Source organism: Rhyacophila brunnea, unplaced genomic scaffold, assembly GCF_057557595.1.
Source record: "Rhyacophila brunnea isolate RB1 unplaced genomic scaffold, BYU_Rbru_1.0 scaffold_19, whole genome shotgun sequence".
NCBI lineage: Eukaryota > Metazoa > Arthropoda > Insecta > Trichoptera > Rhyacophilidae > Rhyacophila > Rhyacophila brunnea.
The window spans coordinates 14503167-14791524 of NW_028232848.1; positions in this window are offsets into that span (position 1 = coordinate 14503167).

The following is a 288358-nucleotide window of genomic DNA, read 5'->3' on the forward strand; positions in this document are numbered from 1 at the left end:
ATGCACACTGTTATAAGATTTCAATAATTTTTTTTTAATTATAAAGATTGTTTGAAATTTTTGCATTTATTACATTATTTTTATAATGGATTTCTGCCAATAATTAATAATTCGTTATAATATATATTGTCTATTACATTGTTATTGAATTATATTTATTATAAATAACTTAAGGGTACATGTATTTAGCAAACAGTATGTCTAAAATTTAAATAGTATTGATGTTTCTCATTACAACATTTAAAGTATAATATGATTATCTGTATCATATGTTATTCACTTAAAAAACATCATTATAGGTAAGTTAGTATCAATGGCGAAGGGTAGGAATAGGATGGTAAGATCTGATATAAATAGTGCACACAAAATTTTGTCAGTCATAAGTATTTGTTTGCATCGAACTAAGATCACAAATTGCAGATAGTGAAGAAAATTTCATTAAACCTAGCGTAAATCATGCCATAATAGATAGTAGTATAAAAGATTTAGTAAAATGCCTATAAAGTAAATAATAGTATTATGGTTTTGTTTAGGCAAGGCTAACGAATTTAAAAAACATACAACATATGTAATATGTATTATTAATTAAATGAAAACAAAATATTATGTATGATTAAAAAAGTGTGAACTATTTTTGTCGGATCGCCTATTGGCATACCTAAAATATAATGTTTTATTTGAGGCAAAGTTTAATTGAATTTTAAAATTAACCAGCACCACCTGAAATTTATAGTTATAGTTTAATGAAAACCAATTTGACTTTAGTGTGTAAGTACTATTTATGTCGGATGTTGATCGCCATTGATAGGTAATTGATTCTAATTTATTATTTATCGATTTATTTAAAGTTTGTGGCTTATATAGACTTTAAAATATATTAAAAAAATGTATACCTGCATAGTAACTTTGTAACCATTCTTTTGGCGGAGTTTCTAAATATGTAAATAAAAAATAGCAGTTTGGTGGAAAATATAAAATCCAGATCACGAGAATTTTTTTTAAATACGAGTTTCCAATAAAATTGTTTGTTTTGTTTGTGGAAATACTAAATCACCCTGGAGCTAAAAAACCGACGCCGAATATAAATATATCATAATTCGGCGTTGTATTTTCTGGCATTGTATCGAAAAATAATAATTTTCAATCAAATGAATATGTGGAATCCAAAACACTTTCACGAATGGGAAACTCCCGAATGCTGCAAAACGATAAAATTGACAAAGTATATTATATAACACAATGTACATAAGCACACGGCAAAAGTTCACCTCAAAGGACCTGCGTGGAAATGAAAAAAGTTTTCCTTTCCTCATATATGTAATATAGGTTGAATAGTTTTCGCCGGTAAAACTTTTAAGCAAGTAATGGATTTAGAAATTTCTCTCTGTGTAGTTCAGGTCCGGTTAATGCACTGACCAGTATTTTGGGCCGGTATAATATAATATATATACCTTATTACGTATCGCGTAATGTATAATTCAAAAGTACTAATTTAGAATTAGAATTATTATTTTTTTAGTCACACCCAGAAATCATTCCCAAATTTTATTGCGTGAAATACGTAAATATAAAATACAGATATACACAATAAAAAAGGCCGATTTGAATCTAATGTATCCACCCTAAAATAATGAAGCTGAGCTTGCTTGAGCCACTGAGTATTATTTCTATGAATATAGAGACGTATGTAATTGTCTCACATTAGGAAAAGTCAAAACGATGGTCAATAGGCACGTGTGAATTTATCAACACCCCACCTCAATACTCCAATGCTGCTATCTGAACACTTTAGATACGCATGACGATTTATGCAAGTGCGTTATTTTTGATAAATTTTTGATATACCAACATTAAACTGTAATCTAGTCTATTTTACAACGTTTTTATTAGCTCGTATTCTTATTTGTCCGGTACAAATCTTGTAATAGATTTTTAACTAACTTCCCGACTAGCTAGACATTTTAAACTTTTAGAATATATTATCATAAAACGATGCCAATTTATTCTTTTAATACTTTTAGCCATATTTAAGTAGAATTGAATTAATTTTCAGTTAATTCTGCTTTGTATAAAAGTTATTTCGACACCATTATTGGTTGCTAGGGGGTCTGGGGTCCTAGCAACTAAATTAATAATATATCCGTGCGTTACTATGGAAATCAATATGACATGTCAAATTCATAATTTCAGTATTATTTCTACCAAGTATATTTTTTTTGATCGTTTAAGCTAGTCAAGTCACGTTTATATGATTCAACAGAAAATTTAAAAACGTTGTAAGTATATAAAAAGTTCTTTTTATCGTGTAATTATTTTTTTAAGTTTCATCAACCTTCGTTAATAATAAACTAAAAATATAAGTTTTAATATATATAACGAAAAAAAATACAATCATTTAAAAATATTATCTCAGTACATATTAATTTCCGTGGTCCATTTGGTGAGAATATTTAAAAAAAAAATTTTTTGAACTATTATTTACATATAGATTGATTTTATGTTTCAGAGGAAGTTATTTATTAGAAAATTTTTAATCAGTGATTCATGGACACTCGCCGTGAATTAAAATAAGGTAAGTCTGAAAAATTCTCCAAAAAATGGTAAAAACTTTTTATCAAATTTAAAAAAAAAACTTTAATTTTAATTTTTTGAATAGGTAGTAGATATGAGTGATAATTAGTAATACTGCGCGTCAGAGCCAAGTTGTACTGAGTTAAATTTTGCCTTAAATGATTTTGTATCTAAATTATTATATTTGTTAGACCAATTCTCACTTTGAGAAGAAAACACAGAAACATAAAATTAAATAATTACTAGATAAAAAGAACTTTTCATATACAACGTTTTTCAATTTTCTGTTTAATCATAGAAACTTGACTTGACTAGCTTAAGCAATCAAAAAATTTTTTACTTGATAGAAATAATACTGAAATGTCATTTGACATGTCATATTGATTTCCATAGTAACGCACGTATATATTAATAATTTAGTTGCTCGGACCCCAGACCCCTAGCAACCGATAATGGTATCGAAATAACTTTTCATACAAAACAGAATTAACTGAAAATGAATTCAATTCTACTTAAAGATGGCTTGACAAATGCATTGGCATCGTATTCTGATATATTCTAAAAGTTTCAAATGTCTAGCTAGTCGGGAAGTTAGTTAAAAATCGAATGCAAGATTTATAAAGGACAAAGAACCACCAGACAAATAAGAATACGTGCTAAGAAAAACGTTGTAAAATCGTTTTGTTTTCCCAAAAGTGTATTTTTTTGACATAAGAGAGTCTAGCTCTGAGCTCCTAATAATATATTTATATATAGGTGGTTACTTTATTTTAAATACAACTTTAATAATATACATACGTACTATACGTAATATTATGTCATCAATTTTATCGAGGGTTGCCTGTTTACACGTGTGATCATTAGTGCAACTAGTGATTACTAATGATTAACACTAAGTCCGTGTAAACAAGTCTTAAGTTGCCACTTTTTGTACTAATAAAATAAAAAAAAATGAGATTTAAAAAACCATCTTCATGTTTCATTATCATTTAGTTGAATTACATTATCATTATTATTATCATTTAGTTAAAGATAAAAGGTCTCTAAAATAATGCAAAGTTTTCAGATAGAAGCGGTGGAGTGATGAGGTATGGTGAGAGTAGTGAAGTGCGTCTATATACAACCTTTTATATCTTGTGGGATCATTAAATTTGACCTCTCAGTCGAGTGTGGTACTAACGTATGTGTCTAAAGTTACTGACTAAATTTTAATAAAAAATATGGTACGTACGATTGGGTAGAGTGGTGCGCATCTAAATACAACCGCTGTCTATCCCATTGATTTTAAACAACAAATATAATCAAATCAGTCTACTTTTTTGGCTTATACGCGGAATATCACTATTAAAATATGTCTATATAATATACCTATTCAGATACAACAATGAAACGGTTTCATTATGTACCTATTTAAATCACCATGTAAGCTATTTATTAGAGTAGTGTTTTAAAATTTGCTTAACAAATTCAGTAAGATGATCGAATGCGATCATCGCACGTATAATATGTAAAAACACGATACTAAACATATATAAAACAGTCTATTTTATGTAAAGAGTCTCAATACACAGAAGTTCTATATATGTATTATATCTGACAGTATGCGGAAAAGCTACTGAAAGATTAACATAACGATGTAAGTATATAGAGCTTTACTGAAGTTAATAAAAGAATGGGATATAAGAGAGATACATTGAAAAGTATTTAATTAAAGCACATAAAAGAAGCTTTCGACTTTAAAGTGGCAAACGAAAACGTATTGCATATAATGTTACCCTTATCCGGGGGCTAACGTGTCAAACAAGAATAGCACAGGATGTATCGCAGTAATACAGAATACAAACACATAAAGCAACCCTTAGAAATAGGGCGCAATTCTGTCCGGCGCCCTATATTTTCCCTCTGCGGTCCTGTTACAACACTAGCCCTAAGAAACCCGACTAAATAAATGTGATAACGGTTGACCGGTTTTTTCCCCATTTAAATTGTTGGGCGGCGATGGAGGCGAAAAGGTTTGAGAGCCATTGTCAACAAAAACGTAAAGGCTTAGCTCTGGTGACGCAATGAATGGATCTGAAGTATTTCCGGTAATAAGTCTGCGTTTGAATAAGAAGGCAACAATTACAAGGAAAGTGATAATATTTTAGAGATATCACCAATCCAAAAGTTCTACGATTCATAACGTGGAATTTTATCGATTCAAAGGTAAATATTGGCATATGTTATTATCCATAAAGCATAGGTGGTTATATTATACATTTCTCTCGACCATGTACGATCCTAATGGATCATATGGGCCTCTACAGAGTAGAGGTTTGTATTAACAGATTTTGTTTTTTTACGAGAAATGGATGTCAGGCACTTGCTCAACCTATTGGGTCCATACCCTGACAGACACAAATTGAAAAACAATATTACAAGTATTTTATAAACACGCATTGCTATACAATGTTTTGGATGTATTTCATTATCGCTTCTTTAATAATATTTGTTATAAACCTGTTATATGACACTATAGATTTAGATTAGTCTAAAGATTGTATCTATCTATATCTAAGGGTCCATTCCGACAGTAAGTTCAAATTTCCATTCGAATGAGAAGAAGTTAAGATGATATAGCATTATTATTATAAATAGGTAGTCTTTAGTTTTACTATTTTGAAAGAACATAATATATACAGCGCAATTTGTCATAATAATAAAAAAACGTGTAATTATTTACCGCAAGAGAACTTGGGTTTGTTTATAAAGTAGATGGAACTATGCAAACGATTATACATTTATAATATAATTTGATATGGAAATTGATCATGAAAAATCATGTAGAGTTTACAATAAATTATAAATGAATAATTTTTATTTTGCAGGAATTCACTGAATACAACGTATTCACCCCTATAGGGAGTTAGCAAAGATCTTCCATAAATTTAATTGTCTGTAGAAATTAACGAAATTAATAAAATGTAAAAAAGTAATACGTAAACTCCGGTTCAATAAATGAGTCGCCTAGAGTCATAACTCACATTTTGCAATTTTGTCATTTTTAGTTAAATATACCAATTGATTCTAAAGGCATTAATATATCGCCACTGTTCTGGCAGAAGACACTAATTCGAAAAAATGACATATTGAGTTAATTATACCAAAATGTTCCTTATTTCAAACTTTACCGTCTGGAAACCTTCTTAATAAATAAACAGTCTTTATTTTAAAGTCATCCTTTTTACGATTACTTAATAAACTCACATGATAGACCATTTCAAACATTTTAACAAAGTTAAATTACTCAAAACTAGTATTCTCCAGTTAGTGTGTTCTGCCAGAACAAAGACAATATTATATAAAGACAAATATTTGGATTTCAAAAATCACTTTAAACCATGTGAAAATCGTTGACAAAGTTGACTGTTGGTGTCATAACTCACATTTTTCAATGAATAACCTTACCTAATCCAACCAAATAGAGGGATATATTTCTCATAGTGTGCTGTGTGTCTGCAACCTTAGAAGTAATTTATATATATATTTTTAAATAATCCAAATCGACTCACTCATTCATTAATATTATTCAAAGGAATTCTATTCTTCTAATTATAAAAAACAGTACTCTGGTGTTTTTTGTGATTATCTCAAAACTCGATTTTTGGAGTATGTGAATTATGACTATAGGCAACTCAAATGTATTCATAATATAATAAAATGATCTCATATTTATTATTAAATTGATTTGGTGTGTTCTAATAAATTCACGATATTAGCAATATATAACTTACATTATATTGTTAAAAAAGTTTTTTACAATAACAAAATATAATGTTTATTGATTATTGTACCTACCTATAAGTGGATGTATCGACCTGTAGAATTTAACGTTAATTGTATTTTCATTTCTTGTGAATGTATCAAATTACAAGTTCACGTCGTTCAGAAACAACAATATAATGTTGCTTCTCGAAGAAGTTCCCGAATAGGTTTGTTTAGAATAACTGGTTTTAGCCACTGTTTTGGATCCAGACAGATATTGAAAAACAACATAAGAATTTGTTATACGCTGGATTTGAACCTGCGACTCACAACTTCATAAACGGACACTTTACCATTAATCCATCTCGGCCGACTTGACAATTATGACAACATGACGTAAAATATGCTTCACAAAGAAAAAAGTAATAACATGAAAAAGCGGAAGTATAAAAGCTAAGCTAAATATACCCAATTTTTTGATATAATAACACAATATCCACTGAAACTTATTCTCACGTATTTGAAACATAAAATATCCGCTGAATATATAATAATAAAATATTTATTACTTGCTATCCCAATTAGCATCAAATGACAGGCTGGTTCTGCGCCTTAGAAAAATAATCAACGCTTTTTAAGTTAGTTAACAAGAAGGAACAAAAAGGATCAACACAACCAAGAATAGCAGAGTTTTTATTTCAACATTATCAGCCGGTATCAATCAACTTTTGCATGAAAGCCTGTTCTAGCTCCCTCCACTCTTCTCCGTCCCTAATTTTTTGCTGTCATGTACGTCCACCAAACTTTATGAGTTTGTCTATCCAGTAGGTTTTAGGGCATTCTCGTGGGCGTTTAGTGCTCATCGGATACTACCGTATGACGGAATTTTGTCCAGCGGTTGTCCACTCACCGAGCGACATAATATCCAGCTCATTGTCATTTCATTTTGCTTAGCGACTTCTATTACATTGCGTATTCTTGTCTGCTTCTTTATTCAATGGTTTATTTTGTAATTTTTACACGTTATGCTCAACATCCACCTTTCCGTGCCACGTTGCGCTACTCCTATTTTTTTGATGTTTTACATGCATACGTGAGGTTTAGTAGTACACATTAGTTGAAGACTTTATCATCTACATCATAAAGCTAGAACAGTATTCATTGAACATACATTTTTTTTAAAATTCAGGATCATCGATATGCTTCGTTAAAGTATAATAGAGTAAACTGTGTTACTGAGTTTTGACGAATACAACAATATTGAATTTAATAACACTTAGAGCAGGGGTCAGCAACAGATGGTCCTAACGTACATTTTTGGGACCCATACGTGGCTGTCAATAGGTACTAACATAACATGCGCCCCGAATATTGAATTATTTCAATAATAAATCCTTTTTATTTTATATGTAGCAAATCTTTATCTGTAGCTGGATGGATGGTAAACATAAAAATGGAGTTTCATTGCTATTGTTGAAATTATCAATCTGATTTTTAGGAAGATTATAAATTTTCATGCATAAAAATATTTTCAAACATTTAATTTTTAAACGAAAATATTATAATTACAATATGATTAAGAAAAAATTCAAGAATGAATTTTTATTGGAAAAAATTTAAAAAAAATTATCGATGCTTCCCCAAAAAAAAAATCGTAGATGATAGTAGTCGCATTTTCAAACAATTTTCCAAACAAGGATTATCTGAATTAAAATTGTTTTAACATTTTAATAATACGTTTCATTCTCTACTGATTTGTACATGTTTAAATTTGAGTGTGCACTTATAAATCGGTCTTAAGATAATATGTTTATAGCCCTAAACTAAAGAACTTAGGTATTACATAATTAACGAGGCAGACGGTATTTTTTTGATTTAGTATATAATTTTTTGTTAAGTTAATAGCATTTTTTCATTCCATTCGTTGCATATAAATTAAAATATTTATTTATATCTCAAGATTGAATTATTATAAATTAATCTATTCTTAAGCATTTGTACTTAAAGTGTTAAACTTGGTCCGTGCGTCTGAAAGCTTGTCGACCCCTGCATTAGCGTATGTTTTCATTACCTAGCTGAAATTATTCATTTGTCATCATGATGAGTGACATATTTTTGAAACTAAGTCACATGTTAGTAATTTACATATTAATATATAGTGCGCACACAGTCATATTGTGGCATGTTTTCGGCGGCACAATGTTTTTAAGAAAATTGAATTAATTAGGAAAATTAAAAAGCCTGTGTGGTAATTGAAAATGACATGACATCAAAATTTTAGAATAATGTTACACAAATTATGTATTCGTGATGTTCTTCAAATAAAATTTCATTAAAGCTCTCTGCGTGAGCTTTGATCTATTAACATATTTTAAATAATAAGAAATTCATTAACAAAAAAATGTGGGTGTTCATATAAAATCAAGAAAATTCTGGAAAAAATCCGAATGAATATCAATCTATTGTATGCCTAGTGACTCTACTAATTGAACTCTACACGTGTTAATCAAATTCAATAACTAACTATAATTGAAGTAAAGAGTAAAATGATATTAACGCACGTGTTTGAACATGTAGATACCGTTAAAAAAAATCGGTTAGGTATAATAGTGGATTGGATTACGGATTATGGATAAGTACTTAACGTTACCTACATGTTCAAATACGCGAGTTAACATCATTTCACTCCCTGCTTCAATTATAGTTTGTCAATTTATGGCTACGGCCGTATGTTGTAGCTTAATCACTGGGGAATGCCAAAAGAAATGGCGTATTTCAAAAATTATTTATTCTTAGGTCAATAGTTATTATAAAGCAATCACTATTCATAGGATGATGATGATCACACTTGAATGGTCAAAAACCTAGCTTCAAATTAGTATCTTTAGAATTATTATCTTCAAATGTGTTAATCTTGCCCATTTTTTGAATAATAAAATGCCTAATTCTTGTCAAATTTGGGATCACAGAGATTATCAATATGATTTTTTATCGTAAATATTTCACTATAATAATGTCAACATAAATTATACTAATGGTTTTATAAATGCGTTTAAAATTTAATTAATCTAAACAATATTAACACCACTGCACATGCATGTACTGAAATATGACGATATTCTAAAACATTAGAGCGAGAGGTTTAAAAGAATGCTATTTTATGCAATAAAAATATTTTATGCAGTCATCAAATGTTTAAAATAAATATAAAGAATAATAAGGCTTCAAAATTATATAAATAGATTATCTAGAACGTTTAAGGAAGGTCCAGGATCATGGTTTGAAAATGCAATAAAAGCTCCATTTTGACCTACGCTGAGCATGTCCCCCCTTAAGGTGTAAACATTATGGTGCTAAGATTTCTCCTAAATTTAGTTTAGTCGTTGTACCTACTAGCTAATATAACATATTATAAGTATAATTTTTATTTACCTATGTCTTAATAAATAAACAAGATTTTTGGCCAAATACAGATAAATCAAGTTATCCGTTATTCCACTGTATTGTCAATTTATCCTTTTGAGGTTAGGGGTTGCTGAAGGCTACTTATGCTATCAAGTATGTGTGTGCCGTTGGAATGTAACATTCTTCTTTGAAAATGTATATATTTTATCTACATAGATAATCATTAGGCAGCGGTATTCTTAATATTATTACTTTATTAATTATGTAATATGTTATATTAGGTTACATGTAAGTTGTATGTATGCAGTTCATCGTGGAACACTTATTTGTGCGCCGCAGTACGTGAAACATGAGTTCGTACAACATTTTATCAAATGACGAGTTCTTCGTTGAACATTTCACCGTGGAATACATTTGTACGTATCTTACAAAATGCGGCGATAGTTTGCAAATAGTACCTACTGTTCCAATATTAGATTAACCCTTACCTTATATAACGTAACCTTACCTAACCCAGTAAAGACATCTCCTAAAATTCGCCACATATTGTAGCATACATACAAATATACTCCACGGTGAAATGTTCAACGAAGAACTTATAATTTGATTAAATGTTACACGAACTCATGTTTCACGTACTGCGGTGCACGAATAAGTGTCATGCGGTAAACTGTTTATGTACAAAATTCCGGATACGGTTATATTGAGCATTAGTTTTTCAATTTTACTACGTATAATTTAATAGTCATAAATAATATTGACAAATAATAAAAGACCTGCATAGGTAGCCAAAAACTTTTCATACGATTTTTTTAAATTATAGTGAGTTGCTTTTCATTGTAATATTACTATAAACATGAATTTGCGTGATATAACGTAATTAAGTTACTGTAAATAATACAATAAAATTATATTTGTGTATGTATTCATATTATGGTGACAGTGTGTCGATCGAATAACATGTGAAAATATAAATATTAGGTGCCAAATAAAAGGATTTCAACGTTCAGTAAAATCTAATTATGAATGGTATGCATAGTTGACACTATTGACAGTTTACAAAAATAATAAATAACATGGCATCGTTGCTTTTGGCGATCAAAGTAGTGATATTTTTAAAATTTTGACGTTTTTTAATTGAAATACGACTGTTAAAAGTGCTTTTTTGGTGGTGTCTTTGAACGTAGATATATATACATCATGAATACAGTGTCTCAAGCATTTGAAAACAATCAATTGGTGTTCAAATTTAATAAACTATATCTTTTATTCAACGAATAATTCAGAAGATTTGAGAATGTAACATTCTAAAAATTGAACACGCATAATTTGAAAACATTTCATGTAAATATACCCACTAGACTTTTTTTAAAGCACTTTTGAGCGAATTCATCAGTTACAGGTTCAAGTCCCGTCGGGTTTTTTTTTTTTTTTTTAAACAACATTTTTTCTACTCGAGTTTTTTTTTAAATTATGTATGTTCAATATATAGAATGTTACATTCTCAAATCAAAAGAATTATTCGTTGCATAAAAAAAAATAATTATTAAATTTTGAAATTCAATTGACTGTAAATTCTAATGGATTCAAGCTCTGTACTATTCCATTTAAGTCAGTGTGTGTTCAAATTCAAATTCCATCGAGTACCTTCAGTCGATAGTATTAATATCAATTGACTGTGTTCAAATACTAGAGACACTGTATCCATCTTCATTTAATATACAAAACCGATAGCCAACATTGTAACGCAATTTGATAGGCATTTCATGTAATAACTACTTTTTAAAATTCGTCGTAATTCAGTAGGATGACCGTAGCTTATTTAGAAAAGCACACTGGCGCAAATCCAACAGTTAGTCCAGTCTAGTATCGTATTTTTTTCTAAAACATATTTTTTCTAGGGGGTATATAATAATATGCATAAGATGTTTAAATGTAAGTACATATGTTTTCAAATACTGCATATGTTGTTATACTAGTAAAACTTTTAAATCATTGAATAATAAAATTATTAGAATATCATATTTAATTCATAATCACTAAATTAGTAATAATTGCCTAATAAAAAGCTTAAATCAGTAAAACAATTGTGACATAGTTTCTATAAGACGATATCACAAAAAAGTCAATTAACATATTCTTGTCTTTATTGTTAAAAAAACAATTCAAACGGCTGACGAAAGCTATCCATCAATTGTTGTGAATTAGACTTGAGTAGGGTGTACACACCGTTTGTTAATTTCTGGGACGTCATCTGTTTACGCTCCACGCAATTAGTTTAATTCGCTTTGCCAGGTTAATTTATTTTAGTCACATGTATAATTGACGCTAAGTTGGTGAAGAGAGGCGGGTGGGGGTGGTCTCTCTTGCCTAGTGCAAATACAGGTACAGATTTAAACGAAAAACACAAAGGGGGAAACGGGCAATACGGCTCGCTACCCTGTGAACGCTATCCGGGCAGAATATAAACAATAATAAAATAATCTTGAGGATTTCAAAAAAGGTCAAGCGGATAGGTATTAAGAGTAAAGCCAAGACTAGAAAAAGTTTTAGAAGATTGCGCTAACAACCAGGCAACTTGTATCGCATAAATAGAATAAAATAGCAATAGAAGAGAGGTCTAAGTAAAATTGTACTATTATAATAGCAAAAACTAAATACATGCCTGTCTATGTCATACCACGAGAAGGCGCACCAAAGTTAGATATTGGTGCATACAAGTTTGATACGATCGACAGTTTCATATACCTTGGTTCTCTCGTAACTCGACATAATTATAGTACACAAGAAATCAACAAGAGAATCATGTCTGCGAATAAATAATGCTACTTTGGCCTGTTAGGACATTTTAAGTCCCGCATACTATCTCACCGAACTAAAAGCACTCTTTACAAGACACTTGTAAAGCCAGTGCTCACCTACGCATCGAAAACCTGGACATTAACTCTGCGAAATGAACGAGCCCTGAACATCTTTGAAAGAAAAATTCTCCGCCGTATATATGGACCGATCAGGGACGGCACCAATTGAAGGAGAAGATATAATGCTGAGCTCTACGGACTGTATAAAGATTGCAGCGCAGTTCAATCAATTAAGATTGGGAGACCACGATGGCTATGTCATGTGTACCGTATGAATGACAATTAACCGGCAAAGAAAGTGATCCAATAGGGCGTAGAAGAAGAGGCAGGCCAAAGATTCGCTGGTTGGATGGAGCTGCCAGTGACTGCCGTATTCTAAGGGTACCGAATTAGAAAGCGGCCAAACTGGATATGGACAGGTGGAGGTAGCTGTTGGAGGAGGCCAGGACCCACACCGGGTTGTCGCGCCCCTGATGATGATGAAGTAAAATTGTTTTGCCTTGACTGTGTTTTTAAAATTGTCGATTCTTTCGTATATTAATTAATAGTCACAAAATGATCCATAATCTACCAACGAAGTAAAATTTTAATTTATCTCCAACTAAATTCAAAATAATCAATGATTGTATCGTTATTTTTAAATTGGGATAAGTAATCATTAAACATTTTTCTATTTCAATTACAAGAATTTAAGGAAAACGTAGCGCATTTGAAAAATCTGATAGATTTATTGCGGAGTATTTTTTTATTGTTAATAGTTCCAATAAAATGTAATCGTTATGCATATAAAACATAATTTCTTAGTGAATTAAGAAAAGCTACCTATATACTATATATGTAGTTGTAGTTTCACATTTCGTTTCAAATGTTTTTTGATAAAATTCAGACGATTAAAAACACACACTTAAAACTAATTGTTATTATTCATACAGCCTTGTAAATCTTTCAAAATCATCATAGGTATTTTGTTTTATTAATATTGAAAAAAATTTGGAATAGACTAAGTTAAGTGTCTCGAAGCCTTGCAATTTTTTATAATACAATAAAGCTTCCTTCATGTAAACATAAATCATTTCAACATAACGACTACATAATATTATCTGCTACTGGTCAAAATATGAACAATATACTGATATTATGTACCTTGTTTGTGTTAATTAAAATGTTTAATTGCCCATTTCTTAAAACTGTAGTTAAGCATATACACCCCCTCCCCTACCCAGTACCTGACTTATTAAGTTAAGACAAAGTACGTTGATATTAAGCTTTGATGGAAGATTATAATATAATTAATGATATAAATTTATTTTCGTATGAATATAATGTAATATTGCGTAGGTATTGAGAAAATAATTAATATATTTGACATAAGTTACTCGAGAAAAGATGATTTTCTTTGTTATGTATTTGATATATGTGAATTTTTATTTTTTTTCTGGAATAAACCTTTTACATTGATCGTTTTTTGCTATCCAGATTTTGTTTTAAGTCATTTTTAAGATTCATAATATTGAAACAAAGTTTTTTTTTTGTTAATTATACTTTATCTCAGTTATATCGGCAACTGTTTCGGGCTATAAAGTCATCTTCTGAATGGTTGACTTTATTAATGTACAGGTACTTATCATTTCTTAATCCTTAATAACTATCATAGTACTGTATTTGTATAATGGATGTTTTATGCGTATATACATCAGATTTAGGTATTGTAGGTATGAATTAAAGCTTTCATAAAAAAATATTTTCATTAGTTAACGCATATATACTAGAATATTTTGATCTTCTTTCTCCTATTTAATATATCTTGTAGGTACTTATATAAATAATGAAAATACCAAAAGGCACAATCCGGGTCGCAAAAAAACGATCGAAAATGACTGTACTGTTTTAATGATTACAACCGGTTTCACTTACCAGCTACTTTCTGTACTTCACTTATATTTCTTATCTATACTCCTGATCCTTTGAATCGTTTATTATGTAACAACTATCAGTTCATATAAATTTCAGTAGTTATTTTATTAAATAAATGGAAATTATAAAATTATTGAGAGCCCATCACTCACGTCAAGATTATTATTAATATGTAAGTTTTAAATAAATTTAAATAAAATCATATAATTTAATTATGTCACTAGGTTCCTAAATACAAATTAATATTAGCTTATTGACCGTTCAACTTTACTAAAAAGAACCGAGATCGACTCTCATTTGCGTTGGAAGTTTAATCACTGTCCTGAAAAACGTATTATATTATTTAACATAAAAACTTTCAAACATCTTTTTGATAGACCATAAAAACCGCGATTGATAATAAAAAAAAATAATTTCAATTTTTAAACACTAAAAAAACACCCCCCAAAAAAGATAAAACGATCATCTAAACCGCTGTAAAACAAAATAAAAAAAACGGGGTCGCATTTAATTATAATCTGACGTCATTGTAATATTTTATAACGAATGTTTTTTTTTATTAAAATGAAAATATAATTATTACTTATTTAAACGACGTGCACTTGTCACTGGTGAAAGTTATTTCGGTAAATGTTCGGCTTGTAATATGTAAGTAAAGTCGTACGAATTATTTATAGTCAAACATATCGAGACGAAAATAGAGCTTTTGTATGCATGCGTCCGATCTGAATGCAACGCGCTTTGGAACTAAGTCTACATCCCTTTGAGAGCTTAAAGTCCAGACGGGATGCGGCGCACGCGCACGAAAGCTCGCGGATATTGTAACAAAGTAAGTTTATATTCATTGTATGGAAAATGTTTCTTCTTTGTTAATTTTCAAAAAGCTCTCGATGAATTCTTATCAAACGCTCGGCTGTCTCAAGTTTTGGGAAAGAATGTCGGAATAACATTTTATTAATAAAATTTATTTACATTGCTTTGTAAGGCAGCAATGTGAATATTTCGAATAGAAAACAGGCGAACTTTCTCAATTATTAATTGTAAAAAATCTCTTTAAATTATTAATATTATTAATAATATTAATATTAATATTATTAATAATAAGTATATTTAAAAAGCATCATTAGAATTTTTTGCGGATGGATTCCTAGATTTATGTACAATATATTATTATAATATAATTAATACTACTAACACATTAAAAAGTAATAATAGCCAATGACTAGCAATTAAAATTACCCACTTTAATATTAGAATATCGATGAAAATTCTATACGCGTAATAATCTCGAGTCATATTCTCAAGTTGATAATACAAAGAAGATATATTTTAATATAATCTGTTTTCACTTTGACAGGAGTAAGGTAACAGTAAAATGAACAATGTGGCCTTTTGTAACATCAAAACTGAAGATGTAATATTGTATTTATGCGGATAAGTCCTAGTGATCAAAGACTTGCCCAAATCTTCTTTAATTTTAACGGATTCCACCTTGCTGCAAAATTCAAGCCAGAGTCTATTCATTTCTATCAATGTAGGATAAACTTCATTGATAAGGAATATTTATTTTTAATTTTGGTCATCAAGTTTGGCGCATATACATAGAAAAAAGACGTATGAATCGAGAATAGTGAATGAAATTAGACATGGTTCTCATAGAGTAGTGAATCGACTTTCAATTAAATAAGTATGTTGATTCAGCTGCCAATTATAAACATTGTTTTTTTTTTTGAAAATATTACACAAAATTTAAAAATGTAACATTTCGAATGAAATTTTACTATTAATTTATCTTGATTTATCTATATGTCTGTTTGTAATGCATAAGAGAAGACTTATTATCAAAATGTGTAGGATGAAGCGAGGCAGAAAGAAGTTGAGAGAAAACACAAGTAAACGAAAAATATAATTTTAACAAATAAACTGACTTGATTATAAAGGAATCAATTATTATATATATAGTAGTATATAAAAGTTTATCGTACCTAAGCTTACAGTGCAACACTAGCATTTAGAGAATAGAAACAATATTAAACGACATTATAATTATTAATTTGTGATAGATCGATAGAAAGATATAACGAAATACGATGTCGGATGGGAAACACGATTTAAAAAATGATATATTCCTGGAAATGTCAATTTCCATAAGAATATTTTCGAAGCAAATTGAAGAAATTTCAGGAGTGGATAAAAATATATAAGTGAAAGTATTACAAAAATCAACAAACGACAACGAAAATGTCGACAGGTGTTTTTGCTATGTGGTATTTGGTCTAGTTACATATTATTATAATTAATAGTAATAAAGTTTAAAACACCTTCTTATTTTTTTTTTCATTTGAATGAACACACAATTTTATATAAATTATTATGATAGTCGTAGAAAGGAATGATTTTACTACGGAAGTTATATGTTTTATCAATGGAATTCCAGGCAATTCCAATTTATCTTTCTGTCATCTTGATACTTAATGTTAATGAAATTTCAGTATTATCTGCTGACTTTTTTAGACACCGGAAATCAGTAGGTATTTTATACTTTCATCATTTGAATTATTTGTCATCACACAAAATAAACTTAATTTTGGAAAAAATCAACATTTTCGTTATTCACTATCCTGATGTAACATAATATATAATATATATAGAGCAGTGTTTCTCAACTGCCAGCCAAAAGTAAATAAAGTATATTTTACGTAAAATCCCATTTCTTTATATCAAAAATTTCTGAATACAATTTCACAAAATAAAACTTAAACAATGAAACGTAACAACGGTTGCAAAATTATTCTTTTATAAAACTTGTAACTAGGGATTCCAATCCCGAGATCCTGAATCCCGGGATCCCGAACTATTTTCGATACCTATGAATTCCAGGATTGGTAAACATAATCCCGAAATTTTCGGGATTGTTTTTTTTAATCATTTTTTATGGAAAATAAAATTAAAACGAAAATTTGATAATATATAAATACATTATAAATAATCTTATTATATTATCTTTTCAAAAATAAATAAAACTGTTTTACTTTCACATTATTATTTATATAACAATATTATTTACTCCATTAAACCTACGTATTTCCAAGATTGAACTTCTTTTCTTCTTTCAACCATGTCCGATCTTAATAAGATCATATGGGCCTCCACAGAGTAGAGGTTTGTATTGACAGATTTTGTTTTTTTACGAGAAATGGGTGTCAGCCACTTGGACAACGCCGTGGGTCCCAGGTTTGAATCCTTGGTCTGGCAAGTACACATATATTGAACTTACACACAATATTAACAATAAATGTCTTAAATAGTATAAATTATACTAGATTTATTTTTGACCGATGTTATCAATGTTATTTGTGTACATAATTTTTTTTATATTAAATATTGAAAAAAAAGCCAATCCCGGGATCAAAATTTTGGCTCGCGATTGGATTCCCTACTTGTAACAAGACTGCATTTTTTGCTGACTGGTAAAATGATATCCTTTCTTCTCTCTTTCTTTCTTGTTAGGGTTATCACGCTCCAGCATTGAGGCATAGAGCAAGCACAAGTTACCATAATGTGAAACATGCAGCATGTCAATCGCTTTTATAAGACCGCTACAGGGTATGAGAGAGTCGGTCACGGCAATGCCCACGGAACCCATAAGGTTGTGCCACAAGGATACGGAGTGTTGCACTCTCTAGCGGTATACGGGGCACATGTCCCAGCTACGTGAAGCATCTCTACATGACTTAGCCAATCATCGAGAGCTGCCATATCCGCTCACTAACTCGAGTGTTTGTAATGCGGTCGTACCAATGCATCCCTAAAATTTAGTAGAGGCATTGATTCTCAAAGCTCAGAACTTGGGGATTTTGAAGCTCGATAAGATGCTGTATCTTACAGTCATCTAGAAACACAGGTAGCACGCGTTGAACAAATAACATTTAGTTCTTTCTATTTGACCTGTATGCGACTCCAAGTTGACTGAACGCAGACTCTACACCTATGCCTATTCAAAGTTCACTTGAAAGATTGCCATCATCGGAAACTGTGGTATCTAAGGATTTGAACTTGGTTACCATCTTGAGAGGCAGATCGGAAGCCTGTAAATAAGTGTCGGCGTTAATACATGCAGCACTGTACCTGGAGATCAGCGTGACTATTCATGGTTACTTCCAACTGTTCAGTAATCGAGTCAAATATGACTGCATCATCTATGTAGATACTACAGTCGTGCAGTTTTACTGTTGTGTAAATAAAAGGGTTAATTTAATAAAGTATGCGGGTTTATATAAAACAAACGAACGAAAGATAATATAACAAAAGTTTTTCACAAATTGAGAAATCGGAGGTTTTATAAGCATTGTAATTGGTGGCGCGTTTAGCAGTGGACTGTAATTTTAAGGTGATACTGGATGGTTCCGGATCTAGGAGGGGGAGGAGGTTAACGGGATGCCAGAGACTAACCTTTATGTTGAGAGAGCTGGCACGCGCTGGGGCCGGTTTGGTGTTAACACACTCACGCACTGGTAAAGTAACAGACGATACAGTTTGATAGACGATATATGGAGTTGATGAATGATGATGATAGGTTATGTGAATGATGGACGCGACGTTCGCTCAAACCGTAACAGACATAGTGCAGCGAAGGTCGAATAGATATGTTTTGAGTCACTCGGTAGTTTACGCGATGCGGCAACACGCACCCGTTCGTTGTCTTGAGCTAACTAAACATAACTTTCATCACGGTCGATCATGATTCGTGACTGGTGGTATTGTGACAATAATTGGGGATTTGACGTTGGTGGAAAGAAAAGGCGAATGCGAATATAAATGGCACAACCAATAATAATATATGAAACTACATGTTATACTCCCCATAGGTATACGCTGTATATAAATACTATCGTATATACATACCATTATTATTAAGCAATTATACGTATAGTATTGCATCATCCAATAATGAGGGTATTAAAAACAAATCGGAAAACCACAGAGCATGCTATTTCATCAAACCGAAAATTAAATTGATTAAATTAGTGTAGTGTGTGACAGCGCTGAATCAATTTAAATCCTTTGCCAGATCTACGGCGAATTTATTTTGTTACGTAGGAACTAATTTCAATTCGCAGTCAACCCTTGGTGGACATTTTTGGGGAGGTGACTGCTACGTCAGTAGCATATAGGGCTAAACGCAAACTAATCCCTCTGACAAAGAAGGTTTATGAATATATGTAGTAGCCAGTAGGTAAGTCTTTAAAATAAATATATAAATATTTAATATATTATATTTATCTCAGATCTTAACAGAAAAATATTTCCTGTTTTTATAACTAAAAAAACATCAAAATTTAATCTAAAAATTGAATATAATATCCAGGGTATACTATCAGATTGCATTAGGTCAGTTTTTAATGGTTTTCTGTTTTAAGTGCCAAAATGTATAAAATTTTACGCACTACGTCCTGGTAAAACGCATTAAGTCATATGGTGTATAGTTTTGAAAATAAAAACATTATTAAATCATATTGTTATTTTTATATGACTTAATGCGTTCTGCGTGTACGAAATACAGGATTTGTAGCATGCAATATCTATCAAGTCACAAATAGCTAACAAGAAAGACGGTGATGCCGGTTAAACGATTATAAGCATTGTCTAGTTTAGAGTTCCATTAACTACTATTCATATGTTCATCCAGTTCACATAATCATAAAATATTATAAGTCTTAGATAAAGATGACGTGAGAAATCACAACAAGAAATCAAAGAATTTATTTTAAAATTATTATGACAAAAATTTATACAATTATTTTGTGAAAAAAAATGGTTTTCATTATTTTAATACAAAACTTCCTGTTATTAGTTATGTGTTATTTTATATTTATAATAAAATTGGGTATGTATCTTTTTTTAATTCAGCCAATGTACTCGTAGAACTTCATGACTTGGCGTTATGATGAACAAGTTTATAATATCGTTTTACAATTTCTAACTTGTTAGTAAATGCGATTTGTAAGCTTTGAGTTAATCAAATTTGAAGGTTGAATCCAAAATATAACCAATGTTGGTATATATAGCAGACACAGTTAGCGAGAAGGCAGTTAAATGCTAAAACTGATTTCTTATACTGAGATTCATACTTAACAAAATACGTTTTTATGTAGAATTTTACAATATGTATTCATACGAAAGAAGCTACTTATACGTTTTATTTTACAAAAAATAGGAATTAGCGTTTTGTTTCCAGAGCCTTCAATTGAAGTATATGTTATATTGAAGATACAGAGTATATAATAGTAAAACAATGAATATTAAAGTAAAAAACATAGGTGATTTTAATAACTGTCATACGATTTCGTTTCATGAAATATGAATATTGTGGATGTAATGTTAGTTAAAATGAAGTTGTAGGTTTAGGTACGTATAAGTATTTTATGTTCAGTTTCATGTTTAATGGATTCTATAAACCATGAACTATAATAATTATTAACATGTATAGTTTTTTGAAAAAAATGCTGAATATATTTCAATAACTTGTATCATGGAGATCGGGTTAGTTACACCGTTTATAACTCAAGAACGGCTGGACAGATTTTTATAATCTTTGTTTTGTTGGATTTGTCTCCACCCGGAATAGCAGAATAACTATAAAAATGTCGGATAAATTACGGAAAAAATAAATTATGAAGAAAATTAATTTTCTCATACATTTTGACATTTTGAACAATGAACCTCGCGCATTTGAAAATAAAAGAAAATCACAAAAAAATTAAATCCATATACAACGCCATCTATGATACATGACAGAAACAATAAACAAGAAACAAACAAACAAAAGAAAGAATGATAGTCGAAATGTCTAACTGTCAATGATGTAGTGTGCCCAACATTTCGTGCTTCATGTCAACAGCTCAATTTGCTTGAAAACGATACTCATTGGGATATGACAATCGCTGACTACTTCTACTTCTACATCTCCAAATCAGATACGCACATTATTTGCCATCATTATTTCGACATGCTTCCCATCGAATCCACCTGAACTATGAAACAAGTACAAGGATGACATGTCAGAAGACATTTTACATCGAATTTGTGTCAGTTCAGGGAATCCCGATCTCAAGGTGAATGAGGAGATACATAACCAGGCTTTGCTTTTGATCGAATATAATATGTGTTACCTCATATGCGGCAGTTTGTTAGTCAAGTTAGGAATTCAAACGCCACATCGTGGAATGAACGACGCTTTCAATCGAGAATTGACGAGATGCATTGAACCAATTAGTTCAAAAGAATGTACCACTGTTGAAACCCCAACAGAAAGAAGTGTACGATACATTAATGAAAGCAATTAATGATGGAAATGGTGGCTTATTTTTCCTCGACGCGCCCGGTGGAACTGGGAAGACATTCCTCATGTCATTGATTTTGGCGTGCGAGATCCAAAAATGCTGTAGCAGTTGCTTCTTCTGGGATAACGGCCACGTTGCTAGAAGGATGCCGAACGCCTCATATAAAGTTGAAATTGCCCTTAAACCTGCCAACGACTGAAAAACCGACATGCAACATTGCGAAATATTCATTAATGGCCAAAGTTTTGTTAGTAAGTAAAATCATCACCTGGGATGAATGCAAAATGGCGCACAAACGCGCATTGAAAGCACTCAATCGAACTATGAAAGATCTGCGCAATGACTCAAGAAGTTTTGGAGGCGCAGTGATTCTACTATCTGGCGATTTCCGCCAAACACTACCAGTCATTCCAAGATCGACCGCTGCCGATGAAATAAATGCTTGCCTCAAATCATCGACTCTGTGGTGCTATGTGAAGAAACTTTAGCTGACGACAAACATGCAAGTTGTATTGCTAAACGATCTATCTGCCGAAGATGGATTGATTTCGTTTCCGCTGAATATTTGCAATTTTGTCTCAACTAAGGACAAACTCATCAACAAAGTGTTACCGAACATCATTGCTTACCACAAAAATTACAATTGGTTGAGTGAACGAGCAGTCTTGCGGCAAAGAACAAAGATGTGGATCACTTAAACTTCACAATTCAAAATGAAATCGTTGGTCCACTGCATTCCTTAAAATCTATCGACTGTGTAACAAACGAAGACGAAGCAACCAACTATCCAACTGAATTTTTAAACTAATTGGATCTGCCTGGCTTACCACCGCACAATTAACAATTGAAGGTTGGCTCGGTAGTCATCATGCTTTGAAATCTGAACCAACCAAAACTATGTAACGGAATGCGTTTGGTGGTGAGATAACTCATGGGCAATTTGATTCACGCGACGATAATCAAAGGAATGTTCAAACGTGAGGAAGTTCTCATTCCGAGAATTTCGATGATCCCAACCGATATGCCATTAAACAAATTCAATTTCAAATTCGTCTTGCATTCGGCATGACGATCAACAAATTACAAGGCCAATCCTTGAGTGTTTATGGCCTGAATCTATAAAATTAATGTTTTTCTCACGGTCAATTGTACGTAGCATGTTCATGTGTCGGCAAACCATCTGCTTTGTTCGTTTTCGCACCTGACAACAAAACAAAAAATGTCGTATATTAGAAGGTACTTCAATGAAGGGAATCTACCCGAGTGCAACCCATCCAGCAAATAGTTTAACAGAAAGTAGTGCAACAATGCTACGCAAATTATCTCGATTCGCTTCAATAAAGCAAATGCCTTGCTGCCACGTGAATTTCATTCTTTTTTTTCTTTTGACCATGTCCAATCCTAATAGGATCATATGGGCCTCCACAGAGTAGAGTTTTGTATTAACAGATTTTATTTTTACGAGAAATGGATGTCAGCCACTTCCTCAACGTATTAAGACAATATTCTGACTCATGCACAAATTAAAAAACAATATGTGAACTTGCCAGACCCAGGATTCGAACCTGGGACCCTCAACACTATACACTGGCGCTTAATCCACGCGGTCATCGTGGGTATACAGTGTGTACAGTTCAATGTAATTAAAATACTTATCATTTTGATTTGGTTTTTGCACATTTATTGAACTTATTCATTTTGAGTATTCATTTTAACTTAATAAAAAACTGAATTTAATTCAGCTAATAAGTTAAGACAAGATTATTGATTCTGAGGCGTATAAATGATAGATAAACAGAAACACAACCAGATACACCAATAGAAAACCATGTACTTGCCAATTTATATTTTTAATAGAGATCCATTCTACATTGTTGATATCGGTTTGGTAGATGGCAGGAAATTCCACAATAAATAGATACAGATATTAGGACTCCATGATATGCTTGGGAACTCCTCGTTAACAAAAATCACTTAGAATCTATGATCAGTAATTTTAATAAATTCTAAAAAAATCCAATTCTATATTATATAATATATTACTGCCATCAATGACACCAGAGTCTTAGTTGACCGCTGTATGATAACAAATATATTATTATACTATGTACTTACATAAACCTGTCACAACCCAGCATTGGGGCATAGGATAAGCACCAGGTCGCGCCACTTCCCTCGGTACATCACCAAATTTCATGCCTCCCGCCATATGTGAATTACAGCGCGTAGATCAATTTTAAGCATCGCTGCAAGGTGAGAGAGGGTCAGTTATTATTATATTTACAACCGTAGTAAAATATACCATTACCAACCGAATACATCAAAGAAGACCATTTGTTAAATCACAGTATTATTTATAATATTATAACCTAGTTATTATTGTATCAAAAGAAATTATAATCATTAAAAATAAAAATGGACAACAAAATGAAGAAAAACTCGGCGCCTTGCGCCTTGCGGGGGGGGGGGTTCCGCCCTACTATAGTTATTCTACGTCTATTTTTCGTAACGCTTTTGTGTCGGAGATCATGAATAAAACATGTTCCATGTTAAAAGACAACCATCTTGTAGGCAAAAGACATCGCTGTGAGAAAGAGCGTGAATTATGTAACCCAAAAGTAAACTACATAAATTATTAATTCATCATCATCATCATCAGCCTGAATCTATCCACTGCTGGATGAAGGCCTCTTCAAGCTGCTTCCACTTCTCTCGGTCCTGTGCATTGCGTTGCCACGTACTTCTACAGAACTTTATCATTTCATCGATCCAGCGACCTCTAGGTCTACCTTGCGGACGTTTTGTACTTCTTGGATACCACTGGATGACTAGATTTGTCCAACGATTGTCTCTTCTTCGAGCTATGTGTCCAGCCCATCTCCATTTAAGGCTTTTAATAAACTCTATTACATCGCAAACCCTTGTCTGCTTCATTATCCACTCATTCCTCTTTTTGTCCTTTCGCGTTATGCCCAGCATGCACCTCTCCATACCACGTCGTGCTACTCAAAGTTTCTGGATTTCTCTTATACCCTAAGTAAAAGAGAAATCCAGAAATTATTAATTATTGCATTAATATTATTGCAGTGCTTGGAAATGATTAGGGAAGTGCATTTTGTTAACATTTAATATCACGCCACACCTTCGTGAATTGTATGTGTTCAACGACAGGCAATTTGGGGGTGGTGTGAAAAAGAGTATTCCACATAATATGATGCGTATGTTTTACTCTACTGGGTGTCGATATTGCCTACAGGTCTAAAATAGAGCACAGTGTTTAAACACCGAGTAAACGGATGTATCCAGGGTTGATGCTTCGGTTATAGTCATGTGCGGAGTACAGAAGGAAGTTTTGGGAAAAATAATCTAAACTAATGTTTCCCAACCGCCGGTCCGCAGAAATTTTCTGCCGATACATAAATAGTTGCTGACTATTTTAAAAATTAATAAGGAGAATATCCATCTCTTCAAACCCCTTAAATTATTGTCTGCATTTTTGACTATCTATCCATGCGATTTTTGAGCAATAATAAAAACGAAACAGAACGGATGGATGTCAATGCAGCGTTTCGTTTCCAAAACAACACCGAGAACACAATTATCAACTATTTTAGTAACATGTATCAGCTAATTCCAGAAGATCTTTTAAGTACATATTAAAAATTTAAAATATTTACTGATTGGTTTACGATTATTTTAATTAACAATATAATTATTATGTTATATTTTTTTTGTATTTGCACTCAGACTGTTTGTCTCTTATAAAACATGATTTAAAAACTAATAAATAAAAAAAAAATTGCATGATAAGTTTTATTTCCGTGTTAGCGGTCCGTGTCATATTTCTTCTATTATCACCGGTCTGCAGATATAAAAGATTGGGGAACACTAATAAACTATATATATTTGGCGGCGAAGGAGTTGATAGGTGTAGAGACCGGTTGAAGGTTACTCGAGTGAATTGAGGAGAGCGTTTATTTACTGATAAATAAATACAATGACAGGTGTGAAGTTAACTATGAAAAATCCGAAACGTTCTGAAAGTGAGTCCTACGTCCTAGGCGTATTGGTAGAGTGCCATGTCCCATCAACTGTGACTCTCTATTTATTGAAATGATTATTCGATAAATTGCGGCAAGCTATTATTGATGTAGGCTACAATTGTGTAATATGTTGACTGTCGCCTTGCTACTATCTTGTAGCGTTTTGATCCTCACCAACGTATGCCACACTTGCAGAATGTGCTGAATGAGTATATCAATGGCTCAATGTAGATGAAGTGATTTGCGAAAATTGGGCAATTCGTTGATTATCGCGTTGTTGTAATCACAGAGCATTTGCTAATACGGCCTGGGGTTGTTGATCCTCATATTATATATATGTATATACATATAAAATATTTTTATCTATTTCTTGATTGATAGTCGGTGCATGCATCTATGTTAACCAGTATAAATAGTTAAAAATATAAGGTGATTGGTATGTTTTCATCGATAATCTGGTGATGATCTTTGCACTGCCTTTAGAAGATTTATTAATTGAGATTTTTTTGTTGCTAAAATAACTATAAATTATTCGTCTAACATTAGCTACAAATATTATTATGTAATATATTATAAAAATTTATATTATTCATGTATGTTTCTATGCATATCTGTGATTTTATCTTACCTATTTGTGTTATAGTTATATTAAGAATTTTATTTATGTGAATATTGTTAATTGAAATTAAATTTGATAATAGTCTCCCTGGAAATTAGCCGCCTGTATCTGTGGCATATTTCGCACATAGAGATTTGACGCCTTGTCACTAGATATAATTATGATACATTGAGGGTTGATATGCTATAGAGGTGTGATTTAATTTTGATGTATTCAGCTACATGGGTTCTCAAACTTCGTCGAGTCTCAAGCCTAAGCCTCATAGCCCACTAATCCACAACTCCGCCATATATGAATAAAAAGACAGAAGAAGAAAACATGTGAAAAAAACAAATTGGAAATAATTTTGAAATAAAATTTTCTAGAAAAAATAGCCTGTGGTTGGAACAAAACATTTTTTCTATTCTCTTTAAAATGAATTAATTTTTGAACATACATAATTTGAAAACATTTCATACTTATACTCATTGGAAAAAAAATCATTTTAGAAAAAAATACGACACCCAGCAGCTGATAAGCATTTCATGTATCGGAATCAGACATCTTACCATCCAGCATGACTTGGCAAATAACCATTACTTCATAACTATAATGTATATAGTAACATCATATTGTTCAAAATCGCAAAAAAAAATCTTATGGTGAAACAAGCAATTTGTGTAAGCCAATTAAATTAAAAAAAAGCTGTTTAGCAAAAGTAATATTAATATTTATTTAGAATTTACTCACAAAAACACACCTGACTAAACAAATAAATATCAAACATGCGTTTCATTGTCATTGCAAAATGTACATACGCAGCCAATTTTTAATCAATAAATAATGCACTTACAGACTCTCAAAATTAGTTCTGGCCCATCCAGCGTAGGCGCGTTTGGCGGAGCGTTGAGCGGCGCGCGCAACTCAAACGTATAACTCTATAAATGTTATACGTTTGAGTTGCGCGATCCTCTCAACGCTCCACCGAACGCGCGTACCCGGACGAGCATTCCAATAGAGTAGCATCATCGACGGCACTCGTAACGTAAATTCCAAGAATTTTTATCAGCAATTTTTATTCTTACTCGTCGTAGTATTTCTTATCTACGAAATTTCATCCTCGTCATTTCATAGTAAAAAAAGAATCTGCTTTTTTTACTATATAATATGTATATATATATATATATATATATGTCATTTGTTGTAATTTAAATCGCTGTCGTAGTTTATAGTAAATTTCGTTTTTGTAATAATAATTATATTTATGGGGGAATAAACTGGGTATTTTTCTCAATCACACGCATCCTATCTGAGTCTTGTCATTTCAACCTCACCTACCATCGTCCTTATCTTCATCCCCACACATGTAAGAACTACTAGTTAAAATCGTCGTAATTAAATAGAATGGCCATAGATTAATTGGAGAAATACATTGGCTTGAATTCTGCGGTTACAGGTTCATGTCCCGTCGGGTGCTAAAATGGTTTTTTGTATATGTATGAGATGTTGTCAAATTATGTTTGTTCAAAATATAAAATGTGACGTTTTCAAATCTTGTGAAGTATTCGTCGAATAAAAGAAGCGGTTTAATGATTAATTTTTATTTTTTCCACCGGTAATGGATTGCTGTTAGCGGTGGGGTATTTAATAATGTAGAGGCTTGACAATTATTAATAATCAAATAACTAGTTTGAACTATTTCAAGGCTCCCTTTTAAAATACCTTACGAATTGATTGCGTTATTTGCGTCAAAGAAAATTGCCGCTGGTTGTTGCGAATATATTGTTTGTTGCAGTTTTATTAGTTTTATATTAAAAAAAATTGTTCCCACTTTAATTCGAATCGGTTTCATTTGATCGATGATGTTCATAGATTATCATATTTTCTTCTTCTGTCGTGTCCATACGAGAGATAATTCTATATTCTTTCCAAGCGAGTTTGTCTACCGTGATGACCGCGTCATTGGCTTCAAACATAATAATCATCGAATATGCAGCTGGTGCAACGAATGATGTTCCGCAGTTTCCTCGGCACCGTATTCACAGTTTAAGGTATCATCGGAGTATCTCCACATTTTCATAATATTTTTGTTTCTATCACTCCGGTTTACCTCACGTAAATTGTGTCAGAAAATTTATACGCATGCCGTTGGCCGTATTACAGTTCACCGAGAGCTATTGCCCGGAAACTTATATAATATTATAGCATTGATATAAAATTAATTAATAAGTAAAAACCACCGGACGGATGACAGATTAGCAAGTAGGTGCTCGTACGTATCAATTTGTACCTATGAAATATCAGATAACAATGGTAGCGTTATTATCAGATATTTTATACTAATCGTATAAGTATAAATATTTAGAGTTAACAACGGATTATGTATCTATATATAAATATGTATGATAAAATAAGATCAAGCTCGTCAGATATATTGAACGTATACATAAAGCACAAAGAAATTAGCATTATGCCTGATTTTAGAGAAACTTAAAATTGCAATTACTCCATAACATGATTTCGAGACTTACCAACTTTTGGCAATTGGTTCTTATTTTATATTATTTTTACACTACAATTGGTTATGCTGTCTAATGACAGTAGTATAACGAAGTTTGAAGTAAGACGATCACATAAATACGCCATTTTGTCCGCGTGCGCTTAAAAGATCTATGTTTTTGTCTGTGGCAAAATATCGTATTTTCATCGGTCCCGTTAGATTGTTTCATACATGACCTATAAATTATAGTGGAACAATATTTAGCCTTGAACCTGCGTAAATTGCGATTTCTTCAAGTGATCACGACTTAAATGGACAAATTAAATTATTTGTACCATTTTCTTTTACTTGAAGCCTATTGTATCGATTTCTTTCGCTTCAATTATGTTATATATTTTGTCAAAATTATCGAACTTCACGTTTTCGTGGTGTGTTTATAGAATGCATACAATATATTATATTAGGATTGTAATACCGGTATTTAAAAACCGGTATCCCAGTATTTTTCAATACCGAAATACCGGTATTAAAAATCAGCAATACCGATATATTCTTTATGGAACATAAATGTATTAATTAACATAATATACTTAACGATGTTTTTATTTGGCTAAGTATTTTTTTTCGACTTATATGCGGTGAAAATAAGAACTCTGCCATTCTTGGTACCTAGTATTGACTTGTGTGTCCCTGATAACTATCTTAGAAATCGGGAGTATAAGTAATTTGTTTTTCAAAGATGCAGAACTAACCTGTCATTGGTAATGCCAATTGGGAGGGCAATAACTCTGTTCAACAAAACCACTTTGGATATTGACATATTCCACTTACGTGAGATGAGTATTATAGGCGGGCATTGTTTTATAAATTCTTAAAATAGGGTCTGCTTAGCTCATTCGGTGTATTGTATCTAATTTATATATATATTTTGTATTTACACTTTTCTAGTATTTAATCACACTTTTATATAATATTGTTTAAATATTGTTTCTTTGTTACTAAATGTCACTTAGTGAACGTCTTAAAATAATAATTTGTAGTGTTCACTATAATATGTAAAAAAAAAAAAAAAATTTGAATTTGAATAAAAGGTTTAACAGAATAAACATCTGCTACTCTACTATACCCAACATTTACTTGTTTTTAAAGGATTACATAAATGTAGGTAGGTACCTATTTAGATATTTTTGCTAATTATAAAATATTAATATTTTAAAGAGTTTTATATATATATATATTGGTAGCCAATTCTATGTTTTCCATATATTCGAATACCGGTATTAAATAGGAAATACCAAAATACCGGCATTGATATTTTCATTCGATATTGGAATCCCTAATATTATATAGCTGAAAGTAATTAAAGCGGTAAATAATTAAAATTGATTAAATGAATATAACATCATGCTCGTATGGTTTTTCAGCTACAACATATCAATAACACCTGTGAACGGTGTGCAGTGTCAATCTCGACAAAATTTCAGGAATCACAAGCTGTATGCAACATGTTTGCAATAAATTAATATGAAATTCGTCACTATCAATCAACGTAACTCTGTCAGTCTGTCGGGCTTTACGTCACTATCAAAGGACCATATAAAATGACGCACTGTGAACGGTTCACTCAATTGACCGGGAAATACGTAATCAGAATGTTTTATTAAAATTTTAACTAAATTATATTTAATTGACAATTCAAAATATAATGAGAAATGTTGTCATTAAATTGTTTTGTTTTCATATTTTGAAAAATCAGATACGTATACGTATATATTTCAAAAAAATTAAGAACCAAGTTTAGTGTGACCGAACATAATATGTCACTGTAGATGTGAGTGATCTTAAAAAGTATTCCTTAACTCATACGAAGCAATCCGAACATTTACGTCATCCGAGATATTTCACATTTAAATAATGGAAAGGCAACCAGCTTTGTAATAATAAGTCTAAATGATATTTCATTTTTACTACTACACTACTGATTCTTTATCCTATTGTCATTGGACTTTTTAGTCTAGAAGTTTTTTAGATTCTAGTTTTAAAAAGTCTGTTTATTATTTATTTTATTGTAGGGTGAATACCCTACCATCCAGCATGACTTGGCAGGAAACCATTATTTTATAACTACAATTTATCTTGCAGCATAATATTGTAAAAATTGCAAAACAAGCGATTTATTTGAGTCAATCAAATTTCAACAGAGCAATATAACTTAGAAAAATAATATAATAATTCATTATATTCAATAATATCGCAAATTAATAAATAATGCTATATAGGTTTACCATGATATGCACAAAAGTTGTTTGTATAAAATAAATCTTGTGCAATTATTAAAACTACATAATTGTTCAAATTAAATTCAATTGTTTATAATTGACGAAACGAATCATGCATTGCACAATCAACCTTATAAACATGATTATCAACAATATTCAAGTAGCTGATAGCAGCATTTTATATTGTATCGAATCGGTATAAAACACTCAGTAGAAGAAAGCAACATCATCATTCAGTTACCAAAGATTCAACCGTAAGGTTATCATTTTGCTTTGCGTAAGCCATCAGAGCGCATACTGGTGATTTCACTCAGCTAAATTATAATCGGTCAACGGCTGGTCGGCCCCGAGTGGACACATTGACGCCAGTAGATGTGTTCATAGCAAAAGTTGGGAAATGCCAAACCGCCAGCAAGTCCCATCTGCTGGCCTCCCCGCGACAATCTCCGGGCAATGCAGCGTAAGCTGTAGCTAACAGCAGGGGGCGAAAGGCGAGTGACCGGCGCCGTAAAACTGAACATATGGCTAAGGGAAGGAAATCCCCGACAGAAAAACCTGGTCGAGCCGACCCTCAGGGCCCTCGTGGCTCAGGCCTCGGGAGCGCTAGACTAATAACCTTGCCTCCTTAAATGAAACAGATTAAAACAATACCTACACAGCAGCCTTGGACAACAACCGGCTCTGTAAAACGACGACCTTGCATGGAAATGGACAATGAAACAGGTAGAGTAATCCTCTCTAACAACTCGAGTATGCGCATTGGGACATATAATGTTTGCACCCTGCGTACCCCCGGAAAGGACCTGCACGCCACACGCATCATGCACACCTACGGTATGGACATCCTAGTGCTGAGCGAAGTGCGCTGGAAAGGAGCCGGGAGAAAGTTGATTGAGGGTTACTCTATTGTCTACTCAGGTCAGGAGCAATATCATCGCCAGGGAGTGGCAGTATTGAAGTCAAAGAGAGCGGCCCGTTGCCTTGTGAAATGGAAACCAATCTCGGAGAGACTGATACGTGCCCCCTTTAAGACGCCTGGTAGCTCCTTGACCGTCTTTCAGTGCTACGCCCCCACTGAGGATGCCGACGCGCAGATAAAGGATGCCTTCTACGATTCTCTCCACGCGGCAGTCTCCGCCATCCCCCGAAGAGACCGCGTGATTGTAATGGGAGATTATAATGCGAGAGTAGGAGCAGACCCGGTGCTTGGCCCCACGGTGATGGGACGACATGGCCTTGGTGACCCCAACGATAATGGTGAGCGGCTCGTAGAATTCGCCACTCTGAACGAGCTCGCTATCGGAGGCACTGTTTTTCCCCACAAAGACATTCACAAATATACGTGGACGTCTCCTAATGGACGCACTAGGACGCAGATTGACCACTTTTTGTACAGCTTGAAGCACCGAAAGAAACTTTTCGACGTACGTACTTACAGAGGCGCCGATATCCATAGCAATCATGAGTTACTCATTGGAAACATCCGAGTAAAACTCAGTCGCCAGGAGAGGCCTCCAAATGGCGAACGAATTGACGTTGAGAAGCTCCGACGCCGCAGAATTCGGATCGACTTCGAAACTGCTGTACGAGATAGTGTAGATCATATCTCTATCTATCAGAAATCTGAATCCGACCTCATTGAGGCGGACTGGAGCCTCATAAAGAGTGCGATTGTGTCGTCGGCCCGTACCGTCCTTGGTACCAGAAGGAGTGAGCAGCCAAAGTGGATGTCTGACGAAACGTGGGTTGAAATTGGAAAACGAGCCAGGCTGAAAGCCCTGAGAGGCGAGGAGACAGACCCCGACCGAACCGAGGACCGCCGGACTGACTACCAGACCCAAGACAGGGTAGTCAAACGATCCGTGCGGTTGGACAAGCGCAATTTTATTAACCGGCAAATTGAAGCGGCAGTAGAGGCAGCAAGCAGAAATGACACCAGAAAACTCTTCCGAATCACCCGTGAAGTCTGCGGCAGCCTAAGCGCAATCCTGCACCCTATGTTTCATCTGATGACAAAGGTGTGGGAAGAAGAGCGCTGTCCAAGGGACTGGGTGACCGGTAAAATTATCACACTTCATAAAAAAGGTGACCCTCTAAGCTGCGATAATTACCGAGGCATTACGCTACTCAGTGTTCCGGGAAAGATTTTGGCAAACATCATCTTGATGAAAATAAGGGACCCAATAATGCACGTCCTCAAGAAAAACCAAGCCGGGTTTCTACCTGGTCGAGCGTGTGCAGACCAAATCCACAACCTTCGATGTCTTCTCTAGCAGAGCCATGAGCTGAACAGTCCGATGGCTTGCTGCTTTGTGGATTATGAGTAGGCCTTCGACAGTCCGCACCGCCCCTCCCTCTGGACAATACTAGGAGCATACGGGATCCCTCCCAAGATCACTGCCATAATCAAAAGCCTGCACGAGAATAGCGAATGCTGTGTCAGAATTGGAGACACTGTCACGGAATGGTTCGGGGTCACGACCGGAGTCAGACAGGGTTGTGTCCTTGCACCGTTTCTCTTCATCATTCTCTTTGACTTCATACTACGGAAGTCAATACCACCCGACCGAGGCATACCTGTTACCCACACGGTTAAGCTATGCGACCTGGAATATGCCGATGACGCTGTCCTATTCGACAACTCAATCGAGGGCATTCAAGAGACAATCGACAGGTTGCATTACAACTCCTCTGGCGTTGGTTTGAAAATCAACGCAAAGAAAACCAACCTCCTGTGTAATAGCACCTGTCCTGATCCAGATTTACCTCTGATTAGCGACGGACAAAACATCGAGAGCGTCGACAGCTTCAAGTACCTGGGGGTACACATCACGGGAGATGGCATTTTGCAGAAAGAGCTCGCTATCCGAATGGGAATGGCTGGAGCAACATTCAACTCGATGCGGAATGTCTGGGTCTGTACTCGGTCAAAACCAAATGCCGCCTATTCGACGCTTGAATTCTGACGGTGCTGCTTTACGGTAGCGAATCATGGCACCTTACGAAGGCTCAGAGCAACCGTATACTGAGCTTCGAAAACAAATGTTTGCGACGAATACTGGATGTGCGGTGGTATGACTTTAGGAGCAACGAGGAGATAAGAGAACGCACCAAGCAGCCTCTCATCACGCTGAAAGTGAAGAGGCGACGTTGGACCTGGCTCGGCCATGTGCTGCGGGTGCCAGAAGAGAACTTCAACCTGGCTTGCCTGTTTTTCAAGCCGACCGGATTCCGGCGTCCTGGAAGACCGCTAAATACAATCTACAGAGTGTATACGGCGGAGCTACGGGATGCTGGTTTGACCTGGAACGAAGCAAGAAGACTGGCGAGCGACAGGGATTCTTGGAGGCGCCGCGTGGTGTCCATATGCTCCAGCTAAGGGGCGGATATGGCCAGAGAAGAAGAAGAAACTTATCTGTAATAATTAAATCAATATTTATTTGGAAGGGGATAATTAAACCAGGGTTCATTTCATTCTCGCACCAAATTCTGAGTTATTCATTTGAGAGTCAACCAACCAACCCTCTGGTTCCTTACTCCATCTCACTTCCGATATTGGTGACCCTGACGTGATTTATTTATAATAGATATTATTAATAATAAAATTACTGACATATCGATTCATAATAATTGACACCTCGTATCTGACCTTCAATATTTTTGATAAAGCGGTATAGATAAAATGTTAAACAAAAACTATTAAATGAAATTAAATACAAACAAAAATATGCTTAGTGCAAAAATAATTTAGGTAGTTTATTTTTAAGGTAATTGTATTTTTGTTTTTATTTAATTTAATAACCTGATTTTTTATTATATTATAATTGCCCCTATCGAATATATTAATTATTGTCAGATACGACGTGTCAATGAAATAACATCGATATAGAAACTTACGTAAATGAGTAGCATTTTATACAACAGTTTTTATATCTTCACATACTTATTCATATTGTGTGAAATTAATAATACCTACTCAAATAGTATGCATATAGGTAACTGCTTTATATGGAATCGTATAAGAATTTGATTTCTAACTGTAGTGTATAAAAAATTGTTATTTTGATATTATTTAAATATCATGTTTTGGCAAAGCAAGTCCTCCTTTTTTATAATGCTGTTGTATTAATATTTACCAATATCTTTAGTTCGATATTCGTAAGTAATTAATTATAATAAATAAATATTTAAAAATATTACTTACAAAGAATTTAAAAAAATCGGTGTGTGTACTTGTGTACGCGCGTTAGAAGTTATACTTCTTTGCCGTAACAAAACAAAAACAAAACTTGTGATTACCTAGATTCGTTAACTAGCTCTTAATTATTTTGTTAAATTACACATGTAAGAAAACGGGCCGCTTATTGAAGCGCCGTTGGTTTATTTCTATACATTTTAACTTATATTACTAAATTATATAAATATTTATCGTTGTTTTTATTTATAAAGTGACAACTGCCACTATGACGTTTAATCGTTTGTTAACGTAAGGAATCGCAAATGGCCGACAATAATAAATTCGTTGCCTAGGCAACGGAACAATTCTAAACGATAATATTATACTGTATAATCGTCACGATTGCAGTATCATACTGTGGCGTAAGGGTAGTACGTTTGGCTGATAACCGAACAATCGGTGGTTCGAATCCAAACGAGTGCGTTTTTTTGTGTGAAAAAAATAATTATGTGTTACATGTCACACGCCAAAAATACACTCTAATCTGATTTCCCAAACGCGCAAAAAGGAGTATAACTTAAAAAAGAATTTGAAAACGTCGTTTAACCGTAAAGTCGATTTATAAAACAATTGGTGCTTTATATTTTCAATTTTCATAATAATTGGCATTAGAATCATTAAACAATTTTGTAAAAAAAATTAAGTATAATGCTATTTTAACATTTGGTTACTCATATTTTCCGGGTACTTATTGAAAACGTGTCATTAGTTGGATATTTCTAACGAATTATAATGCTCTATTTCGCTTTGTAATTTGTTAATTAAAACGGGTTGTAATTAGTTAAACGTTCACTGCACATCATCTAGTTTGCTAAAATAACAATCGTTTGAAAATGCGTGTCACAAATTATGTCATTTGCATTAACAGGATTAAGGACTGTGAACTTATTTAACCGAATCAAACGTATTTATAGTATGAGAGTTTATGTTATATTTAATCGAAAAAAAAACAGATTTTAACAAACCTCTGAAATATAACTAATAGGAAAAATCCTAAAAATACTAGCTGCACCAGGTATAATTCGAATTCACGTCATTCACTGTCTGGGTGAGATTCTTCTACATTAAACTATCGATTCGTCTATGATTCTGCAAATTATTATCTTTTTTTCTAGATTTTGTCTCTTGTATTCAATTATATTTACAATATTCTACTCGTACATAATATAATAATTAATAGTATGTTTTATTTCTAGCAGGTATATTATAGCTGCTAACTTTGACAAAAACAAAGTAGCCATATTCACTTTGTAACTACAACTAACCCAACAATGTCAAAACGCAGTGCCAATTTGACACTTTGCCTTTATCGTAGTCACCGCATCACACCTGCCTAAACAAATTTCTGGTAAACTTTACAACGTTGAACAGTTTTCACTGGATGTTTAAAGCAAGCATCAAAATATGGTTATATATAGACTTATAGAGAAAACTCTATAGATACTTAAAACTGATATTATACAAGACTTTCCTGAAAATTGATACTAAACGTATATATCTATTTGGCTCGCGTTGTAAATGGACGAAAATAACTTAAGAGTAGCATGTGGTGGATGAGAAAGAAACTGGTCGGAGGTTGCTTGGATGAATGGAGGAGCGAGAGCTTATTACTGTAAAATTAAAGTAAAAAATAAAACATTTTTACCAAGGACAGGCGGCGTTAATTTGATGCCGATTGTCTCCAATGGCCTATATCCGATCCAAAGAGTAGATGGTTTGTAATAACAGATTTTGTTTTTACGAGAAACGGATGTTAGCTACTTGCTCAACCTATTAGGTACATACTACTAATACACAAATTTAAAAAAAAAACAATATGTATACATACTTGCCAGATCCTGGATTGGAACCTGGGTCTGGCAAAGTGAAAAAAGGTCTGGGTCGAATTAACGTAGTAGGTCCCAGGTTTAACACCATATCGAGACTAACAAAAATAAACGACTTGTCCACGTTATAAAATTCAGAGAATTATACGGGATCACGTCTCTCCATCACCTCGGGACTATTCAAGAATAATACCTACTGACTTGTAAACCGAATTCATTTACAACAATTAATAATTTTTTTGTTATTATTTAGTTATTAAATATTGTTTCCTTGAATATGCGTCAATCTATGTCCTAAAATATTACCATTACACATAATACAGTAAGTTTAACTCATAAAGCAAACTATCAAATTAATTGAACCTTCTTGACAATACTATTTAGAATGTTTTAGTAGTAGTAGTAATAGTCGTGTTAAATATAATCAATTAAATTGATGCCTATACAATTCCAATACACTTCTCAAAGCCAATTGAAATAATAAATTGGTAGCGTTCATAGTTTGTTATTAGGGAAATTACAGAGATTAGGAAAATAGAAAGGTCATAATTCGCGTAATTACGCTAGATATGTAATCAACTAAAGAACCCATTACCATAAGTATTATGTAGTGAATACAGTCTATAATCATATGGCGGTTGTAGATAATAATGTGGAGCAGGGATCGACAACGTAAAGTATGAGGAATATCTTCAGTAAACCATAACTGGACTTAAGTTTGAGAGTTATATTAAAAGCTCTTCAAAAATAATTCAAATTTAATTTTAGAAAGCTTTTCTCCTACAACATTTTAAAAGTTTGTTTTATGCTAAATAATACCCATAGGTATACTGCGCCGAACATATGAATATACTCAAATGAAACGAGTCTCTGTTGCGATGGTCAATTAAGCATGCCCGAAAATAATTTAAATCAAATTTTGCCGCAGTTAATTTATCAGCTATAACATAATTAAAAAAAAATACCAGATGGCATTTCCACCTGTTAAAAAATGTTATTGGTTTTGGCTTAATTCAAAGTAATGAATTACCTTAATTAAGAAATAGCGTCTGGATCACTGTTCTGTTATTGGTTCAGAGATATTGTAAATACAGTATATACTTTCTAGAGGTCATTGCACATGGGCGCGATTCTCAGAGGGCGCAGGTTCTAATCCTGCTGGATGTCGTTATTTTTCAAAAATATTTTTTCATGTTTTCAAATTATGAATGTTCAAGAATTTATTTTAATTAAAATCATATTTAGACTTTAATACTGCAATACCTTTTCAGAAATCTGTTATACATTAATATATTTATGTCGTTTAATACTTTCAATAAAGGTACTCGATAATATGATAGTTACACTGTTAGCATCAGTCAAACTATTATGAGAGTATCCTATTATTTGGTGTTTTTTACGACCCAATTAAAATAAACGATTGTTTTATTCTCGTGTCAGCTTATTTTTCAAAATTAGAATTTGCGTTTACGTGTATCTTTTTTCTTACCTTACCCCATTTAATACGTTTTCTCTCTGTCTTGCTCTCTTCTACGTATTTATATTTTTTTCACATGCGTTACGTGTATATCAAGATTTTATATTAGGTAATTGATGCTCGTCAAAGGTATTAAATAAATAATAAATAAATGAGCCAGACAATTTGACGAAATAGAGAGACAGAGGATTATCGTTGAAGAGGTGTCATGACCAGGTAGAGGAATTCCGTGAATAACCTATAGAATCCATCACAATATGGCTAGCAGGATCAATATACTAGTTAGTATTCTAGTGAGCAATGTTGTTGTATTCTATATTGAATATTTTTAATACGTGGTAAATAATATCAAGCGATGATTTTGTAATTTTTTATAAAATTATCATGAAATACCTACTACATAATATTATATTATGTATACGATAAAACGCTTGAAAAACATACTAATATTTCTCGTGTTATTTTATAAATATTAGGTATGTTATGTATGAATGTTTGTTTTTTTATTCATTCCAAATATTAAAAAAAAAATTATTAAAAAAAAAATGTTGATATTAGTTTCGAAATATTTATGAATTTAAAATACCGCATAATTGAAATTGATTACTAAAATAATTAAAAACATATCGTTCATGAGAAAACAATACTTCGTATGCCATATGACACTATTTCTACTTGAGGTGAAAAAATCTATAAGTATATAATCTCTACGATTCCATAAATTTATTACGTATTTTTTGTATACTACTATTAATCTTAAGATTGAAATATAAAAAATGAAGAGTTTTTATGCATTAATAATGATTATAGAGATTTTTCTTCATCTCGTGTTTTGTGGCATTCGAGGTATTGTTTTCTCATGAGCAATAAAAAGTATAATATTCTAAAATAAAGTTATTATTTTTTAACGTCACTATTTAGATAATATGTATGTACACTATTGGTTATTTTATTCAATATATTCTAATTTAATTTTGACTAAGTATATTTTATTAAACGTATAATTCACTAGATTTGAGAAGGTTACATTCTATTTTTGAACACACAAAATTTAAAAATCCCTAGATATAATATATTTACGCTCACGATGGCAGCGCGGCTAACGCGTATGGTTATAATGTCGTGGGTCTCAGGTTCGAATCCTGGGTCTAGCAAGTACACAATATATTGTTTTTCAGTTTATGTATGAGTCAGAATATGGACCACGTTGAGCAAGTGGCTAACATCCATTTCTCGTAAAACGAAAAATAAATTAATACAAGCGTCTATATTGTGAAGGCCCATATGATCCTATTAGGATCGGGAAAGGTCTAAAGAAAATAAGAAGAAGTGTCGCTAGATTTCAAAATCAGCCAAGTACACCTTTAGGTATTTTTTACTTCTGAATTGCTGAAGAATTACTGCTTTCTAACATTTTTGCATTATTGAAATGTCGAACTTATTAATTTGAAATATTCTATACTCGAAATAATATAAACTTTCACCATTGTGACTGTGTACTTGAGAAAACAAAAAGCTGTTTTTCTCTGATTCATCCATTATGGACTTGGCTGATTTTGAAACAATTTCACATTTCAACAAACAAATCAATTTGCGACTAAATATATTTTCTGCTAGAAAAAAATATTTGAAAAAAATTCGACTAATCAGGGATCGAAATAAACGCATTTTGCAAACCACTTCAAGATGTAAAAACTACTAGTTATTTTACCGTAATATTATACCTAGGACACATATGGCTAAATTGGTTAGGTATATTGGTGTGAATTCAGTAAAAGCGGGTTCGAGTTTTGCTGGGCGTAGATATTTTATAGAATACAAGCTGAAGTACTCGGTTTCGCACAGGGTCGCTTCGTGGATTTAGATATTTAAAAAATAATAATTACTAATTATCTTTTTAATATTAAAATATCTGTGTAATACAATATGGCAATATGAAAATAATTCTAATAGGAGTAAAGGTCAAAAAAAAAAACATTTAATTAAAATCTAATCCAAAATATGCAAACGTAATTAATAGTATTAATATGTAGTAAAAATTCAAAATTGGATGGAAAAAACAAACAACAAACTTTGTATTTTATATATTACTAATTTAGAAACCTTCGCAGGTGTGCGCACAATAACTGACAAAAGTTTCATCGCAATCGGATGAATGTTATAGGAACGCATACGGGACAGACAAACAGACAGACATTCATTTTTATATATAAGATATAACCTATAACCTTTGCGCAAGTGCAAGCAATAAGTTGACAAAGTTTTATCGCAATTGGAAGAACGGTACGGCAGCGCATAAAATACGAACAAACAAACAAATATTGATTTTTATGTATTAGATATAATATATCTGGGGAGTTTTCAAATTATGCATGTGTGATTAGTTTCAGTTAATCGGATTCTAATTTTATTTATTTCGTAAAATCCCATGGTATACCTATATGTTTTAAAGTGATTGCGACATAGTGTAGTAGACATCCAAAGTAAGTAATAAATCGATAATACAATAAAATTAGAGAGTATGTAGGTATAAGTAATCAACGAGAGATTAATGATTATTATACATATAAATATATTGAAATAATAATACAATAATGATTAACAGCAAAATGTGAGCAAAAATTACTACAAAAACTTAGTAATAATTAGTAATAATTTACAAAATATGTGAACGATCAACCGCATGACAGACAATAAAAAAAACATTTTCACTTAGAGAATGTTAACAAAGGGGTATAGGTATGCACCCCAAACGGTTGAAGATTTCTGATACACATATTAATAGAACTGTAGTAGTGATTCTATAGGTCGTATATAGAGAATGCATTAAATTAACGCAGAGCAAGTGAATTCAGGTAAATCACATTTACAAACCACAATACAAGTCTGCCTAATGGATTTTGCTTATAATACCTACGTATATACATATCGAAAGTTGTTCTACTTATACGTAGTTGTGAATCTATTTATGAGGTGTTAGTAATTAACTGGATTATTTAAATACGTTTGCATGTGAGTAAGTGTGATCACAGCATATTGTGTATATTACTTATTTATATTCATTTTATATGTTAAATTGGTTTTAATATACAATAAATAAAAAGGGTAAATCACTTTTTTAACTTCTACGCGAGTAGAATATAATTGACAATTTTATTATTGTTTGCGGGGAATGATTGTCGGCCGTTCTTATAAATGTCTGTATCTGAACTTAACATATTGAAAAAATAACGTGTTCATTTTACAAAACGAGGCACTATGCCGTGTTCACACTGGCAACAGGTTGCTGGCAACCTAATTTTATCCAATAATTTTCGGTCAAACAAATTTTGTTAATTATCGTGACTACTTATACACGACTTTATACGTTATAATTGTAACCGTAAGATCTAAGTATTGAATAACTAATTCGTGAGATACAAAAAGGTATTCGTACCTACCTAAAAATAATATATTTTTATTTGTAAATAATAAATAAAACATCTTTATGTATGTATCATATTACATAGTGTATTTATATATTATGTTAATATATTGTTTTATTGTCATCGGTAATTATTGAGTATTTATTATCCATTTTATGTTTATATTTTATAATTTATTATGTACCTTCTCTATATTTTACCTTTTATTACTGGAGAATTGACCAATTAACTGTAAAAGTATACCATATATTTTTTTTTAAATTACTTTATACTTATATTATTTGTCTTGATTTATCTGTGAGTCATAGAGTAGCGAGTGAGACACGGAAAAGATGTTTTAAATGCCTAAGGCGAAAGAAAACATATACGTAAACGCAAATTTTATATTAATCTTAATATATTATATAACACAAAAAAAAAATATTTTTCTAGTACCTATGTATTATATATCTGAGGTGTTTTCAAATTATGCATTTGCAATAATATAGAATGTACATTATCAAATATTGTGAATTATTCGTTGAAAAAAAAATAGTATATTGAATTATTAGCAAGTGTAAGTACGTACACATTTGGAGTGATCCTGGCGTCGGGTAGTAATTAGAGCGATTAATTACCTTATTTTAAAACACAAAAACCGATAGTCAACATTAAGGCAATTTGATAAGCCTTTCATGTAGGTAAGTCACTATTTTAGTTAAATTTATCGTAATTAAGAAGTGTTAAGTGTAACTTTAGAATATATTATTATTTATGTCGGATTCATTTTATATATTGACCTTTCTATTGACGTGATATTATTCAACACTTACCCTTAGCACTCTAACAATGCAATATTTTTTGTGTAGCTACACAAATTATTTTTGATAATATTATTGTGTGCTTTATTTATATTTTTCCTTTTTTTATTTATATTTTAATAATTCTCTGTGATTTACTGAGTATATACTACTTTGCCTAACTGTAATATCATTATATTTTATAAGTCTATAAATATATAATATTTTAAAATGTTTATGCGCTATTTGTAAATAAATAGATTAATAGGTTCCAACATATTCATAAATTGAATTTCTTCTACCCCACATTCTAACTGTAAATTGGTATTATCTATTAATAATATGAAACTATCGTGTTCAATACCTAAACAAATAAGACCAAAGTGTTCGTTTACAGTTATCGCATAATATACGATAACGTTTATAAAACCGGAATGTGCAATAGTTGTAAGTCTCAAAGGAACTTTCGGTTCGTACAGTGTCCGCACCAAATCATTTATGCGCCACTTTCCTCAGAATTGCATCGGAAGCCCGAGCTTCTTTGTATTATCACTTTGTGTACTGTTGGAAAGCTCACCCATCCAGTTGCAAACTAGTTCTGTAGGGGAGTTTTTATATCCGACGGCACTCTACTCGGGTAAACTTACGTAAACTTTCAGATTCGACCTGACGGAGCTTTTTTTCCCTGCATGATTCGGTGATTTGTTTGCTTCTAAGCATCGATACTGAGGGCTGACAACTCAGGTACTCTAAATGTTTAAATGCAGTTAAATGCATTTTGTAATATAACAATTTTTTTTTGCAGTACAATAGTAAAGAGAATATCTGCGATTAAATCTGTGACTTACAGATACTTTGAGAGTTCATAATAATTTATACTCCTTCTTGGGATGTAAATTTATTATAACATTAGAAATTAATATTCTTTGAATATTTTTCAATAAACTGCTAAATGCAGATCTATTCTTGTCGTTCGATTCTTCTTGATTTTTAGCTTTAATTATCATATAACCTAACCTAACCAAAAAAAATCGCTTTTTTTAAACGGTGCATGTTCAACTACGCGCGTTAATATTATGATCTTACTCCCTACTTCATTTATCGTTTGTCAATTTATGGCTACGGTCGTATATTGTAGCTTAACCACTGGGAAATGCCAAGAAGAATGGCGTATTTCAAAGAAATACTACCTTATTCTTAGGTCAATAATTATTATAAAACAATTATTAATCGTAGGATATTTAGGATATTTACTATAGAATTACCTTCAAATGTGTTAATCGTGCCCATTTTTGAATAATAAAATGCCTAATTCTCGTCAAATTTGGGATCACAGAGATTATAAAATATATTTTTTTATCGTAAATATTTCACTAGATAATGTTAACATTAATTTTACTAATGGTTTTATAAATATATTTAAAAATTTATAAATCTTAACACCATTGCACATGGATGTATTGAAATATGACTATATTCTAAATCATTAGATCGAGAGGTATAAAAGAACTATTTTATGTAATATAAATACTTTATGGAGTCATCAAATGTTTAATTAAAATAAATATAAAGGATAATAAGGCTTCAAAATTATATGAATAGATTATATACAACGTTTAGGAATGTTCAGGCTAATGCTTTGAAAGTACCATAAAATCTCCATTTTGACCTACGTTGGTCATGTGGGCTCTTAGACTTAAAGCTTATAGTTTACAATAATAACTCTTCTTTAAATTACATAATTAAAATGAAGCGGCCCACTCAGCGAGGTGCAATCTCCCACGTGCGTTATTTATTATTATTATTATTATATTTATTATTATAAAATTCTTGGATCATAGGTAGGTACTATCGAATGGTCGTCCCTTCTGAGCACCGAGCGCTGGTGTGACCTTCTCTGAAATGTTTCACTGGCAGAACATTCGTGTAAAGGTAAATTATCATCTTACAACTAATCAAATTTTTACAGATGTAAACATGTAAAATAATATTAATATTAAGTAAGTTGCACCCAATGACATTAGTTGCACCCAACTAAGAGTTATAAGACCGCCAAAAGTTAATTCAGACCTAATCCTAGAAATAACGATTTATTTAGTGGATATTGCTTCTGATAAATTAATATGTAGTAGAACTCTGAATAGGACACACCCATGGAGAACCTTTTTTAACAATAGTAATTGTACCAAATGTTTATATAAATATTATAAATCAGTCAATTTGCTGCAATTCTATGACATAGTAGAAACCCATAAATGCATAGTAGTCAAGTAGTAAGTCAGCTTACGCACTATTGAACAGATTTTTTAGTAAATAAGATATAGTGCATAACGATAAACGAGTAGCGGTCCTGTTGGTGAACTAAAGTGACAGCTGATTTGTTTCCAATTAAGGATGACAGTTTTGAGTATGAACCGATTATCTACACAAATGTGTAAGACTATGTTTTTATAATATTTAATTTACCTCAGGAATTCATCTATTGGAAAAACTATTGGTGCCAAGCAAGACTCAAACCCGCATTTATCGGAATCCGGGCAATGTGCTTTACCAATTAATCTACTCAAAGTATATCTAATGACCACGAAATTAATTTTTACTAGTGCATCTGAGGCATAACAAAATTTCATCAGTATCGTCGACCTATCGTTTGTAATTTTGAATCAAGGTATTAACAATATCTTATTAAATTACTCAATCTATTGAAATCAAACTGACATCTTTTATACGGGTGTGACAACTGACGTAATTTCAATAAAAATAAAATTTTAATACTATATTTCAATAAATAAATAGTATGAATGTTGAAAAACACTGACGGTTTGTGTGTTTATTCGATTTACCACTGATAAAGCAAGTACTTTTTTTTTATTTTTATTAACTAGCTATTAATTTTTAATTATTATTGAATTTATATTGAGCAGTTTAAATAAAAACTTTAAAAAATAATGTAACATTTTCGGGAAATCATAATTTAAAAAAATAATAATATTTTTGTGTGTTAGTCACTGTTTGCTATCTGTCATTTCCATTCATCTATCCGTAGTGATTTTATTAAGTTTTACAAACGCCTAGTTTATATGTATCAATGCCCAGGTTAACACTTCCGTTACTATATTGACGTCATCTTAGGTTACCCAGCTCATTAAGCTGCAAATATTTTATTGTATTTCAGCTTTTTATAAAATCATTAATATTAAATGTAAATAAAATGTTATTATTTTCAAAATCGATAACATTATCCAGTAAAAATATATAATTGATAGATATCTCTTAGATTTCATTTACCTATCATAAATTATAAATGCACATTGCGTACCTAATAGATATATGTATATAAATAAAATTATATATACAACAAAGAGCGACATAGGTACTCAATTGTGAAAAAAAGATATGTATTTAAGGCGTGAACTCAAGATAGTAGGTATTACGAGTTTTCTTGCCTTTTTGATCATTTTAGAGATATACAACTAGCAAATAATGATTATGAAACCTTATTAGACTTATTTATGTTGTAAAATATGCTTTTTTTTATATACTGTCATATTGTCAATCTCATACGACAATATAAGTGATATCACCGGACCGGACGGACTTTATTAGCATCGTAAGGGGAAGCCTAAGTGTCACATAAATACACCTGTGATATCAGACTTTGAAACTTTAATAAAAGGTAGTTATTTTTTCAGTGGATTGTTAGTTTCGATATATTTAAAGCATTTCAATTAACATTTTGCATACTTATATGGCTTTTTTAATAATGAAATACATATTTAATATCCAAGAATCAAACAACTGACTGCATATTATAACAGAAGCAAATAGCACACCTGCTTTAATATCTGAGTACGGCGAAAGATCCTGCAAAGTGCTTCCAGTTTTATATGAAACTACATATCAATTTCAAAGAGATTAATCTCATTCGGAAGTTGCTGGTAGCATTCAAGAAAACTGCATTTGGAATTGACTTCGCTGTATTTGAAAGGAAATATATCTAGCAGCGAAAAACAATATCAATTTTGAAATCTTAATAAAATAGCTTTGTATTTTACGGAAATTCTTTTATATACAAATAGAAAATAATGGACAATTATTTCCATTAAATCATATAACAAGCTTTGGTTATATTATGGTTTTGCTCAATATTCACAGGTGAGTCAATTAATATTTGAATCTGCAGTAGAGCAAAGGCAGATCGTTAGCCTACATCTACAATGACGAGAATGCGTGCTCGAATCCAGTGTCTAGATCAATTGCTTATTATTTTCAATATGTATTTGAATTCAAAGATAGGTCCTAATAGAGTTAAATAAATGTAATGATCAACGACCAATCCTCGAAAAAAAATATTTGCATCTGTCTCTGCTCTGAAAGCCCATATAATTTGTTCGATAGAGAAAATACTGAATTACCTAAACTAATTTTACATCGTTTTAAACATGTAACTCGGACTTAAATATTACTGTTATAACTTATAGAAAAGGGTTTTCCGTAATATTGTTTTAATAAATTTTTGTGCTGTATGGTAAAAAATATAAATTAAATATATTATTATAAGTATTTAATATTGTAAACTACTCAGAAGGTATTGGTAGGGTGTAAGTTCCTTCATATAAGTAAGCGACTGAAATAACTATAATATTATATGAAGCAACAATATCAACAAAGAGGCGGCAGTGGTCTCGTGTTACAGTGCGTAAGGCGCTTGCCTTCCACCCAAGAGTTCCTGGGTTCGATTCCCGGTCAGGACAACACAGATTTATGTGTTTTTCTTAAAGCCTGGGTGTTTGTGATTGTTTAAAATTACTGACAACCACCGTCTACGAAAAAGCAAGGACATGGTTATTAATAATTCTAAAAAAAAATATCAACAAAGAATCGCTCTAGATGAAAGAAGGTTGTTTGGGAACGCTTGTAATTTCATTGATCACCGTTCTCAGTAATAAGGCAATGGATATGAAGAGATAGTACTTATTCCCGCTCTGACCTGATTTTATTCGCTTCAATAGAACATTGTCAACAGATGATTGTTACAATAGATATCCACTAAAACTTGACAATACCTATACAGGATATAAAAATCATAATTTTACATGCTCCTAATAATATGAATATACCAACATAATAATGATATTATTTAGTTTTATTGTATACATATTAAATAACTTGTTAGTTAAATAGTTATCAATTGATGGAAACTGCCGGAAATATTATTAAGCGGACGGAGCCTCCTGGCTACAGCCAGTTGTCTTGACTCACGCCAAACAGTTGGAAAATGTCGATGGTTTTTTTTCTGATAGTATTTTTTGATATATGACGTAGCAATGAAACATAAGACCAAGATGAGTGGAATCAACTTGAACAGGCCTTCATTCAGTAGTGGATGAATCTAGGCTGATGATGACAACGATGCTATAATAAGCATATTATTATATCACTAGTTGTTAAATATTAGCGCCCCACTGTCGTATGAAATAAATATTATACTTTCTTTACGATTTTAGACAGAAACTAGACGAGGTAGTTTAATCAGTTTCTATCTACTACCTATAAGTTTTAATTCATTTTGTTCTTAACACAATATTTTGTATTGCAGGTTGAAAATTATCATGCCTGAGGCTTTATATAAAAATAAAATAACTCTCTTCTCATCGGAACTTAAACATATTATGCACAATTAAATCATTATTTACATATGCATATTTGAATTCTCACCCAGTATAAAATAATATTATGAAATAAATATTTTTAAAGTATCTATAATAATTCACGATCGTTTATTTACTTTAGAATTTCATTTTATTGCTTGGCGCCCAGTTGTCCCGATGTCAAATCGTCCTGGACCCCACAACGGTACCAATGTGGTGTTATGAAAACTGCTTTTGATGATTTTTTTTTTAAATTAAATGTCACTTGTACTTGTTTTATCTTCAACACATATTAATTGTTCTATACGGAGCCAAATATTATATTAGTATAATGGGTTATATAATTATAGTTATACTAAATTAGAATGCTTTCAGGAAATATTGCAATACTCCATTTTTATCGGTCGAGTTTATTTCCTAGTTTGGCTAATTAACCAAGATGGTCAGTGTCCAGTAAGAGAAGTACAAACATACCTATAAAATAGTATAATAAAACATGACAGACCTTAAATTCCATTAAGGCATAAACGTCACCGGAACTTGGACGTAATGTGACCTTATGTGGGTCATTAGAGGCCTGGGTAGGTCGTTCGTAACTACTGCTTCTACATTAGTGATCTCTCCGAGGCATTGTTGGACAAACGGAATTAAACGTCCTGTCTTTGCGGGATAAATAACTAAATACAAAATAATGGAGCCTGGTAAATATTATGGGAATGTATAATTTGAAAAATTTAATATTAATGAGCAAAAACAAAATTTTACACGAATGTCCGTGTCATTCTATTCAGCTCAGTGTTTCCAGCTAGATTATATTTTAATATAATTGTAATAGAATAGAAATTTTTGAATTTTTATTTTATGATTTAAAAATATAAACACGAGTTTAATTATCCAGAGAGTTGATAGAACTTTAATATTTATGTTATAGGCTTATAATACATTACAATTAAACATTTTTTTTTAAATTAATTTACTTAATGTAAAGACGTGACAATTAAAATGAATGCAAACAAAATTATTTTTATTATGTATAATTTTAAAAACATCTTAAACCTATTATATATACATATTTATACCTATTGAGCCTGCATCTACGTGATTCCAAAAAGTGTAGGTACCTAATTCGCAAATTAAGTAACACTTACAATACTATTACACGAAAATATTTTCGACGATTTTACATGAGGGAAAATTTTTATTATAACTGATTTTTAGCAATATTTCGTAGTACCTACTTATTCGCGGTATATTGTCCAAGGTATGAACTCCGACTCAAAATTCGTGATCACGGGTTAAAATTGACTTGTAAGAGAATCGACCCGATGATTAAGGTTAGATTAAATGCATGTAATCCATTTAATGTAAACCAAAAAGACTATTAAGGTTACATTATAATATTATTATGCACTTTACGAAAGCTCATATTCATAGCTTTGTTAGTAGAGTGAAATTGTTAATATACTCGTACTTATCTTTTTTGGATTGATTATTGTTTCTTCTCCATTCAGATTGCTCTCTATTAATGATCACATTTTTCTTAGGTTTTTAAATTTATTTATCCTCTAAAATAAAGAATGTAACATTCATAAATCTTGTGTATATTCAGTAAGTATTGAATAAAAAAACCTATTTGCATGTACAGAAACACGTCAATAATACAATTTGAAAAACACCTGAAAACATTGAACATAATTAATGACAAAGCTGATCGACGTTCCGTTAGCAAAATTTTAAGTACCTCTGTAAGCGTAGTTATTTGTAATAATTCACTTGAATCATTTACGGATATATAAATCAAATTCTAAGAGCACTTACTTGAATAGTGAAAGATGTAAGTTCAAATCCCATTCGGATTAACTTTTTCTAGAATTGTATATATTTATAGGTTGAATACCCTACCATCCAGCATGACTTGGCAGGAAACCAATAATTTATAACAACAATGTATCTTGCAAAATAATATTGTTAAAATTGCAAAACAAGCGATTTATGTGAGTCAATCAAATTTCAACAGAAAGCTAATTTAGCAAAATAATATAATAATTCAATTAATCAATAATATCGCAAATTAAGAAATAATGCTATGTAAGTTTACCATGATATTCACAAAAGTTTTTTTGTATGAAAATCAATCTTGCTCAATTATTAAAACTGCATAATTGTTCAAATTAAAATCAATTGTTTATAATTTACGAAACGAATCGTGCATTGCACAATAAACCTCATAAGCATGATTATCAAAAATATTCAAGTAGTTGATAGCAGCATTTTCTATTGTATCGAATCAATATAAAACACTCAGTAGAAGGAAGCAACATCGTCATTCAGTTATCAAAGAATCAACCGTAAGGTTATCGTTCGTTTCGCCTGATCGAACTCGTAATCCATCAGAAAGCACATTCGTGATTTCACTCATCTAAATTATAATCTGTAAACTTATCTGTAATAATTAAATTGATATTTATTTGGAAGGAGATATTAAAACCAGGGTTCATTTCCTTCACGAACCAAATTCTGAGTTATCTATTTGGGAGTCAAACCAACTTGCCCTTCCTATTCCATCTCACTTCCAAATATTTGATATAAATAAGCAATAAACAAGGTTTCACGTTAAATACAGACTTTTTTTTAAATTCATGATTTTTTTTAATAAATATAAATTAAATTTTCATTTCACCGTATTAAAGAAAGCTTATTATTTTTAAATTTTACTTTTAAATAATTATATAATATACTATAGTTTAAGGAATTCACACTATATATTGTTTAAAATTTAAAATTAAATAAAAAAAGATATTGTATATTAGTGCTAAATTAATTTTAACCATCACTGACCATCACTGACTGGTATTCTGATAACCGAAATTTAACACTTACCCTTCAAATATTTTACCTAGAAAGCTAGTTAAATCGCCACAAAGGATAATAAATAGATATAAACGACTTTGGTTTACTCGTCAAGTAGGAAGAAAGTAAATGAGATTAAGGGTTAATCTAAGGCAGTGTTGGCCGAGCAGCCTTCAAAATGCAACCTTAATCTGCAAATGGCCTCCAGCTCGGTACATAATGTAATCGTTTGAGACGGCGGCAACTGAAATATTCCACTTCGTGTGTCGCTTTTGCTAAAGTGAACTTAATTTAATAGAACATGGTGGGGAGAAAAGGATTGTTAGGTCGAATTTACATTATTTACAAGAGAATATTATGGAGATAGAATTTATTGGATATAAGTTAGTAAATGAAATTGAAGATATGATTTTAGTATTTATGTGTATAATAATCGGTATTTTTAAACAGTATTATGACAAAATCAATTTACTACAGTACACCATCATAACAAAACTATGGAATACTATTATTATAAAATGTAAGCAGCAGTAAAAAGGGCTATTAATAAAAAAACACGTATGTAATTATTAATAGTAATACATATTATGAGACAATACTTTACTTTATAAAGATAGTAAATAAACACTGGTTGGGCCAATTATGTTCGCCCTCATCCCTATATTTCCTTCCTACCTCAAATCCTCGATATCGTCGAAGTCCAGGTGTAACTGAGTTACAGGTCATATGTCGACCGTGGTTGAATAACATTTTAGTTACCTTAAGACAACGGGTGCGTCTAGCTAGACCGTCGTTAACAAGACATTTGCATGAAAAAAAAGCGCATACTGATTCAAAAAGTGCAGACCACGAGCGTGTATAAATAGTACAACCCTCATGGAAACCATACTTCTATTCGAGTCTCCGCGTCAATCAACCCACCTGTGTCCATGTTACCAGAACAGTGTGTCTCTTCATTTATCAAAAGTTTACCGTGCGAGTGCCTACTAGGACGTGAAGTCATGCACAAGGGACCAGCATCAGCCAAACCGCTGAACATCAATAAGGTTAGTGCCTGGATTAACTCCCGTATAAACGCCCCCCCCCCAGCATCCACATACACCATTTCACCAAAATTTACAGTCCACTATGAAAAGCGTAGCAAAATACTTAAAAATTAAGAGAAATATCAATCAATATAACATATTATTATAAGCTAACTTAATTAAAAAGTCTATACATTCTATAAGTATAATTATTTAAGAACTATAGATCAACTTTTATGATTCTATTACGGTCTTTAGTGTCCAGTGATTGACCAGTAGTTTATCCGGGGGCTTCGGGATTGATTTCCGGTGAGGTAAGAATATATTATTGAATATGCGATTTTCTGAAACTCTGGGATTTGTAATTTGTTACACATTACTAATTCCACTACTGTCATTTGGACTTGATGGCGAATTGTAGTGCTAAATAGAATATAATAAATTATATTTATATCGTCGCTAGGTTAGGTTGTGGTGCGGTATGACTAGAGACTGATTAATTTTACGTACAATTTTATTATTATTACCATATACCCATCCATGTCTGTAAATGAGTGAATGAAATTTAGTAAGCTCAATCCGCAAGTAAGAAATGATGGCCACACTAGATTAATTTATTTTGTAAAAAATATTGGTACTAAAACCCGTATCCATCGAATATGCTTTACTAATTAAGTCATCTACACTCTATCTAATCACGAAAAAATATGCGTTGAGGTGTTTAACGCGGGTGCCGAACAAAATCCCGATGGCCGAAATCCCGAAAGCCTAAATCCCTCCTGTAAAAAATTGCGCAAGTTTAACACTTATCTTGAATTGCCAAATTTTTACAAGAGGCTAAAATTTGCTTGCGATTGCAAAAGATTGCGCAATTATTATTGTTTGTACTTTTTTATTTTTCGAGATTTCAGACTTCGGGATTCCGGCCATTCGGGATTTCAGCGTTCGGGATTTCGGTATTCGGGAATCCGGCCATTCGGGATTACAGCGTTCGGGATTTCGGCCTACGAGATTTCGGCTTTCGTAATTTAGGCTTTCGGGATTTCGGCCATTCGAGATTTCAGCAATCGGGATTTCGGCCTTCGGGATTTCGACCCAAACCCGTTTAACGCATCAATAATAAACGACCATAAATAAATTGTGACTTTGAATCAAGGTACTTATTAATAAGAGATACTTACCTTAATTCTTGGAGGATCTCTATAGATTTTTAATAATAAAGTTTCTTAATTTTTAATCCTTTCTTTCTTTCCATCTTTGGTCTAGGAAAAGTGAAGCAGAAGAAGAGCGTCGACGTGCTGGAGCGACAATCTACCATGATAGAAGCAGATGCCTGTGAGCGGTGGAAAGTTAGTCCCTTAGAAGATGATTATATTTCAGGATGGATCTACGACAAGAAGAGCTTTGCAAACAAAAATGGAACTTACGCTAAATTGCTAGGTGCTTCAGTAAATTTTATAGAAACCAATGATGGCTCCATCAGGAAAAATATTCAATATCTTTGTGAAATGTTTTTTTAAGTCTGTATTTTTAGATGATTTAATACTCGAAAATTATTTGTTCCTACGATTTCTAAATATTGATACATAATAAATGAACGATTATAATCTCTAATCAGTAGGTATTGCAAAGTTTGCTTTCAATAAATTTATCGTTTGGTATCTAATCGTTATCTGTGATAAAATTTTCCCCATAAATCGCATTACTACGGATAGCCTAATAATACGCTTATTCGAATCCACTAATGCACAGTTGACTGTTCGTGAATTGAGAACTGCTAGTGTAATCAGTGGTGTGCAAAATATCAGATACTACGTCTTAAACAGTGAATATTGTAAACCACTGACTCGAGTCAGTGACTCTTTATCTGTTATCGGAATAATTTACAATACGTCACCAAAGACAGTATTGAATATTATTCAATATTATTATCAAAATTGTGTCTAACGTATGCTTGGATGCAGACCGGTGTTTCCAAATTTGGTGCAATTATTACCCACTGAAGGATACTAGAAGATTCATTAGAAGTACTGGGGGTTAATCAGGAGCGGTAGAGAGCACTAGGCTACCCAAGACGACGTAGAATTCAAATCGATACCTTTTACTCATACTGCTGGTTAAAGTTTGGCAGTATGTGAGTATATATTGATGAGGAGATGAGTGCTCAATAAGCTGAAGTAAGAAAACTGGTCAGTGCTGGCGATGATGGCGAGCTTACTTGATTTGTGATTGACAGGTAAAGTTAAGATAGCTACATACATACAGTATTACATAATATAATATAGGTCGAAGCAGAGCGACAGTTATATGGTTGAGATACAATGAGTGAAATAGTTTAGCGACGCGTGTGAGAGTTGTTCCAACATGATTGCCTTTTTTATTAAATAAATCACGATGGAAAATGCTTACACTGAGTATCTCATGCCTTGTGAGAAAATACATTTTTAATAAAAAAAAAAACATTAAAAACACGTTGATGAGGTGAAAAAGTGCTTACAAAGCAGTAATTCGATTGTGTGAAAAATGTATACAAGGAAAATGCGCGTACTGAACATTATTTAAATAAATAATATTAATTTGAGAATGAGTCGTATGTCATGGATTCTGCTGATACGGCTTGGTTCTCACAGAACCATTGATCGCCACAAATATATAAGAAAATAGTTCTATTATAAAATAAGTTTTACAAATAAAACTTTAAGAGAATGTAACAAAGGGTGTAATGGACACAAATTTATACCTCTAACCTTCACATATAAATAATTAAATAATTTTAATGCGTGATTTGCAGTTATATAAATTTAAGAAAGCTACACAACAAACATCATACTAGTATAAAATATACTCGTATAAAAGTCATAAAGGATTTTCTCCAGTATGCGTAATTTCAGTTTCAGTCTTAACCATTGGTATATCTGCAGGATTCACTATGCCATATAATATCCAACAGAAAAATGGTTATTTTTTTTCAAAAGAGATTAATGACATCCTACAAAAATTTGTAAGAATCACCCTTATTGCAATGTATGTATAGTTTAGATTTAAGTACGTCCATTCAATATGTATTGATAACAATATAACTATCGTAAAAATGTTTAATTTATTTTAGTACTCTTTTATTTTTAATTAATGATACAATTTAATTGATCTTTATTACAGTGCAGATATCAATAATTAAATTAAATTCATTCATTTTAATTTATCTGGTTATTATGAAAGAATAAAAAAAATATGGAATGAACATAATTCATTCATATAAATAATACGTCAATGGTTTTAAGTAGGTACTTGCTCAAACATTCTCTTTGTATGTATATTGTATAATAATATCTTATATAAAAATTGAACAACCTTTGCTTGTATGGTTTTCGCCAGAACGCGTCATGTATTTTTAACACTGATTTTATGTAGAAAGTAAGGACGTACCTACTTATATATCACCTAAAAACGATTGTCAGCTAAAATTATTTGAGAGACTGGGCTGTAGATGATAACTATACTACTTAAGTATATAAAATAGAATATTTAATATTCTATTATAACTGTAAATCGGTGATATTTTAGTAAAATATCTAGTACAAGGGATTGAAAAATGCTTGAAACTATGAAATTAGCTGACATTGAAATTTTTGTCGAGATAATTGAATACATAATATGTACAAAATTAAAGATTGTATCATTATTTATTGCAAACACTAAACAGTTACTTGTTTTAATACCACCATGATTTATAGTACTACAGTCCTTGGAGGGTCTTGGCCTCCTTCAAAACATCCTGGACGATCCTGCGCCGACACTCTCCAGTTGTCTTTGACCGAGAATTTTTAAATCTCCTGTGTCTAAAAATAAAAAGGATGTCAAGTTATACACTATGAATTAGTCCAAAATCTATACAGTACAATATATAAAGTTTAATAAATTAAATTTTATTAATAAACATAATCATAAAAATATGTAATATTAATATGTTTCAAATTATAAGCTTCGAATTTTTCCGCTAGGTGCCTCTGGTAGGTAGAGGATTCACCTTGACCGAACGTGGAAAGAGAAGTAGAGTGGCGAATATAATATTATATATGAAGAGATAAAACATAATATTGTACCACTCATATCATGTTTATTAGGCAAGTGTTATTAAAAAAACATTATTTAATATTTGATAAAAACTCTATTAGTTAAATTTTGCTAGTTAGCCACTGTATTCTTTCTTGCATTACCGTAACTTTTATGGAGCAATCTCTTCCACCTCATTTGTTACCACAAAATGCCAATTGCAAAATGGTTTGAGCTGTATTACGCCACCATACCTGTTCTACTTCTCTTTGTCTTTAAAAACATACGGAGAATACTGTAAGTTCTCAACTTTCATCTAGATAAGGCTTATTTAATGGCGACTCTCTGAAATGGAATGTTTACTCGCTTAAAAAAGGCTACTTTTTAACATCATTAAAGGAAGTAAGATTTAATTTTTTGCGCTTCTTATTCTAAAATTAGGTTTATAGTCGCTAAAGTAGACGTTTTATATTATTTGGCTTGTTCATGTTTATAAGAATTATGAACTTTGGAGTAATATTAGTATTTTTTATAATCAAATATAGCGTATAATTTGGTATCCACCATTAAATTTATGATTAATTATACAAACATGTTTTTGGTACTTGACTGAGGTAATATCAGGAAGTTGGAAATTCGTCAGATGAATCTAATAGTATTGTTTTAGAAACGAATAGCAAATTCGATAACGATTTATTTTCAGTTGCGACAGTGCAAAATGTCTCGGAAAGTACTTTCAAAAACTTCAATAAAAGCTTTCTTTTAAAATGTGCCTTATTTGTTTACCAAATCGGTAAAGTTTTCTGTTCGTAAGTATTCGAATTTGATCATAGAGCCCAGAATTATGTTAGTATATTGTTTTAAACAATAGACAATGTTTTATCCTAAACTAAGTACTTTAAAGTCAATAATTAGACGGAGATTGTGAAGTAGCCGCATTTAAGAAGAACTCAACGCTTAATCGTCTTAAATATTACATAGGTACTTTAACAATTGTTGTTTACTTCTTTAAATAATTATTCAAGATTGAGCCGACTTAAGTTGACAACATCTTGTAGTATTAACAATACACTTTATTATACAAAGAGGTGAAACTTTTCGTGAATCAAAATAATACGTTACATTTTTTTGATTAATTATTATTTTAGTATAAAAAAAACGAGTAAAAATACAAATACAATGAAAACAGAATTTTACAGTTTTTATTCGGTTAGGACATTTAAACTAAAAGATAGAAAGTGGATAAAGTATTCATAAATACTGATAACAGATGTTATATAAAATGAATTATGACAAATAAATTAAAAGGTAATTTGTTGTTATTGATAATTTTTATTCGTCAATAGTTAAAAGAGATGTGAGATAAATTTAATCAATTATAAACCTTGTCACACCATAAATATACTAAACATATTTTTTATTATTCAATATGTACGTATTGAGTTTTTGTTGTAACAGTTGCAGGCTGGTAGAAATTATTATACTTTTATACACATTTATACACTTTTATATACATATACATGAATTTTTAAAGTTATATACTAATTATTGTAGTTTACATTCACAAATACAACGTGGTGAAAGCAATATGTATTGATACGTATTAATTAATATAGGCGTGGCTGTACCATATGTTATAGAATAGTAATATGTATTATTTCAATTTTCAGATTTATTTATTTATTGTAGCAAATATTTATTATATAGATAGAGCTGTATACTTGTAATAATTTTAATGGTTAACATAGCCGTTTGATTGAATTATTTATGCTGTGAAATTTCTTCTCGAATTCTCGAGAATGGTGGTCATGAATAAATTTAAAAAAAATAGAGTACGTACGAATATTTTCTCTGTTACTGTCTCAGCCACCCGGAGCCATTTTTATATAAGTTAATTTGTGTGTAATAACTAGGTACATATTAGTGGCGAAGACTCCATACTAGGCGATTATTTAACCTACCTTCAATATAAATAATTTATAATAGCATATTGACGTATACTTTATTAAATAAAATAATTTTATTTGCCAATTGTCGTATACGTAAGAAAATATGAATGTATTATGAACAAATACAGATTACAGCTAGCACGTCAGTAAAAAGTTTAAAACAATATGCCACGGCGCGACATATGTCTTTAACGAATTTGTCAATTTTTTTGCCGGGAGAAGTGATGTTTTTTTCTATATAGACTTAATGTCACGTGACCTCAAGATGTCTGGAGCATTGCATACAAAACGATAGGCTTCAATGCATAAGCCTTAACCTTGTGTATACTATGTTATTAAAATAAATATTAATAATTAGGTAATTTAAAAAATAATTTCTATATCATCTTATAGATTGTTTAAATAAAATATATAATTATTTTTGTTGTATAAATCTTTAGGAAAATATATAATTTAATCTCATTACTCAATTCTATGTCGTCACTGAGTTATTGAAATTTCATCGAATTAGTGTATCGTTCTCATTAGTGTGTTTTTCAGTTGTAATATCCTATTATCTTCTTATTTCCCGTAAGTAGACCTGACAAGTGTGTTCTTTTTCCCTGACCTCCACAGCATACCTTGTTCCAAAAGTCACCCTTCGACACTAGTACATAAATTTATATTATTATTTATTTTTATCTGATATTGCGCAATGTTCATAATATAACGACTTTTTACTAAAGTAATTCAAAATCGTAACAATATCATGTCAGATTTAGAGGAATTGAAATATTTCGATGAAAGTCCTTATCAAAATTGTCTCAAATTTTAATAAAACGATACAGCGTTAAAATTTGAATAAAACAAAAGCAATTCTGTCTATTTTCGAGTTTCCGGTATTTGCCCAAGAATCTTATTTACTCCATAATGAGCACCATTTTCTTCTCGTGTATTTACTTTTTATATTCTTTCATCAAAACGACTCAAAGAATAGTAAAGCGTTGATTATGCTTATTATTTGATACTAATGATATCATTTTTTTCGTGAATTCTTTTAAGAAAAAAGAAAATATTTTTAATTCGCTTTTCACAAATAATGCGAAAGGTTTCTTTATATTTTTGTAACGGTATCCGAACTTAACATCATTAACGTGAAATAAATAATCTAAAACAATATTTATTTAATAAAGTTTTTTCAGAATTTGTGCTGCATTTATTAATAAATAAAATATTATATTTTCCGACTGCCTTTCTACAAGGCATGCATACTTTTCACTCACTTGAATCTCGTCGGTCTCTTCTTCTCTTGAAACACTTTTGCTTGTTAGCGCGAGGGATGGTTTCCAATCCTGGTGTCCTAATGAATTTGAATTTACATGCGCCTACCAATTACCTACGTGGTCGTAGCCATGATTTATTTTGGATTGGAACCGTTTCCTCGTGTCAAGCCTATCAGGCACCATTAGCGAGGGGTGTAAGATTAGTAAATGCGCTCCTTAAAGACATAAACATTTTCAATGATGTAATTTGCATTTTGTTTTTGAAACTGTATTTTTCTGTATTAAATTGTACTTCAGTATGTTTAGATTTTTTTAGTTATTATTATTATTATTATTATTATTATTACTATTGTTATTCTATATATTTTTTTTACTATATTCTCTTCTCTTTTGTGAGGTCAATGTTTGACTTATAATGTAAATCTCATGTTGTGTACGTCTTGAATATGTCCACAATGTTTTGTATTCTTAAATAAATAAATAAATAAATAAATATTAAAACATACTATAAATAAATTCTTATGTACACCTCAAAAAAGGTTTTGAGATGCAACATCTTTCTTAAGTTTTAAACTGTTACGACAGCATTATAATCACATGAATCCCTGAGCAAACACATCAGACCTTGGTGCCAGCTGATGTAATTACAATAACGCGCTTCCCGTGGTAGGGACATGCTAGTATATACTCCGCGTACTGCTTTACGTGAACTCAGCTGTAATGGTTTTAATCACAGAACAGATAATAAGTTCCCTGGTTTTAATACAAATAATATGTTTTGTTAATTCTACGATAATTGAGAGCTGGCCGTGCATAATCCACGGCTATACAGACACGGCGGGTGGAGGAGGGTGTAAGAAGTTGATAGCTGTTTTTGGCTATGAAACCATTTTTCGAATGATCGACTATTATATTCATTGGAAATCCTTGGTAGTTTCCTGTAGGTGAAGTACAAACGCGAATTTGATAAAATATATAGCTACACAGATTATCCTCATTATTGTTTTATTTACCTGTAGCAACACTATAAAACTCAAATCACATCATACCTATAAATGAGTAGCAGTCAAAAACTGAATTATCAGCTTATAACATAAACAAACGGGTAGTTTATCGCCTCAGTTACAGTTTAATTAAATAACTCTTGTTTGTTTTATTTACTATATCACTATAAAAAATATAGGTAGACAAGAGTTTCAACTGAAATTCTGCGATTGAACAAACAATATTATAATGTATATTAAACACGTATGATTTAATGTTTTTAATGATTTTGTTACTTTGATTCGGCTACAGAAATAAATTAAAAACTTGATAATTTATTAAACTCTGATTTAATATGTCGATGTACCTATTTAACATCGAAGCCTTTTATAACATGTTAGCTTTCTAGTACGAAGCTTTTCCAAGTTAACTATAGGTTAAAATAATAATTGTCAAGCAAAGTATAGTTAAATAATTAGTAATATACATACATCGCATGAATTGTGTCATTATTTAATTGCACTAGAACGTAATTGAAATTATATAGTACGGGAGCTTGCAATATTCAAATAATATTCAGAGGGCACCCGCTGAAATGAACCTTGCTCGTTTTTCAAAATATAATGCACACGTATCACATTATATACAGCATGTCTCATACAATAATTTTGTCTTAGGAGAGTATTTAAAAAAATGAAGTTTTCCAAACATTAACTTTATGAAGGGATCAAAACGTTAAAAATATGAAGATATTGAATAAGAGTTAGAATTTAAACATTCCACATAACAAAATGATATAGAATTAGTTTTTTAGATTATCACAATGGGTTTGAGTGTATTGAAAAATACTGGGAATGGGACGATTTGGCACCGCGAACTGGCCTCCGCCGATTGGCCTCCGGTAATTGGCCGCCGGTACAATCGGACGCCGGCCCAATTGGACGCCGACCCAATTCGACGCCGACCCAACTGGCCTCCGGGAGATTGGACGCCGCACAGTTGAATTAAATGCGCAAAGGAATAGACGTACGTTACGATTTGTTGGAGTAAATAAGCAAGTCAGTTTAATATGCTTCTATCTTCTCAGTAGTCGTACCTTATACATTTCGCGCTTGACACATTTTTAATATAGATTGAGAAAAATTATTATGCCTTATGATGTTTATTAAAAGAAAATAATTCTTCCTTCGCTAAAACTTAAAGATGTGCATAATCAATTAATTTATTGTCTATACATGGGTACTTATTTATATTTACAACAAATATTTAAAATAATGTTAGATGTTAGAATGAAAATTACATTATATTTCAGCGTTTTATCGACTTAATATTATAATAAAGCTTAAATATGTATATTATTATGCATAAATGCGTATTTTAAGATAGTATGAAATTACATTTATACATATCTACTTTAAAAACTACAAAAATCAAACTACCCTGTTTAGGTAGATTTCCGCTTCATAATATTGCATCGGCTTATGAGCCTCATAATGTATCTTATAATGGTAACAACACATAATATCAACGGCGAAAGGTGCATATTGAAGGTAGGGATAGCAAAACTGGTTTTTATAACCGGTATTCAATTCGATACCAAAATACCAGTTTTTAAAAATCCAAAATACCGGTATTTTCGGTATTAATAACACAATGCTTACGGGCCCTTTTAATTAATTTTGTAATTAACGTATTAAAAACACAATTTTGTGCGGCCTGTAAGCATTGGGTTAAGAAAGCATATTTCACGTTAACGTTTTTTTTAAATGAATTTATTGTTATTTTTCATTACTTACTACTATAATGTAACGTACAAAATTATTGCTGCCTAAAATATTGACTAAAACCAACCAAAGTTAAATAATAATAAAATAAAATCCCTCAAATATACCTATAAAATTGTCGCGATGAATTAATATATTTCAAAAAGAAAAACATTCGTGGCAAATATTACCAATTATTCTATAACTATTGATCCAACATTAATTAATAGTACATCTAACAAACTTTAAATTTGACAGAAATTTTCCTGTATCTGGACTTACCTGATCAAAATATTATGATCTATACATATTTATAAAGGTCAACATAATAAATGTACGTAGATTCTTTAGGTTGCTATAAAACAGTGTTTTTAATGGATTTTAATTGCTATATTTGTTAATAGATTTTTTTTACTATAATATGTTTTGACGAATACCGGTATTAATACCGGTATTCAATAAGAAATACCGAAATACCGGTATTGATATATTCATTTGGTATTGCAATCGCTAATTGAAGGTAGGTAGGCTATGGTAGGTAACTGAAAAAAAAATTATACGATAGCCAAATTTCCAGTTTTATCCTCAGTATTATACTAAACAACAAAAATATTATATTCCACCTTTTACGTAGGTACATAAAAAAAGACAATTAGCACAAAAAGATATTAATAAAAAGTAATACCCAGCATATAAACCAGCGATTTGGACTCGGGCTATTGTGCTATCACGGAAGTCGGGTGATTAGAGCGTGAGACTGTTTCAGTATTGGCCCGGTGTATATATTAAAAAGAAATACATTGCTGTATAAACCAGAGGACCCGTTAGGCTTAAATATGTACAGCCTCAAGCCACGTGATATTGCGTGTATTTGCGTGAAATGTATCAAATATTTTAAGCCTTTGCTGGAATGTTTTAGTGACGTTGGTGTAATAGCTGCATTATTGTACTAGTACCAATAGTTACATGTCCGTTTAGTTAAGCAACCGGCAGTCAACTTATAATATATACCTACAGACAGATGTCGTTGACAAATTATAATTATCAGTTTTGTGGAATATAAAATAATGAAGTTATCATTTAAATACGTGTATAAACAATTAAAAAATATTTTTCTTCAGAAGGTATGCTTTAAATAATCGTCTAGTAATTAGAATTTGCCACTGACACAATAATATAAGCCCAAGTTATAAAGATGTAGTAAATTTGAAAAATAAGTTATTTTTTTGTATTTCATTGATCTTTGCAATTTCAAAATATTGTCAAATTATTTTGAATCCAATTAATTCAATCCAATTAAATAACTGAAATATTGACTACAGAAAATATATTAATTTGAACATTTTAATTGGCGAAATTTGTTCTCAGATAAAAAAAATCAGATTGGATATAATATGTATAAATCATTGACGGATCTATATATTAAATTGTAAAGCACTCTCCCGGAAAGTGAAAGATGTGAGTTTGATTCCCACTTGGTCCTACTTTTTTTAAAGATTTTTTCTAATAGATATATTTTTGATGTTGTTATAATTATTTTACTCATTTCTTGAACTATGTGGATATTTTATTTGATCATATTACTGGGTTGAGAAAAAATTAGAATTAATACTGACCATGGCCTGAATAAAACCATAAGTGCGAGTGGGAAAAAATCAGCACGCTTATATTCTCCGTAATATGCGTTAGAGTAAGATAGAATTTCTACGGCTGAATTAAATACTTTTTGTACACTTTGCCGGTAAATATTGGTTTGAATGTCTCCATAAATTCAAAAATTGCGAGTACTTATTGCTGAAATTTATTATATTTTTGTTAAATATAAAGTTATTGGTAATTATTATTAGTTTATTTAGTAGAAAATATTGTTAACGGTGGTTGTGTTTAAATCTGGTAGCCTTACTGCGAAGCAACATGATGGTACTATAACGTTTCATAGTTAAGTTAGTTATAATAAAACTGATGTTCTACTGGGCGTTATACGCAAGAAACACAGCTTCTCATAACTGAACTATCTTTTACTCTGAGATAATGATTTATTAATTTTTTCTAGATATTTTTAACTCGCAAATTTTATTTTTAATTTTATTTATTTAGAAAAGAGTATTACGGCATTACAGCGATTGGCCAATGCGCCATAATACATAATAAATACAAAATTATAAAAATATCTGAATTACAAAATTAATAACAACTAATATAACAAGAAAGTAGAAAAGACAGCATGTGTTTATGTAAATATTCAAGAAACATAATAATATATACATAAATGTACCCTTAATACTTTAATTTTGACTATTTTATGACAACTGAATTTTTACGATGATCGTTATATTCTGTGATTACTCAAAAGACACACTGTAGATATTCAAAAGTGTTTGAAACAATTTAGCGCTGATTCCACAGAATTACCGTGGAACCCAGTTATGGAAAAGTTCCACAAACTGCCATAACGATTGCAGCCGTAACAAGTGGCGAAGTAACACTGGAAGCGGAGATGTAGACTGTTTGAAATCCTCCACTACCCACTGTTCATATTATAAAGGAGATTGCTGACGCTCGCGGAAAACTGTGATTTATTTACGAGTGATTCTTGGCTATTCTATGCCGAGCTTTAATGTTACTGATATAGATTGCTTTACAGTGTCGTATATAACATAACAAAGAAAATAGGACTATGAACAATATTTTTTGTATTAAATTTAAATTCTAATGTATTTAAGTTTTGTACTATTTCATTTGAGTTGGATTTCCACTCAAATGAAATAGTACAAAACTTAAATCCATTAGAATAATATTTTTTGTATTAATGTTAAAATAATTTCATTATTAACAATGAGTATAATGTATTCGAATGTATCATAGTGAGTATATAATGCACCTACTACAGGTATATTACGAACACTTTAAATTTTATTTTAACACTTGCTCGTTTACTTAGTAATAATATTTTAATGTTATTGTATTGCACATACATAATTTTGAAAAATACTTTCTGAGAGAATATATTAGGTATAACCAATAGAAAAAACCTTTTTTAAAAAAAGTAAAACAACCCGACGGGGAATCGAACCCTGTATCGCATTTACCAATATGCTACGCAGTGACATACTAATTGCGACAAATTTTAACTATTGGCCTTTTTAATACCCGCTCATCAGCGTTCTTCGAAATCAAGTTAAAAAGGTTAATAGTTAGCTAAATAGTTCAAATTTGTCGCAATTAGTATGTTACTGCGTAGCATATTAGTAAATGCGACGGACGGGGCGTAAACCCGGGAGATACAGGGTTCGATTCCCTGTCGGGGTGGCTTACTTTTTTAAAAAAAGATTTTTTCTATTGGTTATAATATATTCTCTCAGAAAGTGTTTTTCAAAATTATGTATGTTCAATAATTAGAATGATACATTGTTAAATCTTGTGAATTATTCGTTGAATAAAAGAAATAGTTATTTATTGTACTGTAATAATTCAATATATAAACGAGAACTAACAGTAATGTTTACTGTATTCGTTGTCAGTGTGCATTTGTGAGTGCGCATAGAATTTCCAGGGACTCAAACGTTAAATATCTACATATTATAATATTATTAATTATATATATTATAATTAACTGTAAGTCGTTGAGAATAAATGTTTTTAACCAATCCACTAAGATATTTAAATCTCTTTCACTATTTTATTATAAAGAACTATATACATATTAATATTATGTAATCTTATCTGGTATATTATATATAGCTATAATGATAATAACTTTTCATATAAAGTAGTAATTCCTTTAAATAATTATGTTTCATATACATACTTATACGTCACTTGAACTGATTTAATTCTCAGCACCTATTACAAAAGCTTAATTTGCATAGGCCAAAGTTTTTGTATCCAACCTTATGTATGCCAATCATTTGAAGACTAAATAAAACCCATTTAGTGCAATGCGTAAGGTACGTACTAGCTTTTCACACCGGGATATTCGGGTTCGATTTCCGGTGAAGTTACAATACAATTGTAGTTTTTTCAGGTCTCGTTTTTTTTTACACTACTTACAAGTAAACTTCTATAATTGACTCTCATGGTCTGTTAAAAAAGAATACATTATTTTTTTAAATAACACGATGTAATAAAATTTATGCCTACTTCAGAAAATAACATTAACATGCTTATAATAAAATCAGTGTGTGACATAACAATTGCAGTGAATTTGTCATCCCTATATCCACTTATTAATACATTGGCTAGTGTGCACATGATATCTCTAGTCACGCTTCCAGGCTAATTCCTTGAGAAACCGGAAGTGCCACCGGATATCCGGCTTGAGCTGAGAAACAATTTGAGATTGCATCGAAAGCCTACTACAGCTTCCGCAAACCGCTGTTATTTTTATGCCAAGCTTCAACGTGAGATCGTTTTCATAAAGCTTTGTGAAAAACATTTTACTTATTAACTTTACTTATGTTTGTAATGGCTTAAACTAAAAAGTTTGAATATAACAAGAAAGTTATGACATGGACATATTATGTACTTTATGATGACATTTGTTTTAAGCATACCCTATTCAATCGATAGCGATTTAGGTAGATAATAATAGGGCGTATAAAGCGTAGAATGTTCAACCTATGTGTGGTACCAATTCTCACATATGCATGTGAAACATGGACTCTTAATTTAAGAGAAATTGAAAAAACGTACAAGTAAGGCATGAAAAGGTGCATGTTGGGCATAACGCGTAAAGGTCATAAAATAAATTAATGAACAAGGAAGCATACAAGAGTACGCGATATGATAGAGGTCGCTAAGCAGATGAAACGGTAATGGGCCGGACATGTCAGTCGGCGAGTGGGCAACCGCTGGACAAATGCCGTATTATTATGGTGGTACCAAGGCGCAAAACACGTCCACAGGGATGCCCTAAAATCTGCTGGATAGACGAGCTCATAAAGTTTGGTGGATGTATGTGGCAACAAAGAACTAGATACCGAGAAAAGTGGAGAAAGCTAGGGGAGGCCTTCATTCAACAGTGGATCGACCCCGGCTGACGATGATTATTATAACGAGTCCATAATCTATTGGCGTACCTTGGTCAGGAAGCCAAAAAGAGGTTGAATGCAACAATCAAGAAATTGTTGTGGATAACGGTGTTTTTTAAAGAATGCATACGGTAGAGCGTAATCCAGCTATCAGTTAAAACATTGCATAACGCATTTTGATAAACATTTAATTTCAAATTCGTCGTTATTAAGTAGGATGCCCGTAACTTATTTGGAAAAGCACACTGGCACGAATCCAGCGGTTATAAGTTCAAGTACCGTTGGTTGTCATATTTTATTCTAAAAAAGATTTTTTATAGTGGGTATATTTTACACGAGATGTTTACAAATTATGTATGACATAGAGATATTATAATAGACCGAGAGTTACAATCAAAGTGTCACAGCTCATACTTTTGCCTGGGTCAAGGCCGACCATATTCAGGCCCTGGCACTGAATTGCGAATTACGAGCGGAGTGCAAGTTATTAATTCTCTTAGAATACAAAGCAGTAACCTGATTTTAATAAACGAATATTTAGGATTGCATATTTCGTTCAAATTATTGCTAATTATTTCAATATGCAGCAATCTACATTTTCTACAATTAATTTGCCATATTGCATTTGAAGTAAGAGCAATGACTAGCACTATCGTCAAAGTTACAGTTTCGTGTCACGGCTTAACTATAATAGGCCTTGGCATACAAGCCGGGTTAAACTGACCTGATTTTGGAAAACCAATCCTGGCATACCATGACAGAAACGATCTTCCTTTTTATGAGCAGGTAATTTTTGTATTAATTCTTTAAAATATAGTTAATAGTTGCAATAACTGCTATGTTTAATAATGTATTATTGACATGATATTTACATTAATTAATTATGTATAATTTTGCGATATTGCATTTAGATATTATATTATATTTGGCGTTAATATACACATTTACAAAGTATTATGAAATTGACTATGTGATTCAGAAGTTGTATTAAAAATGATAAATAGCGACCATTATCAGGACGAGATTGTGATGAGAGTTTTAAAAAGAATCTTTTGGACTGCATTCAATAAAATAGCATTTGGATTGCAATGTATTCTTCTTATTGTGCCATCCCCCTAGCGGAGGTCGGCCACTATCAAAGCGATTTTATATTAATTTGTGGTCTGCTACCCGGAACAGTTCAGTGAAGCTGCACTCGTACCAATCACGGAACTTCTTAAGCCACGAAATGCGGCGTCATCCACTGCTACGCTTACCGTTGATCTATCCTTGAATGACAAGTTGGGGAACGCTGTACTTTTGTCCTCTCATAATGTGGCCGAGGTACTGTAGTTTCTTGGTTTTGAAGCTACGTAGAACTTCTCGGTCCTTCCCCATTCGATTGAGAACTTCAACATTTCTCACCCGGTCAGTCCAAGGAATTTTGAGGATGCATCTATACAGCCACATCTCGAAAGCTTCAAGTCTCCGTGACATCTCTTGGTTTAGCGTCCATACTTCCATACCATAGAAAAGAATTGAGAGAACATAACAACGTACCATACGCAGTCTCAGACCTGGGTTAAGGTCTTGATTGCTAAGGAGGCGTCTTATTTTGAGAAAGGCGCTCCTTGCGATCTCAATTCTAGTTTTTATTTCCTGAGACTGGTCCCATTTCTCATTGACCCATGTACCTAAATATTTATAATGGGTCACACGTTCACTTGGTTCGCTATTAATGACAAAATTTGTGTTGGTATCTGGTGTCGCTATTTTTGATACTAGTAATAGTTTCGTTTTCTTGAGGTTCATTTTTAAGCCATAAGAATTACTGACCTCATTAACCTTTTCTACTAGTTGATGTAAACTCTTAAACTATCAGCAATCAGCACTGTGTCATCGGCATATCGTATATTTTTAATATGTTTCCCATTAACCAAAATATCCACCGATTCACCTTGTGAGGCGTCCTTGAAAATAGCTTCTGAGTACATGTTAAATAGCAGAGGTGACAATATACACCCCTGTCTTACACCGCGACGAATTTTTACCTCTCCACTGATTTCGTTTTCGATCTTAATATTTGCTGTTTGATTCAAATATAAGTTAGCTATCAGTTGAATGTCTCTTGCATCGATGCCTTTCTCCTGTTAGAGTTCGAGAAGTTTAGGATGCCTAACAGTATCGAATGCTTTATCGTAATTGATCAAACATATATAAGCATTAATATTAACATCTAGGCATATTTGCACTAGAACATTCAAGCTGAAAAGTGCTTTGCGAGTGCTCAAACCACTTCTGAAGCCAAATTGTGTGTTATCCATGTCTTCTTCGCATTTTCGAAAAATTCTATTATTGATGATTTTTAATAAAACTTCATGTGGCTCATCAAACTTATCGTTCTAAAATCGCTGCACTCCTTTGAATTCGCCTTTTTTGGTAGTTGCAATGTATAATAAGGATCTGTACACGTTTTCTAGGTGGGGAAAGATCACGTGACATATGAAAATGAATAGAATGCCGGAGGATATACCAGGAGGCGGACTATGTACGCAACCTCTGAGGGCAAGAGAAGACCTGGACGGGCAAAATTGAGATGGTTGAACTGCGCCACAGGAAATTTAAGAATGCTTGGTCAAAGCAACTGTGGAGTGTCGGCGCTGGATCGTCCTGGATGGAGGAAGTTTTTGAAGGAGGCTAAGACCCAGCAAGGAGTGTAGTGCTATAAATGATGATGGTATAATATGCTACGTCAATAGTGATTGATTGTGTATATTTAACGCAGGTAGTTATTTCTTAGTATCATTAATAATAATTATGAAAAATAAATATGAAAAATAACTTAGCTACTTTCAAATTCGTTAGAATATAAACTGGTTTTAATGCAATGTAAGAGGTTTGTCAATAATAATATTGTTTTAATATTGGAATAGATATTGCCCACGATGAAAATATTAATACTAGGTATAATAAGTAATACATTTTTTGTCAATGATGTTTATGTTATCATATAATATATTCAAGCTTTTTCTTGAATTCTTCTTCTTCCTGGAATTACAATCCTTAGTGGGTATTGTCGTACTCCAGATTTGCTTGCATCCAAGTCTGTCCAAATCTGCCGTCCGGCTTCCGGAAAGTCAGTTTCTTTATCGTGCGTGACTCGTTCATCCTATGTACATTTCCCAGCCATCTAGGATGAACCAATTTGATGTGTTACACGATGTACGGGTCCCCGTCCGAAAGACAGTACAGCTCGTAGTTGTAAGCCGGCTCGCACATCACAACTCGCCTTGTGTGCCTGACGGCCATAAATCAAAACTTCTGAGACCGCCGGCGAATGTTGCATGCTTCAACCTCGCACATCTGCTTAGCGGCAAACGTCAAACGCGAAAAATAAGAAGTCTCTCGTCTGCCATTTTTATTGTGTTGATTGTATGAACAAACGTCAAATGACAGTGTAGACACAGACAGAGTCAGAGACAGAAATGGCAGAATGTGCGGCTGTGCGCATGCGCGGAGTCGACATTTTTCGAGATCGAGGCATGTCGCAGGGTCGCAGAGTCGCAGTTGCATCGGCCAATCTGCGAAGCTCTATTTGATAACGTTTGTTTCTTGGTTTACGATGACGTCACCTCGACGAATTCGTCGTAAGACGCATACGGCGAGTTCTGATGTGCGAGCCCACTAACGTTATCTCTAGCTCAATTGTTGTGTGTCATTCATGGGTCTGAAGATACCTTGCAGCTCCCCCGATCAAATGAGCTTCAAACCTTTCCATATTTTTAGATATACACCAGGTTTCCGAGACATTTCTCTGTATATAAGAATTATTATAATATAAATTATTTTTTCATATTTTTATTGCAATATTTTATCGACGATTAGTGACAATAAGAAGTTATAATAATATGAAGCAAGTAAAAAAATGACATTAAAAAACAAGATTAGTATTATTCGAGACGCAAAGTTTATTAAATATCTACTTGATTAATTGACTGAAGACATTGAACATGTTGATATACGAATTAATATAACACCCCGTTTACACGTGTATGGATGTACTGGGAAAACATGTATTATCCTGCAGTTGGCAAGATTGCGTGCATAAATCAAACAAGATTGGAAGATTCCACATTGTGATGATTTATTGCGCGCAAGTAAGATTATTTTCGATCTGCCCCTGCGCAGTAGAGCGATAGGGGTGAACATACCGGTAAAAAAACGAACTACTCATTTTGAGCTCCGATTTTCAATACGACCTGCCAGATAGTAGTATAAAATGACAACCTCACATCTCGCTTACTCTTGAAGAATGAGGTTGGAGAGACGGTCAGCACTTTTACGTGTTAACAGTTATTGTCATGACAGTTTAAAATAAATACCGTTTATTAAGTGCCGACAGTAATTGCATGCATGTGTATAGCGCTCTAATAATAATTAAAACGGGATATTGAAGAATATTTGTGTCATGTATCAAATCAGGGCACTAAACTGGAGCATACTCGAAAGCTCGGGACAATCGAAGATTAAATCAACAATCAGCCATTTAAAGCTTAGATTTTCTCCTAAATAAATTGATAATAATGAATATATTATGATTATTATGAAGTAACTGATAAAATTCCGAAACAAAATGTTATTAAACCACCATTTAAATAAATATCGCTCAATTACGAAAGTTTGTAACCGCCCGAAATCCTTGCAAACTTGAAATAATGAAGTTTTTAGTGACAAAAGAGAAAGTTCGTTTATTTGTATTGATACTTGGCGAACAATGGAAACTTTCGAAATAGTTCATATTGATCTTGTTCGAGAGATCGGAAATTGTATGGCAGCCACCGCATACACATATTCCGATCGTTAATTAGAAATATTATATTGCCATCAGGGGCGGATTGGGGATTGGTGAGTGATCATATTTTATAGGCGCCATAAAATACTGCCCGATAAATAAAGTCATTATCGCTGGCTACTAAACATTCAATATTGGAAGGCCATGTATACTTTGCCTCTTTTATACTAATGAATATAGTGTTTTCCGATCAATCAATATCAAAATTAACCCATAAAATTACTCCACGACCCTATACATAGTGATATGGAAGGGTTTATGTGGGAGGATTTGTTTACACTTTAATTAAAATCACAGATTCAGGGAAATTAAATATTAAGTATATTTGGATTTTAACATGAGATATAAGATGTAGCAGGGGTAGTCAACCTGGTCCCTACCGCCCACTAGTGGGCGTTCCAGCTTTCATGGTGGGCCGTAGGGGTAGGAAAACATCTAAGTACAAGTATCCATTCATCGTTAACAATAATAATTCAAGCCGTAAACAAGATCAAATCAAAATAAAAAAATGATAGAATGTTTCGACAGCTTTGCCAGGACAATAATGATGCCAAGTATAAATAAAAAGACAGATTTAAATACAGAAGTTGTTTTATAAAGATTTATTCTGCCAAATTTAGCGAAAGTCTGACGTAAAGTATTTGGTAAGTAATTATTATAATATGCTTTAACTTGCTGTAACTCTGCTTTATACATTTTATAAAGTAAAGTTACTTCTCTACTTTATAAATCACCATTACTGTGGAACCAGTAGGCGGTTAGAAAAGTTTACTACTAACAGAGATACAAAAGTAGGCGGTAGGTATAAAAAGGTTGACTATCCCTGATGTAAATATTGACTGCAGTAACAACACTTTGGCGTGGAAAAAATATGGCGAGTTAAGTTAGGTTGGGTGGTTTTAAGGGTTAGTTCCCGACTACCTAGAACCTATCCAGTAACCTTCCAGCCACGCAGAGACAAACAACGGTACCCTTTTCACTTGTTTGTTTCGTTTTGAATCCCGGTCTAGCATTCCTATATCATCTCGTTTAAAGTTACAATTAATATATTTTTATAATATTAATACTATCAACCGAGGATACTTGATGGAATTTGAATTTAAATTCTAATGGATTTAAGTTTTATACTATTCCATTTGAGTGGTTTTTTGAGATCTGGATTTAGCCATTATATATCAATAATTGATATATTATGTCATTAGTTAATTCAATTAAATTCATAATACGTTGCCATTGTTTTCCCAGTATTGACGATTTTACACCTCTTGAATGTAGTAATAGAATATTATACTCGTATCTAATGATCTATTATTAGAGTTTTGACAATGTATATGCCTATTGATTGCATTATTATATATAGGGGTTTTTTTTACAAATACTTTAACTATTCATAATTTGCTTGTTATATTTTTTATTGTGATCCTTGACTTGATCGGTAGATGATGAAGTTTTTACCTACTTTATTGTATTAATTAATTATATAAGTAAGAATTATTTATATTCGTTGTCAGTGTGTTTTTACCCTTTGCTAAGTATAAAAGACAAAACCCGAGTTACGAAATATTATTACTCGAGTTATTTTCTGCTTAACTCTGTCGATTACAGGATTATTCATGAGAGATTTGGCGTATATTGCGTTATTTAGTATCAATAGTCACATAAATACGTGGACTTATGCCTTATGCCTTATGCGTTACATGGAAAATGATGTATTGTGAAATGTTAGACACGGTTCTATAAGTTAACATATTTACATACAAGCATAGGGTTCATAGTCTATTGAGCTTCTAAAAAACTGGCATCAAGATCTTTTGTATATTATGTGGGAATAATATCTCTTCTTCTTAGTCGTTCTCTCATGGTTGAATATATTTTGAGGGACCAAGGATTTCCACCTTTATCGATCATCTGCTTCTCTCAAAGTACTGTTACAGTCATCTTCTTTACTTCGTCATTCCAGCGCACCGACGCTCTCCCTCTTATTTGCCTTTCCTGGAAACTACCCAAAACCACCAGTCTCTCCAGGTTATCCAGTCCACACCGAACAATATATCGAAAAAACTTCAGAATGCATCTCAAACATACTGTCGAGAGCCGTTCCTTTATCTGTAGTCTCTGAATGATTGACTGGTTCTTATAGTGCTTTGTCCAAGAATTATGAAACATTTGGAGTCAACATCACATTTCGAAGATATTGATTGGTCGACATTGATCGACAGGTTTTATGACTTAACACAGTAGAACACTAATATTTTCACATACAGCGTACATATTATTAAAAATTCACATGATCTATAAACGGATTGATACTTAGACTGTATATTATAGCGACCCGAATATTTATAGTTTGAATATCACTCAGTTGAAAAAATCTAGTATTTTGAGGTTATTCAAAAATGTTTAGTATATTTTATATTTTGTGTGTATTTACCAATACCATTTTGTTTATCATCAACGCTTATCTCAATTGCCAGAGGTAGTGAATAATCTGTGAATAAAGTATGTTATGTAGCCACTTGATTCAAACTTACGGTCCACGATTTGGAAGTCGAGTGAGATAACAAATTCGTGGAAAATGGGCAAGATTTAAGTTACCACATTTTCACCTGTCATGCATATGCAGCCGCGATGAGAAATCGTCGCTAATTTTCTACAAACACGTGTTTCAATTTTTGTCAGTTTTTGAGTTGTTTGGTGTAATGAATTCAGAATTTGAATACGCACATATTCCACTAACACGTAACTCAAAACATATTTTATAACATAATATATCTAAGCAATTACATAAAACTCGTATCTTGAGTTACGTGTTTGTAAGTATACAGAATTCTGAACTCCGACAGTTGATTATACTGAAGCTCTTTCTTGTAAGTCAAGATACGTGTTTTCTGCAGTAATATTCACAGTAAAGTTGCAACGCATTCTTGTATCTCCGACAATATGACTGATCGGTCGAAAGTATAGTGCGATAAATTGAAGAAACATAACACCGTTTTCATGAAAATATGTGTAACTATAATATGAAATGGATATTTCATAGAAGAAAATTTATTTCTAAATTAAAAATTGAGAGAATAAAGTTGTTATTTGCCTTTCCTGAATAGTTGTGTTTTTTGAGAAACGTGTTTGTAGAAAATTACGACAAAATGGGTAATATTTATTGATGATTTTAAGTTTAATACAATATTTTTTGATTTATTGACGGATTGCCTGATTCGGGCCTGTCCGACATAGGCGAAGTGGTAATCTTGTGAGGAAATTTAAACGATACCAGAGTTTAATGGAAAATTAATTACGTTAACTTTTCACAAAAGCGCCGTTTTAAAGTTTCCCGGCTAGAATGTTAACGATGTTCAGTTGTGTCGGCAAATAAAATTCGCAAAAGAGTCACTTCCCGGCGGCTTGACTGACAAGAAAGTTAAAACATGTGACGTTTAAGTTATGCGACAGCGGGAACTTTTCAACCGCCCCGCGAGTATCAGGCCGGTGGAGAGAATTTATATTATACCATGCGAATTGTTTGAATATTTTCGGCAAATTTGTACAAATAAAACATTTGAGCGTCAAAAGTTGTGGGAATAAATATTGTTAGTGTATCCAATCTAATATATAAAAAATAATATTTGTTTGTGGGTTTGTTTGTTTGTTTGTTCGTTTTGAATGCACTGCCATACCGTTCATCCGATTGCGATAAAACTTTGTCAACTTATTGCTTGCACTTTCGCGAAGAGTATAGGCTATACTAATATATAAAAATAAATGTCTGTCTGTCTGTATGTCTGTCTGTCTGTGTGTCTGTCCCGTATGCGTTCCTATACCATTCATCCGATTGCGATGAAATTTTGGTAAGTGGTTGTATGCATACCCATGAAGGTTTCTGAATTAGAAAAATCATCATCTTCTTCTTCTTCTTCATTCTATTTTCTTTTATTCGTATGGTTCCTATACCATTCATCCGATTGCGATGAAATTTTGGTAAGTGGTTGTATGCACACCCATAAAGGTTTCTAAATTAGAAAAATCATTATTTTCTTCTTCTTCTTCATTCTATCTTCTTTTATTCGTATTGTTCCTATACCATTCATTCGATTGCGATGAAACTTTCATCGGTTGTTGTGGTAACACCCGTAAAGGTTTCTGAATTAGTACAACCATCTTCTTCTTTTTCTTCATTCTATCTTCTTTTATTCGTATGGTTCCTATATCATTCATCCGATTGCTATGAAACCTTCATAAGTTGTTGTGGTAACACCCGTAAAGGTTTCTGAATTAGTACAACCATCTTCTTCTTCTTCTTCTTCATTATATCTTCTTTTATTCGTATGGTCCCTATATCATTCATCCGATTCCGATCGTCAGTGGTTGTGCCAACACCCGCGAAGGTTTCTGAATTTGTACAACCATCTTCTTCTTCTTCTTTATTATATATGTATTCTTTTATTCGTATGGTTCCTATATCATTCATCCGATTGCGATGAAACCTTCATCAGTTTTTGTGGTAACACCCGTAAAGGTTTCTGAATTAGTACAACCATCTTCTTCTTCTTCTTCTTCTTCATTATTTCTTCTTTTATTCGAATGGTTTCTATACCATTCATCCGATTGCGATGAAACCTTCGTCAGTTGTTGTGATAACACCCGCAAAGGTTTCTGAATTGTACGACCATCTTCTTCTTCTATTCTATATTCTTCTATTTGTATGAGTTCCTATTCCATTCATCCGATTGCGATGAAACCTTTATCAGTTTTTGTGGTAACACCCGTAAAGGTTTCTGAATTAGTACAACCATCTTCTTCTTCTTCTTCTTCTTCATTATTTCTTCTTTTATTCGTATGGTCCCTATATCATTCATCCAATTGCGATGAAACTTTCGTCAGTAAGTGTGCCAACACCCGCGAAGGTTTCTGAATTAGTACAACCATCTTCTTCTTATATTCTATCTTCTTCTATTCGTATGCGTTCCTATACCATTCATCTGATTGCAATGAAATTTTGATCAAGTGTTGTGCTCACGCCCGCAAAGGTTAATGAATTGATAAAACTATTTTCTTCATCTTTTTCTTCAATTCTATCTTCTTCTATTCGTGTGCGTTCTTATACTATTCATCCGATTGCGATGACATTTTGACCAGTTGTTGTGCGCACGCCCGCAAAGGTTTTTGAATTAGTACAACCATCTTCTTCTTCTTCTATTCGTATGCGTTCCTATACCATTCATCCGATTGCAATGAAATTTTGATCAAGTATTGTGCTCACGCCCGCCAAGGTTTCTGAATTGAGGCAACCATTTCTTCTTCTTTTTCATCTATTCAATCTTCTTCTATTCGTATGCGTTCTTATACCATTCATCTGATTGCGATGAAATTTTTGTAAGTTGTTGTGCGCACACCTGCAAAGGTTTCTAAATTAGTATTATATAAAATACAAAGTTCGTTTAATCCAATTTTGGTTTGTTAGTGCATATTAATAACATTAATAACGTTTGCGTATTTTGAATTCGATTTTAATTTAGTGTTCTTTTGTTTGACCTTTACTCCTATTAGAATTATTTTCATATTGATATATTGTATTACACAGATATTTTAATATTAAAAAAATAATTACCTCTTATTATTTTTTAAATATCTAAGATAAATATAACCACGAAGCGACCCTGTGCGAAGCCGGGTACTTCAGCTAGTTAATTATAAATAAAACGTAAACAATGTCGGTCTTAAAAAATAATAATATTGTGATTTATTCACGAAATATTTACATAATATAAGTTTTAAAAGGATTGATTTATAGTTTGTGATAAAAAAATTTACCAAAAGTGAATTTAAACAATTATGAAGGTAATTTAAATAATGTACCTAATAAGAATGATTATTGTCCATATATATATTTATTTGTTGACTTGTTAAATCCCGCACTGTTGTTATTAAATCCCGCACTCCTGGCTCCAGTCACTCACGCAAATACTGTCAGCGTATTACAACATCTTTCGTGACTTTGGAGCGCGCGGTTTGTAAAAGTGCGCGGTCACCCTGTAGTTCGTGGTGTTGTTGATTTTGATGAATTTAATTGTTTAATGTTATCCGTGTGGCGTTAAATTTGCATTTCTTTAGGAAGAACTCGTGAGAAATATAGATAGGCATGGTTTGGGGTTTTTTGGTAAAGATTTATACAAGATTGGCGCATATAATATATAATATAATGCATTGGCATTGTGGGCGGGAGATCTCGGTAAAATTCCAAGGTTTTTTTAAAACATAATCGGAGAGAGAGAAACAGAACAACGTATCCCTACTCAGATGAAAAGAGACCATTAAATTGAAATTGCTAGTTAATAATTACAGAAAATAAGGTAGACATTCAATTTTTGCAACCTTCAAATACACAATGAGCAATTGTCAGTATTCGACGTATGACGTATTCTTGACACGTGTTTAAGTTTATCCCACATTCTTCCACATTCGAGATCGGTTGCCTGTTACTCCACACCCGTTAGGTATTTCAGTTCCCATTATTTCTGAGTTCACTAGAAGGCCCTTTACAATTAGGTACCTACAATTGGTGAAGAGCGCTTAAAATTGATTTTAGAATCAATTCGAATAGAGAATAATTTATTTATGGCTACACGCCTAGTACGCCCGGCAAGTGATAGTCGAACTAAAAATAATTATAGATAAGGTATTTTAGAATGTTGATAATATGGCAACACAGGAGAGAATATAAAACCTCTATGTACAATAGGTACTTATATAAATTTGAAATTCGAATAAGTTATACCACTATAACAGAGTTGGCAAACCTTGCTTGTATATTATATTATTTATAATGCATCTGTTTTATAAATGGTAATAAAATCCTTATCGTAGCCTAAAACCTGAGTTGTAACTTGACGTGTTTTGTTGGTTAATCGAGATTCTTTCTTGAATCCATTTCCATAAATATGATGTTAGTTAGTTACAGTATTAATGTCATTGGTTACAGCAGACTGGAATTTAGGGTAGCAGATACTTAATTCGGTATATTAATGTTTGCAATATTATTGATAGTTTCAGTATACATAGCAATTTTGTGTAATCTACTGTACTAAGCAAAAAATCGTTGTAAAAAAATTGTACGTTCGTTCAATTTACGGAACATTAATTACAGTGTCGATTGGAATATGACAGCAGTTATAAACCTCACTATATTATTAGTATTGTTGTTTACATTAAACTTGCGCGCATTTCATTCAATAGTACGGCTTCCAGGTGTCTTGTTTGTCGCACAGATGTCCCGTCGTCCAATTTTTATATTATCCAGTTGGTGGCACCGAATTGTCTTATGCGAATAATTTTCGTTTCAACAGTTTTTATATTATAGAAGTTCTATCAATTCAACACTAGATATTCAAAATTTGAGCTAGACATTTATAAAAATAGCTGACGGCATTATATATATTGCGTAGTGGCAATATATTATAATACAATCAATGTTACCAGTAAAGATCCCATTTCCACTTGCGGAATCAAAATTCAATATTGAAATAAAACAACGTAGACCGAAAGCTTGCCATATGGTCATTTGTATTATATGAAGCGACTAGCTAGATGTATCAGTTAACATTAAAAAGCTCTATACATAGATATTTCAGAGGCCCACTTGACCCGGGCCTTCAGCCTGAAGGATTTCAACAGGGATCAAGTACACTCAATGTTTCTAGATTATAAGTCGAGCAGATTATTTGAACAGTGCGCATTTTTTTACAGTGAAAAGGTTGTATTATCTGGATCCGAAAGGTAAAGTGGATAAATTGAAAAACGCAACTTTTATGTTGACAAAAAAATATTTTTAATTAAAAAGCTTGTTGTATTATGCAGTAACAAATTACTAACTAATATAAAGTAAACATTTGCATATTACTCGTATTTAAAATCAATAACATGGAATGTCTTCGAAAGTTGGATATAGTAAATAGGGTGGACGAGTCTTCGAGATTCTGAAAATATAAACATGGAAGCTGTTTAGGTTAGGCGTATTCTGGAGGAGTCCAACTTGAGATCAAATGGGTAGTAGTGCCTGAAAAAGAAGTCTTTGATCTTCTGAAAAAAAAATGGTTTTGAAAGTGACCTCCCATTTCACCTAAAATGGTCAGTCAGTTTTTACTCCTCGTGATTCTTATGGATTCTCAATAAAAAAGAGGTGTTCAGAAATAGTATAGTGTGATATGGAGAGATATTTTGGTGTGTGCTGGGCATAACCTGTAAAGACAAAAAGCGAAAAAATTGGATAATGGAGCAGACACGGGTATGCGATGTTATAGACTAGTCACTAGACACATAGATCGACAAGCAACAATCGATCCTACAGCTTTTTTTGTACTATAGAGTCAATTAGACAATTCTTACAAAATTTAGGTATGTGGGAATGTAATTCATAGACAAGACCTAGAGGAATGCAATAATCCTGGAGAATATAAAGTTTTTCAATTAACCCACTTTAACTTATGGGTCCAAATTTTATTAGTACGTGAAACAAAAATAGGAAGGTTCTAAATAAGACTTTTTCGATAAAATACTATTAAAAATTAATTTTCTTTCCTTGTTTTAGTATTAAGTTTTTTTTTTATAATTCGATTGTGCCAAATATAATATCCATTCCATCTTTCTTACTCTATATAATCAAGAACTCTATATAATAAATTGTCATTACAATTATCTCCTTTTTTCTCGATCGTTCCATCATGGCCAAGCATCATGAATACTCTGATATGCAGTCATATTTTGAGCGTGACTCTTCACTCCTCACGGTTTTATGTTGTTTTCAAGAAAAGATGAAGGCTGTCGTAATAAGCTCATGTACATGAAGACTTTTTTTCATTACAGAGAAAAATGTAGTATTTTTATCGGTTTGCGGATATTTTTTCATGATGGAAACTGACGTTTTTGTTTCCAAACCTCTTATTTTGTCACTCTAGTGCACTTATAGTAATCTTCTTTTGCTTTGTTTTCCTGGAGGCTACACAAAACCAATAGCTTCTCCATTCTCTGACGTAAGACTATATGTATATTGTCGACAGTCGTACTTTTATCTTCAAATCTCTGGGTGATGAATTAGTTCGTACTATTCTTTGTCTAAAGATTTCAAAGCATTTTGCCAATGACCCCATATTTCAAAAACTTTAATTACCCTGCATTCTCTTGCAATTATGGCCTACAACTAAATACTGTAAAAATACGAATACCTCACAAGCTTCAGTTTCGTATTAGTAATTATTCAATTTATCCATGTCGTTGTAAGAAATGTTATTGCATTTTTGTAATCTACCATATAATAATATGTCTTGTTAATTTTGTTCCATGTCTACATTTCAACTAGGGATTGCAATACCGAATGAAAATATCACTACCGGTTTTTTAGTATTTATTATTGAATACCGGTATTTATACAGGTATTCGTTAAAACATAAGCACCTACTTATCAGTAAATATAGCTATTACAATCTCTTTTAAACAATATTTTATTGAAAAAAACATACCTATCTATATTTATTATGGTGACATTTAAAAATATGTATTAATCACACTATTGTAGAATTGGTAATTTTTACAAATTATTTGAATATTTATTATGTATTGATAATTTCAACTAAAGCCATCAAAAAGGCTAGTTCATCCAGTGTAAATAAGCGCGGCTGCGGAAAAGCTTCTTCAATTCAAAACTTGTAGAATCATCAATAATGTTATTATAGAATAATTCAACATCTGTCACAGATATTTTTTATTTCTCAATAATATCAGTAGGTTAATTTATCGAGTCAATATGTTGTATTTTATCAGCACATAACTCATACACTAAATTGAATAGGAAATACAGTATATATTAATGAAGAAATAACATTATATTCATCGTCAAAAACGTAATCGAGTGTGGTTTCTAAATACCGAAAATTTCGGTATTTTGGATTTTTAAAACCGATATTTCGGTATTGACAAATACTGGAATACCGGTATTGCAATCCCAACATTCAACAAATGCTTGATCCTGATTACATAAACTGTACAATGTCTACTTTCATAGTTTCAGAATATTGATTTGCCTATCCACCTATCCAAAGATAGGAGATTGGCTCGATCAATATCTTTTAACTTGTTTTTACTTTTCAGGAGTAGGAAGGGAATTACTCCTTTATACAGGCTATATTTTTGTGTCTTCCCGAACTGAATTTATTAATAATATGCAGTAATAGTATTTAGGAAACTTTTCTCGTCGTACTTTAGTTAATTTTAGGTACCTACATCTACCAATCTAATATTATCAATTACATAAAATTGCAAACACCCATGATGGCCGTGCGGCTTAAACGTTGGCCTATTGAGTCGTGGGTATCGGGTTTGAATCATGGGTCTGACAAGTATACATATTGTTTTTCAATTTGTGTATAAGTCAGAGTATGGACCTAACAGGTTTAGCAAGTGGCTGACATCTATTTTTCGTAAAAACAAAATCTGTCAATACAAACCTCCACTCTGTGCAGGCCCATATAATCCTATTAAGATCGGACATGGTCGAAAAAAAAAATTGCAAGACATATAATAATTACATTTTTTTCTTAAATCATTTAATAATTGGTTTTCCATCGACAAGTTGGCAAGCGGACTGATGGTATTATTGCGGTTTCATGAAGGAAAGGCAAATATATTTTCTTGAATGCCACTGTAGAGCAGTGGTGGCCAAACCGTGGCGCATTGCATCTTTGTGCCTACTTATTCTTTTGAAGCAAGCGCCATAACTGAATCCATCTTTAAAATATTTTAATCAAGATATTGCAAAGGGTGATTTGAAAGTCGTTTTCATGATTTTGATAAAGAAGAAAACTGCATTCTCGCATTTATAAACCCATTTTCACTTAGTGAACAAAATGTAATACAGATGCCTAGTAAGATACAAAGTGAACTGCTTGATTTAATAACAAATTCATCATTGAAAATGAATTTTGATTAGCTTTTTCAAGATCAAAATGCTTCTGACATAATTCATTTCTGGCGTTAGTTACCCTGTGAACATTTTCTAGTGCTAAGAAAATTTGCAAAAAGTTATATTATGTCGCTTTGGATCCACATACAGCTGATGTAAACAAGCTTTTTCATCCATGAAATTGATGTCACGGTAACAAATTTAACACCAAACATTGAAAGATTAGCGAAATCAAAACACTCAAAAGCTCTCAGTGCCCCATCCCGCTCAGAGCTCTCTATCTCTCTCTCTCTCTCTCTCATCACATCCAAAAACTGTGGTCCAGAGTTATCATCACCAAACGAGACTCTCCAGCAGCTGTAGCACCATCAGCGGGGTCCACGACAGCGATCACCCTCTCGTACAAGAGATCATTTCTGACTATTATAGATTGGTGCTCCAATACACGCGTGTTTTTTGAATAAATTGAACCAATAAATTAATTAATTTAATTGCGTGATTAAGTTATTCCTTTTCCTCTCTTAAGCGAAGCAGATCCTACCCCTATCCCTATATTCCAACCCCAGTCGTGAACGTAAGAAGGTAGAGAAGACGCTTGAGTTGTATGGCGCATCTGAACTCGTCTGTGACAAAAATTGGCGCATGGTATGCAACAGATTGACCACCCCTGTTGTAGAGGATACACTCTCAATATCTTACATGAATAAATCAGTTGAATTAGATATCTGGTTCAGTACCTATTTTAAGTGAGTCTAACAATAGCAAATAGCAATACAAATAAATTAAATTGCCTGTCCCCTGGGTTTCGAGACATTCGGACCCCGTAGATCCTCTGTTTTGAAAAGATGGTGGCTGAGATCAGCCGTCGCTTGACTGATAAAACAGATGTGTGCCGTTCAACTGAGTATCCGAGATAGTGAATCGCTCGCTGCGGTCGTTGTTTTAGGTACTCTTGAGGTATCCTAGGGACTAGAGAAGATATTTCATTTACTAAAGTCTTATAAAAATGTGGGATTTGGTTGTAGGTGAATTATCGATGAATGTGTGAACACATTTTACTTCTATTTTATTTGATATTATTAAAGAAAGATGTTATTTTATTTTGTGTGCGTGAGTTTGTGATGCGCGTGTGCTACGCTCAGAAGCCTGCGATGGACTGAGTCATGACGACTTCAGCGGGACGCTACATAAATCTAAGTTTATATAGATTAAATAAACATTATTATATCATTTCATTTTACTCCTCACTGTAATTTTGTTTTACTCTTTTATTCTTATTATTATGTACCTATAAATTAACTTAGCTGTGAGACTGCGTATGCTTTGTTGTTATGTTCTCTCAATTCTTTTCTATGGTTTGGAAGTATAAACGCTTAACAAAATAGATATCACGGAGAGCATCTTTCGAGATGTGGCTGTATAGACCCATCCTAAAAATTCCTTAGGCTGATCTGGTGAAAAAACGTTTAAATTCTCAATTGAATGGGAAATAACTGAGAAGTATGCCTTCTCATTAGAGGACAAAAATAGAGCATTCCGCAACTTGTCATCCAAGGAAAAATCAACGGTAAGCATAAGAAAAGGCGACGCCGCATTCACTGAACTGTTCTGGGTAGCAGGTGATAAGGTTAAGATCACCCTGATGGTGGCCGATGGCTGCTAGGGGATGGCACGATAAGAAGACCTATAAATTAATTATCTATGTAATATATGATTTTAGGAACTTTAAATAATTAAAAAAAATACTATAAAAATAATTAATAATTGGTAAAGAAAGACCAATATTATATAATAATATCTTAGTTAAAATGTACTCATTATGGTGTAACATTTATGTATCTATTATACAGTTGAAACTTTATCCTGATTGCCTAATAGTATAATATTATATTGCTTAGATTAACAAACTTTTCTCATAACTGGGACAATATTTAGGGTTGTTTTTGAAAACTAACTTTTAATTATACAAAAGAAAAATAATAGTTACATAATATTGTGTGTTTAATTAAATTGTACGTAGAACTGCCTTCTTATATGGTCATTTTTATACAAATAAAATACGCATTTTGTTTTTTTTGTATCCATTTTTTGAGTGGGTCTATTCTCAAAATACCCATCTTCAATATAAATAATTATAATATGATGTCAGATTTCCGTTTGATAAGACGTTAAAGATTATATTGTTAGCAATACAATTATTATTATGTTCTATCTTTTTATACCCGTAATGGAGAATTATATTAAATCTAGTTTTAGATATACTTAAAGATTTACGTTTCAGAGATATTGTATTTCAGGCAAGCTTTCGACAAAGTTTTTAATTAATAGATAGTATAATATATTATTACTAGCTGACCCGGCAAACGTTGTTCTGCCATATAAATTATTTCTAGTGAATATTTTGGTTGTTAAATAAAAAATAACGAATGTATCGTAAGTATGTGGGGATGGGATATATGACAGAAAGAGGAATAGAGCGCTGTAGACGATGACCGCCGATAAAAACAAAAAAACATCAACCATTCATTTTCTCAATTCAAAATGAGTAATGATGTTCATAATGAATGAATTACCTGTGACAGGATCTCGTTGTTCAATGTTTATGCAATATCCGTCTTATCCCTTCCAGAAAATTAGCGGCTATTGGAGAGCGTCATATGAACGGTGTGTGTCAGCGATGAACTCCAGATTATTGTTTCTCCTTCGAATCACGATTTCTCACGTCGATGTGTGGTCGCCAACCATGATTCCAGCAATGTCGTCAACAACAGGCGCATTGAATCGACGCACGTGCTCTCCAGCTGGTGTTTTATCAGGATTGATGACAATTACGTGATTGTCACTTTACAATTCTTGCATGTGTGCTTTGAAGAATTTCAATAATTCATTGTGCTCATTCAACAGGGCGTCCAGTTCGCCGACGATGCGCCTGGCATTAGGCAAATTGAGGCTATTGTAGCCGCAATGTGCATACACATAATTGATGTCCTCACCGCCCATGAAGTAGATTTGTAAACAATTATGTGGTTCGTTTGGCATTGGCAGCAATGAGCCTACTTTGTGGTATACTTGGCTTTTGATTTTGAACGTAGAATGGAATTGTTGACCCTATTTCTGTTGCTCCTAACGAAGTCATTTGGAAGCATGAATTGAATGTGCGAATGGACTTCAGGAACAGGTTTGAATCTGGAACCGTGCCGATGAGCAAGCCGTTCAATGGTTCTGGTGGTATCTCAATTTCTGGTAGTTGCACTTTTCCTGATGCGCAACACATCCCTGCTGACTCATGTTTGAATTTGAGCGCATGACAATGGGGACATTCTTTGTCCATAGCACCAATCAGCACTTTCGGATGAGCGGAATATTCAATATCTGGCTCGTACTCGAATGCGAGACGAAGGAACGAAGCGGATGTAAATGTTCGATGTACTTGTTGGCGTTGTCGGTCATTTGCTCTGCGTGTGTTAACTACGAACCGGCGCGCTTGGCTCCGTTCCAATTGTTGTTGTTGATTTCGTTCAGCTCGTGCCTCTTGTGATTGGGATGCACGCAATTGCGACATGCTTACACGCACGTTTTTGTTATCTTGTTGGATTTGTTCGTCTGTTCTTTCTGCTCTACTATTTTGCATGTTTGTTGCTTTATTCGTTCGACGGCCGAAATGGCCCCCCTTGCGTCTTAATGGCATTGTGCACTGTAATACACGCACATAAAAATAGATAAATTAAAATAAATCGTACAAAATTTAGCACGCACTGCGTTGTGATATGCCGAATGAAATGTCAAAATGACGCGACGCTTCTCTTGAATTCTTCTCGGGCGTAGCGCCATCTGTCATTCAACAACATAAATAATTTCGTTCTGTTTGAAATACAAACGACGGTTAAATTTGTTCATACAAAAATAATAAAATCGCGATTAAAAAATAGGAGGGTAGGGGTAGGAAAGTGAAAATTTGGGTTTATAGGTATTTTTTGATGCAAAATATTAAAAAAAATACAAAAAGAAATTTTAAAAAAATTAAAAGAAAAAATTTTCTGGATAGAGATACCCTAATCACCTAGCGGTATGAAATATACTTGTTGACCTATTCTCATACCTAAAAAATATACATAAAAAAATTATAAAAATCGGTCGAGCCATTTCGGAGGAGTTCGACCACAAACATCGTGACACGAGATTTTTATATATATAGAGATATTTAAAGTATCATTTGGATTTCAGTTATAAATAATGTCGCGATGGATATAATGATTAATTATTATATCTAAATGTTTTTCTTTAACACTGCCGTTACTGTAATGTTAACTAACGTTACGCAGCCCATTAAACTGAAAATATTTCAGTTAATATGCACTTCATTATCTCTATATTTTGACTATTCCTAGAATAATCAATATTAGATCTAATTAAAATTTTATCATTTTAAAAATATATAGCATTATCAAATAAATACGTATAATTGATAGATTTTCGTCAGATTTTATTTAACTGTTATAATAATTATTATAAATGCACATTGCAAACAGAGCATCGCAATCCATTACAAACAAAAGAGGTAGACCTAAAAGTACATGTGACAATACTGAACTGTGAGAAAGAAATATGAAAGTAAGAGATGTGATTAAGATAGTATTATGACTTATAGGCTATTGGAATGTATATAAATATGTACTTTAATGAATATAATTAAGTTTTAATGCCGTTTTGGTCATTTTATTGATACGAAATAGCAAATAATGACGATGAAACCTTATTATGAGACTTATTTATTTTTGTTAAAATATGCATTTCTCTTTTACTTACTATAGTAATATTTTTATTCGCGTACGGTAACTTAAAGTGACAGCATCGAAACGGACGGGATTTATTACCATCGTAAAGGGAAGGTTAATATTTATTGTTAGAAATAATTATTGAATTGTTTAGGATTATAAAGGACATCAGATACTAAGAAAGGTCTTTTATCACGTGGCAAAGAAGATACAACCACTTACTGTACGTAGCCTTGTCATCTTAAACAAGAAATTAGTGTCACTCTATTGGGCAGACTAATAGATGGACGACAATCAACCACCAAAAAGGTTCCTCTCCAACATAACAGGAGGGAAAAAAAGATTGTACTCGACTTAGTCTGGATTATAATCTTGTTTATACTCTTTTTCTAATACTGCTTTTAGTTCTTTATTTTTTCATGTTATATGGTAAAAGTCTTATATTTTTAATTTGTAATGTTTACTATATTATGGAAATTTTAATAATATGGAACTAAAGTTAGGATTCACCTGTAATATTCCGCACTTGATAAAGGCTCCCGTATTCAAGACGTGTGTAAGACGATAGTCTTTCATTCGGGTGCTCCGGGTTTGATCGTGAGGTCATAATATTTTTATGTGATTTTCTCAAAACCTGTGTATTTATAATTATTTCACTTATATTACTACCGTTTCATTATACTTGTATCAGTGGACTTTATGGCCCATTGTACTGTTCAAAAAGAAAATTTGTTATTAATTTAGAATAATTCTTGTATATTATCATACCCATTATTTCAAGATCGTGAAAAATAATATTTACCATCTATGGAATTTGATTAATCTTAAGAAAATAGTATTATCGTGTCTGGAAATTTGTACGTATGCCATATAACACTTCACAGTTAAATGTTGTATTAGAAATATATGGTCGTATATGAAAGACCGTCCAACCTTTTTGGGTCGTATAGTACCTATACTGAGATAAAATTCATGTCTAAATAAAATACGGTTTATAGAAAGCCAAAGAAATTTTGAAAAGAGTGTATACTGGATTATTTTTTTAAGTTAGGTATGTTAGGGTAAGTTAGGTTAGGTTTGGTTAGGTTTTCATTCTTGAATTCATGAATTTTGCCAAAATCGGCTATTAAAATGCAACACGAATATTTATTTTATCAGATTGCTATATAAATGACCGTGTAGTATACGGTCATCTTTTTCCGATAAAAAAGCTCACGGCGAACTGTGCTACGGTGAAATGTAATACGTACAATTTACATGAAACCTAATATAATATCTAAAATTGAACAGTCAACGGTGTATAATGTATTTTTATTTGAGCCTAACTGGTAGTTACTTTTGTGGCTTGTAGATATTATTTTCTACGTAGGTATTATTTTAGGATATAAAAATATTATTTCCAACACTTGCCACATACAACTAACCGACAAAATGATCCAGCAAAACTTTGTTCATTTTTTTTATGGGAAGCATACTAAAGCTGTGATAAAGCAAAAAATGTATTTTTGTGCAAACTTCAAACCTCTGGCGCATACGGAAACTTTCTGAAGCTCAATTAATAAAACAAAAACTTTCTTATAACCGCAAAACTGCACTGCGAGCTTCCGGTATTTTTAAGTTATTATAAAAATATTATTACTTAAGGGTACTGGTACTATATGAAGTTCGAAAATGACGAATTTAAGGTATTGTAGAAATAAACGAATATAATACGCAAAATGTTGCAGTTTCTCGAAAATTATGAGTCGATTACAAACTCTATTGAATAATTTACCGAATATATTTTGACCATTGTTAAATTTTATAAAAAATCGAAGATATAGTGCGCGTGCTGACAAAATATTAATATAAAAAATGCGATAATTGTGTACTTATCCAAAAATGTTATGTAAATATTAATAGCAGTAGTTTTGAATTATTTCATAATAACCCTACACTGTTCATTCTAAGCCAGTGGTTTCCAAATTTTATGTTAGTGCGGCCTATATTTTAAAAAACCTAAAAGAATAAACGTTAAACTTTAAACGTTAAACAACTAGTGTGTGCCCCCCAGCTTGAAAACCGTTGCTCTAATCTATGCTATTATGCAAGGGTACTTATAGGGGATCCCTATTTGTAAAGTTTAGGCATGAGCAGGGAATACAAAAATAATGGAAAGTACGTTTATTTCTGGTTGTGGTTGTAAGAAAGTACTATTGTTGATTGTTGAGAAATATGGGATACTTACAGAATTTTGTACCAATTAATATGGCTTTATTCTTAATTTTAACATGCTGACGTGTACAAATGGTGTTAATATTATATTTTATGTGGTCTTTAACATATTTATTATTTTTAATTTGACTGATTTGATTACTAGTGATAATGAAAAATCTGGAGTATTTATGTGTAATTGCATTGCATTTTTATAAATAGTTTTACATTTCAAAGCTTGAGAACTACATATAATATTTAAGTCTATAAATATATATTGTATCAATGATAATATGACGATAATTTTGTTTTCGGGACTGATAATATTAAATTGTTGTTGAAAATGGGGCAGTGAGCCAAAACAAGTTTAGGAAACTATGATGTCCATGCATCCATGACACGTGATCAACACATATCTATTGTCGAACCTTCATATTGAATGTAACGAAAACTTGCCATGACTCGCCATTTTATAACCTAGATTTAGTTAAATGTCGCCAAATTATAAGAATCTAATACGGCTATTACTAAGACAAATATAGCCTAAGAAAATTAAAATAAAAATTTCCATTTTTAATATCAGCCACAGTTATCGTCTGTTCTCCTTTTACAATGACGCAGTGTAAGTATCAGTTAAACTTTTTAGCTTCTTTTCATTGGGCACAGGGGAGCCTTCAAAAAGTTTTGGTGCCTACTTTTGGGAAAACTTTATTGTCGTTAAGGAAAAACACATCAGCAATGAAGAAAAATACAAAATAAATCCTCGCGTTCTAGAAATCGTATAACGAGGTTTTTATGTGGAGGCATTTAGATTACGCAAAATGTACTTAAAATGTGGATAAACTCTACATAAATTTGATTCTTTCTTGATAGAAAAATTGGAAACGTAACGACTTTACACGTACTTACCAGCACTATGATTATATGGGTAATAAATTAGACTCGCCTATTACTAAAATTACTTAGTTCACTAGAATCCTTGGCGGATCTTGGCAGCCTACAAAAACTTCTTCCATTCTGGATGATCCAGTTCCGACACTTTCCAGCCGCTTTGGCTGAAAATTCTTAAATCTTCTATAGTGCAGATCAGCTTTTTCGTTTCAGCAGATAGTATAGTGTATATCTCAATCAAAATTATGCACGTGGTCGATCCAAACCAGTTTCATATTGAGGTGATGTTTTCGTGATGTTTTCACCACCATAAATAGTGTACGCAGACCTATCCATAATAACCCCTCTTACAAATGCAATTGTCTCTCCTCCAATAGGGATGCTTATAACGTGCAATAGCGATTGGAGATAACCAAGCTGACTCCTGACCACTACTACACCAGTCAGTTTTTTGCTAGCCATGTGATTCTCTTCGAGCTTAGACTTGTCACCCGACCAATATGTACATAAATGGTGGAGAACAATAGGATGCCAGTCACTTCCTCTGGAAATGTCCGAGAATGTGCTCTGAAAGGGAATACTCAAGTTGGCTCGACCTGTTAGCCCCAAAGGACAATTTTATAGCTTTTAAAAAAATTGTGGCATCTCATTATGGACGATAAAATTTATTCGAATTGTTATGTATGTCCGTAATGTTTTAGCTTTATTTTTTGTATTATATAATATTATATACCATTAAATTAATTAATGTATGTCAATTCTATGTGCTTTTCTCTGCCATAGAGCTTTTTATTAACCAAAGTCAACTCAGTAAACTCAGTCAAAGCTCAATTGAGAGCGTGACGACCTCAGCTTTAGTTATTTGCTCCTGAGATATTACCAGGCGTAAAAAAGCTGCTAATCCTTCACATTCAAACAACGTCGGGTATCGTGATACGCTTGATTAAAACCGAGTGTGATGCGGGGCGGGTTAGTTTGTAGGAGTCTATGTTTGTGCTGTCTTTCTAATAGCCACAAGATTCTTTTTGGGACTTTCCTCTCGAAAGTATCCATTTTTCTTTCACCACAATAAGTTATTTAGGGTATATTTGAAGTGCTTTTTAAGTCTAGAGTAGAAACTTTTGACATAGTTGATCCGGTATTAATTTGATTGCTTATATATACTTGTATTTGTGACAGCGGAACTGAGATAAACAAAATAATTCGACGGTTTCAAACACATCGCCGCCAACGATAAGGCTCGTATTATCATTAGTTTATACATTGTGGAGAATTAATATTATGTAGTTAATTTTACTTTATTTTATTCACTTCCCATGTTTGCAGTAGCTGACTACTAAAATACTATCGTAAGATACTTAATAATTATAATAGTTTTGAAACAAAGTTTTACTTAAGTCCACATTTATTTAATTTAATTATGGTGATCATTTTTTGTTCTTTTGTTTCTCAAGTAATATATTAGTTTTTGCTCGTAATAAAATTTAAAATATGAAATTAATGGAGACAAGTACGGCTATATAATATGGTAATATAATAATAAATTTACATACTTAAACACTTGAAAAAACCAATACGATTTTTCTGTGAAAAAAGCTGTAAAAGAGTGAAATATTCTGAAACTAGTTGGAATCAAATAATCGCGCACTTTTCAAAAATGTTTCACCGATAGAAGTTTGTTTGTTGGTTCGCTTTGCTGATTCGAACCGAAAACTTCTCCACCCGCTCTAGTTCGGTCTGGGCAAATAAAAACTAGAGACACTGATCGTAATGTATGGGCTGCCTGATTTATTGGAAATTCTTTCCGTGTCAACAGTTCGATAGATAAATTTGCTTAATATTGCATTTTTAGCGCGCCCTGTGATTCGCTCTTTGATGTCTGTAAAAGTGATTCATTTAATAACTACTGCTGTCATAATAATATGCTAAATATAAAATTATTATTGATAACAATAAAATTAGTATACTATGACACCCACGGTGGCAGCGCGGCTTAAGCGTTGGACTACCACGCCGTGGGTCTCAGGTTCGAATCCTGGGTCTGGCAAGTACCTGCACATTATTGTTATTCAATTTGTGTGTGAGTCAGCGTATGGACCTAGTAGGTTGAGCAAGTGGCTGACATCCATTTCTCGTAAAAAAAAAATCTGTTAATACAAAACTCTACTCTGTGGAGGCCCATATCGTCACCGTTCAGGCAAAAGTCACCAACCCTGAAAATGGCAGTTTTGAGTTGAGTATGTCACCCGAAGCGTAAAATTATGTTCTTTAAGATGCATAAGTCACCACGGTACATTAGTTAGTAAAATTTTGCTTAAATCCGAATTATTTGTTTTTCACTAAATGACTTTCGATAAAATCTTAACAAGCAAAAGTCATTATAGGTGAATAGACATTATTGACTCAATAAAAAAAAAATCCTTCGTTATAAATATACAAGCAAAAGTCACTATACTATGTATGGTGAGTTTTATTGATCCTTCTTTTGGCTAACATTGTTCAGATTATTAACAAGCAAAAGTCACCAAACCATAATTGAGCTACCTTGCCTCCTTCAAAACCTTCCAGATGTTTTAATTAGCATCAAAAAGTAAAAATACCTTAAAGAAATTATTAAGAAGACATGAGAAAATAATTTAATGTAGATAAAACCTTAAAAACATTAAAATCTGATTTTTCCTGCATTTTCAAACTTTCAAATTGCGATATCTCAAAACTATGTTTTTAGGGTTGGTGACTTTTGCCTGAACGGTGACGATATGATCGTATTAGGATCGGACATGGTCGAAAAAAAAATATATATATAATATTTCTAGCGGTGTTTACAAATATTAAATTAATCTATTTGTTTACATAGAGTAAATTTTACAAATTACAAATTACAAATTTAAGATATTCCATAATATGCCATGCAAAACCAAGAAATACAAGCAATGCTAGTAAAAGAGCAACGTTCACCTTAATTCATCCTCAGTATGTGGTATATATCAATATCCGAAGTGATTTGGTTGAACACAGTCAATTGGCATGACCGATGGCAACTTAGTTTTGTATATTGAGAGGAAAAAACAACTGATGTTCCCGATATAACTTGGAAAAAATACGTAACCAAAATATAGATCTCTTCAGACTTTTAGACTACAGTAAATGTTACCATACCTAAGAGAAAGTCAGTTGGATAACCCCACGAATAGTATCTATACATCCTTAAGTAAAATAGTCACAAAAATTTATTATCCAGCATAATGCCGTACTTCAACTGATGCGGTGCCCAAATAATAGAGACACCCTTAAGCTTACTTTGTACTGAGGATTTATAAAGAATTTAGAATACCGTAACATCTGAAAATACCCGGAAAGTACACAAGATGCTAACCTAACCTAACCTAACCTTTGTAGCGTCTTTTTGGAAATAGTAACCATATAGCCACTAAATGTCAGTTTACTGTCAAATGTAAAGCCAAGATTCCTTACAGATGATATTCGTGAGAGAACTCTGCCATGGATCTAATATTAGAAAAATAATACACGTAAATCCACGTTAATGCGGATATGTTAATATGTCCATCTTTACATTGGGCACCTGACAGATAAAATGTTTTTTATGTAGTCTATACAGGTTGCCGTTAGCAAACGTTAGAGGTGTAAATGGGTTACTTTGGATGAAAATATACCTATAAAGAGTTTGAATTCTGATGATTTCAATAGTGATAATTTATTATAGTTATTAATAATTGATATGTCTTCCTTCAACGTAAAGTGAGACATGTGGTAGTTGTCTCAATAACGAATGTTTAAAATGAACGTAAAGTCGGACAACTACAATTCTGCCAAAATTATATAATTTAGAAAGAATGTAATAATTCGTAAATAAAGAATTTCAGGTGCATAGTAAAAAAAAACACAAGCTATAAAGATTTTTTTATTTCAAATAACTCTCTTGTAAAATTGCTGTTTTGTAGATGTCCGAGTTTACGTAAGGACCGTCGATATTCAAGAAATGAATAGTCAGTTGAGAGGTTAATTTTAAACTACTTGACTGAAAGATTTGATATCGACTGATTAATATGATGTTAGAGTGACGAGTACTAAATTATCATCTGAGATAGTTAAATGTATTTTTTGTTAATATACGTTATATTATAATTTATAACGATCGACCAGCTGATGATGGTAATAAACAAATATTTTATTAACTCAATAATAATTATTGATGATATTATCTTTACTTAACTAGTGTGTTTGACTTTGTACAGATGTCTCAATGTCAAATATTTTTCTGGTGTTCGTTTTAACTCATTTGTTCGAATTGTGCAGACAAACGATTTATCCAATTAACCTACGCAACCCGCCAGTGGCATAACTAGCGCATTACATAGCAAGAAAGGTTTTCATTTGGCCCAAATGAGAATTCTCAAAGAAACGCCTATAGCACAACGGTAAACTCCCTCGTGGTGTAAAGCGAATAAAAAAAGCTCAAATTCGCTAAAATTGTGCCATGAAAAAATAAATAAATTTCTATACAAATGGTAGCCAGCGTAATGAAAAAAATAAACTGTTGTTAACGTCGGGCAATACAAATACGAATTCTCTTAAATTTGTTGAAAAGTCTAATTATTAGTGTACTAATGAAAAAAACATGAATATTATCTACATAATATTTCCATCAGAATTAAGAAATTATTCTGTTATTCATACGACGTAATAAAATTAGGTATTATCTTTGTTTCTTATTTACAAAAAAGTAATTAATTTATTTTAACAATTAATTTACTTAAATGTCACCTCAAAAATTGACTGATTGAAAACATTTGTATTATCGACTAATTTGTTTGAAATAATTATTATTTTCACCTAGATAGTGTTTAAGATACATTGAAATTTACGTATTTGTTTCCATGTTATAGGTATAGCATTTTTTTTGATTTGATGCTGTGCAACAAAAAGGGAAAACGGTATTGTTCGGTTATACGGAATACAGCGGAAAACGCATATATATATATAAAATAGCCGATAAACTGTTATGACTACTATAATAATATTGTACTGAACTGTCATTCTTTAGATGAATAATCACAAAAAAGTCAAACATGTAATACGTACACTATGTCTACAATATAGCCGGGCGAGTTCTGTATTTGTCAAAATTCACACATTATTTTTCAATGTGTTTTTGAATTCAGCGTATAGAACTTATTGCGTAAACAGGTAGTTCACATCGATTTTTTGTAAAAACAAAAATCTGTTAATAAAACCTACTCTTAGTGGAGACCCATGTAATTTTCTCAGCATCGAAAATTGTGTTGTAATATAATGTACCTAATGACAAAAAGTAATTTTTAAAATTTCCACATTTCAATACGCCAACGTATATAATATCCATGCTAACTAAAAACGTTGTTAAATGTTTAACACCTGTTGAAATTAACGAGGTATATAATGACTTTATTTAAATTTAACACAAGCTAATATAATGTTTTTGATTCATTGAGAAAGTAAATCGCTGAAATATAATTAATTGAAATATGTCATTATTGTCTTCTCAATATTGTTTCATTCGAAAAAGTGATGGCATAATTACGCAGTTAGTACAAGTCCGCCAAAAGAGTGACACATCTGCCACGTAATAATATGGATCCATATATGACTATTGGACAGCTTGTGCAGGTAGTTATATTATGAATTATTAGTAAAGTTAAACAACCTATTATTGTATAAAATGTTACAAGTTAATTTGGAGTCTACATCTTGATGAAACGTATTCTCCAGAGTGTTATGGAGTGGATAATATGGTAAAAATATACTTACAATATTGTATTAGGTATGTAATTAAGTATACAATAAAATAATTATTACTACTACAGAGACAAGGAAAAGCTTTTGTGCTGAAAAGCTTTATCCGACAAATGGACGGAAAAAGGAACCGAGCGGAAGTGCATTCTCTTTGGTTCATTTTTGCCGAAACACATTAAAGTTTTTAACACGTACAACAATAACACGTCCCTATGAAATGTATGACGGGAGAAATGTCCACAGACGTAAATGTTGGCGGTTAAAAGCAGGGCAAATAGAAGCCGCTTGCATTGTATGCACAGTGCAGTATGACGTGACAAAAGGGTTCTAAAATAAAAATATTATTCTGTATGTTTCTAAAAAGAGCGGTTTTTTAAACTAACGACTAATCGCAGGACGGATGTAAGGTTTAATGATGCAATATATCGTGCGGTTAACCTATTTGATAGCACCAGTCAGTCATTAAATAATGTTATGGATGTGCTAAATAGGGTATTATTTTTATAGCACGGTTTAACTAGGCTCCTATAATTATCCAAAATAGTAATTACAACTTTATCTTATTTAAATACTTTATTCAATTATTTGAAAATAATTGTAAAATCAGGTGTTTAACGTAACTTATCGGTATATATCGGTATAATAATCTGTATGGGAGATATAGCAGATGTTCCACAAAACAACATAAACTGTGGATTTTATGATATAAACATTGCCATTCATGTTAATACACCCTCTACAATATTGTGGGAATATAGCTAGTTCACAATACGTCTTGATCAAGTCCAATCAATACTTAATCGAAAGGTATCCCTTATTTATATATATAAAAAATCGCTTAATATAATATTTAACAATTATTAACATATTTCTGTGAGAATTCGGTCAGTTATAAATTTACTTATCGATTCACGTCTTATATCTAAAAATATTTTGTAAAAGTATACTATTAATATTATGTTTTCTCATTAGTAATAGTTGCCAGTTTTATATTATTCTCTGTAACTTTTTACAATATTATTATATTTGTAATTTTGACATTTTTTGTGGGCTATGACATTAATATAACTATTTTTTTATTTGTATTTTCCTTTCGCACCCACCTTCGATGACACTAATTTGTTAGAGTACGATAGTATGCAAGTTTCTTAAACTCTCGCTATTGTGATAAGTTAGCTTATATTATGCTCTTCTTGACGTCAAAATATAAAATGAGTTATTACTGTCTAATACCCAAGTGTTTTGGCTGTCCATCACTTACATCCCTCTAATAGGTGTTTTTTTTTTTACCATTGTACATAACACGAGATTTTTCTAAAATTATTAATACCCATGTTCTTGCTTTTACGTACAAGGCGGTTGTTAGTAATTTTGAACAATCACTTATACCCAGGCTTTGAGAAAATCACAAAATACAATATTGTGTCCTCACCAAAAATTTAATATAGAGCTCCCGGGTAGAAAACCAGTGCCTTACTCACTGCACCACGAAAGCCACTACTTAATATGAGATTATTCTCATCTTCCAAACAAAAAATATCATTTGTTTTTTGTACATAACTCTACATACTTCTCAAACTCAAGTTGCTCCTTCAAAAAGATACTTAGTAAATTAAATCAATTTACACACAGTAAAGAGAAAATTTAATGTGCTTACTTTAAATATTCTAAGAAGAGTAACTAATGTTTGACAACAAAAAAGTACAATAGACCGTTTTCCATTAAGTTCCATTAAGGATGGCAAACCAAATACTCTGAATTGTGCTTTTATTTCTCGTCCTGAAGACTCTGTCTGTATTGTAGTCGTGCTTTTGTGGCATATACATAAAGCTCGAAGGCGGACGAAGCGTTTGACTAGCGTTTTATCAATTGCTGCAATGTTTAATTGAAAAAGAGAAGACATTTCGGGTTTTGATTTTACTTTTTAGCGTGAGATTTTTGTTGGTTTCCGTAGTGATGGATTATTATTTTTATGCTGCAGTTCTACGTATTTTTAAAGACAGTATGGTTCAGTCATATATTATAAAAATATATATATATATATACATATACTTAGACGGACCATAATAATAATTAATATTGTGTGCTACTACAGTGTGGTTTGGACTGATGACATCATTTTATCAATTCTATCGAGCGGCTTGCGGGTCGCGTTATAATGTCATGTTTGAATCCTGGGTCTGGAAAATGGTAATATTGTTTTCAATTTGTGTTTCGAGTCAGGGTATGAACCTAATAGGTTGAAACTGTGGCTAACACCCATTTCTCGTAAAAACAAAAATCTCACTGTTAAGGCCCATGTTATGATGTTATTGGCGGACACGAAACCAAAATACACAATGTACACGTGTCTTACCGTGGAGTATATTCGACTACCTCATGGAATAACACACTAACTCTAAATTATCAACTTTTCAGGAGAGCAAAAAAACCATTCAAAAAAATGTGTAGCAAAAGCCGTTTATTATGTGCAAATATTATTTAAATTATAATTTATATCTTTAAATAGAGTATCATTTAAGCATACAATCAACTTTTGCAAGACAATAATTTGGGAAATAATACCCTAAATGTGTTTTTCCACGTTAAGTTTTACAACTAAAATATTACATCTAGATTTGGTGTGATTTTTCCCGTTTATATATTTTTAGAGGGTGTATATATCTATACTTGGTGTGTTTTTCCACGTAATTATTTTTTTGTTCATAAAAAAAGTACCACGTAACTTGAGATGGTGTTTTTTTTTCATGCTAATTCTGAAAGATAATCTTAAATATCTCGACTTAGAGAGATTTTTGTTTTGACTTTTACGGGGAATGACATACTATGTGCTCTTAGTGTTTTCTCTCTCGATGATATTTGATTAAACCAAAAATATGTTTAGATATTCTGATGGAATATGAAGAGATTTTTAATTAAACAATATTTTATCGCAATAAACTGTATTTTAACCATTCAGTCAGTTTGAGGAAATTGTTTTACAGAACATAATATTATAGTAAAATAATTGCAAAGTTACTTAATGAATATTCCACTCAACATAATAATGATTGGTAGTATAAATTAAGAAATGATAGGATAGTTTGTTACCTATATATTTTACGTAAATTACGTTGCAGCATTATAAACGTTATGTAAATTAAACTTTTTTTAAATTAAGTATAGGAAAACTATCATATAATATACAACTGTATTCTTCAAATTAGATTTAAAATATGTAAAAATAGTACTTATAAGACTTCTATACTTCTATGCAGCTACTTATTTCTATCGCACCTCACTTAGCTGTTTGTAGATGCCAAAGGTAACAATTAATAGCCATCCTATCATGAACAGTGAGATTATAGATGGCATATTATTTTATCTTATAATGAAAGACTCATACTTCACTTTGTGACACAGTTAAAACTTTTGTAAATCAAAACATGCTGTAACAGTTGTAATGTGATTTTCTTTTGCACGATTTATATCACCCTGTTTCATCTCTCTCGAACGTTTTGTAAATAATAAATGTTGCTGATAATCACTTTATTTTTTATTAAATATTTAATTTACTCAATTATTGTTTCCGTTCCTGTTCAGACGAAGAAATACGAGAAAAATATGCCTTTATATTGGCGTTCAGTAGCAATTGGAAATTGATATTATTTTGATCCAAATCATATGCTATATTGGGGAAACATTTTCACCATATTCAAATTCTCGTCTTAATATTCTTTTTGGCTATTTTTTCTAACATAGTGGGATTCTTTTCTTATGAAATATATTATTAACATGTTCAATTATACTATTTTTTTTTGCTTCCTTGAGTGCATGAGAACGGTTGTTGTACCTGCCTTGACTATACAATAGCAATTCTGACTCTTCCTTTTTTTAAAAGCACTCACCACCCACATATTTGAAATTGAAAGTGTTTGTAAAACATAGTTTTACATAATTTTATTATTTCGTTATTGCATGACAAACCATAAATAAGTGCTTTTAAACGTCTTAAAGAAGCTGGTAGTTTTTGGGTTTTCTTTTGCACTGACTTGTCATATCGTAAGATGTAATCCCATTGTTTCTCATGATTGCCAATAATACAAAATGAATCAAAACTAACTTGACGTTCGGATTCACTCATTTTTTGGGCACATATTTGAATTGGCAAGAATTTTTACATAGTGCTTCCATGGTATTCAAATATTCTTATATTCATTCATATATTTTTCACCTGAATTGAATGCTTTTTTGGCTTTCTTCCTTTTGCACAAGTCTTAAATTACAGCTCTCTTCTTTTTCTCGATTCAAGTTTGTCAATTTATAGTGAAAATACTTTGTACAGATGCACTAAGTAGGTACAACGTCATGTCTGATGACGTGATGTCTACAAGTGCATTTATGTTTCAAGGTGGCAAAGTACTGACAGAAGTATACTGTTATTTATTATGCTCTAAAATAGAGCGATATATTTCATTCTGTGTAAGATCTGCTGGAGATTTCGTAATTTCTTCGATCAAATCATCAATCATTCCCAAATCTCCTCCAAATTTTTGCGTCATAATGGCACACTGGAAGAACAACTAAAACCCGACAATCCAGGATCACTAGGACTATTCGGAGTCTTCAGATGGGGATAAAATCAACCTGGACTATCCAATTTTCACCCAAACATGCAATAAACCTTTTAGACTTTTTTTACTACCATATTTATCATAAAAGTATAGTAAAAAGGTCAACACATGTGCAAAAATAGGCAAGTATTACCTTATTTACTTATCACAAGTCGTCATGGAATCAATACAAGAAGAATAATTATTGTAGGTTGTAAATTGGAAACTAATGGTGCAAATATGCATTTATACGATGCTTACTAATGATAGGAAGACGTTATAGTTTATATTACGAAACACAGAATATTATAAACATTGAAAATCCTGTAGGAGCCAATAGTACAGACAGAATATTTAAGGTTGAATCATTTATAATTATAACCTAAAAATGTGTTGTCTGAAATAGGAGATTTATTTTTTTATTGTTTCCATCCTTTATTTTATTAGTCTCTTGAGCTTATTGTAATATTCGCCGAGATCTAGTTGGCGACATATTAATTAAATGGAATAGTTCATAACTTAAATCCATTAGAATTTAAATTCAAATTCCAATAGTACCTACCATAGGCCGATAGTATTAATAATAATATTAAAATTAGTCATTTGTACACAATAACAAAAATAATACAATTTTACTGTCACAAAAGCAATTTGTGATAATGAAAGTAGGTGCGATTCATTACAAAGGATAATGATTTTTCAATACAGTGTTGTTATATGTTGATAAAGGCGAGATTTGAAGGTGAAAGTTGAATTAGTGTCATATTCCACGGTGAAATCATAGTTAAATGATACACTAAAATGATTTGTGTAGGGAGCATGTATATTTTTTCCGAGTAATAACACACCAACTACAAGTGGATTATTATTCCATGTAATTTAAGATTTTACAAAAAATGTTATATAATCATAACTCTACTTACGAGTATTATTTTAAACAGTATTTTGGGTGTTTTTCGAGAAAAAAATCCAAAAAAAAATTGGCTGGTGTGGTATTTTTTTATATGCAACAATAGCTCAAAAAACATAAAACACACTATTTCGAATTGGTGTGTTATTACATGAGGCAGTCGATATATTACACAAGCTGGAAAAAACACATGCAAGACAATACATAACGTTATTGTGTAAATAGAATATATAGTTTTAAAATTAATATTGAACGACTTTAAAACATAATTATATGTCGGCGGTAGGATGGCTTGGAATTATAAGACAGTGAATTAATATAACGGCGATAATTAATAATGATTTGTAGACATTTACAATACATAACGTTATTGTGGAAATAGAATATATAGTTTTAAAATAATATTGAACGAATTTAAAACATATGTCGGCGGTGCGATGGCTTGGAATTACAAGACAGTGAATTAATATAACAGCAATAATTACTAATGATTTGTATACATTTACTAATACGATTATGTTATCTGTGATTATAACCACATACTAAAATATACGTACATACCTGCATTAGTACCTATACCTAAGTCCCTGCTTAAATATTGATATTATGTAATTAAAAAATACATACGTATTTATGAGAAAATACTATGAAAAGTTTATTCAAGCCTAGAACATTAATTAAAATAGCGATGTTTCTTTTACATCAATGTCACTTATTATTGATATTATTATTTTTAATACAGCTACAACTGACCATAATATGGCCAATGGCAGTAACATAATGAAGCATCACATAAGGTGGTCACACAGGTTTAAGATATCAGGAACTTTCCTATGGTGAGTTGACTTAAGCATTAGATTGTAAAGACAGCTAATATACATAGATAATTTCCCCTCATTACCATCACTCGATGTTCATGAAATCGGTTGAGTAGATTGCTTTTTCGATTTTATTAGTCTAACATATAGCTGATCTTCGTCTTTCTCTGTTATCTTTTATGTTGCTAATGACGACGAGTTTCTCCAAGTTGTTAACTAGTGCATCAATTCACAATTGATTTAATTGCTGTATATCCATTTTGAAAGTCGCTGACTGGTAACAGAATAAGGAAATATTATATACTTACTCATATTAGAATATTTATATTATTTTACCTTATTCTCAGATACAGTTAGTTATACGGTGCGAATTTACGATTAAAAGATTGCGACGGAGATGAACTTAGCGTTGAACTTGAAGATATATATGAATTTAACCCAAGTATCTTATATATATACGCTTATTAAAGGTTGATCCACTCACAAAAGATTGATAATATTAATTACACCCCAAAAACTCCATATTTTATTAAATTATAATATAGAAAGTAGACATGTTTATGAACGATTATTAATTTTTATCGATGGCTAGACTTTTTTTATGGTATGTAAGTATGTCGGTACGGTAAACCAAAAGATGTCACAGAGAGTTGAAGCTTTCGAGATGTGGCTGTATAGACGCAATCTCAAAATACTCTGGATTGACCGGGTGACAAATTTCTCAGTCGAATGGGAAAGGATCGAAAAGTTCTATATAGTATCAAAACCAGAAAACTACAGTACATCGTCTATATTATGAGAATACATAAATTAAGCATATTATAAAAAGGAATTATCAACATTAAACGTAGCAGAGGACGATGCCGTATTTCATGGCTTAAAAATCTCCGTGATTGGTACAAGTTTGTACAGCTATACTAAACTGTTCCGAGTAGCAGATTAAAAAGTTAAGATCACCATTATGGTGGCTGACATCTGCTAGGGGATGGCACAATAAGAAGAAGGAAGACGAAGACCCTTACAGTTTAACACTTTTTATTACCTGTATTTTTTGTCAAATATGGGAAGCCTTTATAAGTAAATATATTATTTGTTCTGTTTTATTAGCTGAATTGATAAATAGGTTTAGTACTGCCATTTTCTGGTGTAAATTAAAAATGTATACATGGTATATAATATTAATTACACATTTTTAAATAAAATATTGCTACACACAAGCTTTCCGAGTTACATAGCCAAACAACTGAAGAATTCATATCTGGAAGATGGCTGCGAGTCTGCATATTATCCTTAACTCTCTGGCAGTCCAAAAAATCTTAAGAACATGCTCCCAATACCACATTTCAAAGCTATATCGATACGTTTTGTATATAACTGTAAACAAAAATAAGGTTCTATGAAAAATGAGATAGGTAGTAATTTTCACGTAATAGTTATAGGTATATTCAAAATGCCTGGTCCTGGAAGTGTTTTGCTACATCAAAATAGGGTTCGTTTTAGAATTCATAAAAATATACGCCGTCTATAACTTTTTATGTAAATATACCAGTCCATATAAATTCGGTCTGTGAGAAGGCATATATGAAAATTTTCCGGCATAATAAAAGTCATTACTATTGCCCACTCTATTTTTATATGATGTGAAAATATTTTAGCCAAGCACTTATATATTCGTTTACTTTACGACATCTATGGAAAACACATCACAAAACACAGTCAAGAGAGTATTAGGCTAAATCAGTATATTTTAAAACTATTAATTCAATTACCATTATTAGTATTACACAGAATGTACTAAAAATTGGTCGTAGATAATACGTATTAATTTTGGGATATTTTTGTTTATAGGTATGTAAAATTCTGCATTATTCTGAAATGCATAAAAAAATCTAATGGTTTAAATTGAATAACTTGCTTTATCTTTAAATTCTTTAGAAATAAAAAGGAGCCAATCTAATACGGGAATGGGACGACTGGCCTCCGGACAATTGGACGCCGCACTGTCATAGACACGTATAAAGAACGTAGACGAGGTATTTTAATCAGTTTCTATCTACTACTTAGTAGTTTGAATTCATTTTACTCTTAACATAATGTATTCTTTATCGCGGATTGAGACTTACCATGCCTAAGGCTTTATATAAAACATAAAACTCTTTTTTCGTTGAAACTTAAACATATGCACGATTAAATCATTGTTTACGTCTGCATATTTACATTCTCACCAACTATTAAATCATAATATAACCACTTAAATATAAATGATAATATTGAATATATTTTTTAAAAGTACCTATAAGTACCTAACGTCTATTTATTTTCGAATTCCGTGGCGGTCCAGTTGTCCGGTGACAAATCGTTCTAGACCCTCTAATACGTATTATTTGGTTGTGAATCAAAGTAACCGATACATATTTGACCCCCTTACTGGAAAATAACTATACCACGATAACGATAGTTTTCGATAAATTAGTTAAAAATGACACTACATACCCTTTTCTACATCGATCAAAAAATATTGTTTAATCTAGACTACAAATGAAACAAGAAATAGTACAGTGGTGATACGTAGCACGTACGCATTACGTGATTTTCGAACTGTTTTTAAACACTATTATCTCAAAAATTAATAGATTTAGGGAGGGCTCAAATATTGTTTTGTAATAAATACTATTGTCACTGCTAATAGTCTCCAACACACAGTTAGTAGGTAGTTAGGGCAACATATTTTTTTTAATAAGCTTTATCTACTCATGTATATAATCAAAAAAATCCATAAGACCATCTGTATTTATAGGTACCATTTAAAGGGCTATTTACTTAAACGTATGGACAAAATTGACATAAATAAATACCTTAAAAAAATACTAGAAATTATCCAATTACTGTACAATAATTATGTAAATCTACCCAACAAAAAAATTACCTTACAACTGTTGATACTTTCCCAAGATAATATTATCGTCTCTATCAATTTTACTACTTCAAATTATTTTTTTTAGATAAGACTTAAATCGAAAAATTATTTTAAAATTAAAGAAAATACGTAATACGTAATACTATGAATTTTATCATATTGAGATATATTATGCATAAAAAAATTGACACATTTTTGAAGGGGTTTTTAGGTTAATTATATTATGTTTTATTATATATTGTATATAAGTATACTAAGCTAATTTAACAATTCAAGAAAATAAACACATTCAAGTTTTTTGTGTATAATTTGAACATTTCAAAGAGTGACTGCTGTGTAGTTCAAAAATTGAGAGGAGCGCTTTTGCTTCTTACCTACTCAATTTCCTTGCTACAAGTACACCTAGAAGCTAACCCACATCCCTTATGTTTGTATTCTCTGAGGCATATCAGCAGTTTTTACGAGTTATAGTAAGTTGACAGATATTTGTTCAATTTATCTGCCTGTTGTAAATAGAAACACTATATAATTTAAGGTATATTTGATAAACTTACTTATATTGTGTTTGCAGATATTTATGATAAGTGCAAGTGGAAGTACATTTTAACCTGTTTTGAAATAGGTATTGTGTATCATATTATAATTTTATTGTAATATTAAACACGCGTTTTTAAGTTTTTTGAAAAATTTACATTAGGTATTGAAAAAAACAGCAACTGTGTGAAAACAGTGCAAATGCGAGATTGAAACTGGCAATTGGCACCGAATTAAATCAAGAGCTAAGTAGATTAACCTTTGTTTCACGGTGGGAACTCCAATTTATTTTGAATGATATTGGAATAAAATCAAATTAAAGTATTAATGTGTTTCTTTTTTATAAAGTAGAATATTCTAATTGCAAAATCCCGCGAACGTTTGAATCAATACAGCACCCTAAAAGTCTAATAAACCGTCAATGAATTATATCAAACAATAGTGATGAAAACGACGAAATTTGTTCTGAATTAAAGTAAATTATCGTAAAGCAACCGTACTATAGAAGAGATCTTTACTTATTTAAAATATAGCGATGCCATTAAACCTTCAGAGATTTTCGATTATATCTTCAGTTATAAAGACAATAGATTTCCCTGGGCAAAAGCACCCTCGTTGTATCGAATAAAATACATGAAGTAACGCAAGTTCGTGGATATAAGTACATGTACATAAAATAGACAGGGCCGCTTTAAGTAATTTTTTGCCATGGTCTAAAGAAAAAAATATTATTTTGCGGAAAAATAAATAAACTGATAATTTATAAGTAGGTAAAAAAAAATAAAACATGACTGGTGTATGGATATTGCGTAATATCTACATCAGCATCATCAAATTTACTGCTGGATGCAGGCTTCTTCTAGCCCTCTCCACACTTCGTGGCCTATAGTTATTCGCTGCTATGTACATCTACAGAACTTTATAAGATTGCCTATCCAGCAGGTTTTACTTTAGTGTTTACTGTATAACAGTATTTATCCATCGCCGAGCTGAGCAACAACTTCAATAATTATTACTTAGCAACATCTATCAAATCGCGTACTTTTGTCCGTTTTCTTGGCCGTTGGTTTATTTTGCGGTCTTTCCGCGGTATGCCCAACATGCACCATTCAATGCTACGTTGCATCACTTCTATTTTCAGTATCTTACATTAAGGGCACATATTTCACATGCATACGTGAGCACTGGTAGCACACATCGGATGGACATGTTACGCTTAAGACATAAGCTTAAGACATACTGGGAGGTTAATTTTGAAAATATTATGCAGACGCCCTAATCCACACCAGTTTGATTTTATCTATTGATATAGAACCAAATATATATTAATATTATAAATAAAACCACATTATATGGATCTTCTCAAACGAGTATTTTCCGACTTACTTTCTTCAAGGCATGCTCGCCTTTCATTGTCTTGAAGCTCGTAGGTCACTTCTGCTCTTGAAGCATTTTCCCTGATCTCACGTGGTATAGTTTCCAATCCAGATATTCTGGTTAATTTGAACTTTTATGCAACCGTCAATTATATGCGTGGTCGCAGCCATGACCTATTTTGGGTGAAAGCTGTTTCCTCATGTCAGGCGCACCAGGTACTCAATAGTGAGGGCTGTGCGGCTGGTCAATGCACTCTCTAGAGATTTAGAAATTTTTAGCGATGCAATAAGCACTTTTTTTAAAATTCTATTTAATTATTGAATTTGTATTTTTTTTTTGAATTATTATTGTTTTTTTTATTTCTTTTCTATAATTTTTTTTTGCGTTGTTTTTTTTCTTTACCTTGTTTTTTTCTCTAGTTAATTTACTTGTACATTTTATTCTAAATGTCATATTGTTAACGTCTTGAATCAATAATTTGTTATGTAATAAATAAAATATTGACACATATTTTTAAGAAGGCTTGATTATTAGTTAGTTGCTACCATTGAGTGAGTAACTAACACACACAAAGAATGGTTAAAATTACTAGAATATTACTAGACCATGGAAATTGAATTAAGAACATAAATGGATTAGTTATACGGCAGTATGCAGGTTATTGAGCAATTTTTAATGATATAGGAACAAAGCTGCAAGCATCTGTGACTTTCAGATGGAACGACGCTGTCAATAAAGCCTAAACTATTATGGTTTGGCTTTAGCAGAGTTTAATTGAATTAAAAAAAAAAATAACCTGCACCATCCGCCAATTAATAGTATTCTTAGTTAAATGAAAACAAATAAGTGTGACCGACAAAGTTAAGTGTGTACTATTTACTTCGAATCTCAACAGCCTACCCCCACTCCTCGCTACTACGGTAAAAGGAAGGTAGGCCAGCCTAATTATAATTGACACCTTGCATCTCGTATGAGGCTAGCACATTCACCGGAAATTAAAAAAAGTACAAGTTATTATAAAATTTTCCCCCAGCGCTCTGCATTGTAAGGCGCTTTCGTCTACAGCACAATTAACCCATATTATTATGACGGCCCTGCCAAACCAAGCTCGTGTGTACCTAAAATACATGGAGTAAAACAAGTTAGTGGATATACCTATGTACCTATATACATGGAGGCATCAGATAAATCTATTAATTGCGGTTGAATGTGTCACGTTTCTACGCGGCGCGGTTGTAGTAAGCCACGCATTACAGACGACTTAATGCGTTAAGCAGCTGCCACACACAACCTACCCAAAGAACAATGTTGCCAGATGAAGGTATTAATTACATACATTTATAATATAACCTAGAAAATGCTTCCTTAACTGATTTGCAGTAGTTCCCAAAAGAAATTTTACATGTGTCAGCCCCAGCGTTAAAACCTGAGCTGATTATTTTTAATGCTATTTTTTATTTTCTTCTTATTCTCATTGTAGATCATTAGGGCCACCACTCACGGCGATGGCTGCCCGCAACGATGCGACGCAATAAGGTATAAACGGCTGGTCGGTGTGCATTATTGTGCGTCACGATGTCTGCCTTAGATTTATTTTCGTCCTAGCTATACTTCCAATAGTTGAGAGGTTTGCTAAGAGTACGGTGGCTAATGACTCCATCATATCAGGTATTATGTAATATTCTAGTTTCAACCATTCTTACGGAGTGTACATTTAAGAAAGTTCTCATATTTTGTCATCCCTATCTGACCACAGATCATCTTTGCAAATTTCTAACGTGTGATATTACCTTTTAAGGATTTTTTTAGTTTTTTGCCTACGATGCATCCTCAGTGCTGCAACCTCGCAGCATTCACTGACAAGACTAAGGTTTATTGGTCCTCACAGACGTATGTCACACTTGCAGAATGTGCTGACTGTAGATGAAGTTATATGCGATAATTTGATAATAATTTACTATCGCGTTGCTGCATTGTCACAACGTTTGCTGACATGGCCTGGGACTGTTGACTCTCACAATCGTAATATTAACCATACTAATTAAGAGCGTAAGTCTCTAAGATAAGCATCCATCTTAAGGAGCCCAATATTAGCCACTAATATTGCGTCGATTATAGTTTCCGTACATAATAATACGTCATATTATAGCAGATAATAAATCTACGGAAAAGAAGCAATGAATATGCAGTTCATTGTGGGACATTTATTCGTGCGCCACAGTACGTGAAACATGAGTTCGTATAACATTTTATCAAATGAGGACTTCTTCGTTGAACATTATTCAATAAATTTGTATGTATCTTACAAAATGCGTCGATAGTACTATTCTAATTAGATTAACCCTAACCTATCCTAACCTAACCTAGTAAAGACATCTCATAAAATTTGCCACATATTGTAGCATAGGTACAAATATACTCCACGGTGAAATGTTCAACGAAGAACTCGTCATTTGATTACACAAACTCATGTTTTACGTACTGAGGCGCACAAATAAGTGTCCTGCGGTGAACTGTTTACGTACAAATTTTCGGATACGAAATTAGCAACTCAGGATGCTGTAAATCCAGACGATTCTGCATAGCCTTTTTAATGTCAAAAAATTAACAAGAGGTGCCACATTTAATACAAAATATGAATACGTGTATTAATTAAGGCGCTAAGTACCAAAAACAAAAAAACTGACATTTTTATAGAAAATTGTTTTACATACTAACGCCAATAACTTCAACTATGGTCTAAGTGCCTCAATTAAGTCAAAAAAATACAGCAAAATATTTAAACCTATCGACATTGTAAGTCCGTTGGCCTGTTTTATTTATAATGGTGTAAATAGCACTAGAGTGGTCAACCTCATTCAATATAAAATGGCTGACGATGGTGTGTTGACACTTGCAAGTTCTTAATACCTAAAATTATAGAAGCTGCCGTGATTGCTTCACACTGTAAAACCACATTTTTCAAAAGGTCTGCTTCATGAAATTTTACTGCAATGACTCAGTATTTTGTAAATACAGGCAATACTAATTTTTGGTACTTAGAGCCTTAATTAATACACATATTCAATGTATTTTGTGCAATAAATTCAAGTTTGAGTAAGTTTACGATTAATTCTGGGCATACGTCATCTATAGCTGAAATCACCGGTCAGTGAAAGTCCATCGTTTATCCGTAACTATATACTCTCCGCACTTTATTTTTATATGGACACACTTGTAAATACAGTCAACTGCTTCCCTTTTATTTTACGATATTAAATTTAAACTATTTTTATTACTGAAAAAATATTATTTGTCTAATATGGCAACACTTCCGACGACATTGTTTAAACTTATTTTATACATTGCCTCATCTTGTATTCCGTGTAGACATACGTGCTATCAATGGAGCTGATTTAACATGTTGAAAATTCCGCGCGAGGGTGTACTACAAGGAAATTAAACTAGATTTATATCGGATAACACTCGTGTAAATAACACTGTGTCCCAGAAACTGTATTCAAAATGAAAGTGTTGCTACAAAATAACGACATACATTTAAAACTAGCTTATATTTAACCGTCATAATAATAATATGATAGTAGAGGGTTTCGCCAAACAGTAGGTAGTAGTAAATTGTATTATTAAAGTTATCGGTATGTACAGCAAAAGTGACAGTACTGAGTACAGTAACTGCTCTAACTGTTAAAGCAAATGATTTTTATTGTTCAATTGTTATATTAATAAACATGCCCTTGCTTTTTCGTACAAGGTAGTTGAGGTTAAGTTAATTACATTGAGTCATTTACGTATTTGCGTTTATGCTAATATTGAAAATTTTTCCCGATTACAGTTATTAGGTAAAGTGTGCAGCCAATTATTATATTCCTCCATTTTTTTAAGGTTAGAATTAAATATTTTATTTAGTGCTCTGTAGTTATTTTGTTGTTTAGTATTTTGTGAGGATGTCAATTTCGTGATTATGTTGTCTACGCAAAGCTCCGAGATACCATCGCTCATTTTATAGTATTGGGTAGTCGTTGATGGCATGTGGCAGTGTATATACATCATATTGATACGTCCATTTTTTATATATTTATTATAATTATAAGGCTTCAGTTGATAATGTGCAGATTATTCTAATTTCAACGTGATATAAAATAATTACAAGATAAAAATAACTTTTTATATACAACTTTTTAAATTTTCTGCTGAATCATATAAACTTGACTTGACTAGCTTAAACGATAAAAAATGTACTTGATAGCAATACTACTGAAATGTCATTTTGACACGTCATATTGATTTCCATAGTAACGCACGTATATATTAATAATTTAGTTGCTAGGACCCCAGAATCCCCGAATGGTGTCGAAATGGGTCTAGGACGATTTGGCACCGCGAACTGGCCTCCGCCGATTGGCCTCCGGTAATTGGCCGCCGGTACAATCGGACGCCGGCCCAATTGGACGCCAACCCAATTCGACGCCGACCCAACTGGCCTCCGGGAGATTGGACGCCGCACAGTTGAATTAAATGCGCAAAGGAATAGACGTACGTTACGATTTGTTGGAGTAAATAAGCAAGTCAGTTTAATATGCTTCTATCTTCTCAGTAGTCGTACCTTATACATTTCGCGCTTGACACATTTTTAATATAGATTGAGAAAAATTATTATGCCTTATGATGTTTATTAAAAGAAAATAATTCTTCCCTCGCTAAAACTTAAAGATGTGCATAATCAATTAATTTATTGTCTATACATGGGTACTTATTTATATTTACAACAAATATTTAAAATAATGTTAGATGTTAGAATGAAAATTACATTATATTTCAGCGTTTTATCGACTTAATATTATAATAAAGCTTAAACATGTATATTATTATGCATAAATGCGTATTTTAAGATAGTATGAAATTACAAACAAAATATTAAGTAAGTTATCTGCTAAGTATAAATGTTTCAGTAGTTTGATTGATAAACTACTTAGGTACTGGGTGCCGGACGAAATCTCGAAGGCCGAAATCCCGAAAGCCTAAATCCTGAAAGCCGAAATCCCGAATATCGAAATCCCGAACGCTGAAATCCCGAATGGCCGGAATCCCGAAGGCCGAAATCCCGAAAAATAAAAAAAATACAAACATCAATGATTGCGCAATTTTTGCAAGAGATACAAAAACTCATTTTTTGTGGAAATATAAAAAAAATGTAAAATACAAACATCAATAATTGCGCAATCGTGAATTGCGCAATTTTTCTAAGATGCACAAAATCCATTCGTTCTACAAAATGGTCTCTCCTGAAAAAATTGCGCAATCAGAAAAACCCATTTTCCAAAAAAATGGGATTTGTCTCTCTTACAAAAATTGCGCTCACGATTGCGCAATTATTGATGTTTGTATTTTACATTTTTTATATTTCCACAAAAAATGGGTTTTTGTCTCTCTTGCAAAAATTGCGCAATTATTGATGTTTGTATTTTTTCATTTTTCGGGATTTCGGCCATTCGGGATTTCAGCATTCGGGATTTCGTCCGGCACCCAGTACCTAAGTAGTTTATCAATCAAACTACTGAAACATTTATACTTAGCAGATAACTTACTTAATATTTTGTTTGTAATTTCATACTATCTTAAAATACGCATTTATGCATAATAATATACATATTTAAGCTTTATTATAATATTAAATCGATAAAACGCTGAAATATAATGTAATTTTCATTCTAACATCTAACATTATTTTAAATATTTGTTGTAAATATAAATAAGTACCCATGTATAGACAATAAATTAATTGATTATGCACATCTTTAAGTTTTAGCGAGGGAAGAATTATTTTCTTTTAATAAACATCATAAGGCATAATAATTTTTCTCAATCTATATTAAAAATGTGTCAAGCGCGAAATGTATAAGGTACACCTACTGAGAAGATAGAAGCATATTAAACTGACTTGCTTATTTACTCCAACAAATCGTAACGTACGTCTATTCCTTTGCGCATTTAATTCAACTGTGCGGCGTCCAATCTCCCGGAGGCCAGTTGGGTCGGCGTCGAATTGGGTCGGCGTCCAATTGGGCCGGCGTCCGATTGTACCGGCGGCCAATTACCGGAGGCCAATCGGCGGAGGCCAGTTCGCGGTGCCAAATCGTCCCATTCCCTGTCGAAATAACTTTTCATACAAAACAGAATTAACTGAAAATGAATTCAATTCTACTTAAAGATGGCTAAAAGTGTTTAAAAAATGCATTGGCATCGTGTTCTGATATATTCTAAAAGTTTCAAATGTCTAGCTAGTCGGGAAGTTAGTTAAAAATCGATTGCAAGATTTGTAACGGACAAAGAACCACCGGACAAATAAGAATACGAGCTAAGAAAAACGTTGTAAAAAGTAAATAACCAAAGCACGATTAAACACTTGATTAATATTGGATTGTGGTCTTATCGGTTTTTGTAATTATATGCATCATATAATACGATGATATGCCTGTTTTTACTATTAGGAATCTAATAAATAATTGACAAAAATATTGAGATAATTTTTCGTACATTCTTTGATCCGCTCTCTGTCTAGTCACTAGTAGATAAAAGGACGTATAGTATATTATATTCGATTGTCAAGATATATGCTAAAATATTTTTTTTTTATGAACCTTAACTGATTCAATCAGGTCTCTCCATTCAGAATTATTATCCAACAGATACGTATTACTATAGACGCGTTGGTTATTTGATCCACCCAGCAAAATCATAGCCTTCCTTAATCTAATGGGCATTGATTTAGTATGAATATAGTATAATTATTCTGAAAATAGAAGTTAATTTTGGAATATTTGATATGCACAAAACTAGTATTATTCATCAAATAAACAAAAAAGTTAAATAAACAAGATGCAATCACACACCGCAAAAATAAAAAGTAAGTCGCTAATTCTTTTACTTGAAACTATTAATAATCTTACCACCTACTGCTTTTACTTTATTATAAGTTTTCGTATTAATATTTAATTTATTATGTAAGTAGAAAAAATGTTGATAATGCAACAGTTGAAGTGACAATAGTAGCGTGTATGCCTTGCAATCAATAGGTCCATGGTTTGATTCCGTCTGCTGCCTTAAATATGACGCTTCTTCGCCGTGACTTACTGGAATTTACTCTACTGGGAACTTTGAAATAACTACCACTGTTTTTCTAAATGTGTTCTGCAAGTTTAAGATGAGATAATTAGGATCAATACACTAAGTAAACCAGTTCATGACTATGCCATGGTGACTTTGAGGCTAAGTTATACGTGTTTCGTTTGATAGAGCATGTTCTGATATACAAATGCGGGCACGACCGTCAATTTATACTGAACACGTCGTCTGGAATTACTCGCTTATAGGCAGTTTCATGACAACAAAATTTTGTCATTTCGATCATGTTTATGCTAAAACGTAATGGACGGTGGCCATGTATATATTTTGGATGCATTTACATGACGCGTTAGGTTGGCGTAGGTAACTCAAATCATACGATGAGTGAAGGAGTTTAACGTTAAAAATTGCTAATTTTGACATGATCAGGTTGAAAACGTTTATGCTAATATTTATATTAATACAAAATATCCAATACAATGTATTCTATTTTTCTTTTATTGTGTTAACTGCTTATTGCTTCATATTTTGTTTTGTGTTATGTTAATTTCAGAATATTTTATGTAATTGTCCTTAATGATTTAGTGTGAAATATTAATATCCAATCTCATTAATTTTAATTTAATTGTTATTGAAAAAGTATTATTGGACGGATAATGCAATGTATTGGTAGATTGTTTGTGTCACCATTCGAATTTGTTTTGGTAAATACTTGTTTTATAAATATTATTCAGTTGAAAATATCCCTCTGAGATGGACAACATTGGTCCTGATTTATTTATTAAAAGTGGAATCCCTACTAAAAAAATTGCGTTTTATTAAATTAATCAATAATGTATTCTATAATAATATGTGACTTTACAATATGCACTCAATAAATAATAATATTAAGCATGGTTAATAGATGGAAAAAAGTTGTTTAAATGTTTTTATAATTATAACCTAATAAAGAAAAATCCAATATATCCAGGAACAGTGTTATTATCGCATTTACAATAATTATTTACTGAGTTTCATATCTTAGGGTAGGTGTATAAAAACCAGACGTTTTTTTTCTAAAAATAAGGGTGGATATGAATATAGTGTTCATTTAAAACGATGCGCGTGTTTTGACACCGATTTTGTATACAAAATTAAATTTAGATATAAAAAGCGAATGAATATAATTAAGTTAGACACTTACCCAAATCATCAAAGTCTGATGTCGTATTTGGTTGATATTTCTGACACATTTGGTTTGTACCATTTAGCAATACACAGATTTGTTATTTCCACACAATTTTTACAAAGCTATTATTGTAGGTAGGGTACAGAATGTAAACAAAATATTTTTAGCTATTTCTATAAGTATACCAAATCTCGATTTGCCACCCTTAGAGTAACTGCCACCCCCAAGCGACGGTCAATTTGCCTACCCCTATTAGACGTCACTGATAATATGGAGTGGAATTCAAGTTATAATAAAATTGACAAAATACCTGAAATAATTGATATTCGGTTCACAAAAACCGCATAAACAAAGGATATAGTTAATATATTATGAATACCTAATGTGTTTTGATTGGGTATATTATTTTTTGTGTTGTAAAATTTAATACGAAATGTAATGTTAATATTATTTTAAAGGGCAACCTTTAATATCGCAGACGTCAGATAACATCCTTGGTCGGTATTAAATTCATTTTTATGAGAATGATTTTATGTAAAAACGATAAGCTATGCAGTATTACAACCAACTCCAATAAACGTCACCGTAAATATGTACCCCCTAGCAAAGCTGTAAAAAATGGGATACTATCTAAAATTTTGTATTTTATTTTATATTAGAAATGTCCTATTATAATAATGGCAATTATCTTTGACGTATTTCTCCCCTATTTACACATTATTACGATACAGCATCATTTATATTTGCATGGTTCGATTTCTTCTTATTTTATCTAGTTTTTTTGTTATTTGCATATTATTATATTTTTAAATATTACTATGTTAATAATGTTAGGCTAATTATAATATATTATAATATAAATAGAAACATTACTGGTTAGAATATATTTAAATTTGTTTTATAATAAATGTAAGTTGAATAAAAACACCACGATGAACACCCACGATGGCCGCGTGGCTTAAGCGCTGACCTCTCGTGTCGAGGGTCCCAGGTTCAAATCATACATTACTCATCAATCATACATATAGTCTGGCAAGAATACATATTGTTTTTCAATTTGTGTATGAGTCAGAGTATGGACGTAATAGGTTGAGCAAGTGGCTGACATCCATTTTTCGTAAAAATAAAAATCTGTTAATATAAACTTCCACTCTGTGGAGGCCCATATGATTCTATTAGGATCGAACATGGTCGAAAGAAAAAGAAAGTAAGTTGAATAATACGCTAATGTTTGTTTTTTTTGATAACATAAAAAGGTTAAATTTAACTATTATCGTGAATCCATTGACGCTATTTTTACTTTTGGTACATTATATAAAATTACTTGGGCTATAATTTTAATGTATTAATAATATATTTATAGATCACTTATTTAAACTGTCGACGGTATTTCACCTATTTTTCGTATACCCAGAATATAATAAATTTGTCTAACCATAACTTACTATGAAATAATAAGATATAAAATAAGTTTTCTATATTTAACTATCAATTGCTTTGTGAAACTTATAATATTTTTATCTTTGACATTTTCCTATAAACATTTTTATTTTGGTCGTTGAATAATTTTACTGTATTTAATTCATATGTGTACATTATGAATGTTTCAAACTATTTGTAAATTTTGATTGAAAACAGTTTTGAATTCTGAATTCATCCAGGTCACAGTAGAATAATAATTGGCAGGCACACATATTTTTCTTTATTTTGTGCTCAAACTTGTCACCCGACAAACATGTCCATGTGGCAGAGTATTATAGGATGCAAACCGCATCCACTAGGAATGTCTGAGATTGTACTCCAAAAGGGAAGAGATGCTCGAGTCGTGTCAGCCTTTTGCATTGCTTTTTCGTATAAGGTGGTTTCTTAGTAATTTTGAACAATCTCAAACACCCGACTTTGAAAGAATCACATAAATATATTGTGTCCTCACCGGAAACCAAGCCCGGAGCTCCCAGACGGAAGGTCAGTTATTATAGTACCGTACGCACTGCACCACGAAAGCCGCCTATTGCGGCGTTTCAATGCGGACGTGAAGATCTCGTCACATAGTTTTGTGTACCCATATTATTTCAGCCTTGTTTTTTGTACTACATATACATTATGTTTAATAATTAGAATCATTTATCTTTGTCGGTTCACTATGCTCATATTTACAATGGGAAACTTTATTAGAAAGTCTTTGTAAATTCAGTCAGAGCACACTTAAGTGCGTGGTGACCTTAGTTTTGGGTATCTTCTCCTGAAATATTCCTAAGCGTAAAAAAATATTGATGCTTCATACCAAACGTAGGGCCTCGTGATACACTCGATTAATTGTAGTGCGGGATGAGTTAGTTTACAGGTATTGTGTTATAGAATGATTCCAGTCTATGTATTTAATAATATTTTATGAAACACTGAACAATCGATCTCAGAATAATATGGTTAATAATAAATATAAGTACTAGCAGAGCCAGCTGGCGTTCACCAGTCTGTCTCACTAGTATAAGTATAATTTTATATAACGTACTTGCAGTCTCAATCAGATCCAACGACTCATGCTTATTGTATGTCCAGATCGCACCCGATTGTGAAAGTTCCTGGAGTCTGGCAAAATTTCCTTATACGACTCTGTCGACGATCGGTTAAAATTGTGTCGACGAATTCCGTACATTCTTGGTAATGATTGACTCAACTCACCGATTGTACCAAATTTAATTTGTGCTTTAAGTATAACTGAATATACATAATTTGAAAACATCTCATGCATATATACACTAGAAAAAATCGTTTTGTAGAAAAAAAATATGACACCCGACGGGACTTGCATAATATACGTTCATAATGCATATAGGTGCATTAGATGTTTTAGAATTATGAAAACCTTTTCAGTATATAATATATAATGTTATATTCTGAAATCTTGTGTCTTATTCGTTGAATAAAAGAAATAGTTTATTAAGTATAATCTTTATTGAACTTTAAATAGTGTTTTTAATGTTAACCAACGACGAAGTCAGTGGAGACTGCCGAGTTTGTTTCTATATGCTCATTTTATTATACAATCCAAGAGGAGTTAAGAAATTCGGCTTATAGCTTATGACTTTTAAGAAGAGAATGCAAAGATAACCTTTGCTATGATGTCGTCGAGGAGGTTAAGTCCCTTGTCCTAATCCCTCTCAGTTGATTCTGACTGCTGCTGTTTTCTGAGATTTAGCAGAACGTATTATAAATAATCCTCGGACCAGACAAAGCGATGAAACATAAGAGGGGGAAATTAAGACAACCCTTGTTTTGTGAGGTAAGGCAACACTTTGAAAGGCGAACAAATGCTGGATATGCCCCCTTTGAAGCCAAAAATCAAAGTATTTTCTATAATTATCTTATTTTTTTTTAATATTTTCTCAGAAGACGTGGGTGTACTTTGATTCTTTTGTGACATCAATTCCCAAATATTTTTTTTTTATATTTTCACAGCTCGAGATATCAAGCAAATGGCGGCTTGTTCAACTTCAAACACAGTTCAACTTCAATAATTATCATCTTTGAATCATCATTTCCATATTTAGTATTTAAAAGTATTCCAAGTAAACAGATAGAATCTGTATTCATAATATGAGAGACGTAGTTTATTTTTTGAACCATAATGCTTAAAAAGAAAAATGATACTAACATCAAAAAAACGTGTTTGTAAGACTGGTGTACTCTAATTTTGTACTAGAATTAATGAAAAAACTTTAATTTACAACCAAAATACTAGTAAACTGTGTGTTTTTAATTTATGTCTCATGAGAGCGCAACATCTAAGGCTCGACAGATTCAAATACCTGGGTGTGCACATCATGGGGGATGGCATTTTGCAGAGAGAGCTCGCTATCCGAATGGGAATGGCTGGAGCAACATTCAACTCAACGCGGAGTGTCTGGGACTCACGATTGTACTCAGTCGAAACCAAATGCTGCCTATTCGATGCTTGCATTCTGACGGTGCTGTTTTACGGTAGCGAATCATGGTACCTTTCGAAGGCTCAGAGAAACCGTATACTGAGCTTCGTAAACAGATGTTTGCGACGGATACTGAGTGTACGGTATGACTTTACAAGTAACGAGGAGATAATATAATGCACTGAGCAGCTTCTCATCATGTTGAGAGTAAAGAAGCGACATTGGACCTGGCTCGGCTATGTGCTGCGTATCTCAGAAAGAACTTTAAGCTGACTTGCCTGTTCCTCAAGTCACCCGGATTCCGGCATTCTGGAAGGCCGCTAAATATGTTCTATAGAGTGTATATAGCAATGCAAGAAGACTGGCGAGCGACAAGGATTCTTGGAGGCGCATCGTGGTGTCCATTTACTCCAACTAAGGGGAGGATATAGCCGAAAAAGAATAAAAAACACCGCAATAAATAAACTATCCGGTACCATGCATACGCTTTGTCTATACTATATACTAAGTTTTAGATAGAAGAATGTGTCTTTTTTAAATAAATAAAATAAATAATAAAAATAAACCGCGGATATCATATTTAAATAAAATATGTAGACGAATCCAAGGTACGCGTGCGGTGACCTTTGAGTACCAAGTTAGTATGTAAGAAGTGGAGGCCACGACCACTTTTAGGCATATTACCATTATTTTTCATATAAGTACAATTTATTAATATTGTATCAGGTAAACGAATCATAAAATGAAGTAGGTACGTATCTTATATTAATATGTTGATCGTCCAGTTCATTAGTCAGACAACTCCAAATAACTAGCTTTGAGATATAATAGCAAAAGCAATATTCTAATGGTCACCAAAAAATCAAATATTATTGATTTATACCCGAATTTTATATATTTTATCAACAGGTGTTTAAAGATTAGGTACTTTTAGAGACATTTAGAAATATTCTTTTAATGAACCAGACAATAATATCAATATTTCGTTTAATACTTTAGAAGTTTATCAGCATTAGCATTTTTGGTGGAATTTTGGAGATATCTGAGTACTGAACCAGGTAGAATGTAAAATTTTACACAAAACTGAATATTTAACTCAATTTTCATTTTTTGGAGTTATCTGACTAATGAACTGGATGAACGATGTATACGGAATAATTATTGATCCCATTCTGGAAGTGCGACAGATGTTTTATTCTTTTCGTACGTTTTAGTCATTTTATTATTTAAGTATAGTATTTTGACGATTTCAGATAATTGGCCGATATGGACAGTTTTACAAGTTTTTTTTAAAAAACCATAAGCATTATAAATTATAATACAAAAATAAGATCTATTACATTATAAAATATTGATTATAATTAGTATTTATCACCATAATAACCAACTGGTGTGCTAAGATATTCATCTTTAATACTTATTTCCATGAAATGATGACGAGTTTTGAACAATTCTAATAATTTATGATGAAGTAATACTACTTCAAAAAATCTGGTTTAATTAATAAGTTATCTACCAACTTTATTTATGTCATCCAGTTGAAACTAAACATAACTATTGATTCTATTGTAAGAAAATAATGTAAGATCAGAAATACTACAAACTTTGTTTTCAATTAAGTCTAATTAATATTGCGTAGCTAAACTATGAATTCTTAAATAGTGAAATATCTCCCAATTATTATTTTATATCTCTTTGCAGCTACGCTTTGAATGAACATTATGTAAATTATTTAAATTGTTAAATAATAATCTTTCAAATGCTATCCTCACTTCCATAGAATACTAACACTTTCCAGTCAAGCGTTTTAGTCTGCGCCTCAGGGTAAAAACAACCCTTTGTGTTCTTCCCTAGCACTGTCATGAAAGACAGAAACCTTCTTTACCGGTAAATTGTGGTATCAAATTTCAAAACTTGTTATTTCTTTTTTTGAATGATGCCACATTATAAAATCTTAGAGATAAGTTAGCGTAGAGTTTCCCAATTAAATTGAGTCAGAGAACGCTTTTACATTAAAAAAAAATATTGCAAAACATCTTTTGCAGTATATGAAGTGGAGGAGATAATATTTTTGTTGCTTGGATGTTGTGAGAAGTGTCGATACAGGAATAAATAAATAAAATAATATAAAGATAACAGCGTGAGAATATGATCGTGGGTACGGATGAACTGGTGAGATCGATGTGATCGAGAGATTGATTATACTAATGAACTGAGAGACTGTTAGTTGACTATGTAAACTGACCGGAATCAATGTGAGAGTGGTGCGCCGAATGACGGACTCGTGACGATAGTAGTGCGTCGCGTGATGGACTCGATGACTCCATTTTATTTATGTAAATGCAGTCCATATCTTACAAGAGACATTGTCGCGATTAATAAATCATAATTGACCCTACTGATCTAGTTATTATTGAGGAAATGCCGACGATCGTTTTCGATCTATTGTATTCTTTTGACAAGAAGACATACCTACATATTATTAAAGTGTGTCACCCATGTGAAGCTGAGTAGTATGATTGCATCAATCTTATAATATTATAATAGCAAATGGGTTCATAGAACAAATTTTAATATCTAATATTTAATATTAAATTTTCCAAGGAGAGCAAGTCACATCTTGTCCGCTTTCGTGAATAACCCCAAAAACAACAAGATAAACTTCTTTACACTATTATATCTGATGACTATTAGAAGTAATATTGATTAGAATGATGCTGAAAATCCAAATCAAAAACTTGTCTAGTGTTTTATAAAAAAAATAGCCGAGTTCTCAAAGTTTTTATTCAAAGATGGAAAACACAAAAGAAAAGAGTGTGTAAATTGATTACAATGTTACTGGATTTTTTTATTCAAATCCAAGTTCTGATTCTTCAATAAATACTTACGATAGGAAGTAGTGGGATTGTTTTATCTGTCGCATTAAAACATGCCTCATTTAATTGTCGACAAGATTTCAGTTTTGGGTAACCACGAAATATTTGACAACCATTTTTATTGAAAAGCCTCTGGGTTTCAGGGAACCCATTTAGGAAACACTGAGTTAGTAATTAGGGAGTAAGAGGGGGCTTTTGGTAATATTTTTTTAAAAAATGTTTCTATACAGAGTGCATTGCCAAACTTTATCTATGTATGTGCTATCAGTAGTAACGACGCAGCAGCTTTTGACAATAACATTTTCACGGCGTGAATGTAGAATATACTGCCAAATCATATTGACAGGCAGTGTCGTTTTTTTTACGCTTTTAATTAGAAAGTATAAATATTCCCTTTTAGTATGATATTTTTTCTATCATTTGAGCAAAAATTTCATTTTAAAATCACTTAGTCAATCACAAATATAGTGACAATATAACAAAACATCAATATTTGTGGTAAAATAAAGAACAAATGCGATAGATTATTACAAATTTGTTTACTTTAATCTTTGCGAGTGAGTCAGTATTTACGATCACTAAATTATGTTTTCGAAAGAAAATAATAATATATGTTGCACGAACAATATTTAATGGTGTCAGATTTAGTACTGGCGACTCATTTAGGTGTTGGTATAGTTAGATTAAACTGACACTAACACCGTTCTAAAGTGATTTTATCGTGACCGTAATGTCAGAAGAACGTATCAATCCTCTACTTATCGTATTAAAATAAATCTCGATTTTTTCAATTCAGAAAAGAATTACAATATCCAAGTGACGTTCTTTATAAAAAGGTTTGAGAAATACGAATAAATCGCTTTGTTTTGAATTTATAGCAAAGAATATTGTATTTCGGATAGGAGATAATATTGAAATGACTTTTTCAAAATGACTCCCCAGTCGTGCCTTCAAAGGAATTGAGTCTTTTAGAATCTTTATCACCATTTGGAACAATTCTCACGAATCTGTCAGGGATTTGTGGTCTTGCACGACCAATCAATTCAATATGAGCAATCATATGGAAAGCTTCACGTTGTAAATTGTATTATGATAATGTTTCATTGATATAAGTTGATTTTTTTTTATTATACAAAAAATACTTTTTTGTCAGTAGAGTTTTCTTAACTTTTTTGAACTACCACCTTTTATTAGAGAATACCAAAATCTCAACCAAATTTCGAGCCACTACTCGATGAAACTATCTCCTCGATATCTCAGTAAAATGATAAATACACAATAGATATTGTTTTGCAATTGCATGTAAATTCATATTTATATTCAATATCGTAGCAATAATGTATTATTAGAAACATACATAAATACTATTAAGCAGTGGCAAAGGGTGACATTTGGAAAGAGGTAGGCTGTGAAGTAACCACGCTTGTCAGATATATTTACGGGAAATAAGAAGATAACCTAATATTACTACTGATGAATAGGTACACTAAATCGATGACACTTCAAAAGCTCAATTAGTTTGATTTAATTGGTTTAAAAATAAGCAATTCGTTTGAATTATGTATTTTCCTAACCATTTATAAATCTAACATACCTACGATCAAAATATATTACCTTTGCAAATATCCGTTGTTGTGAATAATATGTTCCATAATAATTTATAATTTAACCCGTAAAACTAGACATTTTAAAATACTTCTATATTTAAAACACAGACTTTGGTATAAATAATTGATAAATAAAAATTGCGAGATAAATTATTTTATATTTTTAACAATCAATATTTATATGTGATTGAATCCCATAGAATTTTTTTTTAATTATCCTATTAATAATTATTTTGAATAAATGTGCCCTAGCGATGTAAGCGCAAAGTAAACAACTTATGATTTCGGAATAAAACGCCAGACAGTGATTGGTGCCATGAGTCATACAAGTCATACAAAACAGATCTGGAAAAGGGGTCAAATTAATTCATAATATAGTTGAATCCAAGCGGCGCTAGTATGGGTATATGGTTATAAACCTTATTAAATAAAATAAAACTTCTAAAATCTGACGATAGATGACTCTCAATTGGATGGATTTTTCAGCGTATTTTTTTTTTTTTTAAATTAAATTAGTTACTTGAAGAGATATTTTTCTTAGAAGGTAGGCTTTAAATAATCGCCTACTATGGAGCCTTCGCCACTGCTATTAAGTAATCCTTTTTTTTAATAATTAACTAATGAATTTGTCTTCATATAAAATAATTGCCCTAACGGTATAGTGTTACACATTTTTTTATTTATTAGTGATGGACAACCAGATGGCCATGAGCCGAATGGAAATTTTAATATTTCATATAATACGGTTAAAAAAACGTTAAATAAATCACACACCCACTTAATTATAAGTACATTGAGAAAGTTTCCAATGTAACCTAGTAACACTGATTTATTTAGCATATTCTTTTATTTAAAAAAAACACAAAAACCGTTAGTATTTTTATAAACATTTCATATAGAACCTACTAGTATTATCGTAATAAGGTAGGAGGCCTTTAGCTTAATTGCTTAAAGCTCAAATCCCGTTAGACGTCGTATTTTTATCAAATGTGATTTTTTATAGTATGTATATAACTGAGGTATTTTCAAGTTATGTATGTCCAATATATGGAATATGGAATGGCTGTGCGACCCATCTACAATAATAAGAAAACTGTTGAATTATTGACCATACCGAAAAAATGTGCATCACTAATAAATGTGTTTGATATAATGAATGATAATGATATAGGTACGCGAATATTTTTTTTATCAGAATTTCAGGTGAATAAACTAAATTTCGCCAGTTAAATATATTATAATATTAAATTAATAACCGTTGCTCTGATTGGTCACGCAGTGAAATTTCCGGGTAGGAATATTATAGTGCGATAAATATTTTGTAAATGCAATTATGCTTATACCGCGAGATAATTATATATTTCCAGCCAGGCAAAATGGCAAAATTTTAATAACGCGAAAATTCCCCAAAGTTTACTTACCTAACAAACTTTGGGCCAAAAATTTTATATTGTATTAAAACAACCGGTATCTCCCGAAAAATGATGCTTGATTAAAAACTCAATTAATTATTTATTTTTGATGAGGTTTCCCGCGGAAAAAAACAGAAGATCAGATATATTTTTTAAATTAAAGCAGGTTGTAGCGAAAACAATACGGCATGGGAAGCTGGTTGGCCCATAAACCAAAAATATACACGGTGGTTACAAACACTGTGTTTATTTTGTTAGAATAATATACAAAATGATACTTGCTAATTGATTGGAGATACCTAATTTCTTATTTACTCATCCTATCACACCCTTGCCCTAGAAGCACACGATGGCCGCGCGGCTTGTGTCGGTCTATAGTGTCATATAGGTTTGAATCCTGGGTCTGACAAGTATACATAATATATACAATATAGTACAGTACAATATTATTGTTTTTCAATTTGTGTATGAGTCAGAGGATGGGCCTAAAGGTTAAGCAAGTGGCTGATATCTATTTCTCGTAAAAACAAAATCTGTTAATACAAACCGCCATCTTATATGGAGGCCCATATGATCTTATTAGGATTGGATATGATTGGAAAACAAAATCACACCTGGGCGTTATAGTATAAGGCAAAGTTTTTACTATTTTCCTAGATATATTTTATATTTTACAAACATTATAATATTAAGATGGAAAAAATCGAGTGGTTATGTAAATGGGACTATTTAGGCTTTTATCTCCTGAGCATATTTTTTATATATACTTACTTATTCGTTACTAACAAAGTTATAAAAATATAATTATTTCATGTTAACACTTCAATAGTCTATGAGGTCTAATGACAGTAGTGCATACAGTAATATAAGTGAAACCATCACAAACACCTAGGCTTTGAGAAAATCACATGAATATATTGTGACCTCACCGGGATCAAACCTGGAATCCTCGGATGAAAGCCCAGTGCCTTGCGCACTGATCTATGAAGACCGCTACCCCACTGCATTTCTTCTACATTAGCATTTATGTCTTCATAGCTTAGCTTGATATAATGCCTTTTTACGTAAGATTGATCAACCTTAGAAAAATGTTTTATATTATTTTCTGCAGTGTGGAGCTTGTCCGATAATTTATTTTGGTCAGACAAGCAGAAGATTTTTACAAAGTATAAAGAGTATATAATAAATAGTCATGAAAAATAGATCGTCAAGTATCTTATAGAGAGCGGCTACCTTGTAGATCCAAACGACGATCCTATAATTGTACATCTATGTGTCTTGGCTCATCGACTTGGGGTTGACCTCGTGGCGTAAGTTGATATAAATAAAGACTTTACAAAAGAGTCCTGAGATGACCTAATTAATAAAAATGTTAACCAATTAATTAGCTCTCTTTCTCTTGAAATTCTTTCAATACCTAAAGATATTTAAAGTCTATAGAACTGAATCTTTCTAATAAAATACACAATAATAAAAATAAATTCATAATGCAAGTAAATGTAACCACGCCATCGGCGTGCGAAAGAGAAAGCATTGATAGTTAATTTATTATAGTGTCATTCTAAAGATGCATGGAATCTACAAAAACTAACCAGTAACATCTGCAAAATGTATCATTAGTTCAATAAAAACAAAAATAAGAATGACTGATCAATTTTAGTGTGTAATATTTATGACGAATCTTAACAACCTACCTTTACTCCTTGCCACTGATATCTACTAAATAATGTCCAGATAATCTTAAAAGATTTATGATGAAATAGCTAAAATTCTTGAGAGAAGGGAAACTATGTCTAAGTTTGAATTTATCAATAAAAAAACATTTTAATATTTTGCGGTGCCCGCGTACACGGTAAAAAAGTATAGCCTTATCTGTAAATGAGCATAAAATTTTACGACGGCTTTGCTCTCGCGCCTAGAATTTATGGCTCAAATATTACAATATTGGCCAAAATACCCCAAATCTCACTCAAAACATAATAAAGCTATCTTTGCAGTAAGCTTGCTTCTGTTGTAAATTAGCTAAAAAATCTTCCTTGCGGTAATAAGAATTATAAACATGAAAAAGCGGCTGATAGTAAAAATGATTACATACCTAAAAGTTTATAATAATATCTATACTAAATGAAAAACTCATCCAAAGATGTACGAAAAAATAATCTAAATTGTTAGAAACTTTATGCTGATATCTATAATGTAAGAATGCGTTTTATTTAAAATAACAGAAAAAGAATTCCTCATCCCATAAAATTTGTAGCTAATCCCATTATTATATTTCTGCAATGTGCATTATAGTATCAATTATTATTATTATTGCCACACTAAGTCATGAATGCCTTCTAAAACCATTTGATAAATAGTTTCCATTATTTTAAAGAACCATCACAGTCTATTATAAAATATGCACATATAAAATAATGCTTTAAAAATTGGAACTGTGCAAAAAACTCTTCAAGCTTTATTTTATAGGAAACGTAAAATTATATACTATTATAAGATTGATTTTGATCACCATCATCATATTCATTACCAGATGGACTCCATACACTGCTGAATGACGGCTTCCTTTAGCTTCCTCCATTTTTCTCGGTCCCTAGTTCTTAGCTGCCACATACAACAAGCGATCTCTATACGTTCGTCTATCCAACGGGTTTAATGGCGTCTTTGTGGGTGTTCTGTGCTTTATTTTGATCTGACTAAGTAAAGCAGTTCATTACCTACAATATATTATAATCAAATTAAAAGTTACCCCATTCAATTAAAATAGTGCCACGTAAACTAAATATTTTCCAAAAGTATATAAATCTAAATAGTGATACTAAATAGGGTAACTGCACAATAGACAGTATCTTGAAATATTGCATTCGCTTTAGGGTAAAAATTCTTGAAGATCGCAAACTTGTAAGTTAACTATGTTTGTAGCGACATAGAATTGAGTCGTGTGGTATCAAAGACAGAGTTATCCCATATGTTATATTATGTGGGATAGGTCGATATTGTTTGTTACTAGACGGCTCAATTAATACTTTACAGTCTGTAGATAAATGAAAGAAGAAAACTAAGAAACGTACACGATACATACGACAAAGTAAGAAAAAATATTTTGAAAGATAAATCGCTCACCAAGTGCACTAAGAAGGCCGACATAAGATCAGTCATTCAGACTGTGATAATATATGAGGTTCAAGATCCACTTAAATGCTATGGGTTTTTTTCTGAGGTATTTCAATTCTCATATCAAGTTTTGATATAAGATTCTAATAAGAATATATTGGCCTCTAACAGAGTGAAAGTTTGTATTAACCAATGACATTAATAAATGTCATTGGTATTAACACATTTTTATTTTTACGAGAAATGGATGTTAGCCAATTGATCAACCTATAAGGACTATATTCTGACTCAAACAAGCAATAATATTATGTGTTTTTGACCCAGGATTCATGACACGATATTGTAAGCCGACGCGGAAACTGTAAATGAAAATACAGTAATATATATTTTATATTAGGTACATAATGTAGATTAAGTGTCTACTACTTATCAATAATTGACAGTAAAGTATAGTTAATACCGTTAAGGTGAAGATTGTCATAATATTATCGTTTTTGGTTCAGTTTTTTGTGTTTTAGGGTTCACTGAACTTTATTAAAATTTGTTCAAGATAAAAACCGAGCAGATACTTTAAAGTTAATCGGTCCATAAGAGAGTTTTTAAATGTTATTTTTATATACAAGAGTGCCGCTTACTAAGTGATCGGTGTGAGTTTTCTTCATAAAGAAAGTTTGCAGTACCTACTTATCTATATTATGATATTATGCATGAAATATAAAATAAAAACGAAATGACGTAACTGATCCGTGTAGTGTGACAATGGCTTAAAATAATTTTACTGGCGATAATATTGGATCGAGAAAAATGTTGAAAATATCTTCATTATATATAATTAACTTCTCTTGAACATTAACCATTATACACAATAGGAAAAAAGACAAATAAAATTCTTTGAATTAATAAATTTATAGTAAATACAAATAAAGTATTACGTAGTTTTCACAGAAGAACATATTAGTAATATAGAAATGTAAAATTCAGTTGCCATTGACCAAGGTTTTGAAACCGGACTTTATACATCGTACGACTTACAAAGGGCGCATAGTGACTTTAAATATTGCCAATATCGAATGCGCGTTTAGTTTACGTGGCAAACTTTATTATTTATATTATAATAGAGACATATCGAAATGACGTAAAACTTGTGTAACAACCTCGCCCATAAAACAAATCACTTCTGATTATTTTTCTGATAGTTTAGTTAGGTAACTTCAAGTGTGCCATCTGCACTGACTTGCATTGTTGTAAACAATATGAAAAATACAAAAGTATGTAGAATGATTGTGTCAGTTTCCTGATTTTCTATAAGACAATTTAATATTTAGTATTTTAGATATACACATTGCATTTTATTTATGTAATTAATTTGAATTATAGCAGTTATCAATAAGTCATATTATCGTGAAATAGTGAAAATTATAATATGGCAGCTTATAACAATTATGTTGATTGTGTTAATATGGGTAAAGTTTTTGGTTTTTCTGATGTGTTTCTTCTTCTTTTGCGACGTTATTGTGGTCCTAAAATGAGTCCAAAAAGTCGAGAAGAGGAAATACTACACGGTGACAGCCCAAAAAACCAAATACAATGTTAGGTATTTTTTTTAATATGAAATCTATCCAAAATCTAAATATTATGTGAAACTTCAGTTAGTTTTTCTACGAATGTCCTATTTACATAAACAGACTCGCAGAGCCGACGATAAAGACTGATCGTTGTTGCCAATCAGCAATCATATTTATAACAATTACACGAAACATTTCAAGTATCAATTTAATCTTCTCAGCGTTTACTTTATTTGGTTCATAAAACACTCTATTTTGACAATATTATAAAGAGAATATTAATTAATCAGCTTATTTATTACAATAAACAATATTTTATGATATTTTCTTACACGAAATGACATCTAAAACTGTTGGAGACTATATTAAATTTAGACAATAAAACAATTGGTAATTTTCTTATATCTATTTACAAGTTATTTTTGATTCGTATTAGGTACTTTTGTTCATAGAAATAATGAATATAAGTAGACAAATATAATTGATCGTGTGCAACCGAGATCAAACCTAACGCCTGACGATGAAAATGTATTAACCTAATAGTCGAATTGTGAATAAAAAAGTGTTTGAGGTTAACTATTTATAGTACGCTCACAATGACGGAGCGGTTGCGCATCAAGCTTATAATATCGTGGGTCACTGGTTCGAATCTTGAATCTGGAAAAATCGACATGTTGTTTTTCGGGATGTGTTTTAATCTAGGATATGGACACCATAGGTTGAATTTGTGGCTAATATCTATTTCTCGTAAAAACAAAAATCTTTTAATACAACCTTTATTTTGTGGAGGCCCATTTGATATTTTTTGGATCGGATGTTTTAATAATATATATTTATATTAACTATTTCTTTTATTCAACGAATAATTCACAAGATTTAAGAATGTACCATTATATTTATTAAACATGCATAATTTTGAAAAACACTTCTGAGAAAATGTATTATAACCAATAGAAAAAATCTTTTTTGAAAAAAGTAAGCCACCCCGGGAGGGAATCGAACTCTGCATCTCTTGGGTTTACGCCCCGTCTGCGCATTTATTTTTTATACTACAAGATGACGTACAATTGCGACAAATTTTAACTATTGGCTTTTTTAATATCTGCTCATCAGCGCTCCTCGAAATCAAGCTACTTTGGCAATCGGTTTTTGTTTATTAAAGCAAAGTAGGTACCTACTGGTGAACGCGGACGGGGCGTAAACCCAAGAGATGCAGAGTTCGATTCCCTGCCGGGGTGGCTTACTTTTTTCCAAAAATATTTTTTCTATCGGTTATAATATATTTTCTCAGAAGTGTTTTTCAAAATTATGTATGTTCAATATATTTACATATATATCGTTTATGGCTCAAAATCACGTTTCTCGATCGGGCCAGATGGTCTATGACAGTAAGCGAATCTAACGTTATAAAGCTCGCATTACACTTTCTAGCAGACTGCCACGCCGATTGTCGATCCCAATTTAGAACCTGCGGTAACTGTCACATATCGTCGATTGAGTCGTGTGAAAAATAGGAAATATTCTATTTTCGTCATGAATCGAGAAATTTAACCATAATGGTGACCAGGGGGAGATAATCGGCATGAGCCTTTAAATGATATTGGATCTAGGTATCTGTCAATATTATTGAGCGCGATTTGGTTATAAGTTGGTGAGATTCCGTTGGTTTCAAGAAGGAGTAAATAAGATTGATACTATATCTGAGATAGACGCGGACAAGTCAGTATCAATTTTAGTTGTGTAATATGATACCTTACTAGTAAATTATGGAGGCCGTATATAAATTGATCCATTTAATAAAAGTACATTAAACTGAGTATGACGTCACTTCCCGTTTATTGCGAATGAGGTGGAGTAACACCACCATAAAGCAGGGCATTATGTCGTTACAGGGAAGCTCTCGGTAGTGTGTGTGCTCTAATAACGGTTCAGATATTATTATTCTATAGCAAGAACGCTGTACTCCTGTCGAGGGGATGACAAAGAAAAAATATGATAAAGCAAAGAAAAACACTCCGGGAAGAGTTTTTTTTAATGTTTAAATATACCGTCGAACAAATTAATTATGTATTTTGAATACGTTTTTTATGAAAGCTATTTTAACGTAAACACAGCGGTTAAAAATAGCTTAAACTTATTGAATAATATTAATAAAACATAAAATAAAATATTTACAAGATAAAAAGAACTTTTTATATAAGTTTTTAAATTTTCAGTTGAATCATATAAACTTGACTTAACTAGCTTAAACGATCAAAAAAAAATTGTACTTGATAGAAATAATACTGAAATGTCACATTGATTTCCATAGTATCGCACGTATATATTAATATTAATAATTTTGTTGCTAGAATCCACTTAGCAACCAATAATAGTTTTTTTTTTTACGGATTTCTTCCGAAATAACTTTTCATACAAAACAGAATTAACTGAAAATGAAATCAATTCTACTTAAAGATGGCTAAAAGTATTAAAAATGCATTGGCATTGTGTTCTGATATATTCTAAAAGTTTCAAATATATAGCTAGTCGGGAAGTTAGTTAAAAATCGATTGCAAGATTTGTACCGGACAAATAAGAATACGAGCAAAGAAAAAAGTTGTAATAAAAAATGTGAGGTCATTTAATTAGAAATATAATATTTATTTTCATCTTCAACGTTTCATGATATACTTAATGTAAATTATGTATCTACTTAGGTCATTATATCATTAAAATACGATGAATATTTTTTTCGTTATACACTATTATATACCATTAGGGTTCAATGATTTTGATTTGAATCATAAACAGTCTAGAAATCAATAAACAGGATGTGCATTACAATATTGTCTCAAAACTTACATAATTAATAAAATTAATTGAAATTTAAGTTCCTAACAAGACCCATGATGTAAATGATGAGGGAATATATTTTTATTTTTTTGTTAAGTAAGTAGGAATATAACTAGGTATTAAGATCCTATTGTTTTAAAACTACCCCATATTTAAAAGAGCTTTTATTTTAAGTCGCACATTGAATGTTTCATATTTGAAATGCCGCCCTTGATTTAGAAATAGTGAGCACCGCTGAATTACATACAGTATAATCGTTATTTCTTAGATGTGACTATTGCTAACCTTCAATAGGTGAAGATACTCTTGATGAATATGAAGAATTATTTACACAATTAATACCAAATAATATATTATAAACTTACGTAAAATAGATAGCAAAGCATATTTTGTTAATATCAAATTTGTTATTATTTTTAATTATATTATATGTATTTTTCTTTTATTTTGTTACCTGTCAATTCATGGTGGAACTGCATTATATTGTTGTCTAATTTAATAAAACGCATTTTTTTGTAGTACTTATTCCACTTTTAATTAATAAATTAGGATCCGTTTCGTCCGCCTCGGATGGACATTATCAACTGAGTGAAGTCCCTCTGAGACGGACGAAACCGGTCCTAATTTATTGATTAAAAGTAGAATAAGTACTACAAAAAAAATTGCGTTTTAATAAATTAAACAAAAATACTATATAATATGTGTTAAGTTATTTTAAACACTCTGAAAGGAATGTTTAATATTAAATTCAGTTCTGTTATTATAAAATATTCCTTATTTAATAAATTCATAAAACACAAACATGGTACTTTAACACATTTAGTGCTAACACCGTGACTGGCGCGTTTGGACTCGTTCGCCATTAGATATAATTAACGTGTTATTTAAATGTGGTAATTTAAAGGTTAGCAGTGATTGTTATTATGAAAAACAGGTGTGTGGGCACAAGGCATGAATGTCGTTTGTGTATAGTTCAAAAACATGCCTCTACCATACATTGAGTCAATACTATTTTGCAGCTAGCCAGTCACCTTTCAAGCTAATAGTTAGTTCCTATAATCGCCACATGCTTACACATAACAATTAACGAGGGCGATCATAATGAAATGACATTTCAGGTGAAGAAATATCCTGCCAACAATATTGGAATACGAATACATTCGTATATTTATTTATAAATAATGTAAGTACTGAAAGTACACAATATTTCCGCCTTATTTCATTAAATGCCAATTATACAAAATATAACCGTTTCTTTGCCAGATGTACAATAACCAGCAGACATTTTCTCGTCACTAATAATTGTGCCCCATGATAAAACCACATGTAGGACAGGTTGGGTCATGAAGATAATAATATGGAAGTATTAAGTGACACTTCAGATAAACAATATACACTTCTAACAGTACGCAACTTACGGAATAAATACATTCAGTACTTATATTTCAAATTGAAAAGTTGAACAGCACTTCTAACTTAGACCTCCCATCACATGGGGCGAACGTAACAAAGATGTAAGCGATCCTTTGTTTTATAATTTCCATTGTGTTAACTGTTTCAAACCACGAGCTTAGATTAATTTTGATAAATTTAGTGGTATTTTTTATTACAAAATGTTATATTAAATATTCATTTATTTCTAAAATATTTTATAATATTATGTGTTTATTTTTAATCGTGTGGGAATAACAGTCAGTTAATAGATTTCACTAAAACCCTGTACGATAATGCTTTAATTAATGTAATTATAACTACATAACTAATACATAACCGATCCCAATCAAAAATAAAATTCAAAAGGCGACGTTTCCTCTCCAAAATTATTCTAAAATACATATACCCACCTACTGTAAAACATTGTCGAACTTCTATGTTGAAAATCATATTTATTCATGCATCGCTTTTATATAATAGGTAACTGAATAAGCTCTCAAAAACTCCGAAGAAAAAAATGCCGGCAGTTTCCATATGTTTACATTGTTACTATCTTCCTGAATTACGTGAAATAAATCTAGACTGGTCAAGCGTTGGATCAAGAAGAACATTTGATTCGCCGCCCAATTGGTCTTAAAACGAAACAAAGTTATTGCAACCTACTAATTTGAAGAGAGACGTTTTTAACAATAATTGTCTGAACAATTGCTTTATAATGTTGGTAACACTATCTTAAGGATGTATTGTAAACTAAGTTATTCTGACATTTATCTCTTAACACAAAAATTAATAAAAAAAAGATATGTCGTATTCATTATATATCCCGGGAAGTTAACTGTAAGGCGTGATATATTTTAACACGTTTGCCCATGACCGTTCATCGTGAGTTATCAAATGTCATTGAGTAACACAGTTAACACGTCTTACTTGATTCCAAATGCATTCCATTAGAAACTGTAATAATATAAATTCTAATATTACTCTTTTTTACCAATTGTAGGTTCTAATGGGATGTATTTGAAATCAAGTAGGACGTGTTAACAATTATTGTAGCTAACCGCCTTGCTTATGAAATCGCTCCGAGTGATATCTTAGAGCATTCGAAATAACAGAAACGTGTTACCGTATTAACTATTTAGAATAGCTCTGCAAGTCAACTTATTACAACACAGCAGATGATTGAGCGACATTTCTTAGAGAGGGTGAGTGTGATATAAATTACAGACTGCATTTACCATGTGGACATATTTTTTTTATTCAAAACAAGTAAGATACATTTTGGGTACAAAATCAAAAAAATATGGTTACAGGATACGTCAATATGGTTACGTCACATTTATGGTTAGGTTAGGTTAGGTTAGGTTAGGAACTGGTTACGTAGTATTGGGAGACGAGGACATCACCGCCCGGTAGCACATAATGATATTATGTGTTGCATATTTGTCACGAGTTTACGTTATGGGCTGATAATAGAATTGCGTGCTTCTGCTAGGTGCTAGGTCCTTTCTCGACTGTCTTTAAAAAAGGTTCTTCCTTCCGGTTAGTAGAGGTTTTACGACAAGGCGAATGGCGATGCCTCTTTTGGTATAATTATGATTTTGTTTCTGAAAATGAGGTAATTTCGAAATAACTAAAATTAAATTTTGTCTGTTTATGTCAAAAAAATATTCATATTGCAATAATGCAATGAAATATCACAATGGTAACAGTAATATAACTGACAAAGGTTCTATCAAAGTAATGGATTATTTTATACCAGTCAAATATAGGGTCTAGGACGATTCACTACCGGGACAACTAGGCGCCACGCAATCGAATGAAATTCAAAAATACATAGACGTTCGTGAACTATGGATAATTTAAAAATGCATATGTAATATTATTATTTATATTTAATTTAAATTATTTTATTAGTAAGTATTTAATACTTGGTGAGAATTTAAATTTAATATGTACACGTAATTAATGATTTAATTGTGCACATGTTTAAGTTTAAATGAGAAGAGAGTTCTATTATTTTTATATTAAGTCTCAGGCATAATAATTCTCAATCCGCAATAAAAAACATTATGTTAATAGCAAAATTAATTAAAACTACTAAGTAGTAGATAAATTTCTGTCTACTTTCTATATAAAATCGGAACGAACGTCTATTCTATTTAATTAGACATTGCGGCGCGCCCAATTGTCATGGCGTCCAGTTGTCCCATTCCCTAAATATTGTATTATAATTACTATCAAAGTTAAATGTGTGTATTCAAAATATAATCACGGCGTGAAGTGCGGACAATTATATTTAAAACAAGACCAGTCGTTGCATATTTTAGTGAGAGAATCTTGAAACTTCATAATATTCGTCGGCCAAACAACGTTATAAAGCACGAAGCTCTTTTTATGGAAACTTGCAGCTGAAAAACGTCCAATGAATGGAAAAATTTTACGCTCACCTTTATCGAATAAGTTGTACTCCGTCTTCTTGTTAAGGAACGGAGCGAATAATAAGAGAAAAATGGTATCCCGTCTTGTATGCAAGAATTGTAGAGGATGGTGATTATTTTATGAAATGAATTTATATCGTATAAATCAGTACTTCACGAAGTAGGAAAAGTTGCCGTATGTACTGTGAATGGCAAGGGTTGGTAGGGACCACTGGGATACAAAAAGATGTCAAAGATTACACAAAGTCATATTTTTAAGGAAAATTGATTATTGATTTCTTATGACTAGTCTCGTAAAAAATAAATAAAACCTATTAAAAACTAATATGTAACAAGGGTCAATATTTATTATTTTTGAAAAATACAATCCCACAAATAGTAATACAAGTAAAAAATGGATTTAAAATTAATTCTGATCAAAAATGTAAGTCCCTATATGTCACAATTAAAAATATTGTAATTGAAACAAAACATACGTCATTGATTAATTTAATAAAACGATTTTTTTAGTACGTATTCCACTTTTATTATTTATTAAAATTGAACCGGTTTCATCCGCCTCAAAGGGACATTTTCAACATCAGAACCGACGAAACCGGTTCAAATTTGTTAAATAATAAAAGTGGAATAAGCACTAAAATTTTGCGTTTTATTAAATTAATCAATTATACAATGCAGTTCCACCATGAATTGACAATTAACACAATTAAAAAATTCGTTATAATTATTTTACTTAGTCACCGCCATCTTTAGATTAATAAAGCCTGAGCATAACTTTTTGCACAAGCAACGAGTGGTCCACTGCCATACTATTTATTGATAACGTACTTGCAAGCAGAGTTTGGTATTCTATAATGACTGAAGAGTATAAATAAGTTATTTATTAGTTATTGTCGTTTAGAATCGACTGTCACATTGACAAACGTCCTTGTGTATTATGACATTATTATACACAGAAGAAGTTTACTTACTTTGATCGTCACTTCCAATTATTAATAAGACATAACCACTAAATCAGATGAATTCCAAGGTCTCCAATATACGTTAAAATCATCTGAAAGAAATCTGAAACTAAGAATACTCCGACAAGTGAACACGACAGACGCGTCAGTATGATCACTCTATTTATAGGCAATGACAAGCAATGACAGGCCATCCACACAACGGGAGGTGCAAAAACTAGGACCAGTCATGTAATGTAACGGCTTCTTTCTTCAGTGGGCAATGAGTTAGTAAGTTATTATTTGTCAGATATGAGTTTTTAAAGGGTTTTCCCTCCTCAGAATAACCATTGCGTCCTAGTGCCATAGTAATTGATAGTTTTCAATATGAACATGGAAATGCTTGAAAATGAGTGACATTTAAATGTTGTAAGCGCCTTTAATATGATATATTGACAGACGGGTATAATGTTGTGGTAAAGTATTGAATTTTAGCAGAAAAATATAGCTGGAAAATATTTATTAAGATTTAATGTTATGTTTATGGTTCCCTGGAGACAACATATGGTCCAAAGTGTATTATATTAGGTCACAAGTATAAACAACAACAGTTTAATATATGTTTGTTAAATTATCGAGAACAAAATCTGTTCAAACAGTTAAGAAAATATAAACGTTCTAAATTGTAGGCGAAAGCAATACCTACCAGAGCTTTAGAGAGTTTACAGTAAACTTCTCCAGGTATTCCGGAAAAGAAGCCAAACCGACTTATTTCTGCTTGTTATTAGTATACCCAAGCTATGCAAAGAGGTGTATTCAGTAAATATAATATTTTTTGTGTAAAAAGTAAATTTTGATACCATCTCGACATGTCAGAATTAATTTAAGTAGGTACGGAAATAGCGCCTTAATATAAAACAAATACACAAAACACGATGCGAAAAGGGATGTAAATAATATTATTTATTTTGAATTACCAATAAGACAATTATTTGGATAGTATATATCATAGTAGGTAGGTACCTAGTTAGACATTTGAAATAGGTAACATGGAAAGGAAAAGAGAAGGTTGCATAATGCGTTTAAAAGTTCGTGAACTATTTGAGTATCTGAATAGTACCTAGTGTATTGAACATATAATATAGTGAGTATAGATGGACGGTCAATGATAATTTTTATTTGGAACCATGACAGTAAGCGATATTTGTAAGCCTGTCTAACGCATATGTATCAAAATTGCTTGCCGTATTGATACGTTTATGGGACGAGGCTCTGAGAAAGTATCTGTTTATTATTAGGATGCTGTTTAGTGTGGGAGCAGAATTCGTACAATGTCTGGTTTTTTAGAGATAAGTACCGAATTGTTTAATAAGTTTACTATATTCAAGTAGTCTATAAATTTACGACTGAAAAAACGTTAACAACCGATTCAGTCCAGCAACAGGCTGAATCTGAATGAATCAGGTATTTAAACGTATTAGTTGTTACACTCTTACACTTAATTTTGACATAAAACACAGAGTAAAGGTGAATATTTTCCTTAACTAAATTGCATTTACTTTTGGTAATAAGACTACCGGAAACTGGTTCCGGCCAAATCGTCAAATCGAGGGTCAATTTAATGGGTGTCAGTAGGTATGCATTAGTTTGGTGAATTTGTTAATCTATGTTGTGTACATGCGGATAAATGCATACCATTAAGCATTTATTTCAGACATGCTTGTTTTATGTATACTTTTCTTGTGTGAAGTTTCTACCATCAGGCTCAATATCAAAGATATGTGAGTGAATTGAGAATGCGATTGTCTATGTAATGATATTACTAACGTGATTTTGCATTGGCGCTAGTGGGCGGCTTTTCTGAGTGTCTATATTTACAGTCATACGAGTGTATTGTCCGACAACAAAAATCGCTGTGATCGCATGTAGAAGACTTCTAGTGACGTGCATGTCATGGCGGCAACGCGTGCTAGAGGAGAGTTTAAATTTAATAATGTATCGGCTCTTCTTTTAGATACTACCTCCTTTTTTTTTCTTCGAAATAAACCAAAAATTTACTAATAATAATTATAACATCACTCCCAATCATTTTAGACATATTTTTATTATAAAAAGCTTCAAATTACGTAAGTTGACAGATTTGCACACCGCGGGAGCGTAAATTTAAATGATAAATTTGAGAGCGTTCCTCATTTGAAAACGGAAGTGTGATTAGCTGCACTGAAAGTGATTGTTAGTTTCCAGTTTTTGCACGTGGATAAGAATTTCAACAATATACTTACTATACTATACCTACTATCTATTAAGTATAAGATGTTTTTTGAAATAAATATTCTTTTTTACTATGTCAATTTTAAAATACTTTTCAGGTTGAGCAAGATACGGCACTATGTACACTACTTTCCTGGCAAGTGCATTCTATTGGATAAGAAAACTCGAGCTTTTAGAGCTGATGCTACTTTCTTTTACAAATCCATCTGCTAGCAGCGAGCAGCGGTAATGGAGACCTGCTTCGTACAGCGAGAACTTTAAACAAATAGTTCAAGACTATGCCAGTAGCGTGCTGCAGTAGTTAGTCAAATGTCACATTATTTTAATTCTACGTCATAATAAATCTAATCTTTTTTGATGTAGATATATTATCTAAACAATATTTATGTCTATGATTGAAACAATTAATTGTAAAACCATTTGTATTTTGTTTAAGTTATTTAAAGTTGTTAAACAAACATTAAATTTATTAGATTGCTTTATTGGATAAGTAGGTATACAGATGTGGTATTTAACACTTTGACTTGTAGTTTTCTACTTATATTATTGTTTAACGTCTAACAATGTATTAAATTTTGATTTATATATATTATATAATTATATACCTACTTTTAATTTAGTTATCTTGCAAACTTAGTATTTGATTGTTTGATGTCTTTGCGGGCAGATACTGTATATTTTGAATGACTGCATGATTGAGTGTTTAATTATATATTGTTAGATTATTTCTAAGTCACTAATTTTATTCTTCACTGTTAGATATCGCTGTAATCTTAGTCATAAACATCGTAATAAGTAAAAATCCCAACAATCGTGCAAAAATTTTAGCTACCTAGCCAATTTGTCGAATAATTTCTGTTCGTAGTAACAATTTTACAAAAATACAGAAAATTATTATTAATTAATATTAATTAAACAAGTTTGTAGTAACATTTGCTAAATTGATCCTCTTCAAGGAGGCGAACTCGAACTGGTTTCTGGCAGTCTCCTTACTAAACGATAGCTTCAATTCAATTAAAAATATTATGATACATTTTATTTTGTGTAGAAACTAATTTTAATGATTATTGTACGGAAACGAAATTGATCGAATTCCAAAAATAATGGACGTTCCATGGCGCACTAAGTACTTATGTAGTATCAATGGTACTTTGATGGTTATTTGATTTAAATTTAATACCGTTCTACGCCAGACGTTGTATGATTCCTGGAATTGTAGTACATTTCATCCTCTTATCTGCTTAAGGCCTCATTCCACCGACCGATCAGTTGGTATTTTAAACTACATAATTATATTTTTTTAATCGATGGTTATTTAATTTTTCCAATACTATTATCACAATAATTTATAGTGTATTACTGTTAAACATAATAATTTATTCTGCTGAGAAAATAATATAATGCTTTCTCCGTTTAGAGATCTCAATTTTAAACATTATGGGAAACGAGTTGATATTAGGTATATAAATAAAAATGAATTTTGAATTCTTACCATCAGTAATTGGGACAATGGGAACATTTATGTAGAATTGACCGATTGGGTGATAATTTTTGAGGTACCCAGGGTTTATTAATTCAGACTTTAAAACTATTACAATAGTAATTTAAATAAAACTCTATTACGTAAGACTAAATTTATTCTGAAGTAGGTATGTTTCTTTTATTCTGGGTAAGGGTGGAAATTCTTTCCAACATCTACTTACATAGCCAACGCATACAATGAATGTCAACAACAGCAACAATAGGTAGGTTATCGACACGATTGTGAAATAACATTGAAGAAGCTCATTGAATATTACCATAGTAAAATTAACTGCAGATGTATGATTATCAGCAATCTTCGAAGAAGAAAACAAAGATATCTAATATAAAAATAATATTATACCATATTGACTTATCACCCATTTAAAAAACATAACGTCATGCCAATGCAAAGGCCTCAAGGCAAAATCGAGTAGAGCTAACACAAACCTACGTACCTACTATATTGTATGTAATGATGTTATTATCGAATGTTCAGAATGAGTATGTTTTGTTTGCTTCCACTCTATTTCAATGATTATTTCAGTTAGAGATTGCGAATAGTCATTTTAAATTCTATTAATCTATATTCATATTTAATATTGATACGTGAAGCGAGCGTTATTAGATTTAATGTAGTCAAACGAGCTTACTTCATACCATGAAAAGTAAATAAGAATACTATAAGAAAACTCAGTTATATCCATCATTTTTCTTCACGTCGGGGTCACCAATAGCGTAGCAGGTTAATATATATGTGTTGTTGATAATTTGGTTGGGTATGGGTATTGTTTTTATATCTTTTATAAATAATTTAGGCGAGTAACTGACTTTAGAATGTATATCCTCAAATAGCAAAGAATATTATTTTAAATACTATGTAAATGTAAAAACGTAATCTTGATAAATATTACCTGAGATATTAATGAATGTTAGTTAAATTTCTCAGCGTATTGGGAGTGTTAATAATATATTTTGGTACCGAAATAATTCACAATTACATGGTGCTATTGACATGAGATCGTGCGGATGTATTTCAGGGAAATGCTGCAATGCATCAATAATAATTTGGGTACTGGTATGAAATGCTTCTTATAAGAAGTATTATTAAATTAGGAATGATGGCGTATTGGTAAACTGATATCATGATCATGAATGTATTTAATAAATTAATAAGCAATAATAGAATAATTTATACCAGATTTCCTCGTATCTTGAGGTTAGGCTGCCATTTTTTTTTTTTATTTATATGCTGACTTATAAATTTCTAGTAGATTTTATTGTTAACTCTGGTTTACGGATTTTTTCCAGGAAAATTGTCAATATCATACATAAATTTTAACATATTGTATATGTTTTACCGCTCGCTGTGGCTATTAAAATAAAATTCTGTGCAAAAATTTCAAATGTAACGCAGAATGTTACCAGCGGAGTGGCTGACGGTTCTCGTCCGATCACTGAAGTTAAGTAACATTGCGCGCGGATACTAGGTGGATGGGTGAGCGCTTGGGAATTTTCAATGATTTTCGCATCAATTGTCTTACGAAAGTTAACAGACAAATTAATTTTAATTACATTTTATTTTTCTAACGCAATAATAATTACATTATTCTTTCTTTGGTAGATTTAAAAAAATAATATTATTGATTGTTAAACGAGTAAAAAGAGTAGGTACCTTGGTAAAGTTAGAATTTTTATTATAAATTAATAGTATACCGAAAGATTAGTAAAAAATCTCAAACAAATTATTCAATCTATGCTCCAATTCGCCATGAATACTATTGACATGTCATTTAATTTTTCTTCTATTCCTTATATCGAATATTGTGAATGTATAATTTTTAATTCCATTATAGTGAAATTCCGTAATTAAACTAGGTTTAAATATACATACAAGTATATTTTTAAAGTACCTAATTTAGGTGGTCTATGATATTAATACTGTCATGTTAAAGTTATGTTTTAGATGCCACTATTGTAAATTAGGCATTTCTTCGAATGTCAATACTGTCAATACTGACGTGTTAAAATAAATATTAGTAAAAAGGGGAATATCTTATAGTTTTTAATCTTCCATTAAAATAATGTTTTCACTCATTGCGAACTAATTTATTGTTCATTTACACTTTATTAATATATCAAGAAATTTAATAAATTTAAATGGGATGTCTATCAAAAATAATCTCAAATCGACGAGTGGTCAAAATATGTAAATCCTTTATCTATCATTCATATTAGGTATGTAGATGTATGGATTCTTCTTGCATTGCTTTGGAATCGACGTAACATAATATTATTATTTGATCGAGGTATGTATTAAAATAATATTTTATTAAAAATACTCAAATTATTAATTACTTAATAGTAAACGTGACAATAGTGGTATATTATAATGTAAAATTTCTTTTAATTACTTCGTTATAAATTTTGATCTGAGTTTTAATGGCGTCTTTCTGAAAACTTTCGTATTATTTTCGGATTCGTGTGTAATTACTTTCCGTTTTGTTTCTTTTTCTGTTGTTGTGTTATTATAGTCGTATAAAATACGTACATTTTACACGGTATGGCTATGAATGTTCTGGTTGCAATGCCTGGCGCGTATTATACGGTAGGTACGTTTATTATTGGAAACGTAATTAAACGCCATCGTAAAAGGTAAAACGAAACTTCGGCTAGAGTTTTATACAAGCTGTTCCGCTGTAAAGTCAAATCGACACATAAATAGGAGTAGTTTTTAGACTCAGTACAAATTTACAAGACGGTTTTGTGTAGGTTTTTGTTCTCAAAAATAATAGTTTAAACTAAAAGATTATATACAATAACATTTAATTAAAATAACTGATAATACTGACTATTTATATCGGCCAATGGGTAGCCATATAAAGCAAATTCTATCGGATATCAAATATAATGTTGGTGTTATTGACCGTCTTAAATATTAAATTCACCTCTACCAGAATTATTCAACATTTACGACTAATCGTTTTCTTACCAGATCTGACAGTTTTGAAAAAGAAAAAAATATCTGACCTAAGGCTTCAAATAATATAACTTTTTGATGCATAACTACGTTTTTGTATTCGCCGAGATATTATGTCGCCAACTGTTTGTTAATGATTCATAAAACGATGTAACAATAAAAACGCTTGTAGCTTTTTAAGCCGCGTTTATGCGTCAATGACATTGATCTAAGCTGTTTGTTGGCAAATTTAAAAGTGGACAATTCAGCTACTGCGATATTGTGATGATGACACACAAAACTTTCCATTTGCTGAGAAGCCACAAGCCAGTGACTATTTTGATAGAACGGAGTTCGTTTTTTTATCGGGAGGTCGCTACTACGCTCTATTGCGCAAACGCAGTAGGTCCACACGCCGGCGTGTAGCGTGTAAAGTTGACCGGCTTTAGATTTTTCTCGGTAGATTGTTTACAATCTGCTTGTTAGCTTGTTCGATGATGACACTTTGCGACTTTACAGGCAAATTGTAAATTCGCCAACAAGCAGCTCGTAAAGTAGCTCAATGTCATTGACGCTTGAGACCAAGCGAGCGAATGTTTGTTCTTCCCCCACTTCAGCGAAATTATATGGACGTGAACGCTTTTTTGGTGAGCGAGCATAAGCATTTCGTGGAGTGGGTGAAGAACAAATATTTGCTCGCTTGCTCTAAATGCAGCTTATAGTAATAAACATAGCTAAACAAAAACTACACCGCTTAACTAAATGAATGTAAAATAATTAAGATATGGTAAATAATTGCTAGTAGGTAGGTAGGTACCAAATTAAAAGATTTTCATTTCGATATCTTAAAATAATATGTCGAAGTTCTGATAAAATAACATTTAAAATAACGCACATAAAATAATACGTCTCAGGAGGTAAATTGTCAAGTAGAGTTGCCACTTTATAACTTTTCACTCCGGTTCTAGGATGAAAATCATGTAATATATTCTAAAAATATATGTTTTACATAAATATTATCTTTTTATTTATTACTACATAATATATTAATACAAGTGAATATCATGTTTTGATCTAATTGTATGCAATGTAATAGGTAAAGAGGCGAATCAGTGTAGTGAAAAGTGCAAACAGTTTCAAAGTTCTATCCCAATAATTTGTGAAAAAAATGTTATGTTATTATTTTTTTTATCGTGTATATATTATGTCTTGTATATTATATGTTATTGTGTTATGACATATTATGTCTCATTTTTATTTTCGTATTTTATGCAGACGAATATATACATCGACAATGACGCTAAAAAGCGTTTATTTTTTACGTATATAAGCATTATATTTCAATATATATTTTTTAATAGTCAACCTGACCAACTAGCCAGCTATACGATAGGTAGGTACTAACTTTGTCCTGTCTATGGCAGTTAGCTTTCAAACAAGTTTTCGAAACACGCTGTAGTCTATGCGCCGTTAAAACTTTTTAATTGTTTCAGCGAACATTTTACACAGGTGGAGTCCGTTTCATGAAGTGATTTAAGTGTTTTTTCAAACCGCCTTTTAAAATAATACCATTTTAAGAATTATAATTTAAAATTAAATGAGAATACGTTTAACATAGGTGTTTAATTTTTTCAAACTTATTCATCTATCAAATTAATTATCGATCAAGATTTAAGTAATAAACATTAGATGTTAAACTATGAGTGACTGGAATACTTAAGCAGAATTAAGTTTAATGATCGACTACTCTGAGGTGTGCTATATACTATTATTCTATGGATTCTTTAGAATTTAAGGATCTAATGGATATGGGGAAGTATTTAAAGAGTTTAAACTTACACCTCACGTGCATTTAGTGACATTCTATTAATCGGGCGCTAGTTAAATTATTAGCAGTCTCCTATAGGTAATTAACTTTACTATATTGAAGATATTATTGAATTTACTTTCAATGATTAGTAATATTTGAAAAATAAAATATATTGTAGTACATTATTTAATCAATGTTATAGGAATGTTTTTTATTTATTTATAACTTAGAAACACTTTGGGCCCACGTTGGTCGCCAGTTTGTTTTAGTTAGAAAATACAAATGATTATAATGATTATGACTACTTCAAGTTCTTTCAAAGCCTCTTTTTAAATTTTATGATGGATTTATTGCGTCATCTGAATCAAATATTTATAATCACCTGTGCATTTAACCCACAAACTATACAAGATTTCCTGACAACGCGCCTAGGTCTTTTTTATGTGTATCCAAGAACCGATTCAACGCTATTCTCCCAAGTTCAAAAAATAAGTGTAAGTGGTTGTCCTGTATTCGTTTTATAAATTATATATAAGTATCAAAACAACGAAAAAGTTTAAATAATTCGATGTAGCAAAGATATTAGCTTGATTAACTCTAGACATTCTAACTAAGATAGCTATTGTTTTTAATAAAGCTCACAGTGCGTGCTTTGGTGTCATTTAAGAGAGATAATTTTATGCATATGATGATTTAGTCTATGGGGGATGGGGGTAGTCATCCAAAAAAGTAAAAATCACTTTTTAAATTTATGTGTTATACAATATATTAACGTCCTTCAAAAATGTTATGGTAATATACCGCACTCTGAAGATTCAGCCACAATATAGTAGTTAAGTAGTCGAACTGCACATGCGACCATTAATTTGTCAACTAGCTCATAGTTTTTTTTTAACTGGTGATCTACGGACCGCTAGTGGTCCTCGAAGATTATTGGGTGCGCCGTAAAAATTTTCTGCAGTTGAAAAATAGTTAGTATCCATTTTTAAAAGCTTATATTAAATTTCAAGTAATAAAAATCTTTCAGAACTCGTGCACCCACAAGGGTTCAAAATGAATTAACAAGTCATTTCCGGAATGAATGACACTATTGTATATAGTCACAAATCGTTTCATAGAAGGACGGGGTCGTGGTTTACCTAGAAACCCAACATTTAAGTGGGGTTGTATTATATTTCGACAATCGTTTCAAAAATAGTGTAAATATAAATATTTATTATTTTATTCCAATGTTGATGGTCCGCAAAATATTTTTTATTTTTTTGTTGAAGAAACATTGAACTAGCTCACGACCAACTCTACGTATGCATGTAATATATTTATTTGTACACACGGCGGATGAAATTAGAGGCTATGAGAAATCTCGAGAAAATATCAAAAACGGTCATACGCGACTCCTCACAAATGATTTTCTGGAAATTTCTAAATTTATGGCTCTAATATCGATATAACAATTATATTTTTTTTTGTAGACAGAGCCATACATCTATATTCAATCAGTATGAATTAACTATTTGCATATTGTTGAATTTAAATATAGTAATATTTTTAGTAGGTACTTAATAGTAATTACTAAGTATTTATAAGAATTCAAGTTTATATACCCAATTAATAATTAGTGTCGCATTAGTCAAAATACAAAATATGTTTTTAATTCATAAATTTATTATGAATGAAATATTTATTTTTATCGATTTTCTCTCATATGCCGGACAAAATGTTCGACCTTCCAAGAACTTCAGAGCCTTGAATACCTAAATACGTCTTTATTTATTTTAATTTATTCATAACCCCGTTACTTTAAAATATAATTATACCCCCTATATTCAGTTTGATTATATTATTATCAAGCAAACTCTTTTACACTTTCAAGTTTCAATTTATCAAAGGCTTACCTACCCTAAGTACCTACCCACCTATTTAATATACATTTTTATTTATTAAATTGATAAAATAATTTTTTTGCCATTAAAGGATTTTGTTGAAAGCAGCAATAATATACCACGGAATAACTAAAAGGGTATTTATCATTTACCTAAGCGAGGCATTACGTAATGATAAGGCTTACACAATATAGTCATTGCAGCCACGTTGGTTGAAACTATTATGTTTTATTTAATATTGTATTGAATGTAAGTATGTACTTACATATTTAATAAATATTTTTTATTGAAGACTAAATAATATCTAAATAGTTACATATATCATGTATATAATATTTTGTATATAGATGAAAAAATATAAGATAGAGTCGTTTTCATGAACTTTCTCTAAGTATACTCGTAGTATATTGGTTGATAACTAAGTGGTGGGAGAGCCTACGCCCGGCAAATGAAAGACGTATACCAAATACTTAGTGGCACAGCTGACTCAACTCAAGATAATTCAACGTATTGGGGGCCTAGCCGGAAAAGGCCGCTAAATTTCAATCCGATAGCCCACAATGAATTGTTTGTTTTATAAAATCTAAAAAGATATTGGACAGAAGGTTAAAAGAAGGCCCGCCATTCATTTTAGACGAACAAAAAATGAGTAAATTACCGATTGGATCTTAAAAATGAGCTTAAAGCTCTAAATTTGATTTTGGACAGTTTTTAAATTATATACTATAATTACATCAACTAAATTAATATAATGATAAATAAATTAATAATAAATAAATTAATAACAAAATAAATAATATTCAACATAAATTAAAAATTTTCTGTTGTACTACGCACAATACAATATTAATAATCATGTGGTATAACGTGTCATAGGTATAATATTACGAATGGAAATAGGAATATATTTAAAACTATTGTTTAATTAGAATAAATAGTATTACGTATAGATTATTTGTAGGGAAATACTCTGTAGGTGTATACCAATATTGGAAACTGGAATATCTCGAAATATTTGTTCAAATAACGTCATTAATAACATACAAAGCGATATGTTATCAAGCATTGATATATCCAATATAGTTAAAAGTATTTCAGTTATAAATAAATTTAACAAGCAAATAATATTAGTCCTGATTTTCATACAGCACCCGCTAAAATTTTGGCTAACATCATACATATATATATATATATATATAACTAGACATTATAATATTATTATGTATATGTGGTGAAGAGTATCTGTTTATAGGCAGATGAGGATGGGTATCAAAAAATAAATAGTGCCCACTTGGACAGTTATACGTATGTGATTCATAAGACAATACTATAAGTGTGATATTAAAAGCAATTTATAAACTAATTACAACCATAGATTATACGAAATGCATACAATTTCAAAATTTTACTGAAGATTTTAATTCGAGAGAGTACATATTAAATTGTTTTTTTTCGTAATTAATTGTTTGGGAAACAAAATAGCTGACGGATAATAATTATGAAAATTATATTTTATAAATTATATCCTGATATTTTTTAAAATTTTATAATTAACACAGTCACTGCTGACCAGTTAATTACCACAACTCGGTCAGTGCTTAAAACACGCCTGGCGTGTAGCAATTAGCATGATGATTAAAAGTAGTAATTAATTGGTCAGCAGTGAATGTATATGTATCTAATGGCGACACGCTAGGCGTGTTTTGAGCACTGCCTGTGTTAAGCATATTTTTGAAGATTACGTGTATTTATTTAATATGTGTTAATATTATGTAAATAATTATAGCGTCCTACCTAACCTGAATCGCAGTAGCAAACGCGCATTACACACTCACACTCATAAGTTAAAATTACATCTTTATTTAACTGACTTGAATAAATCTAATATCCTATCTACAACATTCTCATAGAAAATACAAAATGCCAACTGCTAAAAACAAAAAAGAACGTCAGTTTGACTGTTTGACGTGACAGACGAAAAGTGTTGGAATGTGGAATATGATAAAAACGTTAAATTGTCATTCATTGAATCATGTAGGTGCCGATGCATTGAAGTTCAACGTGAAGTGCGCTCATTCTTTTTTTAATGATTACGGCAGATTTTGCCAACTGACAATGTTCGTTTAAAGGTTCAAAATGTGCTACGGGATGGGAGCATCAGTCTGATAAGATTTTAAACTCCAAAAACAATGACATTACACACTTTTTTTTCCCGTAGCGGCAGCCCGTGACAGCAGGCGACAAGCACCGTGACATACACCTCGATGTGGGTGGGCCTTAACTCACGGCGCGACTTGACTTCGGCAATTAACAGGTGACCGAGAGGCTTATCCAATTTTTCTTCGGCGCCACAATTACATGTTGAAAAAATGACCAGAGGATCAATCTTTATCAATAAAGAAGATGTTGAATGCCTAATTCGTACCACAATTATTGTCCATTAATAAATTGATACCAGAGTAGTTGTCGATTTTTGCTATTACACCACTCTCTAAACATCTTTGACGAGAAATTGTGGAAATATTCTTAGTACAGTTGATTGAGTTCTCGGCGATACGTATTAATTAGTTGCGAGCAAATATTAGCGAACGTTTGTTTGCAGATATCGGATCCTATACAAATTTATCAAAATACTCTCATACCCCCAGATCGAACGATGTGTCAATGTGCTAGGAAATATTTGTTATACCTACCTAATTTATCATTTAATTCTGTTTAATTTTTTTTGATGATACTATTGACATTATAATGAATTCCTCTTTCAGTGAAATTGATTTTAGTTTCTTTAATTTTCCACTAGAATAGTTTTTTGCGACTTTCCAAGTCTCCAGGCACTGTGCACATTATTAGCCAATAGCAAACGTAAAACTAACACAGAACATAATATATTTACTTAGTCTAATATAACAAAGTATACTAAAATAACATATTATTAAAAGAAAATATTTTTACACAGGCATTGCAATATCGACATTATTCTTATATTATATAATTAGAATTTTGTAAGTTACTCTCTATACCAAAGAGATGCAAACTGCGGCCCGCGGGCTGTATGTGGCCCGCCGGGTATTTTTTTGCGGCCCGCCATTATTAATTGTACTTCTGATTACGAATAACTTTTTTATAATCAAAAAAAAAATATTGACAATAAATTAAAATTTCTTTAGCAATAGTATGCGATCCGTTTTCAATAGATATTGATAGTGTACTAACAGAGCTACAACTTGAGATTATTGATCTGCAGTGTGACACTGATTTAAGAGAATTGCATCGTCGTGAGGAAATCTCCAAATTTTACAATGCCCTTAATTCAGACAAATTTGACCAGCTTACAGATTATGCAAGAAATATTTTCGTTATTTTTGCATCAACCTATATATATATGTGAACAAACATTTTTGATCATGAACCTCAATAAAAATTCTTTACGATCAAATATCTCCGATGCCCATTTACAAGCAGTTTTGAGAATATCAACTATAAAATTAACACCTGAATTTAAAAAAAATGTACAACAGTTTCATTGTTCGCATTATTTTTTTTGTAATGTTTATTTTTCGTGATAATAAATAGTGTAAGTATATCTAAAAATGGTATTTCACTTGCGGCCCGCCGCTCATTTTGAATTCTTGAATTTGGCCCTCCATCCAAAAAGTTTGCCCCCCCTGCTCTATACTTACTTACATAATATACATCATTGATACAATCAATAATGTTGCTAGGTCAATGTGCAGTGAAACATATTACACATTAGTGAATATTAAAATATGCCTGGCAAAACAATGAAGTAGGTCCTTAAGGTATTCTGCGGAAATATTATGTACGTACGAGACGTGTTAGGGAAGCTCGTGGTAGAAATTTCGCAACAACTTTATGCTGCATGTGAATAACTTATCTACTTGCATTTTCTTTTATTGTATAATTTGCGAGAAGTTATCGATTTGGATATGCATTATTGATTATTTAAATCTTAATTAAATTATAAATTTACAATTAACCCATTTAATTGTACATTGTTGATTTTTTATTGGTATTATTGTGTCAATTAAATTAAAATATAAATATAATAGAAGATACTTTACACAATATGAAAAAATGTGTCGCTAGATTTCAAAATCAGCCAAGTCCATAAGAGATGAATAGGAGAAAAATAGCTTTTTTGTTTTCTCAAGTACACAGTCACAAGGGTGAAAGTTTATATTATTTCGAGTACAGAATATTTAAAATTAACAAGTTCCACATTCCGATATTGAAAATCTAGCGACACAAATATGCGACTTGAATAAGTACTTGAATGTTTTAAAATTAAGTATACGATACATTAAAACTGTAAATTATTCTAAATATCTTTGATATATTAAAATAAGCTTATAAAACTACATTAAAATGATAAAACTTATCATATAACAATATTATGACTGCTAAATAATAAAATGATTTACTTTAACCCTTAGATGCATACTGTACTACATATTATAGTACAAACTTTAGTTTCAGTTTTTTGAGCAAAACAGAAATCGATTTTACCATATATTTTATATCCAATAGTAAATTAGGAACTATTATTTCAATTTTTCCGATACATGTCATTGTAAGTTGTGGTTGTTGGATATTATTTGTAATCAAACGACACGAGCCGGAGATAATATTTTAATAAAGTAAGATAATAATATATTATATTATGCATGAGCTGGATTCTGCAAGCTATTTTTATGGGCTGTATTCAAATTCAGTTTTAACCATAAAAATATTATTTTTTCATCGGAAATAAAATAAAACTGGATTCTATAAGGTGGATTGATTGATGATTTATGATAATATAATTATTGTACAATAAATAGATCATAACATTGCATGGTACTTTATCGTATCTTTCTAGGGATGGTGCACATCTACAGAATGATTGTTCCACATGCGACCCTTAATTATGTAGCTTTAAATTTTAAAATAATGATCCATCAGAAGCTCGCCAAAGATGGTAGTTATTTAAAAAAAAAAAAAAATTATTTTTAAATGTACCCACGTTCAGAGTATTTATTTTGCCACGGTTATTAAATCAAAAATTCTATTTAATAGAAAATTTCACATGACACTCTCTTATATTATAATCGAAACTTTTTGTTTCAATGCTATTTTTTAAGCTTTAGAATTTATGACGGTACATCGTCGATAAGAGATCGATGTTTGGAAATTGTAGTATATTAATATTATTTATACATGGTGTCTACAATTTGCCAGTGTAATAGCATTTCTACAAAGAGAATACTGAAAGAACTACTAGCGGTGGATAGTTAGTAGATTGTTAACTCTATCATGATATTATTCCTTCTAAGAGTCGAATTATCGTTGGTAATATTAATGTTACCTATCTGAATGTTTGCAACGCATTTTTTTTTAAATATTGTTTAAAAATAAAGCAAGTAAGCTCGTAGTTTAAAACAGTGACAATAGTCAATATGCTGTTGTATGTAGGTAGTTGAAAAAAAAACCTAAAACAAACATATTTTGTAGGCATTTTGTTCATCTTCAATATTTTACCGAACAAAAATATGATATTTCACCTTTTTATAACATATATTTCTGATAAAAAATACAACAGGCACTAAAATAAATATTAAAAAAGTAACGCCCAACCGTGATTGGAACTCGAGCTATAAAATTTTACTGTCACAACAGAATTGAATTATTACAAAAGTTGTTAATACCTTAGGCTAAAATATCTACAACCTTGGGTCAAGTGATACTATCACTTGACACAAGTTTAAAATTATGTGCGTATTTTTTTTACAATACGTATGTATGTGATGTATACGTGAAATTAAATTTTTTAAATTACCTTTTTTTCGATTGTGTAATGCTGGTTACGTAAACAAAAAAAAAGTAACATGTACCTACGTGTTGGTTTAGTTTGGCAAATGGAAAATAAATCTATAATTCATACTTATTTAACTGGCAAATTAGGTTATTTTTGTAGAATATAAAATACCTAGTGAAGTTATTATTTAAATAGATATGTTCGTTAATAAGCATATTTTTCATAATACGTGTTTAATATTCATGTTACAAATATACCATAATAGGACAAACGTGCTGATGCAAATAAACGTATTAATGAGTTTACATCTTAATACATGAGGTGAGGGGACTTGTTTGGATTATAACCCAAATGTATTTGGGTTGAATAATATTATCCCCACCATCAAAGTTAACAAACATAAGTTAAATCAGATAATAAGCTCCAAATTAAGATTGACTAACTAAAGCATTTTATTAGACTTCCACTTAGAATAAAAAACTTTAGGGTTGTTGATTTCAAAGAAACTTGCATGCTGTTTTTGTGGGTAAACTGATTTCATGAACATAGTTTTTGAAATTTAATTAGACTGGACATCACTAATGTTATACAATTTCTATAAGTGTGTGCTTTTAAAGCGACGTTCAAGAAGTTTCTCTCAGTTGAAAAACTATTTTGTATTTTATTTTATTTTTGTACCTATTTTTTTAAAACATCGTTAAGCGCAAAAATGTTATGTTTACAGCATTGGGAATAATAATTATTTACCCCTGTTTTATGATTGCTGTCATAATAGTTCTTAAATAGCGTAATAATAAATAAATCAGCGTGGGTTTATCGATAGCTGGGTGAAGCTCCTCTACATCGTGCAGATAATTTGTGAGAATTCTAAGTTTGCGCTTCTCAAACAGCGATTTACCTCAAATTATTGGAAGTGCGTTATTTTCGAGACGTTTCTTCTATATTGTGAATCAAAATGATGTGTTTATTGTATTAACACTTAAATCCATGATGACAACTCTTTAACACATTGACTGCTGACTAGATAATTACTTTTTAATTACCGCATTTAAATAACATGCTAATTCTATCGAATGGCCACCTAATCGTTACGCGCTAGTACGCGTCTTTAGCGTCCAATGTATTAATTTACACATTATTTTTTTAATCGATTCCATTTAATGTTTAATATTAATATAAATGAACAGTGGGCTATGAATAAAAAGTATCACTATTTTATCAGTGCATTTTTTCAATATTGACGCAGCAATGATAAAAGATTTTATGTAGAAACAGTGTAAAAAAATAATTTTAGTTACAAAAAGGATAAATAAATTGAACATTTTTATGCATTTATTATAATATTTATTCACATAATAATAAAATTATAACTATAACATGTAAAATGATAGCATCTTTCAGTGCTAACCCTTTGGGCAGGAATATAAGTTTAATCAATATTTAAGTATGCCTCCAGGATAAGTGAATTATTTTATGACCTCACGTTAAATATTTAACGGCAATCGAGCAATTAAATGGGTAATATGCTGTAAAATTGCATTTCGTTACCTTATAAGTCGTTCTATAATACTACTCGTATTATATTATAGCAGAAGTTAATGCACAGGCTATAGGTATGTGATTTCTGATGATTTTTATTGCTTCCTCTACTAACACTTTCAAATGCAAATATTATTACTTTAATAGGTAACTTTACAAATAATTTTAATTACTACAGATATCCTATTAGTAAAATTAAGTAATTATCAAGTTGATTAACTTAAATAAGAATAATAAACGTTATGTAAGCGAACAATTTATTGAGATTGGATACATGGTTGTCATATAAGGTAGAAATCAGAAACTTGTCAAAATTGTAGCTCCTTATTATTGAACAAAAATGGTTGTTATATTATACAAAGTTTATCAATATGATTTGGAAATTTATTAGCCGTTTGATTATGACATGTTTTATGTAATGTTTATTTTATGTGCAATCGATGAGAGGTTTGCTTTTGGTGGTTTTTTTATGTTAAAATAATATAATAAAGAGCAGCAAGTCATGAGTTGATATTAGAAACTATGGTTGTTTGATGTCATTGACCATCTATATATGTGTCTCTAGATTTCAAAATCAGCCAAGTCCATAATAGATGAATGGGAGAAAAACAGCTTTTTGTTTTTTCAAATACACAGTCAGAAAGGTGAAAATTTATATTATTTAGAGTATAGACTATTTAAAATTAATAAATTCCACATTTTGATAATGCAAAAATGTTAAAAAGCAGTCGTACTTCAGCAATTCATAAAAAAAGTCAAAAATACCTAAAGGTTGACTTGGCTGATTTTAAAATGTAGCAACACATATACATAATACACCTCAAATATATTGAGTGCTTAAGAAATTGAATTATTTTTTGCTATTATAACTAAAATTTGGAGTGAACCTGACGCCGGTAAATAATTAAGGTATGTAATTGATACCATAATTTTAAAAACAAAAGCCGATTGCCAAAAAATAACACAATTTATTAAGCTCTTCAAAATATAAAAACTTTTAATTAATTTTGCCGTTATCAGATAACATGCACTAGGCTTAATTGGTACAAGTACACAGGCACAAATCAAGCGAATACAGGTTCAAGTAGTCTCTCTTGTGGGTCGTATATTTTTTAAAGATTTTTTGTAGTAGGTATATTTAAACGTAAATAACAAACTGTGATAACAAGGTATCTTTATAGGTTGGAGTAGTCATAATATATACAATTTTGTAAACTGTGTCGCTATATATTGTCAAAAAGACAAAATTAATGGCGTCAGTTTGCGAGCATTTGTCGAAAGCGGACAGTTGTACACACGTACAGGCTCATAACTGCGGGGTATATTAATCGTTTTCCGGAATTTATTTCGTCCAATAACGGTTTAATTTGTTGATGGTTAATTTCAAAACATTTGCAATATTTATGGCATCAGGCAAATGCAATTAACTCTCTCGTGAATTATATACTAAGTTTTAAAGCAATTTCTACAATAATTAACTATCAGAATATGTGGGAATATATAATATATATAAAATATTATTATCATCAATGTGAATCAATGCCTACTAGAGTCAGACCATGACACGAAACTGTAAACTTTGATCGTAGTGCTAGTTATTGCTCATACTTCTTTTGAATTATGGTCAGCTAAGATTATTGCATATTGAAATAAATGATAATAATTTAAACATGAAAATCTTATCTAATCTTCATTTATTATAATTAATTTACTATATTGTATTCTAAAATAATCAATAACATGTACTAAAATCGTCATTCCTAATTCGTAATTCAGTCCTACGGTCTGTACTTGGTTTTGGGCTTAGATCTATCCACTACCAGGAGAAAACCTCTCTCAACTGATTACACACCTCTTGGTATTGTGCATTCATTTACAACGTACTTCTACACCTAACCTAAGCTAATTAATTTGTCGATTCAACTTCATCCATATGTGGGAAGATTTACACGTCTTACGTACCACTGTGTTAGTAGATTTGTCCAGTGATTATGGGGTATATTGTCAGCTCATTTCCATATGATGACGGATATGGGTGAACTGCAAAACTTTGGCATATTATGTCATTTTTCAGAATTTTGGCTACGCTACGGAAATAAAACCCTGACAGAAAAACCACACACCAACTCGCCTGAATATCGTGGTGTATTATGTCTAAAACCTGACACTGACTACAGCAAATCAGTGAAATGAATCATTTTTGTCGCTACATTACAAAATCAGCCAAGTCTACCTTTAGGTATTTTTGACTTTTTTTGTGAATTGCTGAAGAAATACTGCTTTCTAACATTTCTGCATTATCAAAATGTAGAATTTCTTAATTTTAAATATTCTAATATCGAAATAATATAAACTTTCAGCCTTGTGACTGTGTATTTAAAATACAAAGCTGTTTTTCTCCTATTCATCTATTATGGACATGGTTGATTTTGAAATCTAGCGATACATTTATAATCTGTCGCTAAATGCCTCTAGTAGTATTAATTACACTCCCCATTAATCAAGATAAAATATTTGATATATATAATATTTGAAAGTGTGAGAAAGATAAATTACTTACCAGAAAATAAATTTGAAAAAATATACGCCTTCTTACGGGATATAGACCAGTACCCACTGGATTCGCGCCAATGTGCTTTTACCAATTGAGCCATGTGCGTCCTATCTAATTACAACGTTATTAACTTATTAGCAGTTGTTTAAATTTGAAGCACTTAAAAAATCTGTTTATAAAATATTTAGTATACTTATGAATATTGTTGTTATTATTTAGGATTTAATAAATTAAACTAAGCTATTTTTATTCATTCACAAAGTATTCCTTACCTACCGTTTATTATTTATTTTCTACAGGGTTAATCGTGTTTTTTATTAGTCCCTATTTCTGAATAAGGGTTAGCGTGTTAACCCCATAAATGCCTGACACTGAGTAGTTTCGCATGAACAAAGGACGCTGAAGAGGTTAATCATGAGGTGACAGATGTCCCTGAAATGCAACTAATTGCTTGGTATTATATCTTCTTACAGTCGAGTTGTTGCAAACATTTTACATTTCAATATTATTTAAATTCTAATATTGATAATAGTTTAACATCTGCGTGTGTTTAGCTTTTCATTGTCGTCAGAATGAGCATAATATAATATACTGATTGATAGTTCGTTTTTATTTGAGAAATATGAGGTTTTGTTATCAGATTATTATATTGCCAGCACTATGTCAAAGTAGTAGGTAGAGTTTGTAAAATAATGCATTATTTTCCTTAGAAAAATAATATTTTCTATGGGTTTTATGATAACTATAAACACTAAAAAACTGTAGGGAAAAATATCCTACTAAACAACAATCCACCCAGAGGTTCCCTCCTCTGGGGTACCTAGTGTATTACCAGGGTCTTCTTGTAAGAAGATACGATTCTTGAGTATGAAGAAATATAAGATAACCTTAACACAATTGAATACGTGTATTAATTAAGGCTCTAAGTACCAAAAAGTAGTATTGCCTGTAGTTACAAAATACCGAGTCATTGCAGTAAAATTTCATGAAGCAGACCTTTTGAAAAATGTGGTTTTACAGTGTGAAGCAATCACGGCAGCTTCTATAATTTTAGGTATTAAGAACTCGCAAGTGTCAACACACCATCGTCAGCCATTTTATATTGAATGAGGTTGACCACTGTAGTGCTATTTACACCATTATAAATAAAACAGGCCAACGGACTTACAACGTCGGCAGGTTTAAATATTTTGCTGTATTTTTTTGACTTGCTTGAGGCACTTAGACCATAGTTGAAGTTATTGGCGTTAGTATGTAGAACACTTTTCTATAAAAATGTCAGTTTTTTATTTTTGGTACTTAGCGCCTTGATTAATACACGTATTCAATTGCTGCGGACCTTTTAATTATCGTATTTAAATAACATGCTAATTGGATCGATCGGCCGCTTAACGGGGACACGGCAGCCGTGTCATCCACGTTGAATGAATTAAACACGTGTCTGAAATATGTTATTTTTAATATTTGTGTCTGAATCATAATAATTATTATATATACATACATTTTCTCACATAAACCTAACCCGCATTCAATATTGGCAACATTTCAGGCCTTCCTGTGTTTAATCGCATGGTTCTCATTAAGTTTATCGTTTTTAAAAAACGATGTTTTTCTTCGGTTAGGTACATATTCAAATACGAACATTAACGCATTCGCTGCTGAATAGATAATGAGATTTTAATTGCCCCCTTTAAAATGCACGTTAATTACATCGATCGGCCACCTGGTCATTACGCGCCGTGTGCGTCTTCCGCGTCCAAAGTATTAATATGATCTTACTCCCAACTTCATTTATCGTTTGTCAATTTATGGCCACGGCCGTATGTTGTAGCTTAACTACTGGGAAATGCCAATAGAAATGGCATATTAAAAAAATACTACCTTATTCTTAGGATAATAATTATTATAAAACAATCAGTATTCGTAGGATGTTTATCACATTTGAATCATCAAAGACGTAACTTATCATCGGTTTCTTTAGAATTATCTTCAAATGTGTAATCGTGCCCATTTTTTGAATAATCAAATGCCTAATCCTTGTCAAATTTTGGATCACGGAGATTATGAAATATATTTTATCGTAAATATTTCACTATAATATAATGTTAACATTAATTTTACTAATGATTGTATAAATGCGTTTAAAAATTAATAAACCTAAATAATCTTAACACCACTGCACATCGATGTATTGAAATATGACTATATTCTAAAACATTAGATCGAGAGGTTTAAAAGAATACTATTTTATGCAATAAAAACACTTTATGCAGTCATCAAATGTTTAAAATAATTATAAAGGATAATAAGGCTTCAAAATTATATAAATATATTATCAACAATGCTTAAGGAATGTCCAGGATTATGCTCTAAAAATACAATATAATCTCCATTTTGACCTACGTGGCGCACGTGGGCCCTTAATGTTAAAGTATTATTGTAACTGTTGTATTTTTTTTCTATTTCATGAACTATTATAATATCATATTGGAATCTAATATTTGAAATTATTAACCTCATTAAAATGCATACCAAAATAGATTCGAAGTTAAAAGGTTGCAAATCCGGTGGGATACTGTGTGGTGTGAATTATGGCGCGTGATATATAGCATACTAGCAAATCAACACATCGATATACAATACCTACTACAGTGACGTGCAGGTTTCATAATTTGATAGTACGTTTTACCAAGGTACAATGTACACAATATAATATGTGCTGAGTAATATTAATTTGACTATTTTCAACAAACATTTACCTAAAGTAAATTTTAAAACAAAAGTCGCATTTTTGTTATTTTTATAAATATAAAATTGATTTTAAATCTGTATTTTTCTAAATATTTATTAGTTTATTCAAATCTATTTTATTTTAGATCAGTTTATTATCTGAATCAGCCGACATTAATTAAAAAATATATATTGTATTCTAAACCATTATAATAAAGTTCTACGTGCTTTTCCCTCCACCACCCGCCACGTCTCCACACCCGTTGTGCAGGCGTATACCGTGGCGTAACGAACGATAGGCGCTGTTCAAATTTGTGCCGAAAGTGTCCCAGGAGCAACTTCCCAAGACCTTGGTTGGCGTGCACTAGAGTGTGCGTGATCCCTAATTCCATATAATGTATTACGGTCAATTCTCGATGAGAAAAGACCTTTTCGCTCGCCGTATAATGCCGCAAACTTTTTAAAAGCTGAGAAATTTTCCCTCGTAGATACGAAGTCGCAATGGCCGACCGGTCCAACTGAGGGTCGGACCGACTTGAGAAGCTCTTCCCTTTCAACCGACATATGGGGACACTCCCAGAGGATGTGATCGGCATCCTGCAATATAATTGGCAAATAATAATGTGTTATAATTATTTATAACACATTTTTGTTAACAAGTCGCAAATCCGCTCCGGACATTTTTAAAACTTATTGTTAATAAATAATAATATGACATTTTCTTGCATATTTTGGCTTTTGTCATTAGGTATTATTTTATGTTACTTAATAAAAATACATATATTTACATAGTAGGTATGAAGTGAAAATCATTTTTGTGCGATATTTTCTTAAGTAAAGGCAGAGCGGTTTTGGTGACTCGCAACTCATTTTATCACATTTTTGAAAAATATAGCTAGTATGTAACGCTTACTCTGATGAACATTCATAAGGTACAATGGCTCGCTTCCATAAAGCAGTAAATACCATAAGGGGGGTGGTATCACGGGGCTTACGGATATCGAGTGTGGAAAAATATAGGATTAACTTAAATAAATAATATGGTATTTTCAACGTATATAACGAAACATTACAAGATGCATTTAAGGGAGCCGCGTACATGTAACGTGGATTCAGTATTTGAGGAAAGTTGGTGCACCTTATTTTACTTTGGTTTTATGACCTGACCGTCATAAAGTACCCTGACTCAAAACTTTGGTCCATGTCGATGGCTTTATTTACCTTTCTATATTATTAATTTGTTCTGTGGTTGCTCTGAATAAGTACTAATAATTTAAAAATTCATCTTCAACTTGTACAATTAGATGTTTCTGTTTAATGAAAGAGATTTACCTTTTTTTTCTTTATAAATAAACATATTTTAAAGCTCTTGTAATAACACGAACTTGTATGCATTAAGTCCTTAAGAATGCAATATTTTCTTTCTGTTATGCTTCGCATCGTTAAAAGTTTACCAAAGAATTCTCTTCAAAAGAAAATAAACTTAAAGCTCTCATATTAATTATTATTTCACATTGCATTAGTAAAGCTATTCATGATTTTATTTAATAAACAATGGAAAGCTTTAAGCATATTAATTTTCTAAGAATATTAAATTTATCAGAGGTAGGTATATATCAGTTTTTTTTTTGCTATTTAATGCTAATAAATATAATTGTAGGGAGTGACAAAGGTTTCTATTGAATAGTATATGTTAGATAACTGAAAAAAGTCGTATTACAGCCAAATTTAATTTTTTGTATTTTACTGAATAAAAAATATTTCATATTCTTATAATAGATATAACACCAAAAATTTTCTTCTTACTTTTCTTCATTCGACCATGTCCGATCCTAATAGGATCATATTATGGGCCTCCACAGAGTAGAGGTTTGTATTAACAGATTTTGTTTTTTACGAAAAATGGATGTCAGCCACATGCTCAACCTATTGGTCCATACCCTGACAGACACAAATTGAAAAACAATATGTGTACTTGCCAGACACAGGATTCGAACCTGGGACCCACGGCGTTATAGTATAGCGCTTAAGCCGCGCGGCCACCGTGTGTGCAAAAGTTTTACATGAACTAAAATAGATATTATTAAATATCATGCTCAACCGCTATTTAAATGTGGGCTACAAAACTGTGCTGACGTCATGGTAGTCTGGCGCTTAGGCATAAAGCCCATTGACGCAGCGAGTGGGGCGCTCGCGCAAAATTTCTACAAGTGGCGCGTAAATCGTCGAAAATACAACGTAATCAAATACGCCAGCGCACATTGGATTTGACGACGCCTTGTGCCCGCGTCCCGCATTTAACGAAAATACAATGGTGTCCATTCATTGAACACAGCAAGCAAAATCACGCTCCTCGAAGCGTCGTCGATAAGACGGGCGAGAAGCCATTATTAAGAACAGTGTACGCTTTGTTTAGTTATTGCGTGTCCAATATTTAATTACACGCCCCGAGAAATAATATAATATTTTTATTGCTTTGTTATGAGAGACGCTGTAATAATAATTATTTTGTGCTTCTTGGGCCCCTTATTATATAGGTGAAATATGTAATGCGCGGCAAGAGGCGTGTGATTATGGTTATGAATATACGCTTCTTACGCCGACTGCGCCCGCTCGTCCGTCTTGATGGGCTTTATGCCTTAGACCTCGAGACTGTCTGGGCGCGCCAAAATGAATGTATAATTTTACAAAAATTACATTGCTGTATAAACTGGAGGACCCGTTAGGCTTAAATACGTATAGCCTCAGGTCACGTGATAATATGAAATTGTGTGTGTGTGTGTGTTTTTTTTACAATACGTATGTAATCATAATATTATGTAAGCCTTGTATGCTTGAAATGTACTAAATTAGTTAAAGATTTTGTTTGATTGTGTTGGTAACATTAGTGTGATAGCAACCTTAGTATTTGTGCTAATAGCTACATGTCCATCTATTTAAGCAAGCCGGTAGTTAATTTATTATGTACACTTCTAGACAGGTGTCGTTGGCAAATGATATTATTTTTGTAGAATATAAAATAATGAAGTTATTATGTAAATACGTTAACAAGACATTAATTTTTTTTATGTAGGCTTTAAACAATCGCCTATTATTGAGTCTTCACTGCTGGTGTATGATTACCGCTATTTTCGTATTTTATTTCATTTAAAGTACAATATAATCAATAATTATTTTTCTCTCACTATATGCACCGATTTTTATATTACAATTATTAAAACGATGCAATATAATATTATTGTATTGTCAGTTATAAATAATAAACAGAATATCATCTAGTTAGTGTGTTAATATAGTAACCATCACGGTATGTAGTATATTGGCAATGATATAATATAGTGGTCATATTAGGTAATATTTTAATCAAAGCCACTACCACTGGCTAAATCTGATAAATGAAGGTGGTAATATTATAGTAAAATCTACCCTTTCCCGGTTATATTTTAAGTAATATAACTGCCACAGAGCTAGCCGTTGAAAATTACAACTTGAAGGGATGGTTATGAATTTATAAAAAGTCTTCCACGTGGTTGATTTACTAGATTAAAAAGCAAATTTAACATAACTAGACGATTATTGATTAATTTAATAAAACACAATTTGTTTTGGTAGTTATTCCACTTTTAATAAATAAATCTGGACCGCTCCTGTCCGCCTCAGAGGAACATTTTCAATTGAAGTTGAACTGAGTTGAAAATTTCCATCTGATGCGGACAAAACCGGTCCAGATTTATTTATTGAAAGTGGAATAACTACTAAAAAATTTGCGTTTTATCTAATTAATCAATAATAAAACGCAGTTTCACCATGAATTGACAGTTAAGACAATAAAAGAAAATAACTAGAAAATATGCAGAAAATAATTACAAGATAAAAAGAACTTTTTATATACAACGTTTTTAAATTTTCTGTTGAATCATATAAACTTGACTTGACTAGCTTAAACGATCAAAAAAAAATGTACTTGATAGAAATAATACTTAAATGTCATTTTGATATGTCATATTGATTTCCATAGTAACGCACGTATATATTTATAATTTAGTTGCTAGCATCCCAGACCCCCCTAGCAACCGATAATGGTGTCGAAATAACTTTTCATACAAAACAGAATTAACTGAAAATGAATTCAATTCTAATTAAAGATGGCTAAAAGTATTAAAAAACTGCATTGGCAATGTGTTCTGATATATTATAAAAGTTTCAAATGTCTGGCTAGTCGGGAAGTTAGTTAAAAATCGATTGCAAGATTTATATCGGACAAGGAACCACCGGACGAATAAGAATACGAGCTAAGAAAAACGTTGTAAATAAAAATAGATATAACATGCGCCTCAAAAAAATACTATGTGAACTATTTATGGTGGCATACTAACCAAAATATGTTATTCTGGAACATTCAGCGGAGTGATTTGCTCAGTCATGACTGATCAAATAAGAACGAAATGTTGTTTAAAAGACAACAACCATCCTGGATTTATTCCAGTTTTGACAGAGCTATGAATAATAAAATTCATATTTGAAATTTGTTATCGTTCTTTACACAAAATAGCCAACTGCAGGTATCTACCAAATTTCCAATATCATAAATGGAACAACTCCGCTCTTTATAGAAATATTCTTATATATAATATATAAAAGGTATTCTGAAATACTATAATATTTCATAGTGCAGCTTATTAAAAAAAAAATGTATTTCTGAAATTGTTAACTTCCGCTCGATAATTAAAGTATAAAATTTTTTCTTCTTCCTGAACAATTTGCCAAAGAGAGTTAGTTAATGGGTTTGAAGATTAAGCAGTCGACATGGGCCTCCATAGACTAGAAGTTTATTTTAACAAGATATTTTTAGAAGAAATGGATGTTAGCCACTTGCTCAACCTATGAGGTTTATACTCTGACTCTAAACACACACTGAAAAATAATATATTTTGCAGAACGAGGATTCAAATCTGTGACACACGACAACCACGATGTTATAAGCCGACGTCCTAGTCGCTCGGCCATCATGGGTATTAAATCCCAAAAATCATACATTGTTGTTTATTTATTCTCGCTAACAAAATCATCTACGAAAAAAAACAGTGAAAAATAATATATAAATACAACTTAATGACAATCAAATTAATTCTGGAAACATTGATATTAATTATCAATTTTTATTTCTTTGATTGTGTATTTAACAGGAGAGACGCATCAAAGTAAGTTGTTTGAGGAAGAATTTTATAAGCCTTATTTTGACTAGGTTATTGTAACTTGTTACTTACTTTGTATATAATATGACCTCACTGAAGCCAAATCTCAATAGCCAATTAACTCAATTGAAATCGAAATAGACTTAAGTCGATGTTTCATAGTAGTATTACGTCATAGTAGTCTAAGATAAAGTATAGTTTATTTCGAAGATAAATGCAATAAAGTTTGCAATAAATTCAATGAAAACAAATAATCCCTACCCTAGGCCAATTCCTAACCCACATCTCGACGGTTCGATGAGTTTTCTTTACTTATTCTGCCAATGCACGATGTGGGTTTGACATCCAAACAGAAAATAGAATCTCTTGTTAGAATGTTTTAAATGAATCTAAATCTTTCAATTTATTGCCATGAGCAAAACTACAGATGACTGTATTGAGAATCAGAAGGCGAACTTTAACGATATTACACGAACAGAATAATATATTGAAATCCAAATAATAATACAACATAAAATATATTATCTTTATTGCCTACAAATAGCTTTGAAAAATAAAAATAAAAGGTCAACTTTTCTTTAATGCTGCTAAATTGGCTGTAATTTAATAGTTTGTTTATTTTCATTTCGACCAATATTACATACATTAAGGCCAGCGCTACACTACGCGGAACGCCAATACATTTTATTATATTTATAATTTGCCGTCATCGGGCACATTACTCGGAAGATCGGTTGTCCGTCAGCGGGTCGCTCAACATTGGCGTTAGCTCCGTCCTCCGCGAACCGATTTTCCGTCAGCGTCAGATCGGCAACGTCGCATTATACGTTACTTAATGCAACGCGGCACATTCGGCGGATAGTCGGCGTCACGTGCGCAAGTAAATAAGCGTTGGCGGTCGACTGATAATCTGCCATGGAATATTGAATGTGGCTGCAATGTTTAGTAACGGATTTACCGCGAGGGAACTTTCGTCTAGTCTGGGCCTAACCTTACGGCTTTTTTTCGGTGACTTTTGAAAATAGTAAAGTGTTATAGTCACTGTACGTTGTTTTTTCAATGTGTGTCTGATCCAGTGCAAGGACCAACCGTAAAACAATCTAATAATTTATCCTCTTCTCTGTGGAGGTCCACATGCTGCATTCAGGATCTAATATGGTCATTTACTTTTACAATGTAGGGCAAGCATAACATGATAGAATGCGATGATGCTTTGTGGTAGGTAAATAATCATCTTCAGCCAAGATTGATCCATTGTCGGCTGAAGGCCTCCCCTAGCTCCTTCCATTATATTCTGTGCCTAATTCTATGCTGCCACGTACATCTACCATACTTTGAGTTCGCCTATCTAGCGGATTCTAGAGTGTCCCTGTATTCGATTAGTCCCCAGTCCCGAGTTATCAAAAAACAGTTGAAAGAAAAAATACACTTAAACGTAAATTCCAAATTTGAAAAATAAAACTATTCTTTTATTTCAATTATTCGCGAAAGAAAACAAATGATACGATACTCTGATAATAGTTTGACAGATAGTTACAGTGCAGTTCTAGCATATTGAGTATAATATAGAAAATATTCAATGAAATTAAAATTAATCTATGACGTATTGACGAAAGGTAAGGCAGAAATAAAGTCTAAATGTAATTTTAATCAAAATAATTATTAATATGTTGCAGAACTAAGCCACGCCTAAGAATGTTGATAGATGGTACTGTTACTCTGTAGTCCAGTAATGCACAAACCGCAGCCCAATATAACAAGTATGTACATCATCACCAAAATTTTCATTGAATACGACAAAATTCAAATTTCCTATATACTTAGTTCAATCGTGTAAATATGTACGTGCGTAATGCAGTGTGGAGAGTGACTGGAGTAGCTGTTATGTAAGTGTTAAATTTAAATACTTAATAAATTAATGTATGTCTCGTTTAGCATAATATATAATTATTTTTATATAAAACAGTTTTACTCACTGCGGTCCGTGAAAAATTATAAAATTGATAAATTGGTCCTTCTTTCAATGATATGTTGTGTTTGTGTACTACTGCTATAATTTTTTTAGTTATTACATATTTTTATAGATAGTTTAAGGGTAGGTTAGAAAAAAATGTTGTTAATATTTATGCTCAAACTATTAAATGTTAGCTACTATATCTACTCATTTTATTACTAAGAAGTCCTATTATTATCGAGTAATTTAAAATCTACTTTGTAGATAAATGTTTATTACAAGAAGTATCATTTAAATGAGATTAAATTTTGGCTGTGTTAATAATCAAATACCCCCGTTATCTTTCTGCAAACTCACTTTGACATATCCTGTAATTCTAGAACAGGACTATCTGAAGCGAACTGTAGGTAGAATGAGCGTCGCGTAGAAGCCTCCTTTCCAAGGGAGCGACGCTAGATTTCCCGTGAGGCTGTATCACAAGATAATGGCTATAACCACCACACAGACAAAGCCGGCACTTTGGGATTTTCCTTCACTCCTGGCAGAGAGATAAACAAAGACATTGCTGATATTATTATTATCATTGGGCAGAACATGTTGGAACACTTTTGCCTTATTAATTGAAAGAAAAATATTGTTTTTACAAACCTAAAGTATTCATATTATAATAAAAAGTTCCTATATTCACCTATGCATGAATCTGTTGGACTAACTCGGTTGATTTGCCCGTATTTAAGTTTTTAATTTACGTTTCTGATTCCACACGAGTTGGTTATTTTGCTTGGACACCACAGTATTTATTATTTTAATATAAATTTCTTTGTCATGCATGTCTGGCCAAGCCATCTAAGGTGGCCAAATTTGATGGACTGTACGAGGTGCGAGTCACCTTAACTGTGTGTTATTGATGCATTCGAAGATACCACGCAGTTGGAAATTAATATAACACAACTATGATATAATACTTGTGTGGTAAATATAGCAGAGAACGACGCCGCATTTCATGGTTTTTCAAACCACCGTGATTTGGTATGATTGGAGCTAAACTGAGCTGTTACGTGTAGCAGATTATTGAGAAAAGATCACCCCGATAGTGGTCCAATCACCAGTTTAATATTATATTATTCAAATATACGTTAAGTTTCATTAGCTATTTGTGTTATGTCACTATGCATGACGTGATAAAAGTACTGCTGTGAAGAAAGACATCGATATTCACGAGTCTTTTATAAGATTTTTAGTTTTAAATTTATCTCACAATTATTTCCTGATGCAAGGAAGTATATAGAATCCCTATTTGTTGGTCTTTTTTTCATAGTACCTAAGTTTACTTCAAAATGATGTGTGCTACGTGGTATTTTTTATACACCAAACCCTTCAAATTTAAATCATAATCCCTAGAACTCTGTGTTACAAGTACTAGAAAAAAATCGAAAAAAAAAATAGGTGTAAAGAAATATTATATCATCATTCCGTCGTATGTTTTTTTTCACTTTCACTAAAGCGTTTTAATAAGGACATATTATTATTATAATATTATGTATTTTCTATCTTAAACTAAATCGCCGATTTTAATATCGTACGCTATAGACACCTATATTTTGGTTCCGCATTACGATTTAAGTCTTGGACGAAAAATGATAAATTTAGGAAGATATTTATATTATGTCCACGCCCACGGTGGCCGCGCGGCATAAGCGTTGGACTATAAAGCCGTGGGTCCCAGGTTCGAATCCTGGGTCTGGCAAGTACACATATTGTTTTTCAATTTGTGTGTCAGGGTATGGACCTAATAGGTTGAGCAAGTGGCTGACATCCATTTCTCGTAAAAAACAAAATCTGTCAATACAAACCTCCACTCTGTGGAGGCCCATATGATCCTATCAGGATCGGACATGGTCAAAAAAAAAAAAAAATATAAATTTGAATCTGTTTTAAATAGCATTTGTAATCGAAAGACGTCATAAACCGGTTTTAACTCTTCTTATTAACTTATAAAATAATTGGATGTTATTACGTGGTTAAATCAAAATAGGATGATGGATTAATTAAATTATTAACCGAGTTGTTACCAATCAATTAATTAATACATATTTATAGTGGCTTACGTACCGCATCGTTGATTTCCAGGAATATTTTATGAATTCACATATCGGTGAATTTTAGCACCCAATGAACACTAAAATTAAATTATCTAACTGGTATGTGGCTCAATAGAGGAGGTGTGTGAATATTAAACAAGTAAATTTATTTCGAGTAAATTAATCAATCAAAAGTATATTGGACCAGAAAATAATTCGTGGAGTTCTAAATAGATTTATTATTTTGGTATCATATTATATAAAATAAAAATGTTAACGGAATGCATATCATTGAAATTAGTATATTACTAATCACTTAACTTAGTGCATATAATATGTATAATTTGACAAAACTTCTGATAAGTGTAGAGCCACTAGCAAACATATTTTTGAAAAAAATACGACACCCAGCAGGATTTGACTGACCACTAACCTAACAACTTGCAATTAACTTAACTAATAATTTTGAAAACACTTTATTAAGATCTTTTAAATTGCCTTATTTATTGAAAATAAAATTGGCTTTTTTATTTTAAAGAGCTCAGGTGCAGGATGATGAGATGGATGGAGCGACAAGAATTCTTGTAAGCACCGCGTGAAATTAACATGCCCTCAGTAAGAAGCGAATCTGGATTAAGAAGAAGAAGAAAAAGAAAAATAAATAAAGAGGTACCTAGGTATATATTTTTAATTAAGCAGATTTGCATAAAATATGAGAGTGGTAATTGCCATAGCTAAAATTACATAGTGTGGCCATTCTGAAAGTTAAGGTTCAGTCTATATTATACATTTGTTCTTCTATCGTATCTTTGACTCTTCTCAAAGATGCCTTAGCCACCGTGATGGTAACCGGGTACAATCACAGTTCTGAAAAATATTGTTTACCTACCTACTAACTAAAACGAAATAAAATTATTTTGTCTAAAATTATAATATGGTGATATAAAATTAAATTCTTTGAATTTAGTACACATTTAAATAATATTTTTGTTACACAAATATATTATCATATAATATTATGTATTATGTTTGTTATTGAAATTTGTATGAAATTAATATCATTAATGTCATGAAATCGATGTGCTCTGGGTTTCGAAGAATTCACTTTTTATAAGAGTATTTGACGCATAGCGCTTGACCGAAAGCCGCTTATAAGAGAAACAAAAAGCATTGTCCGGAAAAGTGGAAAATTCTGGGTAAAGCGCAGAGCCACTGTGACGTGCAGGCTGCAACGCGGAAAATGGATTTTCCGGATACAACTTTTCCACTCGAGTCTAGAGCTGCAGTTGTGTACAACCAGTAGCTCGAACGCGGCATAAAGCCCTGCAACATCAGTCTATATTCTATATTACAATAAATAAAATGCAAAGTACCTATGTCTGTTTATTTTGTTCCTTCCAATTTTTATTTTAACCAAATTACTACAGTTTTTATATTTTGACATTGCTTGACTTGTACAACTGCTGTCATGTGATATTAATTACCTACAGTTATCTTGATGTTTTAAATTAGATAAAATGCATTGAATACCTAAGTGACTTCGTGCGAAGCCAATTAAATATAATATAAAAAAATATCGTTTTGAAAACGAAATTATAAAAATTACGTTTTGTAAACAGAATGTCCAGAAAACCAGTAAAAAATGGATTGATTTAAATGTTATTCGTTGTTAATTTATGTGCGATACGAATGTGATTATTGTTGAATGACACGATTTGTACTAGACGGACGCTCCAAAAAATGATCATCGTTTGCATTTTTGGAACTAAAATGTAAAAGTTTTTGCAATAATTTAGGTATCTACGACGTAATATACTTGGGAAAATCCATGTAATAAATGACAATAAAAGTAAAAATCTACTGTCATCCATGTATTATACTAGATAGGTACAATGGGTAAAGGCATGGTCCCCACATCCTGAAGCAGGCCACCAGGCCAGAGTTTTTGCCGTTCGCGTTCGAAAAAAGCGTTCGAAAAATTCTACTGGCATTGTTTGTCAGCATTGAAATATTGCTTTGTCGCAAACCAATACAACTGCCAATCGCTTTTCCCACCTCATATAGCCACTGTAGAATGATATTTTAATAGCAGCCATGAATGACTATCGTTTCAGATAAGTTCCAGAGTAAGGTGACTAGGACATTAATAATTACCCATAAACTTACCCTTTAAATTATTATTTAATACAATGTATAGTTTGTTGTTATGTTTTTCTATGGTATGAAAGTATGGACACTCAATCAAAAGATGTCACGGAGAGTTAAAGCTTTCAGGATATAGCTGTATATGCGCATCCTGACAATTGCATGCACTGGCCGGGTGACAAATGTTGAAGTTCTCAATTGATTGGGAAAGGATCAAAAAGTACTACATACTATTAAAAGAAGAAAAATACAATTGGTACTTCAGCCACATTATCAGAGGACAAAAGTATAGCGTTTCCCAACCTGTTATCCAAAGAAAAATCAATGGTAAGCGTAGCAGAGGCTCTGTGGCTTAGAACCTTCATCATTTTAAATGTGTACGAGTGCAGTTCCACTGAGTATTCCGAGTAACCAATGATAAGGCTAAGATTACCCTGATGGTGGCTGGCCTCCATTAGGGGATGGTAAGTTTTTATTTAATTTAAAAATAAGCGAGTATCTTGAAAAGAAACATTCATTTACTCACAAAATAAAGTTATTAACTCAAGTTAGATTAAATATTCGTAATAAATGTGTTTTTGATCCACGTATCTTTCAAGACATATGTACTTTTATACTTTACCGAGAGTTTAATGTACAAGATATCACAGAAACTATTATCGCGATTACGATTTGCAAGCATGCCATCACAATGAGATGGCATTGTAGCTACATAATAGTTTCTAATGCATTTTTATTCTCTTAATGTACTCTGTTCTCTTGCGATACTCGATTTACTATAAGAATGACAGATGCTCCCTTACGACAGAACAGAACTTTTATTCTTGACAGTTTACGTTTATTTATTTTTATTTTTTAACGCTTATATAGGTAGTTAATGTACAATGTTTGCAACGGCTTAAACAATCCTGTATTAAAAAAAAAGATTGCGCATCGCTAACACTGCTCTGAAGTTAGAGTGTTGTGGGATTAAGGCCGTGTTTTGTTTCCACTGTCTTTTAATTTTTCATCACAATGCTCTTAGATCTATACGTGGATATAATACGTACTTCCATTATATTTTTAATTAACTAAATGATAACGAACGTGAATATTATTATTTTTTAAAAGACTTGATGGGTTTTATCGTATCTTATTGATGTTTTGTGTGGATTTTATTTTCAAAACTATTTTTTGTAATTTGGTATTAATCAAACATTATGCAATTATTTATTTTTATACGATAAGCGTTTCATTTATATTTTACCCATAACCGAGAATAAATAAATTATCATGAATAATTATACCCGTTATGAGTGGCGAAGAGTGGAGGTAGTCTGTTAAGATCTGACATAAATAGTGCACAATAAACCTTGTCAAACATATTTGTTTTCATTGAACTAAGACTACAATGTGTAGATAGTGATGGTTAGTTTTTAAAATCCAATTAAACTCTGCATAATTTAAGACATATAAGTCATAGTAGATAATACGTCGCTATAGGATTTGTTTCCCGAATAGACCAAATGTCAATTTTTCAGGAGACGAAAAACAAATTTCATTGTCGTATATTGAAATATCAGTAGATGTATCAATCATTCTTTCTACACTGTATGATTGCAACATTATCTAAGAATAGATTCCAAGAATGATATACTGGTATAAATCAGTAAATGCACAGAAAATGCGTTTTATTTACAAGTACTCGTTGTGGATATTCGGGAAATTTTTAGCGCTCTCTCAGAATAATGGATATTCGGGACAAATCATGGACGTTCGGGACTTAAGACCGTAGCGTATTGCTGCACGGCCCACGGATTACTGAGTGGTTAAAAAGTACGCACCTCAAATGTTATATTTATTTACACGATAATTGGTAATGATTACTTTTACTATTTAAATACCTAATGATCGTAATAACCCAAGTTCGTAGGTAATAATAACATGCGGCATTCGCTTTTTTCGGTTTTTTTCGTAATAAGTAATAAAATAGTTTTTAATAATCTTTTTTTTTTATTCAACGAATAATTCACAAGATTTAAGAATGTACCATTCTAATTATTGAACATACATAATTTTGAAAATCACTTCTGAGAAAATATATTAAAACCAATAGAAAAAATCTTTTTGAAAAAAGTAAGACACCCGGCAGGAATCGTCCCTGCATCTCCTGGGTTTACGACCAAGTCCACGAATTATCCACTATGCTACGAGGTGACATACTTATGACGACAAACTTTAACTATTGGCCTGTTAATGCCTGCTCATCAGTATTCTTCAAAATCAAGCGACTATTGGCGATCGGTTTTTGTTTATTAAATAAAAGTAGGTATCTACTACTTCAATTACTAACCGACGTCACGGATTTCTCCAATATTTTATGATGGTACTTACTCGTACTTGCTAACAATGTTATATTAATACTTTTTCAAAAAAAAAAAACTATGTATATATATCTGTATATTCTTATACCTATATATTTCTATAATTAACAATTAAACTTATTACAAACCACCAAATAAATATTATATATTTACTATTGGAATGACAACACAAAATAATAGCATCTATAAATTAATTACCATTGGCTGCTAATATTAGGTAGGTACCAATATCCTAAGTATATAATATTCACCAAATAAATAGTTACTAACATACATATTAAATTAAATTAACTATCAGCGCATTCAAAAATAAATCATAGCATCGCCTTTATTTTCATAGAAATACCTAGATTAAAAGTAAAATAAAGACAAACAATGTTTGATTAATAATAATTTGAAATAATAATTATTTTTTACGTCATAGTAGTTGCCGGGTCATACTGTAGAATTCATATAACCGTTGGGATTTTGTGTCATTTATCAAAACAAAATGCAGTTATTTAGGTTAAAATACTCACTTCCATAACTTTACTATAAGTTCAGGGCAAACTGGTGATGTATCAGCTATAAACGATCTCTTCAAATTAGATGAATTCACTATTAAAACAATAGTAACTTTAAAAACAATATCAATAAGACGAAATTTGAAAGAGGATTCCAGACGGCCGAAAAATATGAGAGTGGGCGTGATTGTTTTAGAGCTAGACAGCGTGAATGTGGGAGCGAGATGCACGGCGTCAGCGCGGTTTGATTGGCTAAAAGTCATATTCGGGAAATAAAAACTCAGCCAGAGATTTATTTCGACCGAAATTAACTTGGATATTCAGGTACGAATAGTTGGACATTCGGAAGAACAACACGGAGTAATTGTAACTTAACATGGCGTATTCGGGTTTTTCAAAAAAATATCTCTGTTCCTAGATAAAAAAATATTTTTTTTATAAATGATTTCGGTAGAGTTCGATAAAAGAAATTGAACTGCATTAAAATGTCGATTTCGACAAAAATGGATATTCGGGAAACAAATCCTATAGCGACGAATAGTTAAAAATATTCGTTTATCTTTAAAACATCTAAATATAAGCCATTAAACTAAAATAACTCGACGTAACTTGACTGATGATTCATAAATAGTATCTACAAAGTCGTATTTTACCACGTTTTTCTTAGCTCGTATTCTTGTTTGTCCGGTGGTTGTTTATCCAGTACAAATCTTGCAATCGGTTTTTAATCGGAACTTTCCGACTAGCTAGACATTTGAAACTTTTAGAATATATCAGAACACGATGCCAACGCATTCTTTTAATACTTTTAGCCATCTTTAAGTAGAATTGAATTCATTTTCAGTTAATTCTGTTTTGTATGAAAAGTTATTGGTTGCTAGAGGTCTGGGGTCCTAGCAACTAAATTATTAATATATACGTGCCTTACTATGGAAATCAAAATGACATTTCAGTATTCTATATTTGTTTATTTGTTGCAAAATAGCAAAATCGTTGCTTGTCTTTGTAATGAAATAACGGACTGATTTGATAAAATATATTGTCCAATAGGCTGCACAATATTATTTCAAGTTAATTACACCCTCAATAATTTAATACAATCCACAAAAAATATTTATTTCAAAAGCGATATTTCTTATGTATATCACTTGTTATTGTGGTAATTTAAAATAGGCACGCTAAACTATTTTAAATAAAAAATAACCTGCCACATTGGGTACTGGGTATTGTGTTATATTGCCTACCGATTATGTATGTTTGTATATTATGTAGTTATGATTATGTATATTATGTAGTTCACTAACATAAATACGGTGTTTTATCCAAATGTTGTAACGCTACAAAAATATTTCAAATCTTTATCGCTTTTGGAAATTCAAAAACAATATTACATATTAATAGCTATTAATATGAAAACTTTTTTTATTAATATTTTTATGGCTCTCAGCCAGTATAGGCACTGACATAGAAATATGTAAGTCAGTAGATAGTTATGTCATTCCAATTTGAATAAGTTATGTCGAAATTATAACTTTCGAAGCGATAAAGTATAAAATATTATAGTGGAACATTTTGGCGAGTTGAAAAGTCATAACTCAATTTGACATTAAATGTTGGCGATTTGTGGCACGCATCTGGTTGAAAATGGAACACATAATAAAATTCTAAATTTTTCTTCGACTAGATTTATTTGTTGCTTTACATACAAAATGTTAATATTTATTATTATAACCGTTGATGTATGCAACTTATCTGTAAATAATTTCCTCACCCTACTCAGCACTCGTCAAACAGAAGGAAACATAGTATACAAGACAGACATGATAAAAATACATAGTATTTTAAAATTAAAAATAATCGCGTGTAGTAAAAATATAAAATATCTGCAAAGTACACATTTATTAAGACACCATTATTTAAGGGGAGACATGCTCAGCGTAGGTCAAAATGGAGCTTATGTTCTATTTTTAAAGCATGATCCTGGACATACCTTAAACGTTGTAGATGTTTTTTGAATAATAAAATGCCTAATTCTTGTCAAATTTGGGATCACAGAGATTATCAATATAATTTTTTATCGTAAATATTTCACTATAATAATGTCAATATAAATTATACTGATGGTTTTATAAATGCGTTTAAAAATTAATAAATGTAAAAAATCTTGACACCACTGCACATTTATGTATCGAAATATGACTTTATTCTAAAACATTAGAGCGAGAGGTTTAAAAGAATACCATGTTATGTAATAAAAATACTTTATGCAGTCATGAAATAATTAAAATAAAATATAAAGGTTAATAAGGCTTCAAAATTATATAAATAGATTATCTACAACGTTTAAGGTATGTCCAGGATCATGCTTTGAAAATAGAAAAAAATCTCCATTTTGACCCACGCTGAGCACGTCCGCCCTTAAGTTTACAGATGTATCATAACTAAACATAATATCACATGGTTTCATATATTTTAATGATCACTCTAGCTGGATACACTAACTTTTTCTGAACTGCAATAATGCAAGTGTAAAGTATTCAAGGAAAAATATATTTTTAGTTACTTAATTGAAACCGCAAAAGTAAAATTGGTCAGAAGTGTAAAGCTATCATTTTCACTTGATAACAATAGATATTCCTGTCTACAATACCAAATTAGCCAATGTAACTAATACACCTAACATATTATCAATCTTTTGTATGCAAAATAATACATTTAAAAAAATATAATATGTTTCCGTTTTTTTGTAGGTGTCAATCACTGTGTTGCTAACTGTCATGCTAAATCCTTTTTTTACATTGTATCTTTGTTCTTTTTTAAGCATTGTATTATAATTTCAGGCGTTTGGAAGAGAAGCTCTATTCTATTGCCACGTTATAAATTCACGCGATCACATGATATGAGAACCAAAAATATCCCAGACGGTTATTTTACTTTCAGTTTTCTGCGGGTAAGATTGAAAAGAGCATAAATTTTCTCACACGTCTGGCGAGTCGGCTTGGCCCAAGTCTCCCCTTTACTTTTCCAGTGGCGTTAACAGTATCATATTATTACGTAAAGTACATCCATCGATAAGATTTTAGAAAGGGGATAACAAGAGCGTCTAAAGTGGTGCATTCAGGTACTATTGAAGTTCTCAGTTATTCATCGAATACGGTGGGTTTATTGCTAAGCTCTGTCAGTTTCGTCTAATAAAATCTTCGACTTGCTTATGCGGTACATTTCCGGCAGTATCCCTTGATGGTCTGACCTTCGATTGAACCAGTTGCACATCCGGTGACTTAAAGAAAAATTCTCAATTGAAAAAAATGTTGCACCTTCTCTTCTTAACTCTCTGTGATAACAGCAATCAAAAAAAAAAACTACCACACTCTTGACACATTTTTAAAAATCTCTGGGAACTCCTACCACTTAACACATTTGAGAGTTTTGACGGTAAAATTACATAATAATTATAATATGAAGGAGAATGAAATACCTAGGCAAAATTACAATGTTCCATTTTATGAAAATTTATTACCTACTAGGAAACTTTTATTATTTATGCCTAACTGTCGTATGATAGGAGAAAATTAGGGAACTCAGAAATAATGGGAACTGAAATACCTAACGGGTAAGGAGAAGCAGGCAACCGATTTAGAGTAAGGAAGAATACGGGATAAATTTAAACATGTTTTAAGAATACGTCATACGTCTAATACTGACAACTGCTCTCGGTTTATGCATTGACGCTCATTTAATATTGGTTCATTTTCCAATACCCTGCGTCAAACTTTATTGTATGGGTATATAGCCTATTGAAATTATTATCTGTTCTGTGGAGAAAATCTTTAAAAAAATACGGAATATAATCTCATTGTATGGTTTGTATTTATTTGTTAATTTTCTGTCCTCTTAGAAAATGACGCTTGTAACTACTTCATGATAATTTTATTATTATAATGCTTATTTTTTTCTATGAGACATTTTTATTGTTTTCCCACAAAGGTTGTGGATATCTATTTTCTTCGCACTTGTCATGAAATTCCGGTTGGGGATCACTGATTTAACGTCACAACCAGGGTCTTGCCATTTTTTTCTGGGATGCTCCCAGAAAAACTTTCAACGTACAAGTGAAGTAGTTACGCTACTGCTCTCACCAATGCAAAAGCTTTGAATAAATTTGCAGTTTGCGAGAATTGTGTCAAACTGATAGTGAGTCATCTGTCAAATCAACGCGGAACGATCGGACGAAAGGGGAACCGAGGGACGACGCTATTCAAAGGGAAGATTGATTTTTGAGACGCGTAGCGGTTCGATCGAATTTTATGATTTATTGTTTTTTTTATTCATGTAAACAAATGCATATTTACCGTAAACTGTACAGATTCAGAACCATTTATTTAAAATAACGCTGCGAAAAAAATGCCAAAAAATATAAGAGGGCTAAGGTTATTTAGAACGGGGTATGTAGTGGACACTCAAATGTAGAATGTTAATGCAGGAAAAACATATTTTAAGTATTAGAAACATTTTATTAGTTTGAACAAAACATGTCATTGTACCTATCTCTTCTTATCCATGAGAATGAGAAAATCTTTCACTTAGATATACAATAACAAACCCATACACACATATAATAATATGTATATATTATATTGATTTATCTGTGTCGCATGATGGGGTAACGTGAAAGAAAGGATTCATGCTAATAATTATACATTTGAAAAATAAAGGAATTGTTTTATTTATCAGGTCGTGAAAGAAAATAAATGATCGGATACTCTCATAATAGTTTGATAGATACTTACAATGCAGGACTAGCATACCGAGTGTATAGATAGCAAATTACTATTTGTGACAGATTTTCGAAAAGGTAAGGCAGTGATGAAGTTTAGTCTAAATGTGATTTTAAATAAAATAGTCTCTGTTGAAGAACTAAGTCATATCCAAGTATGTTGACAGTTGGCGCAGTCACCTTTTTTTAGTAATACGTATTAGATAATTAAAACTGCCGACTTGGTGTACTTGATGAAATTTACTGACATTCTAATTGAATTATTTTTTATACTATTCCGTTAAATTTAAGTTATTTTTTTCGACCGGGGTTTTGCCTTTTGGCATTTTCATGCACTATGCACATTCGACAATGGAAAATGATACACTGATACGGTATACATTTAAGTTCTCAGCTGATATAGAACTAATTATATAATTACTTAGTAAAACAGCAATTATAAAATCTAGTGTTGAAAATTTTAGGTATTTGGAAATACTGTAGTAAATCGGATGCCCACTGTTAATATCATCAACAAACCTTTTAAAATTCAACTACTCATAAATAAAATGTTTGAACCGAGTGCATCAATCTGCGTCAAAGAAAATCGCCACAGGATGTAGGCTTTCTATTCGAAGAATCATTGTTAGATATTTTCTCAATATTTTTATTTATTATTTTAATTTTATCCTACCAGAAAGAATCAAAATATTTTGGAAAAAATATAAATTTCTGCTTTAAAATAGATAGTTATTATAATATTTTGTTTAATATAATAATCTTTGTTTCTTATAAAACATTTCTTATAGAACTCATTCCGACTAATCAAATACACGAAGTTTACTTCTCCAAAAGCATAATCGGGGATCATTTAGCGTCCCCTAAAATACAAGGGCAATAAACTCGATTAACAAGTGAAAAAAAACATTTCCATTCTAGAAGAGTGACTTGAGGATATGATTCAATTTCCCGAAACGGCAACATTTATATGTCGATGAAAATAATGTAATACGCCACGACCTTACCGAATTTCCGATAGAAGTGATGCCTCAAAGAAGACAAAATAAATAAAGTTCTAATATTTTATTCCGTATTTATATATTATATTCACGATGCCCAACATTTTTTTGAACTTATAAAATATTGATTATAAAGTTTTTTTTGACAACTTACACTACTTGAGGTTTGCAATCAACCAATTGGACATCGTCACTGTGTTATAATAATATTATGTAGAGTAAATACCTATATCGATCATTCAACGTGTGCTAGATACATGAGTTCCTATATGACTGAAACGTGGCATCATTCTAAGGTCTAAAAGGCAAATAATTAAGAACCAGTATTCTTCTTTGAATGATATCGTCACCTCAATACTACAACTAGATAACTTGATTTTCACTGTTTTTAAGATAGCTATTGAATATGATTCTACATTTTCTTCTCTACGAAATGATAAAACTATGTAAGTCAGAAGTTAATGGGAATTATTTTAATTTTGTTTTTGAAAATATTAGATATCTTTAAAACAATAAATGCATTAAATAAATAAAATAATATATCTACAATATTTTTCATACAATTGAACATTATTTAAATGTTCCCAATTAGACAAGTACAAATTTTCATTTTTATGTAAAATAATAATTTTAGCCTAGATTTATGATAATCAAGTGAAGTTTCAATTTCATTTTCCCAATAATGACCAAATCAGAGTTATCTAGTTGTAGTAGTAAGGTGACGATATACTATATAGATACATCCAACTCTGACTCTATTCAGACCATGAAACTGAATTGCGAATTACGATTGTAGTATTAATAATTATTTATTACTTTCGAATGCAATCCGGTATTAAGATTTTCGATAGAATATTTAATTCAAATTATTACCATTTATTTTCATATACAACAATCATAATTTTAAACTTAAAATTTTACTAAATTATTGCAATTGAAATATAAGTAATAACTATAACTACAATCGAGGTTTATTTGGGTATCTATAGTTGTATTTGTGAATTGGTACGTCAGTCATTGGTGATGATGGTACTCACGCAAAGGCGCTTAATATGGCTTTGATACAATGTATTCCGGATGCTACAGGAGTGTGTTAATCTGCAATAAGTCCTTTGCTACGGCAGACCGTCTTGCACCATGCAGTGTTGCTAGAGAGGCAATATACGCGCACTGGATCTAACTTGGTAAGAAGTTTAGGAAGTGGTGATAAGCCATGAAAAATGGTGCAACATTATAGTTTCTCTATAGTTCGAAGCCGGAAAGTGATGTTAAAATAAGTAAGTAAGGAAAACACGGATTTTTAACTTTCTGTTATGTCCCTCAGGGAAGAAGGCAAAGGAATCAAGTGACTTGGCAGAAACCTGATGTACTATGATGGTGATATTCTTCATTCGTCTCCTTACCAAAGACTGGACTCCTGAGTAGTATTCACACTGGTTACGTTTGAAAACTTGAAGGTAATTCTTAGATGATTTACCTTCAAGGTTGGCATGGTTGGTTGGCAGAGTTTGGTACGTATAACATACTTTGAACCTTAGGACGTCATGTTATGACAGTTCCTCAGAGTTGTAGAGTAAATAACGGAATGACAGATGATCATAAAGATAATTGAGCTGCTTTTGTCAGTAAAGTTATGATCACAATCTACAGCAGAGTGGTAATGGACTCCTAAAGTTTGGCAGTATGGCCAGGATTTGGGACAACTGCCTAGAGTTGGAGGGTTCAAATAAAGTCAAGCCATGAAGAGTTATGATACTCAGTCAAATTCTGCGAACGATAAATAAATAATAATATATTTTTAAGAATTATCAATGAATTAAATCAGTGTCTAACAAACCGTGTGCCACAAATGAAGGAAAATATCATTACAATTATATCAAATCGAAATTTTTCGTCGACAATGTGGACCGGAAAAGTTAAAACTCACGGTTTGATTGCTTCAAAGGCGTCCGAAAATAAATTTTGTTAAAAGTTCAGAAGAGAGTAAAAAACCTCTCTAAAAGTTCTATCACTTAATCATCAAAAATTTGAGTGGGTCATCAATCCTTTTGCAAAATACAATGGTACATATTTGACTTTAACAGTGCGAAAAAATATTCTAGATTAGCTACCATTATTTTTTTTAGAGTTTGGATGGTGATATCTTTGCTTATTAAATGAATACTCTGGAAATTAAATTATAAAAAAAGAATGATTGCAGATGGTACAACTCTTTAGTTACGTGTTTTTTTACCTAATTTAGAACCTCGTTTTAACATAATTCTTTCTAAAAATCAATTGCATCTTTCTTCTAATAAAAATATTCTATTTCGACCATGTCCGATCCTAATAAGATCATATGGGCTTCCACAGAGTAGAGGTTTATATTTGTTTTGTTTTTGTTTTGTGTTTTACCGAGGCTTTGACTGCGACTCGCTGTCATATCGCCTCTTCTCTTCTAGAAGGGGGTCCGTCGATCAGGTCCTAACTCCTATTCTGTTAAATTGCTTTAAAATTATTTTGCCTAGCTCTTCCGTCTTTCTTCTTTAGACGCCAGTGTTTTATGCACCAGAATCGCTCTCCTCCGTATCCATCCCGTCTGTGTTTTCGATACATCATGTAATCATTGAATTTCAGATAGTCTAATTCAAACCTCAGCCAAGTCTCTGAGATTAATGCTATTGTTATTTTTTGTCTTATTGAGTAAAGTTCTATTTCATTTTTTTTGCTTCATACTTCTGGCATTCTATTGTAAAATCCTAATATGTTTTTATTATGTATTTTGTTGCAGAACCTCCCCTAGAATTTTTCCTAACTTTCCTTCTTTGAAGTTTTTGCATACCCAGTCCACTGCTTTAATTATTAGTTGTTAAATGATCTGCTGCCAGTCTCCTCCTTTCAGCAAGACTTTCATTATTTCTCCCATCGCATTAACCTCTGTCTTCCCCTTTGAGTTTTTCTTATTTTTTGTAGGCTTTACGCTACTACCTGTTGCTGTTATTGTTGAGCCTGAAGCTTCTACCACCACTTCTTCTTTCTTTTTGTTTTCCTTTATTTTTTGAATTATTTCACTTTCATCTCTTCCCACGATTTTTTTTTGTTTTAATATGTCAGCATAGCTGTTACTTAACATATATTTTTTTGCTTCCTTGAAAGGTATGTTCATTTTTATCATTGCTTCTTTGCAATTCTTTTTTTCTTGCCACTTTGGGCATTTTTGGCCGTTTGCCGCGTGGTTACCTTTGCAATTGATGCACGTAATTTCCTCATTTTTTTCGCAAGTTTTGTGGTTTTCACCGCACTTGGGGCACGTTTCTACTTTACTGCCGCAATTGTTCGCAATGTGCCCATATTGCTAGCATTTGTAGCATTGCATTACCCTGAATACATACGGTTCTACAGCAAACGAGACGCCATATATGTCAATTGTTCTCGGCAATATTTTCTCCCCAAATTTAATACTGACTGACGAGGTCTTCGTAAGCTCTCCTGTGTCACTTTTTCTTGTCAACCTCTTAAGGTTGATAACTTTTGCATCACTTTTGATTTCCATTTGCAGTTCTTGGAGATCCATATCGATGTCGACTTTTCTTATCACTCCATAAGAGCAGGAGTCATTCTCTTTAATCAAAAAACCGAGATCATTGAGTTCTCCAGCTTGTTTCACTTTATCTGCTTCTTTTTCGTCTTATACTTGGATGTACGTCTTTAAATTTTCTGTACTTTAACTCCTGCCTTATGGAGCATCTGCGCTATTTTAAACTTTAATGGTATTTTATTTCCCGTCGCTATCATGACGTTGTTTTTGTTTCTCTTTGAAGCGACCCCAGAGTCTCTTCTGGGTTTTTTTCCAGAGGTCACAGTCTGCCATTATTCTTCTTTTTCTCCAATCACTTCTTCTTCATCATCGTTTCTTTTCTTCTTCGTTTTTTTGGTTTCATTCACATCCACAGTAGTGTTATCCATTTTAATATGTTTGCCTTTCACGCGGACTTTGAAATCGCGTAACAGTGTGAACAAATAACAGTGTGGACAACCCCTCGCTTCACCATGTTTGGCGCAATAATTGCTCCCGTGCAACAATAATTTAAAAAATAAATCTTTAATATTCACTCTGCTCACTGTTTATATCAATAATATATATTAATTTGTGCAATATGTATGTACTAAATAATATATACACTGTAAATCTCGGCTGTCTGTTTTCACCTAATAATCTTTCTTTCAGACTTCACTTATTTATATTAAATTCTGGTAACAACAATTTTACTTTCTATTCAACACGGGCATTCTACTCAAATGCTCAAGTGCAACTGGATGGGGTTTGTATTAACAGATTTAGTTTTTACGAGAAATAGATGTCAGCCACTTGCTCAACGTATTAGGTCCATACTCTGACTCATTCACAAATTGAAAAACAATATATATACTTGCCAGACCCAGGATTCGAACCTGGGACCCACGACGCTATCGTAAGTATATAAATGTGTTGATAAAACAATTTTATGTTGTTAATAAAATTGTTACTCGTATAATTTTTTTGGGTTTTTATTAGAAACAAAATCTATTTTGCCAGTGCGTCATCAGTTAAAAAGTTTATCAGATTGATACTGATCTATACCATTACATCAGACTCACTTTTATTATATAATTTATTATTATACCTACTTATATATTTATCAAAGTATGCTTTAAAACCACAAAAGAGCAATGAAAACGTATTGTAGTTTACCCTTAAACATAAAAAAAATACACAGAAATACCCTCATGTTTTTACAGCATTAAAACACAATTCATCGTAAATAGACCATCTCTTTCCCTTCTTCAGTAATAACCCTCTAAACTTCTTATAGTTACCAAAGAGCAGTAATAGAATAGCAACGTGATGTAAATATACTAAGGCCACGCGCATATAAATTCTCTCTCGTATAAGACCCTCCTTGCTTCATATCATTCGTATAGTGACATTTAGTGCTTCCAGATCATTTAATCCTATGTTTGAATATCAATTTCTCTGGAATAGCCCGAATTCTTGAGGGTGCAATTTAAGCAATGGATTGGCTAGCAATAATAAAGAGGTCGGATTTTTTTTACTATTTCTTCTATGCGGCACTAAATAATAATGTAGGTAATAATTTGGTAAATATGTGTTTATGATTTATTTTTAATTTTTTACACTTCTGCAATTGTACTCATCGATATTAAATTTGATTGATGACTTTGAAAAGGTTTTATTCAATCGTTTTTAATATAAAAGTTTTTTTTCTTTTATTTTGTTAACTGTCAATTTCATGGTGGAACTGCATTGTATTGTTGTTTTTATTTAATAAAACGCATTTTTTTATAGTACTTATTCCACTTTAATTAATATATTAGGACCAGTTTCGTCCCACTGAGGCGGACGAAACCGGTCCTAATATATTAATTAAAGTGGAATAAGTACTATAAAAAATTTCGTTTTATTAAATAAAAACAACAATAAAAGTTTTTAATAATTTTCTTTTCTTCTTCTTGCAAGATAATCCGTATACATTATTCATAAACAAAAATACATAATCGAAAAAATATAAAAAAATATATATAAGCAACTATAGCTCCCCACAATATACATATAAGGTAGGGATCGAGCCAAAAAATAGACTATAAACAGAAGAAGTCGAATAAGTTTTGGATTAGCTTTTGTTACTTACTACAATTTTAAATTTTCTCTCTACGTGCTCCTCTCTCCCATTGGTACTCTTAATCTTAATCTAAAGTCATGTAAATTTAATAAAAGCACACTTGAGTACATGGTGACCTCAGTCTTGGGTAACTGCTCCTGAAGCATTCTCAGTCATATAAAAATGGTGCTTCACACCAAACGTAGGATCCCGTGATACGCCCGATTAAGACCGGGTGTGGTCTGGTGGGGCCATTAACTTGTTAACAAATATTAATTTGTGTATCAAATGCATGAAGCATGGTTTAGTTGGTAAAGAAGCAGTTGAGATGGTAATGTGCTAGAAAAATCGTCGCTAATAGGATTTGTTTCCCGAATATCCATTTTTGTCGAAATCGACATTTTAATGCAGTTTAATTTCTTTTATCGAACTCTACCGAAATCATTTATAAAAACAATATATTTTTATCTAGGAACAAAGATATTTAAAAAAAAAAACGAATACGCCATGTTAAGTTACAATTACTCCGTGGTGTTCTCCCGAATGTCCAACTATTCGTACCTGAATATCCAAGTTAATTTCGGTCGAAATAAATCTCTGGCTGAGTTTTTATTTCCCGAATACGACTTTTAGCCAATTAAACCGCGCTGACGTCGTGCATCTCGCTCCCACATTCACGCTGTCTAGCTCTAAAACAATCACGCCCACTTTCATATTTTTGGGCCGTCCGGAGTCCTCTTTCAAATTTCGTCTTATTGATATTGTTTTTAAAGTTACTATTGTTTTAATAGTGAATTCATCAAATTTGAAGAGATCATTCATAGCTGATACATCACCAGTTCGCTCTGAACTTACAGTACAGTTATGGAAGTGAGTATTTTAACCTAAATAACTGCATTTTGTTTTGATAAATGACACAAAATCCCAAGGGTTATATGAATTCTACAGTGTGACCCAGCAACTACTATGACGTAAAAAATAATTATTATTTCAAATTATTATTAATCAAAGATTTTTTGTCTTTATTTTACTTTTAATCTAGGTATTTCTATGAAAATAAAGGCGATGCTATTATTTATTTTTGAAAGCGCTGATTGTTAATTTAATATAATATGTATGTTAGTAACTATTTATTTGGTGAATATTATATACTTAGGATATTGGTACATACCTAATATTAGCAGCCAATGGTAATTAATTTATACATGCTATTATTTTGTATTGTCATTCGTTACAATAGTAAATATATAATATTTATTTGGTGGTTTGTAATAAGTTTAATTGTTAATTATAGAAATAGGTATATAGATATAATAATATACAGATAATATATTATATACTTACATAGATTTTTTTTTTGGAAAAACTATTAATATAAAATTGTTAGCAAGTACGAGTAAGTACCATCATAAAATATTGGAGAAATCCGTGACGTCGGTTAGTAATTGAAGTAGTAGATACCTACTTTTATTTAATAAACAAAAACCGATCGCCGATAGTCGCTTGATTTTGAAGAATACTGATGAGCAGGTATTAAAAGGCCAATAGTTAAAGTTTGTCGTCATAAGTATGTCACCTCGTAGCATAGTGTATAATTCTTCGACTGGGTCGTAAACCCTGGAGATGCAGGGACAATTCCTGCCGGGTGTCTTACTTTTTTCGAAAAGATTTTTTCTATTGGTTATAATATATTTTCTCAGAAGTGATTTTAAAAATTATGTATGTTCAATTATTAGAATGGTACATTCTTAAATCTTGTGAATTATTCGTTCAATAAAAAAATAGTTAATTACTTAAAAACTATTTTATTAGGTACTTAATCCAAAAAAAACCGAAAAAGCGATTGCCGCATGTTATTATTGCATAAGAACTTCGGTGATTACGATCTTTGAGTATTTAAATAGTGGAAGTAATTATTAACAATTATCGTGTAAATAAATATAACATTTGAGGCGCGTACTTTTTGACCACTCAGTAATCCGTGGGCCGTGCAGCAATACGCTACGGTCTTAAATCCCGAACGTCCTTATTTAGTCCCGAATATCCATTATTCTGAGAGAGCGCTAAAAATTTCCCGAATATCCACAGTGAGTACTTGTAAATAAAACGTATTTTCTGTGCATTTAATGATTTATACCAGTATATTATTCTTGGAATCTATTTTTAGATAATGTTGCAATCATACAGTGTAGAAAGAATGATTGATACATCTACTGATATTTAAATATACGACAATGAAATTTGTTTTTCGTCTCCTGTAAAATTGACATTTGGTCTATTCGGGAAACAAATCCTATAGCGACGAAATGTTGATACCCAGGGGCACTAAAATTATAATTGGCACGGCTTAAAGTCGCTTGATAGATGAACTCATAAATTTCGATAGGTACATGGAAGGGAAGTACTAGGGGTCGAGAAAAGTGGATGGAACTGGGGGAAGTTTTCATCCAGCAGTGGATCGACTAAAGCTGATGATAATGATATACCTTCCTTGTAAACAGTTATTTGTTGTTTTAGTATTGAACTTTTTGTTTAAAAGGTATAAATAAATTTAATTTCATTGTATTCAATATTTTAAATCATCTTGTCTAGCCTAATATAGCTGCTATATAAATATTCAATATATAAGATTATATTCGCCATAAAATAACCAAAAAATTATTGTTTTTATTTAAATCCTGTTGAGACGTTTTGAAATCCATTAAACTTTTTCACTCTACAAAAGTTCACGCAATAAACTTCACGGCGGTCTTAAAAACAGTTTAAACGACGTAACACCAAAACATGGCTTTGGAGATTTAAAGGTGCTAAGTGCAAATTTGTTATTTAGCGGATTACCTTAAGTGACTGGCTTGAGCACCCAATTTCATCCCCTCATTTGCATTCATTCATCTCTTTTCCAAAGTGAACTAACCCAACTAAATAATTGACACAGTGAATTATAAAGTCCGGTTTATGGCCATTGACTCTTTAAAGTAATGAGTTTTACAACCTATCAAAATACCCTCTATATTCTAGTTTTTTGATTGTACTTTAAACCTACTAGTGGCAAATACTCCATACTAGGCGCTTATATAAATCCTATCTTTAGAAATATAAATTTGTATAGGTAACCTAAAGATATTTAATAGGTAAAACGATACCGAGATTATTTATTCTTTAAGCAACAGAGTTATCAATCTACAAGTATTATATTTATGATTCGGGTCTAGGATGATTTGGCGCCGGGACAACTGGACGCCACTATTCAGATGCCACAATTCGAAAATAAATAGACGTTAGGTACTTATACGTTCTTTTAATAAAAAATATATTTATATTTAAATTATTATATTATAATTTAATAGTTGCTGAGAATTTAAATATGAACACGTAAATAATGATTTAATCGTGCATTTATTTAAGTTCCAACGAAAAAAGGTTTTTTTTTATTTTTATATAAAGCCTTAGGCATGGTTATTCTCAATTTTCAATAAAAAACATTATGTTAAGAGTAAAATGAATTAAAACTACAAAGTAGTAGATAGAAAATGATTAAAATTCATCGTCTACGTTCTATTTACGTGTCTACGACATTACGGCGTCCAATTGTCCTGGCGTCCAGTTGTCCCATTCCCTAAGAATCATATACACTTATTATACTGTATCCAAGTATACCAAATCTTCTACAAATACATGCGAAAAAAGGCTTGGTATAATATATATATATATTTATATTTGTTTTGACTTTGATGGTGTTTGTCTTTGAGATCGGAGAACTTCGGTATATGAAACGGGTAAAATGATTTCACGTCAACACTTGACTATCCCTGCGTATTAATTAGCTATGCCATTTTTAGATAAACTCCGGCTGGTCTACTGGGTTAGAAGTCCAACTAACGATTTCGTATTAGCTTTTGTTAGGTACTTACTAACATTTTTAATTTTCCTATTAGTGCTCCTCTCTCCCATGGATACTCTTAACGTAGAGTCATGTAAATTTAGTCAAAGCATATTTTAGTAGATGTATAGTGCCAATAATTAGATAACTGCTCCTGAAGCATTCCCAGTCATAAAAAAATGATGCTTCGCACAAATATAGGGTCCCTTGATACGCCATATTATTACCGGGTGTGGTTTGGTGTGGCCATTAACTTATATGTCTAATACCACAGTTAGGACACTCATGCACTTCATCCAAAGATTGTTTTTGGCGTTTTCCTACTCAACGTGTTTTCATAATTTTGATATGCTTCTGTTAATACTACTTCTTCAGTTTCATTTTTTAAATTCAAATTTAACAAACCATTGTATAGTTATTGTTGTATAAATTTGCGTATAAATTATTATGTATGCTTCGTTCTTCTGCTTCTTCTTTTATATATACTTTTTCATATGTGCATGCGCCGTTAATAAATAAATAAATATTATGCATAATTCATATGGCTTCGCGCTAGAAGTTTCTAATCTTGAATCACCCCTATATTATGAGAGCACCTACAGTCGCCAAATTATCGTCGTCGTCTATGTAACCATTTTGATCCCACAGCTGACCAAAAAATATGTTTTTTTATCAATGTGCTTCAATGCAAAGATTTATTGAGTTGGATGAATGAATAACATCCATTCATCGTTGGAATGGTACTATAACCATCATTTTTTCGGTAATTATATGATTTGCTTAGGACATAAATTTCTAGTTTCCCTTTACTTTATACTATGTATGTTAAATTAAAAAAAAACTATTCATATAAATCTTTCAATTAGCACAAGATTATATTGATGCTCAATGGTATTTCGAAGAAATATATGTTTTTAACTTAATCATTTATTTATGTGCTAATATTCGTGAAATATATGGAAAAGTAAACCAGACGTCGCGTAACCCGACAAAAATACAATCATGTTAAACCTTTTACGTCAGTTAATACATTTTGTTTCCACTTTCAATACCGAATATATCGATATTATCTGATTTTTAAAAATGGTATTTCGGTATCGAAAAATACTGGGATACCGATTTTGAATTGTTTTGAGTATTGAAATCTCTGTGTGCTGACCAAGCACATTTTTTTTCTTTAGATCGACGACGTCCACACAGATGAAGAAACACTCAGTCACAAATAGGAAAAATTGCAGATTCGGTCCCTCTGCAGATGTAAAATGAAACTATCCATACCATTAGGCCATCATCTTGTGCTCAATTTATATGGCCGCGCGGTAGCAGTTTGTAATATGGAACGACTCTCGCATTTTTATTACCGCATTTAGTATGTAAAATGCAAAAACCTATACGTGGCTTTAAATCAGAGCCGGCGGATGAGATGCAATCTCGAACGGAGCCCGTCTAATGCAATATTTATCGAGCACATGGGGCTTTTGGCAACGAGCAATGCAAGTTCTGCGTAGATATTTTAAACCAGTTATGGTAAACGAAAACGGTGACTGAAGTAAGGGCAGAACACCCCCACTAAATTCATGAGTTTTGGGGTCAATTCGAAGTGTAAATCGTGGTTTGCGACACATTTTAACACATGCAAAAAAAATATTTTATAATTTTTTTCTCTTTTCATTGACCATAATATTATATCCATCCATAATATTGCATTTGGATAACATACGTTGCATTCAATTATCCCTGTCATCCACCAGTCTTTTGAGTATTTCAAAGTCAAGCCAGCATTTTGTATATACCTTCGTTGCATATACTTTATTTATAGTGTTTAATAGCCTTCTAAAATGCCTGAATTTTGTTGACTGGCTTTTACATATTATTGCAATTTAAATTTGTCTTTTAATTTATTATATTGGGTGAGTAGCTCATAGCTCGTACAAATATGAACACATCATATATCTTGAAGATTCACTTCACTGAGCCAATTACCTACTTAAAAATATTATAAATATTATAATAATATAAGTATTATTAAATTGCATCGGTGTGATACATGGAACCTAATGGAGAAACAAGAGAAGGCTGTGCAAGTATTTGAAAATAAAAGACTCCGAAGAATACCTGGACCGGTTAAGAAAAATCAAAAATAGCGGATCCAAACGAATGCTGAATTTCAATATAGTAATTACTATATAGTCAATTGATGGCACGAAGACTGCGATGAGCCGGTCATGTGCTAAATTCAATGGATCTGGAGCTAAAGTTTTTGAAGGCACCCGGCTCCTGTGTCACCGCCGAAAGAGATGATTGGATAACGTCAACAGGGGGACGCAGAGAGACTGAGTGTGGCCAACTGAAGAAAGAGCTCAAATAGTCTCTTCTTCTTCCACCCTGTCACGTCCCAACATTGGGGCATAGGGCAAGCACAAGTTGGCGCCACTTCCCTCGGTCCATCGCCAACTCCTGCGCCTCCCGCCATGTCAGACCTGCAGTACTTATGTCGCTTTTGTAGCACCGCTGCAGGGTGAGGGAGGGCCGACCACGATGACGGAACCCTTGAGGCTGTGCCACAAGGGTACGAAGTGCCGCACTCTTTGGCGGCATCCGGAATACGTGTCCCAGCCACGTAAATCGTCTCTTCGTGATAACTTCAATCACCGAAGGCTGTTGTGTCAAATAGTCTCTAGTGCCAGTTTAATTAAGAAGTATTGTAATACAAGCTTAGTTGGAACAATAATATATTTTATAATGATATCGTGATGAGGTGCGTTAAAATACAATACAAATAAATATATTTAGAACTTTTATAATTTAACATTATGGAGGTTTTTATTTCTGAAAACAAACTCTGTAAAAAGGTTTTAACGAAATTATTATACAAAAGGTAAATATAAATACTATTATAAATATTGTTATTATTACATACACTATAACGGAACATTTTTAGATTGAAAACCGTTACCCGTGTGTATTGCCATTCATTGTTGAGATTAATCAAATAAATTATTATTGGTACATACCAGGGAATCCAATCCCGAGCCAAAATTCTGATCCCGGGATTTCGGGATTACAATTTGACAATCCCGGGATTGGCATTTTTCCATTGTTAATATAACATTTTTATATTTACAAATAACATTGATAAAATCGGTCAAAAATAAATCTAGTATAATTTATACTATTTAAGACATTTATTGTTAATATTGTATACGTTCAATCTTGGAAATACATAAGTTTAATGGAGTAAATAATATTGCAATATAAATAATAATGTGAATTTAATATGAGATTGCTGTTACTGATAGTAAAGGCTTAATGAATGGGTTAGCGAGATTTAAAATAGTAAAGCAAATCATGGTGTACTTATGGCCTTTCCGCTTCATAAAATCTAATTAGTCGTCAAAAATGAAACTGCCGTAAAACGTATGAGATCATGGTGAAATTACTTTGTTAATAGTGCGAAGCATTGTTTTTTCCAATCTTTCTCATTTTTATTAATTTATGTGAAAAAATAAAATGAATCGGCAACTTACACATGGATATTAATCAAACTTCATTCAAACTCAGTTTATTTCTAATGCAGTTATTTGTTATTAAAAGTATATTTTCTGTTATATTTTCGTTTTTATTTTATTTTCCATAAAAATTTATAAAAAAATCAATCCCGAAAGTTTCGGGATTATGTTTATCAATCCCGGGATTCATAGGTATTGAAAATAGCTCGTGATCCCGGGATTGGAATCCCTAGTACATACTATTATCGAATAAATATTTAAAAAAAATATTATTCAATAAATTTGGTAATATGTTATTGTAATGATGTCTGGTAATGAAAATTTGGTGGTTTTCCAGGTACTAACTATTCCAAATTCAAATTAAAATGTATTTATTTAGTATTAGGTATTAGAGCAAAATGTCTTATGGCTTGGTTTACGGAGGGTTTAATTCAATTTTTAAAAACTAACCAACAATATCTGAAATTTATGCTGGATCTTAACAGCCTATCTCAACCCTTCGCTACTTCAATATTCACGAGTTCTATAATACAAACCCTTTGATGAATCATATTATATTTATAATCAAATGTGTATTCAATGTATTATGTGTGTCAATTATAGTACTCAAACAAATGAATGCCGCTTAGAATACCAATGGGAGAATTTAGTTTTTTATTTCGGTTTGAAATCAATTAGTTTTTATAAGACACATCATCTCGATGCTACTCGTTACTTATTACTACTTATAACTTGTAAAAAGAATAGAGGAAAATGTATTTTATACATATCACTTGTTCGTAAAATTACGCGAAAAACTTTATTTTATTTAACATACTTACATAATTTTGAAAAACACTTCTGAGAAAATATATTATAACCAATACAAAAAATCTTTTTTGAAAAAAGTAAGCCACCCCGACGAGGAATCGAACCATGTATCTCCCGGGTTTACGCCCCATATATCTATACATACCTATTACTTCTTGTGAATGTTACTATTTGCGATATTACTATTTGTGAATTATAAAAGAAGTAGTTAATTATAAATTATTAGCAAGTTCAAGTAAGTTACATCATAAAAAATATTCGAGAAATCCACGACGTCGGTTAATAATCGAAGTAATAGGTATCTACTTTGATTTAAGAAACAAAAATCAATTGCCAAAATAACTTGATTTGGAAGAGTGCTGATGAGAGGTATTAAAATTGACCAATAGTTAAAGTTTGTCGCAATTAGTATAACACTGCGTAGCATATTGGTAAATGCGGCGGATGGGGCGTAAACCCGGGAGATACAGGGTTCGATTCCCCGTCGGGGTGGCTTACTTTTTTCAAAAAAGATTTCTTCTATTGGTTAATATACTCTCTCAAAGAGTGTTTTTCAAAAAAAAAAATTGTATGTTCAATAATAAGAATGATACATTTATAAATCTTGTGAATTATTCGTTGAATAAAAAAAATAGTTAATTATTTATTTTATATATTATTGAAAAAAATGTTTTATTAGAAAATTAAGTATTGTAAAAGCGTACTGTTATTATTAATGATAAATAAATATTCGCTATACAAATATAATTAGGATAACAAAGTATGCAGCAGTGAATTCATTGTTTTAATTTATCACGGCATAATTTAATTTTGTAATGATGTTCAAAACTGTGCGAAAGAGAAAAAACGCGAGGCATTTACAAAGTCCGTAACGAATTTAAACGGAAAACCCTATAACAAAGGTACTTAATTGAATGAATATAATTAAGCTCTGAACCGAAAATTTAACAGGAAACTTTTGAACGGGAAAAAAACGACAGATTCAATTCCAGGAAAAGTTTTAGTATAAAAACGCTTCCTGCAACTATATTATCAATTTAAATCGATTTTATAATATAAGTGATGCTAATATTTCATACTCTGCGACGCATAGGTACATTCATAGTTTCTGCATAATATCTAGAACATAATGATATGTTTGCTTTATTTTGGAGCAGATAAATATGTAGTCTACCCATATCAGGGTATTTAAAATTATTTTTATTGACACTGTATTTTATAATAATATTCAAATTTTATTTATCACACTTTTGTATATTTCCAGCTGTTAATGAGATATTGTTGAAAAACTGAAAATCGTCCACCATCTTTTAAGATGGCTGCCATACTGGCACAGCATGTACTACATTACTGTGCATAAATAATATGCAAAACCACCCCTTGGGTGAAATTATTTTCAGGTAAGAGTAAGTTGATAAATGGCTTATTATTAAAAGCCAATAATACTCACTCATGATAGCTATTAGAAAAATTTGAGAATATGGCACAGTTTATTTTTATAATTAGTATACTGGAATTTTCTAAATCACGCATTATTAATTTTATTATATATGAAAAAAAACTAATAATATTCATATACTTAAAACTATTTAACTAACAAGCTATTGTTAGAAGGATAATAATGCATCGTTAAGGCATATGCGGTGATGAGTTATATGTTTGAGAATAATTTGACTAAAAAATCGTGTACTTTGAAGAGACTGGTAGTTTTGGGATAGCCTCTAGGGAAGACAAAGCAGTGTATGGGTGTCGACGCGCTGATGCGTCCACGTGAAGGAGCTTAATCTTCAATCTGCTCTGAGAGAAGTAAAGGAAAAGAGGGGTAGTCTTAGTCACTCAGAAAATGAATGAATTTTAAGTTAATACTAATCCTTAGACATAAAAGAACTACTAATAAGGAGAAAGCAATCAAAGGTTAAGTAAAAGTGAAATGTGGTGAAATAAAATATTGGATGAAAATTTTGCCACAGTTGACAATAAAAAGAAAAGAATATATTATTAACATAAAATATAACAACCTTTAATGTGAATATTTGAACATGGATATCGTGTTGTCTGACTCTCTAGAATTCGTTATAGTAGACAATAAATCTTGAAACATCTATCAAAATAAATAAGTTAAATATCAAAGTATTAATATATTTTTTTAAACTGTAGCAATCATTCCATTCAGGGTTAAAAAATGAGTGGCACACTTTAATATCTATGTTTTGTTGTCAGAACAAAACAACAGATCGATAATGATTTTATTTTCTCAATCATAACTAGATCAGTAGGGCATGTTATGATTTATTAATTGCGACAATATATAATAATATGTACTGCATTTGTAAAAGATGTAAGGAAAATCCATGAATCCTCACTCACTCATTGAGTCCGGCACGCGATGCACTACTATTGTTACGAGTCCTTCACTCAACATAGTCAACTGTCATTCCACTCCAATCAAGTCTCTCAGTTCATTAATATAATGAATTTCTTTATCACATCGATCTTACCAGTACATCTGTATCACACGCTGTCATCCTTATTAAAGTATTATTGTATTCTTGTAACGACAAATAAATTCTCTTCTCGAAACTTCAAGCAATCACGACCTTGTCTCGCCTCTGCTTTATCTATCGACACAAAATCATGGAGATAATTTTGTATTCTATATCCAGTGATGAAAGTGTATACTTTTTTGGCATAACAAAACAATAAATAACAAAACAAAACATTATTTTTATCATAAAAAAATCTCAAAACCTGTGCTTGAAAAAATTAGCAAACCGCTATTTCGACCATCTTTGCTTAAACAGATGACTGTACAACTATTTTCGTTAACAATAATAATTTATTACAAATCAAAAGTAAAACATAGCCTATTTAATGGTTTAACTGAAACGTGATATTGGCTTTTGTGATGAAACATTATAATTATTATTGTTTTCAATTATTAAAAACCGCTTATAAATAAATTAACATGAGGTATACGACAAATATTATCATTAACTGTAAAAATATGTATTATTGTGTACGAAGTATCCAAATATTGTAAATTTACAACATACCATTTTTGAATTATTTACCAACGCAACATTCACAAATTTTATTTATTTATTGATATATAAAATTTTACTCATAAATAAAAGTTGAAACATTCAGTCTCTACCCAACCAGCCCAAGCCACAGCCCTCAATATCACAGCTGAAAAATACAAACCTCCAGCATTTAGAACATCCGGACGTCGCAGCGCAAAATAAATTATGTTGCATCGGCGGGCAAAACTAAAATTAATGCGTTACATTTGCGCGTGCAACTTCGTCCAACGCCAAAAATACAAATTTTCCTAAACGTACCTAAAGAAGTATAACTTCAAAAACCATGATGTTAATTTGTGTATTCTATATCCAGTGATGAAAGTATATTATATCAAATAATACTGAAAAAAACAAGCAGCGGAAGACATTGAAATGTCGTTGACAGAATATTATCAAAACATTTTTATAATAAAACGACCCATAAATGAAACGGTACTTTTATAAGACTTCATTTAGGAATACGAAATAATAACATAAGAACCTTTTTTTGGAGACAGTATAGAAAGCTTAATAAACGGCATTACAAGTTACAACATAAAATTACTTGATAATGGACGCCTGAACTATGTTATTATGGCCTCCCTAAACTTACCATAGATATAAAAGAAATAACAAAAGTTTTTTTATCGTCCTCTACGCCTGCCTAGACCAGCCCTTGTATAGTATGCGAGGACAATCACCGATCGTCTGATACTATTGCACAAATGGTATTGGTCGATGAGGAAGTAAAAAGAATGGGAAATGGTTTAGATACAAAAGTTTTGAAACAAAGTTGTTTGTAATTTTACGATATTTGTGTTATGTTACTTACGTTGACAACTGTTTCACACCATATACGTATTCTCACAACTGTCTAAGAGTATGGGTTTGTAGCCCAAATTAATGTCAATAAAAATAACCTAAATATCACAGAATTAATAACATTTATAATTTATTAGTGTTGGGTGACTTTTATTTTGTATAGATGCTGTCGAAAAGAATACATAACATTAGAAATGTTCTAGCATAAATAATGTAGATACCGTTAATACTGCCAATTAACCTTCAATCGTCATGTCTGAAATCTAAGATTCCCCTAGGTGGTTCTTATTCTTCATTCCTGCTAAAGGGTCCACCCATTGGAGTCCACAAAGTTTAACCAATATGGATATAAATTATTCTTCTTGGAAGAGTTTGTAAGAGGTTCTATGTAATATGTGCCTATTGTATCCTACGCAGCACCGACATCGAATACAATGGGCGCACGCTCAACGGTGTTGGTGAGAATCCAATATTCCGACCCCGTAGGTCATTATTACATTTGTCGTTGATTGCGCTTTTCATGGATTGCGCATTCAAATGAGGAGACCCCTCTGTAACAAACCTACACGCGCCCGTTGTCTTGAGGTAATTCCATGTTATTCAATCACAGTCGACTGATGACTCGCAACTGCTTGTCGCCCAGACTTGCAACAATAACTGAGGATTTGAAGTAGGAAGGATGAAAACGACCACAATTGGCCCAAACAGTCGTCTTGTACATCAAATATTTTTACTATGAAAGAAAATACTAGAATTTAACAATTATTTACACCAAAGTAGCACCCATTGGTTCATCAGAATTTTCATTTACTTCGAATTAGTCTCATTTCAAGCCCATGTTTTTTGCAGATATTTCCAGCAGTAAAACTTATGCTTCCAAGAGAGCATAATAACTTTAGATCTATCAATGATACTTACAACATCTACATTTGCAATAATCTGTAGGTACTGATGGACAGAATATAATTTTATTGTATATTATATTATGTCTTCACTTTTTGAATCATCTACGTATTTTATACATACGCCAAAATAACCACTTATAATGACGGCATGTTTCACTGTAACTACTTTCAAACTCATTTAACCAGACTAAAAACGTTCCATAATGTACCAACTATACAAAACTATACAAAACTACACAAAGTTTTCTCTTGTTAAAGTTTAAACTATGTGATAATACCAGAATATTTGTACTGATTAAATAAACACCGTTCAACGTTCGCCGCATCTCTTTTTTCAAACACATCTATGTTGGAATTGCTCTTATTTCGATTAGATAGTGTTGTGCGGAAAAGAAAAACTAAGACATGATAAAAACGAAACTTCACAGTGGCGCTAGAAGCAACAAACTCTCTGTTCAAAGGGATTGGGGATCACAAGTTAGTTTCCTACATTTTTTGGATGGCGTAGAAATGGCGAATGGAAGAACGAATGGTCGGTAAGATGAGATTGGAACCACAAACATTGTGAGAAATACTTCTTTCGAGTTGATACTCATTTATCTCCCCGAACACTGATTTTACCTTTTAAATTCTTACCTTAGTTTGTTGAAATGGACCTTTTTTGTACGATACTTGTTTCTATTTAATTATTAATCTATACCTGTATTATAAAGTCACAATTTCAAACATTGATCGAAAATCAATAGGTATAACAATCGTTTTTAAAGATGAATAAATTACCCTTAAATGCAATATTGTACATGTGGCAATGAAATTTTATTTTAAAACTTGCAATTCATAGCAGTTGACAAATTAAAGTAGTTCTTATTCATAGGCAGCATGATTAATTAATTAATCTAAATGTTTGTAATTACGCTGCAAGTCTCACATGGTAAATAGTGAGTAGTGGCGAAGGGTGGAGTTAGGCTTTAAGATCTGACATAAATAGCATACGCCAAGCTTTGTCAGTCATACGTATTTGTTTTCATTAAACTAGGACTACAATATGCAGATAGTGTTAGTTAGTTTGAAAAAAACAGCTAAACCCTGCATAAACTATAATAGATAATAGTAAAAAATAGTAGTATATATATAAAATATCTAAAATTATGCCATTAAAAGTGCGCACTATTTTTAAGTTAAGTTTTAGTTCAATAAAAACAAATATGTATGACTGACAAAGTTTAGATTGCACTATTTATGTCGGATTTTAACAGCCTATCTCCACCTTTTGCCACTAGTAGTGAGGGATGTGGCGATGAACCTAAGGAAATTGTGTGATACTGGAAACTTTTGTCAATTCTATGATCCGAGACTGAAGTGTGAAATAGTGCATGCTATATAGTTTGAGCATAGATAACCACAAGTCACGGTGTAGCGTTTCAGGGAATTAAGCCGACAGTTGAATACATCTTGTACAATATAATAATAAAACCAGGTTGCAAATAGTTTTGGTTTGTAAACTTGGTGCTTGCTACGCTAACTTCAAACACATCAACTAAATGCTGTCACTGTGGGGATAGCGATGTAATAACAATATGCTGTAGGCTTTGTGCAGGTGGTTTGGAGCACTTTAAATGTCTGGATCATGTATACAGGATTGACTAATCACGTATCGTACAGAAACTGGTGTTTGCAAAACCGGAATGCAAACGAAGACCACGTCAATATAGGATTGTACAAGATGTTGGAATAGTATGCAACCGTATTTAAAGACCTCAGAACCCAATTCGAATGCAACACATAAAGTTTGTCGATGTGACTTTGTTGACATTCATTTGAAGAAAAACATTAACTTGTCACATGTAGAATAGCTAAATGTTAGATCGGCGCTTGTGAAAAAGCTGCATTCACTGTCTCGGCATGGCGAAGCGAGTTGCAACATTGGTAGTATCAGTTTTTGTTGGTAAGAATATTATGTCTATTTACTTATAGATTTTTAGGTTTTCACCGCAAGCGTAGGCACTTCTTTTTTCTTTACTCTACGTTTTGGGCTCATTGCAGAGGCCATTCTCAAGAGATCTCTTAAAATTATTCTATAAATACGACATCAAAGAATCCCGAAAGTCTCAAAAATTATGTAAGAATATCTCTGTAAAGGACTGTAGTTACAAAATTGAAATACGTATCATAAAATGAAATTAAAAAATAATTTTGACCACCTCGTAAGTTTGGTTGCAGTCTTTAATGCAAATTTTTCACGTGTGCACAGAGCGGTCCTGCCGAGAGGGCATCATATGCGTGTCGAATTGCGTTGCAAATTTTTTATACTCGCTCGTAACTTAGGCTTGCTGAATGATATCGCAAATTTTAGACGAACATCTGATATATTATCTGACGTGTATAAACGTGATTTACCTAACAATTTCAAGAAAGAAAAACAGCTGTGTTTATAAAGATATAGGACGCACGTCAAAACAGCAAACGAGAATTCTTAGAAACATACAAAGTGTTTCCTCTTTTTCCCGCAATCTAAGTGTCATATTTTAAAAGTGCAATTTTCCGTTAAGTAAGGTTTAAATTGCAGCTTGGAGTATTGTTGTGGAATAAAGGCGACAAGAGTGGAAGAACAATGAAAGCTCCCGGTGGGAAAACAAACTCATTGGCAAGCGGAGCTTTCGCCGAGATGCGAGGATTTTACGCCCGGATTAATAATTTCTAGCTCTGGAGCTTTGCTTAAACAATATTCAAGATATGATTTGATATTTCGTACGTGATGAAAATAAAACCAAAAACAGCTGGAGGATTCTAGTTTCAAATGAATCTTCTAATAACTTTGATAATAGTTCAGTATATATGTTTGAAAACAATAGAAGAAAGGATTGGGAAATATTATAAATATATGAACTACATCACGAGCAAAGTTATATAATTTATAATCTCATTGTATAATTTGTGATATAAGTTTTTCACTATCTTTACTTATTATTTAAATGCTATCTTATACCATACATAATTTAAAAACACCTCAGATATATTAAAAAACGAAAATTAGAAAGATATAAAGAAATATGTTTTTTTTTACAAGAAATGGTTAATTATAACATTTACACAAAACATCGAGTCATTACACTAATATAAATTAAAAACAGCATGTTTTTACCATGGGATTAAATCAACAATCTACAGTTTCAGTGACGGGTGCTCTTTCCAACGAAGATACTTTTTTTTTTTTTTTAAATTTATTTGATTATCATAAAAACATGATGTCAAACATCAAAAAATAAACGAAAAAATGTTAAGTACGAGGTGGGTCAATAAGTCCTTAGAAAAGCCGACAGGTGGCGCGACTAGTACTGTAAGCGGTTTGTTTTCATGCAGCGGCACTACCGATTCAGTATGCTGCGAAGTTTCAATCAGATTGGTCGGGTTGTTGTGTGTTTCTCGTACATTTAAAAAAAAAATTTGCTTGTGGAAAATGGAAAAATGGAAAATGGAGAAAATTGAGTTTAGAGCTGTTATTAAACATTTTAATATAAAAGGGTTAACAGCAAAGGAAATAAAAAATGAGTTGGATTTAGTTCACGGCATATCTGCTCCTTCACTTGCAACTATTTATAACTGGTTAAATGAATTTAAACGTGGTCGTACATCAACAAAGGATGAACCACGCTGAGGACGTCCTGTAGAGGTGACTACACCAGAAATGATCAATAAAATCCACGATATGGTGTTAAGTGACCGAAGATTAAAGTTGAGTGAGATAATTGAGGTTACAGGCATCTCAAAAAGTAGCGTCATTTCTATTTTACATGACAAATTGGGCATGAAAAATATTTCTGCAAGATGGGTGCCGCGTTTGCTCACAGTCGACAATAAACGCAATAGGGTGGTGGCCTCTAAAGCCCTGTTGTCGCTCATGCAACGCAATCCGGATGAATTTTTTCGTCGTTTTGTGACTGTAGATGAAACATGGATACACCACTATACTTCCGAGACGAAAGAACAGTCAAAGCAGTGGATTGCGAAGGCAAACCATGTCCAAAGAAGGCGAAAACCGTAAAATCAGCTGGTAAGGTTATGGCTACTGTATTTTGGGATGCACGTGAAATTATTTTCGTTGACTATTTGGAAAAAGGAAAAAAAATAACGGGGGATTATTATGCATCTTTATTGGACCAGCTAAAAAACAAAATTGAAGAAAAACGGCCTCATTTAAACAGGAAAAAAATCCTCTTTCATCAGGACAATGCCCGTGTTCACACATGTTTACGATCAATGGCTAAAATTGAAGAATTGAAGTTCGAATTGGTCGACCACCCACCGTATTCGCCAAATTTAGCCCCCAGTGACTTTTTCCTTTTCCCAAACTTAAAAAAATGGCTAAGTGGACAACGTTTTTTTTCAAATGAAGAAGTCATCGATCGGACAAATGCTTATTTTGAGGACCTTCCGAAAACTTATTTTTCTGACGGTTTAAAAAATATTGAGAAACGTCTAACCAAGTGTATTGAGCTCCAAGGAGATTATGTTGAGAAATAAAAAAAAAATACAAAAATAAAAACTGTTTTAATGCTTTTTTCTAAGGAATTATTGACCCACCTTCGTATATATATAAATATAGTCAATTTTAAGTAGAAAATTATTTGGAAGAATTGCGGAAGACTTACGAAGAATGAGATTGCAATTGACGTCCTGCCGATTATTGTAAAATAGCATGATGAAGCTAACACATTATTATAGTTTAACATAACATATTTTATATAGCTTAACACAGTTTAAAATTTTGTGAAAAATAATAGTCTTGCAAGCAGGGATGGAGTAGAAATGTCAGGTAGAGAGAGAGAGAGATAACTTACAAGTTTCAGTAATTATAAAGCAGAGCTATCCACCCATTGAGCTACGAGTGAAGTGTGCCGCAAAGGTTAAAATCATGTTTAGTTTGTTCTATATTAATTATATTTAAAATAAATTTTCTTATCAATCACTTTTAATGTAAATTTAATACTATCATCTAACGAATTTAAAAAGTTATGGAATTTGTACAATTAAATAAAAAAGGATGTCATCCACATACCGAAACCAATATTTATGATATTGACACAGCTTTGTTAATACGCGCTGACAGTATAGATTAAGTGACTACATTTTTAAATAATAATAAGATAACAGAATTTAACAATGATTTGATTAGGTAATAATGTTTTAATCATTTTTTATTGTATTAAATTACTATATAAACGAGAATAACTGTATTCGTTGTGTATTATTGCCAATGAATGGTGAGTAGGTACGTATACTGCCTGAAGATATTAAAAAATACTACAAAACTTAAATCAATTAGAATTAAAATTTAAATTATATCAAGTACCTAATCTCAGTGTTGATAGTATTAATTTTGTAAAAAATACACATTTACATTCAAAAAAGAAAAGGTTGAACCCAGCTCACTCATTCACTTTTCGGGTGAGTGATCTAAACTTTAAGCTATATTATATAACTACGTTTTTAAAAATTCTGCCAATCAGAAGGCGATCACGTTATTGTATATTCAATTTTGATCACATTCAAGATTTAGGAATGTTAAATTTCTTATTATAGTATAAATTACTCATTTTTGTATTATAAGATGTGTGTTTCTAAGATTTTTTAAAATTATATCTATAATTCGGTATTAAGTTAATAGAATGACAATAGTAATACTATTGACCGATGGTAGGTTCTTGATAAAATTTGAATTTAAACTCTAATGGATTTAAGTTTTGTACTATTTCATTTGTCATTTTTCTCTACCCGGGCGTCACCTTTCAGCATCTTCAAGCGCACTCGCGAATAGTAAATACATTTTGGCTATGAATACATTTACTTAATTCTAACTTATATAATAAATTAATTTAGTAAAATAAGTAAAAACTTTATCAAGTCATGGATCACAATAAAAAATATAACAAAAAAAAATTGAATAGTTAAAGTGTTTATATTTATATTTATATTATTACTAATAATACATTAAATAGGCGTATAAATCGTCAAAACCCTAAATAATAGATCATTAGATAATAACCCATTAGTCGCAAAAAACTACTCAAATGGAATAGTACTAAACATAAATCGAATTTAAAATGATACTAGTTAATTGGTTATCGATCAAAAAAGTTATTGAGTATTAATTTGTTAAGTTGAATATAAATTAATATTATGTTTTGGTAAGATATTAGTTTTAAATAATATAATTTTGTTGAATTTTAAGTAGATAGATGATACAAGAATGAAAACATTATAGAAACAGTTAAGTGAAATGAAGCAATCTTTCCTCATCACTGCCCCATTTCTTATATCATAAATGTTGAGCACTCGATAGCGTAAGCTCTTTTTCCTGGCTTAAAAGAGCTAAAAAATTGGCTTATCTTGAATACCATTTTGGAAAAATAACCCTGTTAAGAGTTTTGAGGGAAATGTTTAAAATGAGTTATCTAGAAAATAGGGCATGGAAAAATATGTTAAGAGACTATAGAGAGAGTTTAACGACTACGCTTATTGAGGGCTTATATTATCATGAAATAATTTCTGAAAAATCAATTAATGTTTGGGTTTAAAAACTTGCGATACCTTATATTATGTTATTATTGGTTTTTGTTATCGTAATAATAATTATATTGATAGAAAATAAACATGGTATAATAACACACATTAATTATTTGTAAATTATCATGGAGTGCTACCAAAACTCATTGGGTTGAAATGTTTCAGTAGAACTACAAAATATAATATTAGCATTCATATAAAAATGGATTAGTTTTACATAATTAAAGCAGCATCGATTTATAGACGATAGCCGTGTATAGGTAACGTGTTGGCCTACAATGTCGTGGTTTTTTGGTTCGAAACTCAGGTCTGAAAATTTACATCTTGTTTTTCTATATGCGTATCGACCCAGAGTGTGGATATAATATGTTGAGCAAGTGGCTATTATCCATTTCTCGTAAAAACAAAAATCTGTTAATAGAACATCTACCCTGTGGAGGCCCATATGAACTTCGGATCGAACATAGTAAAAAAATCATTGAAGTACTTAATTCAAATAAATCTTTAAACATTGGTATGTACTTATTGAAATCATCTACTATTTATTTATGTTTTAAGTTAATTTGTATATCATGGAAACATATTGAATAAAGTTTTTTGAAAATTTTTAGCTTTTTTACATATTATTATATTTCAATAATAAATAAATCTAATAGTATGTCGCACTGTCATAATAATATGACGTCCCAAGTTTCAGAGTATGTTATACATACCAAACTCTGCAAGCTAATAAGGGTGAATAAATAATAGCTATGTAATATTACGATGCAATAACTACAGAATTATTCTAACTTGATAAACACAAGTTTGGACCAGCAAACGGTAATAGTACTATGGTGCCATGCCCGAATATCATACACAAGACGTCAATAAACTAATTAATATGATATCACCAAAATGTATAAAAGGACCACTTACCTCACGCCTTCGTCTCTTATTTTTTATTCTTTATAACGCGTATAATACTCGTAATATATTTTCCACGGCATAATATGTACTTGCAATTCCGTTGAATAAACTTTAATAAAAGCTTCATGGTTTTCCGATCATCTTCTCGCCGTCTAGTCTAAACGCATCATTGAAATAAATCTGACAATTACCATCAAGACAACAGCTGTGAACACTACTCAGGAGTTGTACGTAAGTCCAGTCTTTGGTAAGGAGACAAAGGAAAGAGAACACCATCATATCACCTAAGGTCCCTTTCAACATAGGTCACGTCCTGGTTCCTTTGCCTTCTTCCCTGAGGGACATAACAGTACGTACATTATATCGAAGCATCAAAACAGGCTACCATTTTTTAATTCACCCAAGTATAGTTAATTAACTTTTATATGGCCATCACATTAAAAACACTGTACATTTTTCATTTAGTAGTATAATACAAACTCTTCTTTCCTACCGGCTACCATCAATAAAATTATAGTTCAAACTAGTTGACATTATTAATAAGTAGTAGGTATATTATAATGATATAATATTATATTACTAAATAAGATAAGAGAAGTTCAAATATAGGGCTTAATATTATAGTATTAGAGGTCAAGTTCCTTCACGATTTTATCTCGCATACCGTAATATGAGACGTTCCTTAATACAAATTAATTATTTCCGTACAAATTGCTTCTCGTAAGAAGAAAAAATATCTCATACTCCACTATGTTATCGATTATTGGTTTATGGAGAACAGTCTAATACAAAATAGTCCAGATAAGGCTTGCTTAATCAAAAGTAATTCATATTATTTTCTCAAGAAGAAAGCCTTCATTTACTTAATCAACTGTAAATACTGGCTAGACATGGAAGTTTTTTTTTTGAAGTTAATAAATAAGTGACTTTTTTAAAGGTTTTTGAAAGAGGACTTTCCTCGAAAAAAATATTTTATACCTCATATTTATAATATCTAGATCAGGCATGTCGACCACATTAAATACACCATGATTTGTGAAAATGAAAAAAGCATGTGTGTATAGTCAAAATAAATCAATTCGTATTTTATTTGATTAAGCAGCTTTCTTGAAAGTCGTTTTTAAAATATTTCCCACGAGCAAACCCGCGTGACATCGTCGCATCGCATGAATAATATTACGTCACTGTCTGTCAGAAAAAAGTTGTGAATCCCCGCGTTTTACACTCACGCGTAATTTCCTCTTACCGTCGCGCAGTAAACTATTTTCGGGGTACGAGAATATTTTGACAGTGAGTCCAATGAATGTTTAACACCCGACAAAATCTTATCATTTTCACGACAGTTAGAAAATGTAGTATTTTTTAGTGATGAATTTTTTTTTTGTCTAATTTGTAACGCCTTAGCATCTTCGACTAATAATAATATGTCTGTATAATGAAAGAGTGTGATATATTACTACCAGTACTGGTAATGAATAAAAGATCATATATTATGCTCCTTGAAGTTGAGCTTGTAGGCTCTAGGCAATTATTTTATTAAAATTAATACAATACAATAAATACGTGAGTAGAATCTAATAGTAATGATTGATTTCAGTGACAGTTAATTCATATGACTGATCAATATTATAAGAGAAACTCTACTGTATATTTTATACATTTTATAGTTCCACCCCTATCTGAAGTTGCACGCAGTCATCACTTTGACGCAGATGGTCTAGAACAGTGGTTCTCACGTGAAATTTAACTGTGGCCGCACAATTGACATTGATAGTTCTATGCAACCATCTGGTGGCCGCACCAAGTTTCACTTTTGTTGTGATTGAAAAAATAAAGCTAAATTTTATTTACTAAAAAATGGATCAATTTATTTATAGACAAGTCCATTTAATAAAAGACATTTGAACATTTTAGTTCATATCTATTTATTTAAAAGTAATGCAAATGGAAATTCCTCAATACTCCTATTTTCCAATGCGAGCCGCATGGCTGCTTCTTAGTTTACATCTGTCAACTAGCTTCGATATTTGTTTTTTATGAAGTGCATTACACTGAATGATCTTTCACAGTATACAGTAGTAGGAAAAATCGACGATATTAATAAAGCAATTATTGCCAATTCTTTGAATTGGCTTGATTCTTGGTCAACGTATAACTTCGACCAAAATTTTTCAACCGTGGCATTATTGAAATGGTTTTTAAGTAGTCTTGGTCATGAATCATTTCCAATAACGCATATTTATCGTTAGCCCAGTTAATTAAATGAAATACTGAAAATGATGTTGGTGGCCGCAGAAAAATCTTATGGTGGCCGCACATGAGAACCACTTAACTGGTCTAGAACGGCCAAGAAGACATTTTTTTATCGGTTTCCTATCGGAATTATATTTTCTTTCGTGCAGTGTTACAAATCGTATATAACGTTAAAAAATATTGTCATACATCAAAACGCAACATTGCAACTTTTTTCCACGCGCACAGGTGACGCTATGCTAGGGTATTGACGTCATACGGCTAGCCGAAACGAATTAAGAAACAGTCTTTGTACATGAACCAATGCGACATTTTGTTATCCTACCTGCGCCCCATATCAAGTAAACGCACGTACACGCGACAAGCTGTTTTAAGTCAAGCTTTTTAATCAAAAATGTTCCATCGACGCTATGCGCAACAGTACATTAAGTTACATGTGTTTTGTGAATGACAATACAATCACGTAGTGTAATTTTGTCGAAAATACCATTATATAATATATACTAACAGTAAGTATTATACAGCGCTCGGAATGGAGCGGAACGCCCCGGAGCGCCGTTCCTGTTCGTGGGATTTCCGAGGATGGCGTTCCTGTTCGTTAAAAATTCGAAAATGGCGTACCGGTTCGTAAAATATCCGACGGACAGCGAGTCGTCTAGTAAAATCCTCAAGCGTCATACTTAATATTATTACGTTCCGGGTCAGATTTAAAATTTACGAAAATTAATTTTTATTAAAAAATAATTTTACTGGTTTAAAACCACTGAATTTTCTATGACCCGTACATATTACGTACTTAAGAATGTCCGAAATTGTTTTAAACGGTAGTTAAACAACAAAATATTATTTTTTCAAGACAATATGAAACTGGGCTTCAAAAAAGATTGTTTTAAAACACGAACATATGTAGGTACTGGAGAGAATTGTATAATTTCTCTCAATTGTTTCCATTTATAGTCACAGAAAAAACATTGCATTTTTAAAAAGAATTTGGTACGCACCGAAATATTAAGAGCGTGCGTGTTAAAAAAACAAATGCATGTCATAAATTTTGTGTTCACCTTCTACGTATTCTTCCGGGCGACCGGGCGAAATGCATTGTCTGAAGACACTAAAGCTGTAAAGTGTAAACTAAATAAATATTGCATACATGAAAAAACCTAACTAGGTAGTTAGACCTTCGCAGATGAGTTCGCTAAATTATTTTATTACCGACAAAATGTGTGCCCTGACAAAAGCCTTTGTAGTAAATAGTAAAAAGTTTTCCCTAAATAACCTACATGTTTTTAAGGGGTTGAAATATTTCAAATTAAATATGTAATTGTTAATAAAGTTTTGTTTTTCTCTTTGGCGAGTTCATACCACTTTTTAATAATTCACCAATTAATAAATTTCTAGACAAAAACATTAATTTTATTTTATAATTTAAATTACTCATTGCGGTTATAGGTAATACCCATATTTAAGTGTTGTGTCGTGTGATTATCTATTAAATTATATACCATATGTCATGTTATACCTTTTTTGTATGTATTTTGTATAGGTACTTGCATACCTACTTCAATTTAACTAAAAGTAGGTCATTTTATTTGATAGTTTATAAGTTTATAATAATTATTTTTATGCTGACGTCGCTACATTCTGGTAAGTTTTGTGTTTCAATTTAAAATGTTAACTGTTTTATATATATGTAAGTTACATTTTAAAGAAAATGGGTTCTCTTAAAAATTTGATTAAAAATCCCAGCAGGCAATAACATTACACAAGAAACTAATATATCTGCACATAAAAAAAAAATTAGATGATCGAAAAGAGACAAGCGGCCAATTCACTAGAAACCCAGTTATTAAAAATTGGAAGAGTTTTATCAGTGCGGTGGGTGGTTTCAAGTATGCTTAGATTAATTGCCGTTATTAATAATTATTCGGCACTATACGATCATTTTAATAAAGCATCCGAAGATAATACTACGGATGAATCAGAACGATGCAAATATAGTGGCCTTAGAAAAATGTTAACAAGTGTGGAATTTGTTCGAAATTTAAATACAATGTCAGATGCACTAGATGAATTAGGTTTCTTATCGAATTATCTTCAAATGCGTAATATTACACTAGTTGATGCTGATAAAGCGATTAAAACCACCATTCGTGTCCTTGATTCGATGGCAAATGATCCCGGTCCAAAATTATTAGACGCTCTTAGAGCCATAGATGAAAAGATATACAAAGGACTAATTATTCAGGAAGGTAAGGTTAAAGCCATTAATTTTTCTCAATTATATAGAAGTCTAGCCAATAACTTAAGAAATCGAATGATTACAACAAGTTCATCGCATGTCAGTCGAAACGCAAACATTCACTAAGAAAACATTAATCTATATAACAATTTATTAGAGAGTATACAAGTACTGGATCGTAATAATTATCGCAAATCAGATGATGACGGCGTGGACATACGATATGGAGAGGATAACATTATCAGATTATGCCATCAATTTCATTTAAATGAATTAGATATTAAACGCGGTTTTAGGTTTTTTTTTAAAATGTGTGATGATTCTAATAAAACTCCAGAAGATTTGAAACCTCTCCTTAAAGCTATAGCGACGATCCCAATATCAACAGCTGAATGCGAAAGAAATTTTAGCGCTTTAAATGAGATAATGACACCACCAAGATCATGTCTTTATATTAAAACGTGTGCTACGATGTTATTTATAAATAGTGTAGGTCCGCCATTGAGGCAATTTAATCCTGAAAAATATGTTCGGTCATGGCTAACTAAAGGTCGGCATTCAGCGGATGACACGGCAAGTCGAAAAAGAGAATTGAAAGATGACAAAACATACGACCTCCTGTGTAAATTATTGTAAAAATTAAACAAACCAATGCGGATATGCATTTCTTATTTTTCTTAATGATTGTTTATCAACGTGTCAATACGTAAACCATGTAGTAAATATATAAATGTATACATACTATCTATCTATATATAAATAATATGTATAATAATTATGAATGCACACACATAATAATATGTAATTGTAATTAATAATGTATTGCTTAGATCCCTCCTCTCTCCACTAACGCCCTTATTCTACAGTATTCCTTTCCTGGTAAGGAATATGCTTACACCTCGACGTGGTCAATCTGGACAGTATTGTTCATTTTTTATTGAAAACAATTAGTCTATAACTCGGCTCAAAATCTCGGTTTCATTGCATTGTATAAATTCAATAAAGCCAAGATTTTAAAATATGTGTATTATTTAAAAAATACAGTACAACAGTTAATACAACAGGTAATGTTAAGTTGTGAATTAATTTGTTTGTTCTTCAAGATTAATCCAATATAAAAATATACTGTATGAATGACGTTCCAACGTATTAAAATTTATCATACCTTGAAATTCGGGAACAAATTATTTCGCTTAGCACATGTTCAATTACAATAACAATTGACAATATTGACAAAGAGAAGCTTTCTTGCATGTTACACTGGTTACAAATGTATTTATGTATAATGATTATTAATTTTAAATATATGATACTTTTAGTAAGTGTATTTTTAGGAGAGAATTTACTTAATATCTTTTATATCATATTTACAAAATCTTAAATATACAACACCCACGATGGTCGCGCGGCTTAAGTGTCGGCCTATTGTGTCGTTGGTCCCAGGTTCGAATCCTGGGTCTGGCAAGTACACATATTGTGTATCAGAGTATGTTCCTAATAAGTAGGGCAAGTGGTTGAGATCCATTTCTCGTAAAAACAAAAAAAATCTGTTAATACAAACCTCTACTCTGTGGAGGCCCATATGATCATATTAGGATCGGACATGGTCGATAAAAAAAGAATTTATCTATGGTCTTGTAATTTCTTTACCCATAAAACGGTTAAGTTAGATATTTAAATTAATATGGTATAACAAAATTTCAGGACTTGTGATGCCATACGTATGATAAAAAAGTATGCAGATAATGGCACTGTTCAATAGTGCCATTTTATTAAGGGGCGGAAAATAAATGATGTAAATAGATAGAATTATCAAAGTTACCACGTGGAAAAAATTTAAGTATTCATACTCATAACTTGATTATAATGCTGTGAATGTCAAAAGTTCAAAGATTGTTTTTATTTCTTTCATCGGTTTAAGATTGCAACAAAAAATCCAACACTCTTTGATATTCTTTGAAGATTATGCAGCGCTCCGGTTCGTAGAATTGTCCATTTCGAGCACTGGTATTATAAAATAAACTAATATTGCATACTAATTGACGATACTGTGATACAAGCAAAAAAGAATGTTTCAAATTTGATTCAGGAGAGAAAATAAATTATCAATTTGGCATCTTAGAAAAACGTAAAAAGCTTATGGTCATTATGGAGAGAATTTTTTTAATTGGCTACTCGGAACATAAATAGAGGACTCATAATTAGTTGCCAAAAGCGGACTTTTCTGGTAAATTTTGTTTCTAAAGAAGTAGGTACTAGTATGACTGTTAGTAAGTTAGTACACATCCCACAAGCTTCACGTTTATTTTTAAATTATTTATTTTTAGTAACAATCTTATCGTACTATCAAACAATATATACATAGGCAGAAAAGGCATCAGAATCAGTGAAGTGGATGCTTAAGGCACTGACTTATTTTGAGGAACCCACACGATAAAAAATAATCATTAACCATAAATTCCAACTACCAACGTATCTGGTAAAAATATCAATGTTTCTCTTTCCTAAAATCACCAAATACCGTCTATTCAACGCTTGTATTCTGACGGTGCTGCTTTATGGTAGCGAATCATAGCACCTTACGAAGGTTCAGAGCAACCGTATACTGAGCTTCGAAAATAGATGTTTGTGATGGATACTGGATGTGCGGTGGTATGACTTTAGGAGCAACGAGGAGATAAGATAACGCAGCAAGCAGCCTCTCATCACGCTGAGAGTGAAGAAATGACATTGGATCTGGCTTGGCTACGTGCTGCGGATGCCAGAAAAGATTTTCAATTTGGCTTGCCTGTTCTTCAAACCAACTGGATTCCAGCATCCTGGAAGGCCGCTAAATACTATCTATATTGTGTATACGGCGGAGCTACGGGATCCTGGTTTGATCTGGAATGATGCAAGAAATCTGGCGAGCGATAGGGATTCTTGGAGGCGCCTCGTGGTGTCCATATACTCTGGAGTATTAGGGGCGGATATGGCCGAAAAAGAAGAAGAAAATCACAACCCGTAAATAAAAATAATTATAATTGATTATTACACCGATAACACATAATAATATTACAGGTTTATTTTTTTGTCTGCAAATATTATATACATTAAAGTTGCATAAGTGAATATGTTATAGTATCATTTGATGTAAGTTGCAGAGATATTGCTATGTTTGATCCATCCACATGTACTCGTGGAGTGTCACCTCTTGCGCACAAAACGCAAACGCTCGCCAGATTTTCGAGTACGCACGTATTACGCGAGTTAAAGTACTGTACCGGTACCGGCAGTAATTGTTGGATACAATAACTACGCGATTCATCAGTGTGAAAGAGTGTATTTTGTCGGTCAAACGGGCATGGACTTTTTTTTTTGTTTTTTTTTTTTTAATATAGTATAAAAGCTTGCCCACATGGCGCGTGTCTAGCCGCACATTTCACGCGAGTATCTACCGACTACATATTATATTATGATGTGTCCAGATTTCGCGTTTTTAAACGCGATCTTACGCTCTATTTCGCAAAAAAAAAACAGTGTCTATGCCCAATTGACCGATAAAACTTAAAAATTATTATTGAACCTAGGCTGCTAGGTACGTGCACTTTGACGCGAAAAAGGGTACCGAATTAGGTACAGGCGCGCTTGGCCGGTAGGGCGTTTTCCGGGGCTACTTTCCGGCTGCCTTCTTATATTATCTCTTCTAGCCATGGAGGGTAACATAGCTTCACATTGCCACGATTACTGAGCTTTTTTTCATTTCGTAAGTATCTCGGTAAGTATAGCATTCCTAGATCGTGTCATTTATAAGTAACAAATATTGTTACGAGTTTAATATTAATAATTCATCTAATTCTGTCGATTACAAGATGTTTTCTAGGAGATTTAGGCATTTATTATATTAATTAGTAGGTACATACATACCCAATATTTTACAGTTAAAAAACATATTTCAAAGATCACTATTGCCTTTTTTTTAAATATAATTATTGTGTTGCTGTGTAGTCATATTTTTTGGTATACGAAAGAAATACCTAAATAAATCGAGTATTAATATTTTAATAAATTTTGCACCGCAGTGCCTTATCCGGTTATCCTCTACAATTTACTCCAGTCGTTTGCGGGTCATTTGTAATTTGAGTATCTCTCAAAAATGAACCACGGCAAATATTATAAGATGTTGAAGATTGTTTGCCAATCTCTTTTGCTTTACTGAATGACGTGTACAATCGATACGAGAATAGCGTATGCTGCTCTTAAGTTTTTTTGGAGATTCTTAGAGTAGGTAGGTACTGATATCGCCTTTGTATAACGGCACCAACATCAGTCAAACATCGATTCGCAACGCATAAGATTTTCAATGCGTTCACAAGGTTTTCTTCACCTCCACCATAGGAATAAAGGATTTTAGATCTGTATCGACTGTCATTTTTACTCTCACAATAAACTAGTTTTGTAAAAAATTAGTGTTAAATCTAAAACTTATTCTTCTTCACCAAAATCATTCTACCCCTTTTCTCTCGTATTTATTTGGACAGCTTGTTGAATTTGATTTGAGAAGATAATTCATTTCGTATAATAATTCTATTAAAATATTACTAGGTGAAAAGCATAATATCCAAGGTTGTTTTAAAAATGACATTTTCAAAATGGCGTCCTATGGTAGTTGTAGTTCCATTTTTGGCCATTCTACAGATAAGTTTGTAGGTCTGTATGCGTATTTCTTTCCGAAGTTCCTTCAAATGTGTATCACCCTGATGTTTGTCATTAAATTGTCATACATTATTTATTCTAATAACCATTTTTCTCGACGTCCAGTCGGTAGCGCCAAATCGTTTTAGATCCATCAATCATAATATGACAGACTGCAATAATATTTAGGTTAATTGTAATGAAAATGTATTTTTGAAGGTAACTTGACAAGATAATAATTATGTTGAAATATTTTGGAATAAAATTTATTCATGATTTTTGAATTCATGATTTTATTTATGATACGTACCTACCTAAAATGAAATCTTATATTGTTTTATACAAGTCATAAAATTAACTTTAAAATACAACTTTAAACTTAGTAAAATAAGAAAGAACATAGTTGTCTCGCGTGAAAAGCATTATTTATATTTAAAGAAAACCTAAATGGTCTATAAATACGTGAGTAAAGTATGGGTAAAGTGCATGAAAATACAACATTATTTATTAAGGAAGCTCTGAATGAGTCCATTAGTATTATTGATGACTGAAAAGATGCTACCATAAAGCTTTAGCAAAGCATTTATCTCAATTTGACGAAGTCTAGTGTTGCCGTCGTAAAAATGATGCTATGTTCATTTTTCATTCCTATAGACAAGTCAGATACGTTTTATATAACATACAAACGATATACTATTTAGTATGTATATTATAAGCTGACTAACAAATAATATTGTATTATTATAAAAAAAGCTCTTCATTGGTTACTAAATAGGTCAATATCTTTTTTTATAGTATGTAGACTGAGTACAATTGATTAAAATGTGAATCTATTCATTAGTTATCTCTTAAAATGCTTTGGCTGCGCTTTTGTGGACTGTATGAAAATGGGTTGAGGATTTGAATGTTTGTGAAGGACAGCTGAATGTTTCGCAAATCCTGAAATTTTAATGGAACACATTTTTTATTTTGTTGGGTAATTAAATAATATATACCTGATCAATAAATTGAAAATAAAAATAAAAATTATAAAAAATAAAAATTATTTATTTAGTAATTTATTTTAAAAATATAAGCGAATAAAGTTCTTAATAACTCAGGCCATTGCCCACTGAAGAAGGAAGCCGATACACTACACGACTGGTCCTACTTTTCGCCCCTCCCGTTGTCTATGGATGACTTGTCATTGCCTGTCATTGTCTATAGAGTGCTCATACTGACGCGTCTGTCGTGTTCACTTGTATATGTATATGTATAGTATTCTTAGTTTCAGATTGTTTTAACGTATCTTGGAAACCTTGGAGTATATCTATCTCTATGGAGATTAAGTAGTTTTGTATTATTAATAATTGGAAGTGACGATCAAATTAAGTAAACTTCTTCTGTGTATAATAATATCATAATACACTAGGACGTTTGTCAATGTGACAGTTGATTCTAAACGACAATAACTAATACCTTATTTATCCTCTTCAGTCATTATAGAATACCAAACTCTGCTTGCAAGTATGTTATCAATAAATAGTATGGCAGTGGACCACTCATTGCTTGCGCAAAAAGTTATGCTCAGGCTTTATTAATCTAAATAATATGCAGTGCTCATGCTCATAACTTAGGCACAATATTAGAAAACTGAATTTTTATATCTGGTGTGGCGTCTAGCATGTTCTTGGATTTACACTTTGATGCAGCATACTAAGAAAATCCTGCTTCGCATAAATATGTCTTAGTAAACGAAAGTAAAACAATACTAGGTTATTCTGAAACCGGTGGTATATACCCTTCTGATACATTCGCGGAACACTTATTCACGTTAGGTAGAACATAGTTTGGGAAACATACACTATAACAATAAGAGCTCGGTAAAGGTAAATTGAACATATTATTTCGTATAATATACGATGCACCAACTCAAGTCAATCTTTTAACCTTTTCCTTGGAAATATTTTGAAACTTCATTTATCTCCATGATAATAACATATTGTAAGAAAGAAGTAATGCGAGTTTCTTCCCCATTGCATTAGAAACATGTTTCATAAGCTAAAAGAACAAACGAAATTGTCTGCAAGTGCATGCCAGAAAATACGTGGCTCCATTTATACCTGTCGCTGTCACATTATATATTATTGTATAGGTATACGTAATACCTATACAGAATCCGCTAAGTAGGTAAGAATAAAATTGTTTTATCGTAGCTACTTGCAGAGTACACGTGATACAATGTATGTGCTTGATTAAAAATATGTTGTTAATCTAAAATATATCATATTACGTTATATTATTCGCTTATGGTATTGATTCATAACATAACATACCTGTATGATAGACCGGGTGCTGGGATAGAATCCGTATACATAATATTATGTGAGATGTACTAACCTACGTTTTTTTGTGATTCGTCTACTTGACATGATAGTATACACAAAAAGCCATGTTGATAGGTCGGAAAGTAGTCGTGGCTCCCACTCCTCTACTTGGTAGATTAATGGCACTGTACGTGTGCCTAAGTTTCATATATATATTTAGATTTCCCTTTTATCAGTAAGAGCACATGAAAAGACGTCTTTCAAGAAAGGATTATTAATTATTCCCACATTGACTTTACGAGGATTTTTATTTTAACGGTAATAGCGATTAAAATTTTGAAATAATGCCTTTTACTGTGCGACAAGTTTAACGTGAAGCGTGGGCGTTTCGAGAACTACAATATTGACATAGATCGCAGCGCCATGACGGCGGCCATGACACTTCAACTTATCATTTTCGCACTGTATGTTGACTTGTGATATTATTAACTATGACTTTTTGGTTGACGTCAGCAGGAATTGAAAATCTTGCAAAAGTGGAAACTTTCTATTTCTTCCCCTTCTACAATATTATGACTATCTTAACAAAACAAGTTCTTTTGTGTGGGAAATCCCTAAAGAGACATAAAAACACTCCCGTTACTTTAATGTCACCTAAGGTTACCCAGTCCATAAAACTGCAAATATTTCAGTTAATATGCACATCAGCATCTTAATATTCTAGCTGTTCCTAGAATCATCAATATTTCATCTAATAAAATGTTAATATATTCAAAATCGATAGCATTATCCAGTAAATATTATATATTATTGCTAGCTTTTACAGTTTTACCTGCCATAAATTTATAAAAATGCATATTGAAAAGAGAGAGTCGCATTCCACTGCGATAAAAAGAGGAAGATATAAAAGTATATGAGACAAAGAGAGACATACTCAATTGTGAGAAAGATATATTAAACTAAGCGGTGCGATCAAAATATTATTACGACCGGCTTTCTTGTACGCTGTAAGGAATATTTTTATTAATTTAAATTTCACTTACTGTTAAAATCAAGTAATAACTGAGTATGTCAATTTTTGCAGAGGTCGACATTTAAATGCCGTTTTACGGGAGTTTATAATATCTACATATCACTGTTTTTTGATTTTATAAATATAAATTAATGTAAGATTTAAAATTGTTGTTTCTACAAAAATGTCATGTTATGTTTCAAAGGTCTTTTCTCTGTCCTGAAAAATCATATTTTTTAACTAATGTCATTTTTGTAATCATCTCGTCAATTTTGTACAGTAGCTCAATATGACATCACTGGAGCGGTCAAAATTCATTAGCATCGTAAAACGAAGGTTAAGTTGGTTTACTTTAAAATTTAAAAAAATATTTTGAAATGGGCAACAACTATTTGCAGACTGGAAAAACGTTTCTGCGGACCTGCGGTTGAGAAACACTATATTAGTCAACTGTTTTCTTAAATGATCCATGTTATTGGAATACCAAGGATGCATTCCAATGAAAAAAATATAACTCGTGATAATAATCAATATTGTTAGATATATAATATGAAATAGGTATGTATTAATGGGTTCTCTCAAGTAATTATATATTTCTAATCGAGGTTTAACTGCATCGTCTATGACATCGACTACGAAATCATTGTCACGTACATCTTAAAATGTATTTTCCTTCAGTGTCGATAAACCAACTGGTTCAAGTATCTACTACAAGTTAGTCGCACTTCTATTTTATATATATATTAAAACTGTTACTAGTACTATAAGTAGACAAATTTGATTAAGTGATTCCGCTAAAATTTTTAAATAACATATTATCTAGTAAGTTTTCTGAGTCGATTCAGAATCCATTGTCTCAAATTCGGTGTCTGACTAAGTCACATATTTTTCAATGTATTTCATAGCATGGATCTAATTAGTTATTAAAGCGAGTTGTAGAGTTTATGGACGTTTTTCAGTAAGGGCGGTTCAGAGGAAAACTAGCGAATGAAATAATGTTTTTCGAATTTGTTCTATATATTGCATTATTGAATATTATATATTACAACGTCAATGTAAACATGAAGGTTGGTTGAAATTTCATAAAGTTATAAGTTATTTGCATAAAACGGCTGCTGGAGCGCAGTTATCGATGTCTTTTTCTTGACCTTGAGGTTTGGACCAGTTTAAATCTGATATCAGGGGACTCCTTTGTTTAAAAAAATATATAATTAATATTTTTCTAGGCATATTAATTAAAAAGTTGTACTTAAGTTATTTTAAAATACGACTTTTTTGCATTTTCATTATGGAGCGGTTGGCGAGCTACTTAATTTATAGACGAGGTTTAGCGTCAAAAATATTTAAATGAGACTTCTTTGGACATACCAATTATAGAGCCAATGATTATGTATCGATGGCAATTATTATGATCATTTTTGAAGTTATAATTATTTTGGCGCGTTTGGGAAATCAGATCAGAGTGTATTTTTGGCGTGTGACATGTAACACATAATTTATTTTTTTACATGAAATAAAACGCACTCAATTGGATTCGAACCACCGATTGTTCGGTTATCAGCCGAATGCACTACCATTACGCCACAGTATGATACTGCGATCGTGACGATTATACAGTATAATATTAAAGTTTAGAATTGTTCCGTTGCCTAGGCAGCCAATTTATTATTGTCGGTCATTTGCAATTCCTTACGTAAACAAACAATTAAACGTCAGAGTGATAGATGGTACTTTAAAAATAAAAACAAAGAGAAACCATTATATAATTAAGTAATAGAAGTATTTTGTATTTTTTTTAGAACCACGTTTACTCTTATGTAAAAATTATGAGCCTACAATTAATATTTACTAGATATTCCATTTACAGAATTTTCACGAATAGTGAATATTAACCATTAAAATCGTCTATCGCTTTGGGTTGTAGGATTTGGGTTGATCGATAAACATAAACGGCATATTTAGTCTGTAATTATTGTTTTTTTTAATGTGCAGTTATTGACTATAATATAATATATTGTACAATAATGATACGAAATTATTGGAGAAATACATTAATTTGGTAAAAGGAAAAATGGAGAGATATTTTGGAAGAAACTTAGACCTGCCCAGTGCAGTTATTCTTAACAGTTAGTACTTTAGAACGTTTCCATTATTTCCATTAGTCCAAATTAACACGGAAGGCATTCCATACACAAGGCGGTTAACGACGGCTATCGGCGGTTATCTACAATAAAATTCTTAATATGGCAAAAATTTACGTTGGTAGACATGTGGATCAAATTCGGGCATGTTCCTTCTGGCGGATACACCCAAGCCTAAGAATTTTGTATTAAAACGTTAAACATATCAACATAACCTAGAACTTTATAAGTCATCAGTAAGCATTGCGATTGCAGGACAAATGTAATTGCGGTAAAATAAATATTATGTTACTACTAGCTACTACTAGCTACTCGATATCTGACGGCTTGCGGGGAACTATAAATTAAGATGGTGGCCATGAGGTAATTATATTTAAAAGCAATGTAAAATTGACGTACTCTATTTATCACTCTAAAAGTTAAAATAACCAAGAGAGGGGCTGTTGAAAGATGGCAATTTTTGACAGTTCAGACGGTTAACTTATTGTAATAATTAACTACCTGAATAATAATATATAAAGTGATAAATTTAATGTGATATATTTATTACATATATCTCTATTTGGATGTTAAGTGATATGTTCGAATGATGATAAAATTTCTTTCTTATTATATTAATAATTTTTAGGCTAGTTTACTAAATTTATACTATTGCTTATAAGTTATTTGAAAATTAATTTATATTTGATTAAAAAATCATATTATCAAATTACCTATAAATTTTAAATGATAATTTGTGGTACTGTTTGGTTATCAGGAATACAGCGAAAAACACATTTTAAAAATAACCGATATACTGGATTATTTGTTAGGTTACCCTAACCAAACCTAACCTAAACTAACTCAAACTAACAAATAATCCAGTAAGTATATCGGGTATTTTCAAAATGTGTTTTCTGCTGTATTCCTGATAACCGAACAGTCATAAAGTGACAATCCAAAAGCCTAGTACGATAACAAAATAGCCGTGAAATTCTCGAGCAATCTAATAATTTACAGCTAATTTATAATATATTTACATGTGTATAACGACTGGAATCCTTAAGTGAAATGGCCCCTGCGTTATATCTACACCGGCACAATCATGCCAATGCGCCATTTGTAAATGAGATAACATCAATTGCAAGGCAATTTCCTTTGACGCAAAAGCAAATTCACCTTTTTAATTTATTTAACCAGCTCGAAGAGTATACCTATTCGACGTTCTACTTTGTACTAAGTTTTTTTTTCATTAAAAAGATTGGCAAGCTATAGAGTAAATAAAAAAACCGGGTTGTTTCCTTTTACGTTGACAGTTTTTCCAGACGAATTTTTCATTATAAATCTTTCTGAATGTCCGATCTGTATAATATTTTATTTTTATAAAACTTATAATACACTTGTACGTTTACAATGTCTGAGCAGTTGGGCATCAAGCTTTGAGAGACTATAAAACAAGAGAGTTGATCTTTTTACGATTGAACATAGTAAAAACTGCATCTATAATATATTATATTATATCGTTCACAATTAGATAAAAATATTTAAAATTAAGTTTCTCGCTTTGCTAAATCATTCAAATCTCGGATCTGAAAAATATACATGTTGTGTTTGTACCCAGAGCATAAACCTAATAGGTTGAGCAAGTGGCTAATTTCCATTTTTCGTAATAAGAAAAGTCTGTAATTACGCCCTGTGGAGGCCCACATGATCTTCTTAGGATCAAACAATATGGTAAAAAAAAACTATTATAATAATATATAATAGTATCTTTCTAATAAAATTAACTACCGATAAATTTTTCGCCTATTAACTATGCTCAAACAACTGACGTTTTGTATTAAATCCAGAACGGTTTTACGGAACTTTTTATTGTCAGAAAAAAAAGAGTTTGTATTTTAATTTCGTTGATTTTGTGATGTCACAATCCCACTATTCCAATCATGAATCATCACAAAAAATTCATACCCCCGCTTGACGCTATGTATGACCCCTAAGCAAGACTGACGATAGACATAATTCAATAGGAACAACATTCACTTTGGAAAATCTTCATATAACATAGAAACCACTTACAGCTTTACACTTTGTCAAAGCTCTTGAATCCCTTATAGAATCTATTTGCAAACACTTTATGTATTCAAAAGCTCTTAATACCTTTCAAACTGATATGTCATATGCGATTTGCGTCACTAACATTCAATGTAGGGATCTAAATATATTATTATATATTATTTTATGTCGGTATTTTAATGCTAAGTACAACTGATTATCTCTAAATTTTACTCGACTGGAGTGTGTACCTGTATTCATATTTTATATTGAAAGCTGTATTGTAAAGTAGTAGATTGAATAAAATTTTGTTTTGCTGCATAAGTAACTATCAATTTAAATATCATTGTTTAACGTCGGGGGGACATGCTCGTCGTAGGTTAAAATTGAGTTTTTATTGTATTTTCAAACCATGATCCTGGACACTCCTAAAACGTTGTAGATAGGCATTCCCCAGTAGTTAAGCTACAACATACGGCCGTAGCCATAAATTGACTAACTATAATTAAAGTAGGGAGTAAAATTATGTTAACGCGCGTGTTTAGGAATACCAAAAGAAATGGCGTATTTCTTTATTTTAATTAATAAAATTAATTCTTATTCTTAGGTCAATAATTATTATAAAGCAATCATTAGTCGTAGCATGTTTATCACACTTGAATGGTCAAAAACATAGCTTATAATTAGTATCTTTAAAATTATCTTCAAATGTGTAAATTTTGCCCATTTTTTGAATAATAAAATGCCTAATTCTTGTCAAATTTGGGATCACAGAGATTATCAATATAATTTTTTATCGTGAATATTTTACTAAAATTATCTCGTCATAAATTATACTAATAGTTTTATAAATGCGATTAAAAATTAATAAATGTAAAAAATCTTAACACCACTGCACATTTATGTACCGAAATATGACTATTCTAAAACATTAGAGCGAGAGATTTAAAAGAATACTATTTTATGTAATAAAAATACTTTATGCAGTCATCAAATGTTTATAATAAATATAAAGGATAATAAGGCTACAAAATTATATAAATAGATTATCTACAACGTTTAAGGAATGTCCAGGATCGTGCTTTGAAAATAGATTAAAAGCTCCATCTTGACCCACGCTGAGCACGTCCGCCCTTAAATCATGTATGTTTCTGAGGTTGTTTCAGAATGTATAGGTATTCAAGAGTATTAAATTGCTAGTCAGATTATTTATAAAATAATATAATATAATATTGCTTAATTTATACTACTCATAGTAGTCAGTAAGTCATACAAAATTTAAAAAAAACTACGCTATTGGTGATTAAAGAATGTATACAATTAAAAAAATACGACTGAAAAGTCCAGACAGGGTTAATTTTTTTATTTGACTATCTAGTTATTAGTTTTGCTTAAGATAAAAGTAACATCTCTTTTTACAAAATATTTTTTATTTAAACTGACAAGTAAAGCAGTTTTCATTATAAACTCAATGGGTAATTAATTTTCATCTTTGAGTCTGTTTAGCAAATGAGTAGGTACCTACTAAGTTTTAAATATATTTTTTTTATCTTTTATTATTGCTAAAATTTATTGTTATAATTTTTGTTGATTAATTAATTCGTAAATGTGTAATAAATCATACAAATTTACTTTAATATCAGGTTTATCATCCTATCACTTTGTGTATAGCGAAATAACAATTAATAAGTATATAGACTGTTATAATAATAATATGTACCGATATAATAATATATTGCCCACAGGACGGCTCTCGTGGTGCAGTGCGTAAGGCGCTGACCTTCCAACCGAGAGTTTTGGGTTCAATCCCGGACACAATATGTATGTGTTTCTCTCATATCTTGCGTGTTTGTGATCATTCAAAATTACTAAGAACCAACCACCTTGTACGAAAAAGAAAGGAGATGGTTATTAATAATTATTCAAAAAAAAAATGCCCACGTTAGCGGAGCGAATAACGTCTCGGTTAACAATGTTGTAGAAACCACATATTGGTTTTCTATATGTGTTTGGACGTTGGATGCTGAGCAAGTGGCTATTATCTATTTATCGTTAAAACTAAAATCTGTTAATACAACTTTCACTCTGTGAAAGCCCATAATATGGTCATCTTGCGATCAGACATGGTAAAAATATTTATTTAATATTATGTATTACGAACAGTCTAGTTTCTGAGCAGATATGGTACCCCTCAGTGATTGAAGTTATCACGAAGAGACTTGTTTTATGTGCTTGGTACGTGTATCTTGCATGCTGCCAAAGAATGCAAAAATTCGTACACCTTGTGGCACACCTCAAGGGTTTAGTCGCCGTATTTGTTCCTTACTATTCCTATAACAAAATCTATTTATGCTGCAGATGTGCACATGGCGGTAGATGCGAGAGTTGCAATGGACCGAAGGAAGTGGCGCAACCATAATATACTTAGTAAGTTAGTAATATATTATTAAACTATTACAAATAACTAACACTGTTGTAATACTTAATACTTATTACTTATGTAACTATATTAATGATTTTTTGACGAGTCAATAAACCAAGAGAACTTACTACTAGTTAACATTAAGTCTAGAAAGGTTGAATATTTTGGTCATAATTTCCGCAATGAAATGTAAGATTTTATAGCTCCTTTGTATAAAGTGATAAAAGTAGCTATAGGGGCGCTATCACTGTAGGTAGTATTTTAGAAATTTAAATAACGGTAGCTTTAGCGCTAATAAGTTATTTTTTGTCAGATCTAGCATTTTTGACCAGGCATCTAGCATAATACGCCTCAGGCATATAGATTTAAATCTAGAATTTTTGACTCTACAGACTGCTATAAATTTATCACAAAAACCTTCAAAATTACACCAGTTTTTATTTGTTTAATTTATGTTTATTGTTAATTGAATTGTATTTATGGTGCACACAAAAATTTTCACTGAAATTATTACTATAAGTCAAAATAGGTAAATTATTTGATAATAAATCAACTCTGCTATAATATATTATGAGCTCTATAGCATGTTACTTGGTATTGAGCTTAATATTAGATATAAAGACTGTCTTTTATTTCGTGAGAAGCTTGTTAAGCACATTATAGCATAGTATGAAAGCTTGCATGCCAAAATAATACAGGTTCAAAGATTTAATGTATATAACCACGAAAACTAAATAAATGCTTGAGTGAGTCCATTACATAGCCAATTACACTGTTGGGTGCAGCGTGTTAGGTTATATTCTATGCAGAGCCGCCGGGTAGTTATTGGAAAATAAGGCAGGCCACGCGGGCGGATATAAAAAAGGTGGTATTTCATTACATCACGAACATAAAAATAAAAAAATAATTTATCCTTATTATCCTACATATAAAAATTATTATAGTTATTTTGGATGGACGCGGCTTATAAATAAAAAGGATTTCAAGTTATACACATTTATGTTTTTTTTATAAAAATCGATGTTATTTAAAATAAATATAAATATAAAAAAAAATAAAAATTATAATGATAATTCTTAGTCTTAATGACATCATAGAAAACTTAAATCTAAATTATAATAATAAAAATGATCATAAAATAATAGTATGTAGATAATAATAAGACAGTTATCAATGTGGGGTAGTCTTGGTGTGGTGGATGATGATGAAGAAGTCGAAGATGGATGCAGGAGCGAGTTTTATTAGGCGTAACGGTTGGTACAATAGTATGTTACAGTACATAGTTATGTTACAATATCTATGATACGGGTCCGAAGACAGCATCTCTGTTCAATGAGATGTTGTACGGGACTATACGGAGAATGTGATTCTAACAGCCCGGGAACTTATATTCGAGTGACATCTCAATGAATTATTATTCGCTTATTTATACAGTTAAAATAATATACTTTTCATTATAACTTAGTAAATAATTATATTGATCGAGTCAGCAACTAAAATGGCATTTGCGTCAATGGATATCCGAGTAGCTAACAATTGTATATATAATATAGATATCGCGGAAATAGCAATAAAATAGTATTAACTGATTTTACTATAGTTCGACACTACGGAAAAAATAGATATTTTAATTTCGCCGATCAATAATCTGCTGACAGTTACAAACAAATTCACATTTTATAACATTTTTTTTTTAAATTATATCTTTCATTTAAAATAAAAAATATTTTTCTTTTTAATGTTTTCAGATAAATATTTATTAATTCAGTTTAAATTATAAATTATTAAAAAAAAATGTCTCAAATTGCAAAACTATTTTTCTATTATAGTATTTTTCTACTAAGTTCCTCTGGTAGGTAGAGAATTCGCCTTAAGTAATCTATAAAATTTGTGTTAAATGTTTTCAATTTATGGGTGAATAAAGGTTGAATAAAATCATCAGGTGCATTGTTTCGTGCTGGTGCCGGGCGGCTGTTACCCAAGCGGCGGCCCTGTTCCTGCGTTCACTGGAAAATCTGCCAGCGTGCAAACCACCACACCTTTGGTGCAAGTCCCAGCGGGTTCCGCCCTTGTTTGCTCGCAGCTGAAATATTATAGAAACTCAGAAAGTGTGGGGCGTTATCGCTTAAATTTATTGGCAAATTTAAATTCGAATGCTAGCTTAGCTTGTAGCTAGCTGGCCAGGTTCAAGGTGCATGCGGGAATTCGCGGCGGAAATAGATGTTTATAACGTGTTATCTCTGCAGAAGAATATGGTTTTTATTGCTCTGGTTTTATAATTTGTAATACAAGTCTGCATGTGAATTTTAAATCACGTACAATATGTTAAAAAAAACAGAGAGTTTTATTACTCGCGTTTTATTTTCTGACATGTATTATATCTTAATAAATCGGTATAGTACTAAATTTGAATCTGTAGACGCGGGTAAGATCCCGCATCTGGCTAAAAAAACACATTTTGATTCAGAATATAATATATCGACATATCGATTTTTGTTATTATACGCCTCCATTGTTATCGGTATAGTACAAATTTATAGAGTATTATTATAACATTTTTTTTTTTGGGAAACTTTTTCCGGGATAATTCACCTTTCCATTGAAAAATCTAACCTCCTCTACACAATTATTACTTGAATATTTTAACACCTGTCCTTTTTTATTATAACATATATATTATATACATATATATATATATATATCTCTACAATTTATAGTAAGTATTGATAATAATTATAATATTACATAAAGTGAAACATAACATTTAAGTAAGTATAATTGAAAAAGCTCAGCGTGAATTATTAATAATCTTTATATTATGATTGTGGTAAATAAAATAAAAGTGTATTAATACTATCGACCGAAGGTACCTACTTGATGGAATTTGAATTTAAATTCTAATAGATTTAAGTTTCATACTATTCCATTTGAGTATCTAATATATACCATAATAATATCCTATCAATGGAATAGTATAAAACTTAAATCCATTATAATTTAAAATAATAGTGATTTGTATATATTGGACTCGTTATATAATTTGGAAACATAAATTGATTCGTATAAATTGTATTTTATAAAATATAGCAAAAACAATATTGTCGTCACAGTGCTCAGATACATCTAGAAATAAGTCACTTTTTTATTAATAAATGATTAAACTATTTTCGAACACTAAATTCGAGATGTCTGACATAATTCGTTATTATTTGGCATGTCGGAGAAAAGAACTTAAATCCATTACGTGGGTCGCACATTTAAAAGCCGAACAAGCATTTTAACACAAAACACCCAGCTCCCACAACACGGGAAATTAAACAAGGGGTAAAGTTTCTTCGGCGTAAATTTTGAATAGCGTCTCTCTCTCCGCCAACTGCGGGGTTTGATTGGATTCATCTAAACCAGAGATTAACAACACAAGCGTTCCTAATAGCACGTGTGATTCTTTTGTCCAAATTAACTCGATGTATTTTTTCGAACAGAGGAGTTTTATTAGGGATGACAAACAATGCAACACGTAACACCATTATTAGTATTTGATTCATGAGAAAATTTATAATAATGTATGCAATATTTGAATGGATACACAATTGAAGATACATAATATTGAAAACATTTCTGAGAAAATATATTAAGTATACCAATAGAAAAAATCTTTTGACACCCTGCAGGAATCGAACTTGCATCTTTCGGGCATCGAGCCCACGCACATAAACCACTATGCTAAAGAAGTCGTAGTTAATCGCGACAATTTTTGTATTCACTGAAGCGCTTTCCAAATTTAGCCACTATTGGCGATCGGCTTGTGTATTTTAAATCAAAGTAGGTATTACTTTAACTACTTACCGACGTCACGGATCGCTCCAATGTTTTTTGTTCTAGCTTACTAGAACCTGGTAATATTTTTTAATTAACCATTTTTTATTACTAGATTTAAACAAAAACCAATATAATTTGTCGATATTTTTTGCATTTAGAACAAATAATCAAAGCCTTACTACCACTACTTCACTCCGTCATGCCCTAGCGTTGGGGCATAGGGAAAGCACAAGTTTACGCCATTTTCCTCGGTCCATCTCCATGTCTCGCGTCTCCCGTCATGTGAGACTTGCGGCGCGTAGATCACTTTTGTAGCATCGTTGCAAAGTGATTGTGGGTCAGCTTCAGCGACACAACACTTGAAGTTGTGCCGCAAGGGTAACAATCACTCGAAGTCTTCATGAGCAGGCACGGTAGCCCTCGGCGATTGAAGTAATCACGAAGAGACGCTTCACGTGGCTGGACACGTGTCCCGGATACCGCCAGAGAGTGCGATACACCATCAAAGCCTAGTAATTTCAAATTATGTTTTGGGTATAAACCTATATTGAAATAATTACCAGATAAAAAGAACTTTTTATATACCTACCACGTTTTTAAATTTTCTGTTGAATCATATAAACTTGACAATTCTATGTATTAATAAATACTTTTTTTTAATTTTGTTGATGAATTATCCCATCAAATTGAAATAAAATGATCAAATGCGTAATAAATAGAGCAATTATAAGAACTTGTCAAACATTTATTAATTGAATAACATAATTATAATATTAATACCAGAGCCTACTTGGTATACATTTTTTTGGAGTGCCGGTCAACCGCGTGGAGGTAAGGCTTGGCATATTGAGCATACTAAGCCAAGTGTAGTGGAAACTACAAAATGTCATTTTGACATTTCATATTGATTTCCATAGTAACGCACATATATATAAATAATTTAGTTGCTAGGACCACCTTAGCAACTTGTCATTGTGTTCTAATATTCTAAAAGTTTCAAATGTCTAGCTAGTCGGGAAGTTAGTTAAAAATTGATTGCAAGATTTGTATTGAACAAACAAGAAATGATTTGTACTGGACAAAATACGAGCTAATAAAAACGTGGAAATAAAAATAGAATTTGATTTTGTCAGGTTTGGGATTCGCACTTGAGACACACGGCTCTATAAGCCTATATATTACCGCTCGGTTGATGATACTATATAGGTACGGCAAATAAAAATGAAGTTTATGTATATGATTTCAAAATATTTACCTTTTGATCAATTTTTACTTTTTTTCATTTCCGTGCCAAATCAGAAAATGTAATTTAATAAAAAAAAATCCATTTTTTTTATCCATTTGTTTCAGAATAACTCACAATAAATATTATCAATATCACATAGTATAATAATATAACATATTCGATCTACAGAGTGAAGGTAGTGTTAACAGATTTGTTTTTGTTTTTTATGAGAAATGAATGTCATAAATGAGTCACTTGCTCAACCTATCAGGTTCATACTCTGTGTTCAAAAACACATTAAAAACGACAGTTTAATATTCCAGATCCGAGATTCGAACCCGGGAACCTCGTCATTATAATAAGACGTGGTAACCGTTCAGCCATTTTGGGCGTGACACAGGACGTGACACGGAGTGGCGATGGAATGGTGAGGTATGATACGGGTATAAGTACTTATACATCATCACCATCAGCAGCCGGGGTCAATGCACTGCTGGATGAAGGCTTCCTCAAGCTTCTTCCAACTCTGTCGTTCGCTGCCACGTATTTCCGCCGAACTTTACCAGTTCGTCAATCCAGCGGCTTTTCAGGTGACCCTGTGGCCGTTTTGTGCCCCTTGGGTGCCACTGCATGACGGCATTTGTCCAGGGGCCGTCTTTTTGGCGAGTAATGTGCCCCGCCCATCTCCATTTCAGCTGTTTGGCAACGTCTATTACATCGCGTACTTCTGTCTGCTTCCTAACCCATTCGTTTTTCTTACGGTCCTTTCGCGTGATGCCCAACATATACCTCTCCATGCCTTGCTGTGTGACTCTAAGCCTTTGGACCTCTCTCGTGTGGCAATTTAGATGTGGTGTATCTTATGTCCTATAATCCATCTGTAGCCAATAGAGAAGGGAAGGGTGAAAGGCAAAACTCTGGCGCCTAAAACGAGAGACCCCTTTTGGACAGCGTGGTGTGTTATGTTCAAATACCCCCATAGAACAAAAACAAAAATCTCGGCCCTTATTATCTGGAGGCCAACCTGACACTGATCACGGTAGTAATCAGCAAGGGAAGGCAGAGGGTGCTAAGAATCCCCGGAAAGACGGTAACGGCTGCCTACCGATAACCATTGCCACCTATAACTTATAAATACTAATATTAATAATTGTAATAACATATTCAGTGAGTATCAAATATTTAAAAAGTACCTATTAAGAATCTCTGAAGCAATCGTTCCAGAACCATCCTTTTTTAAAACCACGTACCTCTGAACGAAATCCTCTCCCCCCCCGTCGTTTTGTGTCGAACGTGATTCCGCACAACTATTTGTTTTATACTACTTCGCGCTTTACGTAACACATAAATCTGCGAAAAAGTTTGATAACTCACAAAACGAGGGTGGGCCCGGGGTGGGCGCCATCTGCTTCGTTCCACAGGTTATCTTGTTAATATCGAACGCCGCTCCGAGAGGGTGGGGTGCCAGTTGAAAAACAAACAGGGCCCCGATTCGACGTGATTCAAATGTTAAATGAAATTTATTTTTGAAAATCTGATGACACTTTTGTATAAATAATAGTATTTAATGTATTGTCAAAATATGTCATCAATAAAATTATACATTTAAAAAAATGAATCTTTCCGGTAGGCCTCGGTCGAAATAACGATCGAAGTAAAGAAATAGGAATCTCGCCTACTGTAGTGTAGATGTGGTCAACTAATTTTTAAAGTGATATTTTCTAGTGTTGCAAATCAGAATTAAAAATATTAGCCGGACCATATAACATTATTTACCTACACGTTGAAAAAATTCATTGCCTGTGTTGTTATTTAAATTTGAAAAATTAAATATTTAAAGTAGGCAAATACTAGATATTAGTAATAAAAACGAATTACAATATTTTTACATAATGAAATCGTTATTATTATTTTTGTAAATATCAATCACTGTTGACAATTCTGAAATAAGAAAATACTTAGATGTCATCTTCAAATTTATTGTAGTTGATTTTCAAAATATATAAAGCTTAATCTTTCATTAATATTATAGGTAGATACCTACACCTAGTTTTAACTGTCAATCCTTGGTGGAACAATATTCTATTAATTAAAGACAAAATGTGGTAGGTATATGTACTAATTTCATATTATTTATTATTTATTTTACTTATGTTAAATTAAATTACATGGCATAAGAATAGCATAATAATGCTTTATTTAAAAAATTCCATTCATAGCATTAACACATTGAGATTAAAAATGTAAAAAACAACACCAGTTATTAGTTAAGTAGTTATAATATTTAATACTATTTTTAGTATTATGAATATATATTATTAATTTAACTGGTCTTTATATGGTAGAAACCATTATAAAAAATTTTGAAATAGAGTTATTTTTGTTATTTCTTATTTTGTTAAATTAAAGTAGAATTAAGAAAAATAACTTTGTTTCAAAACAAATGTTAAATAGATTTTCTAAAAAACATTTGATTGAGTGTGATTAGAAATATATTGTAAAAAATTTGCCATTTTTGAAGGAATTTGAAACACGTTAGTTATTAACAATAATTATTATACGACATACAGAAGAATCGATAGCTTAATGGTTATGAGCCAATATATTATGGAAAGTATGTTCGGTTATGATGTCTAAAAAATGCTTCATTATAATCGCTTATAACTCATAAAATACAACATCAAGCGATGCATGAAAAAGGAGTGCTCTAACGGAAAATATGAAATGTAAACCAGTGGTATTCTTGATGTCGGTGAGATGAATAAGAGAAAACACGGATTAATAACTGCGTTCTGGTGGCCATTTTATGTGCATAGTTTCGAAAGATCTCATTCCATCTAAACGGTGTACAACAGTCATTCATTCTAAAACAGTACACTTATTTTACTATTTTCAGCCAGAACTACCTTCGTTCACTAATTTAGTTCTAGGTTTCAAAAATTCTCCGGCTCACTTCGTTATGAACGATTGAAATGTTTTTTTCTAATAGCTATGTTTATAAGATTTTTTATAATACGTATTTTTAATCACATTTTAAATATGTAAAATACGAGTGACGGCTTTATTTTTCATCACCAAAACCAGACATGATATTTAAATCTTTAATTATATTCACAACAATAACAATATGCCACGTAGACAAATCCCTTCATTACTTTTGCAAATCAGAACAGTCATTACGTGACTCGTTTAGTAGGAGCGCTTAAGCTTGCTTAGATATCGGATTTCTTGGAGAACTGAGTGGTATTTTCAACTCATTAGTAAAATTAATAATGCACAACTTTCCGTTGAATGTTCTATCAAACTGTCAAAAGAAATGTTGCGGCTGCGAGCACGAACAAGTGAACTGTTTAAGGTTTGTCACTGGATCGTGTTTCGAAAGCCGTTCGTGCGTAACTTTTGGGAGCTTTGTTATTATTATTTTTGCTCGAGACTTCGAGTGAGTGATGTACAACTGTTGGGCAATGATTTGTTTAAGTATAAAACTTATTGTAAAATATAGAACTAGAAAGATTTTTTAAATAGTATAAAAATGTAAAATTTATCATTTTTTTCACTTTATAAACAGTAAGTGTATTAAGCATATTTAAAGGGTGGGGGTTCTGATTTGACGGACTTATTTCGCTGACGAAGGTTTTCGGCGTGTCAAATATTTTATTTACATTGACCCTATTAAATATAACATAGTTAAATAATTATTGTTTTTAGTGTTAAAATATTAAATATAATTTTTAACGTAAGTTTGTATTATTATCTGATTTTGCTTTATTAACATTCATGAATACAGTTGCAATATGCTTCAAATAAATTGGGGAATTCACCATCATAGCCAAAGTAGTTAAAAATGTGGCATTTCTCATTCCTTTATAGTTCTTTCTTTAATTATAATATGAACATAAGAATATAAAAAAAAATGGTGCGTGTACTTGCGCGCGCGTTAGAAGTTATACTTCTTTGGCGTAACAAAACAAAACTTGTGACAACCTACTCGTCCTACTCGTAGATTCTTCGAATAGCTCTTAATTATATTGTAAAATTACATACTCAAGAAAAAGGGCCGCTTATTGGAGCGCCGTTGATTTATTTCTATATACTTTAACTTTTATTACTAAATTATATAATTAATTCTCGTTGTTTTTATTTTTAAAGTAACAACTGTCACTCTGACATTTAATCGTTTGTTTGTGTAAGAAATTGCAAATGGCCAACAATAATAACCTCGTTGCTTAGGCAATGGAATAATTTCACTATCAAACTTGCATTTGTATACAGCTCACTGATTAACAGCTGACTTCATACTGTCGCGCGCTTTCGTAACGGTGTGCGCGCGCAGCTCTCAATTTCAATCTCTACCAAACGCCCCAAAGAAGTATAACTTAGAAAATGTTTAAGTAAATAAAAATTATTTAGAAAAATGTACTTTAGTTGATAATATTTTGAAATTTTATATGCCTTTAGGGTAGGGGGGTATGTGTTTTCTTATTTTATTTTACAAAAAGGGGAGGGATCCAATACATAAGCCTTGTAGAAAAGACACGGTATTACAATAATTATTATTCATAACAAACACTTCAATGTGTTTATTTTATCTATATTACCTACTCAGAATTGTTTCCACACACACACAAAACTTAACCAAGAGTTAAATAAGAATAGCATAAAAATGATATAATATCATGAACAGAGATATGAAATAGTAAGCTTTGTTTAATTATGTAGTAAAAGTTCGTTTCTCAATTAATAATAACATTTATTTTGTTTGTGTAAAATTTCATATTAAACTTCCTTTTGCATACTTATCCTAGGCGTGTAACAATACCTAGCGAAAGTGACACTAATCCAATGCAGCGGCGTGCAAAAATAATGTTAAGGTTAAAAATATCTACCATATGGTGATAAGGGTGCTTATGACCTATGAGTAGCTAGTAGGGAATCCAATCCCGAGCCAAAATTCTGATGCCGGGATTTCGGTATTACAATTTGACAATCCCGGGATCCCAGGACTGGTCCAGGGATTGGCATTTTTTTCCATTGTTAATATAAAAATTTTATATTTACAAATAACATTGATAAAATCGGTCAAAAATGAATCTAGTATAATTTATACTATTTAGGACATTTATTGTTAATATTGTATACGTTCAATCTTGGAAATACATAAGTTTAATGGAGTAAATAGTGTTGTTATATAAATAATAATGTGAATTTAATATGAGATTGCTGTTTCTGATAGTAAAGACATAATGAATGGATTAGCGAGATTTAAAATAGTAAAGCAAATAATCATGGCGTACTTATGGCCTTTCCGCATCATAAATCTAATTTTTCGACCATGTCCGATCCTAATAGGATCATATGGGCCTCCACAGAGTAGAGGTTTGTATTAACAGATTTTTTTTTTTTTTTTTGAGAAATGGATGTCAGCCACTTGCTCAACATGCAAAATCTATTTAGTCAGCCAAATATGAAACTGCCGTAAAACGTATGATATCATGGTGGAAGTACTTTGTTAAAAGTGCGAAGCATTGTTTTTTTCCAATCTTTCTCATTTTTAATAATTCATGTGAAAAAATAAAATGAATCGGCAACCTACACATGGGTTTAAATCAAACTTCATTATAACTCAGTTTATTTATAATGTAGCTATTTTTTATTAAAAGTATTTTTTCTGTTTTATTTTCGCTTTTATTTTATTTTCCATAAAAATTGATAAAAAAAAATCAATCCCGAAATCCCGGGATTCATAGGTATCGAAAATAGCTCGGGATTGGAATCCCTAGTAGCTAGTGCTCAGAATGAGGTACCAACAGTCACGGGAAATGACGATAGTGCCCATCGCTCTCCCATTCCCACCGTTTCATTCTAACCCATCTCAATTAATACAGTCCACTGTTTTTATTAACCATGATTTAATATAATGAAACCTGTATTAGTAAATCCTAGCAGTGAGAATTATATGAGCAGACTAGTTTATAAAAGACCATTTATATTCAAAATAGTCTATCCATTTTCTATAGCATTGTTGGCATTGACTGAATTAAATGCCAAACAATAACGCTCTCGCTGATTACTTATAAAAAATGCTTTTAATTTGTTTCTTCATGCGTGCTAGACGAATTTGTAAACTTTCAGAATTCCCGATTGTCTTTATTTATTGTGTTGCGTATGAGTTTGCCTATTGTTCACGAGCACACACAGTTAAATTATTTAACACATTTTATCAGTCCATTATTAAAACAATGACATTTCCAGAGTAGGTATGTCGACCAGAATTATCCAAAACCTACCGCCCCCTTTTAGAACACACATTTCATCAAATCTCCAAAAAGTCAATAAAATATGATATAGTTATTTATACCAGTGATTTTCAACTTTTGTTGGTTAGCGGAATTAGAGCGCTTTCCTCGGGACTCGCTTCCTGGTAATGTCACAATATATTATTATGTATGTGGTTATAAGTCTTGGTGTTTATGTGATTGTCTCATTTTTACTACCGCACAACTATTTTAGTGCACTATTGTCATTGAGCCTCAAGGTCTGTTGTAGCGTTAAAAAATAAAAAAATATTTTTAAATCAGTAAAATTATGATTGTTTATAATAATTGTAATGGTTTTTTCTCTAATTAATTTAGATTTATTGTTAGATAAATAAAATTTTGGTATATTTCATTTAGCTGGTTTTCAATTTTAAATATAAGTTACTCAATTAATACTCTGCAAGTTTTTTAAATAAATTTATGTTATAATATACATAAGTAATATAAAAATACCAACTAAAAAAAATCTTTGAAAGAAATACGACGCCTGGCAGGACTCGAACCCGCATCCGCTAGAGTCGCATCAATGTTTTTTATCAATTGAGCCACGTATATCTCATGCAGTCATTACGTTATTAAATAGTAGTACCGATTTACATTTTAAACGATCAACAAGTTGCTAAATCAAGATACGATGTTAGGATTTCTCCAAAATCGTATGAATTATTCGTTGAAAAATAATAATATGTAATTGTTTATTAAATTTATGTTACCTTTGTTTTATTTCATGTATCATAGTGTTTCGCGAACCTTTTAGAAACTCATATAATATATAGACATAGACGTAATCACACTTAGGTATATTAATGGCCAATATTATATTTTTCGATGTATTATGCGGAGATGAATTTTATTGTTGTTTAAAAGAGTATGTGGGCGGGAAGAATAATCATTGTGGTCGAAGACTTATAATCAAAGGATTGCATGTAAAGAACGTTCCTAAACCCGTTATTTTATACTGAGAATAGATAAAAAAAACTAAATAGCTACATAAAACTTAGGTTCTATTTATTCACAAAGTCTTTCAAATAGTAACGGGCGGGACATGTCACCGGAATGATAAATTGGTGAATGCAGTCGAAATCTTTTCTGTTTGTATTGTCAAAGAGTAGATGGACAATTTTGTTAATTGATGAGCTTTAAATAAAATAAAAATGTACACTTTTGCCAAACATAGGTAAATGTTTGACTAAAACAAAACTAATATTCCGTTATATTTTACAAATGAAAGATTGAAAGACAAATAAAAAAGTGTTTTACAATTAATAGTATGAACAAAGTATTTGTCTCTCGTTATAATATTGAAAACTTGGAATGTTGACATTTAAAAAAATAAACAAACAAAAAAATAGTTGTAATAATTTCAGTAGTGTTATTAATTTAAAATATTTCTTATGCAAATAAAATGTAATTTAAAAGCTATTATTTTTACTCGTTACAAATTCTAGAAATACCACAATATCAAAAGAATAAATGAAAAATATAGTCGCTCAATTTTTCGTTACTAACTAAAATTGAATTATATTATTTTTAGAAGAGATAGTATTTCAATCCCCAATGGATAAAACTGTTTCATTTTTACAATTTCTGAGAAATAATCAAATATTATAAGTACAAATTTCAAAAAGTATATTATTTTAATAATTTCGTATTCTTAATTTATAAAAAGTAGGTGATTTATGTTCAAAGATGATTTATTTAAAATGTATAATGTGCAAATAATTATTTTACTTTTCATTCATGAAAATCGTTATCTCTTCACGATATGTAGCAATTACTTGTAAGTAATTCATAATTATTATTTGTAAAAAAATATTTAATTTGGTATTTACCACGAAAAAAAATATGTTACCTACGTCACGTAATTTGTTTTTATGGGTGAGTACCAAAATTTAGTTTAAATTTATAAATATGACGTTGTGAATAAAATACGTGTCGTAGAATAATGTGAATGCTAAAAGATAGATAGGTACATTTTTTAAATTAACTCTATATTGGTTTTTTTTTTACTAAAAGTATATTTATTAATTAGAATTATTTATTTTTAATAACTAACCGTGCTGTTCTCTCACCCATTGGCAGTTTTAATTAGAAAGTCTCTGAAGACGTCAGTCTTGGGTATTTGCTCCTAAGAAATTCCTAGGCGTAAAAAACTGCCGCTGCTTCACACCCTACGTTTAAATAAGATCGAGTGTGGTGCGAAGCGGGTTAGTTTGGAGGGGTCTAAAATGTGTGTTATCCAAATAAAACCCGTTCTCCGCTAAAACTTTTGATCATTGGACCAACACAATACCGCAATCAATATAAACAAAATGCTTACTGAGGGTTTGCCCAAAAAACCTTAACACAACATATAAGTGTAGTTTTAGTTTTCAAAATTAACTTAAGCCTCTTAAATAATTATGTACCGACATAACTACTTAAATTTGACAACTTACTACTGTGACACAACAAAAAATGTTCTAGTTAGTACGCAGTTACCATTTTTCCCGTACGTATTTTGTAGAACGGGTTAATCTGTATATTGTCTATGATAACTATTAATAATTACTGAACTATCAAAACTTGTTTTTTATAACATGTTTTACTTAAAATAAGGGTTAGGTCTTCAGAGATAAATATATCATCATTATGCTTTCAAAACTGGTTATGTGTTGAAAATACATAATTTTGAAATACATAAAAAAATATACATATTAGAAAAAAATCATTGATAAAAGTTAAGCCAAGTGGATGCAAACCTCATATTTTTCACTATCCATGGGCTACTGAATTTGGTTGATGCGAATAATTAAATCTTATATATACCCACTTTGGAGTATAACAATTTTTAAAAAGCTAGAGTTTCCGGCTTTGTTATTAAAGCAAGATAGTTGGTTACTCTCACGATTTATAGACGGTGATAGTTTAGCCATATTTTTATATTTACATTAGAAAGTAACTATTAATTTTTGTCTATATTCAATATTGAATAAAAATTAATTAGAGAGGTAAGAACACTTTAAATGACAATAATTACAATCAAAAATCGTATATTATTATCATTATATTAATTTAAATGAATGAATACTTTTGATAAAATATTAGCACTAGCTCTTCTTTGGAGTATTATTAATTTGAATTGGCGAAAAGAGCAGACAGAAGCTTGTGTAAGTAAATGTTTTCTCGGCAAAGAAAATGAATATCATTTTTATAATTTAAGCTTTGTACCTATTTACAGCTTGGTGAGCAGCATAATCGTTGCGCTTTATGACATACCCAAGGGACTAGATCTAGTTTTTTCACTGTCTCAACAAAAAAATATGTATATTCCAAACACAATAATTATAATTTACTTAGGCTTAGCGTCTAGAGTTTTATTTTATTTATTTTAAACTGAATAAAAAATATCTATACACTGTTACATAATATTATATAACATATTTATCAATTAAAATTCTATAATATTATATTTTGTAAATCTTTTCTGTGTAGCCTGCCTTATTCAGCCGTTTTCTTCTTGACTCTGATGGAGTTTATCCGTCATAATCCTTTCTTATAAAATACTCCGGTGGTTTCTTCTTGCCTTCCGGAGGAATCTCTGTGAGTGTCATTATTTTTTAAAACATTTATTATACCCCGGTTAAAATATATTATATCAGCTTACTCTCTCAACTGGATCGTAACTATCACAGTTTTTAGGCAGGTGACATGTATGTTCAAACACGCGCGTTAACATAATTTTACTCCCTACTTTAATTATAGTTTGTTAATTTATGGCTACGGCCGTATGTTGTAGCTTAACTACTGGGGAATGACAAAAGAAATGGCGTATTTCAAAAAAACACTACCTTATTCTTAGGTCAATAATTATTATAAAGCAATCATTATTCATAGAATGTTTATCACACTTGAATGGTCAAAGACATAGCTTATAATAAGTATCTTTAGAATCATCTTCAAATGTGTAAATCTTGCCGATTTTTTGAATAATAAAATGCCTAATTCTTGTCAAATTTGGGATCACAGAGATTATCAATATAATTTTTTATCGTGAATATTTTACAAAAATTATCTCGTAATAAATTATACTAATGGTTTCATAAATGCGTTTAAAATTAATAAATGTAAAAAATCTTAACACCACTGCACAGTTATGTACCGAAATATGACTATATTCTAAAACATTAGAGCGAGAGGTTTAAAAGAATACTATTTTATGTAACAAAAATACTTTATGCAGTCATCAAATGTTTAAATTAATTATAAAAGATAATAAGGCTTCAAAATTATATAAATAGATTATCTACAACGTTTAAGGAGTGTCCAGGATCATGGTTTGAAAATACAATAAAAACTCAATTTTGACCTACGACGAGCACGTGGGCCGGTGTAAAGTGTTTAAACTAGTTAAACAGTGCTCACGTATATGCATATGACAAAATGATTACTAATTTAATAAAAATCACAAAATTATGAGTAACGTGACATGTTATGGAGCATGTTCGGCATAATGTGGAAGCCAGACTAGGGTATCTAATGTGATAGAAGTTACTAAGCAGATTACATAGCAATCGACTGGACATATTATTATGGCTCAGTGAATGAATAACTATTGGATAAACGCCGTCCTACAGTGGTGCTTAAGAGGCACTAAATAACCACAAGAAAGCCATAAAGCCCGCTGGAAAGACGGACTCATAAAGTTAGGTAGATGTACGTGGCAGTAAAGAACTAAGGACTGAGAAGAGTGGTAGGCCCAGAGGAGGCTTTCATCCAGCAGTGGATTGAACCTGACTGATGATGAAGATATTATACTATTTATATTTTGGAAATAATGAAAACTTTACTTTAGCTAGGTAAACGTTTAATTTAAAACTAAGCTTAGGACCAAATATCAGAGAATTGATTTCAACTATCCGTGTTGGACACAAAGCCAAAATTAATTATTTTGATTCAATTACAAGATAAAGTTTCTAACTCAGTTTGTGGAGAATATTAAAAAAAATAATACTTTTGCATATCGGTAGGAGAGCTTTTTATTGTTTTCTGACACACTGTATTATTGGATTATATTTCCTTTGCTTAATATAGCTTCATACATTCTTTATATTTTAAATAAACTGAATAATACAGAAATATTTTGAATGACAAGTTTACACATATTTCATGACTATTTTTACAAAACTATATAGATATTTACTTATAGGCACATACTATTAAAAACATACCATATACATAGTGTCTTTAAACTAAATATTCTGCCAATTGTAATAATATATTATGAAAAAGAAAATTTAAAAAAATAGTTTGCTATCCAAGGGATGTCAGTAATATTATAAGAGCCAGTTCATTAGCTTTTCATTCAATAGGTTCACTTTTAAATCAATTAATGAATAATATCGTATTTGCAACCATATAATTATATATTATAATAATATTTATCGGTTATGGGATCACAGCGAATGGGATTCAAACCAGACTGATGGTGCGGGGTGTGTGTATAAAATAATATTATTATAAATTAGCCGATACAATGGATGGCCGGTTGTCTGAAAACTTTCTTTTATTCACAAAAACACAAAATCTCTAGCGTTCTCAAATTACAAAGGTGGAAAGGATATTTTATTTTAGCGTTACTTGTGTTAGGTTACGTAGTTACTCGCAATTTTCAAAAAAACTTTAATATGTAATGAGGCAGTGTAACTCAATATTATTTCATTCTTAAAATATTTTTTTTAATATTATTATTTATTTAGAGCGTTTTTTGACGAATGATATTCCTTGATTTATTTATTATTTTTCATTGGATCATTAATATGGAAATAATGTCAGTTTAATTTTTTGATAAGCTTTAAAAAAAACAGATGATATTATCTTCTTTCTTCTTTGGCCATATCCGCCCCTTAACTGGAGCATATGGACACCACGCGGCGCCTCCAAAAATCCCTGTCGCTTGCCAATCTTCTTGCTTCGTTCCAGGTCAAACCAGCATCCCGTAGCGCCGCCGTAGATTGTATTTAGCGGCCTTCCAGGTCACCGGAATCCGGTTGGCTTGAAGAACAGACAAGCCAGGTTAAAGTTCTCTTCTGGCATCCGCAGCACGTGGCCGAGCCAGGTCCAACGTCGCCTCATCACTTTCAGCGTGATGAGAGGCTGCTTGGTGCGTTCTCTTATCTCCTTGTTGCTCCTAAAGTCATACCACCGCACACCCAGTATTCGTCGCAAACATCTGTTTTCGAAGCTTAGTATACGGTTGCTCTGAGCCTTCGTAAGGTGCCATGATTCGCTACCGTAAAGCAGCACCATCAGAATGCAAGCGTTGAATAGGCGGCATTTGGTTTTGATCGAGTACAATCGTGAGTCCCAGACATTTTGCATCGAGTTGAATGTTGCTCTAGCCATTCCCATTCGGATAGCGAGTTCTTTTTGCAAAATGCTATCTCCCGTGATGTGTACTCCCAGGTACTTGAAGCTGTCGACGCTCTCGATGTTTTGTCCATCGCTAATCAGAGGGAAATCTGGATCTGCACAGGTGCTATTGCACAAGACGTTGGTTTTCTTCGCGTTGATTTTCAAACCAACGCGAGAGGAGTTGTTATGCAACCTCTTGATTGTCTCTTGAATGTCCTCGATTAAATTTTCGAATAGGACAGCATTATCGGCGTATTTCAGGTCGCATAGCTTCACCGTGGAGGTGCCAGGTATACCTCGGTCGGGTGGTATTGACTTCCGTAGTATGAAGTCAAAGAGAATGATAAAGATAAACGGCACAAGGACACAACCCTGTCTGACTCCGGTCGTGACCCCAAACCATTCCATGACAGTGTCTCCAATTCTGACACAGTATTCGCTATTCTCGTGCAGGCTTTTGATTATGGCAATGATCTTGGGAGGGATCCCATATGCTCCCAGAATCATCCAGAGGGAGGGGCGGTGCGGACTGTCGAAAGCCTTCTCATAATCCACAAAGCAGCAAGCCATTGGACTGTTCAGCTCATGGCTCTGCTGGAGAAGACATCGTAGGTTGTGGATTTGGTCTGCACACGCTCGACTAGGTAGAAACCCGGCATGGTTTTTCCCGAGGACGTGCATTACTGGGTCCCTTATTCTCATCAAAATTATGTTTGCCAAAATCTTTCCCGGAACACTGAGTAGCGTAATGCCTCGGTGGTAATTGTCGCAGCTTAGAGGGTCACCTTTTTTAAGAAGTGTGATGATTTCATCGTTCACCCAGTTTCTTGGGCAGCGCTCTTCTTCCTACACCTGTGTCATCAGATGAAACATAGGGTGCAGGATTGCGCTCAAGCTGAACTAGAGGAATTCAGGATGAATCCCGTCTCACTCCGGTGTCTTTCCGTTCTTGAGCCTTTTCACAGCCGATTTTATCTCGGTGTGCGTAAGCGGGCAATCGGAAATGTCCAAAAGAAAAACTTCCGCAGATATGTCAAAGGGATCGAAAGGGGGTGGGCGGTTCAGCACTCCGCAAAAATGATTCTTCCAAATCTTCATGACGCATTCTGCGCCAGACTCTATTGCTCTACTGGGACCGCGAATAGCTGCGGGAGTTGGTGGTCGCCTGCCGCAAACTTCACGGGTGATTTGAAAGAGTTTCCTGGTGTCATTTCTGCTTGCTGCCTCCTCTGCCACTTCAATTTGCCGGTTCGTAAATTGTGCTTGTCCAACCGCACGGATGATTTGACTACCCTGTCTCGGTTCGGTCGGGGTCTGTCTCCTCGTCTCTCAGGGCTTTCAACCTGGCCGTTCACCAATTTTAAGCCACGTTTCGTCAGACATCCACTTTGGCTGCTCACTCCTTCTGGTACCAAGGACGGTACGACCCGACGACACAATCGCACACTTTATGAGGTTCCAGTCCGCCTCAATGAGTCGGATTCAGATTTGTGCCGCTCGTAGATACGATCTACACTATCTTGTACAGCAATTTTGAAGTCGATCCCAATTCTTCGGCATCGGAGCTTCTCAACGTCAATTCGTTCGCGCTTTGGAGGCCTCGCCTGGCGACTGAGTTTTACTCGGATGTTTCCAATTAGTAACTCATGATCGCTTTATATATCGGCGCCTCTGTAAGTACGCACGTTGAGAAGTTTCTTTCGGTGCTTCAAGCTGTATAAAAAGTGGTTAATCTGCGTCCTCGTGCGTCCATCAGGAGACGTCCACGTATATTTGTGAATGTCTTTGTGGGGAAAAACAGTGCCTCCGATTGCGAGCTCGTTCAGAGTGGCGAATTCTACGAGCCGCTCACCATTATCGTTGGGGTCATTGAGGCCGTGTCGTCATATCACCGTGGGGCCTAGCACCGGGTCTGCTCCGACTCTCACATTATGATCCCCCATTACAATCACGCGGTCTCTTCGGGGGATGGCGGAGACTGCCGCGTGGAGAGAATCGTCAAAAGCATCCTTTATCTGCGCGTCGGCATCCTTAGTGGGGGCGTAGCACTGAAAGACGATCAAGGAGCTACCATGCGTCTTGAAGGAGGCACGTATCAGTCTCTCCAAGATTGGTTCCCATTTCACGAGGCAACGGGCCGCTCTCTTTGACATCAATACTGCCACTCCCTAGCGATGGTATTGCTCCTGACCTGAGTAGACAATAGAGTAACCCTCAATCAACTTTCTCCCGGCTCCTTTCCAGCGCACTTTGCTCAGCCCTAGGATGTCCACACCGTAGGTGTGCATGATGCGTGTGGCATACAGGTCCTTTCCGGGGGTACGCATGGTGCGAACATTATATGTCTTAATGCGCATACTCGAGTTGTTAGAGAGGATTAATTTCCATGTTTCATTGTCCATTTCCATGCAAGGTCGTCGTTTTACAGAGCCAGTTGTCGTCCGAGGCTGCTGTGTAGGTGTTTTGTTAATCTGGTTTGTTTAAGAAGGCAAGGTGATTAGCCCAGCGCTCCCGAGGTCTAAGCCACGAGGGCCCAGAAGGTCGGCTCGACCAGGTTTTTCTGTCAGTGATTTCCTTCCCTTAGCCAGAAGGCCAGTTTTATGGCACCGGTCACTCGCCCTTCGTCCCTTGTTGTTAACTACAGCTTACGCTGCATTGCCCGGAGGTCACCGCGGGGAGGCCAGCAGATGGGACTTGCTGGCAGTTTGGCATATTTCCCAACTTTTGCTATGAACACATCTACTGTGGTCAATGTGTCCACTTGGGGCCGACCAGCCGTTGACCGCCTTATATATTATATTATTGTATAATAGCTTTCAAAATATTTCACACCTTGTAGACAAAATTCCTTCCCTATACCAGGGGTGTCAACTTTTTTTTTTATAAGATCTACTTTGGAGAAGAAAAATCCTCCGCAATATATTTTTTCTGAAATTAAGCACATACAATATATAATATGATAATAAGTGGGTATAGTATATACTAGATATATTTTAAACTAAAATATAACGTTACTAAGAATATATAAACGTTGTATCTATAATATAGAAAAAAATTATTTTCATAACTTTAGTTATTTAATTTTGAATATATAATTGCTCATCATACATTGCTACAGAGCTTAAATTACTCATTATACACTGTAATTTGTCTACTAATTTTTGAGGAGTCTTATTGAAGTTTTTAAAACTGGTTTTTTACCTCATGTTTTTCCTTTTATCGGAATGAAGGTTGATAAAATTAGATAATTAAAAATTTGAATAGTAAAAATATGTATAATAAATAAAATCCTTTTATACTTCCAAATTATGAATAAATATATTATTAAATATTTTTGGCGATCGACGAAAAATCATTTCGCGATCGACCTAATTGACACCCTGCACTATTTGAATGGTGTTAAGAATGAACAGTTATTTACAAAAATAAAATTATATTTTATAATGCCTACATGCACCTATGAATGTGCATTGGATACTTATTTTAAATCACCAATTATTGCCACAAATTTATCAATCGAAGGGCTAAGTAAATTGACATAATATTATAATATAGCTGAAAATAATATGTATTACAGTTATGTCAGTATATTACAAAAAATATCAGGTGTTACAACGTTTTCTTTTCTAACACCGATATTATATCGCAATCTGTAATAACATAATTAAAACAATACCAAAATATATAGAAGCAATATCTTTTCATCAAGAAAATGCCAATTACAATATTGACATTCTAATTATTTATGAGTAGGTATAAATACCGAATCAATAATTATGCTTAACCATACTATTAGAAAATACGTTTTACGTGGTTAGAAAATCAGTAGCTTGCTATTCATAGATGCCGTAGAAGCAAAACTTCATCAAAAATAATTGGTAAAGTGCAAAAATATAATATCAAAGTCGGTACCCTAAGCAGATAATATTATGAAACCATTTTCGAAGTTATACTTCTTTTGGCGCATTTGGGAAAACAGATCAGAGTGTATTTTTGGCGTGTGACGAAGTTGCGCACGCCGATGGAACACATAATTTATTATTTCGGTCTCAAGGGTACATGCGCATGCGCGCAGTGTCATTTAGTTAGTCCTTCAATGCAACTAAGTAAAGAGCACGTGTTCTAAACATGACCAATATTGTGTCATAAAAAAATTTATATGTTTATAAACAAATTTCTGGAGACTTACATTCTACGCTGTTAATTTATATTCACAAAATTTTATTTATATTGGAGTGTATATTTATTTTTCATTGTAAAGAATGTGTATCAAGATTTGAGGCTTTATTTATGTAAATATTATTTATGAGTAAAATTATGTATCAATAAATAAATAAATTTTGTGAATGTTGAGTTAGTAAATAATTTTAAATCATCATGGGCACTTCTAAATCGATTATAATCGCTCTATGGCAAAGATGAGTTTTGGTCCAATACACTAATTAAATTACAATAATAATTATCATGTGCTATATGAGACACAGATGAATCGCGTACGTTTTCATCAACCTAATCCACTGTAATATTAAGAAACTTAGGTAACAGTTTATTTTGTTTTGTTACACCAAAGAAGTATAACTTCTAACGCGCGTACATAAGTACACACACCGATTTTTTGTACATAAAAGTTACTGCAGACCACTGTAGAGCATATCTTCCGGAAAAGGTAAGACATCACAACCATTTATATCTCATTTTTATTGAGTCCGTCACTATTACCGCTTTTACCCATCTTGATGCTAGAAAAAAGATTTACACGCTGTAATTCTCACATGATAAGCTGCCTGACATGACGATGTACAAAGGGAAATGCCATCATCATGTGGTTGCCCTATGCTACGACGTAAGTAAGCTTTTTAGTATTGTGAAAAAAAGAGAAAATTCTATTGACACTTACTACTTTTTTGAAGAGACACTATAAGTTTTATATTTTTGGATAACACATATAATACATAGCATAGAACAGATAATAAATAGAATACCGATAAGCTATATTCAATACGCCGCATCTTGATGCAGGGTTTTGAATGTGTGAGTTTCCTACGAAAATGAAGCACGAATTATGCACGTGCAATAGTGTGTGTAATAAACCAACATTAAATGAGCGTAAATGCATAAACCGAGAGCAGTTTTCAGTATTCGACGTAAAACGTATTCTTGACACGTGTGTAAGTTTAACCCGGATTCTTCCTTACTCGAGTCGGTTACCTGCTATCGCCTTACCTGTTATGTATTTCAGTTCCCTTTATTTCTGTGTTTCCTGATACATAGGTACGTTATTGTTAATTTGGCGTATTTTTTAAGACATATCTCTATTTTCTTTTTGTATACAGAGTTATTAATATAAAATTTTGTTTTGTGTACAACGTCACTACGATTATTAAAGAATTCTATACGTGAATAATTTAAAAAAATATATCAAACCATTGTCCACTACAATATACATAAAAAAAATACATTCACACAATCGTTTGGCCTAAATTTGTCCGCAGCTTTACGAGGCCTGCCGGTCGCAGGTCCTTCTATGAATGTTAACTGTATTGTAACAGAACAAATAGGAATAAAACGTGGTTCATCCTGCGGTAGGAATGAAAGGCTGGTAACGGCGTAGAACTATAGCCAGAAGATTTGGAATAAATTAAGCCAATAATGTTAAATCCCACCGCAAAAAAAAACCTTACACTAGACCACGTATTCCCAAACATTTTGAAGTCTCGATCCTCTTTTATATTACCTAAGTAGCCTGTAACGCCACCACATTTGCACATGAGGCATTTTATTAGTGTGACGGAAACATCTAAATCAGTTTATTTTCATTTTGGTAAATGTTTATTGTTTAAAATATATAAATTTAAAATAACTTACTTTTACTATTTATTCTAGTTCTCAAACATTACAAGTTTTTTCGGTTCAATTTTTTACATATTTTTCTGCCAGTAACTGACTACCTATTTTTGTTTATGGATTAATTATTTATTTCTCTTTCATTAATTTTATACGAAAACGGTTTCAAACTTCAGCTAAATTCTATGATTTTTGATTAAAGGCATGAATTAAGTATCAATTTTCCGATTATTATATAAATACTTATATAATATAAATTAAATACATTTACACAATATATTTCTATCTTATTAAGCATAATAATTCAAAAATGGGGATACCAGATTAACAATGTATAATCATATTGAATCTGGCATCACAGGCAGACATATTTTGTCAGGCTATAGATAAAAATAATTATTTCCACGAAATCTACTCTCAATTAATTAAATTATTCCTTTCTTCCCCTAAAAGTTTCCACTATTAAGCAGTACATAATAAATCTACCCTATGAGACTTTACGGTACATAAGTATAAGGGTAGAGCCTGGTTAATTTGTATACGTAACAGCCACACTTTGACAGAGGTAGTTATAATAATTATTATTATGAATATATTATTATGTAACTGTAGGTCGTATACGAGTATTATTCAAGGTTGCACCTTTTGCAATATTCTGGTTTAAAAATAATATTGTGGTCATCAGCCAACATTATTTATACACTGTGTGTTGAAGTCTTATCCAAACTGATTCCACTCATATCAGTGCTGTATGTTACATTGCCAAGTGCTGTCGCAGAACTTGACTATTTATTGTCCAGTGACCACTATTATAGCTAGCCTTATTTGTCTTTGAATCCAACCCATTTCATGTAAGGGTTTTTAGTTAGCTCCTAAATTGCTAACCCTTGTCTGTTCACTTATTCAATAATTCCGTTTTTGTCATATTGCATACTTTGCAGACATTCAATGATTTCTTTTTCAAAACAAAGCTAGGTGTGGGTGCTTTGGCTGCTTTAATAATGTTTTCAAAAGTGGCGGGGGTACATAGTTTTGTAAAAATATGAATCCTTGGTAAAACAGAGATATATAAATACATATTAGCAGAACGTGGAGAGGAAAAGTGTATACTTAACAATATACAGTTCCGATAAAACTTGTCAATATTTTACTTTCAAAGATATTCAGCGTCTTTCGAGATTTGAGATAAAGTTTGGAACTGTTATCTATAGGCCAGTATTGGATCTATAAGATATATTTTAGAGTACATTGTTTATTTAATTCTTGCTTTAAATCGACAATGATAGAATGAATAATGAAATAATCCTCATCTATGTATGTGATGACGTATTCAAAATGCATTATTAAAATGTATCTTGATTTGATTTATATTGAAATTATCCGCAATAATATGTTCACACTGACTATGCTATATTTTGTTGGTCATAGGATCAATAGTGATATAATTAACTACATTTAGAAAGTAATAAAACTTATCTTACTGATACTTACTGATATTTTTTTTATCCTAACACTGCTAACCTTTTAATGACCACATTTAAATAACACGTTAATTATATCTAATGGCCAATGACTCCAAGCCCGCCAGTGGCGGTATTAGCACTAAATGAGTTAAAATAATGTTTCTTATTTAAAAACATGACATAGATAATTATGTATACAATTTAACGCCACGTATTGCAACACGCCAATTATTAATACAATACTTTAAAGTGTATTATTGACATAATCTATCTTCTATATCGAGCTCCTCATAGAAAGGGGGCTAGCGTACCCCGATGGGGGGCGAAAGCTTACGTGATCAGACTTCTGTTGGCCACTCACTCTGGAGAGCGCAGATTTTCTGGCTTCATATTTCAGCCTCTTAGACCCACATTCAGAAACAGATATCACTGATAATGTCGCTTGCTTTTCGCACCAGTACTGTCCTATTCTGCCATTATAATCATGGTATCTGCGTTGAAAATTGAAATCATTTTTTGATATAATATATTATTTGAAGGCTATATCAAAATATACAAGTATTATCTACGTTCTTCTTCCGTTACGTTCATATTATACTAAAAATTCAAAATTTTACGGATTTTTTATGCAACTTTTCATTGTATATTGTAAACTAAAGGGGCCCGTAAACGAGCCACTTTTTACGGCAATAATTGTGTCGCCGTAAATAGTTCCCCAAAACACAACAATAGTAGTCTATGTTGCCGAAACTTTACATCTATTGCCTTTGTTTCTGGCAGCATGGTTGGTCGATATAAATTGAATATCGAACTCAATCGAAAATACGGCAATTATTGCTAGATAAATCTATTTCATTCTCACTCTGCTGCATATGCGAGTCTCTGTTTTTGATCTCACCCCTTGCAACAATAAAAACATTAGTGACAGCCGATTTGACAATACATTGTTATAGCTTTTCGCCATGTCGTTATTAATATTATTATGGTGTTATTACTAATCGTCAATTCTCACTACATACAATGAACTAATGAACAAACGACAGGGTATTGGAGCTTATTAATGAGATTTATTTACGTCCAGAGCTATGGAACATCGAATCCAAATTATATAATGATCCTAATATGAGAAGTCCAACTACAAAGCTGCACAAGCCTCAAATTTCAGTAAACGTCAAATTTTGACATTCTTTTAAAGTTTTTAAATAAATAATTATCAATAACTAATTCCTGGTTTATATTAGTTATTGTTTCACGTTTTTTTAAAAGTAGGATCCGATCCAAATTCTTTTTTCATTTTGGGTTAGTTTGTTTATGTGATTATTTATAATATGGTGCAGAAAATTCATTGCCGGCCATTGTTGTCACGTGTACGCATAAAAAACATCAGCTTCACTTTCCCGACGACACTGATGACGGGTCATACATTGCCCAGCAAGTAGCAATAGTTGCGCCATTTTTTTGGCAATTTTATCGGCAACCTGGGACATTAGGTCAATTTATTACAGGATACGATTGAGCCAGATTTATTGGAGAGCATGGATTTGATGAATTTAAACACAGTATATAGCACGACATGGAGACATTTTTAGTCTTCAAGGCAAGTAAGTTATATTTGGGTAGGTATAAGATATAATATAACATACTATTACAATTTTTTCGCTATTGAATGGGCGACGTGGGCATCGCTGCCCGGTTACAAATATTATTAAATTACAATGTTGTTTAAGTTGAGTTTCTGTTATGGGTTTCTAATAAAAATGTCGTGGGTAGAGTTGGATATTTCCCGAGAAAATCTCAATCTCGAGATTCGGGATTCCCCGAAATGATAAAATTTTGAATTCTCGAGATTCGGGATTTCCAGAAAATAATTTTCGAAAAATCGGGCAATTTAAAAAAAAACCTGTAAAAATCCTAAAATCAGTGTAAAAATAGACAAACTCCAAAAAAATATGTGTTATTTTTATTTATGTAAGAAGACAAACAAAATAGAAGTAGGAAAACTAAAATAATTCAAAACATTACTTATTAAAATAGAATTTCAAAAAACATACACTGTCAATCGCTGCGTCTGACAATCGCGTACGCTTTTGAGACACAAAATTCCCTGATTTTGCAAAAAATGCGCTCATTTTGAGTCGACATTGGCTTAATTGTGTCAAATGCCACGATCAATTCTTGAACGTTTTGTGTTTTCTGTCCACTTTTTTCGTATAGAAAATCGTTTTCAATTAATATTTGATAATAAAGAAATCCCGAATCCCGACAAAAGATTCTAGAGATCCGGGATTTCCCGAAATGTTAAAAAATCAATTCTCGAGATTCGGGATGGAAAATGTCGAAAGTTTCTCGAGAATTCCTGTCGGAAAATTCCCGAAACCCAACCCTAGGCGTGAGTACTCATTAGACTGGCCTTTTTGTCAACTGCCGTCTTTAAAAAGTTCATCTTGCAGGTACTTATGCTAGCAATCTAGTAGCCAGGCGGCCTATGACGATAGAATCCTACTAGTAAATACATATTATTGTTACACACACACACACGTGCTCCGATGCATTATATTACGGAGCTTTGTAAAAATGCGAATCTATTAAGTTTCCACAAACTTTTTATATTACACATTCGAGACTTTATTTTTTTGACCATGTCCAAAAGATCATTATGTCCATACTCTGATTCCAAACACAAATTGAGAAACAATATCTGTATTTTATCTGAGACGGTATTTGAACGTGGTACCCACGACATTGTAAGCCGACGCGTAAGCCGCTCGACCATGGTGGGTGTATATATTTAATTAGTAAGTGTTATTAAAACAACATTTTATATCTGATTATTATATCATGTACTCTAATGGGGTAACCGCCACTGGATTGACGTCGATTAATAATAATGATAACGATTTCACGTAAACTTAACTATCTACTAACCAATGTACGTATTACGAACGTACTGAAACAGAATAAATATCCTATACTATATATTATTCTCTAGTACTGTGATTGTTGCGATCCAATATTGCGAAAGTGTATTTCCCCAGCCTTCCGCGTAGGCTTTCCTACCGAAATTACAATGCGATTGTCTTACCACTTCTTCATACTACTCCAGATAAGGTTCCCCAGGGAACTGAACTACTTGTTGAGGCTTCCTGCCTACCTTATCTTCTGTACGCGTTTGCGAGGCATCTTGAAACATGGACCATACTCACTACCTATTTTTGGATGCTTTTATTATGTGAGCATTGAACGCTAAAATCTAAAAAGAAAAATGTTTTCAAAATGTAAAGAGTCTTACACATATTTCGTAGGGTTTATTTTAGTAGAACTTTATTATTCTAAATTTCAATTTATTTATATATTTCAGGCGAATATTGAAGTACGTAGATACTGATATAAAAATATTTTTTAATATAATATAATGCCAGATATGTGCAAGAATTTACTTTTAGGTATATTTTAAATGACTTCCATTATGTAAAAAACTCACGAGAATACTCAAAAAAATGAGACTGAAACTAAAATTCCAGCCAGTAGGTATCTAGCTAATGTATTTCAATAGCGGTTTTCTCACGGGAAAAACTGGAATCGTTCGCTACTAAACTGAAGAGACGCGACATACTAGTCTCCCAGTCTCTAAGTTACCAGTTTCAAATAAAACAGTTGTGCCATTTTCATCATGAAAAATCATATTTTCTTACCAGAATAAAATTGGTAGCACTGAACTGAACCGAACAAGCAATTGAAGCAATAACAAGTCAAGATGTCAAAAGTTAAAGATGGGCGAACCGATTTTTAATTTAAAATTTGTGACAAAAGTTGAGCAATACACCTGCATGTATAATTACAGGCTGTCAGAATATTCCCGCAAAGATATTATGGAAAAGGTTTAGAATAAAGTAGGCAAGGTAATGTGCTTGACAATTTGAGGTTATGAGATTATTATTGCAAGTGGGTTTTAGTAGCGCCGTGTGCAAAGCATTGACCAGTTTATGATATCCATCAATAACCAATTTGTCGGATTTTAGTTTCTCCATGAGCGGAAGGCCTTGGGATAAACCGTCTCTAACCTTCTTAATAAATAAACCGTCTTTATTTTAAAGTCATCCTTTTGACTATTACTTAATAAACTCACATGATAGACCATTTCAAACATTTTAACAACTTCAAAGTCAAATTACTCAAAACTAGTATTCTCCAGTTAGTGTGTTCTGCCAGAACAGAGACGAAGTATTCTTCATGCTGATTAATGCTGAGCCCTGCAAACAATTTAAGCTCAATATGCACCGCGTACCCATATGTGCAGGTCAAGGGGGAGAATCCTGACCAGGATAGGAAGCGCGTCCTTGGAAATTGAGCGGTAGGCTTTTGTGACCGATAACAACGCACTACGCTGCCCGCTTAAAAGGTTATTCTTAATTTTACACTTTTTTGGATACACTCTAGCATCGCAGGGAGCGATACCCATGGATATGGCGTCATGTGCAGTTCTTACACTATCCGGGTCTGGTATCGATGATTCCCCTCGGACGTTGAGCACTGTCCATTCTTGCTACATGGCCCAACCTTCGGAATCTATCAAGCTTAACGAATGCAGAAATACAGTATTCTTGGAAAAAGTTCTAGAGTTACAGATTATGTCGTAATATGCCATAGTGATATTGTACACAAAACAAAATTTTCGGTCTTGGTGAAAGTGTAACACTCCGACTGGTAGGTCAGTATTGGTTGAATCACCATCTTATTTATATTAAATTCTATGGATTTATGTTTTGTACTATTCCATTTGAGTCGTTTTTTTCGACCCGGGTTTCGCCTTTCGGCATCTTCAGGCACTAAATGTGCACTCACCAAAAGGCATATACACACTGACAACGAAAACAGTTAACTCTAACTTATATTAGAAATTAATACAATAAAGTAGATAAAAACTTTATCACCTACCTATTAAGTCAAGGATCACAATAAAAAATATCGTCCAACAGAATGAACGATTTTACGCCTCTTGAGTGTAGTATTTTCATTGTATACAATTACTAAAGATCTATTATTAGGTGTTGACGATGTATTCGCTTTTCGAGTGTATTATTAGTAATAAAGTAGGGCTTTTTTACAAACACTTTAACTATTCATAATTTGTTTGTTATATTTTTTATTGTGATACTTCACAGGTAGGTGATAAGGTTTTTACCAACTTTGTTGTATTAATTTGTTATATAAATTAGAGTTAATTGTGCTCGTTGCCAGTGTGTATTTGCCTTTTGGTGAGTGCACATAGTGCCTGAAGATGACGAAAGGCAAAACCCGGGTCGCAAAAACGACTCAAATAAAATAGTACAAAACATAAATCTATTAGAATTTAAATTCAAATTCCATTGAGTACCTTCGGTCGATAATATTATTATTATTTTTACGATATTATAGTTTTGTCTTTCATTTACTTTTAATGTAGAACAAAATATGATCTTGTTCATTTATGTTTTTTTTTATTAATAATGAATTTTGCCAATGTCTTCACTCTTTATTTTAAAGTTTCAATAATTTTAAGCTTTAAAATAAATTATTAATCAAAGAATATTAATGCTACATTTTTAATTTATCAAATATTAGGTCTTTCGATGCTTCAGATAATAAATTTAAATGTTATTTTCACTGAATAATGCACGCATAGGGTTGCTACTTTATAATTTTAAGCCGGTTTGTTGACACATTCGTATAAAGTATTAAGGGTGCCTGGAAAACTATCCACGGAAAGTGACCGAAACTCGCCCAGAAAATTGTTAAACTTTTCCTCCAAGTTGTGGAAACAAAGTGCTTTATTTGTTATTTTGCTGAGTGCTTTCGCTTATTCCAAGGTGGGAAACCTTTTTCCGGGGTCACGTGACATTTTTCAAGCAGGTACAAAACTGTATTCTCTCACCGTATCAGATCATAATTTAATGGTTACTAAATAAACTTCCCAGTTAATTTTACGAATTCGTGCGGTTGATGTTGACAGTTATTTCAGGCTTTAATTTTAACATAAAAAAATAATCCCAACAATATTATGTAGATTTTGATATCTTTTTAGAATAAGATTTCGAGGTATCCAAATCACAGTTTAAAGTATTAAAAATATAGTTACGTACAACCCATAATGTCGGATTTATTAAAGTTTTACGTATATATAACATTTTTTGAAAAGATGTATAGTGTATAGCAACATCAACATAAAATAGAACTAACAATCTCAGACGATATTTAGGTACTCGTCTCTCAAATTTATCATATCACATTATATTAGATATACCTAATAATTAGTCGATATCAGACCTTTCAATCAAGAAGTTCACAATTTATAGTCTCTCAATTGAATATTAATAATTGTTACTCGCACATGGTGTTTGTCCATAATTATTCTAGACTAGAATAGACTAACTACCAATACAATAAAGCCACATTAATTCCACATTCCACACCCACGGTGGCCGCGTGGCTTAAGCGTTGGACTATCACGCCGTGGGTCCCATATTCGAATTCTGGGTCTGGCAAGTACACATATTGTTTTTCTATTTGTGTGTGAGACCTAATAGGTTGAGCAAGTGGCTGACATCCATTTCTCGTAAAAAAAATCTGTTAATACAAACCTCTACTCTATGGAGGCCCATATGATCCTATTAGGATCGGATATGGTCGGAAAAATTCCACATTAATAATGCACATGTAATATTAAAATAGAGATGAATTAATAAACAACCATTAAAACAGTTCTATGTTTATAAATCAAATTGTATCCTTATAAAATTAAGCTCGGTAGTTAGAGATTATACCAAATTAAAATACCATGCTGATCGCGACGGAAAGTGATGAACAAATACAGATTTTAATAAGTATGTACTATAATTTTGAAGATTTTAAATAATAAATACCAATGTTCAATAAAAATTCTACATTATTTAATATTGAATGTAGTTAGTGATGAATATAAAATATTTAATCCAAAATAACTTGATTTAACCCATACTTGCGTAAGTGCATAATATAATTTTAATAAACAAATCGATGCATCGATTTAAATCAGTATGTTGTTTACAAGAATACAGCAGAATATCTCATATTTAAAAAAAAAAAATATATCACTGTTTCAGAAGAGAAATACAGTAGCCGGCTGGCTAATTCAAAGTTAAAATTGGCCCTCCAGTGAATTCCACTTCCGGCAGGCACTGGACGTCCTGAAGCTGTCCTGTATATCCTACAATCTACTGCGGCCCTGTGGTGCGCACCCTATTATGAATACAAGAGTCTTGAGAGATTTCCTGGCAGGGAACGTAAAGAAAAAAGTTTCAACGGGGTACAGTTTAACCGTAAAAAAAGTCATTTCTCCGAATTCGGATTAAAGTTAACTGGAAATTTAATATACCAATAACTAACAATTAGTTTCCTTTTTTAAATTATTATTTCTTACATTTTTTAGAAAAATATTATTAATATAGCTTTTTTTTCTTAACCACTCCCAAATTTACATGGAATGCTTGCTAAATTATTTGCCTAGATACAAGAATTAGTGTATATTTTATGTATTTTTAAGTGAATTATTCAAGTATGAAACAGTACCGTAAGATTTTCATGATTATTTCTTATAGAATAAACTAAAAATTATTTATAGGCAACCACTCAACATTGAGAATAAATATTATTCTAATACTAATTGCCAATAATAAGTTATAAAAAACTAACATAATAATAATATGTATGTAATGAATTACTGTGTAGTATTATTTTAAAATATTATAAATAAGACATGTTAAAAATTTGAATTTGTAATAATTACAGATCAATTATTGATGTAGACAAAAGATGTAGATTTATTACGACAAGCCATGGAAACCAACAAAAATATTTTTCAAATACAAGCATTCAACCGGATTTTTTCGATTAAATCCATGATCGTGATCCGAATTGAACGTGTAGTGCCTGCTGAAGGTAAAATGTTGATTAACTAGTAATACTTAATCAACATACTATGTTATTGGAGACATTATGTTTTCAGAATATTTTTCAATTCTCTATAATGCTGTGTTTGTTTATACATAATATGACGTATATTATATTACAATAACCTGAGTTCTTGTCTGACCAATCCGTTTTTTAAATTGAACATATTTAAGGATGACCCTTGTGGTTGTGATCCTTCTATCCTAATGCACATAGCCGATATAAGTCATCCTACGTATATTATGTACTTCATAATAATATGACAAAGAGAATATTATACTTTTCATACATATTATCATAATTGCATTTTTTTCGCCTGCGGCCATCTTTCTTTCAATATTTTAACTATGATCCAACACCATGATTTTTGAGTCAGTAAGGGCCTGATGAAAGATAATATAATTTTACTTGAGATAAGTCTAAATCTCGTTGCCGTTGTAGTTCGTAAACTAAAAATGGGGTTCATATTTGAAACTTGTGCACTGTCATACCAATTATCGTATAAAGTTAGAGAACTCGGCCATTTAAATGTAGAATTTTAATGTTTCATAATATAACAGAATAATAATATGTATACATTCATAAAATATATAGAAGATACTAATGCGACTTATATTTTCTATTTAAAAATATTTAAAATTTTGGTCCAATAAATAAATCCACGCGTTTATTTTATAATAGAAAACGTCGCAAAATTATTTAGTTCGAAAAAAAACTACCATATTTACATTATACGTAAACAAATACAATATTTTTTTTAATCTAAAATAAATAAATATTTAGGACTATAAATTATCTTTTCCTTTCTTGCTAAATTGTATAAAGAAATATAATATTGGATCAGAAAAACGCACAATTTTTTTATACGTTTGCAATAAAATCTTGTAACTTAATATACCTAGAATGGTTGGAAATAGTTGTCTTTTGTATATATATATATACATATAGAAAAATCAACATGATTGTTTATTCAATTGAATTTAAAAAGTTTTCCTTTGATATGTGGCAATAAATAAGCCGTAACAGTTTGGCCAAACGAGGCGTTCACAGGAAGTTTTATTTTTTTTATATGAAATCCGCTATTCTGTCGGAATACTGCAATATTAAGATAAAGAAACACATAAAAGGGACCAGAACTTGAAAAGTATTTGAAATTTTATACGATAAGTGGATCGTGTTTGTGAGTTACACTGACAAAAGTTTTTTTTAAGTATGGGTTCTGGGTGGAGTTGCTCGATTTCCACGAGTGTTTTTGAAAGTTCAAGTATAAATAATATGGCAATACATACTTTTGTATAAAAGAGACCAAAGTAAAAATGCTGAACAATTAATACAATCTATAAAATCCATTACTCGGTATTCACCACATATATAAAATTAAATAAAAGAGAAACTTTTTCTTTCAAACCCCGTTTTAGTAATATTCAACATCTCATTCTAATCTATTACTTTCACTAAGTATCCCCCAATACTTTAAAAGGTAGTTATAAATTACATAGTATTTATATTGGTAGGTATACGTAAAATGCAACATAGCGAAAGTATTTAATATGTATTATGATTTGTGACAATATTTAGTGGACTGTACGAAGGAATTTGGAGTTTGGTGGAGAACAGTTGACGCAGGTATATAGTCCAGGTGCTAACCTGTATGATAAGCAAACTGCTGGATGTTTGGAGGACCCTGTTGAATCCAGGGTCACTCACTCACACAGGTTTGATTATTGTCTCGGCTTATCACTCTCATGGCGAATGCAATTCACCAGTACTCGAAAACTCCATTTTTGTTACAATAAGCTGAATTACGATAATGTTGACGCCGTAGCAGTCAAATGGTAACTGTCTGGTAATTATGCCTTTTGGACATAAATGATTTTTGGAAGGTATATGGTTGGGAATATTGTGTGGGAGTTATGACAACATTAATTGACCCAAAAAATGATTTTTGTACTTCGAAAACATTATGTATTAAATTAATGTTTCAACTAACAGTCGGTTAATATTTTATTATCATTGAAAAGTTTCAAGCAATTTACGCATTTGATGGGCAGACTCGAAATAAAAGCAATCCACCTCATCCACGTTTCACTACCTTGCCTACTACAGTGTTCTGGGTGTTTGGACAAATTTGTACGTTCAAACGTATTCTAAATACATGTTCAAAACATCAATTAAACAAATAAAATAGTAGGTAGGAACCTTATATCAGTTACATATCTTTTGAATTTGAATTGAACTATAGTAAAACAGATGAAAACTTCAGAACTGAATAACCGAAAAATATTATAAGATTATTTTCTTTAAGATGTGGAAAAAAAATTATAGAAAATGCACAGACCTTCGGTTCAATACTATAGTATGTTATATGGGATTAAAATGAATTATCAACGTTATAGCTGGTAATAATGTTGTATCTTTGTCACATATCCATAATGGGTACCTACCTGCTAACTTTGTGTGAAACCTTTTGAAATATAATAATACAATATAAAACTTCAGAATATATCTCAAAGGCTATACAAATTTCTAGGAAAAGTTTCCATTGAAAGATGTCGACAAACGCCTTGTTATTTTTATATGAGAAAATAACTTACTTTGGGGTTGTAAATTTTTGAAATAGTGTGTTTTTAATGCATCACTTTAATGTTATTATTACCAGTATTTAACTTTTTATAATATTACGTCTTTGAGTAGTCGCCTCTTAACTGTGGGTTTTGGTTTATTTGATCGATTTCTATCATGATTTTTAATTACTTATTGTCTTATTTAAATCTATTTTCTTTCGCATTCTTGAGTTAGTCAGTCCAATATGCATGTGTTTTTTCCTTTTTATGGCGTTAATCATGATGAGTCTCTTTAAGCTGTCAGTCCTCTTTAAATCACATGGTCAAACAAATAAAGGTTTATTTGTCTTTAGTTATGTCGTCAAGATACTGTATTTTGAGGTAGGTGTTCAATAATGATTTTTTTCATAAATCTGACGGATTTCAGAGCCAGATGATCTTGTACACATACTTCTAACTAACCCTCGTGGTGCAGTGGTGAAAAAAACACGCGCACAAAGAATTGATCATTTATAAATTAATTGTTTTAATTGTTCACGTTTCCTCTGCATCAATATAATATATTAAGAAGACAAAAATTTTTATAAGATAGATTTGACATTTAAATGCCTTTTATAATATTTTTTTTTTGTTAAATTATATTTATTGAACTTAAAAATATTTAAACAAACAGTCTCAGACTTATATTAAATAATTAGATTAGGTCGTTATAAAAGCATACTTAATACAATTTATTTAATTAATTAAAATAACTTTCATTTCATAAAAGGTAGGTTAAGAATGTCTATTTTTTATTTAACAAATAATTTACAAAATTTGAGTATAAAACGTTCAGTTTTTATTGAATAAACAGTATCTCAAAACACGTCAGATATATTATAATACCCACTCAAAAAATCTTTGAATAAAAATACGACGCCCCGCGGACTAAAGCGATTGGGATTTTTCCAGCAACGATATTCTGTTCTTAGAATTATCTGAACTACTAATTTCCAGGTTTAAGATCTATCCACTTTGTATAATATCTAATATATTTGTATACTCTCTTACCTTATTAATTTATTCAAATTTTATAATACATGCGTTATGTAATATGCATAATATGCATATTACATAACGCATGTATTATATCCATAATATGTAATATGCATCCATAATATGTAATACCATTTATGTAATATGTATCTATCCATACCGAGCTTTGTCACACTTCTTTTTTACGATGTCAACATTAAACTACTGACAGAAAATTGATAATTTCAAGTTATGAGAAGGATATTTCACAAAACGTATTAAACGTATTTACGATATAATAATATATCGTGTATACCAGAAACCTAGCAGTTTCTTGCATCTTTTTACATGTCTAAGTCTGCAGGAAAGTTTTGACAAGGAGCCACGTCACAAACAAGTTCTTAGAAAGTTTCTTGGCTACTTTTAGAAACAAGACGATACTGAAATATTCGCAAATACCTACCTGAAAATTTGAGATACTGAAGATTCAATGAATACAAGTGTACCGGTGACCAAGTTGAGTACATCATCAACATTAATGTTATATATTTTTTGAATATTCTTGAAATTAGGTCTTTTTCTCAAAAATAATCTAATAAGGGCCCACATCCTCAGCGTAGGTCAAAATGGAGCTTTTATGGTATTTTCAGAGCATAACCCTAGACATTCCTTAAACGTTCTAGATAATCTATTTATATAATTTAGAAGCCTTATTATCCTTAATATTAATTTTAAACATTTGATGACTGCATAAAGTATTTTTATTACATAAAATAGTATTCTTTTAAACCTCTCGCTCTAATGTTTTAGAATATAATCATATTTCAGTATATCTATGTGCAGTGGTGTTATGATTTTTAAAATTTATTAATTTTTAAATGTATTTACAAAACTATTAGTAAAATTTATGTTAACATTATATAATGACATATCTACGATAAAAAAATATATTTTATAATCTCCATGATCCCAAATTTGACAAGAATTAGGCATTTTATTATTCAAAAAATGGGCACAATTGTTAATCGTTTAACATTTGAAGATGATTCTAAAGATACTGATTATAAGCGATGTTTTTGACCATTCAAATGTGATAAACATCCTATGAATAATGGTTGCTTTATAATAATTATTGAGCTAAGAATAAGGTAGTATTTTTTTGAAATACGCCATTTCTATTGGCATTTCCCAATGGTTAAGCTACAACATACAACTGTAGCCATAAATTGACAAACGATAAATGAAATAGGGAGTACGATCATGGTAAGGCGCGTGTTTGAACATGTATCGTTTTTATAAAAAAATCGGTTTGGTATAGTAGTTATAGTATATAATAGTATTTAGCTGGATTGGGAATCTCTGATCTAAGCTATGCAAGAAACATTAAACCATTAAATAATATATTTAAACTAATCAGACATATTCTTTAAAAAAAAAATTCAAATGGCTTAAAAGCTTCACACATTACATTAATAACAGTAATTACATACACCTAATTGTCTATTTAATCAATATGGTACCTACTATTTACATTAATTAATATATGTCAATCCGATAAACTAATATATCCTGTAATATGAAACTGATCTCATTGTTTATTCACAGCTTCAAAATATAAGTAATTACAATAATGCTGTCACTGTTACACGAATCAAACACTTTAGTTATAGGGAGGGTACATAGTCGGGAGGTACATAGCCAGGACTATCTGTACGAATTCTACCTATAGGAATTAGTGTTAACTTTTTGTATTACAGTATTTTGATGCCTGAGCCAGGATATTTTAGTGTGATTAAATTAATGGTAGCGGTATAAGAAATAATATTTGATCTGCAGGTGCATTGAAAGATGCTAGTGTGTTTTGTTTACACTTTCAGACTTGAGTGCACGCCATTCTCGGCCAGGCTATTGGTAAGTTTTTCCAGAGACGCTCCCAGCACAACTTAAAAAAAAATGTCATTATATTGTTCGTTACGCCACGATATACGTCTGAAACGATGTAGAGATGGTGCTGATGGTAAAGAAATTTATTTAAATATTGTTATTAACAATAATTGCGTATTGTATAAAAATGATCTTTTCTTATTTCAGTGTTGTCCTGGAAAATAAATCGAAAATGTTGTAACGCATAGCAACAAAAATAATTAGTATGTTATCTGAATTATATTATAGATTTTATAAAAATGAAAGAATTAGATGTCGTACTTTAAATACGGTGAGAATTTGGGACAGCCTTTAAAGACAAATATGAGCTGGACATCAGCTGATGTATTGATGGACCTATGGACCGAAGCTATGGTATCCCGAATATAGCATGGAATATTCTTCTCGAGGAGGCTGAAATACATACCTAATATTGAAAACTATTCATTTTACTATTTTTTGACGACATTTTTCTTATTAAATAGTACAGTATAAAAATTTAAATTCGATTTTCCTCAAACTGCTCTCTCTGAAGATTTATTTTTAATTGAGTTCAGTAATATTATGTAGATGTTTTCTCTGTGGTACGGTTCTAGAGTTTAGCTACAGCAGTCTCTCTCTTTTGTGCTCTTGTCTATGTGTGAGTACTTTTAATGTTATTATTCTAGAGATTGTATCGTCATTATGCAAACGACTACTACGTATAGAAATTGCTTGGCTCTTTACGCTCTTCATTATGATATTTTATTAAAAAATATCCAAACAATAATTATTAATACTTTGGACGCGGAAGACGCACACGGTGCGTAATGACCAGGCGGCCGATCGATGTAATTAACGTGCATTTTAAAGGGGGCAATTAAAATCTCATTATCTATTCAGCAGCGAAAGCGTTAATTATTTTAATAATACAGTAAGTATGTAATATAATTTTTGAGTATAGGGGCAACAATTTATATCGAAAAAATTCTTCGATCACAAGTTTTTAATCACAAAAATATTCGATAGAGAAAGTCTATGGCATAACTACCTATAATATATTTAAAAAAAAATATATTTGTTTTTATTTGTAATCGCGTTTTTTATGACTATTTTATGTTTATCAAAGCGGTTTTATTTATATTTCTACTTTTTTAAATTATATTTATTTTATTTTGAATTTCAAAGTCGATTTTCAGAATCGCATGCGATTATTCCATTTAACATAGTCAAATATTATAATAGTGCTCTGTTGGTGAATAATAATGGAAGTAAACCAGCGCTCGAAATAGAAAAATTTATGAACCAGAAGATCGATAATTATCCAAAAATATTAAAATGTGAGGGTTTTTTGTACAACGGTTTGTGGATGTAACGGATTTTAGCGCCGCAAGCGAAAAAAAATGGTACGAAATATTCTTTCAACAATTTTATTATTATTTTTCTAAATATGCTACTTATGCCACATATAAGCAGTACATGGTGTTTATACCCCTACAGGACGTCACCTTTTTGTAATTATTATTGTATAAGTACATAATGTAATATTTACGATCGATTAGTTATATAAATGAGTAATAGCATACAATATCCGCAGACGGTTCCATTCCAAGCTGTCGGAAAGCGAATATTAGAATACTAAACCGAAATCTTATGGAATGGTACAAAACTATAATTATTATCCAGAATTTATGTTATATTAAGATGGCATAAAAAACTTTGTAACAAAACAAATAGAAAATCTTATTATTTTTTCTAAAAATAAGTGAGTACGATATGTCAAGTGCCTTATTACATTTTATTTAAAAAAATCTAAATTAAAATAATGCTTTTCATATTAATTCCCGAACCGGATCATTTTTTTATTTTTTCCACGAGACGGAGCGGTAGTCTCGGGGATTTCACGAACTGGAGTCGCGCTCCGATGCGTTCCGGTCCATTTCGAGCTCTGAAGTAAATGCATCAAAAATTAGCATTACGTATGCGGATAGGTTTACTATCCAAAACGACTTTATCAATATTGATGAAACTTACAAAGCTTATTATAGACACCATTCGATTTTTATTAGACCATTTCTCGGTTCTAAATAATTCGAAAAAGCTTCTTAAAAGTAACGCACTTGCAACAATATGTTTCTATAAATCGAACAATAATCAATAATACAAATCAGTTTATCTCTTTATTGTATATTAATATCTGTCTACCTTTACTCTTCCACATGTAACGCAGACAATGTCGTGGGTAATCGCCAGTATTTTTTTTTACACAATATGGCTCCTGAATGATTATTTACCAACTACTAAAATATGAGGCATTTCTATAATAGTATGTTATTATAATACCACTGGACCAAATCCACCGTAATAGCAGCATCGCGTATTGAGTTGATGTAAATGAGCGGCGATATTGTCGGCCGCAGGGGAGCTAGTTTAGCTGGAATGGTTGAGCGGGATTTGAACCCAGCTAGACATCGCGGCATTACCTTGTCGCGGGAATTCTCTATTACCCATAAAAGTAGATGCAGATAGTACTTAAAACACCGTAAGGTAGACTGAAATAAGATGATATTGTTATTTTTTAGTGGGGTACATTTATATATCGAGATTGCAATCAATTTAGAAGAACAAAATATACATAAAGCGACTAAAATACGTCTAGCCAGATCTTTGAACTTTTCTACAATGCATAAAACAATCATCAGCTCTAATAGTTTTCGATTCAATGACTTGCAATGTTTTCTCAATTATTCTTAGTGACTCAATGTATTCAGTGACCTTCAGAATCGCTTTTGTATCTATTGTGTATTTCTGGATGACTGAAATTGTTTGACAAAACTTTAACACACCATAGAATAGACTCTTAAGGCTATACTTCAGCTGAGGCATGGTCTAAAAAGATCGTGACTAGGCGATGCGCGGATTGTGCAAATGAGGCGAGCCGAACGGAATATAATTTGTCATAAAAATTCAACTTGCGTCCTTTTAATGTTATGTTTATTATTATATTCGTAATATTATTAGTATATTCATTGACATGTTTTCTTTTTAAAGTACATGCGGAACGTTTTTTAGTCATCTTTACACGATTTAAAAATATATTCCTCCGACGCCATCACAAAACAAATTGACGTGCTTACACCTCGACTTCCAGTCTCGGATTGGCGATGACTACGAAATTTTGTTCCACCTACTGTTGAAAATTATTTGCCGTTTCACTTATGTATGCTCTTAATATAAACAAAAATTACGAGTAGCACAATGTGGCATGGGAAGGTGCATGTTGAGCATAACGGGATAAGATTACAAAAAAACAATGAATAAAGAAGCAAACAAGAGTATGCAATATGACAGAAGTCGCTAAATAGATAAAATGGCAATGAGTTGGACATGTCGCTCGGTGAGTGAACAAACGTTGGTAAAATGGCGTAGTACAGTGGTACCGAAGGAGCACAAAATGCGCATAGAGATAACTTAAAACCCGCTGTATAAACGAAATCTTAAAGTTCAGTGGATGTACGTGTTATCTAAGAACTAAGGACCGAAAAAAATAAAAGGAACTAGGGGATGCCTTCTTCCAGTAGTTGATTGACCTGGGCGATGACGATGATGATATGGTGGGTGTAAAAAGGTGCTACTCTTCTACTTTACGTTACATCATGGCTGATAATGATGACCACCTTCAACTCATGAGCAACCATGACTCTAGACCTAGAGGCTGCCTAAACACTACCAGTGTCTTCAGGTTATCCGGTCCGCATCGAATATTATGTCTAAAAAACTACAGACTGCTTCTCGGATCTATTGTCAGGAATTGCTCATTTATCTGGCGTCTCCGGGTGATTGACTGGTTTGTCCTGTACTCTGTCTAAGGGCTTGAACAGACAGAGAGCGGTCAGGCGTTCTGCGTGCCGCGTTTAGAGTTCAGCGTTTTTTGTAGTGTATGAACTTCATCAAAACTGTGCACACAGCAGGCAGTCAGACCACACCGGTCGACATACTACAAAGAACGCTGAACTCTGAACGCCTGAATGCCTGAATGCCTAACCGCTCTCTATCTGATCAAGCCCTAAGGGCGTGGCTAGAGTGAACGTGCGGACAGCGGAGCGGAAGCGGTGAGTGAAACTCAAACGTATAACCATACGTGATATGTCCAGAAAAAGACACTGTCTACAAGAATTTGAATTTCGCATGCCGCTGCCGCCTTGCCGTCCACTCGGTCACTGTGTTCTAGCACTTAGAAATGCAAAGCATTCGGCCTCCACATCTCAATGGAATGGATTACACATGATTTGACACCTCACCAATTTTTGGAAAAAAACGTAGTAATTTAAATTCCTTGATCCTTCCTTCCTCTAATCCTGCCTTGATGAGTATCTTAATTTACATTTTATCTTGATATTAATTTATCGATATATACTTCGTTTTTCGAAAAGTAATAACTAATATGGGCATTCAATAAGAAATAGCGAATTGCCGTCTTTGATATCTTCATTCTGTATTGAAATCCCTAGTGGTGCGGGGAAAGGAGCTATATATTATGATATGAAAAAAATCTCCATTATAATTTTATTCGGTGGAGGGGTTTGATTTTTGTTGAATACTCAGTGAGTCATTTTATTAATTTATTTTTTCAAGGTTGTTTACATAAATCATCCACAGGCTTCGTATACGTACATTTTGAGTAGTAAACACTTCTTCCAGAAACAGTTCATAAAATATAATACCTAATAGGTACTAACTTAAAACAATGCAATACTCATAATTAGGTACATTTCTTCTAACAAGCTAAATACGGGATGACGGTCACGTTGAAAAAAACTTAAACATCTTTAATTTTATTTAACAAAATGAATGCTGGTACATTTTCCATATAACTGAATTTTGAAGTTAGAGAAATTTCACCGTAATGTGAAATGCATTTACTCCGAAAGAAAACTCGAATCCGCCACATACGTGACCCGGACAACTTTGATTTCAAAAGCTTAAAGAACGCTCTAACATTCTCGATGAAATCCGAACCGAGTTAAATCCTACCACTTTTAATATGCCTCGATTCACTTTACAACAAAGATCATGCAAGATATGCAGTTTTGTGCAGTAACCAAAGTACTATATACTAAAGCAGACGGGTGTATTATTATGTTGATATTTACAATAGGTAAAACCCAAATCAAAAACTACAAACAAAGATTGGGTACAAAAAGAAGCGATATTTTATAATTGCCTAAATCATAAAGCAGAGCAAATCAGTCTCCCTTTATATAATGAAGAGTATTTTTAAATGTTTTTTTAGTCATTTGAACAAGTCATTGTATCTACAAACTGGTAGAAATATATGGTTGTATTTTACATACTTGCCGTAGTAATTCTGTGAATGAATATTGTACTAATTTTATGCAGGTAATAATTGACGGGTGCATAATATGAATCATAATTATTAAGAAAATTAGAGTTGGAAACAATTTCTCATGAAAGCATATTTTTTTCATTAGTTTCAGTGTAGCCAATAAAATTACTCCTCAAATTAATATTGAGACAATCAGTATGAAAATTAATTTAGGAACATAATATTATTTAAAAAAATATATAGTGCTGCTAGATACATCTAGTGACAGTAATATGCAAATAGAAAACAATTTTGTATTTTCAGTTTAATTTTCGTCTTCTAAAAACAATTAAAACTATCGACCGAGGGTAGGTACTTGGTGGAATTTCAGAATAATTTTAGAATAATTTTAAAACATGTTTTTTTTAATAAACTAAACAATACATTAAAACTATTAATTGAGAATACAAGTAAACTCAGTTACCTCGATTTAATTATTTTACATAATTCAAGAATTTTGTTCATTCTCACGTCTGTTTAGTATATAATAGTTTATTAACTATAAAATCTAGCTATATATCCTAGTTGAATTGAGTTCAAATCGTAATATGTTTCAAAGTAGAAAACATTATTAGCTGTTTGACATTTATTCGGCCAAAAAAAAAAAGTAAAAGTAGTAGTAAAACATATACCCCCACATGGGCTGTAATTGCATCAGTTAATTTTTGATGCAGGTCAAGGGTTCTGAAAAAAGCACCATCTACACCAAAAAAACTAAGGATTTTATCATTAAATTCTTTATAGTTTTTGAAATTTTTTTTACCTATATAAACAATAATAATACCCATAATAAATGAAATAATTTTAAAAAGATACCATTCAAGGAATCATAACACTGGGTACCAAGTTTTCTAAAATTGTTATATCTTTGAGTTAAGAGCATACTTCAGTGAAACGGCAAATAATTTTCAGCAATAGTTGGGACGTAATTTTGCATGCGTTGCCAGTCGGAAAGCGACAGTCGACCTGTTCGCACGTCGATTTCTTTTGTGATGGCATCGGCGGAATTAATTCTTAAATCGTGTAAAGATGACTAAAAAATCTTGTGTATTTACTCAAAAAACAAAACATGTCAATGAATATATTATTAGTATTAATTAAATAACAATAAACATAACATTAAATGGACGCATGTTTAATTTTTATGACAAATTATGTTTTGTTCGTCACGCGTCATTTGCACAATCTGTGCGTTGCGTAGTCACGATCGTTTTAGACCATGCCTCAGCTGAAGTATAGCCTTAAATTGAATCATGATGAAACAATTTAAACGTAACTTTTCTGTAAATTGTGTTTTGTAAAGCTCTAAATGTCCCTAGAAACTACGGCCCCCTCCAAGTTTTGAATGAATGGCGTTTATTTATGGTGACAAACTATAATATAATATTATTGTAGGTATATTTTTTGTATGAATGAAATTTTATTTGAAAACTCAAAGTTATACTTTTTACTCACAGATGAAACTATTACTTCACAATAATATTAAATTCGATGTAGATAATTAACAAAATTTTATATTATTAAAAATTATACCTATGTATAAGTTAAATATTTTGAACTCATATAAAATACGGGTTTGGGTCAAAATCCCGAAAGCCGGAATCCCGAAGGCTGAAATCCCGAATGCTGAAATCCCGAATGGCTGAAATCCCGAATGGCCGAAATCCCGAAAGCCTAAATCCCGAAAGCCGAAATCCCGAAATCTCGAATACCGAAATCTCGAACGCTGAAATCCCGAATGGCCGGAATCCCGAAGGCCGAAATCCCGAAAAATAAAAAAATGCAAACATCAACAATTGCGCAATATTGATTTGCGCAATTTATACAATAGAGACAAAAACCCATTTTTGCGGAAAATGGGTTTTGCAGATTGCGTATTTTTTTGCAGGATAGACAATATTTTTTTAGAACAAATGGATTTTGTCTCACTTACAAAAAATTGCGCAATCTTTTTTTGATGTCTGTATTTTTTATTTTTTTATATTTACGCAAAAATTGGTTTTTGTCTCTCTTGTAAAAATTGCGCAATTATTGATGTTTGTATTTTTTTATTTTTTGGGATTTCGGCCTTCGGGATTTCGTCCGGCACCCATAAAATACATACTGTAATATAATAAGCAATACAGTTTATTGCGAAAATACAGGATGTGACTATCTCACTTATATTGTTCTAAATCAATAGTGATATATTGTATTATTCTTTATGACGTTAGTAGAAAATCTTTTCTGGTTAGCATTATCTTTATTTTTGTAGTATAATAGTTAATGACACTAATTATAACCATCAGATTTTACGGTCAGTATCCACAGACATGTAATCAGATTAAAGTGCGCTATATTATTATCTAAGGGTAAAGTATCATTCTACAACTTAAACTCCTAGCACGTAGAAACGTACAAAATACACGTGTCTGTACTCGTACAATATATAAGTAGGTACTTACTTGACATAGAAGGATACTGCATACCTCTGAGACTGGCGGGTGGATAGCCACGTGCAGGAATTCGTGTAGACGGCTCTGCATTCATCAGCTGATTCCGTGCATACTCTCATTAAACTTGCATTGTTCCAGTGTTTGTTGGGAACCCATTCGATTAACTGGGAAATGTATATTAGTTCTGTAGCATTTAGACTGGGTTGATGACGTTTTGTAATTGAATAGAACATTCTATCTTCTGATAAAATTATCATAAATTGGAATACATAACAATTCAGTACCATAATAATTAATAGTGAATAGAGATTATAAAGCCCATGAAATTGGACTCCATCCAAAGTGAGTGACACACTTTTTACAAGATAATATTATTAGATATAAGAAAATAATCAATAAGTAAATTATTTGCTGAACAAATTTCCACAGTAAAATATTATATTGTTAAATGTTATTATAAGTAAGAATTTTATATAAATAAATAAGAGATACGTACCTTTAAAATAAGCATTGGTATAATAGTATTGGTAAAATATTCTTACGATGACCCTTGTCCATGGATACTACCCATCCAATAGTAGATCTCTGATCACTGTCCAATGTATATTTATAATAGGCAAGTAGTCAATGTAAATTTTACTTTTGTACCAAAATCCACAGCGCTAAGTTTAAGTGTCAATTAAAAAATATAGCACCCAGTTAAACAATGTGATAATGATACATCACATATGTACAGTAAGAGTTATTTCAATGATAAGCGAAATGCACCAAATTACTTTTAAGAGCCCTGGTGTCACGTAATCGTTAAAAATGAAGAATATGTATTTGAGAGATAAGTCTTAAAAATCTGTGGCCTATTTTGTTGATTTTAAAGAGAGAGGAAATCACTGTGTTTAACATACTTATTTAATATTCAAAATAACGTAACATTGATGGATTTTCAACATTATTTTGAAAATTTAATTAACACTAAGCATCGTCATCAATAAGTTTAATTATATTTTTAAGGGAGGACATGCTCAGCGTAGGTCAAAATGGAGCTTTTGGTCTATTTTCAAAGCATGATCCTGGACACACCTTAAACGTTGTAGATAAATTCGGTAAGGTTAAATTATACTGATGGTTTTATAAATGCATTTAAAAATTAATAAATGTAAAAAATCTTAACACCACTGCACATTTATGGACTGAAATATGACTATATTCTAAAACATTAGAGCGAGAGGTTTAAAAGAATACTATTTTATGTAATAAAAATACTTTATGCAGTCATCAAATGTTTAAAATAAATATAACGGATAATAAGGCTTCAAAATTAGATAAATAGATTATCTACAACGTTTAAGGTATGTCCACGATCATGCTTTGAAAATAGAAAAAAGCTCCATTTTGACGCACGCTGAGCACGTTCGCCCTTAATACTATACTTAAATCTGGCCAAAGAGAAGCTTTAAGAATTAAACCGAGAAATTCTGTTCACTAGGTATATAGGAAGCCTTGTTCTATTCAAAAACTCTGTAAGAAAGTTTAGAGCCACGCTAGAGTGCAAAAAAATCTCAATGTAAAATAGACGTAAGAAGTTGTTGGAAGTGAGACAAGTCAGCTTGCACTTGGTGTTTTCCTATATGAAAAGAGATAGTTGGCCTTAAACAAATTGTTACCTTGAAAAGGTTTGAAAGGCTTCCTAAAGCGTTTTGTTTAAATTATGCATTTTTAAATTAATATCGATTTAAGAAAGGCAAACAGATTTAATCTTCAGTTTATTCAAAATAGGTTTTATTGGGTAATGATATCGCACAGCTGCAAAAAAAAATGCCAAATTATTATCTAAATTAAGATTGTATTTTGTTTGAAAAAAGAGAGAAGTAAAATGGGAAAAAAAAGATTTAACCTACATTTTTGTTATTTTGTTCTTTAATTATTATTAATATCAGATTGAGAAAATAAAAACAAAATTTTTAATCATCATGCACACCTTATATTTTGCCCTTGGCCGAAAATCATAATAAAAATGTTTTTGTGCCTTCAGTAAAATTCGATTTGTGTGGGTTAATTTGTCAAGTATGTCGTTATTATTCTAGTCTTTTATTCATAATTTCGCTACTGTAAGTTAATCTATAAGTAAGCAAATGTAACGCTGTTTACCTCACCTTATTGTATCTAGTTGAACATTTATTTCAATGATCGTGCTTTGCATTAAAACTGGTGTTGAATACTATGCGTTTTGCCACATTTTCAGGCTTGGTCACCAGAGATTTATGATTTCAATAATATTGCCTCTAGTGCGCCTTGCTGTGGTGCGCTGTTGTAATGAGGGCTTATTAAATAGTTGATAATATTTAATAGTACTTTTGAAAAAAACTGTACAATATAATTTGGTACTGTTCGGTTATCAGGAATACAGCGGAAAACACATTTTGAAAATAGCCGATAAACTGGATTATTTTTTAGGTTAACCTAACCAAACCTAACCTAACCTAACCTAACCCAACCTAACCTAAACTAACCCAAACTAACAAATAATCCAGTATATCGGGTATTTTCAAAATGTGTTTTCCACTGTATTCCTGATAACCGAACAGTACCTATAATTTTTATTACAACTTCATCCATACAATCAATATCTTATCATTTATTTTATAACTATTGTTGCCTACTTTTTACGGAGATTGAAATTGAAGATATGTTAACGATATACTTGCTTTTCCCTCCACCACCTGTCACGTCTCCACACCCGTTATGCAGGCATATACCGTGGCGTAACGAACGATAGGCGCTGTTCAAATTTGTGCCGAAAGTGTCCCAGAAGCAACTTCCCAAGACCTTGGTTGGCGTGCACTAGAGTGAATGACAACAGCCGGTATCACGGCTTGCCATGTATTTAGAAGTATCGCTTGGATGACGGTCACACTATATCAAGTTGACCGGTCATGATCCAAGAATAACTTCTGAATTAGTCTGTATAATCGAATCAATCATTAAAAATGATGGCTTTGCCTTAACAAACCTAGGCGCATCTACTGTCTTGAGATAACTTAGGTTAATTGGCATTATTTAATCATGGTCGACTGATGACCCGTAACTTCTGATTGCCCTGACTTGCAACAATATCTGGAGACTTGAGGTAGGTGGGAAAAAGCGCCCATAATTGACCCAACCAAATATTTTCGGTAAATTATTCAATGAAGTTTGTAATCGACGCGTAATTTTGCAGTAATTGTAACAGTTTGCATTCCGTACTTTCCTTAGTATATACTTGATAACATTTTTGTATATTATTATCTGAAGGTCCATTCTTTGCTATTTAAAAAAAATGCAAAATATAGGTACCTAATAAAAATCCAGCATTCCCCAACTTGTCATTCAAGGAAAGATCAATGGGAAGCGTATCAGAGGACGGCGCCGCATTTCGTGGCTTAAGAACCTCTGTGATTGGTACGAGTGCAGCTCCACCCAACTGTTCCGGGTAGCAGACGACAGACATAAGATTGCCTTGATGGTGGCCGACCTCCGCTAGGGGATGGCACAATAAGAAGAAGAATGAATGTATGAATCAGTTTCCATGGCATTTAATTGTTTTATATGTTGCTTAGCAAATTCTTGAGGTTAAATAATTACATAAGTATGTTTGTATCAAAGTTAACGTTAAATAATTGTTGACTACTTTTTTTTTAGAATTATAAGGTAATAACCATGTCCTTACTTTTTGTACAAGGTGGTTGTTAGTAATTTTGAACAATCAAAAACACCCAGGCTTTTATAAAACACATTAATATTGTGTACTCACCGGAAATCGAACCCAGAACTCTCAGGTGGAAGGCCAGCGCCTTACGCACTGCACCACAAAAGCCGCCCAATTAATGAATATTGAGCCCCGCTGGACAAATGCCGTCATACAATACATACCCAAGGGGCACTAGACGCCCACAGGATGCCATAAAACCCCCTGGATAGACAAGCTCATACATTTCCGTGGATATACGCGGTGGTAGTAAAAAACCAGGGACCGAGAAAAGTACAGAGAGCTAGGGGAGGCTCTCATTCAGCAGTGGATCGACCCCGGCTGATAATGATGATTGAGCCCTTATCATTTTTTTTTTGATTGTTTTTTAATCGAAATAACTTATACATATCATTATGAAAATGACCAATATTATATAAATTAATTAATTTATCTGCCTGGAGCATAAAAATGGTGAAATATTAATTTTGTACATATATCCATATCATGATTTATTATTAGAATTAAAATAAAATATCTCTAATTGTGATGTTATTTTTTATAGTGGTACTTTTCTGTTTTATAACTCAATGTCACTTACAACGTTGTTGGACTACAATAACTATTACTTAATGTTACTGCAATGCATATGCAAGTGCTCCCATTACTGCAGTTTCACAGATGATTTGCGAATTTACTATCAAAGGAATGTTGAGTACGTTTTCAAAGATTGTACTCACATACGTTTATGGTTCATCTACTTAAAAGCTTTATATGAAAGCTTTTCAGAAAACTGCAAAGTCGCATTTCTTAAAAATTATTTGAGTGCAACATCAACCCACCGAGTACATCATAATCGCTTGCTAACATGACTTAAAATACCTTAACGACTAACGTGCCGTATAAATGTCAAACATTAATAATTTGGAGTATCTAATGAAGATGGATAATCTTTTTACTTTGTAGAAAATGTGTATATATCATTATTCTGTCTTACATTACAGCTTTATTTTATTGATAAATAACAATATTATATTGTAAAAAATATTTGGTAAACTTTTTATTGGAGAAATTATTTTGTACCATTTCATTAGATCCCTGATCAGTTTCTAGCTGTCTTAAAACTGGATAACAAACAAATTGACAAATTCAAATTCAAAAAAATTCTTATTTTTATTTATACTAGTTGGTATTTAATTTTTTGAAGGATTTTTTTACAATTACAGCAACAGGTGGAGCATAGTCACTAGTAAAAATAACTAACTAATTGACTCTTATATAGGTTACTTGCTGTTACCAATTTGACACGCTGAGAGTATGTAGTTATTCATTTTACTTACCAATTGAAGTTGTAGTCTTTCTGCGCTTCGTTGACCACAATTCCTCTATATTTGATAATTTTTTAATTAACATATATTTTTTTTGTTTTAAGTATATGAGTGTAGAACCGTTGAATTTCACCTTTCTTTGAAACGTATTTTGGAAAAGCAGCTTAAATTTAAGTATAAAGATTAGAAGACAATATGAAAGATGCAGGCCGTAGCTTGGAGACCTTTAAATGTTTTGATTTCTATAAACTTTATGACATTCAGATGATCATATGCAATATAAATTTTCATTAAACAATAAACTGTCTTATTTTATACCTTGCCTTACACCATTTCCATTCCATTGCACTAAAAATATTTTTGAATACTTTGCGTTTAAACACCATTATGTTTAGGATCCAATAGCAATAACATTATGAGAGTTCTCAATTTTACTTTCCTGAATTTATTAGATTGCTCTTTAATTACGATTGTTTTTTTATCACTAACATATTTTAAAACCCCGATAAGAATAAAACAATATGAATAAAATAAATGCAACTAAGTTTTACAAAGCGATATTTGTCCCAATAGTTCATAGATCTAAAACAAAATACCATAACATCGACCTATCGATTTATATAATAAAATTGTATATAATTAAAAAAAAGCAGTTTAAAACCATTACAAATTGTTAATATTCAAAAGCACAAATACTTAGCCAAACGGTTGCCACCAGACCAATAATTAATGTGGTTACGATTCGAGGTTTCGAACCTTTAACAGCCAGAGAGCACTTACAATGAACGCTTTGTTAGAGTAATATTTCTGACAATCAACTAAAATATAAATAACAGTGTAACTTTGTAGGATATACATTGCAATAAGGGTTTTAATATTCATAATATAACCGTTTCCTGACGCAGCATAATGGGGCAGGTAATAATACCTATAGACTATAGTGAAGGGGGCAAACTATGGCCCGCGGACCGCCTGTGGCCCGCCGGGTATCTTTTACGACCCGCCATTAATAATTGTACTTACTTCTGATTACGAATAACTTTTTTTATAATTTTATAAAAAAATATTGACAATAGATTAAAATTTGAAGAATTTGTTGTTTCGTAAATGTATTATCTCAATACGTCTTCCTTGCGTCTCGTCTCACACTATGTAACCACTATTTTTTACGTTGAACATCGATTTCAATAGATATTGATATCATGCCGGCAGAGCAATAACTTGAGATTATTGATCTGCAGTGTGACACTGTTTTAAGAGAATTGCATCGTCGTGAAGAAATCTCCAAATGTTACAATGCCCTTAATTTAGACAAATTCGATTAACTTAAAGATTATGGAAGAAAAATGTTCATTATTTTTGGATCAACCTATATTCACATATTATGTGAACAAACATTTTCGATCATGAACCTCAATAAAAATTCTTTACGATCAAATATCTCCGATGCCCATTTACAAGCAATTTTGAAAATATCGACTACAAAATTAACACCTGAATTTTAAAAAAATGTTCAAAAATGTATAACAGTTTCATTCTTCTCAATATTTTTTTGTAACGTTTATTTTTCGTGATAATAAATAGTGTATATCTAAAAATGATATTTTACTTGAGGCCCGCCGCTCATTTTAAATTCTTGAATTTGACCCTCCACCCAAAAAGTTTGCCCCCCTCTAGACTATAGTGTACACACTCGTATATATTTATCACACGTTCAGTGTTTTGTTAACAAACTGATAGTTAATATACTTTCTTTACCATTATTTAAAACAGTAAGCAAATACTCTTAGGCATTAAATAATAATAATATCTCGTACTAATTAACTTTTTTCACTTTAACGTATGTATATAGTAATATTTAATACAACCTAAATCATCATTTCTATTCATCAGGTATTTATTCACAAAATAATAAAATAAAAATCGATAATTACATTGCATTTAATACAACATATTTTATCTACCACTATTTTTATATAATTTAACTACCTAAGTAAAGTTAGCGAAATATATATTTAGTTAAAGTATTGTATAATATGCATTTTGTATAAGCTTCCGTTATTTTCTCTGAGCTTTTAAAAAGCTCAGTCTTACATTCTGACACGTCTCACGAAAAAAAATCAAGGCCCTGAAACAAAACGTGGCGCGAATCTTATTGTCTTCTTTTTTCGTCAAAAGATTTTTGGCCAAAGAACAATCTTGTGGAAATCTAATAATAGCGGTGACCTATTTTATTTAGACACACAAAAGTGGTTTTAAATAAATAAGATATAGGTAATATATATTTTGCCTACATACCTTTCATTTTACTTATATTACATTTAAGTAGTTAGTTCATGCTTATATTATATTCATATACCTATCTATATACATATAGGTATGTGGCTATTATTTTGCAAAGATACCATTACTAGATGGAGCACTATGCAACCCTTCAATTTAAACACCTTAGTGAAAACTCTTATATTCTATTCTTTATAACACTACAATATGCTGAGAAGTTGAAGATTGTGACCGCACTGGAAATTGTACTCGGAGCACCCGAATGAAAGGCTTTGCAATATGAGAGCCGATATTATTATTAATAACAGCACTATACAATAGTATGCAGTCGTAATTGGTCACCTCGGAGATATCAACTACCTTATCTTATTTAATTGAATCCTTAGATCGACAATCTGGCCATCTGGAAGACTTTTTCCTTCCATTCCTATCCTTCCAGCAACTGATGTCATGATTGTCCAGCACATTATCGTCCTGCTCAGCCTGTCGATGGTCATCGCTCTGACAGCGATGACAATGGGTGGATACTACACCACGGTATCTAAATAATCAAATAACTAAATTAACAATATATTATGCGACGGTTAAGTATCTGACAATCACCTCATCTACGGTCAGCGTATTCTGCAGGTGTGACTTATTTCAAAGAGGTTCAAGAACCCCAGGCCGTGTCAGCGAAACAGAGTTGCACCAGTGCAACGTTCAGGAGATTACCCGAGGATGACCTACATTAATAATAAGTTGCCGCAGTTTATCGGCTATTCAGTATCAACACCAGTACCAGTAGTAGTAGTACCCTCTGTCATTATGCCTCGGACTTAGCCAATCTCACCGAGAAGTACAAACTTCCCGGACTAAAAATATCTCACCAACGTTGTGTATGGCACTGTTAACTTCACACCTGTATTTTGTATCACTGTATTTCTTCATTCAGTAAAATAAACTTTCTCCTCGATTCCCTCGAGCATCTCCAATCAGTCTTTTCATCGTCAACACTTTGCCATCTCAAAGTGGTTCTCGTCTCGCTATAATGCAAATTTCAATATTTATAAGTAAAAGAATATATAGCTTTAGTACTTTTTTATATTTATTTGCTTTAAACTCCCCCTTAATCATACAGTAGCGCTGTTTATATGGCACTCATCTCAGAAACCATGGGTGCGAGTTCGATACCGCGTATATAATGTAAAATGATAATATTTATTATTTTTTGACCAGAAGGATGCATTACATTATTTTAGTTTACAATTTTTTTTCGTAAAAAATGTCTAATATAATCTTATTTGCCATATTTAGACACAAAATAAATCTTTTTTTAAGTTAAGTTATTGATATTTTGTTTTATTTAATTTAAAAAAATGGTTTTAATAAAATGCTAAATGAAGTTTGTACCTATGCCTCTATAAAATACACACCATTATTAGATAACTGTACAAATGTAATCCTAAGCTGGCTTAATCATTTTGTATACAAGATTGCAATCTTACGTGTAAACCATTAAACAAGTTAAACAAGAATTTCTCAACCCGTGTGACCGAGTCTAAAATATAAAATCAATTTAAAATACGATACCTACTAGTGATCTGACTATATTATGAAATTATTACGTATCATTACATATACATTTATCAAAGAATAAAATAAATTATTTAAACTTCATTAGTTTTAACTGAATTATATTTTTTTCTGTCATACAAAATATGACTGAATATCACTCGTCTTAACTGTAGTGTGCATGAAATTGTGACTAAATTCTTTAAACCTTTACTATTTCGGTACATATTAAAATTTCTTTAGACGAAATAATAAAGGCTATTAAAATTAAAGACTAATATCTCATTAGTTAACCCCATTAATTATTTTTCTTAGAATTGACGATTTACACTTCTTGAGTGTAGTATTTTTGTTGTTTATAAAGAATAATGATTGTTGATTGATTAATAATATGATTAATAATATAGGGTTTTTATTAATAAGGTTTTTTACTGACACTTCAACTATTCGTAATTTGTTTATTGTATTTTTTATGACCTTTGACTTGATAGGTAGGTAATGGAGTTTTTACTTACTTTATTGTATTGATTTATTATATAAGCTGGAGTTGGGAGTGTTCGTTGTCAGTGTGTGTTTACCTTTGGTGAGTGCACACGGCGCCTGAAAATGCCGAAAGGCGAAACCCGGATCACAAAAAACGACTTAAATGGAATAGTACAGAGTTTGAATCCATTAGAATTCAAATTCCATCAAGTACCTATTGGTATTATTTCTTATTATTTAGTTTAAAATAAGCTTAAAAGTGGGTCATTTTTTTAGATCAGTAGTTGAAGAGTGGATTTTTTTGAAAAAAAATTGAAACTAATTTAGTTGGGTTTGTATGGATGGTCTATAATAATAATATAGCTTTATTATACTTACTTTCTGTTAGTTATACTCGTCTTAAATACTATAGTAGATACAATAGTAGTACGATATCTTTATTTGGTAAGTATTTTTTTTCAATTAATACACATATACAAACTCTGCCATTCTTGACCAGTGTATTATTTTGTAAAAATTTGGTTCTATCAACTGTTTGCTTTTCCATGTTGCAAAACTAATTTAATAATTAGTGGTGCATATTGATAAGGTAATAACTCACTGTATTCAATCAAATTGCTTCCAATATTTATATTATAACAATATGTGTGTGCGGGTGAGTTTATTTGGATGCTGTTTTATAAACTCTTTAAGATATATTATATATTATATATCTATATCTATATATATCTTTAAGATATAAACTCTTTAAGACTATTTTTATCGCTCAAAATTTACACCTCTTTGTACGTATCTAATGTCGGTTTTATCTTATATTATATTATCTGTATTATTCTACTTATTTATTCTAGTATGTAATGCTTTGAAATATTGGATTTTTTATGTAGTAATGTGTACTCAAGTATAAAATATGTAGGTAATATGTACTAATTTGAATTTGAAACGTCAATTTTGGAGGGTTATGGAACAACATACATACAGAGTGTCAGATAAGATAAAAAATATCGTGAATATACTACTTATTTAGTGCCGTAGATTAAATCGACCTCTATTTGAGAATTAGATTGTAACCGGCTTCTGGCAGCCTCCTAACTAAGAGTTGGCTTCAATTTAATTAATAATACTATAAAGATTTATTTTATGTGTTAAATTAAAATTGGTTTGTAAGATTGTAACAAACATTTCACCTACTGACAAATTCTAAGAAGGCATGGCGCAGTTACTATAACTTACCACAAAACTGTCTTATTGGTTATTACTTATGACTTAAAAAAGCCATAATCCGTTACTTGTCTGATAATACACTACCACATTCTAATAGAACTCAGATACTAGCTCAGGTTCACGACTTTATAGATGTATTATTAGTTACTATCATAACAGACATTATACGATATCTTTAGACATGGAAAAGATAATTTACCAAAAATAATCAGTGTATTATAATAATATTTATAGTTGAAGAAACACATTCTGTGAAATTCATTCAAATTATATGCATACGAATGGGAAAATGCCGTTTATGCACCGACATTCCAGGTTTCCACACTTAAAGCTGGAATCTTATTTAATTATAATATTATCACTCCAGTCTCACTGTCATTATTATAAACGGCATTTAATTAAAGATTCTATAAAGGAATTATTAATAATGACGTTAGTTTATTGCTATAAATAGTGACAAAAATAATAAAGTGTATCGATTTCAATGAAGACCTTAAATATATATATATCTTTTTAAAAAACAATAAAATAAAAATAAATAATCAATTCTTCTATTTAAATATGTAATGTAAAATACTATTAACAGCCAAAATTACTACATCTTACTACTATTATTCAATTAATAAAACTATGTTTTATTCTAAACAAATGGAGCAGTTTTTATATAATGAATATATTATTTTTCTCAAGATATTGGTAATATGCATATGGGGAAGCTCGGGATAAATGGACCCTTTAAGGTAAGATGACAAAAAGTTGAAAACTATTAAAAAAAATGGTTGAGTTTCATTATACGAGTATTCATATTTTGTGTTTAATTAGATATGAATTGCAAAAACTATCATACTCTAATTTAATCATTGAAGCGCTTTGCCCGAACCGCTGGGAAAAGTGCATAGTATTTCAAATAATGCTTATCAAAATAGTGTTCTAAAAATGTTTAAAACTGATAAAATCACCTAAGCTATTGGCCATATTATTTTTTTCTGTCTTTAAAATAAGCTTAAACAATGTAGTCTTTCTATCAAACTAAGCAAACATTCAATTTTTCCCTTCGTTTTCATTTTTTTACTTTGAGTTTTTAACTACTTTTCTGATCAACTTTAATTTTTTTTTGCTTGAACCGGCCTTACAAGAATAAAATAATAAGAAATAACTTACTTGATTTTAATAAAAAAAATTAATATTAGGATTAAACTTATACCCTGTTTGCTTTGCCCATGTCTGATTTACGCGGCGATTTTTTTATAATAATACAAAACCTTTATACTCAAATTAATACTAATCATACGTTTTACTATTTATAAAATAATATAATTTTGATTTTACGTTATAGTAAATCACTAGAAGCGCGATGCAGAACCGTTGACGCTAAACAGCAGATCTGACAAGAAGAACACGTTCCGTGTTTTTTCTCTCTTCCAGTTAGGCGTTCTAATAAGAATTATATAATATGTTTTCTCACTGAAATTGGGTCGTCGAAATCGGCCCCTTAAAGTTAGGCGCATATCTTCAGGACTTACGCGCCTAAGTATGGCTCTACATCGCGTTCTAAAAAATAAACGTCAAAACATCTAAAAATATAAAATCATTTATCGGAATATTTATTAAAACAACCAATTTAACAAGACAACGTCATGGCATGGTGTAGATGTGTGATCAATCAATCGATAAAATTGAACCATGTGACTATAATAATTACATTATCATATATATAAGTAGATAGGTATTAATAAATCTTATTGTTTATTTAAATAATTTAGCAGTAATGATGATCAGGTAATCGTTTTACCCATATGATCCGCTTTATCAGGTCTTCCTCAAGGTATATTTTTGCATATAATAAGACTGGAATATATAACTATTTCATACCATAATATTCTTTTCCTTTTTTATGAAGTTTCGATGTATATTCTTCACAATTTCACTAAAATTTTCTAGTTGCCTATGCAACTGACGTATTATTTTAATTTCCTTAAAATTTATGATCAGTAATATAGGAAGACCTCAATAGTTACTAACCTTGACTCTTAAACGGAAACACTTGAAAATTCAGTTGGCAAGCCAAGGAACTGTTTATAAGTGGGAGAGTCCTGGAAAATGAGTGGGTACCTGTTCCAGGTCCTAGTAGAAACTGAATTTCGGTTAAAAAGATCTAGATTTTTTAAAATTCAAGCCGGAAGGGTTTCAAATTTTATGTAACAGGTACAAAGGACATTACTTATGTAAATTGTAGCAAAAATGGGAAATCTTTGTCGAATATGGAAATCTTAAAAAAAGAAACTGAATGAATGAACCTGACAAAGATATCGTAAAAATAATAAAATGTGTAAAAAATACTATTTTGAGTTACGTACCTATTTCAATTTTGGACGAAAAATACATCTTCATTTTTTTGGGAAATGTTTAAAATAACCTTAGCCTGGATTTAAGTTCGTTAAAAAAGGCACGGAAGCCAATAAAACTTTTAAACTTAACTACAACAACTCAGAAAGAAAAATAATTGAAAATCTTCCGTTTTCTAATAATATATATTTCAACCAATATTTCCCCTTCACACCAAATTACAAATATTTTGTTAGTTTTTAGCACTTAAGCATAAAAAAAATTCTATCGCTGGTCTATTTTTATCTTCTTTATTCTCTTTGATCTTAATATCTTTTACAATATTTTATCTTTGAGCAGCTTTTGTATTTATCCACCTGACAATATATTATATTTGTCGCATTATGTCTACAAAAGCGACTTTTAAATAACCCTAATAGAACAAAGGCCGATTAGAATATGAACTAAAAAATATATATTTAAAAATTAATAATAGTAGATTAGTGAACACTTTTTTGTTACTTCAAAAATATAGTAATAGGTAATAATATTAAAAAAATATTCGCTTCCGGGTGATGCGAAATAATAATAAATTTATTATTTACAATATTTAATGACTGAAAGGCGCAAAAATGTCTTTATTAATTGTCGAAACATATATTATACTATTTTTTTGAATATTTAAATAAGTAAAAAAAGTACTATTACTAATATTAATTATTAAAATATGTATTATATTTTGCAAATGAATACCCTGCAGCTTGCAACATTGATTATAAGAGCGAGAGAAAGCATATAATTTTCCATGCAAAACTGTGAGAAGTTAGTTACGCTTCAAAATTAGTTTGTTGCTCTCTGTCAAATGCACAACTTTATAAACTACCCTTTAAAAAAGTTTTCTCTTAGTTATAAAAAAGCTTAGTTCCATTTGACACAATATTGTTATAATGAGGTCAAGTTTAATTCAGAGTAGTATCTTACGGTGGACGAGTATGGAAACGTATGAAGTCTTAAGTATGAAATGTCTGATAACTTCAGATGTCATTTTAAACATGTATTAAGAACCATATTATGTAGCTCTTAGATTTAAAATCTATATAATATTATACTAACTAGACTAGAAGAAAAAAATGAGGGTTGGAAGAACTATACTGTGGTGGTTAGATTATGTAGAATTAGATAATGGTTTTAGGGGTCAGACGGTGGTGGCACTTTTCAGCAGACAGAGGGGAGTAAGGAAGTTTTCTGAAGGCGGTGAAAACCTGCATTGGGGTTTCGTTTTGATGAAGATGATGATTATGATATTATAATCCAGTGCATGTGTGTTTCTGACTTTTTATATATATATATTTAAGTGCAATATAATTTGTGAGTTTGCGTTAAAGAAATCGTTCCTTACCTTATACAATATGTTATATTCACTGACGACAATGGTTAAAAAATATATTTGACGATGTTTACCTAGTTTACCAATTATAAATAGTTTCTCTTCTTAATAAAGGATTTTAAGCATTTAAGTACATACGGTAGCCGAGTTAGTAGAGCTGCCGTCTTTGAAGCCGGTAATCACGAGTTCGATCCTTTGATCAAACTAAAATCATGGTTTTTCAAAATCTGTGTTTTATCCACTACAAGGACCTTGTTGGTTGAGCGCTTCGTAAAACAGGCCAGAAAAATAATCTACACACTGTGGAGACCCATACGAGATCCGATTGAGAGCAACAATGGTAATTTGAATTTTTTTACTATTATTCTATGATTATTTCATTTAATCTATTTTTACTGTACCCTAAAGCGGTGTCCACATTGGCAACAAGTTGTTGGCAACCTCATTATTTCATTTAATCTATTTTACTGTACCCTAAAGCGGTGCCCACATTGGCAACAAGTTGTTGGCAGCCTCATTAAATTTCGATTAAAATAATTTATGGTCATATAAATTATGATAATTTTCGTGATATTTAATGAGGTTGCCAGCAACTTGTTGCCAATATGGACACGGCATTTTACTCGTATTTAGTCATTTTTAAACCACTACTATCTCTTACCTTAACCAGTTAATGTCGTAACAAATAGCATGTTCTTCATGATACTATTCCAGAGAACTCCAGTAAGCATGGCCTTAACACTTGGTTCAGATATTATATCAAACACTGGTTTGATTTTAGCGCCACATTAATTTCTAGGGCAGTTAATAGCAGAAAGAAAAAAATGTCAAATAATTGCTGACGTCCAGAAGCGGATATAGCAC